The sequence below is a fragment of the Artemia franciscana genome, chromosome 12 (assembly GCF_032884065.1).
Source record: "Artemia franciscana chromosome 12, ASM3288406v1, whole genome shotgun sequence".
Lineage (NCBI taxonomy): Eukaryota > Metazoa > Arthropoda > Branchiopoda > Anostraca > Artemiidae > Artemia > Artemia franciscana.
The window spans coordinates 11,784,340-12,053,041 of NC_088874.1; the positions used below are offsets into that span (position 1 = coordinate 11,784,340).

Consider the following 268,702-nt stretch of genomic DNA (forward strand, 5'->3'; position numbering starts at 1 on the left):
AAAGTGAATCGGGGGGGGGCAGATGGAGTTCATGCCCACCCCAAGATTTGGCCCAAATGGTGCCTCTGGAGGACGATAAATTACAGGAATTAAAATTTTTCACTATTTAGTAATAAAACATTCAATAATACAGTTTTCAAAAACCAATTCAGTATTCAGATATAGAAATTCTTCTCTCAGTCGCAACGGAATATAATTTATAACTAGTATTAATAAACCACCTTGATTTTTTTTATTTCTGCTAATATGAAAGAATTGGAAACCGCTAATATTAATTTTATTTGTCAAGTTTTCATCTAAAAATGTTTCACAAACCCCAAGAATATCCGTACTCGATTCAAATAAAAACATTTTTTAGTTGCACCTTTTCCACTCCTCCAACCACAACAGGTCCAAAAAGATAGTCTCCTCACATTTTGGTTTTTATGAGCTATTTCATGAGAAAGCAAATATTTATTTGGGGGGACTAAAATAGAGTTTAAAATTTTATTATTGTCATTGGCTAGGGGTGTTTGGAATACATTGCTAAAGAAGGCTGATTGTCTTTCAAATTCTTCCAGTCTAGATGCAGGGATCCCATGAGCTTGATTAACCATTATCGTGCATTGACCTCATGCCAAGGAGTACCCCCCCCCATGCCTCTCCCACTGAAAAACAAAGCATTAAAACTCACAGATAATTCAACATGAAATACGAAAGAAAAAACAACAAGGGCCTCCATAGAAACTGTAAGTACCAAAATGCAACAACCAAGCAAACACTCTCTCCAAACAACAACTAAATGGACAAAAAAGAAAAAGCACACAAAAAACTTTCTTCACTCGTAATTTTGTTACTACCCTTCATTTCATTCATATTATCCCTTCGTGCGTCCAACCCAACCTTCAAACAAACCAAATACAGAAAATAACTGAAAAAAAGGGAAAAATTTCACTTTTCCATAGAACTTCCAAATCCACCCCTATGAATATCAACTCTATGAAGGATATGCACCAAGACTGAATCCATAAAATCCTTATTTACTTCTTCAACAGTCACTTTTAGAGGCTCAGTGTTTGGACACTGGCGTATACACAAAAGTGGCAAGATCGATTTCATCACCCAAACATCACCACGATTAACACCACTGTTGAGTAATTTTAACCTCACAGCAAATAATTTCCTTCGAACTTCTCAGACCGATTTTGGGGGAATATCTGTCACAAAAATATTAGAATACTCTAAAATTGACTTGTTTTTTCAACCTCCTAGCGTTTTTCAATATAAGAATTCGGGCTTTTATTCTTGCAACTTCCACTTTGATAAAAAAAAAAAAATTCACGGTTAATGTCTACCACTGAATATTCAAAATCCAAATTCAGGCCAATTCCATCAGTAATTACTTTTTCAAGAATTTTTAGTTGATTCTTCATCATTAACTGGGACATTCCAAAGCAATAAAAAAATTTTAGTATCTCTGCTTTCTATTCTCATAGTACTCCCTTTCAATAAAGACAACTCAGGTGTTAAACGAACAATTTCTTCCGCTAATAGAGATGAATTACTTTTTATCACTTTTGACTCACTTTCAACAATAGCTATTCTAGGTTTTAATTCGGAGACTTCCTTTTGGAAGGTAACAACATAATTCTCAAGGTGTGATAATCGGGAATCAATGGACCTAACGACCTCGGTCAAATATTTTCTACTCTTCTTGAATCGGGCGAGCTGGAGTCGTTCAACATTGAATTATCCGATTCTAATATAATCGCCATAGCTTCTTCTCCCCGTTTTAGCTTCTTCCTTTTTCCAACCATTCTTAACACTAAATACAGCACCAAAAAGGGGTTGAAGGGGAACCAAAAATTGCAAATCACCTACTTTAAAAAGCTTTAAACATAATCACGGCAAACAGCTTTAATCAATCTCAGTCCAGCACTACTGTTATAAAAGCTTCAATTTTTCTTTTCCTTTTTTTCAATTTGTCATAGAAAATTCACCACAATTTTTAATCTTCCAATCAATCTTGGCTAATAAATGAAAAAAAAAATACATTAAGGCAGGTACAGACACGCGTTAGGCTATTGTCAGCCGGTCGAATTTATTCAGGTAATATTTTGTTACAACATAATAAATTTAGTCTCAAATTGATTCAGAATATAATCCTTTTTCCACGCTTGTTCAAAAACTGGTTATTAATCCTTTTAAGAGAATGAATTGGTCTTAACGCTTCAGAGACTGAGTAGCAGCTGAAAGTATCTCTTTTTTACGGAAAAGAAAGGTCACTAGTCGCGGTAATAATTCTGTTAGAAAATAAGTTTCAGTTGATGATTTAAAAACTCTACCAAACACTTCGTGGTAACAAACTCTAAGCAAGGAATCACTTGGCCAAATGGTAGCTCTAAACACCGGAATTTTATAATGTAGATGCATTACAAAAAAATACCACAAAAGCCCCCCCCCCCCCCAAAAAAAAAAGTCAAGCAATATTAATGAAAACCATACCATCAGGTTCAGCATATCAGAGAACTTAAAGAGCATATATTATATGTTATTGGGAATTATATAGACGTTTTTAAGGGGGAGGGGGGGTATAAGTCATTTGGAGAAAAGTTTCAAAGGGGGAGGTTTCTAGTGGAATTTTACACGGAGTGATTTATCCCCCCCTTTCCCCGATTAGAAAAATCTTTCGAGACAATAGAACACTTTTAGTTCAACCTCATAAGATCAGGTGTTCCTCTTTTTAGTTTTGGGGGGCTTACTAGAAAAGCCTTCAAAAGCCAAGCAATATTAATGAAAATCACACCACCAGGCTTAGTATGTAAGAGAACTTAAGGAACATATATTATGTGTTATTGGGAAGTGTATAGACGTTTTTAACGTGTGGGGGGGGGGTTGGAGTGAAAGTCATTTATAAAAAAGTTTCAAAGGGTGAGATTTCCAGAGGAAATTTTACACGGGGGGATTTAACTCCATTCCCCCTCTTAGTAAAACCTTATGAGACAATAAAACACTTTTAGTTCAACCTCATGAGATCGAATGACCCTCTCCTTAGTTTCCTTTACTATGAGCAATTGCAGCCAGGGGGGGGGGAGGTCACCAGGAAAGGTAAGACTGGGTAGAGCTTTTTGACTTTCGAGTAGAAATGTCACTAGTTACGCTAATAATTCTGCTAGAAAATTAGTTTCAGCTGATTATCTAGTCAGCACTTGCATTTTCCGCAAAGAGTGAACATTACTTAACAATTTACACATTTTATTTCCACCTATTTCAACTTCATATTTTTTTTCTCTTGTTACAAAGGCTATTGCGGAGTTATGAAATTTTTGCGGCAGCACGTTTAGCCTTGATAATAATCAAGATTAAGGCCAACTTGATTAAGGATTAAGGCCAACTTGATTAAGATTAAAAATAATCTTGATTAAAGATTAAGGCCAACTTGAATAATTGATTAAGGCCAACTTGAAAATCTTTATATGATTTTTCGCCAGTCAAAGCTTTTAACGTTAATATTTAAAGACTCCCAAAGACAACTAGGCCTTCCAAGGGAAACCACAGTTTCTTGGGTACTTGGTGGCAATGTTCACGCGTTTCTCATTTCACTTTGCTGGCTTTTGTTGTCCATGTCATTGTCAAATAACAGAGAATGGAATATCAAGCCATAAAAATTTGTGTGGGATTATTCATTCCATTCTACCATGTACATATGTGAATTTCACCCAAATTTTGTCACCATTAGCAAAAAGCAGAACAGATCCATTATGGACCATAACTTTGCTCCAAAGTACAAAATAGGCTAATGAACTTTTCTGTTAAAGTTAGGATCACAGCTATCTATACGCTTAAACAGTGGGCAAGGAGAGAATGGGGTAAAGGTTAGAATAAAAAAAAAATGTGCATTTTTAGTGTGAAAGCTCTAGATTTTCGGGTTTTTATGGCACTTGGTATCTACCAAGTACCATATGGCGATCGAAAATTCTGCCGGTTGTTCAGTCGGTCTGTCGGTCTAGGTTTTGCTGGTTTAGGCACTTCCAGGTAAGCTAGGACGATGAAATTTGGCAGGCTTATCAGAAACCAGACAAAATTAAATTAGAAATTGTCTTTTCCCCGACTCGATCATCTGGGGGGGGGAGAGAGTGGGGGGACGGTTAAATCAGAAAAATTAGAAAAAATTAGGTATTTTTAACTTACACAAGGGTGATCGGATATTATGAAATTTATATTTAGAAGGATATCGTGTTTCAGAGCTCTTATTTTAAATCCTGACTGGATTCAGTGACATTGGGGGGAGTTGGGGAGGGGTACCTAATATCTTGGAAAATGCTTAGAGCGGAGGGATCGGGGGAAACTTGTTGTGAAAAATAAGCAGAAGTCCTAGATACGTCATTGGCTTAACCAGAACGGATCCACTCTATTTTGGGGAGGGGGAGGGGGAGGGTTTAATGCTGAAAAATTAGAAAAATGAGGTATTTTTAACTTACGAAGGAGAGATCGGATCTTAATGAAGTATCATATTTAAAATATTTTTGGGGTTCAGTGCTTTCGCGAGTTTGGTGCTTCTGGGCATGCTATGAATATGGAAATTGGTAGGTGTGTCAGGGAGCTGCACAATTTGACTTAATAAATTCATTTTCCCCGATTCAACCATCTAGGGGGCGGAAGGGAGAGGAAAAATGAGAAAAAAAGAGGTATTTATAGTTTACAAGTGGGTGATCGGATCTTAATGAATTTTGATATTTAGAAGGAACTCGTGACTCAGAGCTCTTATTTTAAATTCCTACCGACATTAAGCGTCTGATTTTCCTTCTAAATCAATCTATTGATTCTTATAATTTTGCTAGAACTCATACCATATGAGCTCTTGGCTTTTGGCTCTTCCGGCCTCCTCACAAGTGCCATATGAGCTCTTAGCTCTTGTTTTCCTGGGAAAAAAAAATTAGGGAGGAGTCCTGGGACACATCATACCTAAATGAGCTTCATGCATTTCTAATCAATTATTTAATCTAGTTATAAGCTGTAATCTAATTATCACCCATTTTGTATTTATTTTGTTTGTCGTTGTATTTGTTTTGAGCGACCCGGTAGAGCTAGACAAAACGTAAATAAAGCATGGTGATTATGACTTGTAGTTTATGCCTACACAGACTATCAGTGTATGTCTTATCTGTTGCACATCGCTCCTTTCTAGGTTTATTCTTAATGAAGAAGCACTGTATAAATAAAGATTTATTATCATAAAGTAAAAACAATTTTCCATTTTTTTATGGCACTTGGTATTAACCAAGTGACATATAGCAGTCGCCAATTCTGTCGGTCTGTCGGTCTGTCGGTCTGTCTGTCCCGGTTTTGCTACTTTAGGCACTTCCAGGTAAGCTAGGACGATGAAATTTGGCAAGCGTATCAGGGACCGCACCAGATTAAATTAGAAATAGTCGTTTTCCCGATTTGACCATCTGGGGGGGGGGGGAGTGGGGGCCCGGTTAATTCGCAAAAAATAGAAAAAATGAAGTATTTTTAACTTATCAGCGGGTATTTGGATCTTAATGAAATTTCATGTTTGGAATGATATTGTGTCTTAGAGCTCTTATTTTAAATCCCGACCGGATCTGATGACATTGGGGGGAGTCGGAGGGGGAAAACCTAAAGTCCCGGTTTTGCTACTTTAGGCACTTCCAGGTAAGCTAGGACGATGAAATTTGGCAAGCGTATCAGGGACCGGACCAGATTAAATTAGAAATAGTCGTTTTCCCGATTTGACCATCTGGGGGGGGAGTAGGGGCCGGTTAATTCGGAAAAATAGAAAAAATGAAGTATTTTTAACTTATGAGCGGGTGATTGGATCTTAATGAAATTTGATGTTTGGAATGATATTGTGTCTCAGAGCTCTTATTTTAAATCCCGACTGGGTCTGATGACATTGGGGGGAGTTGGAGGGGGGAAACCTAAAATCTTGGAAAACACTTAGAGTAGAGGGATCGGGATGAAACTTGATGGGAAAAATAAGCGCAAGTCCTAGATACATGATTGACATAATCGGAACTTATTTGTTCTCTTTGGGGTAGTTGGGGGGGGGGGAGTAAGTCTTAAAAATTAGAAAAATGAGGTATTTTCAACTTGCGAACGGGTGATCGGATCTCAATGAAATTTGATGTTTAGAAGGATATCGTGTCTTAGAGCTCTTATTTTAAATCCCGACCAGATCTTGTGATGGGGGCGGGGAGTTGGGAGGGGGAACCTAAAACTTGGAAAACACTTAGAGTGGAGGGATCGGGATGAAACATGGTGGGAAAAATAAACACAAGTCCTAGATAGATGATTGACATAAACGGAACGGATCCGCTCTCTTTTGGGTAGTTGGGGGGGGGGGGGGTTAATTCTTGGTTAATTGATTGGCCCTATCAGTAACGAGATGCTACTTGCCTATCCCTCTGCTAAAAAGTAGATAATGGAGACCATTGGTGGATCCGCCAGACCGGGGGAGCCTGGGCTCCTAAAAAAATTTCTCGCGTCCTCATTCTCTGTTTTTTCTTTCTGTTTTTCCTTTTTATGGCACTTGATACTAACCAAGTGACATATAGCAATCGCAAATTCTATAATTTGCGGGGGGGGGGGGGGCTTAATTCTGGAAAATTCGAAAAAATTAGGTATTTTTAACTTACGAACGGGTGATTGGATCTCCATGAAATTTGATTTTTAGAAGGATATCGTGGCTCAAAGCTCTTATTTTAAATCCTGACCGGATCTGGTGACATTGGGGGAAGTTTGGGGTGGGGAGACCTAAAATGATGGAAAACGCTTAGATTGGAGGGATTGGGATGAAACTTGGTTGGAAAAATAAGCAAAAGTCTTGCATACGTAATTTACATAATTGGAACGGATCCGCTCAATTGCGGGGGGGGGGGGGGGGGTAATTCTGAAAAATAAGAAAAATAACGTATTTTTAACTTACGAAGGAGTGATCGGATCTTCATGAAACTTCATATTTAGAAGGACCTCGTAACTCTGATATCTTATTTTAAATCTCAACCGGATCAAACGTAATTGGGGGGGGGGGGCAGTTGGGGGGACCGGAAATCTTAGAAAATACTTAAAGCGGTGAGATCAGGATGAAACTGGATGGGAAGAATAGAAACCTGTCTAAGATACGTGACTGACATAACTAGACCGGATCTGCTCTCTTTGGTGGAATTGGGAGGGGGGAGGTAATTTTGAAAATTGAGGTATTTGTAACTTACGAAAGGGTGACCAGATCTTAATGAAATTTGATATTTAGAAGGATCTTGTGCTATAAAGTTTAACTTTAGGTTCTGACCTTCTCACAAGTGCCAAATGAGCTCTTGGCTCTTGGCTCTTCCGACCTCGTACCATATGAGCTCTCGGCTCTTCCGACCTCGTCCAAATGAGCTCTTGGCTCTTCCGACCTTGTACCATATGAGCTCTCGGCTCTTCCGACCTCGTCACAAGTGCCATATGAGCTCTTAGCTCTTGTTTTTGGAAAGGAGGGGGTTGAGGTTTACCAAAATAATTTTTTATGGGTTTGGCTACCAAAAGAATTTTTGTTTACACAGAAGTTCACCAAAGAAAGACGGTTCGAGGGGGGGGTGTTAACAAAAAAGTTTTTGTTCAGGGTGGAGAGATAAGTTTTTTTTTTTTTTTTACTTCCATTTTTTAAATCTAGTTTTTGAGTCAGAGGAAGTGTTACAGTTTTTGTTTGTGCTTTTTACCACCAATTTACGAGTTAGAAAAATATCTCAGGGGGGTGGGATTAAACCCCTGTCCTCCCTCCTGCCTCTCCTGGATTCAGTCCTGTATACAAATATGATACAATCTCAAAATACGAAAGGGTATGACAATGCGATACGAGGGAGAATGGAGGGCACATACCCTTTGACTTTGGATTTGATGTAAGCTGTATATTTTGATATATATATATATATATATATATATATATATATATATATATATATATATATATATATATATATATATATATATATATATATATATATATATATATATATATATATATATATATATATATATATATATATATATATATATATATATATATATATATATATATATATATATATATATATCTATATATATAAAAATAAGTTGTCTGTCTGTGTGTCAGTCTGTGGATCAGGTGACGTCATGTTTCTGTGTCGGCTGACGTCATGAAGTTAGTTTTCGTCATTTTTGCTATGACGGTGACGTCATTAAAGATATTTAAGACATATATGTTCACGTAGAAATCTATTAATGTTTAAGTTTAAAATGACTGATGAAATTACATCGGCAAAAGCCGATGAAGATGCTCAAAGAGTCTATGCCAAAAAACTTGCTGCTGATAGAGAAAGTCAGAAAAGAAAGCGTGCCGAGGAATCAAAAGAACAGCAAGGAAACAGGCTTGAGGCTAAAGAACGCAAAACCGCGCAGTTAGATGAAGATCCACCTGGACAGCGAGAGTCAAAACCTATCAAAACTGAAAATGATAGCGATGATGATTGGGTTTGGGATTTTGACTCGGATAAGGTCATCAATGCCTACCAGATTTTAGTTAAAAAAACAAAGGTTCGGCGATATGTATTTCATAGTGAAGCTGAAAAATAAAGAAGAAAAAGAAAACTGAAAAAAGAAAAAATGTAAAAAACTAAAAAATACTGAAAAGAAAAAACACTCAAAGAGAAATTACAGACCAGGACACAAATGACGACCGGGACAGAGGGAATATAAATAACGACCGGGAAACTCAAAGAGAAATTACAGACTGGGATACCGGGACACAAATGACGACCGGGACACAGGGAATATAAATGACGACCAGGACACAGGTATTTAAGAATATCGTTCAAAGACAAATTTTTAATTGTAAGAAGACCGTTGAAAGAGAAATTTCTAATTGTAAAATGACTGAAGAACCTACAATGGCAACGGTACCACCATCGAAGTAGATAACCAGTGGGTTGTTCCATATTCCCCATTAGTGCGAAACGTCAACCCCAAGTCAAATTCGTGCATTGTTTGGCATCATTTTAACAACTTGCTCTCCATCAGCTCCTACAGAGTTATGGGAAAAATATAAGTCAAAAATGTCCGAAGATATACTCCATCGAAAACAGTTAGAGACGTCAGATATGACTTTTGATTTTACATCAGAAATTTATAACTACACTTTAGTTATTATAGAAGATTTGTGCATACGTATGGCAAACAAACCTCTTCAGGATTTGGGAATGCCTTCACCTAACCGTATCGCTGCTGTTTCGACATGTGTAGAATTGGATCGTGAAAAAAGTTACAGTACGAATGATCTATTGTCGTATGTACAAAATAACATTTCCAAGTTAACATCGGAACAAAAAGACATTTATGATACGATAGACTAAATTTCAGGACGTATAAAACTACCTGCTGATTTCTGTAATTTAGTGACGTCCAAAAATGAATTGATTGAAAAAGTATTTCCGAATATTCTAAAAAATTATAAAAATAATAAATGGCTAAGTGAAAGAGCGATTCTCGCACCCAAAAATATAGACGTCCACGAAATCAACAATATTGTTTTGACCAAGATTCGAGACCAGGCAGTCCTTTACAAGTCAGTCAACACAGTTTTGGAACCAAATGAAGCGGTTAATTATCCATCTTAATTTTTAAATTCCATAGATCTTTCAGGGTTTCCACCACACGTGCTACAACTAAAAATAGGCGTACCAATAATACTTTTAAGAAATATCAACCCACCAAAGCTTTGCAATGGCACGCGACTTGCCGTAAAAAAAAACAATGGAAAACCTAATAGAGGCCACAATCTTGACAGGGCCTTTTGAGAGTGAGGCTGTTCTTATTCCTCGCATTCCCATGATTCCAACGGATCTGCCTTTTCAATTTAAAAGATTGCAATTCCCAATTCGATTAGCATTTGCAATCACCATTAACAAAGCTCAAGGTCAATCATTAGAAAAATGTGGTATAGATCTTAATACTGATTGTTTTTCCCATGGACAATTGTGCGTTGCATGTTCGAGGGTCGGTAAACCTGACAATCTATTTATATGCAGCGACAATTGGACAGCGAAGAATGTTGTATATTCGCAAGTTTTACGCAGTTAATTTGTATTGTATCTATCTATCTATCTATCTATATAAAAACGAGTTGTGTGTATGCATGTTTGTTTGTAAAAAGAGCGTTTGCATATGACGTCATTATTAGTACATACGGCTTTGTATATGCACAGACAATGGGAAAGCCAAGAATGTTGTATATTCGCAATTATGATACAAAAAAGTGATTTTAGGCTGAAAAGCAATTCCTCTTTTTGGTTTTGTTTTCTGATAACCAGGTTGCTGTGTTGAGTGTATAGTAAAAGATTGTGGACTGTAGGAGCCAAAGTACTGGTGTCTTTTTTCGTATTTGTGATTAAGTTTTGCTTATCGGCCACATAAAGAATTATATCTCCTTTTCTTATAATAAAAGTTTGTTCCACTTCTAGCTAAACCCATTCATCCAAGAATATTAATTGAGGAGGGCATTTGCCCCCTCTCCCTAGATATCTAAGTTGATTCCCATATTCCCTCGGATTGGATACAGCCCAAACACAAAGAAAGAAAACGTGGTTTAAAAAATTATTCTTCATGCATAAAAACTACTTTAATAAAATTTAAGTTAAAAAATGGCTTACATAATGGTACAAGAGGGGTGGGGTATATGCCCATTATCTGGGAGGTGGACGCAGGCTGCTTTATTTCAACTAATTTATACTTTTGGTTCAATAGAAAAAAATTTCTTAACGTCAAAATGAAATATTTTTTTCTCTTGATGAATAGGAACCCAATTTTTACACGGGATGTAGGAGAAAAGCGATTAAACTATGGGTACCAGGGTGATCTTAAGTCAACCACCTTCCATCACTAATTTTTTGAAGCATGTCTAATTGGTCTCATATACACCCAAGCTTTCTAAAATTTATTACATAAGCAATTAAATTGACATAATTTTGCTTTTTTTAAGGCCAAATATCTGACCAAGCCTCGCCCTCTTCCTTTCTTCCCCAGGAAGCTCTAAAGTGCCCCCTAGAATGGTGATACTGTTCACTTTGTGAGTCCATAATTTTACTATGCTTTTTTCTTTTAAACATACCTGCAAACATCTAAAAGTAGCTTTTAATTGCATCCCTATTGTCCAAATTACAATCATCTTGTCTTTCAATATCAGCCATGGAAGACATATGATTTTGGAAAACATATCAGAGGAACGTTAGAAAAGAGAGAAATCGATTACTTGAAGAGGCCTAGGCAAATGGCATGGTCAGTTTACCCTTTTCTATTTCTATTTTCGATCCATGTGGCCTTCAATCTATAATGAATAGATATTATCCAAACAAAAATATTGTCTCTTTGACAAGAATGTAAATAATATTATTTAATATCAAAATAAGGAAAAAACGTAGCTTAGACGCATAGTGGTGAAATTGGGAGGTTACAGTTTAATATTTTTAGCTTGTTTGATTAAACTTTCTACTACGCCTTACCTGGAAAATTGATATATCTGACTTTCTCACCTAGAGTATATACCACTGCGGTATATCCTGGCTCCGAAATTAATTTTATTGTGATTACTTTTGGCTTTGATGTCCTCTTGCGAATTCGAAGGATGTGAGTTTTTAAACTCTAATATGTTGAAAACCAACTTCGAAGATTGAGGGCTCGTAGCCTACTGCTACGAATTCACCTTAGAATTATGACATTTGCTGCTAAAGTCCCCGAAAATACAAAATCCCCAGAAATTCTTTCGTTTTTTTTAATATCATCACGGCGCAATATGTTGTATTTGACTGTGTCTTTCCCATTTACAGACTATTTAGTAATCTTGAGTTGTATTTTGTCTTGAGATATTTCCAAGTCATTGAAGCTGGTCTGTCATGACACTCGTCACATATGCTGATTGGGCTCCCTATGATTGATCCCTATGAAACATATTTTGTCCTCTTGCTCTTTCTTCAGTACTAATGTTCAAATGTTCAGTTTAACATTCTTCATAGCCATCTTAAATACCACGAATTTTAGCTTCAATCTGGTCTGTTTTACTTCCCCAGATTTACCTAAGTTCAGCAAATGCACCTTGCTGTTTTACTCCTTTAATTTCTATTTTCCTCTGTAACCCTCATTGTTAATTAGAAAATTAAACAAATTGGTATGATTTTTCCACCACTTCATTGTCTGTCTTTATAACGCTTTGAAAATGTTCCAAGAAGATTTTTTCAGCTTCAATAATTTGAGATGAACAAATCGTCACATATAAAGCGACAACTCTCGTAAATAATTGGCTCAGTTTCTTTCCGACAATTCATTTACTTTCTAACTTTTTTAGCTAAATAAACAGGAACTTTGCTTTGGGGTGTATTATGTGGACATCAACTATAAAATTATTGAAACATAATAATAGAATTCTTTATAATGTAATTGTTCGCCTTGTTCTTCTTCATTGTGTTTTTAAAATTTTCATGTTGCTTATTTTCCATATTTCTTGGAATTGGGGTATCTGCCTCAAACAGCCTTACTGACGTGCTTTTTGTTAAGGATGCAACTTTTTATCATATTGTCTTTTGTACTTATCTATTGTTTTCACACCCCTCGCCCCTCATAGAAAATCCCTTTAACTACGTAGGGTTCTATTTAGCCTATCTGTGTTATCTCACTTCTTAGGGTGAAGGGTTGTCTGAGGAAGAATAGCGATTCGTATTTCTTTGCTTTGCATGTTAATTGGAGAACTTGATCAAATAATTTTCTAGAGTGAATATTTTAGGAAAAATGTATGTGTTTTTTCTCGGTTTGGATGCTTTAGGTCACCTCCTAAGAGTTAGCTGTACGAATAATGTGGCTCAGTTCCACATTCTAGGGCCATAATAAGGGAAAGGTCGAGACGGCTAGGACATGTTCTGCAGATGAAGATTGACAGATTGCCAAAGGTTATTCTTGTCCACGAACTGTCTAGGGCCAAACGAAAAGCAGGTCGTTCCCGAACGTGGCGGGAAGAAAGAATTAAGTGAAATATGAGCTGTTTAGGAGGTTGTGAAGAAAGAGGCTTTATGGAGGAAAAGCATGCGTTGCTGTGTTGGTTTCAGACGGCTTAGTGCGGCAGTGAGCTATTAGTCGTAGTAGTAATTTTAGGTCATTTACTATCAAGTATCACAGTTAGCCATTTGTTTCCTGTAGAATTGAGCCGAGATTGATTATTTAGTCATTTGGTTTTTAGGGAGGGTCTTAGAAACCACATTGGCCATTTTCAATTCTTTGAAAAGGAGATTCAGAAGTTGAGCCGTTGTAAAAGGAATCATTATTGTGGTTGGCATGATTATGGACACCTAAATAAGTGGGATTTACCTAGCATAGGGAGGAAAAATTAAAACCAAAGCTTAAAAAAATGCAATGTATCCCGGCTATTGAATGAATTAAATTGCATTGTCTGCAATATCATTAGCTTTAATTTCTAACGGCTTTGCATTACTATCAATATATTATGCGCCACTACCTCAGACCTGGCGAATGTGCTTGCATTTATTTGGTGGACCGTGGTTGTGATCTTGGGTGGAAATCTTGTTCCCTTTTTTTCCCGGCTAAAATCATCTTCCCTTGAAAATACTAATTTTAAATTTGTGACTCACAGATAGTCAATAAATTATTCTTAGCAAAACAAATTTCTATATAGGTTATACAGTTTGTTATAGAGCCAATTAAGAAATTATCAAGACTCAGTTACCGTACCGATTTCAAAGACGTCTTCCAAAAGATATCTAAAAATGATATGGACAACAACATAAAGCCAGGAGGGGGTATACCATGGTGCCCTCTGTCTCTCCATTCCAAATGTGCAATATTTCTTTACATAGATAAAAGAAAATGATAGTGATCTAGCAAAAACGCCTAAATACTAGAACAAATTATAATTAGAAATTCATAAAGTGAATAGATTCTTAAGTTTACAGAGTTACAGAATAAGTTACAAAGTAAGTTACAGATCATAAAGTTTACAGATTTTTATAAGTTGTTCAGTTTATGAATTTTTAGCTGTCATAAAATCCCAGGAAGAGAGTAATAGCTCTTTTTTCTTCTTCTTTCTTTAGTTCAGAAAAAAATATTCCTCGTTTCTACAGGGCTATTTTTTTGCTTCCCAGTAACCTAAAGTAATATGTTTCATTTATTTCATTTACTTTGTCTTTCATGTTCCTTCCTTTGCATTAAGTGAGTCTTAAAGTAGTATATTTTTGCAACGATTTTTTTTTTGTGTTCTTTAATGTTTAAAATCTGACGGTTTTTATTTCTTCTTAGAGATAAGCCAGCTCGACTTGCCACCAGAATCCCGGCTCAGGAAGGAGAAAGAAACAAGCTTGGCCCTTTACTTAAGCTCCCAAGTCAGAGATTTGAGGATCCTGCGCAGATGGTCAAATCAAGCGATTGGCTGATTAACGTACGGTTAGTACCTCCTAGTTTCGTTTTTTTTTTTTTTTTTTTTTTTTTTTTTTTTTTTTTTTTTTTTTTTTTTTTTTTTTAACTTGGCGGGTGATGACTCATTTATTGCAATTGCAACATAGCACTCTGACTGTGATTATTTCTGACTCTCTCATTTAATCACTTTTTGTTTTGTCTTTTAATTCCTTTGTCTTCTTCATGAAGACAAACAACTGATCAATACATCTAGAACATGCATATACACAGGCCCCAATTTCTGGAGGGGGGGGGGGGGTAAAATGGAAATATTTGTACTTTTTTTGGGGAGGAGGGTCATGAGCCAGAATCTTCTAACGATATAGTGTTTTCTATTATTTCAATTTCATACTTGCTTTAAGATTGTGATAGAGTAGAATAAAGGCTTTCGTGTAGAATTTGATCTGTATTGCTGGAAATGAGAAAGGGGTTGTCAAGTCTTTGGGAGAATATGCAAAGGCTAGCAGAGTCACCATTATAAAACTAGGCTAAAAGTAGAGTTTAAAAGACATTTTTTGGTGTCTTTAAGATTTTTTTCATGTTGTTTATGTCCTTTTTATTACAGCTTTTAACTGTAAAGTTGATGGTGAGGTGAGGGGGATAGGTCGTGTCAGAGAGGTCAATTTCCTACTTCGGTCCTCCAGCAACATAAATTGAAAAGCATTGCAAGATTCAGCTTCAAACAAGATGCAACATGGCTATATTTCTCCTAAAAAGTATTTTTGGAGAGTGAGAGGGTTGGGGGTATCTTGTACAAATTCAAATTCCTTGCGTGATTGTTGGTCATAATGGCGCAATATGAATTTTCTTTTTACAGAAAAGGTGGGATGGGTGATTTTTCTTTCCCTTCAGCTTGTTTTTTAAACAATTAAAAGCTCCATTAAATCAAGAATGGGCAAAAAAAAAGTCAAATAATGTCCCAAATGTATATCTGCCACAAATCACTATCAATAAACAAATGAAAATCAAAATGAACAAAAATTACAATAAATAGCTCAGTCAAACTCAAAACAAGTCAAAATTAACATGAGTAGGCCTGATATAAAAAATGCTTTACTGAAAAATTACTTATATTACTTATGCAGGGTAGAAGAACTTTTAACTTGCTTTGGGTGAAAAATTCCCAATAATCTAGGAACAGGGATGTGATATGGTCACTTGTTGAAAGGAAGAGAAGCAAAAAAGAAATAAATGCACATTTGTGACCATTCTTATTGCTTAAAGACGAACTTTTGTTTTTATATCGATAGGGGCATTAGAATTGCGAACTTTGGAATTCTTGTATATAGGAGAATGACACCTCGGCTCGGGGCTTTGGGATATACCGAATCTGATTATGTTATTTTCACCAACGTCTCTTTCGTTTTAAGGCTGATTTCCCTCTATCAAAACTAATTTTTCACAATTTAGATTCATATTTTTTGCACAATCTGTTGTTTATATACGGTCAGTCAAACGAGTATCTAATACTGTCCGTGGACAATCCATCTGGAAAACTCTTTCGTTTTAAGGCTGTTTTCCCTCTATCTAAAACTAATTAAATTTTATATCGCAATGAAAAGAAAATTCTTGGACTGGTACCATTTTTTTCAATGATATAAAATCTGTCAAGTTTAACTTTCAAACAATACGTTTTCAGTATTTTTCTTAGAATATATATACATCCGTTTGAATATAATAAGCATTTTCCAATAGCCTTGTTCTTGATATTGTAAGTATTAGCGTGTCTCTAGCAATAACATTATATATATATATATATATATATATATATATATATATATATATATATATATATATATATATATATATATATATATAAGTATTTCTCATCGGAAAGATAATTTTGAATTTCAATTCTTTTTATGTTTGCCTTGATTGGCCATTGAACTAAAAAGACAAGGAAGACAGTTTTTTCTTTTTAATCATTGCCAACTTATTGAAAGTGCGCCAGAACTCGCAATTTCCAATAAAAAAAAGAGCCATTCTCCAATATTTTTCGAATGTCGGTTCGGAAAGAGCAGTCCTTTGATTGTAGTTTTTGGTAAATTTAAGGAGGAAGAGGGCATCTGGGACTATTTCCGCTTTCATTGTTCACTTTAGAACGTTGCAATATGCTCATCTTTCTCCTAGAGTTTATTAATTATTCTTTGGTCCTGGAATATGGCATTCACATAATCTGTTCATTTGCATAAGAAAGAGATGACCTCGGGGATCCTAAATTCGTTTTTGGATAAGTTGTCTCGTCAATCCAAATTTTAACAAAATACATAAATGTTGTCATAACGAAGATAACAAGGCTCGCCTTTCTTATAAAGTTGGCCGATAAAATTTTTCATTCTAAATTAGTCATTTACCTAAATTGGAGACGTGTCCCCAAAAGTCTAAAAAAAACTTAAGATTTCATGCCCATAATATTTGAAAGGTCCCAAGCTATTTCTTAATCTTTCTATAATAAAATAAGCTGTTCTTAATGACTTTTTTTTTTACCCTGATGGCTCAATAGGTTGTGCTACCTTTGGAGACTTATTTTACTTATGTTTCAATCTTTCTGATGACAAGGCAACCTTAAAATTTTGACATGGCCCGTGTTTGGCTGCAATAGGCACAGGGAACGAGAAATGGCAGCGGTTATTTTTTTTATCATTTTTGGCACTAGAAGTACAACCCATCCCAAAATTCTATGACCACTAGTTGCATATGATTACTGATGGCGAAAAACGAAAAAGAACAAATAAAAAACAGAACAAAATACAGGAAAACATAAAAAAAGCGTGCACTTATAACATGAAAAATGCGAAATTTCGTAGTTGGGGCTTAGAAGAGAGCTGTCATTTCTTCAACACCTATTTTGCACGTTTTGTCTAAGTGTATCCCTTCAAATGAAGAGAAGCTACTCGGGTAGCTTGCCCCATCTAAGTGAGCCCGTAGAGCCCACGAAAGCCAGTATTTCCACTAGCTACTTTTTATAATGCCAAGTTTACACGCATAGGATTTTGGAAAAATCCTTTAAGGATTTGGTCATAATGGCCAAATACTTAAGCCGTTTCCTTAAAGGACGAAAGGATTTTTATCTTGAAATTATTTCAAGATCTGAGCAAAATCCTTATAAGTAATAAGCTAAAGCTTTAATGTTTTTTCTAATGCATACGCTTTTTTAAGAAGAAATAGTTTTAAATCACCTTTGGGTAGGTTAGTTGTAATCTTCAGTAACTCTAAAAAGGTAAGTTTTGTTGGGTGCTTCACTTTTTTCTGCATGGGCATTGTTTTAGAGTTTGGACATATTCCTTTACGAGCCATGGGGAAAAATTTCAGTGTAGGGACTTCTTTGTGCCTAGGAAATCAGCTAGTTGAGTTTGCTGAATCCAATTATCAGAAACAAATTTAGTTTCTATAATGCATATAATGCTTATATTTAGTTTCGTAAATGCAATATTGAATTTTATTCCAAGGCTAGGCTCTTATTTTCAGGGCTTAAAGATTGTATTAATGATAGAATTGTACTTAGGCCTATCTTAGGTTAATCCTGACCAAATATTTTTTCTTAATTTTGAGTTTCTGTTCATGTTCACATTTGCTTTGATTCTCAAAATGCAATTTCTACACATCAATGTATATGGAGAACATACACACACACACACACATATATATTCATATATAAATATATAAATATATATATATATATATATATATATATATATATATATATATATATATATATATATATATATATATATATATATATATATTCTCAAGAGGTTCTATGCTCAACCTTTATCCATTTTCATATTAAACCATAAACCTATATGAAAATTTATGAGTGTTTTGTCTAATCATTCAGAAGTCTAGTTTAAGAACAAATGCTGTATAATATTGATTAATAGCCTAGCTTTATTTTACATTTGAATCTGGCATAAAATTGACTGAAGTTATGGCACAACAAGGAAAGAGGCTCATTGCTCTTACCTAGTAAGAGATTCAGTGTGTTTCAAACAAATAAAATTGCATTCATTATCCTGCTTTGACTTATTATAAATATCCTGTTTTTGCATCAGATTCAGAGTATTTATTTCACAGCTACCAGTGTTATTTTAAATCCCGACCAGATCTGGTGACATTAGGGGGGATATGGGAGGGGGAAACCTAAAATCTTGGAAAACACTTAGAGTGGAGGGATTGGGATGAAACTTGGTGGGAAAAATAAGCACAAGTCCTAGATACATGACTGAAATAATCAGAACAGATCCTCTCTCTTTGGGGTGGCTGGGGGGGGGGGGGGTAATTCTGAAAAATTAAAAAAATGAGGTATTTTTAACTTACAAATGGGCAATTGGATCTCAATGAAATATGATATTTAGAAGGATATGGTGTCTTAGAGCTCTTATTTTAAATCCCAACCAGATTTGGTGACATTGGGGGGGGGAGTTGGGAGAGGGAAACCTAAAACTTGGAAAAAACTTCGAGTGGAGGGATCAGGATGAAACTTGGTGAGAATATGAAGCACGAGTCCTAGATACATGATTGACATACTGGAACACATCCGCTCATTTTGGGGAAGTTGGGGGGGGGGGGTAATTCTGAAAGATTAGAAAAAATGAGGTATTTTTAACTTACAAACAGGTGATTGGATCTCAATGAAATTTGATATTTAGAAGGATATCATGTCTCAAAGCTCTTATTTTAAACCTTTTTTTTAGTCTTGCTGATTCATGGACATCCCAGTATTATTTTGACTACTTGGTCTATGCATTAAATTCCCCTATAGTTTGTTGCAAAATTATCAGAAGAGCTGTTCCATAATCTTATCAAGTATGTTTTTTGATGTTCCCTTGTTACCAAATTATTTGTCATATCATAACAAAATTAATTTGTTTTTCATTTTGTTTGTTATGTTTCAATAAGAAAAATTTAGCTTGAAATTATTTCAAGTTCTGAGCAAAATCCTTACAAGTAATAAGCTAAAGCCTTAAAGTTTTTTCTAATGCATACGCTTTTTTAAGAAGAAATAGTTTTAAATCGCCTTTGGATAGGTTGGTTGTAATCCTCAGTAACTCTAAAAAGGTTAGCTTAGTTGGGTGCTTCACTTTTTTTCTGCTAGGGCATTGTTTTAGAGTTTGGACATATTCCTTTACGAGCCCTGGGGTAAAATTTCAGTGTAAGGACTTCTTTGTGCCTAGGAAAGTAGCTAGTTAAGTTTGCTGAATCCAATTATCAGAAACAAATTTAGTTTCTAAAATGCAATCTTGAATTTTATTCCCAAACTAGGCTACTATGTATACCCTTTTCTTATTTTCAGGGCTTGAAGATTGCATTAATGATAGAACTGTACTTAGGTCTATCTTAGGTTAATTTTGCCCATTCAAGCAGTTTAGGAACTTCTTTGTACCTTTGAACATAGCCTAATTGAGTTTTGTGAATCCAATTATCAGAAATAAATCCTGTTTCTAAAATGTAATCTTGAATATTTTTCCCCCTACTGTTTATATCTTTTCTTATCAGGCTACTGTTTATATCCTTTTCTTATTCCCAGGGCTTGAAGGTTGCATTAATGAGATTTATTATTCCTATATCAAACTAAAAAAAGAAAAACATCATGCAAGATTTATATTACCATATCAAACAGGCTTGGCATCTAAACCACACTATATTTTCAGTTGGAGAAAATTCTACTTTAGCTGCTTTTGATTATCTTGGAAAGAGGTTAGATTAGGAAAATGAAACTTTCAGGGATATGTCTACAGGCTAAAGTATGTCCCAGAATTGTATTGCAAAGTACCTATCTCCACTCCATCTCCCTATAGAGGGTCCTAAAATTTGCCTACATGACATGTCTATATCTTTTGAAACTTTGAAAAAACAACATATTACCATAATTTTCAGTTTTTTTTTCTCTGGCCTTAGTTCTTAAATTACAATTCCTGTTATTGATTAGAACTTTAAGTTGTAACACTGGGTTTTTCTAACTTGAGAAACAATATTTTATGCCACCTTCTATAAGATAAATATATAGCTGATATTCTTTAATCTCAGTTAATTTTGTTTTGATTAATTTCATTAATGTCACTTGCTTTCTGTTAAAGATATATCTATTTTTTTAATCAAGCTTCTTCTTTTGTAAAAATTGGGAAGGAATGCCTTGCCCTTTAATTCATAGATTTGGTCAAAACTCTCTGAAGTATCTTATATCAAAATACATTAAAGTTTTGCATTTGCTTTGCTAAAAAATTGTCTTAAACAGTACCAAGTTTAGAGAGTTATGGTAACATTCTTTTTTCTCATCAGTATATTTTGTTTTTAAAGTTCCATCTATTTTAAAGCATTTAGAGAGATTTTAAGCCAACCATAAGCATATTGCTATCACAAATGAGCTGGTAGAAAAGAAATAGAACATAGAACATATAATTCTTCTTTTTTTATTATTTCAAGACTAGAATATCACAAAGCTAAGCATTAATATTGCTGGTTGTATCTTGAGTAAATACAATCCCTGATGGAGTTTTGTTGATACCTGTCTTAAAATTAATTTGTCTAAATAAAATATATATTGTTTATAGGAGAGTAGAGAAAATGGCAGCAAGGCATCCTGGCAACTATGACTTGATTTTTTTAAATATTTTCTTTTTTCAAGTAATTGTTGTTTTCTGGTCATATTTGTGTTCATTGCTAAGTGGTTGGCAATTTGGGTTGAGAATCTATTGTCTAAGGAGCACAGGTTTAATTACTGGCATTGCCAGTTTATTTGGTTTAGGAAAGGGGTCAGTGATGTGACTCTCTAAGCTAAGCAAGAATTGGCCAAAATTTAAATGAGTACCTAGAGCAATCTGGGGACAGTAAGCAGGAAGGACATGCAAAAGCATAGGATGCCTGGGCCCTAGGTTCCAATTGCACTTCCTTTCCAGTCCTTCCTTTTCCCTGAATTGTTGATGTATAGATAAGAGTGGGGGTCATGAATGATGGCTGGTGAATGTAATGGGGGTGAATATTTTGCAAGGTTTAAAAATGTAGGACAATTGTTCAGGTTGGCAACAGAGCAGAGAAGTAAAATTTTGTGATTTGTTTTTCTTTGTGACTGTTATAATTATGTGATGTCAAGTATTTTAAAGTTAATCTTCATTGTTTTGTTTTAATTGCCATGACCCTAGGGCTTTAGTGTAATAAAACCTACTTATGTCTATCCATTTTCTTTAAACAGACAGTATTTCTATGTGTCCTAGCTTCAACAAATTTATATGAAATTTTGAGACCAGGGATTACAAAGTAGGTCAAAAACTCATAAATAGAACTCTGGTATGACTAATTAATTTGTAAGAAATGCATATCAATTTAAAGATTAAAAAACAATCTTGTAGAAAACAGACAAGACAAATGAATAAATAAAAGTATCCCTTTACAAACATTTAATGAAGTGTCACAAACATAGGTTACCTTTAAGATTGAAATGAACAAAGCTTCAATTATGAATTTGTTTTCTTTAAACAGACTGAAGGGGCAAACCTCCAAGCTTTGACAATTCAATCTCAATTTTGGGCTCTTTTCTTTTCAATAGGAACTTTCTTTGTCTTTTTTTCTATCCAACTAATAACAGTAGAAACACAATCAGGTACAAGTGACCATCCACTTAGTCTATGTACCCAGGGGAAAAATCATGCAGCTCTATACTATAAATTGGTAAATTTTTTGTTGTTCATATTTTTGACTTACAAATAAAGTGAACATTCCACTTGATGCTTTTTTATGTTCTTTATGAATATAATAATTGCTTCTATTGCAAATTTAAGCAGTTTTTAGCTTTTGAAAATGACCAAATATTTTAGTTTTTGGGCATAAAAAGAATTAACACATTGGTCTCAAACTTTAAAACATTGGGTTCAAACTTACTGTTTCATCATAAATCCATTTTTTTAAATGTCATATAATCCAAAAGCACTGATTATCCACAATTAAGTTGATAAATAGATTGTACAATATTATACTGTTTTCTTCTTTCTTGGTGTTGAATTTTCAACTAAAGTATGCATATTTGCTTGTTTTTGACAAAATAATTTACTATGTTTTGTCAGTTCCAAAATTATTTAGGTTAGGCTAAAAAGTATTTAAATTTGAATTTACAATAGAAGCAATTATTATATTTGGAAAGAGCATAAAAAGGTGTTGGTGGCGTGTTCACTTTAGTTGTATTTCAAAAATATGAAGAAGAAAAAATTACCCCCAACCTGTCTAATGTGCAAATATATTGCCCAAATTACATATTTCCAGGGTACTGTGCCACCTGTTACTTTTTTTCCAGTTCTTGTTTTTTCACAGTTGCTTCAATTGACAGGAAATAGGGTCAAGGGATTGATTGGAAGAATCAATGGAAAATATGTAATTTCAGCAATATATTTCTATATTAGGAAGGTTGAGTGTAAAGTAAAGTAGGGCTACATGTAGAATGTATTAGCTATAATTATTATGTAAATTATAAAGAATCCTTTTTTACAATAATTTCTTCAATAGGCCTACAGGTCCTTCTTTTGGCTTAGAACACATCAAAAATTGTATACTTAGAAATTCTAGTTAATTGCAACAAGCTATATATACTTAAGCACAAGATATTTAACAATGACTTCTCTAGTGCTTAGCTATGACCCCTCAGTAATATGGATAAGAAATGAGTAACAGACAAAATGAAATTTAAATGGCAATCAGGAACTGGAAACAGGCTAAAGGAGGCAAAAAAGATAGATGGTGATTTTTTACTGGAATAAACACTTCCCTGGGTAAAATTCTAGTCAATTGACTTCTTGCTATCTCAGAAAGGGTTTAGGTTAGGAAAATGAAACTTTCAGGGATAAATCTACAGGCTAAAGTATGTCTCAGGAAGGTATTTTAAAGTACCCACCTCCACTCCTTCTCCCTCTAGAGGGCCCTGAAATTTGCCTAAATGACAGGTCTATGCCTATTGAAATTTTGGCAAAACAACATTTTACCTTAATTTTTCAGTTACCAGTTGCTTTTTCTCTGCCTTTAGTTCTGAAAATGCAATTCCTGTTATCTGAGTAGAATTTTGAGCCATACCAATGTTTTTTTTCAAAATTTAGGAAATATATTTGCATATCTTTAAAACCTTATAAAACAAAATTGAGCAAAGTTATGATGCTGAAAACAATTTTGTTGTGCTTCAATTAAGCAGAAGATCTATTTTGCAACCGTTTCACTTTTATAAAACACATATTTTCAAAGGTCATCAAAGGTCAAGGCCCTCTAGAGGGAGAAGGAGCAGAGGTAGTTGCTTCAAAATACCTTCCCGGGACATACTTTAGTCTGTAAATTTATCCCTGAAAGTTTCATTTTCCTTACCTAAACCCTTTCTGAGATAGCAAGAAGTCAAATAACTAGAATTTTACCCTTCCCCGGCTAGTTTAAGACTTTTAACTGATTAGCCTACTGAAATTTTCTTATCCTATGTAATTAAAATATTTTTCCTCTTTCAGCAGAGCATTACAACAATCTGTCACAATGAAAAACATCCAGGGTAACCTGAATGGAATGACTATAAAAAGACAAATGGAAACCACAATATAGAATCTTGAAATTATACATCTGGCCACACAAATTGAATCAGGCTACCCAATCGCCAATTCTTCCAGATTTGAATACGGATCCATGTTTGAACTTTTCAAATATTTCACCCTCAAAAATATTTTCGGCACTAATTACGTGCTTACCCTATGCATATAGACGCTTCTTTACGTGTGAACACTTTTCTTTGGAACCTTTAAGGATTTCGCTATAGGATTTTTATAAAATCCTATGCGTGTAAACTTGGCATAAGTCATTAAATGTCAGAAGCTTGTAGAAAATTTGTAGATGGCGTTTTGGATGGAGTAAAATTTTTCGCAAGCCACAAGGTACCGCAAAAGTTTCATGGCCCAAGTGAACTACTATTAAAACTCAGCAGCTTTTTCCGTTTAAATGGTTCACAGATACAATATTGTAACTTTACTCAAATTAGAAGCTTTTCAGATAAGGAGATTTTTGTCAAAATATGGAATGGTCATTAAATACTAGTTTGAAGAAACTCATCAACAACTTCAAGTTCTAAATGCCTGGGAATCTGCAAGTAAAAACAAATCTGGGGGCTTGCAGACTGGAGCAGAACCAAATATGCAAGATTTTCGAACCAATCCTTAGAAGGCAAGTAAAACAGTGGGCTAGGTGTTTAAATAAACCTGCTTAAGTCGGAAACAACAGATTAAAAGATTGTATAGTACTCATTTGAAATCTTCTTGAAAATCTTTAGCAGCCTCAATAGTAACCTGAATACAACTTTAATACTAAATAATTTGAAAACGTTCTGATGAAAAATTCCGGCAATTTTCACTCAAAATCCGAACCATTTGAACATCAACAAAAAGAAACAACTTTCACTTAATTTATTGCTGATATAGCAGACGTTCTTGTGAATCGATTACTCAGGCAGACGCTACAGCTTCCTTCGGTCTCCTCCTTATAGTTTGGTATGTTTTCAAACTTTCTGATAATTTGCCCCCACCCATGGATAATTTGTGTCAGATAATATTTGTGACAGCCTACCCACACATTACACCCAGTTGAAGGCAGATCAGGATATTGTTACTTGTGGCACATGTACCATTGAGGAGTATGCGAAATTTTCTTTTATAGTATTCTTTATCCATACTTGGCCTCTAATCCTACATGCAAACATTTATAAAGTTACTTTAATCTCATTTGCTCCTATTGAGGGTCTGTACATTTTTAAAGCTGTATTAATAATTGTATATATCATTTAGCAATTACACGCTATTAAATGCCGCCCCTATGTCATCTTTAACCATTTCATAATAGGGGTTAAAACACATGTTGCATAAGCTTTGCTATGATCAGAAAGTATTGGCTCATAAAGAACAGCTTTCTAGTTATCCTCTGCACCAGTAGTTTCAGTATCCCTGGATGACTACAAGTTCTCTCTATTCTTTATTCATTCCACATTTTGATTAACCAGACAGCGCGTATTTTTAAAGGAAAAGAATAAGTGTGAACGGGTTTAACGACCTTGCACATTCTGGCTCTAAGAAAAACGTGGCTATTTTGTCTAGCCCGTAATTAAATTTGAAGCGGTCTAGGATTTGTATCACTGCTTCCTTGTAAGATTTGTAAGGCAATACATAGATTTTCTTCAATTTTGTTATAAAGTTTGTTCCTTTTGTGTTTAGTGCTCCTACTACTGCTTTCTGCTTCACCAACAGATCTGTTGATTTCTTCATAGACATTCAAGACGTGAGGTAAACTAGTAACAAGCAGACATAGGAAAGGTTCAGCTTTAGGCCGGTACTTAATGTTTCTGTAGGACTTGAAAATGTCAGAGTAACAAGACCACACTGAAGTGGTCTTTTTTACATTTGTCACGTATCAAAGTAATCAATTGAAAACAACATACCTTATTTATTGTTTTTGTTTACAATAAATTGCCTGGCGCTAGTTTTTCGAAACTTTCTCTTCTATTTCAACAAATCACCTTGTACGTCTTACAGTGAAGATAAAAGATGCACGATAAAAAGAACTTTAGTTTCTTGCTTTTTTTTGTTTCTCGAGACAGAAGCACTGATTCCCAAAGCAAGAGACGAAAACAGCCACACAGGAGATTGTATCAAAACACTGGTCTAACGACGCGATGGTTTTGAACCAGACTTGAATTTTTAGCAGAATTCGGAAGGCAATCTAAATCAGATAAATAAGATATTAATTATCAATTTGACAGTTCTACATCGATTGGCTATATAAAAATTGTCCGCTATTAGAATTTGGACACTAGTCGGGTAAAAATTATTGTTTTATAGCAGAAAATGGCAGGAATTGAATGTTCGATGCGATGCGGTTGTTTCTATAGCACAAAAAAAGATTGGTTGGTTCCATCTTGAAACCAAAAATAATGGATGGTTGGACCACTTTCGTAAGGTCCTTTTATTCTCTTCTTTGAAATTTACTGTTAATGTAATGTTTATCTCAGTCACCTTGAAACACAACAAGTTTCACGTATTCAGAATTTCCATAAAAGGCAGATTCTTTAAATATCTATTTTGTTGTTAAAATCTGTGTTTTTGGGGCTTCGATTGCTACTGTCGCGGGTTGCTTTTTACTTTGATTCTGTTACCACGAACTGGAACAGTGGATTCTGTTACCATCAAAGGCAAACAATTTTAAGCAACATAAAATTTTAACGCCATTTGAAGGGAAATACTGTTTGCCCCACTTTCTGGTCAAGTTAGTTCAAATGAACATGTAGTATCAAAAATCAGATACTTTCCCCGGCGAGTGTCTATTTAAAAGATATATAATATTCTAGATTTTTCCAAATCTCTTGAGAAAGAAGTTTTACCTCTTAAGGTGACATATAATGAAGTAATTGCTGTTAGCAGAGACGCTGGGATAGATGAATCCTTCTCTATTATTCATCTCCCTCTCTCTCTCTCTTTTCCTAACATTTAGGAACAATTGCAAGTTTTGGCAAGGAATATTAAACTGGCCTGCACGTACACGTTTGTTTGGAAGGGATATACTTGAAAAAGTAACTAGTGTCTAAAGCAGGCGAAATGTCAGAAAAGACACACGCGGATTGAGTAAATAACAAACTAGCCTCAAACATGATTTATGGGTAAAAGTCACTTTTGGGTCCGCATATATGCAAATATCTCTAATCATACAACTATGTCCAAAATGAGGCGCCTGTCACCAGCCTCTGCATATATAGCCGAAATATGTTTTATTTGAATTTACACCTGTTATATTTGAGCTGAAAATTCTGAAATCCCGTTTTTTTAAATTTCTATTCATTGTAATTGAAATTTATGGAGGTTTTTACGGTGGTGCCTTGGCCCTTTTCCCCTTGAAATTACTGGGTTCTTACGAGCATCTTACTATTCCCTGTGTTTTACATGCAATTGACCTAATTTCTTTTGTCTTCTTTATTTTCTCCCATCCCCGCTCTCCAAAATAGAAATACATAGAGGACGTATAGCGTTAGTGGTGCCTCGATCCCTCCTCCTCACTTTGGAATTTCAAATATTTTACAAGCTTTCCTACAAATCACTATATTGTTTACACGGCTCTACTGCTTCTTTCTGTGTCCTTTAATCCCTTCCCCTCACTCCTATCCAAAATTTTTGCCCAGTTGGCAAAATAAATTTCTGCGAGAATGCTTGATTATACTCTTGGCTTAAATTCCCATATATCAACCATTGATTAAGAGAGAACTGACCTAAGGGCTTTCTAGAAGCATTGAAAAAATTAAAATCTTGATACTAGTAATTGAAAAAAAGCATTACAGCGTTTGTACCATATTTTCCCCCCCAATCAGTTGATTTTTGACTTCTTAAAGATGGATTTTGTCGGTATATATATTGACTATAAACGATATTAGACTTTCTGCCAATCCTGTTACACTGTCTTTATTTATAATTGATGACTCAAATGAATAATTAGAGATCATATAACAGCCCTAGGAGCACGTTTCAAATGCCATTGGTTGCTCCACAAGGCCGTATCTAGGGGAGAGTTAGAGGGTTCGAACACCCTCCCACCGAAATTTTGCCCTACTTAAAACCCAACAAAAATGCATATAATTTTTTTTATCCGTTTTTAATTTTTTTTTGTAAACCTCCCTTCTGACCAAAACCTGGACGTGCCTCTATATAATAAGCCTAAAAGTCAATCAGGCCAAAAAAAAGACCATAAAATTTCTTGCCCGCCACTTCCTCCTCCCATATCTTTCATGTCGTTTATTAGATATACTGGAAAAGTTGCATTTTACAAACTCAAAGGCTCCATTTGGAGTAGCTGAGATGTTTTTAGACATCTCAATTCAAATTTCATGAAGATAAGATCACTGCTTTGTAAGTTAAAACACCTCATTTTCAGAATTAACCCCCCCCCCCCTCCCCAATAGAGCATATCCGTTCCAGTTATGTTAATAGCGTATCTAGGACTTCTGCTTAATTTTCCCACCAAGTTTCATCCCGATCCCTCCAATCTAAGCGTTTTCCAAGATTTTAGGTCCCCCCCTCCAATGTCACCGGATCTGGTCGGAATTTAGAATAACAGCTCTGAGACACGATAACCTTCCAAACATCAAATTTCATTAAGATCCCATGACCCAGCAAACGACTATTTCTAATTCAATATGGTCGGGTCCCTGATACGCCTGCTAAATTTCATCGTCCTAGCTTACCTGGAAGTGCATAAAGTAGCAAAACCAGGACAGACCGACAGAATTTGCGATCGCTACATGTCACTTGGTTAATACCAAGTGCCATAAAAAGGGATGGCATATTTGGATACTCCAGCCTTAGATTTTACTGTTTTTTCTGTGAGACCCCTCGCGAAGTCAAAATCAATTATGTGATTATAATTCGTAACACGTTTATTGGTGCGGGTCCCCAGTGGGGTCAATGGGATATTATGAGCAGGCCTGGAGGGGTTATACCACTTGCCATCCCCAAAGGCTGGCTCTGCTTAATACTTTCTTATGAAAACAATAGATTCTCAGCAATTACGCATATGACTCAAATCTTAAGAATTTATTTTATCAAGAGCCTATAATTTCACCAATGGCCTTCTCAATACATTACTTTAATCTGTTTATAATATCATAGACTACTTTAATCTCCTGGTGGTAAAGAACCAGATCCAACATGCCAAGGAAATCATTAGGGTTGCAATGGGGACCCGGGTCACTATTCCATGCCCATGAGAAGCCGGCTTTTTCCAGCGTGGCTTTAATCTGTTTTGGCCACCTCGCCTTTTTAGAAGATTTTCAACAAGTTATTGTGAGCTGCCTTCACTAGACGGTTATCGGGCAAATGTAATATCTGTAACAAAAATTTTATCATCTTGATAATGCTCTTATGACACAAATTTGGTAAACCCAGGTCACTTTTAAGAGCCAAACTGCTTTCAAGCCGACTACTTTTTTAAAATACATACATTGCAGAGACTCTAATTGTCTCATTGTAGTGCCCCCCCCCCCCACAATACAATCCTGAAACTCTGCAAAAAACCTAATAGGACGAAGATAGGCTAAAACAGAAAATTTATGGAAAGCGAGAACTTTAAGGGAGATAATCATGAAAGAAGTTCAAACTCAGTTAATACATTGGTACATCTTAAATTCAGTAAGTCAGAGAGGCTAGAAATATCCTCAACAAATTGTTTTTAGCCTTAAATATTCTAAAGAAATTTGGCTCCTAGTTACAAGGAGCATCATTAAAATAAGCTTTTCAATACTTTCATTACAGCTGTGGCCAGGCCTCCCTCGTTAGCCAAGTTTGGCTTGAATGTGTAGTTTTATCGTTGGAAGACTCTACAGGTTCCAATTTGATCTGTAGTTTTTCTTTATCCCACAAGACCAAGATGTTAGCTGGTACGCGTAGACATTCCAAGGGAGAAGGTTGGGCGGTGCTTTCGGTAGCAATGGCACACCCTATGTGATGGTAAGACTTTATTTGTAGTTTTTCTATTGAACGGCTCTAGTTTAGAAGAGAAGACTCCCACAATGCAACAGATTTAATTTTATTCAAGATTGAAAACAAAAAAGGTACTGATACTGGGTGCTTGTGAAGCGAACATTAAGCCAAATCTTCCTTTAGTAATGGAGCATTGTGAGTAGAGCATCTGTAGGGGCATTGTGATTAGATTTGAATCCAAAGTAGTCTATACTCTTGTCCTGTGATTATGTTTAAGCACCATCTATAACTCAAATCACTGGATAACAGTTAATAGACCTGAAAGAAAACAGAACAAAAAATGAAAATCTTGAAGCGAAGAGTTCAAAAAAAGAACAAATAACGTCAAATAAAGAATAGACAAATAAAAAGAATAAATGATGAAGAATAAAAGAATAACGAATACCTAAAATTAAGCCGACTACCAAGGAGGCCGATGAAGCAGAAGCATTCAAAGGCAACAAATCTTGGGCCAAAACTGACCTTAGTGAACCTACTTCCACCCTTATGGTTTTGAACTGCTTTGCTTGCGTTTCTTGCTTGTTTAACTCAGCTTAGTTTTACTTACAAAAAAAAAATAACAAATTTGAACACTTTATATATTTGGCATGCTTGTTGTCATAGTGCTGCATTCTCATTTAAATAAAACTACTATAATGTTTTCATCTATTTCTTTACTTTTAATTAATGTAAAAACTTTCCCCACAAGACATCTTTTCAACAAAAGTAAAGAGCTACATTAAGCCAAAAATTAACAAAAATAAAGTTAATAATCTCCCAAGTGTAAAACTACCACAGATCACTATTCATAAATAAATGAAACTGAAAACAGAAATTACGATCAAACAGTTCGTGGTAAGGAACTGTAATAATAATAATAATAATTTATTTTTAACCCACATCATAACAAGTTATGGCACTTGTGGAGTAACAAAAAGAAAAAAAAATGAAATACACTACAAGTAAAATACACTACAAATAGAAAAAAACATTATGCTACAATGAGATTAACCAAACAGACGGACCAAAGGATGATGAGGCGATAAACGATAAAAAGCTGATTCCGACAACCTTCCATACATGAGGGCCAACTTTGCACTTATATCAGTGACATCAAACTTACGAATTATCTTCCTATTGCTTTACCAAGGGGGGAGATAAAGTAAAAATTTACAATATCTGAAATAAAAAATCCGAATCTGATTAATATCTTTTTTCTTTAGAAGGGGATAAAGACCAAAAAGATAAATGACAGAATGATCACAAAATGTAGCATATAGTCTACCGAGTGCACGTCTATTATACTTCCCTCGATTAGCAACTATCTTAGAATAGCCCGTTTGAATTTTCTTTTGAACATCAAGAACAGTGCACTGCCGTAGGCAAGAAATTGAATTCGTAACAGTAATACCCAACCACCGAAAGGTGGAAACAAGGGGTATTGAAAAACCGCGACAAGCTAAGGGAGCATTAGAGGAAGTCGGACCATTAAAAACTAGAAATTCACATTTCTCAACATTAAGAAAAAGACCAATATTAGAAAATAGACGTGAAACTTTTGAGACCATAAACGAGAGACCTTGCTTATTTTTACACAAAAGTAGAAGATCATCCGCATAAGCAAGATAAGAAACAACTGAGAGTCCAATAAAATAATTTGATCTAATTTCATCTAAAATACCAGAAATGTACATTTTGAATATACTAGGTGATAAAACCCCTCCCTGCTTGACACCTCGACATAAACGGACACACGGAGATCCAGATTTATTAATTTGGAGAAAAGAATTCTCATACCAAAAATGAAGAAGAAAAATGACTGAAAGATTTACACCATTATTAAAAAGGGAAAAAAAAGCTTGACTGTGAACTACATTGTCAAAAGCTTTAGAAAGGTCCAAAGTACACATATAAAGTGGCGACCCCTCAGCCATGCTATTCTTAAGGGCGGAAGAAAGAACACGGTGTGCATGTTGACAACCAATACCAGCTTGAAACCCGAATTGATTCGATCCGAAATTTATATTTTCATTTAAATGAGGAATTAAAATATATTCAATGATTTTACTCAAGTTACACGTAGTGGTTATAGGGCGATAAGATGAACATTGAGAAGGGAGTTTTCCCCGCTTTGGAACTGAGGTGACATTTCCACAAAGAAAGCTATCCGGAACCAGAGAAGATGTTAAACACATTTGGAACAACAATTGCAAATGAAATGAAAGAACAACACACTTTGGATTTATATTATTTACACTAATACCATCAATATCAATGGATGAAGATTTCAGTTGCTTAATTGCATTTTCAACAGCAGTTATTGATACTGGAATAATATGGCCCTGATGAAGAGAAGGCGGTAGAATTTTAGAAAGTAACCGAGAATAATGTGACTGCACAAAAAAATTAATTTTGGAAAAAATTCCCGAATAGTAAACATACCAAGTTGAACTAGAAATCGAATCACTATTATAAAGATCACTTTTATCCAGCTTCTCAGAATTGATCAATTTAGACCAATCCTTTTTAGAGGCTGGAAATTCCATACCCTTATAACGAATAGATTTAAGGTACTTTTTTTAATCATTCTTTGTTTTCTGCTTTATATCCGCAACAGACCCCGTTATAGGTCTACCACAATCAACCCAAATTCGAAGCCAAAGTTTTGCCTTATTTTTAAAATTCTTTAATTCAGGATCGGCAGCCCATATAGATTTCCGCGTTTTTATACGAATACGTTCCTGGGGAACCGCAATTTTTTCAGCTTCTTTCATACATCTAATTATATCATCATAATCAAACAGTTCGTGGTAACGAACTGTAGTAAGGAGCGACCCGGCTCAATAGTAACCAAAACTCTAAAAAATGGAATTTTGATACCAATAGCTACATCAAAAGAATCGCATTTTAATGCTGGTTTTAAATATATAAGTTTCATCAAGTTTAGTCTTACCCATCAAAAGTTACGAGCCTGAGAAAATTTGCTTTATTTTAGAAAATAGGGGGAAAAGCCCCCTAAAAGTCATATAATCTTAACGAAAATCACACCATCAGATTCAGCGTATCAGAGAACCCTACTGTAGAAGTTTCGAGCTCCTATCTACAAAAATGTGGAATTTTGCATTTTTTGCCAGAAGGCAGATCACGGATGCGTGTTTATTTGTTTTTTTTGTTTTTTTGTTTTTTTTTGTTTTTTTTCCCAGGGGTGATCGTATCGACCCAGTTGTCCTAGAATGTTGCAAGAGGGCTCATTCTAACGGAAGTAAAAAGTTCTAGTGCCCTTTTTAAGTGACCAAAAAAATTGAAGGGCACCTAGGCCCCCTCCCACGGAAATTATTTTCCCAAAGTCAACGGATCAAAATTCTGAGATAGCCATTTTATTCAGCGTAGTCGAAAAACCTTATAACTATGTCTTTGGGGACGACTTACTCCCCTACAGTCCCCGTGGGAGGGGCAACAAGTTACAAACTTTGACTTGTGCTTACATATAGTAATGGTTATTGGGAAGTATACAGGCGTTTTCAGGAGGATTTTTTTGGTTTGGGGGAGGGGTTGAGAAGAGGGGGATATGCTGGGGGAATTTTCCTTCGAGAATTTGTAATGGGAGAAGAAAATTTCCATGAAGGGAGAGCAGGATTTACTAGCATTATTTAAAAAAAACAATTAAAAAATAAAAGTGAAAAAGCTTTTTCAGCTGGAAGTAAGGAACAGCAATAAAACTTAAAACAAACAGAAATTATTACCCATATGAGGGGCTCACCTCCTTCTAATACCTCGCTCTTTACGCTAAAGTATTTTCGGTAATTTCAACTACTTATTCTACGGCTTTTGTGATTCAGGGGGTCATTCTTAATGAATTGGGATAAAATTTAAGCTTTAGTGTAAAGAGCGAGGTACTGACGATGGGGCGAATCCCCTCATATATGTAATAAAAACATGAGAATACAAAAGTTCTTTACGTAAGCTAATTTATAAGTTACGTAAATATTTTACCAATAAAAAGATTCGTAAAAAATTAAAAGTTCTAGTTGCCTTTTTAATTAACCAAAAAATCGGGGGGCAACTAGGCTTCGTCCCCCGCTCTTTTTTTCTCAAAATCATTCGATCAAAATTATGAGAAAGCCATTGAGCCAAAAAAAAAATATGCAAATTTCATTTTGATTATTCCTCTGCGGAGAGCCAGAATCAAAACATGCATTGATTCAAAAACGTTCAGAAATTAAATAAAAAAAAACAAGTTTTTTCAACTGAGAGTAAGGAGTGACATCAAAACTTAAAACGCACAGAAATTACTTCGTATATGAAAGAGGCTGCTTCCTCATCAACGCCCCGCTCTTTACGCTAAAGTTTTTTACTGTTTTAGAAAGAAGAATTGAGAGAAAGAGTCAAACTTTAGCGTAAAGAGCGGGGCGTTGATGAGGAAGCAGCCTCCTTCATATACGAAGTAATTTCTGTGCGTTTTAAGTTTTGATGTCACTCCTTACTCTCAGTTGAAAAAACTTTTTTTTTTATTTAATTCAGATAAGGAATCATTATGGTGACGAAAGAGCGAGCTAAAAACAAGAAAAAACAAGAATATTATCAATGTAGAGCTATTGAAACATCCATTGCGAGAAAACAGTATTACCAAAAGAAAAGAGACAGTACACTGGAAAATGTTAAAAACAAATTCAAAACGAACGAAGAAAGAAACAAAACCAGAAAGCACATAAGAATGGTAACAGAGTTAGCTATTTATGCAGATTTTGAGAATCGTAACTCTCAAGCTACTAAAGACAAAGAAAAAAAAAGATATTTAACTGGTGAAAACTATCGAAAGAGAAAAGCGAACAGAATAATGAATAGATGCTGGATTGATAAAAGTTACCAAGAAAAAGTTAAGTGATCTGCAAGGTTGTATCAAACAGCCCACAGAAATAAAATTGAGGAGGATTAAAGAGTAAAACCTTACAAAACGTGAGAATTTCATCTTTGCGGAGCTTTAGTCAGACACTTCCAGGAAAATTGAGGAGAGTCATCAGCCAATCAGGGAGGGTCAAAATAAACTTTTCAGGAAGCTAGTTCAATCTAGGATGGAAAATGATATTTTTGTACACGTACAATGATTCTCAAACAAAGAAAATATCGTCGGAGATTCGTCAAGAAATCTAAGAAAATGGCAAACATTCAAGCTGGTTACACTGAGATAGATTTTAAACAGATTCGAAAACAGAGATCAAGCTTCTCTTTGGTCTATTCTTTAGATATAAGTCACATTTTCGTTTGCAATGTATTATGGTTTTGCTATTTCTTGTTTCTTGCCTTTTTTCATCTGTTGGGAGCAATAGTAATCTTGTGTAATTTTGGACTTGTCAAGTGTTAAAAACCAATTCTTCTTTCCTGTGTATCTTTCAAATATTCACACAAGCTAAACTAACACGTTTTTCATTCCATTTAATTTTGCTTTATCTTCTAACCACAAATTTCGTTGTACAACCTTTTAGTTTGCAATTCAGTGTGATTTTTACACTTCCTTGTTCCATGCTTTTTCTTTAGCTGTTCAGAGTTATTTGTCATCTTTTATAATTTTGTATGTGCCATTTATACTTAAAAACAAAATGCCCACTCCTGAGGGGAAAGTTATGTAGATTTTGCTTAATTGTGCTCATGAATATGATCTCACTATATTATATCTTTTTCCAAAACTAAGGCTCTAATAAAAAAAAATTCTGACTCGTGACCTATCGAGATTGCTTTTTCAATTAAGAAAATCTCTAGCCTTGCCTGCCTATCAAATAGTACCTCTAGACTGTTTGTACTAGTTCATATAGCCTGTCAATGGTTTCATATAATTCTGAGACATAACAAGCTACTCTGACATCGTTTTATGTTTTTACATAGAAAAGGAATTATCAATTTTCTCCCATTCGCATTTGCTTTTTGAAAAACAGGCATTCGGAAACATTTCAAATGTCCCAATTTTTTAGCAATATATTAAACAAATCCATTCTTAGGCGGACGTTTTTAAATTATGTTGTAAAAATTGTAATTGAAAAATATTTTACATAATAAAGCATAATTAGATACGATTTTCAAATTAATTTCAATGAATAAAAAAAACATAATTCAGAATAAACTGTTCGTAGAATTTGATTTCATGAAAAGCAATAGATAGAGTAAATTTTTCTTGGTATTATATATTGATACCAAAAAATAGTTAATAATTTTTGAAATGCTGAATTGATGGAATATCGATACCCTGATCTCCATCAATCAGTGTACCACAGTTCAAGGAGTTACCAGGAGCTATGTATTTCGTAACATGACACGTCTATCATTCCACGCGTGTAGACTCTTACGGCATTTTATTAAAACAAAAGTTTTCCCGAAAGGGGTAAAGAGTGAAGTTGAAACTTAAAACGAAAAAAAATCACTTCACGGCCTATCAAATACATCAACAAAACTAGTACAAAAAAAGGTACGATGTTTCCAGGGCTTCCACTTCTAGGGAGATTACCCTATTTTAGGGGAAAATCACTTCTTTTAGGGACACTTATTTTGAATCTAGGGATTCAGGGAAATCTGGGGTAAAGTAAGGGTTTTTAGGGATCTTCAGGGAAAATTCGAATTTTTCAAACGAAGGCTGACAAATTCTGATAGATTGCAGATTATGCTCAGTCTTCTTGAAAATACTTATGCCGCAACACTGACTTATATTGCAAAGATCAGCGCGAAATTTCAAATAAAAGCTAAAGCGTGGAATGACATTCATTAGGAAGGGACGACTTTAATCCCTTGGATTTTCATTCATTAGGTATTTAGTAATTTAGTTTAGGTAGCCTAGTATTTAGTTTATTTTTAAGCAATGCCTATGATTGGGTGTAAACTGCCCAACATAAAGAGTATTGGCTAGGCAGCAATTATAGAATAGGAGCATGCGACCTATGCACTTAGCATTAGGGATTCTTTCAATCTGCTGGTGACCTCTTTTTCCCGTGGTAATCTATCTGCAAATCCACAGGGGATTATCCAAATAAAGCACCAGCTGCCTTAGCCGGGAGCCTGGGCAGCACCAGCTGCCCATGGAGGTGACCGTAGGTCGATGGGTGAAAGGTCAGAAACTATAATTTTTCAATTCTAAAATTTTCTTTCAGTTTTATACATTCCCTTCTATGATTGTACAGTCCAGTTAAAGCACATCTGACCTCTTTAGGAGTAAAAAAGAAAAAGCAATTCTGCTACTTAAAAAATGAATATTTTAATTGATTTTGTGACTACATCAATTTTAAACAGGTCAGAAGGGCTTAAATTTAATTATGAAGTAAGAAAATATGATTTAAACCATGAAAGAACAGTTTTTGACTTGATAATTGGCAGGCATTGATGTTTCATCCTGACACAAAATGGCACTCTCCATTGCTTAGCTAAAAAAAAAAAAAAAACAAGGCTCCAGCTACAATCTGATCATAGAAGAAAGTATACAAGACATTTACGGAAGTTGAAAGACTTATTTCTACCTAGTACGGTCCTGAAAGACACTGACCTAAGGTCACCCTCCTATACAACATGTGCAGATTGTGGCTTCTATGTCAAAATTTAGGGACAGATGCTGGTGTTGGTGCAAACTGTGGCTTTTTTGCAGAAAAGTTGCAATCCATACTGTCTATAAAGGACCCTGCATTCTGTTAAAACTAGCTGTGAGTACCCTTATTTTTAATCTGATGATTCACACACTAATATTTAGTCTAGTCTTTTGTTCATGTCCACTTGCCTGCCACTTGCCATTTGGAATCACGTAAAATCTACTGTTTTGCCTTGGACTGCAGCAATGTGAAGGTAACAAATTAAAGTATTTTGTTAAGCTAGGTTTACAGAGAAACTTCTTTTGTGTTGTTTTTGCTTGGGTTGGTCCCTCCTAGGTTAGAAGACATCAAAACAAAGCTCTTCTAGTGAAGAAGTGGGTCACAAATTTATTTTTCCATTTAAAGTGGTGTTCCAAATCTGAAGATACTTTACTTTGATACTTACTTTATTAATAAAGACAATTTAACTCTTTACTATTTACATCTACTGCACTAACGGAAAAACTGTTTTGCCTTGGACTGCAGCGATGTGAAAGTAGCAAATTAAAGTATTTTGTTAAGCTTGGTTTACAGAGAAACTTCTTTTGTGTTGTTTTTGCTTGGGATGGTCCCTCCTAGGTTAGAAGACATCAAAACAAAGCTCTTCTAGTGAAGAAGTGGGTCACAAATTTCTTTTTCCATTTAAAGTGGTGTTCCGAATCTGAAGATACTTTACTTTGATACTTACTTTATTAATAAAGACAATTTAACTCTTTACTATTTACATCTACTGCACTAACGGAAAAACTGTTTTGCCTTGGACTGCAGCGATGTGAAAGTAGCAAATTAAAGTATTTTGTTAAGCTAGGTTTACAGAGAAACTTCTTTTGTGTTGTTTTTGCTTGGGTTGGTCCCTCCTAGGTTAGAAGACATCAAAACAAAGCTCTTCTAGTGAAGAAGTGGGTCACAAATTTCTTTTTCCATTTAAAGTGGTGTTCCGAATCTGAAGATACTTTACTTTGATACTTACTTTATTAATAAAGACAATTTAACTCTTTACTATTTACATCTACTGCACTAACGGAAAAACTGTTTTGCCTTGGACTGCAGCGATGTGAAAGTAGCAAATTAAAGTATTTTGTTAAGCTAGGTTTACAGAGAAACTTCTTTTGTGTTGTTTTTGCTTGGGTTGGTCCCTCCTAGGTTAGAAGACATCAAAACAAAGCTCTTCTAGTGAAGAAGTGGGTCACAAATTTCTTTTTCCATTTAAAGTGGTGTTCCGAATCTGAAGATACTTTACTTTGATACTTACTTTATTAATAAAGACAATTTAACTCTTTACTATTTACATCTACTGCACTAACGGAAAAACTGTTTTGCCTTGGACTGCAGCGATGTGAAAGTAGCAAATTAAAGTATTTTGTTAAGCTAGGTTTACAGAGAAACTTCTTTTGTGTTGTTTTTGCTTGGGTTGGTCCCTCCTAGGTTAGAAGACATCAAAACAAAGCTCTTCTAGTGAAGAAGTGGGTCACAAATTTCTTTTTCCATTTAAAGTGGTGTTCCGAATCTGAAGATACTTTACTTTGATACTTACTTTATTAATAAAGACAATTTAACTCTTTACTATTTACATCTACTGCACTAACGGAAAAACTGTTTTGCCTTGGACTGCAGCGATGTGAAAGTAGCAAATTAAAGTATTTTGTTAAGCTAGGTTTACAGAGAAACTTCTTTTGTGTTGTTTTTGCTTGGGTTGGTCCCTCCTAGGTTAGAAGACATCAAAACAAAGCTCTTCTAGTGAAGAAGTGGGTCACAAATTTCTTTTTCCATTTAAAGTGGTGTTCCGAATCTGAAGATACTTTACTTTGATACTTACTTTATTAATAAAGACAATTTAACTCTTTACTATTTACATCTACTGCACTAACGGAAAAACTGTTTTGCCTTGGACTGCAGCGATGTGAAAGTAGCAAATTAAAGTATTTTGTTAAGCTAGGTTTACAGAGAAACTTCTTTTGTGTTGTTTGTGCTTGGGTTGGTCCCTCCTAGGTTAGAAGACATCAAAACAAAGCTCTTCTAGTGAAGAAGTGGGTCACAAATTTCTTTTTCCATTTAAAGTGGTGTTCCGAATCTGAAGATACTTTACTTTGATACTTACTTTATTAATAAATACAATTTAACTCTTTACTATTTACATCTACTGCACTAACGGAAAAACTGTTTTGCCTTGGACTGCAGCGATGTGAAAGTAGCAAATTAAAGTATTTTGTTAAGCTAGGTTTACAGAGAAACTTCTTTTGTGTTGTTTTTGCTTGGGTTGGTCCCTCCTAGGTTAGAAGACATCAAAACAAAGCTCTTCTAGTGAAGAAGTGGGTCACAAATTTCTTTTTCCATTTAAAGTGGTGTTCCGAATCTGAAGATACTTTACTTTGATACTTACTTTATTAATAAAGACAATTTAACTCTTTACTATTTACATCTACTGCACTAACGGAAAAACTGTTTTGCCTTGGACTGCAGCGATGTGAAAGTAGCAAATTAAAGTATTTTGTTAAGCTAGGTTTACAGAGAAACTTCTTTTGTGTTGTTTTTGCTTGGGTTGGTCCCTCCTAGGTTAGAAGACATCAAAACAAAGCTCTTCTAGTGAAGAAGTGGGTCACAAATTTCTTTTTCCATTTAAAGTGGTGTTCCGAATCTGAAGATACTTTACTTTGATACTTACTTTATTAATAAAGACAATTTAACTCTTTACTATTTACATCTACTGCACTAACGGAAAAACTGTTTTGCCTTGGACTGCAGCGATGTGAAAGTAGCAAATTAAAGTATTTTGTTAAGCTAGGTTTACAGAGAAACTTCTTTTGTGTTGTTTTTGCTTGGGTTGGTCCCTCCTAGGTTAGAAGACATCAAAACAAAGCTCTTCTAGTGAAGAAGTGGGTCACAAATTTCTTTTTCCATTTAAAGTGGTGTTCCGAATCTGAAGATACTTTACTTTGATACTTACTTTATTAATAAAGACAATTTAACTCTTTACTATTTACATCTACTGCACTAACGGAAAAACTGTTTTGCCTTGGACTGCAGCGATGTGAAAGTAGCAAATTAAAGTATTTTGTTAAGCTAGGTTTACAGAGAAACTTCTTTTGTGTTGTTTTTGCTTGGGTTGGTCCCTCCTAGGTTAGAAGACATCAAAACAAAGCTCTTCTAGTGAAGAAGTGGGTCACAAATTTCTTTTTCCATTTAAAGTGGTGTTCCGAATCTGAAGATACTTTACTTTGATACTTACTTTATTAATAAAGACAATTTAACTCTTTACTATTTACATCTACTGCACTAATGGAAAAACCTACGTTTTTGCTGGCGTGCAGTAGTAAAAGTTAACCATTTTCTAAACCAACCAACAAACAACATAATAAATAATTAATTATCATTTATCAAGCTGGGCATACTTCGTTTTGATTTTTGCAAACTAGTGCAATGCAACCATTGCAAATTTTCGGTCCATCCGTACTCCATACTGCAAACTTAAATTATACATGAGGTAATTTAAGTTAATTGACGATATGCACCTTAATGCCCATGAGCATAGTTTAGCATGATCTAGTTATTGTGTACCCTTGTACAAGTAATTATAGAAATAGACTAGTTTTGATCACTAATAAAACACTTTTTCTAGAGAATATTGACATGCAAAGTTCGTCTGAAAGCCAGTGTACTGACTCAGAGGAAGATAATCTTCAAATTGCATCTAGTCCCGAAAGACGACTGGATGACGAAGATGATGATGTTCCTGAAGTTCACCTCCTGGTGGCTCCTCCAAAAAAAAAGCAGGGTTCAGGGCAGAATTCCCAAAAGAAAACATACGAGCAAAAGTCTGTTGACAAGTGGCTTCAGTTACCAATGTGTAAAAATTGGATAGAGAAAAGAGTGTCAAACAAGTCAAAGAAAAAGACTTATGTACCATACTGTAAGTTCTGTTTGAAGTATGTGTATTGTGGGAAATCAGAGTTGACGAAGCATGCACTGACCAAGCAGCATATAAAAGCAAGCAGTGAAATCGAGACGAAGTCTGGCAGCATTGAAAAACTTCTGACTGTAGGCAGTCATTCCAAAGAAATTGAACAGCACATCTGCATATTTTTGGCAAAACATAATCTGCCGTTACGTCTTGCAGACAGCTTGATTCCTTTCCTCAGAAAATTATTTCCCAAAGACCAGGCCCTGGCAGGGGTCACATTGGGTAAACAGACAGCTACAAATATTTTGCGACAGAATTTTTCGTTGGTGCTACAGAACCAGTTAGTCGAGTTGCTCAAAACCACTTTTTTCTCTGTGATAATTGACGAAACCACTGATCGTACTATTGATAAACAGCTAGCTATCATGGTTGTATTTTTTAGCGAGAAAGATCTAAAACTTCATGTCGAAGTATTGGATATGGTTAAGTGTAGTGATGGATCGGCTGAGGGCCTGACTAACCGCATCAAGCAAGTCATTGAAGAAAACTCGATTCCCTGGCAAAATATTGTTGGATCTTGTGCAGATACAACTAATGTCATGTTTGGAGCCAACAGATCTGCTTCAACCCTTATGAAAGCCATGATGCCACACATCTTGAATGTGAAATGCTCATGCCATCTTATTCACTTATGCTCGTCATATGCATGCTTGTCACTTCCCAAGATACTCGAAGACCTGGCGCGAAATATCTATGCCCACTTTCCAGAAGCGCTTCCAGGCGAGAGAAATTCGCCGAATTTCAGGAGTTCTTCCGATGCAAAGCACACCGAATTCTTGCTCTGGGACAGACCCGTTGGTTATCCCTTCAGGCCTGTGTGAAGAGGCTTATTGAGCAACGGGTTGCACTTATTCAGTATTTCGTAGAAACCACGTTTGAAGACCCAACTGCAACAAATGACCTTATCTTGTTGACATTACAAAGCAAGTTGACAAAGCCATACCTTGAATTCATGGACTACTCTCTTGGCCTCTCCAACGAATTCAATACAGTTTTTCAATCCGAACTCCCACTTCTTCACTCCCTGAAGCTTAGTGGCAGCAAACTTGTGAATGATGTTGCGTCTAACTTCATGAAATTGGACTATATTCGCAATGTTGGTTCGTTTACTGAACTGGATCCTTACCTTTCAAGTGAGTATCTGCCTTTAAACCAGACATATGTGGGAATAGCTGCAACCGATTCCATGCAAGAACTCGAGGATGCTCAAGAGCCAAGTGATAACATTGATCTCTTTTACCAGTCGTGTCGAAACTACTATATAGTCCTGATCAAGCAGATCAAAGACCGGTTCAAGTTTGAAGACGAAATTTATGACATTTTGGCTTTAGTTGAACCAAGGAATGCAAGAAATCTGAACCCAAGATCTCTAAGGCCACTATTTGTGAGATTTCCTGTTCTAACAGAAAAGTGTTCCCTCCAGAAAACGGACGTAGAATGGAGGTCACAGGCAATGACTGATGTCACTGAGCTTCATTTGGGAGATGCCCAAGTTGAAGACCTGTCAGTTGAACAATACTGGAAGAAAATACTTGGTCTGAAGACTCGCTGTGGCGAAATCAAGTACCCGGAACTGCGGAAGTGCATTTCGCTGATATTCTCGTTACCTTTTAGCAACGTTCCAGCTGAACGTTTGTTCAGCCTCCTGAAATTGATCAAAACAGACATGAGAAATAGTCTCGAAAATGTCACCCTAGTCTCACTGATCCGAGTCAATTACTGGTTGAAAAACGAAGATAAAACTTCATCAACTGTCAGTATACCGAAAGCTGTCGCTGGCTTCAAGACGAAGGCAAACGCTACGTGCGATGAAGTGCTGGAGATGACACTTGTTTGAACTTTTTTATGTATTCTCGTTAGTGTAAAGATGTTATCATTATCTGAAATAAAAAGATCTCAGTTTGAACTTTTGTATGTATTCTCGTTAGTGTAAAAGATGTTGTTATCATTATCTGAAGTAAAAAGATCTCATGTAAATTCTGTGGAAATCTAGGGCAAAATATCCTTTTTTCTAGGGAGAAATATAGGGAGAAATCAGACCTAAACATGAGGACTTCTAGGGAAAATTAGTATGAAAATAGGGAAAATTGAAATCGAAAAGTGGAAGCACTGGATGTTTCTATGATTGTAAAAAACTAGCGCTTTACAGAAAACAAAAAAGCAAGGATAAAAAACAGGAACGTCGATTTAGGAGTCAAAAGTGACGTAGCCCGACAACAATAAACTAATCTATAAAGTCTTTCATATTCTTACACTAGCTGTAAAATCAGTAACTTTCAGTATACATAATACATTATTTTAAAAACATAAGCATTAAATAAATATTATTTTAATAGCCCCAAAGTCATTGAACAGCACACAGATATTATGGATTGATCTCTCAGGTAAAATTTTGGTCTAACCTGCTATAATGCCAATAATGAGTAATATACAATCTTAAATAGTAAGAAATACGCTTTAATATTACTCGTAATGAGGATCAAATAAGGCATAATATGAAATCTGATTATTTCTCTTTATACAATAGAAAATTCAGTCATTGGAGTGAGCCATTGTGCACGAGTGATACCAAATTAAACGACAAAAAAAGCAACAATCATAAAAGGCTTTATTTTTATGCTGTAGGAAGGGTCCCCAATCGGTTTGCTATTACTCTACAAAAACTCCTAAATTATTTTGTGTTTTCAGTAAAGTGCTATTTTTTTTAAACATAAAACACAGGGAAACACAATTAGTTGTTTCGTTTGTAAAAATTTTATTTATTTGTATTAGGTAGGCTGTGAAGTAAAGGCTTTTTGTTTTAAGTTTAATTTGGTTCTTTACTTCTCTACAAGATTGCACTAACCTAACTGTTAACTACTAACTGTAGTTTAGATAATAATTTCATAAATCATAATGGAACGAGGAATGTGCTGTTGAAGCATCTGTAAGGGATAAACAAGTTGGAGGAATTTAATTTACGTCAGAATTTCTTAGTTCAACTGAAATTGCTGATTTTCCACCCCAAGACTTGAAATAAAAGACTAAAACGGAAAAGCTTAATCGGAAAAGCTAAAAATTAATCTTTGCTCATTTTTATAAAAATTTAATGTAAAAACAAACTGCGATGATCTTCTTTATTCACACGACATGATTTCTGTTCACTTTAAGTTTTGATATCGTTCCTTACTTTCAGCTGAGAACTTTTTTTTGTATAATTTCTAACCATCTGCAAACAACGGGGAATAAGACACCTCTGCAAACAACGTCTGCAATTACGAAAAATCCTCCGTTTATAAAAAAAACTTTTTATCCATACTTTACAAAACAATACCTGTTTTGGCACTAAAAACAGAAATGCAGCTATAGTTAAAACTTCATAGCGGTCTTTATTTTATCCAGATCTACTAGTCACTGAATAGTTAACCTGCTACCAAATGCAAGACAAAGCATAGGGAAGAAAAAGAGGTTAGTACAAGATTGCACTAACCTAACTGTAGTTTAGATAATAATTTCAGAAATCATAATGGAACGAGGAATGTGCTATTGAAGCATCTGTAAGGGATAAACAAGTTGGAGGAATTTAATTTACGTCATAATTTCTTTGTTCAACTGAAATTGCTGATTTTCCACCCCAAGACTTGAAATAAAAGACTAAAACGATGATTATGCCAATGTGTAATTTAGATATTCAGAGGAAACAGGCATTGGAACGCTCCTGGTTCTTACTTAATTATATAAAAACCCGATTAAAGCAAAACCATAAGACTTGGGAAAGGCTGGAAAATGTGACTTAAAACTAACGAATAGCACAATAAACATGCTACTGCAAAATTTAGATAATACTTCCAGAAATCGCACTGGAACAAGAAACGTGTTATTGTAGCACCTGTAAAGGTTAAACAAGAAGGAGGAATTTCATTCACGTCAGAATTTCTTAATTCAACTGAAATTGCTGGCTTATGAGCACCTGACTTGAAACAAAAGACTGAAACGATTATTATGCCAATGCGTAATTTAGATATTTCAGAGAACATAGGCATTGTAAAATTCCTGGTTGCTACTGAATTATCTTACCTGATGAAAATACCCCCCCCCCCCCCATGGAAAATAAGGCTTTCCGAATTTGAGAATTTTATTTGAGTTTTTTTGTTGTTTTTTTCGTAGGGGGAAGGAATTTTGGTACTTGTGTATTATACGCCACTCACTTGAGTTTACGTTGTGTGAAACTTGAGAACAAACCGTTTTCTCTATTAGTTTCTTTCAGCTTAGCACGAGATGAGACAAAGGCAAGTGACAGAATAGATAGGAAATATATAATTTGGGCTATATGTTTGCATATAAGGAGGGAGGTAAAGTATTCGGACAGTTTGAAGTGAAACAACAATTCCTACTTCATAACATGCAGAATAAATGTACATAGCACATTTTGCACACAGACCCACTATACTTTACCCTCCCAAATTTACATATAGCGAAAATTTGTTTCTAAGTAACGAAAAAACTAACAAGTAAACCGGTTTGTTCTCGAGTTATACACATCGTAAACTTGAGTGAATGGCGTATAATACACAAGTTCCAGAATTTTTCATGGAGAGAGAGAGCAAGATTCATTTAAAAATGATCAGAACTTAAATTTAAAAAAAATAAGTTTTAAGTAATTTAATTTTGATCGTTTTTAAATAAAACTATCTGCATAATCTGTAAGCAATGGAAAAATTACAAAACTTAAAAAGGCGCTTAAACTTCAACAGTGGGATTCTTTGATTGTTGTGTAGTTAGGGAGAAAAAGAGATAGCTCAAAGGTTGTATTTTAGAGTCAAAACATCCCAGCTCTCATTCAGCTTTCAAATAAGTACAGAATTAGTCAAACAGTTCGTGGTAACGAACTGTAGTAAGGAGCGACCCGGCTCAATAGTAACCAAAACTCAAAAAATGGAATTTTGATACCAATAGCTACATCAAAAGAATCGCATTTTAATGCTGATTTTAAATATATAAGTTTAATCAAGTTTAATCTTACCTATCAAAAGTTACGAAAATTTGTGTTATTTAAGAAAATAGAGGGAAACACCCCCTAAAAGTCATAGAATCTTAACAAAATTACATCGTCAGATTCAGCGTATCAGAGAACCCTACTGTGGAAGTTTCAAGCTCCTATCTACAAAAATGTGGAATTTTATATTTTTTTTTGCCAGAAGGCAGATCACGGATGCGTGTTTATTTGTTTGTTTGTTTTTTTGTTGTTTTTTTTTCCAGGGGTGATCGTATCGACCCAGTTGTCCTAGAATGTTGCGATTCTAACGGAAATGAAAAGTTCTATTGCCCTTTTTAAGTGACCAAAAAAATTGGAGGGCACCCAGGCCCCCTCCCACGCTAATTATTTTCCCAAAGTCAACGGATGAAAATTCTGAGATAGCCATTTTATTTAGCGTAGTCCAAAAACCTTATAACTACGTCTTTGGGGACGACTTACTCCCTCACAGTCTCCGTGGGAGGGGCTACAAGTTACAAACTTTGACCAGTGCTAACATATAGTAATGGTTATTGGGAAGTCTACAGGCGTTTTCAGGAGGATTTTTTGGTCGGGGGAGGGGTTGAGAAGAGGGGGATATGCTGGGGGAACTTCCCATCGAGGAATTTTTCATGGGGGAAGAAATTTCCATGAAGGGAGCGCAGGATTTACTAGCATTATTAAAAAAAACAATGAAAAAATATATATGAAAAAGTTTTTTTTTCAGCTGGAAGTAAGGAGCAGCATTAAAACTTAAAACTAACAGAAACTATTACCCATATAAGGGGCTCACCTCCTCCTAATACCTCGCTCTTTACGCTAACGTATTTTTAGTAATGTCAACTATTTATTCTACGGCTTTTGTGATTCAGGGGTCATTCTTAATGAATTGGGACAACATTTAAGATTTATTGTAAAGAGAGAGGTAATGACGAAGGGGTGAATCCTCTCATATATGTAGTAAAAACATGAGAATAAAAAGTTCTTTACGTAAGCTAATTTATAAGTTACGTATATCTTTTACTAATAAAATGATTCGTAAAAAAAGATTCTTAAAAGTTCTAGTTGCCTTTTTAATTAATCAAAAAACTGGAGGGCAAATAGGCTTCCTCCTCCGCTCTTTTTTTCTCAAAATCATTCGATCAAAATTATGAGAAAGCCACTTAGCCAAAAAACAATAAATATGCAAATTTCGTTTTAATTATTCTTCTGCGGAGAGCCAAAATCAAAACATGCATTGATTCAAAAACGTTCAGAAATTAAATAAAAAAAACATGTTTTTTCAACTGAAAGTAAGGAGCAACATTAAAACTTAAAACGAACAGAAATTACTTCGTATACGAAAGGGGCTGCTTCCTCATCAACGCCCTGCTCTTTACGCTAAAGTTGTTTACTGTTTTAAAAAGAAGAGTTGAGAGAAAGAGTCAAACTTTAGCGTAAAGAGCGGGGCGTTTATGAGGAAGCAGCTCCTTTCATATACAAAGTAATTTCTGTTCGTTTTAAGTTTTAATGTTGCTCCTTACTTTCAGTTGAAAAAACATGTTTTTTTTATTTAATATCTATCAAGATCACGCTTACTACCCTTTACTTGCAATTGGAGTAGATGATAAGGCACACGAATACAATTAAGCAGTGTAGATAAAGACAATATATATAAAGCAATATCGGCTCTTTTCCAATTACTACATTTAAACCATTTAGAATTCCCAATAGGGGCAACATTGCAAAGGTTACGTTTCAGTTCAGTAGTAAATGAAAGTGATAGATGGTCAATGTCATCAGACTCAATATCAACATGAATAATCGAGCATTTTAGCTGTGATGAACTGATTATATGATCAATATTAGAAACACTACCAGATTGATGGATATAGGAGTATGATAAATCTTTCTTCAGAATCACGTAAGGGGGCATGCACTCCAATATTTCTCGGGATCGATAACTTTGTTCATCCAAATCCGTGTTAAAGTCACCAAGAACTACAAAATCAAGTTTATTTTCCTTGACACGATTCATCACGGACTTTAAAGACTTGCATGTAATAGCAAATTTATTTATTGACTCCACTGTATTATTTTTATATGGAAGATAAACATTAGCAAACACAGTACTATTTACTCTAACAGCAAGAATGTGCTTATCCGAATAAAAAAGGGATGGGTTCGAAAGATCAATACTTTTTTTAAAAATACAGGCCAGGCCTCCAGAAGGGCGGCCACGCGTGGTAACAGCATCAGAAGTAAAAACCGAATGAACAGAGCTTCGATGAAGGAAATTTCTGCTAGAGGCAGTTAACAAAGTTTTTTGCAGGCAGATAACGTCGAAGTTCTCGTACAGATCGTCAATATAAGCATCTTTATTTTTTGTGCCATTGATATTGTGCGATATGATTGAAATTTGTAAAGTCATTTAGAGGTTTGTTGACTAGCAAAACCACGGAGAACGGAGCATGACATGCTAAAGGACACGTGTTCACCATTGCAATTGGCACATTTTGGTGAGGCATTGCATGGATTTTCTTTTGAACTAATATGAGGGCCGGCACAACGAGCACATTTGGGCGCAGGACTGGGACAAGAAGACTGGAAGTGATGGGGCGATCGGCACTTAAAACAACACTTTGGAATTTCCTTAAACTCACTCAGTCTAAAGAATTCATAACCAATTCGTACACCGTCTTTGAAATAAGCTGCTTTAGCAAAAGAATCCACAAAATCAAGCTTAACTGTTTTAGAAGAGCCAAGCCTTTTGGCAGCAACAATGCCGCTACAATTTGTGAAAGACTGAATCGCATAATCCTCTGGAACAACTTTTATAATGGCCGAATATTTCTTAGAAATTTCTTTGGTTGACGTACCGGCGAGAATGACGGGAACAGATGCACGGAAGTCTTCGGCAGCAGATTTATCAATATTTACATACCACTTATCGTGGACCGGGCGAATACTGGATACAAGTTCATGGCCACTGATTTTATCAATAGCGTCTTTCCTTTTAATTGGATCCGATAGATGAGACGGCACTTGAGAGACGACAATAGTGGTTGACTGGCGATTAGAGCCTATAGGTTTTGGTAACTGAGGGTAATTGAGGCTATAATTGTCCAACTTTGCTGACGCAATTTGAACAAGTTGATGAACTTTAGAGGCCAATTGTGAATAGGCCACAACCGTCAACACTGGAACTTCAGTTGGAAGTTTAATAACATAAGTTGGCATAGAGATACTAGCTTCATCACACTTCTTCAAAAGATCGAGCATGTCTTTAATATTACTGGTTGCAGACTTTGCACCACTGCGGCGAGGGGGAATTTCATCAGGCGCAAGTTTCGACCATAAATCAGCCTTAGCTTCAACTATTTTTGGTGAAGCAAAAAAAATCCACTCCATATTCAATAATTTCCTTCTCAGAAATCGAATTCTGCCAATTACTTTGGACAAAATTTAACACAGGCGAATATATAAGTTCAAAGTCATTCAGATCCTCCGATTGTTCGCAAATACTTGGCATCTTTTCAAGGCACCTGTTTTCAACCACCACACAATTTAAACCGTTCAATTTATAAATATAGGTCACTGATATATGACATTACAAATTCCAAGCCAATTGTTGCGAAATAACAAGGTTACTGAATTAATTATGAAGCATAGGTCAGGATTAAAAGTCTCTATAATTCCAAGGCAATTGTTGCGAAATAACAAGGTCACTGAATTAATTATGAAGCTTAGGTCAGGATTAAAAGACTCTGTGATCCCAAACCAAATATTGTGAAATGTTAAATTAATTCACTTGACAAGAAACTCACTGATTTAGCAGTGTTCATAAGATATCCAATTTTAGCTGTTAACGCATTGAACTCTGAAACAAGACTAATAAGCAGCGACCCACCTCAATGGTAACCGAAACTCTAAAAAATGGAATTTTAATACCAATAGTTAGGTCAAAAGAATTATATTTTTTTGCTGATTTTAAATATATAAGTTTCATCAAGTTCAGTCTTAGCCATCAAAAGTTACGAGCCTGGGAAAATTCGCCTTATTTTAAAAAATAGCAGGGAACACCCCTTAAAAGTAATTAAATGTTACCGAAAATCACACCATGAAATTCAGCGTATCAGAGAACCCCACTGCAGGAGTTTCAAGCTCCTATCTACAAAAATGTGGAATTGTGTATTTTTTAGCCAGAAGACAGATCACGGATGTGTGTTTATTTGTTTTTTGTTTGTTTTTTTCCAGGGGTGATTGTATCGACCCAGTGGCCCTACAATGTCGCAAGAGGACTAATTCGAACGGAAATTAAAATTTATAGTGCCCTTTTTAAGTGACAAAAAATATTAGGTCTAAGTTACAAACTTTGACCATTGTTTACATACAGTAAGGGTTATTGGGAAGTGTACAGTCGTTTTCAGGGGGAATTTTCGTGTTTAGGGGGAGGGAGTTACGTGGGAGGATCTTTCCATGGAGGAGTTTGTCATGACAGAAGAGAATTTTCATGAAGGGGCTGCAGGATTTTCTAGCATTAATTAAAAAAAGGTGAGAAAAAAAATTCCGCTGAAAGTAAGGAGCAGTATTAAAACCTAAGAAGAACGGAAATTATTATGTAAATAAGGGGGTTCATCTCCTCCATAATACCTTGCTCTTTATGCTAAAGCATTTTCAGAAGTTTTAACTATTTATTGTACGGCGTATCATATATGGAGCTCCTCTCTTGAGCACGGTGTTCTTTTGATGCATCCAGCTCTTTCAATAAATCAACAATAAGTCTTATCTAGGGATTCTGTAATGGTTCGTGGCTTAATTCCTCAGCTAGCAGACCTAAGTAATCTACATTAGGATTACTAATATAAACGCCCCCTGCTAAAAACTCGTTGCGAACCAGATGTAATGTCTGATTGCCGTCTATTATCTCCCGACGTACCCTTGATAAAATATCAGCTGTCATTTTAGTCCCAGGAATATGCCTATACGATAGAAGACAACTTGAAAAAGGGTATAGAGAAAAGTCGGCAGAAAGAACAAACGACTTCCATCTTTAAGTAACCCTATTAAACGGTTTGTGGTAACAAACTGTAGTAAAGAGCGACCCAGCTCAATAGTAACCGCAACTCTAAAAAACGGATTTTTGATACCAATAGTTACATCAAAATAATATTATTTTAATGCTGATTTTAAATATAATAAAATATATTATAAATATATTTTATAAGTTTTATCAAGTTTAGTCTTACCCATCAAACGTTAAGAGCCTGAAAAATCTAATTTATTTTGGAAAATAATAGAAAACATCCCGTAAGAGTCATAGAATCTTAACAAAATAACACCATCAGATTCAGCGTATCAGATAACCCTCTTATAGAAGTTTCAAGCTTTTATCTACAAAAATGCGGAATTTTGTATTTTTTGCCAGAAGACAGATCATGGATGCATCTTTTTTTTCCCTAGGGGTGATTGTGTCGACACAGTGGTTCTAAAACGCCGTGAGAAGGCTCATTCTAACGGAAATTAAAAGTTCTAGTGCCTTTTCAAGTGACCAAAATAATTGGAGGGCACCTAAGCCCCCTCCCATGCTAATTTTCCCCCAAATTTACCAGATCAAAACTCTGAGATAGCCATTTTTTTCTGCATAGTCGAAGAAACTAATAATAATGTCTTTCGGGACGACTTAATCTCCCACAGTCCCCGGGGGAGGGGCTGTAAGTTAGAAACTTTGACCATTGTTTATATATAGTAATGGTTATTGGGGAGTGTACAGACATTTTCAGGGGGACTTTTTCACATGTTAGGGGGCCAAATAGACCTTAAATTTGATTTATTAGAGGAGAAAAAGAGGAAACGATAAAAATATCTACCTGATAACTAGCTTTATTTTTTTGTACGATAAGTCTCCATGGGAACCTATAATCAATTCGGGGTAACTCAGCGATTTAAATTAAAAGACATTATGAACTCCTGAGCAATTACAATGGTACATTGACAAGATGCTGGGGACGGTTTTGGGGATCAAGTTGAAAAGTATAGGGAGTCTGTTCGGCTGAGAAAGTGAGCTTCAAATCGTGACTGTGGTGCAGGGCAGAAGAGAGGTATTTAAAGATTTCGGTCTCTAATCTGTCTAAAATAGTGGTACTATGAACCCCAGCTGGACTAACGTGTTCCCAGTGAAGTGGCCATGTAGTGGAAAAGGAACCATATGTGCCTATATTATCAAAAAGTCTATTTATATTACTCGGGAATTGCTTTGGAACTCTCCTAGAGGGGGGGGGACAAGTGGACCTCATATTTTGACTCGGAGGGGTAGAAATAAAGCTTATGGTGTGTTGGACGAGCGAAATAATCGATATCTTGTTTGGTTTAGAGGGTGGTGGGGCAAAAAAATGCAAGTCTCCGATCTGCCTGAAGGTTTTGGCGCTATTATCCATGTTTAAAAGTTTTGGTACTATTAGGCCCAGTGTTACTTCGAATCTACTTACGATGAAGTAGTGAGCTAAATAAAAAGACAATATATTCACTCAGTTGTTTTTGGGAGTATTTTGGAGGCAATCGGACTTCAAGACAATAAGAAAAAATCGCAAAGAAGAGAGAACGAGGATGATAACAGCCAGCGAAAAAACGAAGGGAACTATGAAAAGATTTCGGGAGACCTCTGCTTGACCGTCTTCAGTGAAGAACAAGAAAAAATACGTTTCATCGTTTCTTCGAAAGGGTCTTGTTGTTTTATTTCTGTGTTTGTTCTAAGGTTTATTTTTTGTATATTTTCCTTTTGAATTTTATGATGAATTTTTGTTGTTGTTCTGCACTGAGGACGGTCAAATGGAGGCCTCGACCGAAATATGGGCATAGTTTTCTTTGATTTTCTCTGGCTGTTACTATCCCTGTTCTCTCTTCTTTAAAATTTTTTCGTTTTGCTTTGGGAAAGGGACAAGCCTGTCAAAATATCTTTGACTTCTAAACATTGATATCTCAGAAAAGAGGAAGATATTTTTTTTTTATTGAAGATTGAAACTTATATTCGTGATTTGTCGAGTCAATAACATCCATATGTAACGAAAAACTTATAAAATTCTTCGTTTGGTCGCATTTTCGGGAACCCTATTTCCCAATCATTCTAAGAGTCATCTATTTTTGTTTAGAAAACCCATGGCCTTGGAAGTGTCCTATATAAGGTGAGATATAGATATTGATAGAATCACAAATTGAATAGAGATTTGAAAAATCAATATTGACAGGAACATGACAAGCGTGGAAAAGTGAATCACATAATTTATGTTTCGGAAAAGAATTAATGTTTATACGGAAGCGGTTAATAAATTTAGTTTTTTACATTATGCATAATGAGTATCATTGTAAGAAAGAGATACCAAAAGATCTTCAGATCCTATCAATCGAGATTTGTGATGGTCAAGTGAATCAAACACTTTATTTTGACACCATTTTCCTGAAAAATGTCAATTATGGTAATTTAGACCAAAGGAGGTGATCATATATAAAATAAAATAAAATACTGTCATAGTGATTAATATCACGTAAAAAGCGTTAAAATTACTTACAAATCTAAATTACAAAATTCAAATCTGACTTATAAATTACTGACTAGTACTTCATACCGTTACGGCCTGAGCTTCATTTGCGATTCACTGAAAACAAAAAGTGTTTAAACATTTTCTCTTTTAGGATTATAACACCACGAAATCAAAAATTATTCGGAATTCGAGGACTTTATAACAATATATTAATTAAACAATCAGTGCACTTCCATTAGCTCTTTCCAGTAACCTTGATTATTATTGACAATTTTTTTGGGTCTATGTTTTGACCGATAAAATAATGCACTGTTCAAACGCATATCATTTTTGATAAAGTGCAAATGACAAGATTTTAACATGGAGGAAAGGGGAGAGGGGTAACACTATTCTTGTTATAAACCCTGATTAGCCTTGTGATAAGCCCTACGATATTTCTTGTCGTGTCGTTGTTGGTTTTATGGCAAACGACAAATACATTGCTGGACGGACAAATCGTTTCCAAAAAAGTATAAATGACACTATAACCCTTAGAAGTTTGTAGAGGGTACTAGCCCAACTCGTGTCTGTGGTAGTTTCTGCTTATTTTTTTATTTAATGTGTTTAATGTGTTTAACTTTTTCTTCTATCGATTTAACGCATAATTGAAAAGCATATAAACCCCCTCTTTTACAGGCCTAGAACCCTTTGGGGGATTGGGAGAATGTATTCATTTTATAATTAATTAACTAGAAATAAATCATATCTGTAACACTATGGGTTATGTTTATTTTTCATGCTATTTTTTTTCTCCATGATTTTTTGTTTGTTTTGAGTTTGATTTAAGGTAATTTCTGTTCGTTTTGAGCTTAGGTTATTTTGTATGACTATTTCTGCTCGTCTTAGGTTTTAATATTGCTCTTTACTATTCATCGAAAAATTTTCTTTCTGGAGAATATTTTTTTTTCCAAAATAAATAAATGAAAACATCCTGTTGAGCAAAGGTGAAAATGAACGATTGAATTTCCCCTTTTTTGATAAATATCCGTCAGAATTGTGTTTAAGTTGTTTAACAATTAAAAAAATGTCCTTTAGGTTATGCAAATCAGGGGCATTAGGCAATTTTCTTGAATACCGTAACATAACCTTAAATCTAGAAATATCTCAGATTTCCCAGGACTTACGGCCACCATCAGGGGCGTGGCTCCAGGATTTTTATTGGGAGGGGGGCAAGAAGGGTCTATTTCTGGATAGTGAAGGGGCATTGGCTATACAATATTTTTTATATCCAGAATTATTGGGGGGACAACTACCTCCGTTGCCCCCCAAACGAGGCCCCTGGTAACCACATCTGTCGTGTCATGTCCTTTGGTCGACGCTGTTATGGTATAAATTTGTGTTATATAATACTCTTGTTAGTTGTGATAGATGCTACTTTCCAAAAAAAAGGTGAAACAGTTCTAAATAGTCATATTCTACTTTTCACTAGATAATGGGAATAGTGGTATAAAATAAATTTGGAACATCAACAGATTAAAAGGGAGATATCTAGGTATGCATATGCTAGGGGCGGATCCATGGTTAAATCTTGGGAGGCCTAATGTGATATGGGTGCTAATAATTGACCAAGTTGACAAATCTTTTTTTAAAATAGTGAAAAAAAAACAAGGAATGACGGTTCAAAAAAATCTTGTAGGGGGGGGGGGGGTCAGAACCGGTCCTTGGATCCGCCAGTGGCATATACGCTTAGCCTTATTCCGTGACTACAAATTTGTCAACAAAGCAAGAAACAGGTAAAATACATAATCATTATGATGGGTGAGGGAATCTTATCAATCGTGATGTATAATATAAAATATGGATAAATGCACTTGCTCGGGCTTCATCGTTCCATGTAACAGGCCCTTTAGCAAAAAGTAAATCAATCGAACTAAAAATTGAAATTCATAAATATCTTTTGACTCTTGACAGCCAAATGTCCAACAGCTTCATCTCTGAAAGCAATATAATTATGAATTAAATGACAAATCAAAAAAGAGTCGTGGCACTGACCACTCAAATTGTTCATCCATTGACTCACAGTAGAACTGGTTTCTTTGTTTAATTTCTTTAAGCTTAGCGTGAGACAAGACAAAGAAATTTGACAGAATAGATGGGAAACAAATAATTTGGGCTATATATTTCCACATAAGGGGGGGGGGTAAAGTATTTGGATAGTGTGACGTTTGAAAATAATTCATACTTCATAATATGCAGAATAATTGTACCTAACACATTTTGCATGCATACCCGCTATATTTACCTCCCCCCCTAATGTGCAAATATACAGCCCAAGTTTGTTTCTAAAGTACTATATTCTTATCATACTTGGTATATTTTATTATAATTAACCTAACTTCTGTTCTTGAGGGGTCGGTGCTATAACAGGCAAGTACCGATATTTGTTATACTTTTGAAAATCTTTTTTTTTTCAGTGATACTTAAGAAAAAGGAACGATTATGCCTATAAACTTTGAAAAAAAGTGATTCGATTTCAGAGTTTTAATTCTGATGGCGTAGATAAGACATGAAGTAGGCCTGTTGTTTTTGTTTACTCGTGAAAGGGTTCATTTGGATGCTTATCTCCGTCTTGGGTTAGTGTAAAATTCACTGTGAAGGAAGAAGAATTTTATTAAGGTTTGTAATGAGATTTTTTTCTAATTATTTGAGGCGCCAGGGCGTGTAAAAGACTGGCAAAAATATGGCTTGAGTCGGGGTAACCAAGTAGATCACGTCAAAAAGAAACAAGGGTAAAATTCTAATTAATTGACTTCTTGCTATCTCGGAAAGGGTTTAGGATAGGAATATGAAACTTTCAGGGAAGGGTCTACAGGCTAAAGTATGTCCCGGAAAGGTGTTTTAAAGTACACATCTCCACTCTTTCTCCCTCTAGAGGGCCCTGAAATTTGCCTATATGACAGGTACCTATCGAAATTTTGACAAAACAACATTTTACGTTAATTTTCAGTTACTAGTTGCTTTTTCTCTGCCTTTAGTTCTGAAAATGCAATTCCCGTTATTTGAGCCATATCAATGTTTTTTTTCAAAATTTAGGAAATGTATTTGCATATCTTTGTAACTTTATAAAATGGGATTGAGCAAAGTTATGAAGCTGAAAACAATTTTGTTTGTACTTCAATTAAGCAGAAGATCTATTTTGCAAGGTTTCACTTTTATAACACCCATATTTTTAAAGGTCATCAAAGGTCAGGGCCCTCTAGGAGGAGAAGGAGTGGAGGTAGGTACTTCAAAATACCTTCCCAGGACATACTTTAGCCTGAAGACCCATCCCTGAAAGTTTCATTTTCCTAACTAGAATTTTACCAGAAAAAAACAACAAGTAACTGAAAATTAAGGTAAAATGTTGTTTTGTCAAAATTTCAATAGGTGTAGACCTGTCATGTAGGCAAATTTTAGGGACCTCTAGAGGGAGAAGGAGTGGAGGTGGGTACTTTAAAATAGCTTCCCGGGACATACTTTAGCCTGAAGACCCATCCCTGAAATTTTCATTTTCCTAACCTAAACCCTTTCCAAAATAGCAAGAAGTCAATTAACTAGAATTTTACCGGGCGAGCTATTGATTAGTGGCAACCCCCCTCATATACGTAATATTTTCTGTTCGTTTTAAATTTTTAAGCTGCTTCTTACTTTCAGTTGAAACACGTGTTTTTATTTAATTACTGGTTTTCTTTTAAACAGTGTTAGAAAATCCAGATTCCCCTCCATGGAAATTTCAATTTTACCGCGATTTCTACAAAAAACCATGCATTGTCAATATCAACAGAACAAAAACAAAATGTAAAAAAGTTAGTGAGGCTTGTTAGTTGATTCTCTACCTTTTGTGTATTTATATCGAAGGTAATTGTATAGTGTTGTCACAAGCTGTCTACACTGGAAACTATGCATAGTTTTCATGCTATAGCACATAGAAATGCTAATTCTAGAAGCGCATCCATTTCTGTTTGAGCCTGCGGTAAATGTTAATTTTCGTACTGAGTGCTCTAAAGAACGTATTACTGCATATATAAAGATTCTGATGATCCTATATTGTTTCTTTGTCATTATTAGAGAAGTGTATCTATTTTTTAGGTTTCTAAAATCCCCCTCCAACGAGACCAAAAATGCATTAAGTGGGCTTACTTACAGATAGCATTACCTATAGAGCGAAGCGTATTAGTCCATGAGCCCCGCGGGCAGTGGGGCGAGGTTTGTATTCTATATTTATTCAACAAAGAGTGATAAAACTAAAAACAAACTAAAAAAAAATCCTCAAACGAGTTTTATTAAATAAATATAGAATAGAGACCTCGCCCCGCTGCCCACGGGGCTCATGGACTAATACGTTTCGCTCGATAAGTAATGTTACCTGTAAGCAAGCCCACTTTACGCACTTTTATTTTGTCCCATGGAGGAGGAGGGTCTACCAGAAATGGATGATTTCTCTAATAATGACAAAGAAGCAATACGCGGATCATCAGAATCTTGTTATATGCAGTAATATGCACTTTAGAGCACTTGGAACAAAAGTAAACATTTACCAACCCTCCTCCTCCATGGGGCAAACCAAAACTACGTAGACTGGGAAGGGTTTTCAAGCCGAGAGAAAATTTGGGAATGTACAATATACTTTAAATTATACTTAATACTAATTCCAGGTATCACTGGTAATTTCTGTATAGTAGGAATTTCGAAAGATAATTAAAAACTCACGCATCCATTAATGTTAATATTCAAGATCGTTCACTTTCACTTTCGAGTTAAAACTAGCCAGGTATTTCTGAAGAAAACCAACGTCCGATTTTGCTTACAGGTAACATTACCCTATAGAGCGAAGCATATTAGTCCATGAGCCCCGCTGCCCACAGGGCTCATGGACTAACACACTTCGCTCTATAGGTAATGTTACCTGTAAGTAAGCCCACTTTACGCATTTTCAGTTTACCCAATGGAGGAGTTGGGTCAACCAGAAATGGACACGCTTCTAGAATTAGCATTTCTAAGTGTTATTGTATGGAAACTATACTGCTTCGCAGCATAGTTTCCAGTTTAGACATCTTGTGACGAAACTAAACAATTACCACAGATTAAACTGATATAACTATCTTGATTGTTATAACATACTGAGGTAAAATCCTAGTTTAGCTACTTTTTGGTATCTCGCAAAGGAGTTAGGCTAGTTTTTTAATACTTGTAAATTTTGCCACTTCACAGTCTATACCTATTGAAATTTTTACATTTACCTTAATTTTCAATTATCAGTTTCTTGTTCTCTGGTTTTACTTCTGAAACAGCAATTCCTTTTGTTTGAGTAGAATTTTAAGCCATATTGATGAGTTTTTTTTTTCTTTCTTTAGGGAATGTATTTTCGAATCTTTGAAACCCCATAAATTGGGATTGAGCAAAGTTGTGAAGCTAAAAACAGTTTTGTTGTGCTTTACTCAAGCAGAAGATCTATTTTGCAAGGTTTCACTTTTATAACACATAGATTTTAAAGGTCATTAAAGGTCAGGACCCTATAGAAGGAGGAGTGGTAGTAGGCACTTCAAAGTATCTTCCCGGGACATGCTTTAGTCTGTTGACCCATCCCTAAAATTTTCATGTTCCTAACCTAAGCCCTTTCCAAGATAGCAAAAAGTAGCAAAACTAGAATTTTAACCATACTGATATTGAAGTTTGGGTGGAATTTGCTGTGCTAAAAAAAACACTATAAAACTATGTTTTGTTTTCAGTAAAGTGCAATTGACACTAGCGTTTGAGAGCGAGAAAATCTATCCTTATTTTTTTGTAATTTACGTCCATTTTAGTAGGAATCATTCAAAGTATGTTCTACTCGTTGTAGATGTGACTTGCTATACATACTAATTACTGGTTCTTTGATGTTTTAGATTCACTTTTTACTTTTCGTAAGAAATTAAGTTTTTGGTAATATTTTTTTTTAAATTGATTTTTAGTTTGTATTTTAAGTTTTAATAACAATGAGAGTTAATTCTTATTAATAATAAAAAAGCTGTCTGCAGCAGACATGGTAGGAGTGGCCACACAGTGACTTTGTTTTTCCAGAGGATACTTTTACTTCTAACTCCCAAACGGATAGCAGGTCATTTTCGCTTTAACAATGAAAACAATTTGTCTTGTTTGCACAATTTTACTTTTTTCATTATAAGACTTCAAGATTAAGTACTGCACAAACCCTCCTTAGTTGTTATTTTGATGTTTGTACGTTTGTAACACACAATTTTGTTTCGTTAGTAAGATAAGTTTCAGCAGATTAATGGCTGGGGACCCAGCGCACTCGTCCCTGATAATTCCACTCTAAGAAATCCCCTCCCTCCCGAGGAAAATTTCCTCAAGAAAATCCCCTCACACCCGCGGGAGATTCCCTCGGAAAACTTCTTACCAGAAAATTCACCCCAGAAACCTGACTATCTCAAAAGACCTGACAATAGGAAGGATTTATTCTTTTTCAGAGCTTTGTAGGAGATTCTCGATGGTTGCTCATTTTTTAAATCTGGGGAAACCCGGATCTTCGTCATTTTCCCAATAAATTTCAGGCCGCATGCACCCGTATCTTGGAATATAACAGAGCCTTTGAATGTACTCTTTCCCCCTAGTCAGTAATGGTAGCTTTTGAAGCTGTGTCAACTAACACCTTGTAGTTGATATTTCCTACAATGAAAATAAAAAGTTGTTTTTGCCCCCTGTGTTAGATTGTATATGGAAAAGTTGAAGCGTGTGTGCTTCACGACTGGTATATAAGTGATCCTGAGTTTTCTCTGCAAGTTTTCTTCCTATTAGCGACGTTTTGTCAGTTTTCTAAGACTCCAGGAGGAGTTTAACAGTGAGTTTACCTTGTTAATGACCTACTTCTAAGACACGTGTAAAGGTTGTCTAAGACGGAACCAAAGGATGTAATACCTCCCCCCTGATTAAAATTCCCCCAGTAAAATTTGCCTCCCCCCTGCGGGAAATTCCATCAGAAAACTCCTTGCCAGAAAATTCTCACTGGAAAACTGACTATCTCAGAAAACTTGACAATGGGGAGAATTTCCTATCCTTTTACAGTTATATAAGAGATTCTAAATGGTTGCTCATTTTTGGAACCCAGGAAAACCTGGCTATCCTCCACAGGTCCGATCACTGGCTTGTTGATGGGACCTTTAAAATTACCCACTGCTGTTTTTTTAGATCTTCACCATCCACGACCATCCCTCCTTTTCGTCTTTCTCCCCAATAAATCCCAAGCGGCATACCCTCGTATCTTGGAAAAGATCAGGGCTAAGGAATACACCCTTTCCACCTTGTCAGTAATCGTAGCTATTGAAGCTGCGTCAATAAACACCTTATAGTTGACGTTTCCCACAGCAATGACAAAAGGTTGTTGTTCCACATGTATCACAGCGTATATGGAAAAGTCGAGACGCTGGTGCTCCAGGAGTGGCACTGGATTCAGTGGCTGAATCCAGTGATTCTGCGTTTTTTTTGCAGTTTTGAATAATATCGTTCCTGGTATTTCTTTCTATTAGCGACGTTGTGTCAGCTTGTGGAGATCTCCAGGAGGAACGTGGTAGCAATTTGACAGAGTTAACGGGACTGCTTCGAAGACACCTAAATAATTCGTCTAAGAATGAACCAAAGGGTCACTTCCCTCCCCCCGTGTCCTCCCCACCTATGGAACACCCGTAATCGATCCACCCAAAGCCTCCCACGAACTAACAGTTCGATGGAGAGCTGGCACTGTTGGATACAAGGTTCCATTACCTTCCACCTTCCAAACATCTGGAAGTTCTTGAAAATCCTGAAACGTTAACAGGGCACATGATTACTGTGGTCAATAAGCTACCATCTGGACTCCCTCCTTCCCCCTTCAAAAAAGGATGTAGACCTTAATCTTTGGATTTCAAGGATTTTGCAAACATATCACCCCCAAGCCCCCATGCCATTTGTGAAAGTCATTCGCTATAATATTAGCAGATAGCTCTCTTTTATTTTGGCATGATACCAATACTTTTTTGAACAAAGTTTGATTACTTTTTGCAAAAATTTATTTTTATTTAAAATACTGATTGCTTATTTGGAATTAATAAAAAAAACAGAGTTTTTCTGAGGGAAGTAAAGAGTGAAGTTGCAACTTAGAACCAACAAAAATTATTACTTCACAGCCTATTTAGAATATATTAATAAAATTAGCACAAATAAATCAACTGGTGATATTTCCCTATGTTGGTAGGATTACAGAAAACTAGGGCTTTACTGAAATCACAAAAGTCAAGCATAAAAAAGAAGAATATTGAGTTAGGACTAAAAAAAGTACGTGGCCTCACAACAACAAACTAATCCATAACGCTTTTCATAGTCTTACGGGAGTTGTGATATCAGTAAGTTTCAGTATACAATAAAAATTATCTGAAAAACTTCGGCATAAAAATAATTAGTTTAAAGTTATTAAACAGCATTCAAAATAATGAATTGATTGATCTGGTAATATCTTGGTCTCACCTAGCATTAATGAAAATACAGAACATCTCAACCGTAACATGAACTGTGGAAATCCAGTTTTTTCTGTAAAACGAAGACTTTCAAGTTGTGATACAAATTCTAAAGTGAGTCTCTTGTCTTAATACTATCAAGATTACTTCACTTCGAACTTGTCAACAAAATAATCATGAGATGTCCTTTCCAGATCCGAAACGACAGTCAATAATTGAACTGAGATCATTGTGAACATTATGAGCTGAGATAGTGTTTTCAGTAAAGGGCCAGTTTTCTATAACCCCATAAACATAGGGAAATATCACCAGTTTGATTTATTTGCGCTAGTTTTATTGATATATGTTAGATAGGCTCCGAAGCAACGATTTTGTCCATTATAAGTTTCAACTTTGCTCTTTACTTTCTTCGGAAAAAAATTCGTTTTAAAAAAAAATAATATTTGCTCGTTTTTGATTAAAATTTAATAATTTAATAAACTTTAAACAACACTACCAAGATCTTTTTTATTTATACGAAATAATTTTGTTTTTGTATTAAGTTTTAATGTTGCTCCTCAGATTCAGCTGATAACTTATACATTTTTCTATAATTTCTAATCACCTCTAATTTAGGGGAGATAAGACACCTCAACCCTTATTAAGGAGCTGAAAGAAGAAGCCGTATGAGAATTGAACGAAAAAAGGAGTTTAGAGTGAACAAAACAAAAACAAAATTAAAACAGTGTCGTTTCGTTTTGTAAAAAAAAAAAAAAGATCTTTAATTCTTTGTTTAAAAAATTAAATGTAGTAGCACTTAAGAAAGTAGCTGAAGGCGAGAAGCTTTGACATAAAGAGTTAACTTAGTGGACAGGTTTGGATATCCAGACATATTTGTGGCAAATTGTGCCCAACAGAAATGTGCCTTTTTGCTTATGGATTATTTGACCTGTCCCTAAATAGAAAAGCCAGTCATTGCTTAGAAATGAATCAAAATTTAAAAAAAAAGATCATTTCTTGTGTAGGTACGATAAAGGGTAGCAGAAACTAAGTTCGTTTTCATTTTAAAAATTTTGGGAAGAATTGCCTGCTTCCTCCTACAGAACTATTTTCATTTGTCTTTCTTCCTCTTTGGATGCACAATATTATGTATGGAGAGAATATTATGGTTGACTTGTTAAGTAAATAATTTGAATAAGCAAGTATAACAATAAGTAATCTTGGTTTAAATATATAACTTTGAATGGTCCGAGAACCACTTGCTTACACTTCTCCAACCATTAAGTGGCAAGGAGATGGGGTTAAGGGTGTATTTTGCTATGGAAGAAAAGGGGCAGCTGCTCTTCCCAGATCTCAGTTATCCCCCACACCCAGCTGAAATTGTGATTTCTCCAAAAATGTTGTCAAAACTAAGATAACCTACATAATTCAAGCATCCACTGAAACAGGTCAGTTTTCTGTAGTACGTCTTCACCTTTTTTATTATTATATGACTCGTTTTTCAGGTTTCTCTTGTCATTTTCAATTGATAAGGGAAAATTGGCTCCAACTTTTACCCCTCCCTCCACAATATTTTGACAAAATTACAAAACTCGTTGGGGTATGGATTTACTGCTCTGATAAGAATGTAGTTGAAAACCATTAAATGGATGCCCTCTATTCCCTTTTGAATCAAAAATGCTTTTAAAAAATGAGTGCATCTCATTTACAAAACAGTGATATTATCTGAAAATAATCATATAGAAGGGACAAAACCATGATTGAAAAGAAAAAAAAAACAAGTAGGAATCGAACACAACACACTCTAGTTTAAAGTCCAACGCTCTACTAACAGATCCATGCCTCTAATAATATAAAGTAATATATTGGTGTTTTTACCTTAGTTGTGTAGCTTATTAAGGGGCTTGGATGAGAAATATATGGGAGGTCTTCTTGCAAACCTTTAGTTAAAGGTTTTGAACCATAATTATTACAATGATAATATTTTTTTATACTTCCAAGCTTTCTTACATAAGAAGTGACACCAAAAGTGTTGTTTTTAGTACTATATCACATTTAAGAATAATGTAATTGATAAAAATCACATAGGTATTAGCAATAGCTTTCAAATGAGCCAATAAATGCTACTCTAAAAGGTTCTGTTAGCCAACTTGCCCCAGCTTTTCTATTTGAGACTTGGCACCAAAAGTGCCGTTTTTAGTGCCATTTGGAACTTGGTGATGGTTGAATTTATAGGAAGGACGTAGATATGCACAATATCTTTTATATAACCTATTAAAAATTTGCCCAAGATGCCTGCAATACCAATACGCCCAATAACAACACACCCATACCGATAAGCGTGATATCGATACTTCCGATACCGATATATCGTACAGCCCTCTCCTCAGAGACTACGGAGGGTCATATCATCACCAAAATTATAGATATCGTACCTTTGAATTATGTTGAAAAAAATGAGTATCTCAAAATTTTGATTAGATGACTTTGTAGGGAAAGGGCCTTAAGAGGCTTGTTGCCCTCCAATCTTTTTGATAACTTAAAAAAGGCACTAGAAAATTCAATTTCCGATCGAATAAGCTATTACAGATCTCTATGAATTTCTGGTCACCCCCTAGCCCTGTTAAAAAAAAAATCCTTGTTGTGCAAGGAGGGGTTGTAATTTCCCTATTTAAGGTTTTTGATCATGCTGATTCCATTGGTACACTTTTTATTTGGATCTGACGCCATTTTTGAGGGGTTTAGGACTCTTCTTCGAAATCATCATAAATTTCGTTTCGAAATAAACTTTTACTAGTCTAGAACTTTTGATTTCCTATCAAATGAGCACTCTTCTGATCTTCTACGATTACTGGCTCCTAAAAGAAATGAATAAACACGCATCCGTGTTCTTTCTTCTGGAAAAAAGGCAAAATTCTACATTTTTGTAGATAGGAGGTTAAAACCTCTACAATAAAGTTCTCTGGTATGCTGAATCCGATGGAGTGATTTTCAATAACACCACTGGATGTTTTGGGGGTGTTTTCCTCTTTTTAAAAAAATGGGAAAAATATTCTCAGGCTCGTAACTTTTGATGGGTACCATTAAATATGATGAATTTTACATATTTTGAATAAGTATCGAAATTTGATTCTTTTAATGTATCCATTGTCAGTAGTATAGGCAGAACTACTCCAATAACAAAGTACTCCCTTCGAATCTCGATCTGGATACTTTCTTTTTACTCTCCCATGATGCTGGTACTTGGTACGTAAAAGTGGGTGTTTTCTTCAAGATGTAGGCGCTTATTACGTAATAGAAAATATTTGTTTACTAATGCAAGTGTTTTCTTCAAGATTTTTCTTTGTTGCTACGTAATAGGACTTGTTAAGGTTCAGGGACCCGTGGGGAACCCTCGCTTGTAACTGAAGTTGGCACACACATGGGTGTAACTTAGTTATTATTATTATTATGGTCCAGGAAATAGATTCTACGTGACAAGCTATTGATTGCTATATTGACTGCTTTATTCCTATATTGATGTTTCCAATCCTTTCCATTCGAGAGCGCGCAAGTGTCCAACATTGTTATTGACTATTGTTTTACTAGATGCACCTGCTTGGTACATCGTATTAATATGAAAACGCGACCTAGACAATGTCTTGTGTTGATTCTCAAATGGGTTTGTAAGACAAATACTTTTTAGTGTACGTATAAGTTTTATTAAAAAACAAATTCACCAACATTATTGAATCATATTATTTTTAGGGAACTAAAATTTATATTATACGGTTTGGAAAGGATATTTTTAACTAGAAAGCCGCTCAATTGGGGACTGTTAACACAAATGACATGTGAATTAATTCCTATTTTTTTCCATTTTTTGTTGGTTTTTTTTCTGGCAATTCCCTGCCAGTGACACTCAATGGCTTACACGCGGCAGCCTCTGTCAAACATTATCACGCCTACAGCACCTTTAACATTCCTATCTTACCTTCAAGCTATTTTATGGAAATTAATTATTTACGATAGCTTATTGGGTGTTAGAAGTGACATACAGCGATCGTGATTTCTGTCCGTCGGTCTGTCTGTTTATCGATCTCAGTTTTGCTAGTTCGGGCATTTCCAGATAATTTAGGACGATGAAAGTTGCCAAGCGTATCAGGGACCAGACCAGATTAAATTAAAAATAGTGTCTTCCCCGATTCAACCATCCGGGGAGGGGGGAGCGAACGAACGAGACAGTTAAGAAGATTTCTCTTCTAAACAGTGGAAGGAAGGTTAATTCGAAAAAATTAGAAAAAATGAGTTATCTTTAACTTGCAAATGGGTGTTCGGCAATCAAAGGTGTTCAAGTAACAACGGCAATCAAAGGGATAAAATTAACCCTTGACTGGGCTGCCAACTTAATTGAACAATCTGTCTTGGCTTTTTTCTACAATTGGCCATGACTTTGACTTTCCCCACAACTATTCCCTTTTTTAAATTCAAAAAAAAATATCAATATCAAATTTGATATTTAAAAGAAACTGTGTCTCAGAACTCTTAATTTCAAATCCTGACCGGATTTGATGACATTGGGGGGAGTTGGAGGGAAAAACCACAAATCTTGGAAAACACTTAAGAGTGGAGAGATCGGGATGAGACTTGGTGGGAAGAATAAGTACAAGTCCTAGATACGTGACTGACATAACCGGACAGGATCCACTCTCTTTGGGGGTGTTGGGATGGGGGATTTTCCACTCCTTTAGCGAGTTCAGTGCTTTTGGAGGTGCTAGAAAGATGAAAATCGGTAGGCCTGCAAGGAACTTGTATAAATTGAATTAATAACAGTTGTTTACCCAATTCGACCATCTGGGTGGGCTGGAGGGTGGAGAAATCGTGAAAAATTAGGCATGTTTATCTCACGAATGGGTGATCAGATCTTGATGAAACTTGATATATGAAACTTGTCATGTCTCAGACGCTCCATTTTCAATTTGGGACATTGGGGGGTGGATGGGGGAAATTAAAATCTTGGAAACCGCAAATATTGGAAAACGATTTGACTTGAGAGATCGGGATGAAACTCGATGGAAAGAATAAGAACAAGTTCTAGATACGTTATTGATGCATCCAGACCAGATCCATTCTCTTTGTTTGGGGGAGTTGGAGGATTTCTAGTGCTTTGGCTTGCTCAAGAGTAAGCATAAGTTCTAGATGCATGATTGACATAACCGGACCGGATCCGATTTTCGGTCACAAGTGCCATATCAGGCTATCCTAATATGTTTGTGCATTCGTTTTTATTTATTATTGTTTGTTTTTTCTGTCTCACTTCCTCGCATCTAGTTTTGTGATTTGTGTTGATTTAATTATAGGCTACTTACTTTATAAGCGATAAGCGTTTTCGTTGGTGCTAGTTTTTGGCGCATATATAAACTACCGAGGATTAAATCCAATTATCTCATTTAAAAAAGATTTTTTTTTATAGCATATCGTATCTGTAAGTCTAACAAAATGTCGGATTTTTTCCCAGATGGATCTATCCAAAATGTGCCGAGAGCTGTCAAAAGTGGCGCCTATGCAGGGAGGGGAATAGCCGTCTTCACATCTGGTGGTGACTCCCAAGGTATTTTGCCTGACAACATCTTTTTAGCCTATGGGGTATCTGATTAACAAAGGATTAGTTTTTCGTTTGAGCCATGAGTAGTGCTGCCTCAATCTATATGATGAGGCCCATATTCCTTCAAATCCCGATCCCAACACTTAAAAAAAACTTCAAGATGTAGGTGTGTATTACTAAATAAGAAATGTTTTCTAAGAGATGCAGGGGCTTGTTACATAATAGGGAACGTTTAATTTTGTCTGATGTCTGCTGTTACCTAATAGAGAATATTTTTCTTAAAAAACCTACGAGGGCCAGGAAAATATCTTCAGGGCCCGATAATGGGAAAACTTCAAGACACCATACCCTAACAAGTAATTCCACCAGACTCCCTATCATCCAATTACAAAGGGGTCCCCCTAGCAACCGATTCCAATTCCTCTAGCATTCAGTTTTACAAGCCCTCTAACCACCGGGGTCCTAGTATCCTATTTTACCGGCTCCTTAGCCACCGGGCCCCTAGCGTCCAATTTCAATTGGAGCCCTAGTATCCAATTCAATCAGGGCCCTAACCTAACCACCGGGAAGGACCTAGCAACCAATTTAACTGACAAGACGTTTTTCAAGAAGTTTCATGTACTATGGGAATGTTTACTTATCTTGAGGATCACGCATTTTAACGTGACTTTTCATTTAGGCCCCGGGAGGAATTCCTAGTTGTAACAGTGGAGGACATAAACATGGGGTATTGCGTAATGACAGTGCACACATGGGTGTTATAGAAGACTTTTAAGAGTTTTTTTTTCTTTCAGTGAGTTTTCTCAGGGAACCTTTATATTCCAAAGATTTTATATCCGAATTAAGATTCGAAAGGGGCTTCTCCTAAATTGAACTTTGCCTTGGGCATCTGGACTAAGAACCCATTCTATTATTATGAATATTATTATTATTATTATTTGGGAAATATTTTCTAGCGGAAACGTTTCAAAAAATCTAAAAGTCAGGTTGGCCTCAAAGAATATATTTATTCATTTTCTAACGTGACCTAGACAGCCTAAGTTATATAGCAGATGTTATATAGTATTGGCGTTATATTTTTACATTCTGTAAATGATTATGTATTGTAGTTTTATCCTGAAACAAGAAATCGAAAGGAAACAAATAAATCAAAAGTCAAATAGACTATGGTCCATACAAATTTCATTAATAAAAAACGTTATAAAATCTTGATATCACAGAAATAGCAGTTAAAGTATAACAAACGAAAAACTAAAAACTTAAAACAGCTTAGAATTGAAGAAATGTGAGAACCATAGCAGGCAATTCAACCGGTTTCCCTAGCATTCAATCCTACCGGGCTTCTAGCATCCAATTTCATTGGGCCCCTTGCAACATTTTTGATCGGGGGAGGGAGGGGCTCGCAAGCGTTTTCACCTGGGGGACTTGTTATTAGAGGTGAATTTAAGCCCTGTTAAGAGCTATTTCTGAGTGGTTTTCATGAAAATGCTACGTTTCTTTGAGCTGAGACTATGTGTATTCACGCAATCCTGAAAATATGTGACTAGCTCACCCTAACAAGCAATTGCAGAGGGAGAGGGTTGTTAATAGAGACATTTAAACCATATTAAGAGGTATTTTTGAGAGGTCTTAGTGAAAATGCCTCATTTCTATGATTAAATTTTTGATTTCAGTCCTCCAACCGCTGAAAAATTCTGTTAACACCTCCCACCTTAACTTTAAGAGGCATAACATGTTGATCTAAGCAATTACCAGCCTGTAAGAGTGAATGGCTGACATACGGCACCTCTGGCAGGCGTTATCACAAATGTGGCATTTTACGGGCATTTTTCTAGTATCCCAATTAGCATTTCTTCTGATGACTCTTAGCAATTGAGACCAGCGTAGCACAATGTACCAGCCCCAAAAACACCCTCTGGCATACATTATCACACCTAAGGGTCTTTTAACCCTTTACTCTCGAAACTAAATTTTTATGCTAAAAAATTACCTTCATTTATATTTGAACAGTGTGAAATTTCCATTTCATCGTTAGATTGCAATTTTCCATGGCAATTCCTAGCCCGTGACACTCAATAGCTGATACAAGGCACCCTTTGGCAGGTATTATCACACATATGACAATTTTCAGGTATTTTCCTGCCAAAATATTCGTTTACATTAGAACTGATCGTTTAAACTTAATGGAAAAATCCCATTAGTGTTTCATCTGATGACTCCTAGCAATCTAGGCCTGTGTGGTACGAAATACCAGCCCCCGATGACACCCTCTGGGGGGCAGATTTTTATACCTTAGGGATTTTCAACCTTTTCCTCTCAAAAATATATTTATAAATTAGAAATGACCATTGTTCATATTTTAACAGCGGAAACTTGCGTTTCATTGCTAGATTACGATGTTTCCCAGCCAGTGACTCAATGGCTGACACACAGCAGACTTTGGAACATTTTCTTGAATAAGCCTTTTCCTTATTATCAGAGCATTTAGAAACCTAGACCGAGGCATAGAAATTAAAACTAAGCCATAGAAATCCAGGCAAACTCAAAGGAATCATGACCAAACTGTAGAAATTAAGGGCAATTTCTAAAATCAACACCAATACACTGAAATCCACACGAATTCTTAAAAATAAGGGTCAGCCATAGAAACTCATACCAAACCATAGACAGTTAGAAAGAGGTCAATATGAAGAAATCCAGAAAAATCCTTAGAAACCAAAACCAAAACACAGAAATCAAGACTAATCTGTAGAAATCATATACAGTGCATAGAAACCCAGACTAAACCGTATAAACCAATGCCAAACTCTAGAAATCAAGGTCAACCTCTAATATCAAGACTAAACCGAGGAACTCAAGGGCAATCTAATAATAAAAATCAATACATGCAAGTCATGGCCAGGCCATATAAATCTAGACAAATTCATAAGAATCAAGACCAAACACAAAAAATAACAGCCAACCTCTAAAAATCAAGACCGAACCGAAGCAAGTGATCAATGTGTATAAGTCTTGAGCAAGCCAATAGAAATCATGACCAACTCCCAGAAATCCAGACGAACTCACAAAAAGCAAGAGAAGATCATGTAGAAATCCTGAACAATCCCTAAAAATCAATACCTATTCATAAGAATCAAGACCAAACTCTATATTTCAAGGAAAACTGTAGAAATCGAAACTAATGCGTAGAAACCAAGACCAACCCATAGAGATCAAGAATAAACTGAGAAATCCTGACCAACCTCTAAAAATCCTGACCAAAACATAAAAATCACTACAAATTCATAAATATCAAGACACAATTGAAGAAATCAAGGCCAATCTCTAAGACTCAGGACTAAGCAACTCCATGCAACCCCATAGAAATCATAACCAATGCATAGGAGTCCAGATGAACTTGCAAAATTCGAGAGATCAACATGTAGGAATCTAGAACTATTCATAGAAATCAAGACAAACACATACAAATCAGGACCAGACGCTAGAAATCCAGATGAATTCTTAAAAATCAAGACCAAACCGATGAAATCAATGTCAACCTCTAAAAACAAAGACCAAACCAAAGAAATCAAGTGGTCAATATGTAGAAATCTAAACCAATGCCATAGGAATTATGACCAACTCTTAGAAATTCAGGCAAACTAAGAAAATAGCGATCAATATTAGAAATCCACATCAAACTGTAGAAATCAAGAGATTCATGCATAGAAATCAAGACCAATCACAGAAATCAAGAGATTAATTTGTCATTTAATGTCTGAACCCCAGAAATTTGTCTTACCTTATTTGCATAGTTTACGTCTCATTCTCCCCTTGCATGGCTGATTAGCGCTACATTGACATAGGCGATGCTGATGCAAAACTGCCTATATGCAATTACATCATGCATCCAAAAAGAATTACTGTTTGCCTTATTATATCAGTTTTACGATGAGATGTTTCGCTTTAAATTGGATGTGTCGGGCGATAATTTGATTAGACGATATATCGATGTTTTTACTTTCTATATTTGTTATAATGATTTCAATATCTTTGATCTTTTGTTCTGCTCAAATTAAATTAACTCTTCGTTTTGCCCAAGTTCAATAGCAAAAATAGTAATTAAATAGTATTTTGCTCAATTTTTTTTCTAAATATTAAATGATATAAAAAAGCTTCTATGACATAAATCCTTACCATAAAAATCTAGATTTGAAATTACACGGGATCAGACCCAGGATAAAGAAAAATAAACTATTGGCTATTTTTGGCTATTTAAAATCAGCGGCATTTCAATGGTTTCCCCTGAGAATCGTTTGTGCCTTTTCACGATTAAACCAAAAAAAAGCAGGTTTTTCAACTGAAAGTAAGGATCAAAAATTAAACAAACAGTATTTATCATGATAGGGTGGGGGGACCCCCTCTGCAATACCCAGCTGTTCACGCTAACGCTATTTAGAATGTTCAAAAAGCTATCTAATTGTAATTTAACTAACCTTGTGTTTCACTTTTTGTTCGTAAAGGATTGGGATACAAAGTCATGCTTTAGCATAAAGAGTAAAATATTTAAGAGCGGCATCTCCCAAATCCCACCACTAAAAATTCCTCCAGAGTAAATTCGCCTCCTGAAAAATGTCTGTTGACCTCCCAATAACAAATGGTATGTGTAAGCAATAGGCTTTTCTTTTTTGAATGAAATAGAAAAACAAGGTTTTTAACTGAAAGTAAGGAACGACACTAAAACTTACAGTGAATAGAAATTATTTCGTATATGAAAGGGACCATTCCATCTTCAGTGCCTTGCTCTTGACACTAAAGTTTGACTCTTTGTCACAATTCTACTTTATAAATCAATAAATCTTTAGCGTCAAGAGTGAGGGGCTAAGGAGAGGACAACCCATTTTCAAATGCAGTTGTCGTTTTAAGTTTTAATGTTACTCCTAACTTACAATTAAAAATTTTTGTTTTTCAATTTCTGACGTGATACAACTAAAGCAGGTTTGAATGCTTACGCTTCACGCTAAAGCTGTTAGCACTTTTAAACAAGCTTCCTATTCTAATTAAAAAGTGCCCATGTTTTAGTACAAGCTCTTTAAAAATCAGGACAAATGGTCATACTTTAGCATAAAGAGCAAGGTAAGGAGGGAGACACCATTGATATATGGAGGGGGCAGCCCTCCTACTCATTGAACTCTCCTTCGGTGAAATTTTACGCAGCGTAAAATAAACCTTTCCCCCCGTCAAATTCCTTCCAGACACTTCCTTCTTCGCTGAAAATCCTCCCTCTCTGTAAAATTGCTTGCTCATGATTCAGCCTGAAAAATTCTTCTCAGTATTATTTCATTCGAATGAGACTTTAATCTCTTTCCGGTTTTTCGACCCTTCCAGAGATTCCCCATTCCGTGGAAACTATTTCCCAGAAATCAAAACACGCGGAAAATAGCCCACGAATAATTTCACCAGAACATATCCACATGAAAAATTGGTAGAAACCGTAATACTTCTGGGCCAGCACTGATGTTTTCCATAGTTTATCATCTACTCCCTTACAATTTCTGCTTTTACTTCTGGTTTACGCTGTTACTATGAAAGTGAAGAACTACACTAAACCCCAAAATCAGTAGAATTTATTATGTAGAGGAGGAGGGCTGTCCCTTCCTTATCCGCACTTCCAACTCAAGGGTGCAGAAACTTTGGAATGTGTTCATTCAATCAGAAATTAAGAGTTCTATTCCCTTGTATGTTTGATGGGGGTGAATTTACGGGGGGATCCGTGAAGGACGATCTTCTGGGGGATATTTTCTACCGGGGGTATTTGCTGCAGGGCAGTGGGGATTTTCCAGGTGCCGAAGAAGGACAAGAAAAGATAAAAATTACACAAATTTTCTAATGAAAAATAAGGGTCAAACAAGGCATGTTCATTGCCGATAAAAACCCAGAAAATAACAGAAACGTCTAACAATAAGAATAAAAGGGATTGCGACTAATCAAATGAAGAAAAGAAGGTAAAAATTAGAATTGTTTGTCATTAACACTAAAAGAATTAAAATATTACCTGTGTTAGATTGGACTCTTATTGCTTGAATTTGGTTAGAGTAGCCTAAATACATATGGTTTCCTCTTTTTGTGGGAGGGGGGCTCAATTGTTTTTGGTTTTCTTTAAAAAAATGTTGTTTTTAGTTTTTTTTATCTCTTCTTGCATTGTTCTGTTTTTTCTATTCTTCTGATTACGTAATGCTTTTAGATTCAGATTCAGATTCATTTATTCAAAAATTCATATTCATCAAAATCTTCAACTTGCCCAATTGGAGAGACAAGCTCGACTACTGGGCAAAACATATAAACAAAATTTTTACAATCCTCATTGATACAGAACAAACAAAAAATGAACCACTATTTCATCAATAAAAAAAAAAAGAGTATCTTTAATGAGAGTATTTAAGGTGGAGTAAGTGGAGTGAGGCCAAAATAAAATAAAAAATGAAAAATTTTTACCAACCGTTCTTGCAAGCAGATTCCATTATATAACTTTTTAATCGTCTCTTGAAAGATCCTTTTGGTAACTCAACAAATTTATTTAATGAATATTTGTTGGCTATTGATGGGATCATATACCGGAGGTTGAAACGGGATCTTTCATTTTTCATCAGAGGTTGTTTGTATGGGTGAACACATCTAGTTATCAGTGAATTTTGATGTTTGGACAGTAAATTCTGGTCAAAAAAGAAATTATGTACCTGTTGAATCTTAAAAAACCAGCTAGATAATAGGAGATGAGATTTCTGTGTGAGAGTCATTATGTCTAGAAACAGGTAAGAGGTACGTGTTTCAGAGTGGATATCTGTACTCCTCGGGTGTTGTAAAAACTTATCTAGAATTCGAATAGCTTTGTTTTGCAGGGTTTGTAGTGGTTTAATATGTGATTTAAAAGTCAGCAAAAATATAGCTGAGCAATATTGGATTTGTGCATCAATTAGGCAAAAATATAGGATTCTTAGAACCTTATATGAGAAAAAAAATTTTAGTCGGTGGAGCAAACCTATATATCTTGATAATTTTAATCTCAACAACGAAATATGTGTTTTAAAATTCATGGTAGGGTCAAAAACGATACCTAAATATTTTGCTGTGTATACTCTTTTGATTTCATTAATAGTATCAATGGTAATTTCATTCAGAGAAATATTTTTCAACTTTTGATTTGATCTTCCATAAATAATAAATTCTGTTTTAACAAAATCAGGGACAAGTTTGTTAATTTGGAACCAATTTGTGACGGATTTTGCAACTTCAAACAGTTTTTCTTTCAGTGCATCTAATGTTGGTGCTTTTAAACTTGCTGCAGTATCATCCGCAAACATAATTGTTAATGCATTTTCAGTAGTAGAATTTGGGAGATCATTTATATATATTAAAAATAATTGAGGTCCTAAAATTGAACCTTGCGGTACACCGATATTATTATTCGATGTCTCAGAGGAATATTCACCATCAATATCTACCACAAACCTTCGATTGTGTAAATATGATTTGATTAATTTTAAAGGTACTCCTCTTATTCCCGTATTTTCAAGTTTTTTAAATAGAATTTCGTGATTTAAAGTGTCGAAAGCTTTCTTAATATCAAAAAACAATGTAGCTGCTAAACAATCATCATCTAAAGCATCATTAATGAAAATGTGTGTTGCGGCGACAGCATCTTCTGTCGATCTTTCTTTTAAAAAACCAAACTGGAACTTCGAAAAAAAATTTATCTTTTCCAGAAATGATGTAAGTCTATATTTCATTATTTTTTCAAAAACTTTAGCCAGTGGGGAAAGGAGTGCAATAGGACGGTAATTATTGGGATCTTGAGCCTCCCCTTTCTTAAATATAGGGATTATTTTAGCCTTTTTCAGAAGATCAGGGAAAACACCATTTTTTATGCTCTTATTTATAGCATCTGCAAGAGGTTCATATATTACTCCTGATATTTTCTTTAAGAGATTTGTCGATATATCATCTACTGAAGCCGAATTTCCTCTCTTTAAATCACTAATAGCTTTTTGGTATTCATCAAATGATACTGGTAGCATATACAAAGATTTATCTTTATCTTTATTCTTTTGTTTTATTAATATAAATGAATAAATAAATCTTAAAACGAGTACAGCTTAAATTGAATATGAAATTCAAGCTTTAAACGAAGAAAAATATTTTGCTATTGTACCATAAAAGATATTCAAAACGAACAGAAACTAAATAAACAATCATAGCAAATAAACATACAGCATGTACTAATATAAATAAATAAATAAACCTTAAAACAAATAAAGCTTTAATTAAAAATGCGAATCAAGATTGAAATGAACAAAATTCAATTCAAAAAGAGTATTGGTACTACCTCCTTTCCTAACTGTAAAAGTTTAAAACCTTTGGCGTCATCGGCGCTTTACTGAAAATGGCGCTTTATTACAAACATTTTCTTACGTACTTTTTACATCATTGAAAAAAAACTATGAAATTACAGTGAAATCAAATTTTGAACTGAAGGGCTTTTCAGCAGTTGATATCATTATATACCAAATATTTTGTTTAACCTTGTTTCTTCCCAAGACCGTTCATGATAAATTTAGTTCCACCATAGACAAGAATTTAGGTACCGCCTCCTTTCCTAACTTTAAAAATATAAAGCCTACTGCGTCATTGACGATTCACTAAAAGAGATTTATATTACATATATTCTCTTTTCCTGTTATTACAGCATTGGTAGGAAAATGTATATTACGCTATTTAAATTTTACTTATTCAATTTTATTTACTATAACAGGAATTTTACTTGTTCAATTTTATTTTCCGTTAGCCTCTTTATAGGATATTAAACGCTTAATGCATATTAAATGCGTCCAATACCTTATAACAATCATATGTTTCTCCTTGTGCTATAAAAATATTACATTCAAATGACTATTGGCACAGAAATTTTAGCCCACTATGCCACTGCGCGTTTGGGCGGTTCTGACAGATATCAGAACCGCAGGTTCCAAATCAGGTTCCAATCCTGGTTTTTAGCCCGTTACTAAAATAGGTTCTGACCATAACTGATGTAGAAATCCAGAACAAATCCTTAGAAACCATAACCAGTACATAAAGATCCGGACGAATTCTTGCAAATCAAAAGCACCACATTGAAATCCACACGAATGCATAAAAATCAGGATCAACCATCGATATGCAGTCCAAACAAAAGACATCAAGACCGAGCCATAAAAATCAAGAGAGCAACATGTAGAAATCCAGAAAATAAAACTTAGACATCATGACCATTGCATAGAAATCCATACCAAACTATAAAAAACCAATACCAAACTTGGTGGTCAGAAATCATGGTCAACCTCTAAACTCAATACCAATCCAAAGAAGTCAAGGGCAACATCTAAAAATCAAGACCAAAAGATAAAAGTCATGACCAGACCCTAGAAATCAAAACGAATTCATAAAAAATAAAGATCAAACTGAAGAAATTTAGCATAATCTCTAAAAATCAAGACCAAACTGAAGAAATCAAGAGGTCAACTAATAGAAATCTAAAGCAACTCAATATAAATCATAACCAATGCTTGTAAATCCAAACGAATTTGTAAAAATCAAGACCAATCCCAACAAATCAAGGGAACATCTAAGAATCAAGCAAATACCTACAAGTCATGACAAGACCCTAGAAATCCTAACGAATTTGTAAAAATAAAAACAAAGCTGAAGAAATCAAGGCCAAACTCTAAAAATTAAGACCAGGTTGACAAATCAAGAGCGGTCATTTTTTAGTTTATAAATTTATTTTTGAGAGAAAAAGGTTGAGAACCCTTAGGTCTGATAAGTTGCCCTAAGAGGATGTCATCAGGGCATTTACATTGTGGCACACTAGTCTCAATTGCTAGAAGTCATCAGAAGAAATCCTAATGGGATTTTTTCATTAAGTTTAAACGATCAATTCTAGTGTAAACGAATGTTTTGCAGGAAAATGCCCTAAAAATTTCATATGTGTGATAATGGCTGCTAGAGGGTCCTGTGTTTCAGCCATTGATAGTCACAGGCTAGGAATTGCCATTGAATATCACAATCTAGCAATGAATTGGCAAGTTTACACTGTTCAAATAAAAACAATAATAATAATAATAATAATAATTTATTTATAACCCACATCATAACAAGTTATGGCACTTGTGGAGTAACAAAAAGAAAAAACAATGAAATACACTGCAAGTAAAATACACTACAAATAGAAAAAACACTACGCTACAATGAGATTAACCGAACAGACGGACCAAAGGAGTTGAAAAAAGGGTTGAAAAACGCTTAGGTATGATAATGTACTCCCAGAGGGTGTCATCGGGTACTGGTACATTGTGCCACTCTGGCCTCAATGGCTAGGAGTCATCAGAAGAAACAATAATTGGAATTGTTATTAAGTATAAACGATGGATTCTAGCGTAAAAGAATATTTTTGCAGTAAAACACCAGAAAAATGCCTAATGTCTGATAATGACTGCAAGAGAGTGCCGTATGTCAGCCATGGAGTGTTGAAGGGTGGAGATTGTCATGGAGCATCGTAATCTAGCAATCAAAAGGCAAGTTTCCGCTGTTCAAATAAAAATAATTGTCATTTTTTGATTATAAATTTATTTTGGAGAAAAAAAAGGATAAAAACCCTTAGGTGTGATAGTTTGTGCCGTATGATGTCTCTGGGCTTGTATATTGTAACACAATGGCCTCAAATGCCAGGAGTAATCAGAAGAAGCACTAAAGTGCCCGAACACTCCATATGAGTGATAATGCCTGCTAGAGGGTGCTTTTTGTTAGCCATTTAGTTTCACAGGCTGGGAATCGCTATGGAATATCGCAATCTAGCAGTGAAATTGCAGTTTTCTGCTATTTGAATAAAAACAATGGTCAGTTTTTATGGCACTTGGTATCTACCAAGTGACATATAGCGATCGCAAATTCTGTCGGTCTGTCGGTCTTTCTGTCAGTCTGTCTGTCCCGGTTTTGCTACTTTAAGCACTTCCAAATAATCTAGGACGATGAAATTTGGCAAGCGTATTTTGCTAGAGCTCATACCGTATGAGCTCTCGGCTCTTCCGGCCCCATCACGAGTGCCATATGAGCTCATAGCTCATTTTTTTTATAACTTTTTTAGAGTATAAGGGTGAAAACCCTTAGGTGTGACAATGTTCCCCAGAGGGTGTCATCGAGGCTGATATATTATGCCTAAAAAATGCCATATGTGCAATACTGCCTGCTAGAGGGTGTTTTGTGTCAGCCATTCAGTGTCACAGGCTGGGAAATACTTGGACTAACCTGTTCTACAGCTTAAGGTTAAGGTGGTAAAACAACTTTTCAACGGTGGGGTGGGCGGAAATCTAAAATCCTGTCAAAAAAATGAGGCACTTTCATTAAGACTTCTCAGAAATAGCTCATGATATGGTTAAAATTTGTCTATAATAACAATCCTCACCCTCTTGAATTGCTTGCTAGCGTGGGCTAGCCACATATTGTCACTATGACGTGAAGAGGCATGGCCTTATATGTAAAAAGTAATTTTTTTTATGAAAAATACTCAGAAATAGCTTTTAATAGGGCTTAAATTTACCTCTAATAACAAACTCCCCCTGGTTGAATTGCTTGCTAGAGCTACCCCCCCCCCCCCCCTATGGAGAGATTGCTAGGGGCCCAGTAGAATTGGATGCTAGGATCCTGGTGGAATTGAATGCTAGGGGGCCTGGTTGAATTACTTGCTATGGTTCTCACCTTTATTTAAATCATGGTTGTTTTTAATTATCTTTTATCGGTTGTAAGCTTTTTATGTTTTGTTTTCTAGTTTGTTATGCTTTAACTGCTTTTTCTATGATCTCACGATTTTATAAAGTTTTTTTTTAAATAAAATTTGTATATACAATAGTCTGTGCCCTTTAGATATCTTGTTTCAAAATAAATATAAATACGTAATCATTTACTTAATGAAAAACTTAACTCAAGGCTGTGTAACATCTGCTATGTAACATAACCTGTCTAGGTCACATTAAAACATTAATAGAATTTAGCAAGCAGGGGAATCTAATATAGCGAAAATCAATAATGATGGATAACTTTGACTGATAGTTTCGTAGCTTAAAGATAATGGTAAGAAAACACACGAACCGTATTTTTTTCGAAACTCTTCCACTTGATGTTTCCCGAATAATGATGATAGAATGGCTTGTTGATCCAGACGTCCAAGGCACAGTTCCATTGAGGAAAGTGCCTTTAGATTCCAAGTGCCTTAGTTCCAAGTGCCTTTAGAATCTTAATGTGGACATTAAATCTTTGAATATAAGGTTCCATGAGAAAACATATTGAAAGAAAAAAGAATCTTTTAAAGTTTCATGTAACACCCATGTGTACACCGTCGTCATTACGTAACACCCCGTGTGTGCACCCTCCACTGTTACAAGTGGGGATTCTCCACGAGGCCTGAAGAAACAAGTCACATTAGAATGCGTCAGCCTTAACATAAGTAAACATTCCCATATTACATAAAAACCAAAAAATCTTGAAACTTCTTGAAAAACATCTCCTCAGTGAGATTGGTTGCTAGAGTTGGATTAGTTGTCCTAACCTAATCCTATCTATTCCTAACCCTAGTGTTTGGGATTGGGCCCTGATGTAATTGGATTCTAGCACCCCCCCCCTGTAGTAAAATTGCATTCTATGGGTCCTGTGGTTAGGTTACGAGGCAGGTGAAATTGTATGCTAGGGCCTCGATAAAATTTGATGCTAGGGCCCCCCAGCGAAATTGGATACTACGGCCCCTGTTTTTAGGTGAGGGACCCCGGTGAAATTGGATGTTAGAGCCTCAATTGAATTGAATGTGAGGGCCCCAATGGAATCGCACTGCTTGGGGGCCTCCGTTGGAATTGGATGCTCCGTTCCAGCAATTTCTGGAGGAATCGCTCGCTAGGATCCAGTGTCTTGAAGGTTCCCCACTAGCGGGCCCTGAAGTTTTTTTTCATGGCCCTTTTATGTTTTACAAGAAGAAATATTCTCTATTAGGTATATAGAAAACAAAGTATGCAAAAGTAAACATTCCCTATTGTTTAATTAGCACCTTCATCTCTTAGAAAACATTCCATGTTGCGTAACATGCACCTGTGTCTTGAAAAAGTTTAAAAAAAAGTGTCGGAATCGAGATTCGACAGGATAGGTTCTTTACCAAATAGATCGAGGCATCACAACTAACAGGGATGTTTGTTCTGTTTATTGTTAAGATTTCCCCTGTTATTCCTATACATTTCTTATAATGTGTTTTCTTTTCAACTTTGACTTCGCCCCTTCAAAATGAATTCCTGCATCCGAGTCTATTATGAGCCTAAAAAAGCTGCTGAGTGCAAGAATCAAGGGAGGCAGATAAAAAAAAATCATTGAATTTATAAACTTTGAATTCTTCGCGCTGCACATCCTTGAAAAAAATTATCGATTTTAAGCGATTTATAAAAAACTAATTTTTGGGAAACATAATTTTCTACGTATTGCGATATTTTACGCTTATAGTTTTACAATGCCTGTGGGAAACGTATTATTTTAAGATAATTTTAAAGCCTTAAGTATAATAAACTGATTATTGTCCTTGTTTCTTAGTCAATAAATAAAAAACTCCTATTTTCTTTATAATAGGGTACAAAAACAACCTAGCATTAGATTTTCATATATATTTAGAGTTTCAGAGTTCAGAGTTTTTTTTTAGAGTTCAGAGTTTTGTTATTCACCAATAAATACAAAACGAAAATACAATACTCTTATTCCCTCTTGAGAGGCTTCATGGCCAAAGATACAAGGGGGACACAAACAAATACAATATAAGCAACAACAAAAAAAGAACAATAGCAAATAGCATATGAGATAAAGAAAGAGAACATGCCTGAGTCCTGGAGATCAATGTACAAAGAGGACAACCATGCAACATTAACACACACTCAGCGGATATAAACTCCTCAGAGGAAGAGGAAAAGGAAAAAAAAGCTATTCTGTTTGATTCTTTAATAAATGATCCTTAAGAATCCTTTTAAAAGTCCCAAACGAGTGGTATCTCTGTATTGAAGAAGGTAATGAGTTTTGGACCTGTTGACAAGTATTGAAGGGATTAAAATTTGATAGAATAGTAAGGGTAGGCGGAATACAGATATTACATGAATAATGGAGGATGTATGGAGCTGAATCAGAAATAAACAATGGATTTTCTTGAAGAGACTTAGGAAGATTGCCGTGAAGCCGATGAAAGACAAAAGAAGCACAAGAAATAATGTAAATAGACCCTAGATTTAAGAGCGATGTTGGTGAGGAATGGCTGGTGTCCATAGCCAGACGCAGTGTTCTATTATGCATGACAGAAAGTTACCACAGTATAAACGGGAAAGTAGACATCCTTACAATGGGGCAATATGTCTGAACAAGTTAGAAAAAAAGAAGCTTCCGAATAGATCCTGGAAATGTTTGTAAGTTTTCGAATGAAACCTAAACACCGTGAAACCTTAATACTAATAATGGCTATATAGTTTCTAAATAAACGGCTCTCATAAGGCAAAATACCGAGAAACCGGACCACCCGACTCTCTGATCTACACAAGCAGCCTTGTGACACCTGAAGGTGTGTAAGTAGAGGGAAAATTATCCCAATTCGAGAAAAAATAAGAATATGCGACTTACAAACATTCAAGGCCGAGTAATTTGCATTTAACCATGAAATAATTCTCTCAAATGTTGCCACAAGGCTAGACTTGATATAAAATTCCGTCTTCCCAAGGGTCCCAAGGATGGTGTCATCAGCAAAAGCAACTAGAAAATCTTCATTAGAAGTAGTATTGGAACACAATCGAGCATCAGGATGACACAGCTTGCAGCATGCCAGAGGCCTGGTGTTTTTTACTGCCGAAATCAGATCATTAACATAAATCAGAAATAAGATTGGGCCAAGAACAGATCCTTGAGGGACACCATAATATAATTCAGAAGGGCGCTGGAAAAGAGAATCAATTGAAATAAGCTTACCAGAAAGATATGAATCAAACCAAGGAAAAGCATTCGATCTTATACCAATATGCGATAGTTTCCAAAGAAGAATCCGATGAGTCTAGGAAGCAAAAGCTTTATGAACATCCAAAAACAAAGCTGCAGGGATATGACCAGAATCTATTGCCGAATGAATGCAATTCAAGAAAGCTGCAAAAGCATGCTCTGTAGAATGATTCGCTCGGAATCCAAACTGGAAATCATACAAAAGTTCTTTTGTACCAAGAAAAGTATAGGACTGGATAGCATAGTCTTCTCAAATATTTTTTCTGAAAACAAATAGGAGAGAAATTGGCTAATAATTAGCAGTATCCGTCTGAGAACCGCCTTTATTCAGCCCAATAACCATAGCTCGCTTGAGAGATTCTGGGAAAATTCCTTTCTCGAACGATAGATTGACAAGCTTAGTCAATGGTGACAAAATAGCTGGAAGAATGGCACGGATAACCCTTTTAGGAATATTGTCTGGTCCTGAAGACGATGATCCTTTAAGAGTATTCACGATACGAGCTACCTAATATTCATAAACAGAGCTCAAGATCATTGACTTTAAACATAAAGGTCCAAGATAGGCTCTGAATCTTAACGAAAAGTTGCAGAGCTTGGTGAGGAAGCAGTTGTTTTCCCTACATTAGGAAAAAAAGAAATAAGCTCTAGGTGAACGTCAAATTCTCCTTGAGTGCTTTTACCATCAATTATCGGCATTGATGGAACTGAAGGCAGAGGGGATGTAGGTCTAATTACTAAATTAATTAAACACCATGTCTTACTAATATCCTTTCCACATTCAGAAAATTTCCTATGATAATACTGAAACTTAGCCTTTCGATACAAAGAATGAAATAAACTTTTATCGGCCTTGAATCGTTTGTGATGAGCTACAGATGAAAAAGTCTTGTAAAACTTCAACAAATAATTTTTTCTTTTCTTGCTTTAATGGAGACTTGAAGTCGTCCATGGATTCAGTGGTGCTATTGATAAAAATATTATCAATTAGAGACAAAAGAGACGCAATAAGGATCCGATTCTATTATATGAATAAGTATGTTAACACCTGATTGTACATTAACACGCTTATTTACAAGAAATTCAAAACAACTTGAGTAATTAAAATTGCACAGAGAGAAAGTTGCAAATGAAGACAGGTATCTGTCACTCGAATCAACATGTGGAATTTTTAGCTTTTAAAGACAATTGTAGTGCCAAACTGTCATGTGCAGGGCCTCAGTCGTAATTCTGACACAATCAGGGAAAATATATCGGTGAGTTTCAGACGAGTGACATTTGAAGCCAAATTTCATCGTCAGGTAATGTATCAACCACATTTTCTGAGAAATTCAATAAAATAAAAATAACTAAGACAATCGAGGCTTGCAGAAAAGTTGTTTTTTGAAGTTCTGAAAAAAAGTTTTAAAGGAGGATTATTGTATCTATGCTGAAGAAAGGTCTATAAATGATGTTCTGGCTCGATCTATCCATGTTTGTTCTGAAAGGTAATAGACCTCTCATGCTATGAATAGTTTTAGTTCTGCTGAAATGACCCTAAAATTGAATAATTAATTTAGGATATATTTCGAAAATCGTTATAGCCCAGGATGACGAATCTTTTATTTCAAGTCTATTTGCATATTTTTTTTATCATAACCTTTGATATTTTAAGACTGTCTGTGTGGTTTTTCGTAAATTATGGTGTTTTTTGTGTTTCGCTTATCAAAAAGCGCTGTGTTTTGAAATCTTCGGTTGTAATAAGTTTAAACAATCCATTGTTTTGGACGGAAAAAAGAAATACTGTGGCCAGTTTTCTGCTTCAGACCATTAAGCAAAATAATTGATCAGTAGAGTACAACTAAAATAGATTAATGCTTCTAACGAGAATCATATTTTTGTTTAGAAAAACAATTTTATACCTATGCTTCACAACTACTTCTTGTTTAAAGAAATCAAGCTAATGAACCTAACTAAAGATTGATCCAACCATAAAGCGTCTGGTCTTCAGATCGTGTTTAACTTTTTTTGACAGACTGACCTATCCAATTTAGAGCATCTCTGTCATTTCACCTGTGAATCGGAAACAACATCCTGAATCAGAGGACCAAAAAAAGCCCCCCAAAAATAAAAGTATTTGTTTTCCACTTTTGAACCGATTGACCTCAGCTTTTAAAAAGAATGAGCTGAATATAAGGATGCATGCAAGATGGTCGTAATAAAAATATTATAAACATTTGGATAGAAAAACACAACTACGTAAAACTCACCAATAATAGATACTGTTTTTCGCTCATGAATAAAGATCAAATTTGCGTTGGGAGCTAATAACTAGTCTGTGCTCAAAGCATTTCTTAGAGCATGATTTTGCTGTTTTTTTTTTTTCAGTGAAACATGTTTGATATTTATTTTGGGATTTTCTATGAATTTTTGCTTTCTACTCTGGAGTTTCCTATACTGGTATGAATATTTGAATAACACAGTGTTTCTGAAATTCAGTTTAGCGTCTTCCTTGGGGCAATAGTCTATTTCACTAAAAATTTACCAGGGAATGGCTCTTTGTCAATGGATAAGACATGGTTTTTAGTTAAAAAAAAATGAACTGCTGAATTATAGGAAAAATATAGGAAACTAGTTGTTGGGGTGGCGCGTAAGTCGTTACGCGCCATATTCGTTACGCGCCATTGTAGTTGTGTCCATGGGAAAAATAATCCGTAGTCAGATCTATACCTCATTATTCTAATGATTGCCCTTGAGCTTTGTTGATGGTGATTATTAATCAAACATTCCCTGTGTCCCCATCGTCATTTATATATCCCCCCTGTGCCCCCCGGCGTTCCCGTTGTAGTTGTGTTCCTGTGTCCCAGTCGTCATTTATATTCCCTGTGTCTCGGTCGTTATTTGTGTCCCGGTGCCCCAGTCTGTATTATCTCTTTGAGTGTCGCGGTCGTCATTTATATTCCTTGTGTCCTGGTCGTCATTTGTGTCCCAGTCTGTAATTTTGTCAGTCGACAAACAACTTCATGACGACATACAGCTCAATCCTTATAATGACGTCAGTCGACAAACATGACGTCAGTCGACACACAAACATAACGTCTGTCGACACACACGTCCCAGTCATCATTTGTGTCCCGGTGTCCCAGTCTGTAATTTCTCTTTGGGTGTCCCGGTCGTCATTCATATTCCCTGTGTCCCGGTCTCTATATACATTTGTTTTTGAATTGGTACATGATGAAATAAATTTTCCTTTTTTCATTTTTTTTCTTTTTATTTTTTTTTTGGTTTTTACCTTTTTTTTTAGTTTTTTTAGTTTTTTTTCTTTTTTCTTTTTAGTTTTTTTTTTGTAGTTTTTCCTTTTTTTATTTTTATTTTAATTTTTTTAGTTTTCTTTTTCTCCTTTATTTTTCAGTTTTTTTCCTTATTTCATTTTTTTTTATTTTTTAGTTTTTAGTTTTTTTAGTTTTTTTAGTTTTTTTATTAGTTTTTAGTTTTTTTACTTTTTAGTTTTTTTGTAGTTTTTACCTTTTTTATTTTTTTTTTATTTTTTATTTTTTAGTTTTTACCTTTTTTTTTTACCTTTTTTTTAGTTTTTTTTTTAGTTTTTAGCTTCTTTAGTTTTTAGTATTTTTTTTAGTTTTTTTAGTTTTTTTTTTCTTTTTTAGTTTTTAGTTTTTTACCTTTTTTTAGTTTTTTTTAGTTTTTTAGCTTTTTCAGTTTTTTAGTATTTTCTTTTTAGTTCTTTTTGTAGTTTTTACCTTTTTTAGTTTTTTTTCTTCTTTTGTATTAATGCTAAAGCCAAGGTTGAACCTGGAACCTCTCGGACCTAGAACCTGGAACATAACGCTTTACCAACTCAGCTACTTCGGCTTGAATACATTAGTTTTTGAATTGGTATATGATGAAATAATTCAGACGTCATATGCGGACAGACAGACAGACAAACACACAAACAAACAACTTATTTTTATATATATAGATCCTTATAATGACGTCAGTCGACAAACATGACGTCAGTCGACACACAAACAAAACGTCTGTCGACACACACGTCCCAGTCATCATATGTGTCCCGGTGTCCCAGTCTGTAATTTCTCTTTGGGTGTCTCGGTCGTCATTCATATTCCCTGTGTCCCGGTCTCTATATACATTTGTTTTTGAATTGGTACATGATGAAATAAATTTTCCTTTTTTCATTTTTTTCTTTTTATTTTTTTTTTTTGGTTTTTACCTTTTTTTTAGTTTTTTTATTTTTTTTTATTTTTTCTTTTTAGTTTTTTTTGTAGTTTTTACTTTTTTTTATTTTTATTTTAATTTTTTTAGTTTTCTTTTTCTCCTTTATTTTTCAGTTTTTTTCCTTATTTCATTTTTTTTTATTTTTTAGTTTTTAGTTTTTTTAGTTTTTTTTTAGTTTTTTTATTAGTTTTTAGTTTTTTTACTTTTTAGTTTTTTTGTAGTTTTTACCTTTTTTTAGTTTTTTTAGTGTTTTTTTTCTTTTTTAGTTTTTAGTTTTTACCTTTTTTTACCTTTTTATAGTTTTTTCTTAGTTTTTAGCTTCTTTAGTTTTTAGTTTTTTTTTTAGTTTTTTTAGTTTTTGTTTTTTTTTCTTTTTTTTTCTTTTTTAGTTTTTAGTTTTTTACGTTTTTTTAGTTTTTTTTTAGTTTTTTAGCTTTTTCAGTTTTTTAGTATTTTCTTTTTAGTTGTTTTTGTAGTTTTTACCTTTTTTAGTTTTTTTTCTTCTTTTGTATTAATGCTAAAGCCAAGGTTTGAACCTGGAACCTCTCGGACCTAGAACCTGGAACATAACGCTTTACCAACTCAGCTACTTCGGCTTGAATACATTAGTTTTTGAATTGGTATATGATGAAATAATTCAGACGTCATATGCGGACAGACAGACAGACAAACACACAAACAAACAACTTATTTTTATATATATAGACTAGCTGTTTGGCGCGAAGCGCCACCCCAACACCTAGCTGGTGGGGGCACTTCGTGCCCACCCCCCCCCCCGCAAGTAAGTCGTTACGCGCCATATTAGTTACGCGCCATTGTAGTTGTGTCCCTGTGTCCCACCTGTGAATATAGACAAAATATATTTATTATGTTTTTAACTACGTAAAACTTGCGAATATATAACATTCTTCGATGTCCCATTGTCTCTGCATATACATAGATTGTCAGGTTTTCCGACTCTTGAACATGCAAAATAAAATTGTCCATAGGAAAAACAATCCGTATTCAGATCTATATCTGATTATTCTAATGATTGCCCTTGAACTTTGTTGATGGTGATTGCTAATCAAACATTCCCTGTGTCCCCGTCGTCATTTATATATCCCCCTGTGCCCCCGGCATCCCCCTTTTAGTTGTGTCCCTGTGTCCCAGTCGTCATTTATATTCCCAGTATCCTGGTCGTCATTTGTGTCCCAGTGTCCCAGTCTGTAATTTCTCTTTGAGCGTCCCGGTCATCATTTATATTCCCTGTGTCCCGGTTGTCATTTGTGTCCCGGTGTATCAGTCTGTAATTTATCTTTGAGTGTCCTGGTCATCATTTATATCTCCCGGTCGTAATATGTGTCCCAGTGTCCCAGTCTGTAATTTCTCTTTGAGTGTCACGGTCGTCATTTATATTCCCTGTGTCCCGGTTTTTAGTTTTCTTTTTCTCCTTTATTTTTCAGTTTTTTTCCTTTTTTAGTTTTTTTTTCTTTTTCAGTTTTTAGTTTTTTATTAGTTTTTAGTTTTTTTTTCTTTTTAGTTTTTTTTTAGTTTTTACCTTTTTTTATTTTTTTTTAGTTTTTTTCTTGTTAGTTTTTAGTTTTTTACCTTTTTTTTAGTTTTTTTTAGTTTTTTAGCTTTTTTAGTTTTTTTAATATTTTCTTTTTTGTTTTTTTGTAGTTTTTACCTTTTTTAGTTTTTTTCTTCTTTTGTATTAATGCTAAAGCCAAGGTTCGAACCTGGAACCTCTCGGACCTGGAACCTGGAACATAACGCTTTACCAACTCAGCTACTTCGGCTTGAATACATTCGTTTCTGAATTGGTACATGATGAAATAATTCAGACGTCATATAATGACGTCACTCGACAGACAGATAGACAACTTATTTTTATATATATAGAAGATAGATAGATAGATTACGTCACAAATCACAAATTTAGTCTATTGAGCGTAACAATAGTTGGTTCAACTGATCTACATTTGAATCTGATTGACTATTTAGGTATGAATGCCGCAGTACGTGCTGTTGTCCGCTTTGGTATCTATCTTGGAGCAAAAGTGTATTTCATTAAAGAAGGTTACCAAGGAATGGTTGATGGCGGGGAAAATATAGTTGAAGCAACTTGGAGTAGTGTCTCTGGAAACTTACACAAGGTACGTAGTACTACCGGTAAGGTGACATCTAAGTCACATATTCAAATCTTACATCAACTAAAGACCTGAAACCCTCTCAATAGTTGTGTATTACTGTAAAGGGAGTGTAGTACACGAAGCAAATTCTATAAGAAGTGGAAACGCTGAAAATATATTTTGCTTCTTTTTTTCACCGTTATTAATAGCTAGTTCTCTATAATAGATATTTTTTCAGGCATTCAAGACACAACAACAACAAAATGTTGCTCTCAAAGCCCCCAATTTCCTGCTATTTGTGTGGCTGAGCGAAGAAGCCGCATTAAGGTTTCCAAAAAATTGCATCAGGCATTTCTTAGGAATAGTTTAGAGTATTAAACTGCAACTTCCAGAGCGTGTTGAGCTGGTTGTTAAACTAACCAAAAGGCACACTGCGCATACTGCAACTAATACTACTCCTACTACTATTTATGCCACTGTATTTATTTGTACTTGTTAATTAAACGAAACACACTGAAGAATTACGCTCTGTAAGATCTCAGGAAACCAGTTTCATAGCCACAAAGACAATTGACGGGAGACAGAATGCCTTGGACTTATATAATTTCGGAAATATATTTGCACATTAGGGTGTTAATGGAGGGGGGTTATGGTAAAATCTAGCGGGTCTGCATGCAAAACGTGTTAGGGACAATTATTCTGAATATTTTGAATAAAAAATTGTTTTTTAACTTTATGCTGTCCTGAGACTTTATACCCTCGCACCCCTAATGCGCAAAAATATAGCCCAAATTATTAAAAGTCCAATGCATTCTCTAACCCGTCACTTACCTTTTTGGCTATGAAACCGGTTTTTCGAGATCTTATAGATCGTAATTCTTGAGTTTGTTTAGGTTAGTCAACAAGTACTTAATTATTATAGTTATGATTTATGCTACTGAGGCTAAGGGCAGGAAGTTGAAACTTTCAGGATATGTTCACAAAAATTTTGAACCAAATAAAACACACTCTGTACAAAAAAGTTGTCAAAAGGGCGTATCACCAGTATCCTAGGAATGGTTTAGGGTCCAAATGGATTGGATACAATTGAAGAAATTGCCCAGTCCCAACGTAATAGCCGGTGTTTTACCATTTCATAAAGTTATGCTACACTTTTACCGTACCATTAGTCTCAACATATAAATAGGTTAACACAGAAGGTACTCGAGCCGATTTAGAAAATAATAAGGACCACCGTATGTATTTTAGAAGAAGTATTTTTAACCTCTCTTACTGATATTTTCCTATCATATAGTACACGAGTTGATTTTCATCTTCTGACCTTTTAGCTTAAGGTTGATTTTTTCGCTGGAAGGTAATGTGCTGTCTTGTGTTTTTATGGCACTTGGTATTAACCAAGTGACATTTAGCAATCGCCAATTCTGTCGGTCTGTCTGTCGGTCTGTCTGTCGGTCTGTCTGTCTGTCGGTCCCGGTTTTGCTACTTTAGGCACTTCCAGCTAAGCTAGGACGATGAAATTTGGCAGGCGTATCAGGGACGGGACCAGCTTAAATCAGAAATAGTTGTTTTCCCAAATTGACCATCTGGGGGGAGTCAGGGGTCGGTTAATTCAGAAAAAATAGAAAAAATGAAGTATTTTTAACTTATGAATGGGTGATGGGATCTTAATAAAATTTGATGTTTGGAATGATATTGTGTTTCAGAGCTCTTATTTAAATCCCGACCGGATCTGATGACATTGGGGGGGAGTTGGAGGGGGGAAACCTATAATCTTGGAAAACACTTAGAGTGGAGGGATCGGGATGAAACTTGATGGGAAAAATAAGCACAAATCCCAGATACATGATTGACATAATCGGAACGGATCCGTTCTCTTTGGGGTAGTTGGGGGGGAGGGTAATTCTGAAAAATTAGAAAAAATGATGTATTTTTAACTTACGAACGTGATCGGATCTCAATGAAATTTGATGTTTAGAAGGATATCGTGTCTTAGAGCTCTTATTTTAAATCCCGACCAGATCTGGTGACATTGGGGGGGGGGGGAGTTTGGAGGGGGAAACCTAAAACTTGGAAAACACTTAGAGTGGAGGGATCGGGATGAAACTTGGTGGGAAAAATAAAAACAAGTGCTAGATACGTGATTGACATAAACAGAACGGATCCACTCTCTTTGGAATAGTTGGGTTGGGGGGGCTATTTCTGAAAAATTAGAAAAAATGAGGTATTTTTAACTTACGAACAGGTGGTCGGATCTTCATGAAATTTGATATTTAGAAGGATATCGTGGCTCAGAGCTCTTATTTTAAACCGGCCAGATCTGGTGACATTGGGGGGGGGGAGTTGGGAGGGGGAAACCTAAAACTTGAAAAACACTTAGAGTGGAGGGATCGGGATGAAACTTGGCGGAAAAAATAATCACGAGTCCTAGATTCATGATTGACATAACCAGAACAGATCCGCTCTCTTTGCGGTAGTTGGGGGAGGGGTTAATTCTGAAAAACTAGAAAAAATGAGGTATTTTTAACTTACGAATGGGTTATCGGATCTCAATGAAATTTGATATTTAGAAGGATATCGTGTCTCAAAGCTATTATTTTAAATCCTGACTGGATCTGATGACGATGGGGAAAGTTTGGGGTGGGGGAACCTAAAATCATGGAAAACGCTTAGATGGGAGGGATCGGGATGAAACTTGTTGGGAAAAATAAGCAGAAGTTAATTCTGAAAAATAAGAAAAATTGACGTATTTTTAACTTACGAAGGAGTGATCGGATCTTCATGAAACTTCATATTTAGAAGGACCTCGTAACTCAGATCTCTTATTTTAAATCTCAACCGGATCAAGCGTATTTGGGGGGGGGGGCAGTTTGAGGGGGGGGGGGACCGGAAATCTTAGAAAATACTTAAAGCGGTGAGATCAGGATGAAACTGGATGGGAAGAATGAAAACCTGTCTAAGATAAGTGACTGACATAACCGGACCGGGTCTGCTCTCTTTGGTGGAATTGGAGGGGGGGGGGGGTAATTTTGAAAATTGAGGTATTTGTAACTTACGAAAGGGTGATCAGATCCTAATGAAATTTGATATTTAGAAAGATCTTGTGCTTTAAAGTTCTTATTTTAAATTACGACTAGATCCTGTTTTGTTGGAGGGAGTTGGAGGGGAAAACTGGAATTCTTGGAAAACGTAAAAATTGGGGTATTTTTATCTTACGAATAGATGATCGGATCTTAATGAAATTTGATTTTTAGAAAGAATTCATGTCTAAGAGCTCTTATTTCAAATCCCGACCAGATCGTTTGACATTGGGGGGAGTTGGAGGGGGAAATCTTGGAAAAACACTTGGAGTGTAGGAATCGGGATGAAGCTTGGTGGATAGAATAAACAAATGTCCTTGATACGTAATTGACAGAATCGTAGTGGATTCGCTCTCTTTGGGGGAGTTAGGGGGAGGGGTTCAGTGATTTGGCGAGTTCGGTGCTTGTGGACGTGCTAGGATGATGAAAATTGATAGGCGTGTCAGGGAGCTGCACAATTTGACTTGATAAAGTCGTTTTCCCAGATTCGACCATCTGGGGGACTAAAGGGAGAGGAAAAATTAGAAAAATTTAGGTATTTATAACTTACGAGTGGGTGATCGGATCTTAATGAATTTTGATATTTAGAAGGACATCGTGACTCAGAGCTCTTATTTTAAATCCTGACCGGCATTAAGCCTCTTATTTTCCTTTTTAAATCAATCTATTGATTCATAGAATTTCGTTAGATCTCATACCATATGATCTCTTGTCTCTTAGCTCTTCTCGCCTCGTCACAAGTGCCATATGAGCTCTTAGCTCTTGTTCTAATTTTTTACTTTAACAATAAATTGAACTGTAAAAACTCAGTTGAATCTATTGTTATTTGGCTGTTTTGCAACTTATCCAGACAGCAACAACAGCCGTGGAATATTAGTATGGTTGCTGAATTCAAAAGCTAATATTATGGCTTCATAAATTGTATAGCATAAAAATCTTGTCATAATTTTAACAATTGGCATCAATTCATATTTTTTATGCAGGGGGAGGGATTTCTGTGCAAACTTGTCTTTTTCCCATTCTTTCAATATGAATGCTAAAAAAGACATTTTCTAAGGAAAATTTCTCCTCCCCCCAGAAAAAGTTATTATAAAAAATATAGGGGGGGGATGTAAAATTACCCTTTCCCTCCCTATTGATGCTACTGCATATTATAGAAACTAAAATTGTAAATTGATGACAGATGATGAATTTTGGTGCTGCTGCTATTATGCTGAGATCACGATTTTTTTCATTCATTTATTATATTGCATGACGTCATGACAACGGATGTCATCATAATTATGCAAAGCAGATGTTCAACTTATTTATTTTAACATGACTTCATTTATAATTATAAACTACTAGCTGTTGGGGTGGCGCTTCGCGCCACCCCAACACCTAGTTGGTGGGGCGCTTCGCGCCCCCCCCAAGCCCCCCCCCGCGCGCGTAAGTCGTTACGTGCCATATTAGTTACCTGCCATTGTAGTTGTGTCCCTGTGTCCCACCTGTGAATATAGATAGATTTATATATGTGTTTCAAACTACGTAAAAATTGCGAATATACAACATTCTTGAATTTTCCCAATACTGGGAGCTTTCTGTTTCCAATTGCCAGCAATTGATCTGAAAATGTTTGACCAGAGTCATCGTTTTGCAATCGGACACGCATATTTGTAGTTAATTTTAATATTTTTACGTGTGCCCATAAATTAGAATTTTTCAGGCAAGCATTCATTTCGTCTGCAGGAGTTAAACTACGTAAAAATTGCGAATATACAACATTCTTGGCTTTCCCATTGTCTGTGCATATACAAAGCCGTATGTACTAATAATGACGTCATATGCAAACGCTCTTTTTACAAACAAACAAACATGCATACACACAACTCGTTTTTATATAGATAGATAGATAGATAGATACAATACAAATTAACTGCGTAAAACTTGCGAATATACAACATTCTTCGCTGTCCAATTGTCACTGCATATAAATAGATTGTCAGGTTTACCGACCCTCGAACATGCAACGTACAATTGTCCATGGGAAAAACAATCAGTATTAAGATCTATACCACATTTTTCTAATGATTGACCTTGAGCTTTGTTAATGGTGATTGCAAATGCTAATCGAATTGGGAATTGCAATCTTTTAAATTGAAAAGGCAGATCCGTTGGAATCATGGGAATGCGAGGAATAAGAACAGCCTCGCCCTCAAAAGGCCCTGTCAAGATTGTTGCCTCTATTACGTTTTCCATTGTTTTTTTTACGGAAAGTCCCGTGCCATTGCAAAGCTTTGGTGGGTTAATATTTCTTAAAAGTATTATTGGTACGCCTATTTTTAGTTGTAGCACGTGTGGTGGAAACCCTGAAAGATCTATGGAATTTAAAAATTCAGATGGATAATTAACCGCTTCATTTGGTTCCAAAACTGTATCGAATGAATTGTAAAGGACTGCCTGGTCTCGAATCTTGGTCAAAACAATATTGTTGATTTCGTGGACGTCTATATTTTTGGGTGCGAGAATCGCTCTTTCACTTAGCCATTTATTATTTTTATAATTTTTTAGAATATTAGGAAATACTTTTTCAATCAATTCATTTTTGGACGTCACTAAATTACAGAAATCAGCAGGTAGTTGTATACGTCCTGAAATTGAGTCTACTGGGAGCTTTCCGTTTCCAATTGCCAGCAATTGATCTGAAAATGTTTGACCAGAGTCATCGTTTTGCAATCGGACACGCATATTTGTAGTTAATTTTAATATTTTTACGTGTGCCCATAAATTAGAATTTTTCAGGCAAGCATTCATTTCGTCTGCAGGAGTTGATCTGGAGTTGAACCTGGAGCCTCTCGGACCTAGAACCTGAAACATAACGCTTTACCAACTCAGCTACTTCGGCTTGAATACATTCGTTTTGAGCACCTTCCTCGGGTGTTGCCATTGTAGGTTCTTCAGTCATTTTACAATTAGAAATTTCTCTTTCAACGGTCTTCTTACAATTAAAAATTTGTCTTTGAACGATATTTTTAAATACCTGTGTCCTGGTCGTCATTTATATTCCCTGTGTCCCGGTCGTCATTTGTGTCCCGGTATCCCAGTCTGTAATTTCTCTTTGAGTGTCCCGGTCGTTATTTATATTCCCTCTGTCCCGGTCGTCATTTGTGTCCCGGTCTGTAATTTCTCTTTGAGTGTTTTTTCTTTTTAGTATTTTTTAGTTTTTTACATTTTTTCTTTTTTCAGTTTTCTTTTTCTTCTTTATTTTTCAGCTTCACTATGAAATACATATCGCCGAACCTTTGTTTTTTTAACTAAAATCTGGTAGGCATTGATGACCTTATCCAAGTCAAAATCCCAAACCCAATCATCATCGCTATCATTTTCAGTTTTGATATGTTTTGACTCCCGCTGTCCAGGTGGATCTTCATCTAACTGCGCGGTTTTGCGTTCTTTAGCCTCAAGCCTGTTTCCTTGCTGTTCTTTTGATTCCTCGGCACGCTTTCTTTTCTGACTTTCTCTATCAGCAGCAAGTTTTTTGGCATAGACTCTTTGAGCATCTTCATCGGCTTTTGCCATGGTAAGTTCATCAGTCATTGTAAACTTAAACATTAATAGATTTCTACGTGAACATATGTCTTAAATATCTGACGACAACTAATTTCATGACGTCAGTCAACACAGAAACATGACGTCACCTGATCCACAGACAGACACACAGACAGACAACTTATTTTTATATATATAGACTATATATGCCGTCATTTGTCACTTTGGTCATTTCACCAATATAAGAGGATGCAAAGAGTTAAGGGATCTTAGTATAATATCAATACAATGACAATATTTACCGTTTGAAATGAAGTTCAAGGCCTTAAAAAGCAACGTAAAGAATTTAATAGCAGGATAGAGCTCAGCAGAGATTTTAGCAAGGAAAGCCAAATGCAAAGATGAAAACGAATCATCAACTAAATCGAAGGTTGAACCGGCATAACTCACTTACGATTCTGTTAAAATGCTTGAAATAATGAAAGGGATCGGAAAAAGATTGGATGATTTTAACCATTGGTATCATTTTCACAAGGCATTAAAATTACTTGATTATCTGTTTTGTTAGAGTAGCAAAAGAGCTATTGAAATAATCAATGAATGGCATGACAAAATATATTGTCTGGTTGAGTGCAAGTTTTATGACAATTGCTTGTTTGAGATACGCTGCTATGCAATTAGATACGCTGTTCTGGAATTATTTGGAAAGCTACATAAATGGAGAAGTAGGAATGAACTACCGTATACACAGTCACCAAGTCAATGCGAAGAAGGAAGTTAATCATCGTGCAAGAGTGTTCCTATAAAAGTCATCTAGTCTAAAACTCCAAATCCGTTTGCTTTTGTGGACTGGACTGGAAGGGTCTGTTGGTTCACAGATTTTTTTCATCCGATTACTGGACCGAACTGGATTTTTCAGTGGACCGGACTTAACTTTTTTTTCTTGCTTGATTGAACTATTTGCTGATTGATTTTGATATACATATATGGATAAGAAGTAAAAAGAAAATGTGATCCACTAGATACGGAATCAAACGATACATTGGTAAAACACAAAATTGATTTGTTTTTAAATTATGAATTGGAAAGAGCAGAAATGCTAAATAATGAATTTATTCAAGGAGAATTCGTTAATTTGTGAGGTGAAGTCATCAATGAAAGCGATTCAAACCATGCTCCTAAAACACCGAGAAATGACATTTGTCACTTAGCGAAAAATACTATTGAATAAAATGAAAGACAATGCATTGCTTTAGTTGTAATTAATTTTTTTTTAATATTATTAACTCCAGGTAAGGAGCAATATTAGAACTTGAAACGAACAGAAATTATTCCATATATGAAAGGGGATCTCCCCTCCGAAACGCTCCGCTCTTTACGACAAAGTTTGACTATTTGTCACAACTAAATTTCTCAAACAATGAAAAAATTTAGCGTAAAGTGAAGCGTTGCGAAGGGGAGAACCCCTTTCATATACAGAATAATTTCTGTTCGTTTTAAGTTTTAATGTCTCTCCTTACTTTCAGCTAAAAAAAACTTGTCGTTTTATTTAATTTCTAAATGTTTTTTAACTAATACAAGTTTTGATTTTGGCTCACCGCACATGAATAATTAAAACACAATTTGCATATTTGTTTTTGCTAAATGGCTTTCTCATAGTTTTGATCAAACGACTTTGATAAAAAAAGGTAGGGGAGGGGGCCTAGTTGCCCTCCAATTTTCAGTTACTTAAAAATGCAACTAGATTTTTTTATTTGTTGTACGAACGTTTTTGTTAGGAATAAACATACGTACCTTACGAATTAACTTACGTAACGAAATTCTATATTTGTGAATTTTTATAACGTATATGAGGGGGTTTGTCCCCTTGTCAATACCTTGCTCTTTACACTTAAGCTTGAATTTTATGCCAAATCTTTAAGAATGACCCCTAAATCACAAAGGCTGTAAAATAAATAGTTGAAATTACTAAATATACTTTAGTGTAAAGAGCAAGGTATTGCGGAGGAGACGAACCCCCATATGCACGTAATATTTTTAGTTCGTTTTAAATTTTAATGTTACTCATTACTTCCGGGTGATATTTTTTTTATGGCACTTGGTATTTACCAAGTGGCATAAAGGGATCGCAAATTCTGTCGTCGGTCCCGGTTTTGCAGGTTTAGGCACTTCCAGATAAGCTAAGATGATGAAATTTGGCATGCATATCAGGGACCAGACCAGATTAAATTAAAAATAGTTGTTTTCCCTGATTTGGGGGAGTTGGGGGGGGGGGGGGTGTTGGACTAATTCTGAAAAATTAGACAGAATTAGGTATTTTTAACTTACGAAGGAGTGATCGGATCTTAATGAAACTTCATATTCAGAAGGACCTCGTAACTAGTTCCTTATTTTGAAACCTGATCGGATCCTGTGTCACTTGGGGGAGTTGGAGGAGGACCGTAAATCTTGGAAAACACTTAGAGTGGAGAGATCACGATGAAGCTTGGTAGGAAGAATAAGCACAAATCTTAGATACATGATTGATATAACCGGTGCAGATCCAGTCTCTTTGGGTGATTTTGGAGGGGGGGGAGATTAGCAGTGCTTTGGTGAAGTTAGCAGTTGTTAGCAGTGGTAATGGAAATCTTAGAGGGGAGGGATCTGGATGAAACTTGAAAGTGTTTGTGTGACACCCTCCCCCCTCCCCCCACGAACAAAAATCCTGTACAAAGTAGCTTTCCGAAATACCTTAAAACGTGTTTATTTTGTGATAAACTTTTGCTTTCAAGATAATTCTAAACAATAGTTTCGATCTTGAATCACCTTTAAATCAAAAGCGGTTAACTCTCCTAAGCAAGGTTTATGCCTATAGAAGAAAACAATTCACAATAGGCATAATAATTCTAGCCAACAGATTTTGCATTTAGCCCCACTAGATTTTACCCCCCCCCCTTAATATGTAAATATACAGTCGAAATTACATATTTTCCATCTATTCTCCCAATGGTTCTCTCTTGTTTCATACCTTGTTAATTGAATCAACTCTGAGAAAAAAAGAACCGGAAAAACAAGTGTTGGGTGAAAGAATGCATAGGAAATATATAATTTGGACTATGTATTTGCACTTTAGGGGGGTGGGGAGTTGACAGTAAAGTGTAGGGGGATCCAAGTAAAATGTTTTAGCTACAGCTACTCTGCGTATTATGAATTGTTTTCTTAACATGTTTCCTTCTCTAGGTTTATACCCTAAGCTGTAACCATTGCTGACGAATTTGGGATTCTCTAAGAAGCTAAATCCTGCGGATGTGACTGTTCCAGTCATCCATCTCTGCAGTCAGCACAGTAAAGGGAATATATGTTTTTGCTGTGGCAGTCATCAATGATGATTTTACATCCATAAACTTAGCTATTTAACTTTTGATTAGTTCCCATGTCCTTTGGGCACAGACAACCCGGAACCCTGTTATTGATCAGCTTAAAAGGCCACCTTTTTAAATGCGCAATTTAAATACGTACTTGAAACGTTTTCAACGAATTCGATGAGTAGAAGTCAAAACATGCAAAGAGTATATGTCTAAAGATAAGGATAAAATTGTAACTGAAGTGTATGAAAAAATTCCTACCTATAATGAACGATATTTATAATCCCTTGGTAAGAGCCAAGTGACATATAGCGATCGCAAATTCTGTCGGTCTGTCGGTCTGTCGTTGTCAGTCCCGGTTTTGCTAGTTTAGGCACTTCCAGATAAGCTAGGACGATGAAATTTGGCAGATTAAGTTAAAAATAGTCGTTTCCTCGATTCGACCATCTGGGGGGGGAGTGGGGGACGGTTATTTTGGAAAAATGAGGATAAATCAGGGTAAAATTCTAGTTTATTGACTTTTGGCTATCTCAGAAAGGGGTTAAGTTAGGAAACAGGAACTTTCAGGGATGGGTCTATAGGCTAAAGTATAAACCGGGAAGGTATTTTGAAGTACCCACCTCCACTCCTTCTCCCTCTATAGGGCCCTGAAATTTGCCTGCATGACAGGTCCATACCTATTGAAATTTTGACAAAACAACATTTTACCTTAATTTTCAGTTACTAGTTGCTTTTTCTCTGCCTTTAGTTCTGAAAATGCAATTCCTGTTATTTAAGTAGAATTTTGAGCCATATCAATGTTGTTGTTTTTTTCAAAACTTAGCAAATGTATCTGTATATCTTTAAAACCTTATATATTGGGATTGAGCAAAGTTGTGAAGCTGAAAACAATTTTGTTGTACTTCATTCAAGACCCATCTTTGGAAGTTTCATTTTCCTAATCTAACCCCTTTCAAAGATAGCCAGAAGTCAATAAACTAGAATTTTGCCAAAATTAGGTATTTAAACTTACGAACTGGTGATCGGATTTTAATGACATATGATAGTTAGAAGGATATCGTATCTCAGAGCTCTTATTTTCAATCCCGACCAGATCCGGTTACATTAGAGGGAGTTGGAGGGGGAAACCTAAAATCTTGGAAAACGCTTAGAGGGGAGGGATTGGGGATGAAACTTGGTGGAAAAACTAAGCACAAGTCTTAGATACGTGATTGACGTATCGTATTTTCCACCAACTTGGTGGAAAAACTAAGCACAAGTCTTAGATACGTGATTGACGATTGACGTATTGACGTATTAACTGACATAGGAGGGATCGGATCTTCATGAAATTTCATATTTAGAAGGACCTCGTAACTTAGATCTCTTATTCTAAATACCGTCCGGGTCCCGTATCATTGGGGGGAGTTGGGGGGGGGAAATCTTGGCAAAGGCTTAGAATGAAAAGATCAGGATGAAACTTGGTGGGAAGAATAAGCACAAGTCTTAGATACTTAAAGGAGAGGAAAAATTAGAAAAAATTAAGTATTTTTAACTTACGAGTGGGTGATCTTTTCTTAATGAATTTTGATATTTAGAAGGACGTTGTGTCTCAGAGCTCTTATTTTCAATCCCGACCGGTATTAAGCCTCTGATTTTCCTTTTAAATCAATCTTTTGATTCTTAAAATTCTGCTAGAGCTCATGCTATATGAGCTCTTTGCTCTTGGCTCTTCTGACCTCGTCACAAGTGCCATATAAGCTCTTAGCTGTTGTTTTTATTTATTTTTCTTTTTTTTAATAATGCTAGAAAACCTTGCGCCTCCGTGAAGGAAGTTCTGTTCCCTCATGATAAATTCCTCCATGGAATTTTACTCCCACGTAGCCCCTTCCTCCCGACCCACCCCCACTTCAACGCGAAAAAGTCCACTGAAAACGTCTACACTTCATAGTAACTATTACTATATGTAAACAATGGTCAAAGTTTGTAGCTTGCAGCCCCTCCCCCGGGGACCGTGGGGGATTAAGTCTTCCCGAACGACAAAGTTATTAGGCTTTTGACTAAGTTGAATGAAATGGCTATCTCAAAATTTTGATTTGGTGACTTTGGGGGAAAATGTTGCGTGGTAGGGGCCCTAAGTGCCCTCCATTTTTAGGTCGCTTAAGAAAGGCACTAGAACTTTTAATTTTCGCTAGAATGAGCCCTCTTACGACATTCTAGGATCACTGGGCTGATACGATCACCCCTGAAAAAAAAACAACACGCATCTGTGATTTGTCTTCTGGCAAAAGATACGAAATTCCATATTTTTGCAGATAGGGGCTTGGAACTTCTACAGTAGAGTTTTCTGAAACGTTAAATCTGATGATGTGATTTTTGTTGATATTCTATGACTTTTAGATGGTGTTTCTCCATATTTTCCAAAAGGTATATTTTCTCAGATCACTTTCAGATCAATTTTGATGGGTAAGACTAAACTTGATAAAACTATATATTTAAAATCAGGATTAAAATACAATTCTTTTGGTGTAACCATTGATATAGTAATTCTGTTTTTAGAGTTTTGGTTACTATTGAGCCGCGTCACTCCTTACTACAGTTCGTTACCACGAACTGTTTGATACTCCTTATTTGGTATTGCTTTTGCTATATATTACTAATGTGATCTGAAACGAACAGGAATCAACTATATCTGATGAGGCTGGGGTATTAATAGAAGAGAAAAGAGGGGTAAGAAAAGGAAAGGTAAAATAGAAGTTACATGGAATGACATAAAAAGTAAAAACTTACAGCATATTATGGTCAGAATATAGTCATGAACGTCCAAGAATCAGAATTACTTGACAACATAGCCGGAAGTACGGAAAAATAAGTGACTAGAGCGGAAGCTAAAATCGATTAAGAAGAAAGTGACAGTTCAAAAAAAGAAGTTAAAGGTTGCCAAATAGGTTGTATGGAAGAAGCGTTTTAATTTGAGAATGAAGAGAATAGTGGAAAACTTGGTAAAGAATGTGTAGAAACTACGATGTACCATTTTGAAGAATTAAAGAGCGAAGGTGGTATTAGTAATGGAATTGAAGAAAATCAAAGCCGAATTTCATTAAAACAACCGCTAGAAAATTCACAAATTATAGATTAACTGTTAGAAGATTTTCTGTTAGTAGTATGTCGATTTAATAAAATAAGACGCATGTAAAAATAAAATATGAATTATTTTAATTGAAAAGAGCGGACACTGTCCTTGAAATATATGCGCTAGAAGTTAGTATTTTTCGAGACAAAACTTATATATTTGCAAGTTTAGTAGAGGTGACCTTGTAAGTATCTTTTGACCAATTTTATGTTGCTTTAAAAAGTACCTTCGGTAAAAGTGATATGACGTGAGATGACATATCACAAGCATACGCACGTAGCCACTCTGGGGAGGGGGGGGGGCTGGAATATCATAGAGAAGGCTGATTAAGGGCTAGTTTCAAAGGAAATTCCTATATCTAGTGCCTTTTACAATTAATCATGTGTAATATGTATATGGGACGCTGTCAAATCAAGAGTTTGAAATTGAAATATGCGTAAAAGACGACCCGAAAACGAAAATTCACCGTTGTTGAAAATTTTTGTCGCTGGATATACAGCAGCCTGAACAATCAGATGTCCAGAGTTTAATGGGGCAGAATTCCAGGTCAGTCGATATCGGATTTAATGCTAAAATATATATATATATTTTTGTTCAACAACCATAACCATCCAACGTGACGAGACTAACCCGAACAGCTAAGTATGGCACAATTTAAATGGGCAAAGAAAAAACAATCAAGGGTTTAAAATCAGAGGAAGCACCAATACACTATGCATGGAAAGAGTTTGTCGTAGAAAGTTAGGGAGGGGCTCATTCGATTGAAATTTCAAAGCTATAGCGCTTTTTTTCAGAATTGAAAGTGATTACAGGGAATCCACCCCCCCCACCCGTTACTTCTTTTTCTCAAACACATCCGATGAAACTCTTGAGATTACCATTTTATTTAGTATAGTTATACAATCGCTGTAAAGTTATACAATCGCCCATTGTTTTTGTATAGGCCAAGTATATTTTTTTTTGAGAAAGTGGACGTAGTTTTTAACCCAGATGTCCAAAAAGACCAAGGACATTTGGTCGAAACCTGCAGAGATTAAATAAAAAAAAGTTTTTTTTTTAAACTAAAAGTAGGGGCGACACTAAAACTTAAAAAGAACAGAAATTATTCCGTATATGAAAGGGACTGTCCTCTTTTCAACGCATCGTTCTTTACGCTAAAGTTTCTTATGTCACTTGGTATTTACCAAGTGACATACAGCGATTGCAAATTCTGTTGGTCTGTCTGTCGGTCTGTATGTCCTGGTTTTGCTAGTTTAGGCACTTCCAGATAAGCTAGGACGATGAAATTTGACAGGCATATCAGGAACCAGACCAGATTAAATTAGAAATAGTCATTTCCCCCAATTTGAATATCTGTGGGGGGAGGAATGAGGAGACGGTTAATTCTGAAAAATAAGAAAAAATTAGGTATTCTAACTTACGAACAGGCGATCTGATCTTAATGAAATTTAATATTTAAGAGGTCCTAGTGTCTCAGAACTCTTATTTGCAATACTGACCAGCATTAAGCCTCTGATTTCCCTTTTTAGTCAATTTTAGTCAGATTCTTAGAATTTTGCTAGAGCTCATGCCATATGAGCTGTTGTTCTTTCGATCTCCTTACAAATGCCATACGAGCTCTTAGCTCTTGTTATTTCTATAAGAAGCAGAGTTTTGACAAAGAGTTAAACTGTAGCGTAAAGAGTAAGGCATTGAGGAGGGGATAGCCCCTTTCATATACGGAATAATTTCAGTTCCTTTTAAGTTTTTTAGTCACTCCTAACTTTCATTTATCAAACATATTTTTCAATTTAATTTTTGAGTGTTTTTCAACTAATTTAGGTTCAAATTTGGCTACCCACACATGAAAAATTAAAGCAAAAGATTTATTCCGTATATGAAGGTTTGCCCTTTTCTAAATACCTTGCTCTTTATCATAAAGCTGTTAGAACTTTTAAACAAGAGCTAAGCAAGAGGTTTCGGTATTTACACACAAGCATAATTTTTTCTTTTTCATTTCCGTTCTACCCCTGGAATTGCATTCTCCTGAGTGAAAACCCCTCAATTCCCAATCTTTTTCGCTTTGGCCCCTGTAAGATCTGATTCCACCCATTCTGGTAGAAATTAATCCAAGGTTTAAATGTAGCATCATCATTATGTGTAAATAATTTCCAGGTTGGTAGAAATAGAGATAAATGGTTTCCTAGCCTAGCTGAATCTCTCTTCACAAGTGATAAGAACTGAATTTCCTAGTCCTGAAGGCGCGGTTCAAACTCACCAAGGAAATTGTCAGGTTTACAATGGGGACCACGACTGTCATTCTATGCCCATGAAAAGTTAGCGTTATTCAACAGGGTTTTATCGCCGGCTCGTTGTATTGAGAGAGATAATTTCTTAGACCACATTGGCATGGGCTAATATAAAGAAAGAAAACTATAATAAATTGGGGTTTTCAATATTGTCGTTTGGTCGTAAAAACGTATTTTTGATCGTTTGCTTCCTTTATACGTCGTATTGACTTTTATGGACTTCATTGGATCTTAAATTTGGCACATTTGATTCATGTTGTGGGTCAGTGAAATCCATTCAAAAGCCTATCTAAGGTATTATTTAATGGTTCAATGCTGACAAATCAATAGCTAAAATCACCAAACCCGTGTCCTTACATCAATAGGGCTCTTCAATGGATTTTTTATGCTCAGTCCACAGTTTATGCTTTTTTCAGACATGCAAAAATCTATAGATGTATAGGCGACTTGTCATTCGGAAAGGAAATCCTGTCAATTGTAGGAAATGCTCAAGATTAAACAAAATATCTTTTGTAACTGATGAAACTGATGAAACGTTTTGGTAAAAAAACAAAAAAATCTATATAGCCTACACGGCTTTTGTAAATTAGCAATCACATAGAATAAGACAAATCGTCTCCATATGAATCATTAAGAAGATGGATGCACCTGCACACGCTATTCCAACCCTTGATTGGTGGGGAGGGGGGCGGGTAGGCAGTTCAGAAAATTTTTGGGTGAGAGGAACGTCAAACATCTAAAAACGGCGTCCTCTGGTTAATATTTTTCCTGTTGGCCCTTTAAACCAATAAATCAAAAAGTTGAACTTTCCTATCCCCTCTACCCTTTGTGCTGTTCTTCTGTTTCAGCAAACGTAAACTTTTGAGTTGAGAATATTCAGCTCTTTTCCTTTTGACTCACTCTGTGAGTTGAAATGGGTTAGTGCAATTGGTTGCTCCTTATTAAACAGTTTGTGGTAACGAACTGTAGTAAGGAGCGGCTCGGCTCAATAGTAACCAAAACTCTAAAAAATGAAATTTCGATACCAATAGCTACATCAAAAGAATTACATTTTAATGCTGATTTTAAATATATAAATTTCATCAATTTTAGTTTTACCCATCAAAAGTTATGAAGCTGAGAAAATCTGCTTTATTTTAGAAAATAAGGGAAAATACCCCCTAAAAGTCACAATATCGACTTGATCTGGTGATATTTGGGGGAGTTGGAGGGGGAAACCAGAAATCTTGGAAAACGCTTACAGTGGAGAGATCGCAATGAAACTTGGTGGGAAGAAGCTCTTGGCTCTTCCGACCTCGTCACAAATGCCATATGAGTTCTTGGCTCTTGTTAACAGTTTTTCTTTGCATGGTATACTGTGCAGTCGTCAGCATAATACATTCAATTAGGTAGTGGTCAATTGTTTAATGTTTTGTATTGCAATGTCTGCAAAGAGGGGATGAGGAGACTGAGCTACTTGAATTAGAAAGCTGATACAAAATGCCTTAAAGAGCAGAATCTTTGATCCTGATCAAAATTTTATTATATGTTTTAGAGGTGCTTATTGAGGAAGGAAGATGAATTTAGTTTATTCTTATTTAACATTACCTCTGATGATCTCCAGCGATATGTGTCTCTAATGAGATTGTTCTCCCATTTGAGTATTTTTTCCAGTTTTATCAGCCTGATGACCAGTTATATCTGAGTGGCTTGGACCAGTCTGAAGGTATACTCTTATACCTCTTGAAGCAAGAGTATCAATAATGCTTAGACAATATAATTTGTCTATATCCATTTTACATTGAGAATATCAGTACAACAGCTCTAGGCTTGACAAAAAGTCAGAATAAACAATCTATATACATAAAAATAAGTTGTAAGTTTGTCCATGTTTTGTTTTTGTTCGCATATGTATGTTTGTTTGTCCGCATATGACGTCTGAAAAAGAAAAAAGAAAAAGAAAACTAAAAAATGAAAAACAATGAAAAAAAGGTAAAAAACTAAAAAAAACAAGAGCTAAGAGCTCAATTGGCACTTGTGACGAGGCGAGAAGAGCTAAGAGCCAAGAGCTCATTTGGTATGAGCTCTAATAAAATTCTATGAATCAATAGATTGATTTAGAAGGAAAATCAGAGGCTTAATGCCGGTCAGGATTTAAAATAAGAGCTCTGAGTCACGATGTCCTTCTAAATATCAAAATTCATTAAGATCTGATCACCCACTCGTAAGTTATAAATACCTAATTTTTTCTAATTTTTCCTCTCCCTTTAGCCCCCCACATAGTCGAATATGGGAAAACGACTTTATCAAGTCAAATTGCGCAGCTTCCTGACACGCCAATCAATTTTCATCATCCTACCACGTCCAGAAGTACCAAACTCGCCAAATCACTGAATCCCTCCCCCCAACTCCCCCAAAGAGAGCGAATCCAGCACGATTTTGTCAATCAAGTATCAAGGACATTTGTTTATTCTATCCACCAAGCTTCATCCCGATTCCTACTCTCCAAGTGTTTTTCCAAGGTTTCCCCCTCCAACTCCCCCCAATGTCAAACGATCTGGTCGGGATTTGAAATAAGAACACTGAGACATGAATTCTTTAGAAAAATCAAATTTCATTAAGATCCGATCATCTATTCGTAAGATAAAAATACCCCAATTTTCACGTTTTCCAAGAATTGTGGTTTCCCCTCCAACACCCCCAACGTCACAGGATCTGGTCCGAATTTAAAATAAGAACTTTAAAGCACAAGATCCTTCGAAATATCAAATTTCATTCAGATCTGGTCACCCTTTCGTAAGTTACAAATACCTCAATTTTCAAAATTACCCCCCCCCCTCCAATTCCACCAAAGAGAGCAGATCCGGACCGGTTATGTCAGTCACGTATCTTAGACAGGTTTTATTCTTCCCATCCAATTTCATCCTGATCTCAGCGTTTTAAGTATTTTCTAAGATTTCCGCCCCCCCCCTCAACTGCCCCCCCCAATTACGCTTGATCTGGTTGAGATTTAAAATAAGAGATCTGAGTTACGAGATCCTTCTAAATATGAGGTTTCAAGAAGATCCGATCACTCCTTCGTAAGTTAAAAATACGTCATTTTTTCTTATTTTTCAGAATGAACCCCCCCCAATAGATTGGATTCGTTCCAATTATGTAAATCACGTATGTAAGACTTCTGCTTATTTTTCCCACCAAGTTTCATCCCGATCCCTCCAATCTAAGTGTTTTCCATGATTTTAGGTTCCCCCACCCCAAACTTCCCCCAACGTCACCAGATCCAGTCAGGATTTAAAATAAGAGCTTTGAGACACGATATCCTTCTAAATGTCAAATTTCATTGAGATCTGATAACCCGTTCGTAAGTTAAAAATACCTCATTCTTTCTTATTTTTCAGTATTAAGCCCTCCCCCAACTACCCCAAAGAGAGCGGATTCGTTCCGGTTATGTCAATCATGTATCTAGGACTCGTGATTATTTTTTTCACCAAGTTTCATCCCGATCCCTCCACTCTAAGTGTTTTTCAAGTTTTAGGTTTCCACCTCCCAACCCCCCCCCCCCCCAATGTCACCAGATCTGGTCGGATTTAAAGTAAGAGCTTTGAGCCAGGATATTCTTCTAAATATCAAATTTCATTAAGATCCGATCGCCTGTTCGTAAGTTAAAAATACTTGATTTTTTCTAATTTTTCAGAAATAACCCCCCAACTATCCCAAAGAGATCGGATCCGTTCCATTTATGTCAATCATGTATCTAGCACTTGTGTTTATTTTTCCCACCAAGTTTCATCCCGATCCCTCCACTCTAAGTGTTTTCCAAGTTTTAGGTTTTCCCCTTCCAACCCCCCCCCCCAATGTCACCAGATCTGGTTGGGATTTAAAATAAGAGCTCTAAGACACGATATCCTTCTAAACATCAAATTTCATTGAGATCCGATCACGTTCGTAAGTTAAAAATACATAATTTTTTATAATTTTTCAGAATTACCCTCCCCCCCCCCTAACTGCCGACAGACAGACAGACCGACAGACAGACAGACAGACCGACAGACCGACAAACAGACCGACAGAATTGGCGATTGCTATATGTCACTTGGTTAATACCAAGTGCCATAAAAACTAAAAAAAAACAACTAAAAAAAATTAAAAAGCTAAAAAACAAAAAAAATAAAATAAAGAAATAACTAAAAAAAACCTAAAAAGGAAAAAATTAAAAAAAAAATTAAAAAAATAAAAAATGATAAAAAACTAAAAAGAAAAAAAGCTAAAAAAAACTAAAAAAGCTACAAAACTAAAAAATAGAAAAAACTAAAAAAGAAAAAAATTAAAGCATGTTTGTTTTTTTGTATGTTTGAGGGTTTGCATATGACGTCTGAAAAATAAAGAAGAAAATGAAGACTAAAAAAGAAAAAAAGGTAAAAAACTAAAAAAGGTAAAAAAAAAAATATAAAAGAAGAAAAGAAAAAACTAAAAAAAGAATTTTAATGCTGATTTTAAATATATAAATTTCATCAATTATAGTTTTACCCATCAAAAGTTATGAGGCTGAGAAAATTTGCTTTATTTTAGAAAATAAGGGAAAATACCCCCTAAAAGTCATAATATCAAGCTCCTATCTACAAAAATATGGAATTTTGATTTTTTTTTGCCAGAAGGCAGATCACAGATGAGTTTTTGTTTTTGTTTTTTTTCCCATGGGTGATCGTATCGACCCAGTGGTCAGAGAATGCTGCGACAGGGCTCATTCTAACGGAAATGAAAAGTTCTAGAGCCCATCGTAAGTGACCAGAAAAATTGGAAGGCACCTTGGCCTTCTTCCCCGCCAATTATTTTCCCAAAGTTACCGGATCAAAATTCTCAGATAGCCATTTAATTTAGCATAGTCTAAAAACCTTATAACTATGTCTTTGGAGACGACTTACTCCCCTACAGTCCCCGTGAGAGGGGCTACAAGTTACAAACTTTGACCAGTGCTTATATATAGTAATGGTTATTGGGAAGTGTACAGACATTTTCAGGGGTATTTTTCTGTTGGGGGAGGGAGCTGTTGAGAACAGAGAGATATGTTTGGGGAACTTTTTCATGGAGGAATTTGTCATGAAGGGAGAAAATTTTCAGTAAGGATTTTCGCAGGATTTTCTAGCATTATTTAAAAAAAAAACAATGAAAAAGTAAATACGAAGAAGTTTTTTCAACTGAAAGTAAGGAGTAGCTTTAAAACGAACATAAATTACTACGCATATGAGGGGTTCACCCTAATACCTCGCTCTTTACGCTAAAGTATTCTTAGTAATTTCAACTATTTATTCTACGACCTTTGTGATTTAGTGCAATGCAAAGAGCGAGGTACTGACGAGGGGGTAAACCCCCTCGTATACGTAACGAAAACATACGACCACAGAAGTTCGTTGCGTAAGCTGATTCCTAAGTTACGTTCTAGTTGCCGTTTTAAGTATCCAAAAAATTAAGCGGGCGAGTAGGCCTCCTGCCCCGCTCCTTTTTTTCTCAAAATCATTCGATCAAAACTATGGGAAAGCCATTCAGCCAAAAAAATAAATATGCAAATTTAGTTTAAATATTTCATCTGCGGAGAGCCAAAATCAAAACATACATTAATTCAAAAACATTCAAAATTAAGTTTAAAAAAACAAGTTTTTTAACCGAAAGTAAGGAGAGCGGGGCGTTGAAGAAGGAGCAGCCCCTTTCATATACGAAGCAATTTCTGTTCGTTTTCAGTTTTAATGTCGCTCTAACTTTCAGTTAAAAAACTTTTTTTTTACTTAATTTATTTTTAATCCGATTAGATATGTTGCAGTAAATATTTTGATTCTAGGAGGTGAGATAGCAGAGGATATACATTGAGTTCCATGCTTTGTGTGCAGGTAAGGTCAGCTGGACTCTTAGCTGATAGTGAGATTTTTTGGCGTTTGATTCTTTTTATAGCACTTGGTATTTACCAAGTAACATTCAGCTATCGCAATTTCTGTCGGTTGGTCTGTCGGTCCCAGCTGTGCTAATTTGGGCACTTGCAGATAAGCTAGGACGATGAAACTTTGTATGTGTATCAGAGACCAAACCAGATTAAATTAAAAATAATATTTTCCCTGATTCGACCATCTGGAGAGAGTGGGGAGATGGTTAGTTAAAAAAAATTAGAACAAATGGGATATTTTTTAAAAACGAACGGGTGATCGAATCTACATTTTTTAGCTTTAAAAAAACTAAAAAAAAAGATAAAAACTACAAAAAAACTAAAAAGAAAAACACTAAAAACTAATAAAAAAAACTAAAAAAAACTAAAAAAACTAAAAACTGAAAAATGAAAAAAAACTAAAAAAAGAAAAAGAAAAAAAAACTAAAAAAAGAAAAACAACTGAAAAATAAAGGAGAAAAAAAAAAAAAAAATAAATAAAAAAAGTAAAAACTACAAAAAAAAAGTAAAAAGAAAAAAGAAAAAAACTAAAAAAGCTAAAAAAAGGTAAAAACCAAAACAAAAACTAAAAAAAAGAAGGAAAAAGACAAAAAATTTATTTCATCATATACCAATTCAAAAACGAATGTATGTACAGACCGGGATCCAGGAAGTAAAATATATATATATATATATAAGTTGTCTGTGTGTGTGTGTGCCGAGTGACGTCATGTTTGTGTTTCGACTGACGTCATGTTAGTCGACTGACGTCATTATAAGGATTGAGCTGTATGTGTCATGAAGTTGTTCGTCGACTGACGTCGTGTTTGTCAACTGATGAAATTACATACCGGGACACAAATGACGACCGGGACACAGGGAATATAAATGACGACCGGGACATAACTACAACAGGGACGCCGGGGGCACAGGTGGGATATATAAATGACGACCGGGACACAGGGATTGTTCGAATAGAAATTACAGACCGGGACACAAATGACGACTGGGACACAGGGAATATAAATGACGACCGGGAAACTCAAAAAGAAATTACAAACTGGGATACCGGGACACAACTGACGACCGGGACAGAGGGAATATAAATGACGACCGGGACAAAGGGACACATCATTAGAATAATGAGGTATAGATCTGAATATGGATTGTTTTTCCCATGGACAATTATATGTTGCAGGTTCAAGAGTCAGTAAACCTGACAATCTATTTACATGCACAGACAATGGGACAGCGAAGAATGTTGTATATTCGCATGTTTTACGTAGTTAAAAACATATATATATCTATTTATATAAAAATAAGTTGTTTGTGTGTGTGTGTGTGTCTGTCGAGTGACGTCATGTTTGTGTGTCGACTGACGTCATGTTTTCGACTGACGAAATTACAGACCGGGACATCGGAACACAAATGATGACCGGGACACCGGCACATAGGGAATATAAATGACGACCGGGACACTCAAAGAGAAAGAGACCGGGACACAAGGAATGTTCGATTAGCAATCACCATCAACAAAGCACCGGGACACAAATGACGACCGGGAAACAGGGAGTATAAATGACGACCAGGACATAAGTAAAAAAAACTAAAAAAAAATAAAAAAAAGGTAAAAACTACAAAAAAAACTAAAAAGAAAAAAAAACTAAAAACTAATAAAAAAAACTAAAAAAGCTAAAAAACTAAAAAAACTTAAAAAAGAAAAAAAAGAAAAAATGAAAAATAAAGGAGAAAATCAAAACTAAAAAAAAAATAAAAATAAAAAAAACTAAAAGGAAAAAAGAAAAAAAACTAAAAAAACTAAAAAAAAGTAAAAACCAAAAAAAAACTAAAAAGAAAAAAGGGGAAAAATACGAAACTTTATTTCATCGTATACCATTTCAAAAACGAATGTATATACAGACCGGGATACCGGGATACAAATGACGACCGGGACATAGGGAATATAAATGACGACCGGGACACAGGGACACAACTACAACAGGGACGTCGGGGGGCACAGGGGGATATATAAATGACGACGGGGACACAGGTAATGTTCGATTAGCAATCACCATCAACAAAGCTCAAGGGCAATCATTAGAATCATGAGGTATAACTAAAAAAACTAAAAAACGGTAAAAAACTAAAAACTAAAAAAAAGACCAATTCAAAAACGAATGTATATACAGACCGGGAAACTGGGACACAAATGACGACCGGGACAGAGAAAAACGGAATATAAATGACGACCGGGACACTCAAAGAGAAATCACAGACTGGGACACCGGGACACAAATGACGACCGGGACACAGGGAATATAAATGACGACCGGGACTCAGGGACACAATTACAACGGGGACACCGGGGGCACAGGGGGATATATAAATGACGACGGCGACACAGGGAATGGTCGATTAGCAATCACCATCAACAAATCTCAAGGGCAGTCATTAGAATCATGATGTATAGATCTGAATACGGATTGTTTTCCCATGGACCATTATATGTTGCATGTTCAAGAGTCGGTTAACCTGACAATCTATTGATATGCACAGACAATGGGACAGCAAAGAATGTTGTATATTCGCAAGTTTTAGGTAGTTAAAAACATATATATATATATATATATATATATATATATATATATATATATATATATATATATATATATATATATATATATATATATATATATATATATATATATATATAAATATATATATATATATATATATCTATTCACAGGTGGCACACAGGGACACAACTACAATGGCGCGTAACTAATATGGTGCGTAACGACTTACGAGCGTGGGGGGGCTTGGAGGGGTGCGAAGTGCCTCCACCAACTAGGTGTTGGGATGGCGCGAAGCGCCACCCCAGCAGCTAGTATGTATATAAAAATAAGTTGTCTGTGTGTGTGTGTCGAGTGACGTCACTGTCCGCATATGACATCTGAATTATTTGATCACATACCAATTCAAAAACGAATGTATTAAAGCCGAAGTAGCTCAGTTATATAGCTACCTGTGTTGGCGCAGTGGGTTTGACCTTAGCGTGGTAATACGGGACCCAGAGATCGAACCATGCTGCAGGAATGCACTACAGCACCGACGCAGAAACCTTAGTAGTCAAGAAGCGTCATTAATCCGATACAAATACAAATACAGTAGCTCAGTTGGTAAAGCGTTATGTTCCAGGTTCTAGGTCCGAGAGGTTCCAGGTTTGAACCTTGGCTTTAGCATTAATACAAAAGAAGAAAAAAAACTAAAAAAGATAAAAACTACAAAAAAAAACTAAAAAGAAAATACTATAAAAAACTAAAAAAAACTAAAAAAGGGTAAAAAACTAAAAAGTAAAAAAACAACTAAAAAGAAAAAAAACTAAAAACTAATGAAAAAAACTAAAAAACTAAAAACTGAAAAAGAAAAAAAAACTAAAAAAAGAATAAAAAAACTAAAAAAAGAAAAAGAAAAAACTGACAAATAAAGGAGAAAAAGAAAACGAAAAAAAAATAAAAAAAAGACGACAGGGACACAGGGAATGTTCGATTAGCAATCACCATCAACAAAGCTCAAGGGCAATCATTAGAATAATGAGGTATAGATCTGAATACAGATTGTTTTTCCCATGGACAATTATATGTTGCATAATCAAGAGTCGGTAAACCTGACAATCGATTTATATGCACAGACAATGGGACAGCCAAGAATGTTGTATATTCGCAAGTTTTACATAGTTAAATATATATATATATATATATATATATATATATATATATATATATATATATATATATATATATATATATATATATATATATATATATATATATATGTATCTATATTCACAGGTGGGACACAGGGACACAACTACAATGGCGCGTAACGACTTACGCGCGCGGGGTAGCTTGGGGAGGGGGCGTGAAGCGCCACCCCAACAGCTAGTATATGTATAAAAATAAGCTGTTTGTTTGTGTGTGTCTGTTGACTGACGTCATGTTTGTGTTTCGACTGACGTCATGTTTGTCGACTGACGTCATTATAAGGATTGAGCTATATTTCGTCATGAAGAGAAATTACAGACTGGGACACCGGGACACAAATCACGACGGGGACACAGGGAATATAAATGACGACCGGGACACAGGGAAACAACTACAACGGGGACGTCGGGGGCACAGGGGGGATATAGAAATGACGACCGGGACAGAGGGATTGTTCGAAGAGAAAGTACAGACTGGGACACCGGGACACAAATGACAACCGGGGCACAGGGGGATATATAGATGACGACGGGGACACAGGGAATGTTCGATTAGCAATCATCATCAACAAAGCTCAAGGGTAATCATTAGAATAATGAGGTATAGATCTGAATACGGATTGTTTTTCCCATGGACAATTATATGTTGCATGTTCAAGATTCATTAAGCCTGACAATCTATTTGTATGCACAGACAATGGGACAGCGAAGAATGTTGTATATTCGCGAATTTTACGTAGTTAAAAACATATATATATATATATATATATATATATATATATATATATATATATATATATATCTATATTTACAGGTGGGACACAGGGACACAGCTACAATGGCGCGTAACTATTATGGCACGTAACGACTTACGCACGCGGGGGGACTTAGGGGGGGGGGGGGCGAAGCACCCCCACCAACTAGGTGTTGGGGTGGTTCTTCGCGCCACCCCAACAGCTAGTATATACATAAAAATAAGTTGTATGTATGTTTGTTTGTACACATATGACGTCATTGTAAGTATATAAGTATATTATATAAGTATATAAGGCACAGGGGGGTTATATAAATGACGACAGGGACACAGGGGATATTCGATTAGCAATTACAATCAACAAAGCCCAAGGGCACTCATTAGAAAAATGCGGTGAAAACTTGATATGTAGAAAGATCTTATGACTCGGATACTCCATTTTCAATTTGAATCGGATCCACAGACATAGGGGTTTGGAGGGGGGAAACAGAAATCTTGGAAAAATTTTAGAGTGGAGAGATCGGGATGAAACTTGGTGGGAAGAATAGGCACAAATTCTAGATACGCGATTGGCACAACCAGACTGAATTTGCACTCTTTGAGGGAGTTGGGGGTTGTTAATTTGGAAAATTAGAAAAATTGAGGTATTTTTAACTTAAGAACGGGTGACCGGATCTTAATAAAATTTTATATTTAGAAGGAACTCATATCTCAGAGCTTTTATTTCAAAACCCGACCAGATCTGTTGACATTGGGGGAGAATTGGAGGTGGAAACTGGAAATCTTGGAAAACCTCTAGAGTGGAGAGATTGGGATAAAATTTGGTGGGTAGAATAAGCAAATGCCATAGATAAGTGATTAACGTAACCGGACTGGATCCGCTCGCTTTGGGGGAGTTAGGGGGTGGGGTTTAGTGATTTGTCGAGTTTGGTGCTTCTGGACGTGCTAGGACGATAAAAATTGGTAGGCGTATCAGCGAGCTGCACAAATTGACTTCAGAAACTCGTTTTCCCCTGATTCAACCATTCGGGGGGCTAAAGGGAGAGGAACAATTAAAAAAAATGAAGTATATTTAAATTGCAAGTGTGTGATCGGATCTAAATGAATTTTGATATTTAGAAGGACCTTGTGACTCAGAGCTCTTATTTTAAATCCCGACCGGCATTAAGTCTCTGATCTTCCTTTTAAATCAATCTATTGATTCTTAGAATTTTTCTAGAGCTCATATCCGAAGTCAGAAGAGCTCTTGGCTCTTCTGACTTCGTCACAAGTGCCATACCAGCTCTTAGCTCTTGTTAATATTCTGATTTTCTTATAGCATTTTTTTTTATTGTATTTGGGATGTGAAGGTGGAAATGCAGTTTTTGGTCAAGTTTAAGACCCAGGTAATTTATTTGATTGTCCTCTGGAATCATTATGCCATTTTGTATTAATTTTGCTTTAACATTTTTGCAATTATGGTGGAACTTTTTGACTTGGTAGCTAAAATGGGTGAATCAGATTTTTGAGGAAGTTTTTCCAATTCCAATAGTGACTTTTGTAACTTTGAATACGCAGTCTCAAAGGTGCCAGTTGCCCATAATACCAGATCATCAGCATATTATAAATTGGTGTGTGAAAGGCTAATGTCCCAGAGAAATATAGAGAAAAGTAGGTCGCTCAGGACTGTACCCTGTGGAAGACCTTTGGTTATTGTAGTTTTAGGAGAGGAGGCTGAATCTATACAAACAATGAAATATCTATTTTCAATGAAAGATTTTATGAAGGATACTAACTTTGGGGGTAATCCAAGACTTGCAAGTCTGACTAAAAAGATCTGGTGGTTCACTTTGTCATTTGCTACTTTAAAATCTAGGAATGCAGCAACTTTGACATGATTTTTAGATAGAGAATCATATTTGTTAAAAAGATAAAAGCATCTATTGAGGAGTGGTGCTTCTTGAAAACAGTTTGAGTATGAGGTATCATATTATTCTTCTCAACAAACCAAAAGAGTCACTTGCAAATAATTTTCTCCATTACTTTTCCCAGCACAAGAGTAATCATTATAGGCCTGTAAGACCCAGGGTCATATTCTATTTTATTTTTCTTTAATATTGGTTGGAGGGATGAGCATTTCCGAACACTTTGGAGAATGAATTTAGTCCATGCATGATTATGGCAGTTTTAAAGTAATGGTATGGTTTGTAAAATTCTTTATCTTAATTGTGGTGCCTCTGCATAATCTCATCTCCTGATACAAATTCTGAGCCCTGCGATATTTTGCTACAGCTGAGTTCAAAATCTGGGTCTCGTGAAACCCCACTGTGCACTACAGGACTGGTGTCTAAAAATATGAATTTGTACGCTAGGATCTGGGTTACAATGACCAGTGCCATCTAGTATGACCCAGTAAAATCGGAATAGAGCTTTAAAAATCTCAATAGATTATCATTTGCCTTAATTTTTTAATTTGCTTTGATTTTTCTTTGCATTAGGGCCTGCTTGTTCTAAATGGCCACACTAGGTGTATTTGTTAGCAGTGGCTTTTTAAAAAGCTTATGTTTTGCATATTAGCGTAGCCTTGACTGCCTCATAATCCAAAAAACAAATAATTTAAAAAGGGTGCCTACTTTCAGAAATTTTAGGTTGGACCTTGGGTTCAATTTTATTTCAATAAAACCTTTTTACCTGTGGATAATCAAATACATTTTTCTATAAGAATCTTGTTCAAAGATAAATTCAAGGGCTCTAGAAACTTCATCTCCTCTCTTTGCACGCAATGGAATGACATATGCATAGCGACTAAAAACACTGATTGCATATAGAATATACTTTTACGGTCTATTATGTTGTCTTTAAATCTCCTCTAGTGTCAAAAGATCTGCTTGCATTATATGCAATGCGAAAAAGGCCTTAATTTTTTTATAATCATTACCGTGATTTCTATTATTTCGATGGAGAGCGTAGCTGGGTTCAATCGGTAAATACTCTGTTGCCACCCTCTTTTTAACTCGTGGGGGAGTATTCATCACTCATAAGCTCGTTTTAAAACTTATTGAGCCATATTGAATGTAAATATGGTTTGTAACGATGCTACGCTTTTGCGTACTATATGTGGTGGAAAGATGCTTTTGTTTAATACCCTTTAATATTCACAAACTCCACTTGGCTTTCCCTCCAAAAACAATATATGTTTTATATTTCTCCAAATTCCCTTACTCGATTTAAACATTTGTATCCCCAACAAGATTTTATAGAAAATATGATGACTTTAAAAATTTATACAAATGATTATCAAATAATTAAAGTCTTTTACTATGTGCAATCAAATCTGATACCACATCAATTAAATTTTAGGGGTTGTTCAGGATTATAACCTAATTTTTGTCCTCAATTTTACATGTTCATTTTCAGTGAGACAAGTCAAGAGTTTTTCTCTTTGCTCACGATAAGAATGAAGCATTTAATCTACAACACTTGATTAAACTTTTGATAATTCTTCTTCATGTTTTTGCAGTTCTGGCGATGATGTTTAACTTTTAGAAGTTGGAAGTTTATTAATGAGATTTACTTTGAGTCTTGTTTCACGGTAGCGTTGATGCTTGTCGAAACATCGAAAGCCATTTTGAAAAAAATTTATTTTCATCAAAAAGGCACCCCCTTGCACGCTTGTTGGATATCTTCATAGTGTTTTTACATACAGTAAACTTTCGGACGCAAAAGCACACCTTTGGATGTCTAGTCCTTCCCCGTCTAATATTTTAAAAATAACAACTTATTTGGGGCCTGGAGCTTCACTAATTCTGGGTAAATGGACTCGTACCAGCGGGTGTAGTCCATTCCAGAGCTAATGTATGTACCATTTTCCAAATCGTCTAATAAATTATCAGTGTACACCTTTAACAATAATGAATCGGTATCCCGATAATAAACTGGAACTGGGCCCACCCCCTGCCCATTGGAGCTTACACATATTATAATAAAATTCAATCTTGAGTTTTTTTAAATAAAAATGTGTTTTCATAAGCTAATATGGGACCACCATTGGCAATATTTTATTTAATTTTACTTTTTTTAAGTAAAAGGCTCATATTGAAGTTTAGGATCATGAATGATGTAAAATTCAAATCCGCAATGATTCAGGCTCATTCTTTTGGGTCTGTTACAACGACTCCTATTGCGCACACTCTAGCACATTTTACCGAAGGTTGAATTTAGGATAATCTTAAAGATCTTATTTTCAACCTTCGTCTTTGCCTCAGATCATTTACTGACAAAAGTACCAATAAACCTCTTCATTTATGGCTTTTGATCAAACTGGAGGGCTCTATGGATCCTTGTGAAATTGAAACTGTGGGTCAGCATCCACCACAAATGAACCTGATATACAACAATATTCCGTTTCGAATGATGGTCTGCACTAAGCTTTTAATATGAAAATGTCCAGTGCCTACCCCTGTCCACTACCAAAGATAAAATACAGGGACTCAATGAGTCCCTAGGTACTGGGCTACTTATGCATAAGAAAACAAAATTCTTTACTAAGTTTTGAAGTTTTTCTTTATTTCACCTTCTTTCGAAAAACCATCCTTGTGGTCCACTCTCCACAACAGAGTATATTTTGGGGAAATTTGGAGCACAAGAATTGTCTAGCCATTTTTAATTCCCGCACGGCAAAGAGAGGTGAGACATTGCCGACGAATAAATATAATTCGTATCGAGAAAAACCACATTCAACTTTTTACCAGTGTGTTGTCCAGCCGGGTTGTTTTTCAGGATACGATACATTTCGTCATCTGGAAAATGCTGTTTAAGGAGGGGGAAACTATTAAAATCGTCGGTTTTTTGCACTTGAATGAGTTGACTAAGGTATTGGGGAAGAAACTATAGTAATCTTAAAAAAAACAATTTTATTCAAGTACGTATTATCATTTTCATCTATTCTCCGTTTACAGTCTAAGAGTAGCAACTATTCATATGACTGGGGCATGATTTTATATAAAAGAACCACCTAACCATGTGCCAGCTACAAGTTCACCTTTCTGCAATCGTGCCAACACTGGTAATAGGAATTTCAAATCGTAGTTGGAATTGTGCATGTAAACTGGTAGAGAGTGTTGCTGTCTAACAATTACATTGCAAGATTTAGGAACGATCCACCTAAGGTTACTCCCTCTCGATGAAATTGAATTACTTCAGTAATCAAGGTCCCTCACAGGTATATCCCAGCTACCCCCAACTAAATTTATCTTGGAAAAGAAAGAGATATCCTTATTTTTAATTGCTAATTTATCTTCTGGAGTCATTGGATAATTTGTATTGCACAGCCATGAAATTGACTTGATAGCTGTTTTAATAAGCGCAACCATAGCTGCGCCTGCATAATCTTCACCACCCAGTGTCTCAAATATCTACTAGTTGCATGGTATTACTTGAGTCTGTTTACCCGTCGGAAAAAATGATTGCAATGGCTTCGTCTTCTTTGACACGATTCAAGTTTGATGCGTCACACACGTCCATGAATTTGGCTTCGATGTCTAATTCCACCTCATTGCTCTGCAAGAGCGAATTTTGAAAATTCTTAAATCGCAAGATGGTATTGTCACCATAATTCGTCGCCACGGACTGGTATCCATGACGCTTGTAGTACCTTAAGTGGTTTTTTAATTTTGATTCTATGCTGAATCTAAATACACCTTTGACAATAGTAGCATGTACCTCGTGTGTTCCATTTACCCTCACTTAAAACCTGTCTAATATGTGGAATAAGAAAAAATGTTCAATTGCATCAGGTTCACTAATAGAGAGGACATGCGTAGTGTTTCACTGATTCAATGGGTGGAGCTCTTGCTGAATATATTACCCCATTTTTATCTTTAAGTTCATCCTCTTCATATTCTGTATCGTAGTTTAACTCTGAAACCACAATATATAAATTCTCGTTAGCCCTCTCAAAAATGTCTATCCCCTTAAGTGTTATAGGATATTTTCCCCTTAAACAGTTAAAATTGACTTTAGGAAACTCGGCCCCTGCTATCCCCCAGTGACTACTCAATTGTCCAATTTTGCTCTGTTCATGTCCTACCAAGAGGACTGAATACTTGAAGACTCTAAGCCCGTATCGAAAGAAAAGTGTTGTAAGCCCTTAGGACCCTTTAAATACTGCATTATATATATATATATAAATAAACCTACTAGCCTGCTCCCATTTTCACTATGATTTTCCACCTTATTAAAATACAACCAACCCACTCTGACAAAGTGCCCTAAAAATTATGGAAGTCTGGCTGAAGCTTCCAAATTTCCGATTGCAGGTAATGCGAGTACACCCGATTTTTTATTAAATTTCTTTTTTGTGTGATAGATGCTTTCACACAGTCCCTATCGTTTCCCCCCCCCCTCCCCAAATTGTTTTTTAGAAGTGCCTGAATCTTGCTGATGTAGTAGTGTAATATGTCTACGAGATCCTTATGGATGCTACCACTTGTAATACCATTAAAGGAATCTCCAAACAGCTATAAAAACAAATATCATGCTAAGGGGTATCATTAAGATAAATTTCAGGCAATACAGAGGGTGAGCCACTTCAAATTTGTCCTGGTTCCCCCATATCGCTGTGACTGGTGGTCACCTGGTCGCCTAGTGCCTTTTTGACCTTTCTAGGTTGCACTTACAGTAAGAGATTGTCTAAAACTCCGCATCAAGGCCAAAATTCCTCACACTGCTTTCCGCATTAAAATTGGGAGAAAGTATACCAAAAAGGGCTTACCCCGCACTATAATCCCTCTCACCTTTCACTTTCTACTTGGGCTTTGCATAGAGTGTTGTGGGATTCCGAAGGTAATGCCAGCATGTGAACTTCGAAAAAAACCTTATTAGCTCATTGAAACACTCTTGATTTCATCCTGTGGGAGAATTTATATTAGGCTGAAAATAGAATATATTGTGCTTAAGAGTGAGCGTTTTGAGCTTGAAGGACCTCACTACTACCTATAGGTGTACTTATCATACATGGACCAGCAAAGTGACCCCTTTGGATGTTTCAATACCTAACTACCAGCTAAGAATTTAAAGACCACACATAGGCCCTCAAAGTGACTCTTTGGATTTATTGAGACCTAACTACCAGTAAAAAATTTAAACACTATAATTGGGCAACATGACCTTTTTAGGTCCATAGCCCTCACACTAAGAGCTATGGATTTAATTACAAGGAATTACCACGTAAGTTGTCCCCCTTCACGTTTCAGGTATTGCAATGTTCTAAAGAGTCTTAAAAAACTTACTGAGGGGGTATGGAGATCCATTGCTGCTTCTTTTTTTTCCCCGAAGACATCGTCCAGCAGACTCCTGATCCATCCTGGAAGATGATAATTGTTGTGTTGGAAAAAGAATTAAAAAAATTACTGTCTTGAAACATTTATGATTCTAAGCTGTGAAAAGGAATATCAATCTAAAGAATTTCAAATTCTTCTTCTTAGAAGGAACACATTTCAACACTAGAATACATTATTTTTAGATTCATGAAGATGTTTGGTTATTCCCGAAACGAATGTCTTATTCTTAGCTTTTTTTATCTTAAGACCGAGGGGCTTCTCATACTCCTCTACTTAGAGGCAACAGTAAAATAATTTTCAACAGTAGAATGCAGGATCTTAAAAACACCTTATTTTCAAAGCACTACTAATAGCTAAAAGCATGGTGAAAATTCCATTTGCTTTAGGACCGAGGGGCTCTTAAAACTATCAAAAAGATTCCTATAATGAACTAAAAGGAATGCGTTACTTTTTAAAGTTGGGGGATATCATCAATATTCTAAATAGTTTCGGGAAAAATTTAGTGTTTAGCGAAATGCCCTTCACAGAAAGGTTAATTTTTAAAATGGGGCAAAAAATAATCCCCCCCCCAAAATTTTTTTTTAGCGCTAATAAATATGCATCACGAGAAATATCAATAAATTCTACTTAAAATAAGATCAAGAGGTCCATCTTGCATGCTGGGCATAGAAGACCCCGCAGTTTGACTCTCATCATGCTAGGGAAGCGAAAGGGTAGCGTTCTCCTCTGACGTGTGGAGAGCAGAGGGTCCTGCATCGTGACTATTTAGGATGGGGGGTTCTCGCCTTGTATGGGGAATAGAATGGCCTGAAAGTCAATCTCGCATTGGAATCGCTGGTCCTGAAGGGTGTACAGTAGGGGTACACTATCATTTAACCTTTAACTTGTTCACCATCAGCAGTAAAACTTATCATCAGAGTTTTACTGCTGATGATGAACACTGTATATGTGTTCGAAATATCCAGTTAAATAATTTTATATCTGTTCACTGTCAATTAAAAGGTTTCATCCCTATTTTAAACTATTTTACTTTAATCAATGAGTTACCAAAGTAAAAAAGTCCTGAAGTTTTTTTTTCCGCCCATCACAGGTTTTTTAAGCAATTGAAGAAAAACCCCTCTGCTATCTAACAATTTTAGAAAGTTTAGGGTAAAGAAAAACTTGACGGTTTTTATAGCACTTTATGGTATTAACCAAGTGATATATAGCAATCACCAATTCTGTTGGTCTGTCTGTCGGTCTGTCTTTCTGTCGGTCCCGGTTTTGCTACTTTAGGCACTTCCAGGCAAGCTAGGACAATGAAATTTGGCAGGCGTATCAGGGACGGGACCAGATTAAATTAAAAATAGTCGATTTTCCAATTTGACCATCTGGAAGGGAGTGAGGGGCCGGTTAATTCGGAAAAAATAGAAAAAATGAAGTATTCTTAACTTATGTATGGGTGATGGAATCTTAATGAAATTTGAGTTTTGGAATGATATTTTGTCTCAAAGCTCTCATTTTAAATCCCAACCGGATCTGATGACATTGGAGGGAGTTGGAGGGGGGAAACCTAAAATCTTGGAAAACACTTTGAGTGGAGGAATCGGGATGAAACTTGATGGGAAAAATAAGCACAAGTCCCAGATATATGATTGACATAATCGGAATGGATCCGCTCTCTTTGGGGTTGTTGGGGGAGGGGTTAATTCTGAAAAACTAGAAAAAATGAAGTATTTTTAACTTACGAACGGGTTATCGGATCTCAATGAAATTTGATATTTAGAAGGATATCGTGTCTCAAAGCTCTTTATTTAAATCCTGACTGGATCTAGTGACGTTGGGGGAAGTTTGGGGTGGGGAAACCTAAAATCATAGAAAACGCTTAGATTGCAGGAATCGGGATGAAACTTGGTGGGGAAAATAAGCAAAAGTCTTACATACGTGATTTACATAATTGGAACGGATCCGATTTATTGGGGGAGGGGGGGGGTAATTCTGAAAAATAAGAAAAATTGACGTATTTTTAACTTACAAAGGAGTAATCGGATCTTCATGAATCTTCATATTTAGAAGGACCTCGTAACTCAGATCTCTTATTTTAAATCTCAACCGGATCAAGCGTAATTGGGAGGCAGTTGGTGGGGGGGGACTTGAAATCTTAGAAAATACTTAAGGCGGTGAGACCGGGATGAAACTGGATGGGAAGAATAAAAACCTGTCTAAGATACGTGACTAACATAAACGGACCGGATCTGCTCTTTTTGGTAGAATTGGAGGGAGGTTAATTTTGAAGATTTATGTATTTGTAACTTACGAAAGAGTGACCAGATCTTAATAAAATTTGATATTTAGAAGGATCTTGTGCTTTAAAGCTCATATTTTAAATTCCGACCAGATCCTGTGATGTTGGGGGGAATTATAATAATAATAATATTTATTTCTAACCCACTTACATCAAAAAGATAAATAGTGGAGTAAAAACTTGAAGAACAACGGAAAACAAATAACAAATAAAAAAACAAATAACAAAAAAACGAGAGTCAACAATAGACATTAATCATACAAACGAATCAGACCGTGGTAAGGCGACAAACGCCGATACGCCGTTTCTGAGAGCTTTTTGTGTAGATCAGTCAGCTTCTCAGTAATGTTCGGAAGATGGAACTTTTTGATTATCTTTCGATTCTTATACCACAGAGGAAGATAGAGAAGAAATTTACAGAAACGGAAATAAGAGGATCGAATATCGCTAATGTCTTTTTTCTTAAATATAGGGTAAAGCCCAGAAAGGTAAAGAACAGAATGATCGGAAAAAGTAGAATAAAGCTTACCAAGGGCAATACGATTGTATTTCCCTCGATTGGCTACAATTTTAGAGTAACCAATCTGGATTTTCACTCTAGCATCCCAGACAGCACGCTCCCGAAGAGTTTTAAGATTTTTTGTAAGTGTAATACCCAACCACCGGATCGAATCTACATGAGGGATAGAAAAATTTTGAAAAATTAGAGGCCTAGGAGAAGAGGGAACATTGAAAGAAAGATACTCACATTTATCAACATTAAGCGAAAGACCGATTTTAGTAAAAGAAGAAGAAACTTTATGAACCATCTGCGATAGACTGAGTTTAGACCGGCTAATTAGAAGAATGTCATCAGCATAAGCAAGGTAAGAAATATCACTCAAACCAACAAAACACATAGAAGAAATATTCTCAAGAATACCAGAGATACAAAATTTGAAAATACTAGGAGATAACACTCCACCCTGCCGTACGCTCCGACGAACAAGAACATTAGAAGATGAAAGGGCACCATTAGTTTTAATTCGAAGATAAGAATTACTATACCAAAACTTTAGAAGAAAAATAACTGAAAGGTTAATACCGTGACTATAAAGAGAGTAAAGAGCCTGACTATGTCCAACACTATCAAAAGCCTTAGAAAGATCAAGAGCACAAATATGAAGACCATACCCTTTAGCCGAAGCATCTTTAAGAAGGAAAGCAAGAGCACGGTGAGCGTGTTGGCACCCGATGCCAGACCGAAAACCAAACTGATTCTCCCCGAAATTAGCATTCATACTTATGAAAGGAAGTAGGATGTGTTCAAGGATTTTACTAAAATTACAAGCAACCGTGATAGGCCTGTAAGAAGAACAATCCAAAGGCGTCTTACCTCGTTTAAGTACAGAAGTGACAGTTCCACACAAAAAGCTGTCAGGAACGAGGGAACAACAAAGGTACATTTGGAAAAACAACTGTAAATGGAAAAACAAAGACGGGCAATTTATTTTTAGATGACAAGCACTGATACCGTCAATATCAAGAGAACTTGATTTCAATTTCTTAACAGATGCAATTACAGCGTCAACTGAAACGGGAATAACTTGTGCCTGAGTCAGGGAAGGCGGGAGAACCGAATCAAGCAGTTTCGAATAAAGCGCGTGCACTGCATAATTCAATTTGGAAAATATAACTCAATAGTGGTCAGACCATGCAGAAGGCGTAATGGGGCAATTAGGATTTGCCGAGTTATTTAAATTAGCTGAATTAATCACTTTGTCCCATTCTTTCTTATTGGTAGGATATTCTAACCCTTTGTAACGGCTCGATCGCAGACATTTCTTAAACTCACGCTTAGTTTTTTGTTTTATTTCAAACACATTCCCAGCTAATGGTCGACCGTTAGCAACCCATATACGCAGCCACAATTTGGCTTTATTTTTCACACTTTTCAGCTCAGGGTCACACGACCAGATTGGTTTCCTTGTACTTTTCCTCACTCGCTCTTGAGGGACAGCAACCTCCTCAGCGCGTTTTAAACACAACACGATTTGGTTGTAATAATGATTCAGATCGTAATTACTTTTAGTAGGACTAACACTCAGCTGGAGTAGATGAAAAGGTACACGTAAAGAACCAAGGAGAATGGCCAGGGTTGAAATATATAATGGCATATTAACATTTTTCCAATTACTCCGCACAAACCATTTAGAGGCAGGAGCACAAGCCTGGTCAGTACTATGTTTTCTAATCGAAAAGCATAGCGATAAAGGAAGGTGATCAATATCTTGCTAATCTTCGTGGACATGCACTGTTGAAGATGTAATGAACGGGGAACAAATCACGTGATCAATATCCGATAAGCTGCCGGAATTATGCACATACGAGAAGGGTAGATCCTTCGCAATTATTCTGTAATCAGGGAGACAATCAAGTAGTTTCACAGTACGAGCAGAATCACGTTTTACATCAGTGTTCATATCTCCAATAATAATAAATTCGTACCCATTTTTGCTTATACTTTGAAGGAGAGTTTTCAAACTAGAGCATGCTTTGGAGAATTTATTAAGCGATGTCATATTCTTCCCATCGTGAGGCAGGTAAGTGTTTATCAATACGGTTTTACCAAGTCTTATAGCCAATAAATGTTCATCAGAGAAATAGCATGACGGGGACAGAAAGCTGAGCTTTTGTTTTATAATACATGCTAAACCCCCTGAAGGCCTTCCAAAAGTAGATTTAGCATTTGTTGTGAAAACAAAGTGGGCGGAACTGCGGCGCAGGAAATTAACACTCGTTGCGCTCAAAAGATGTTCCTGAAAGCATACAATGTCAAACTTACTGTACAGTTCATCAATGGTCAGGTCCTTATTTTTTGTCCCATTAATATTGAAGGACACGAGTGATACTGATTCAGACATTAGTTTGTTTTCGGTAACTTGCGACTGACAATTGCTTTCAATTTAGGGCAAGTGAGGCTAAACGAAACATGATCACCTCCACAGTTTGCGCACTTAGGTGACAAATTGCAAGGCGAGTCTCTATCTGAAACATGAGGACCGGCACATCGCGCACATTTTGGTGTAACACTGGGACAAGACGACTGGAGATGGTCAGGGGATCGGTAATTGTTACAGCACCGGGGAATCGCTTTGAACTCATAAACACTTAGGATTTCGTATCCAACTTTGAGACCATATCTAAATGCTTCGACTCTTGATGTTGCATCAGAGAATTCAAGTTTTACTGCAAGCGATTTCCCTAGCCTAGAGGCACCAGAAACACCAGGGCACGATATCAGGTGGGACAGTTCAAAATCATGCGGGATTCCCTTCAGGAGTCCGTAAAACTTCTTGGTTAGAACTTTCGCAGAAGAGCCAGTAAACGCACTAGTCACCGATAAGCGGAAATCTTCAGCAACTGACTTATCTATATTGATAAACAGTTTGTCACGAACAGGGCGAATGCTAGTGATTGATTCGTGTCCATCGATCTGATCTATCAGATCTTTTCGTTTAATTGGGTCCGAAAGGGTAGATGGAAGGTTCGACACAACAATAGTAGCATGCGAGTCGGGAATTGCAGGTTTCGGCAGTTGCGGGTAATTCAGTTCATAAGCATCCAGCTTGGTGGCAACAACCTTGAGTAGTTGTTCCACGCGATTCACCTTTGTTGACAGCCTAGAATACGCAACTGCGGGCAAAACCGGGACCTCGGTTGGAGACTTGATCACATAAATCGGAGGTGATACCTCCTCAGAGTCCAGTTTCTTAATAAAATCAAGAATATCTTTCACATTGTTCGCAGAAGCTTTCGCACCGATGCGCCGGGGACAATTATCATTTGGCGCAACCTTCGCCCAAAATTCGCTTTTCGCATCAGCAATAACACCGCATTCAAAAAAGTCTATTGCGTGTTGAATAATAGTAGCTTCTTCAATACCTTCTTCCCAGTTGTTTTGCAAAAAGTTCATTACCGGGCAATGCACATACTCTCTGTTATCCATTATCCTTTACTGGGAAAAACCAGTCAAACTGGTCAAAGAGCACTACTGATTCATACTTATGCGTCACTATAATCCCTATTGCGAAATTTTGATTTTCTTCACAAAAAAATTACTGGATTAATAATGTCCATGCAATATCCAATTTAGATGTTGACACTTTGAACTCTGAATTGGTACTGATTGGAGGGGGAAACCGGAATTCTTGGAAAATGTGAAAATTGGGGTATTTTTATCTTACGAATAGATGATCGGATCTTAATGAAATTTGATTTTTCTAAAGAATTCATGTCTAAGAGCTCTTATTTCAAATCCCGACCAGATCGTTTGGCATTGGGGGGAGTTGGAGGGGGAAATCTTGGAAAAACACTTGGAGTGTAGGAATCGGGATGAAGCTTGGTCCTTGAATGTCCTTGATACGTGATTGACAGAATCGTACTGGATTTGCTCTCTTTGGGGGAGTTGGGGAGGGGTTCAGTGATTTGGCGAGTTTGGTGCTTCCGGACGTGCTAGGACGATGAAAATTGATAGGCGTGTCAGGGAGCTGCACAATTTGACTTGATAAAGTCGTTTTCCCATATTCGACCATCAGGGGGGCTAAAGGGAGAGGAAAAGTTAGAAAAAATTAGGTATTTATAACTTACGAGTGGGTGATCAGATCTTAATGAATTTTGATAATTAGAAGGACATCGTGACTTAGAGCTCTTATTTTAAATCCTGACCGGCATTAAGCCTCTGATTTTCCTTCTAAATCAATCTATTGATTCATAGAATTTTTTTAGAGCTCATACCATATGATTTCTTGGCTCTTAGCTCTTCTCGCCTCGTCACAAGTGCCATATGAGCTCTTAGCTCTTGTTTTATTGGCTCTTGTGGTTTTTTTTTATAAGAATCAGAGAAATAATTATGTATCACCCAAAGAAATTTTGATATGGAGGGAGCCCTGAAGGTTTTTCCTGTCCCACATGGGTTTTTAAATATACCGATGAAAGAAAAGGATTTGGTGGATTCTCTTGGTTTTAAAAAGACTAACAGCCACGGTAATCCTGTAGTAAGGAAGCCCTGCCTTTTTAGATTTTGTTTTAAAAGAAACTATATGGTAGCATGAAAAAGTAGGCATTTCCTATGACATAATAGACACATGCATCTCTTTGAAAATATTTTCTATGACGGAACATGCAACTGCATCTCGAAGAAGTTTGAAAAAAATGTCGGGATAGGGCCCTACTTAAATGCCTTATGCCGTCACTGCTACTCTTCGATTGGTGCTCTTGCCTACTGTTCTTATAATTTTTGTTTAATAAAATTTATTATGTGGCCTTAAATAAATATCCGTTTGGTAAAAAAAAAGATCTTCCTTAATGTTTGTATATAATAAATTTGTTTCGTTCTTGCAATTCTAGGGTGGTACCATCATTGGATCAGCTCGTTGTAAGGATTTTCGTGTGAGGGAAGGACGACTGAAGGCGGCCAGAAATTTAATAAACAGAGGTATAACAAACTTAGTCGTCATTGGTGGAGATGGATCTCTTACTGGTGCAAATTTATTTAGACACGAATGGTCATCACTTGTTGACGAGCTGGCTGAAAAGGGTAAAATACCTTGTTCATTTTGTCGGTCGTTCTACCACTTTTTGTTCCACTTACACTTTTTGCCAAGTTTCAAATATAAATTTTATTTTTTATAATTGGCAAGTTTCCTTAGCTCCTAGCCAAAAATGATCTTGAAATAGTCATGTTGTATTATATAATGGGCAGGGCTAGTTGAAGTAAGTATTTTTTTTTATTTAACAATCAGTGTCAGTTTCTGCAATACTCACAAGAGAGTATACTTTCTTTTTATGCCTGTCGTCTGAAAAGCCTTTGGCTAGTATTGTATAAATGAAATCGGATTTTCAATATAATCATATAGCTTAACTGTAATTTGTCAAATATACTTTGAATGTACTGAATCATTTGATTGTCTTCAAATCCTTTTTCGTATTCGTATTCGTTTAATAAAATAACTATCGTAACACTCGAAATGAACAATAAATTACGCTGCTTTTACAATCACAAAATGGTCACTAGTTAGATACACTTACGAAATATGGTACAACTTTTAATTGACTTGTTACATGCACTTACAAAATTAATTATCGTATTACTGCTCTTTCATAGTTTCATAAATAAGGCATAAATAATAAAATCTAATAATAGCTTAAAACTCAGACTTATAATATATTTTTTCCTTAAGTTTATTTCTTAATTCTTCATCCTTTTTATTTCATGAATTGTCATATCTTTGCTCTTTCGTGATTTTATTCCTCGATAAATAAGGGAGAACTTCGACCTTATAGTGACGGCAATTGGAACATACAGCGCCTTGCTTGTTCTTGTGTGATAATTGTGGCAATCAGACCTGACCTGAAACATGCCTGAGAAGCATAAAGGTAAATTACTATTATCATACTTTTACCAGCCAACAGCTGGTAAAATGTCTTGTATTCCATGCTCCAATCTCACTGAATTACTATAAGATTTATTTCAGAGTTAACCGATGACATTATTTTGAAAAAATCGAATTAGATTCAATACATTGGTACAGTCCCTTTTCTTAGGTAATGGGATAATCCACTGAAATTGTGTTTAATGTTTGATATTGACTGACTTAGGTCATTTACGTAAATAAAAAATAATAGCTGTCCGAGAATAGAGCCTTGTGGAACTCCACATATAATAAGAATAACTTGACGGACGTTTTGAGTCAATCTGAACATAATGTAGCCGTACTACTATGAATAGACGTAGAAATTTAAGCCCACTGCCTCGTATGCCATAAAAATCACACTAGAAGAAGCAGATTCTGGTCTACCGTATTGAAAGCCCTAGGTATGCCTAAAAATATTGCTAAAACCCTGTATCCTTCATCCAGCGCTTGATTGAATGCGGTGCTTAAATAGGCAACACCTCTTTCTGTTGTTCAACCAAGTCTAAATCAAAATTTAGTAGGATTTAACACATTACAACGCTTTGAATATGCATAGAGACGGGCAGCAAAGCACCTCTTAAACACGTGATAGCACAGGAAGAACAGAAATCAGCATATGATTTCCTAAATTATATGACTCACCACCCCTATAAACAGGAGTCTTAACAATGTGTCAAAAGCCCTATCTATGTTTAAAAATACTTTTAAAACCCTGTATCCTTCATCCAGCGCTTGATTGAATGTCCTACTTAAATATGCAACAGCTTTTTCTGTTTTTCAACCATGTCAAAATTCAAATTGGGTATGATTTAACGCATTACAACGCTCTAAATATGCATAGAGATGGACAGCAATGCACTTCTCCTAAACACGTGATAGCACAGGAAGAACAGAAATCAGTATATAATTTTCTTAAGTATTTGACTCATCGCCCTTATGAACAGGAGTCACACGAGCTTCTTTAAAATATGACAGGAAGAAATTCTAATTAATGCACAATTAAGTAGGGATAAAAGTGGCTTTTGGATTAGTGGCAGAATAAATTTAACCGCTCTTGACGATATGAAATGACTACCAGAGGCATTACTTTTCATTTCGTGGAGACACGGTTTCATCTCGCTTAATGATACAGGTGCTAAATACATTGAAACCTCAGATTCGGAATAACCAAGGTAATCAAAAAGGCTTGGATCGTATAACATCGGACATATTCCTTCATTAATACACTTTCTTATCGCTGAGAAGTAGTTTCTGAACATCTCTGAGACACCATCAGCACTTTTTAGTATTTCACTTTCTTGGTTTACAAATTCAAGTCGGATCGTTTTCACTGGCTGCTGTAGTATTTCCTTAACCATGCACCATGTTTTTGCTGGACGTTCCAATATTTCCTGAAACTTCCTCGAGGAAAATTTTCTTTTTCCTTTTATTAATAATTGATTAAGAACATTGTGGTAATTAATTTGTATTCTATCGTTTAAATCACTCCTATAATTATTTTCTTTTACGAAGTTGGCCTCTAATACGTATCGATTTTAAAAGGTCTTCAGTTACCCTTGGCTTCTTCGGGGTTGTCTTAAACCGTCTTTTTTCCTTTGATAATACTGTTCAAATTCCTTTTGGATAATTTGGTAAAACAAATCAAACCTCAATCAAATTAAATCAAATATAATCCCAATTCATATGCGATAAAAACATTCTTATAAGACAAGAAAATCGTTTTGTTGACATATTGCCAATAAAACTCATTCTTTAACCTAAAACTATTGCCGAAAGGAATAACATGTCTAGAAAACTCCAAAATGATCAGAATTTTCACTAACAGCAACACGGGATGAGGAGGAATCAGGGTTAACATTAGAGAATATATTATCGATGCATGTCGACGATGCATTCGTGACTCGTAGGTATGTTGATTGATAGAGGTATTCCAAATGATATGAAAATATTCAGTAGTCGGCTACAATTTATTGCATTTCGTTCAATCAGGTCACTGTTTGGATAACCCACAAAGAAACACGGGAGATTCACAGGCAACTATTCAAGCTGGGCTTCCACAAGATCAAAGAATTCATTATTTGAGGAAGGCGGCGGGTGGTACAGAAATTTTGAATAGCAAGAATAAACACCTAAACGAAGATGAAGTAACTCAAATAACTCAAACACCATCTTTTTATACACAGTTAAATTACTCTGAATGGCCACTTTAACATCCGGTCTAATCTATACAGCAATACCCCCATGTTGATACAACTGCCTATTTTTTGTGTAAAGTCAAAGTAACTCTGAATTATGGCTATTAAGTCATATCTTATGTAAAGCTATCACCTCAAAAACGGAAATATTAGCTAAATATTCAACAAAGCTATAACTTGAATTATCGGCATTCAGATTGAAAATATTGTAACAATTGTCTGGCTTACGGCATATCAGACCAATCTTCTTCTTCTTATGTTTGTGAGGTTTTTGGATCAGTAGGATGTCCATTCACCTCTTAGACATTACAGGAATACCTTCACTGATTATTGAAAGCTTCTGGCAATATTCCTAGAAAAAAAATCTGCCGTTTGATAACAGGCAACGTGCTTCTAGTAATAATGGTGTTTTTTTCAGGATTAGTATCATCAACATATAAATAATAGCTTCCAACGCATGTGACAGAGACCAATTGATGAGACCATCAAAAGTTTAGGGGGTCTGTAATTGATGGCAGTAATTCCTCAGTCTCCTGGAATCAATATCTCCTGGGATGCAATCAAACAGAACAGTTTGAGCGTTTTCCAATGTCTGACAGCAATTTCTACATAGTGGAGTGTGGTAGATTCCCTATTTAAAAAGATCGTTGTTAAGTAAAATAGTTCCAGTTTTTAACTTATAGTAGATCTTATTAAAGTCCTTAGACTTGAGAGGAGGATACAAAAATCGCTGATAAATAATTTTTGTTCTGGATCTCACAACATCTCTGTAATTCTTTGTCCTCAAATTTCTTGCCGGAGGGATCTCTGCAGCCTTATTTGCCAAACTATCTGCCATTTCATTATATTTGATTCCTTTATGGCTAGGAATGTGAAGGAACGCAATACCACATCCCGTTGAGTACAGATAACCAATCTTGGCGTATATTTTTCAGGTCATAGTTATTATAAATGTACAAAAGTGCATATTTATATGAATCTGCCGATTTTGTAATCCAATTTATAGAGATGTCATTGTGTCCAGGAGTTGATTTTGGATTACTGAGGATAATGGCCTGCTTCATCTCTTCAATAAGGAAGGTTCTTTCAAGACAAAGTTTATGTGAGCAGGATTTTGGCAGAGCACAAAAAGGAGGTCGTCTTAGGGACTGTCTTACGATATCTTTTTTATAATGCTCTGCAAACAGTTCAGTGTTTTCTTCGTCATAAAGAATATACCTGTTATTAATAAATATATCATATTTTCTATCATCAATAGCTTTATTATAACCATTCAGTAGGCTGATATAATGGTGGACTTTTGTCAAAGCTGTTTGGTAGTCAATCTGGTAGCAAAACCAATCCCATGCTATCTTTTTTTGAATTTCTGCACATTCTTTTAAGCTTTGCTATTGCATGTTTATACTCAAGATGTGTGGTAGGTGAGGGATGTTTCTTGAATTGCTTTCTGTTTTTTTTTTTCTAGTTTCTTTTGCTGATTCACAGCCATCATCCCACCATGTCTTAAGCAGCCTCTTAAGATTTAGCTTTTTTTATTACGATATTTTTGAATGGCAGCATCAGCAGCAGCAATCAACCATTATGATAATTTTTCAACCTTTTTATCTATATCTAATAGGTTATATACCTCTGAGTAATCAAAAACGCAAGTGTATCTTGGAAAAGTGGGCCAATTTGCTTTTTTGGTATTATACTTTAGCTTTGGATTTGTGAACATAACTTGTGCTTTGCTTAATCAAGTAAGAATGAGAAAATGATCTGTTTGCAGTTCAGGGACCTTTGTAATATTAATGATTACACAAAGATACGTAGGACCAATCTGGAGATTAATTGTGGACGAATTATTATTACAAGAATCAAATGTGGTCTGGAATTTATGAAGAGTAAACGAAGAGATTAGTATCATTTATCAGAAGTTGTTCTATACTATTCCCAGCCTCATTTTCATAGGTAGTTACTTCCCATAATATACTGTGAGCATTAAAATCACCAAGTATAAGCTTTTCTCCAACTGTTTCTTTCTCAAGAATATTAAGGATATCTTTTCACCTCGTGGGCTATAAAAGGATTTGATGTTGATATGTTTACCAGTATTTAAGTTGACAGACACTCCAATCACATCTATTTCAAAATCGTGGCGAACTGTTGAACTCGGGAAATGGATAATATTATTATCTATAAGAATTGTTACACCACCACCTTTCCTAATTGTACCCCTGTCTTTACTATAGCACTAATAACCAGGCAGAGTAATCTCTTTTAGTCTATGTAGATTTATTTCTTGAAGACACACTTTATTAACCTTATTCTGTGTTACGTAATCATAAGTCCACCAGTCTGGTTGTGTTAATTGGTGTACAATTCCACTGAAGTATCTTTAAAGGGACAGAAATATTCTTAGTCATGTATTTCTGTGAGATAATGGAGAGCCTGACATTGGTTGAGGATACTAATAACCTCACTATCTGTTTGTTCAGCAACGGATTTAGAAAAATAGTGTACAGCTATTTCTTTGAGAATGGCGGTCTTAAGATGCTTTGGTATATCTATTCGGGAAATAAAGATCACTGAGATCAGGTACTGGATCAGCTTGGATAGAGAAACATGATCCTTAGCAACTATTTCAGAATTGGGCAGTACACTAGGCATGGGGGCAGTGCTCTTTTTTTGAGGCTTGGAATCAATATTTTTAGATTTGTTACTTCTTCCTGAAGGGGTGAAGTTTAAATCAGCCAGAAGAGACTTAGGGCTAGTCAATGGAGATGCCATACTACTTGCTGGGGATCTTTGTTGTGGTGTACTAATTATACTAGGGGTCCATTTCCTTGGATGTGTCTTAGTACTTTTCTTTAAAGTAGGGATGTTTTCCTTGAGAATAGCGCTGTAGGATTTTACAACTATTCCCACCGGTAGATTTTCTTTCCTGTCAATTTTTAAAACTTGTTGTCTTTCCAAATATTTTCCATGGATGTGTCTTAGTACTTTTCTTTAAAGTAGGGATGTTTTCCCTGAGAATAGTGCTGTATGATTTTACAACTATTCCCACCGGTAGGTTTTCTTTCCTGTCAGTTTTTAAAACTTGTTGTCTTTCCAAATATTTGGGGCATGCTCTTTTATCAAATGAGTTCTGATTTCCTTTACAATTGGCACACTTAGGCTTAGACCTACAGGAGTCTAAATGGCTTTGGCTAGCCAAAGAGGAACATTTTTTCTACCATTGTTGAGAAAGGTAAAATAAACAAGACACTTTTGCTCAGTACAAGTCCAGCTTCATTTGGCTTACCCAGTCGGAAGGCTTCTAGATCTGGTATTTCTTCAGCTTTGGAGTTCATTAGACCTTCTTTAAGATATAATAGTGGGATTTCAGGGGGGACATGGTAAATCGCAACTTTTTGTTGTTGTCCTTTTTGTAATGTTCATTTTAAACTAGTTGTGACATATATTTTATTGATGCAGCTAATTTCTTGGGTCTTTTCAGCGTCTTTAGCATCCAGTAACAAAACATTTAGTACTCTACCTCTTTTAATATTTGCAATAAAGTTGCATTTCAATATTTTGTAAAGGTACATCCTGATCTTTAAAATTTATTTAGTTGTGAATATCTCTGATTCGTTAGTTGGGGTGAAATGCACAGGAGGTTTTGGTAGGGGATATATTGTAGCTTGTTTCAGGTTTATTCTCAGTCCTTCTGGCTTAGGGGTAATTTCAGGTGGGGTATTGGAGATTTTATTTCTCTTTCGGCTTTGGACTAGCTGAAAATCATCATTGGAGTCTGATTGATTACTAGTACAAGGTGAAACAGCTTCAACAGCTAACATTGTGACTGTACTATCATCATGACTGGTTTCATTATCATCAGAGGGATGTAAATCCCCCCCCCCCCCTGGGGCAGACCCCCTTCCAGAAGGGGGCCAGACACATCTAGTTTTGACATTCAGTCAAGGAAGGTAAAAGGAGAATAAACTATGTATAAGGCACTATAACTTATATACAGAGCTAGAAAATACTCAACTAAAAAAGATATTAGTCAGCTTCTTCCTCCCTGTACTACAAGATTTATAAAATTTCTCTAGTACAATGATTGGAAGCACGTGTTAGAAATTTTGAAGAATTGGTAAAATATATTTCGGTAAAACTTCACATGGTAAAACATATTTCGAATCTTCAAACTGCAAGCGAATACCGTATCCGAAATTCCATTTTGAACATCATTATATCTACACGCAAAATATATCTTATTGCTCTCTAAATCCTAAATCCATAGTGCACATGGCCATTCCAAACATGCAACACCTTCCGTATCTTTTTCAACTCCTTAAGGTGCGTAAATATTTTCGGCAAATTATCAAATTTTCCAAATACAAACATATCATTGAGAACGGAGGATAAAACTCATCTATTAAAACAAAACAAAAAAAAATTCTTTAACAGCACACGAGACATGGACGCATAGGAAGGTAAAAAAAAACAAAAGAAAAAAAGACAGACTAATCGCAATTACAATTTGTTAATTTTCATAGGCTACATAAAAAATGACTTATTCATGTTAACTCATGTCTATTAAACACAAATTAAAAAGTGACTAGCCCCATACGCCCTTCACTACATAATGCAAAACTCTTGATCAAAATGCAGAAAACCTCAACAGCCAGGTACGAAAGCGAATTATTGTAAAGGTTCCTGGTTTTCTTTGGCTGCTAATGAGTTATGGATTGTCTAACTTGTGGCCAGAGGGACTTATTCTTGACATGTTTAATCCAGACAAATTGCTTAGAAAATCATTAAATGTAGTTACAAAATAACACAAATGATAACTTAATTATTTTTTAAGCAGTGAATGAATGCTTCTCCTTAGCAAAGGTGGTAGAACATCTGATACGGCCTAGAGCCGGCACCTAATCGTTCCTACTTCCCTCATGCTGTAGCCTTGAAATTCCTATCCTTTTAAAGTAACGTGGAAAGGTGTTTGAATTTTCTGAAATCTCCCTCTTATTTTTAAGGGTCCGACCAACGGGTTTCAAATGATTTAAAACAGAATACTAGGGAGCTGTGAGTTTAACTTAACCCGAGCGAATTGAAGTAATCATTGAAAGAGTAACTTGTTATCTTCCAATATTCAAACCATACTATTAAACGAAGTAATAAATCGCTTAAGGCCTATAGAGTTACTTTAACACCCCACCCTGCGTATCTTTTGCTTTGGCTGCCCCTGTCAAAATTGGACGTTTTAGGTTTGTTATGTAAAGTAATCCAAGTTTGTACCTCTCACTCATTTACTTGTCCTTCTGTACTTAGTAGGACTATTGAAGGGATTTAGATTATTTATATTCTCTAATTAATTTAACTTGCTTACTACTACTAGCTGAGTATTAAATGGAAGAAACAATAATTAAAATGCAAATACACAGACAATGGCATTGAATTATTTTTGGGAAAGTTTAGGCAGGAGGCAGGCCCCTACTTTTGCCCTATGTGTGGTGGGGGGAATGAAATTTAGTTCATTTTGTATCCGAGTGTGAAGAGCTGTCTGAGTTGCGGGAGGAATGTTTTGGACGAGTGTTGGGGAGTGAATGCTGGTTAAAGGAGCGAATGGCTGAGAGGAATGGATATGCTATTAAACAGTTGTGTAAGTTTCTTCGTTTAGCGATTAAGCATACGGAATCATGTTTGAGGAGTTAGCTTGGTAAGAGTTTATTTACCTGTGTTTCTGAATTCATAAAGTGTTTGCAAGTTTGTTTGCTTGTTTTAGTTGTTTGCAAGTTTGTTTGCTTGGTTAAGTTGTTTGTAATTAGGTGTTTGTTTAAAGTTGTATGTGTTTTGCTATGACCTGCAGGCTTTTTTGCAAATAAATCCATCTATCTATTGAAATTAAGGCATTGAATTCTTGGCAATTTTTAAAGATGTAGATAAAAAACCAATATTTAGAAAGGCACTCAAAGCCATTTATGGCCTTTAAATAAAACCGTGTCGTCATTTTAATAGTGGAATAAAGTTGGAAGGTTTGGAAGGGATGAGCTCATATGAGGGAATCTGAGACAAATCAAAAACCCTTGGTAGGTTGTAAAGAAGGAGATTTTAGATTGATTGGGATGGAAAATAAAACTGTCGTCACTTGAATTGTGGAAGGAGGTCGGAAGGTTTGTAAGGGAGGAGCTTATATGTGGAAATTTAAGGAAAATCGAAAACTCTGGTAGGGTTTAAAGAGGGGGATTTTAAATCGATTGGGATGAAGTTGGAGCGTAGTTAGTAGTTTGGCCTCAAACGGCTTGGTTCTGCAGTGAGCTGTTTTTGTTGTTAGTAGTAGTAGTAGAATATGAATGGTAAATACCTTCTTTAAAACAGTGGCTATCTCTTTTTCTAGGAGTAGTAACAGCAGAAGCAAAAAGTAAATACTCTAATTTGTATATTGTCGGAATGGTAGGCTCCATTGACAACGACTTTTGTGGAACTGACATGACTATTGGAACGGATTCGGCTCTTCATCGTATCATCGAATCGATTGATGCAATCGCTGCCACTGCTTACTCTCATCAAAGGACTTTCATTATGGAAGTAATGGGAAGACATTGCGGGTAAGTCAATAATCTTTTCTTCTGTAGTAATAAAATGAAAAAAAAGATGTTCTTAGTCTTAAACATGAGGGATGGGGCGTAGACTAAACAGAAGAAAAAACTGGGTGTTCCTTGGTGTTTAATGTTTGGAAACTGAGTTTTTGGGCAAAAATGTTCCAAATTTCTTTTTAGTTAGATGAAATCTGGGAGATAATTTCTTTTATAGGATATTGAAGGACTTTTCGATCCCCCCCCGTCTGCTGTGGGTGTTATGAAATACAAGTTGTGACAGTATTTTAGAGTCATATATTTGTATAACACATAAGATTTAGAATGGGCACTAGATGATTTCCTTAGTTAAATGAATAAATTGATGAGAATCAGTTAAGAATAAGTACTTCAGAGCTAAAAAATAGTATATGGCTTGTCAAATTAAAAGATAAGATACAAAGGTCATTAAAATATACAGTGTTTTTTTCTGGACAAGTTTTCGGTACAGAAAAGAATCTTGTATGGTTTTCCTTGAGTTTTTACTTAGACTTAGGTCTTCCCACGCCAGCTGGTCGACGATGCTACATGGGATCTCTCACCTATGACCTCTCTAATCCTGCATATGGAAGGTCTTTCATTGATTGTCTGGACATAATGACTGGCTCCACTTTGTTTGAGCATTTTTAGGATGACAAGACTTTTGACTCTGATTCTTCTTTTTTCAATTTATGTCAAAATTGTCTTTCTTTTCTGTCTTCTGCTAAAGGAAGAGCCGTACTTCTAAGAAAAAAAAGACGTCATCTTTCAGAATAAGTGAGAGATTTGCCCCAATGTAATGTTATAAAATGTACTCCGTCTGAGCAGCTTTTTTCTACTCCAACTTTATTAACTAATAACTAAATTAATTAAAAGGTTTATTGATTAACGCATTTATTATTATTAATAATTAATTGGAGTTTTATTCACAAATAAATACAAAATGAAAATACAGTTCTCTCATACCCCTTGGAAAGGGGGTATGAGCAGGAACCCCTTGTTCCATGTTCAAATGGCCAGTTAATGCAGCTTTTTTTATTTTTCTTCTTGTGAATTGGATATCTACTACTTCCGCATAAATTATACCCTGTATGCAAAATAAAATATGAGATTTTATTTCAAAAAAGCGGCTTTAACAAGCCCAAAAGCACCAAATTCGCACTTTAGTGTCAGTACAAAATTATAGAATTGCAATTAATAAAAAGTCAATCGATAAAAACTCGTAAAGTTAAAAGAGAGAAAAACAAAATTAGACAAAAGTCTATCTAGCAAGCATTAAAAAAGTACACCATCGAAAAATAAACATTGAAATTCTAAGATAAAAGTAGAGTGAGAAGGGGGGGGGGGGGTTTGGATTTAAAATTTTAACTATGTGAGGGACGAATGTTCTTCTATATCTTTAAGTAGAAACTCTTATTGAGGCTAGAAGTGCAATTTTTATCGAAGCGAAACATGAGGGGGGGGGCAAGTTTGGTGGGGGGGGGGGGTAAATGATCACTAGGGAAATGAGAATTAGTACGAGGTCTGTGTACAGCATTGTGGGCAAAACGCAAGGAAGTTTGTGCTCTCCTTTCCTTAAGGGTGACTAGATTTGCTCTCCAAAGAAGGCAAATTTAAGGTACTTTACCCTCATTGGTGATAATTCTTAGGCGCCTATTCTGAACTGCCTTTATTCTGTCTAGCAATTCATTGGAGATGGCAGGATGCCAATCAGGACAAGCGTATTCAAGGGCAGGACATAAAAAAGACAGAAAAATCCTCAAACAATGCAATTTAGGACCATTAAATTTATTAAGGGGTTTGAGGAGGGAAAATGCAGTATTTGTACGTTTTGATAAATCATTAACGTGACAATCCCATTTTAAGTCGATTGAGATGGTAAGACCTAGTAATTTCACAGTATTAACAGACATTTCAGGGGGAATAGGACTGGAGAAAGAAGGGGGAGTTCTTAGGAAACTAATTGTTAAAACTGTTGACTTTAAAGGGTTGACTCTTATATCACTAGCAACAGCTTAATCTGATATTGGCTGCAAGATGTCCATTGGGATACTTTTTAGATTTTTGAAGCATGTTTGTAAGACAGTTATATCTTCAACTAATTTCCATCTATCTGGGAAATCGACACCAAGACTGTTTATCATGGTAAGAAATAAAATTGGGCCTAAGAGGGCTCCCTGGTGTACACCATTATAAATTGGAAGGGGATCAGAGTAAACATTCAGGTATTTGATGACTTGCGTTCTATTAGAAAGGAGAGACGAAATTATTCTTATTAAATAGGGGTCAACTAGAAAGTCATTGGTTAGTTTTTTTACTAATGTATTGTGGTTAATTAAATCAAAAGCTTTTTGTAAGTCAAAAATTTTGTTTCTCGGTACAGCGTTTTGAGTAACTCAATTTTCAATTATAAATGGAATTCTCAGTTATATATGCATTTTGCGTCCATTTATAACTGTTGTTAGTCGTCTTCGTTCAAATTTGATTTTATTTTTGTTTCTGTGGTGAAATTGACATTAGATTTGTTTTTAAAAAATGGCTATCACAAATCCATAAGGGCTGAATTTGGTCTTTAGTCAATAAACACAGCTAAAAAGTAAATACAATAAGACTGATAAAAAAACAACAAAAAATTAACGTGTCTCTAAGGTAAAAAAAAAAAAAAATCGAAGCTCCCAGATTTTATAAAGGGACCTAACCAAAAAACAAAAACAAAGACGATGTAGTCTTTTGACTAAAAATTAAACAAAAAAAGGAAGTTTTTTGTGACTGAAAGTAAGGAGCGACATTCAAACTTAAAACGAACAGAAATTACTTCGATATGAAAGGGGCTGCTTCCTTATCAACGCCCCGCTCTTTACGCTAAAGTTTGACTCTTTCTCTCTACTCTTCTTTTTAAAACAGTAAAAAACTTTAGCGTAAAGACCGGGGCGTTGATGAGGAAGCAGTCCCATTCATATACGAAGTAATTTCTGTTCGTTTTAAGTTATAATGTCGCTACTTACTTTCAGTTAAAAAAACTTTTTTTTGTATTTAATTTCTGAACGTTTTTGAATCAATGCATGTTTTGAACAAAATTTGCATATTTATTTTTTTTTTGGCTAAATGGCTTTCACATAGTTTTGATTGAATGATTTTGGGAAAAAAAGGAGCGGGGGAGGAAGCCTAGTTGTCCTCCGATTTTTTGTCTACTTAAAAACGCAACTGAAACTTTTAATTTTTACGAATGTTTTTATTAGTAAAAGATATACATAACTTATAAATTAGCTTACGTATCGAACTTTTGTATTCTCATGTTTTTATTACATATATGAGGGGTTCAACCCCTTGCCAGTACCACACTCTTTATACTAAAGCTTAAATTTTGTCCCAACTCATTAAGAATGACCCCTGAATCACAAAAGAATAAATAGTTGAAATTACTAAAAATACTCTAGCATAAAGAGCGAGGTATTAGGAGGAGATAAGCCTCTCACATGCGCAATAATTTCTGTTCGTTTTAAGTTTTAATGCTGTTCCTTACTTCCAGTTGAAAAAACTTTCATATTTATTTTTTTATTGTTTTTTTTTAATAATCCTAGAAAATCCTCCGCTCCTGTCATGAAAATTTTCTTCCCCCATGACAAATTCCTAGATGGAAGGCTCCCCCAATATATCCCCCTCTTCTCAACCCCTCCTCCCAACCAAAAAATCTCCCTGAAAACGTCTGTACAGCTCCCAATAACCATTACTATGTGTAAGCACTGGTCAAAGTTTGTAACTTGTAGCCCCTCCCACGGGGACTGTGGGAAATAAGTCGTCTCCAAATACATAGTTATAAGATTTTTCGACTACGCTGAATAAAATGGCTATCTCAGAATGTTGATCCGCTGACTTTGGGAAAATAATTAGCGTGGGAGGGGCCTAGGTGCCTTCCAATTTTTTTGGTCACTTAAAAAGGGCACTAAAATTTTTTATTTCCGTTAGAATGAGCCCTCTTGCAATATTCTAGGACCACTGGGTTGACACGATCACCCCTGGAAAAAAAAATAAAAAAATAAACACGCATCCGTGATCTGCCTTCTGGCAAAAATACAAAATTCTTCATTTTTGTCAATAGGAGTTTGAAACTTCTACAATAGGGTTCGTGTGATTTTCGATTTTCGATTCTATGACTTTTAGGGGGTATTTCTCCCTATTTTCTAAAATAAGGCAAATTTTCTCAGGCTTGTAACTTTTGATGGGCAAGACTAAACTTGATGAAACCTATATATTGTAAATCAGCTTTAAAGTGCGATTCTTTTGACGTAGCTATTGGTATCAAAATTCCATTTTTTAGAGTTTTGGTTACTATTGAGCCGGATCGCTCCTTACTACTGTTCGTTACCACGAACTGTTTGATACTTACACACTGTAGTGGAAAAAGAGAAGGTTAGTCAACAAGGATGTGAATCACTGAAAGTGCTAATGGTAAACTGTGAAATGGATGCAGTAGATGAGTTAACAGGCAAATTTTGAGCGACAATGATGAAAACAGACTCATTAACATTTTTTCTATACATGAAAATAAGGACCCAACTGAAGCCAGGTTTTATTTAATGTCTGAATCTTTATGGGAAAATTTAAGGAATTTACGTCATAAGGGTTCCACGATAAGCTAAAGCTTTCTACCTTGACCTAATAATAAACCAATATACGTTGTAAATAATGTTTTTTAGGCTTGTATCTGGACATTCATGGGATTTAGGTGAAAAAGTTTTGAGCCATTTCTCGGATATCTAATGTGTACCTAATATGTATGTAAATTCAAAAGGGGGGACACGTAGAACAGGCAGAGTCAATTCAACAGGTCTTTTGCGATAATCTACTGCAAGCATTCTAAACGCTTAAAGTAGATACGAGGGTTTGCAAAACAATACTCAAAATTGAAGCCGTCTATTTAGATTAGCTTTTCACTGTTAAAAATGTTATTGAAGATTCAGTTTTTATGGGAAGTAATTGATAATTTTTTTTCATGTTTTGAAAAATTGGATATTGCATCATTGTTGTCTAATTTTGATCAGTAGATCTTCAATTTTATTTGGTAATTAATTTTAAAGAAGCTATTCTGCAAAAGATATTTTTCAAAGAAAATTAAAGAGGTAGACGAAAATAAATAAAGTAAAATTATAATCAAACCGTAAAACAAAAACTAAATAGCTATCAAAAAATACAAAAAACCAAAGATAAACAGAAATTCCAATAAATAATCTAGTCAAACTGAATACGAGCAAAAAGTGCAACTAGCAGGAGTAGGACGAAAAAATATGGTAAATCACCATAATAGTCAAGATTACTGAAACGAACTGATGAATCAAATTGATTGTTCAATATTGATCTTCATTCATATATTGATATATATTCCTGAAATACTCAAGAATTTTGGATTTATTAACATTCTAAAAGAGAAAATGGTTAAAAAAATTTTTAATAGAGTGTGCAAGACGTTTTGATCTTTAGAAGGCAAATAAGGGTGGGGGTGTTAGCCCTACAACTGTTAAATGTAATTTCTCTGCGATCTAAGTTTAACTTGATTTTTTGTTGTAATTTCAGTTCCTTTGGGTTTCGCTTATCTATTGGTGGTGATTTATATTTGCTTTAAAAGTTTGATTTATTATTTGACTATATTTTTGCTCGTCTTCGGTTTAATATAGCTCTTTACTTATTTCTAGAGTTGTTTTTTGCGGGAAAAGTTTTTTGAAATTATTTTCCGTCTGTTTTTAATTTACTTGTTTTTTTATTGGTTAATACAAGGAATATTTCAAAATAATTCTCAGTTTTCTCCTCAAGAATCAAGATTTTGACATGTGTTTTTTATTTCGACGGAAATTTTTTTTACAAATTTTAATATGCAATACATTATAGAACTTTGTTGGATGAGTAGGTGGAACATAATTCAAATAAAGAAAATGAAAATCTGTATAATCTTTTTGCTTCTATAGGGCTAAAGTTATTCTGTACCCCATAATACCATAAACATTGAGTATAGACAAGTATTAATATACTATGCACTTTAAGATGCCCAAAAAATTTCAACTTAATACCCTTATCCGTTTCAAAGATATTGCTGGCAACACCCTCAACAGCATGCCCTGAAAGCTCCAACGTAAACTCTATGCTGTTCCTAGGATATTGCACAAATGCCCTTTGGACAACCCTGGATGCAAATGGTGTCTTTTGATTTAGTTTTGTCCCCTCAACTTCTCTTGAAAGTTTTAGCTTAATACCTTAGTTCGTTCTTGAGTTATTGTATCCATGCAATTTTGACAACCTGGATGCACTCAAACTTTTGTAATTTAATTCAGTAGTAACAACAATAGTAGTAGTTTTAGTGGTAGTAGTAGTAGCAGTCGCAGTAGCAGTAGCAGTCCCAATCGCAGTAGTAGTAATAGTAGTAGTAAGTTGCACTAATATTCGAACGTAGTATTATTAGTCACAAGTAGTAATAGTAGTTGGAAGTTGTAGTTTTAGTAGTAGGAGGTAGTAGTAGTAGATAAAAGCCGTATTTTTGGTTGCTAGTTGTAGCAGTAGTCGCAAGTAGTTGTAGTTGTAGTCGCAATCCGTAGCAGCAATCGGAAATAGTAGTAGTAGTCGTAACATGTAGTAATAAACACATGTAGTATTAGTAGTCGCAAGCAGTAGTAATTGTCGCACTTTCAGCAGTAGTAGTAGCAGAAATCGTAATTAGTGGTAGTAGTAGTTTTAGTTGCAATAAAAGTTGTAATGATAATAATAGTAGTATTAGTAGTAGCCACGAGAGTTTAAAATCTGCACTTAGCCGTTCCCAAGATATTGCAGATGCGTCCTTCTGATAACCTAGATGCTTATGCTGTCTTTTAGTTTTGTTAAAAATTATCCCCGACACTCCCTGAAGTTTCTCATTGATACCCCTAGCCTCTTCAGATCCCTATATCCAGTATTCTCGCCTCTCTCAATAATGAATCCTATATATAAGTAATGGGTGAATTGTATAGTTTAAAGCTCTAGTCCTAGGGACTGTTAGGGGTCTAGTCATCAGCGGAGACATAGTTTTTAAGCGTTTTGATTATTTTGAACGAAACGGATATCTAAAAATTTTGATCAGTAGTGGGGGGGGGGCATCTAAATAAGTTGAATGCAAAGTATCTTGTTGCCCTCCAATCATATTTGATTTAAAAAGGCAACTAGAAATTTCAATCGAATGGGTCTCCTCCGGAGTTTCACGACAACTTGTTCCATTCGAAGTGGCCGGGTGAAACCAAATAACAATCAAAATGAAATGAAATGAATAATGGATAGAGCTCACTTCGCTTTTTACTTACACAGCACTGCTGTGCTGCCTATTATAAGTAGTTCGTGCTAATTGCACGATGTAAAGCTAGAAGAAATAAACGTTTTCCAGTAGAAAACCTCACTTCGCGTTTTATTTACAAAGCACTGCTGTGCTGCCTATAATAAGCAGTTCATGCTAATTGCAACGATGTAAAGCTAGAAGACATAAACGGTTTCCAGTAGAAAACCTCACTTCGCGTTTTATTTACACAGCACTGCTGTGCTGCCTATAATAAGTAGTTCGTGGTAATTGCAACGATATAAAGCTAGAAGACATAAACGGTTTCCAGTAGAAAACCTCACCGCGTTTTATTTACACATCACTGCTGTGCTGCCTATAATAAGTAGTTCAAACTAATTGCAACGATGTAAAGCTAGAAGACATAAACGGTTTCCTGTAGAAAACCTCACTTCGTGTTTTATTTACACATCACCGCTGTGCTGCCTATAATAAGTAGTTCGTGCTAATTGCAACGATGTAAAGCTATAAGACATAAACAGTTTCCAGTAGAAAACCTCACTTCGCGTTTTATTTACACATCACTGCTGTGCTGCCTATAATAAGTAGTTCGTGCTAATTGCAACGATGTAAAGCTAGAAGACATAAACGGTTTCCAGTAGAAAACCTCACCGCGTTTTATTTACACATCACTGCTGTGCTGCCTATAATAAGTAGTTCGTACTAATTGCAACGACGTAAAGCTAGAAGACATAAACGGTTTCCAGTAGAAAACCTCACCGCGTTTTATTTACACATCACTGCTGTGCTGCCTATAATAAGTAGTTCAAACTAATTGCAACGATGTAAAGCTAGAAGAAATAAACGGTTTCCTGTAGAAAACCTCACCGCGTTTTATTTACACATCACTGCTGTGCTGCCTATAATAAGTAGTTCAAACTAATTGCAACGATGTAAAGCTAGAAGACATAAACGGTTTCCTGTAGAAAACCTCACTTCGTGTTTTATTTACACATCACCGCTGTGCTGCCTATAATAAGTAATTCGTGCTAATTGCAACGACGTAAAGCTAGAAGACATAAACGGTTTCCAGTAGAAAACCTCACTTCGCGTTTTATTTACACATCACTGCTGTGCTGCCTATAATAAGTAGTTCGTACTAATTGCAACGACGTAAAGCTAGAAGACATAAACGGTTTCCAGTAGAAAACCTCACCGCGTTTTATTTACACATCACTGCTGTGCTGCCTATAATAAGTAGTTCAAACTAATTGCAACGATGTAAAGCTAGAAGACATAAACGGTTTCCTGTAGAAAACCTCACTTCGTGTTTTATTTACACATCACCGCTGTGCTGCCTATAATAAGTAATTCGTGCTAATTGCAACGACGTAAAGCTAGAAGACATAAACGGTTTCCAGTAGAAAACCTCACTTCGCGTTTTATTTACACAACACTGCTGTGCTGCCTATAATAAGTAGTTCGTGCTAATTGCAACGATGTAAAGCTAGAAGACATAAACGGTTTCCAGTAGAAAACCTCAATTCGCGTTTTATTTACACAGCACTGCTGTGCTGCCTATAATAAGTAGTTCGTGCTAATTGCAACGATGTAAAGCTAGAAGACATAAACGGTTTCCAGTAGAAAACCTCACCGCGTTTTATTTACACATCACTGCTGTGCTGCCTATAATAAGTAGTTCAAACTAATTGCAACGATGTAAAGCTAGAAGACATAAACGGTTTCCTGTAGAAAACCTCACTTCGTGTTTTATTTACACATCACCGCTGTGCTGCCTATAATAAGTAATTCGTGCTAATTGCAACGACGTAAAGCTAGAAGACATAAACGGTTTCCTGTAGAAAACCTCACTTCGCGTTTTATTTACACATCACTGCTGTGCTGCCTATAATAAGTAGTTCGTACTAATTACAACGATGTAAAGCTAGAAGACATAAACGGTTTCCAGTAAAAAACCTCACTTCGAGTTTTATTTACACATCACTGCTGTGCTGCCTATAATAAGTAGTTCGTACTAATTGCAACGATGTAAAGCTAGAAGAAATAAACGGTTTCCAGTAGAAAACCTCACTTCGCGTTTTATTTACACAGCACTGCTGTGCTGTGTATAATGTATAATATACACAGCATAATAAGTGTGCTTATGTATAATAAGTAGTTCATGCTAATTTCAACGATGTAAAGCTATAAGATATAAACGGTTTCCAGTAGAAAACCTCACTTCGCGCTTTATTTACACAGCACTGCTGTGCTGTGTATAATGTATAATATACACAGCATAATAAGTGTGCTTATGTATAATAAGTAGTTCGTACTAATTGCAACGATGTAAAGCTATAAGATATAAACGGTTTCCAGTAGAAAACCTCACTTCGCGCTTTATTTACACAGCACTGCTGTGCTGCCTATAATAAGTAGTTCATGCTACTTGCAACGATGTAAAGCTGTAAGACATAAACGGTTTCCAGTAGAAAACCTCACTTCGCGCTTTATTTACACAGCACTGCTGTGCTGCCTATAATAAGTAGTTCATGCTACTTGCAACGATGTAAAGCTGTAAGACATAAACGGTTTCCAGTAGAAAACCTCACTTCGCGCTTTATTTACACAGCACTGCTGTGCTGCCTATAATAAGTAGTTCATGCTACTTGCAACGATGTAAAGCTGTAAGACATAAACGGTTTCCAGTAGAAAACCTCACTTCGCGCTTTATTTACACAGCACTGCTGTGCTGCCTATAATAAGTAGTTCATGCTAATTGCAACGATGTAAAGCTAGAAGACATAAACGGTTTCCAGTAGAAAACCTCACTTCGCGTTTTATTTACACAGCACTGCTGTGCTGCCTATAATAAGTAGTTCATGCTAATTGCAACGATGTAAAGCTAGAAGACATAAACGGTTTCCAGTAGAAAACCTCACTTCGTGTTTTATTTACACAGCACTGCTGTGCTGCCTATAATAAGTAGTTCGTGCTAATTGCAACGATGTAAAGCTATAAGACATAAACAGTTTCCAGTAGAAAACCTCACTTCGCGTTTTATTTACACATCACTGCTGTGCTGCCTATAATAAGTAGTTTTTGCTAATTGCAACGATGTAAAGCTAGAAGACATAAACGTTTTCCAGTAGAAAACCTGAAAATGTCCCGTCAGTTTAGAGACGCATGAGAAATATATATCTGAGGAGACCACCGTTGTGGGGTGGAGTTTTCAAAACTGCTAAACAAGGAAATTTTGTTAAGATTTACAGACTAATTGAGAAATCGTAAGCAGTTATAAGCTTAACAGTCGAAACAGTCAAAGTTAATTCCTAAGTAAATAAAATGCTGCAAAACAGATTGGCCTATTCAATCTTTTAGGATTTGTTAGAGTGGGATTTAATTCTGAGATGGAGACAAATTTACATAGCATCTTTTGGATTTCTGCCGTTACAATTTTTAACTAGATTATTGTTCAAATTAAATAGAACCCCCTACATTAGGATGGGATAGAGAATCAATGGTCACCAAAGAAAACTTTGGGTCTTTTCTAAAATAGGCTTTGTTCTTCGTAAAATTTTTCTGAAACACGTGAGAAAGATAAAAAACGTGTACGAATACTTTTATGGAAAAGGAATTCAGGGTAAAAGAAAATTTAATAGAAAACGGTAAAATCTTGTTGAACGTATTCCACAAAATTAAAATAAACAAAGACAAAAGCTTTATGAGCATAACTGGAATTCATACCACCTGACAAATTATATTTAAACTACTTTCATATATTGATGTTTATTTCTTTCAATCTATATTTTCCCCTGAAGAAAATTCAAAACGTCAATGGTAAATTTGGAGACAGAATCTCCGTTTACTCACTATGGGTATTGGCTATTGTATGAAACTTCAGTTTTTTGGAGTTATGTTAACATTCTATACATAAATGGTCTAGCAGAATAATCTCTCTAAAGTATGAAGTCTATTTTAGAGGAGGCCTATAACTGACCCATAAATCTAACCTTCAGCTTGCTGCCGCCATTGGTGTCTTCCCTTTTTAAGACCTCATTTTTTCATTTTTTCGCCTGATCTGTTAAGCATGCTTTTTTGTCCCTCAAAACCATACCATAATTTCTTAGAGGCTTGCATAATTTCTTATATGTTTCTTGTCAAGTCAATCAAATCGGAAAGATACGAACAAATTTTTCTTTTTTTGGTATTTTGGCAGGAATTCAGTGAACTACCATGTGCCTAACAAAAATTTTCTTTTTAAACTAGCTACGAAAACAGTTCAATTTGTCCTATCGGCTGAACTAAAGATTATAATAACAAAATTTGTACTATGGTACATTCAAAGAATTTTCATTAATTCGGTTTTCAGAGTTACTACCAGTCTTAACTATATTCAGTCCCTCTCCTAATGCTTGTATATATCCCTATTTTATATATATATATATATATATATATATATATATATATATATATATATATATATATACATAAATGTTATTATGTGTATTATCAGTATTTGTGGTATGATTAATTTGTGCCTATAACCAGTATTTATTTATTTTTTTCTGTTCATGGCACGCCCTTAAGACAACTTACCTTTGCAAGTTCATGGGCAGGCTAGAAGATTTATTTGAACGACTCTATTCTCCATGAATTATACATATATATGCATTTAAGTTTCATTTTATTAATAAAACTAAATAAACTTAATGTGGCAAACAAGTTTCACACACCTAGTTTAGATACATCATAGACTTGTTCATATATTTAGCAAACTTCTTAAGTACCGGTCAAGATTTCACCTATTCTACAGTCCTAGGACTCATAGACTGTAGAATTGGACTTTTAGCCTGCCATTAAATCTTCTAGCCTACCCACTTAATCTTCTAGCCTGCCCATGTTCTTGCAAAGGCCAGTTGTGTTATGGGCGTGCCAGGAACAGAAAAGAAATAAGATAAATACTGGTTATAATCACAATTCAATTGCACCACAAATACTGATAATACAGATACACAAATATATATATATATATATATATATATATATATATATATATATATATATATATATATATATATATATATATATATATATATATATATATACTAAAACAAGAGGGCCCATTATTACTATTGATGCAAAAGAGTGATTTCCCTTTTTGTTTCAATTTTTCTTTTTTGTTTCATCAAGTTTCTTCCACGGGATTGGTTTGAAGGTGTTGATTCCTACGCTGAAGCTTTCATTTAGATTTGACATCAATTTGAGGTTTTTCAGACTATCCTTCGACATTGCCACATTCTGTTTTTGCAATAAACTTTTGCCATAAGGATTCATCGAAATCATGGTGGCTACGATTCCTGAACCAGCTTCAAATCGTATTTTTCTTCTCATTTAACAGTTCTTTTTATCAAAATTTTTTTTAATTTGTCAGTTTCTAAGGGTCTAACTTCGTTCTTTGCTAAATTTCTCAGCAAACCATTCTTACAAATGTTGACATATTGAAACCAATTGAAAAAATTGAACCCAAAAGGTTCCGCACGGGAAATTGCACCCCGAAAATTACACCCCGTAACAGTTGTCATTCAGACACACGAAAATAGAACCATATTTAAGAATTTTCACGAGTTCAATCTTTGGTCCGTGCTGTTCTCTACAGCTGCTATTTTCAGTGTGTTCAATTATTCATAGTATACAGACTTTCATGGTGGTAATGAGTGTTTTGTTGCTTTAGTTCTTCACTTTCCTTGTTTTGCCTCTTCCTAATGTTGTTTTTTCCCCTTGTTTGGTTGCTTGTGATGCTTAAAGCTGTTTCTTAGTGTAGTAACACCAAAGCGCCCTTCACATTTATTTATGATATCCCTAATGTCTTTTAATTCCTATAGCATTGTTTACTATGTTTTCGTAGTTGTTGAGCCTTGTATGAAGGCAAAAGTTAAATTTGTGCGTGATTATCTAATTCGTAGAACTAAAACAATTTACACGTTCCCTTTGAATAAACTTACAGATCTCTTTTGCTTCCATTGGCAATAGAGCTTAACGGTTATCTATCATGTCGCATATCATTTCTGGAATCGTGAGAAAACGATCTACAGATAGCGGCTAATGCAACTGAATCACGAAGGAAGATTCTTTGAATGTTTGTATTTTCGAAATGATTCGACTTGAAAGGTCATCGCTTTCGCGTTAAATCCAATATCACCAGATGCTTTAGTATTCCTTTCTACTGAGCTGTTATTCAAAAACTTCTCCATTTTCAAACGTCTAGTTGCCTTTGTTCTTAGACCCTTTTTCTTTGGCCAATTTTTGCATTGTTTCTTCAACTTCATCTGGCCATAAATCTCCCGAAAAATGTGAAAGGCCCGTGGGAAGACTTACATTGTCGTCAGCGGTTTTTATGGCACTTGGTATTAGCCAAGTGAAAAATAGCAATCGCAAATTCTGTGTCTGTCTGTCGGTCTGTCTGTCGGTCCCGGTTTTGCTACTTTAGGCACTTCCAGGCAAGCTAGGACGATGAAATTTGGCAGGCGTATCAGGGACCGGCCAGATTAAATTAGAAACAGTCGTTTCCCCGATTTGACCATCTGGGGGGAATGGGGGGGCCCGTTAATTCGGAAAAAATAGAAAAATTGAAGTATTTTTAACTTGCGAACAGTTGATCAGATGATAATGAAATTTGATGTTTGGAATGATATCGTGTCCCATAGCTGTTATTTTAAATCCCGACAAAATCTGGTGATAGTGGGGGGGGGGAGTTGGGAGGGGGAAACCAAAAATCTTGGAAAACACTTAGAGTGGAGGGATCGGGATGAAACTTGGTGGGAAAAATAAGCACAAGACCTAGATACATGATTGAAATAAGCGGAACGGATCCGCTCTCTTTGGGGTAGTTGGGGGGGGGGGGTAATTCTGAAAAATAAAAAAATGAGGTATTTTTAACTTACGAACGGGTGATCGAATCTCGATGAAATTTGATATTTAGAAGGACCTCGTAACTTAAATCTCTTATTTTAAATCTCAACCGGATCCAGCATAATTGGGGGGGGGGCAGTTGGGGGGAACCGGAAATCTGAGAAAATACTTAAAGCGGTGAGATCATGATGAAACTGGATGGGAAGAATAAAACCTGTCTAAGATACATGACTGACATAACTGGACCGGGTCTGCTCTCTTTTGGGTAGTTGGGGGGGGGGGGTTAATTCTGAAAAACTAAAAAAATGAGGTATTTTTAACTTACGAACGGGTGATCGGATCTCAATGAAATTTGATATTTAGAAGGATATCGTGTCTCAGAGCTCTTATTTTAAATTCTGAACAGATCTGGTGATATTGGGTGGGGGAGTTTGGAGGGGGAAACTTAAAACTTGGAAAACACTTAGAGTGGAGGGATCGGGATGAAACTTGGTGGGAAAAATAAGCACAAGTCCTAGATACATGATTGACATAACTGGAACGGATCCTTGCACTTTGGGGTAGTTGGGGGGGGGGATTAATTTTGAAAAATTAGAAAAAATGAGGTATTTTTAACTTACGAACGGGTGATCGGATCTCAATGAAATTTGATATTTAGAAGGATATCGTGTCTCAGAGCTCTTATTTTAAATTCCGACCGGATCTGGTGACATTGGTGGGGGGGTTGGGAGGAGGAAACCTAAAACTTGGAAAACACTTAGAGTGAAGGGATCGGGATGAAACTTGTTGGGGAAAATAAGCACAAGTTCTAGATACATGATTGACATAACTGGAACGGATCCGCTCTCTTTGGGGTAGTTTGGGGGGAGGGTAATTCTGAAAAATTAGAAAAAATGAGGTATTTTTAACTTACGAACGGGTGATCGGATCTCAATTAAATTTGATATTTAGAAGGATATCGTGTCTCACAGCTCTTATTTTAAGTCGCGACCGGATCTGGTGACATTAGGGGGAGTTTGGGGTGAGGGAACCTAAAATGATGGAAAACGCTTAGATTGGAGGGATCGGGATAAAACTTGGTGGGAAAAATAAGCAGAAGCCTTAGATACGTGATTTACATAATTGGAACGGATCCGATCTATTGGGGGGGGAGGGGTAATTCTGAAAAATTAGAAAAAATGACATATTTTCAACTTACGAAGGAGTTATCGGATCTTAATGAAATTTCATATTTAGAAGGACCTCGTAACTGAGATCTCTTATTTTGAATCTCAACTGGATCCAGCCGAATTTTTTGGGGAGGGCAGTTGGGGGACCGGAAATCTTTGAAAATACTTAAAGCGGTGAGATCAGGATGAAACTGGATGGGAAGAATAAAAACCTGTCTAAGATACGTGACTGACATAACCGGACCAGACCTGCTCTCTTTGGTGGAGTTGGGGGGGGGGGTAATTTTGAAAATTGAGGTATTTGTAACTTACGAAAGGGTGACCAGATCTTAATGAAATTTGATATTTAGAAGGATATTGTGCTTTAAAGCTCTAATTTTAAATTCCGACCAGATCCTGTGACATTTGGGGGATTGGAGGGGGAAACCGGAGTTCTTGGAAAACGTGAAAATTCGGGTATTTTTATGTTAAGAATAGGTGATGGGATCCTAATGAAATTTGATATTTAGAAGGAATTCATGTCTCAGAGCTCTTATTTTAAATCCCGACAAGATATTTTGACATTGGCAGGAGTTGGAGGGGGAAATATTGGAAAACACTTTGAGTGGAGGAATCGGGATGAAGCTTGATAGATAGAGTAAGCAAATGTCCTTGATACGTGATTGACGGAACCATACTGGATTCCCTCTCTTTGGGGGAGTTGGGGGGAAGGGTTCAGTGATTTGGCGTGTTTTGTGCTTCTTGACGTGCTAGGACGATGACAATTTGTAGGCGTGTCATGGAGCTGCCCAAATTGACTTGATAAAGTCGTTTTCCCAGATTCGACCATCTGGGGGGCTAAAGGGAGAGGAAAAATTAGAAAAAATTAGGTATTTATAACATACGAGTGGGTGATCGGATCTTAATGAATTTTGATATTTAGAGGGACATCGTGACTCAGAGCTCTTATTTTAAATCCAGACCGGCATTAAGCCTCTTATTTTCCTTTTAAATCAATCTATTGATTCATAGAATTTTTTAGAGCTCATACCAGATGATCTCTTGGCTCTTAGCTCTTCATGCCTCGTCACAAGTGCCATATGAGCTCTTAGCTCTTGTTTTCGAATGTCTTTATAGTCAAAAATAACTCACTTGTTGATTCCTCTATCTAAAATCTTTTTATACCATCCTGGGAGTTTTTTGTCATCAGGGATTGTTGTTTAGGTGGATGAAAACCAAAAATATAGCCCTCTTAATATTTATTTGGATGACTAGCCTAGATATGTGCTGTAGTGAAACCATTTCTTTTAACGTATTCAAAGTATCTAAGTAAAATTTCTTGGCAAACATGGGTTTTCAGTTTTTTAGGTCTGAAAAAGGAAAGAAATCTAAATACACTATACACACTCTTCTTATATTTGGCTCGGATGAATCAGAGCCATGTTTCTAAGCGTTCATTCCAAAGAAACTCACATTATCACCATCAATTCTTTGAAAGGCAAATAAAACTTTTATATATATGTTATATGGAATATGGTGTATGGAAGTGATTCAGGTGAATCCCCATGCTTCCTAAAAATCTATTTATCATTTCAGGTCCAACTTGAACAGCCTGACTGGCCAAAAACACAGCACAAATGAAAGCTTTTCCAGCTCCTTCTTTTTGCTTTTTAATGAAACTATTTATCCTAGTTTCAAGGAAAGTATTCAACTCTGTTTTTGATAATTTTCCAGCAGTAAATTGATTTTTTTTTTTTAATCTTAAACAGTCCCGAACGTGGGTACGTATGCCCAAATGGGTTCAAAATAAAGAACAAAAACCTTATGTATTTTACGACTAAAATCCATGCATTCAATCCTTGGCTCATTAGTACAAATGAATTTTTCACAAATGTTGTTGAAGAGTGAGAGTTTATTTTGGGTAGTGTAATTATATTTTGTTTACTTTGATCGAAACGGGATGGATAATAGACATTTGTTTTCAAAACTATAGTAGAATGAATTCCTGGGAATAGAGCAACTCTACGTCCCAGTACAAAAGCTTCGACAGTGCATCAAAAACATACTTACGCTCACAGGAATAGCCCGGTGACTGCATTGTTGAATTGACTTTTTGCTCAAGTACTTCACTTAGCTTGATGGAGTATTTGTCGACTTAGAATGTTTTCCTGTTGCAGAGTGGAGCTTTTTCAAACATTTACCAAACGGCGCATTACTAAATAAACGTCGGTATTACTAAAATAATATAATTGAAACTAGCATTTTTATACAAAAAAAATAAACGAAAATTTTTTGGGTCTTTCAAAAAATAATGAACTTCCGGATTATTCGCTAGATTATTTTCAGAGAGTTCACTCACAAAGTTCATCCAAAGTCGTGATGCAAATTTTCTTCTTTGATCATGCTCAAAAGCTAAACAAATTTCCAATGAATTTTGCAAAGCCTTTCATGTCTTCTAATTGCAAGCGAAATGTTGAGTTTATAGTTGTTCATTTGGATGGTCCAATCAATCTCATATGGATGACATTTTTCCGCTTATTTTCTACTGAATTTTAACACATATTCTTAATTTTTAAGCTCGACGCCTGTTAAGTGTAAGAACTGCATACCAATACTGAACTTCTTTTATATTAAAAATTGAGCACCCTGGTTTTCCAAGTTTCCTAAGACGTATATGGATGTGTAATATTTTACTTAAACAATTAAAAGGAATCACATTTGGCTTTATTTTCCTTGGTACTTCAATATTCTTAAATTGTTTCTGAAATTCTGGGAACTTTTGATCCACCATTTTAACATGAAATCCATACTTTTTTTTATTGTCTGAATTTTCTCATCAATTTGCCCACAAGTCCCTTATCTTCAAAAATGCGTTGATATTAATTGCTTCGATATATAATAATAAGTATATATAATAATATATATATATATATATATATATATATATATATATATATATATATATATATATATATATATATATAATATATATATAATATATATAATATGATAATATAATATAATATATGATAATATAATGTAGAATAATATATAATATAATAATATATATAATAATAAGCAACAATTATTTGCTTCTATTCTCAAAAAATGTTTTGCAGATTATTATGAATGCAGGTGAAAATAGAAACGAACTAAGTTGAACGAAATTATTCGATATTTGAAGTCCAGGCTGACATTTCTTATCCCTAAGTATCAATTGCAAAGAGGAATCTATTTTATTTGAAAATTTCAAACATTATAATTTGTGTAGTATGCTTTTTGCCAAAAAGAAAAATATTAATCCCAAAAATCCTACGGAATATGTTTCGTCTACCAACATATACCAAATTTTATTATGCCTCCAAATTCTAAAATGTAGTGATTTGAGTCCTCTGGTGAGACAAGGGGGAACTCTTTCATTATTTTTATGGGGAAGTCCCACAAAAACATGGATTTCCACCAGCATCCACTATTTTTAAAGAAAGATATCTGAATTATTGACGTCAGCTTTGCTTCGTTGCTGTTGTAGGTGAGCAGTTTTTCTCTCTTACCTACTTTTATGCATCTATATCTGATTGTTTCTTTTACTTCTGCTATTGCTATTACTACTACTACTGTTCTGCGTCCACTTGTCACATTTAGAAACGATTCCTGGGTGCGTTTCTTAGTAACATTCGTCTTCAAGACAATATTCCATGTCTTCCAATGTTACACAGAAAAAGGCGTAAAATAAAACTCAATGTATTTTTCAATCTAGAAATTTGGTTTGTTTGTTTGATGATGAAGAGAAACTGAGGATTTTGCTTTAATCCATCCTTTTATTTCAGATTTGTGTTTTGTTGTCTTTTTTGTATTTTTTGCATGCTTTTTATGTCGAAAGTTTTTCTAGATTCCTAGCTCTTGCTGCGTCCCTTGCCTCCGAGGCTGATTATGTTTTCATTCCTGAGTGGCTTCCTGAAGCTGATTGGCCCTCCAGAATGTGCAAGAAACTTAGTTCGGCACGTATCTTTTAAAAAAATTTTCCATTGCTATTTTTCTTAAATCTTCTTTTCATTCTTTTCTTTCTGTTACTTGTTTTTGTTCATTGCTTAGGTTAAATAAAAAAGATAAAGATTGAAACTACTATAATTCCGCCTTTATAATTAACATTACGCATTAAATTTTTCCAATTTCGAAGAATCAATGGGTTATTTGACTCTATATCCTAGAAGAAAAGATGTAGTCAGCTTAGAGATAAACTTCAACTACTCAGAAAATTTGCGGAAATTAGTCGGAATGGCTAAGATGAGTTTTCATTTCCAAAATTAAAGTTTTCTAGTCTATGCTTCCTAATGTTAGATTACTTGACAATAAATGGCTTTCAATCCAGATGAGTCGTTGAACACGAAACTTTGCTGATGGTGGCCAGTTGTTTTATCAATTCAAATACATTTCTTAGTTTTCAAATAATAGTCTTTTACTGAAGCAGAATTTAAATGAAGGGTTAATTATTAAACTGTACCTGGGTAAATATAGAGCTGTCTGTTTACGACAAAAGTGGTTACTATGTTCAAAAAAAGCAAAAATAAAGGCATCGAGTGGTATATTCATTTATTCTTTGGTCAGAAAGGTGGACTGCCCCATATTTACCTAGACCAAACCTATAAGAAAATAAATCTTGATATATAGAGTTCTCGGAGCGATGTGATGAAAATGTATCCTATTCGTGATTCATTGTGACAATGGAAATAATTGGTACCATTTAAACAATGGCGGAAATACCTTGGTCAGTATTTAATATTTTAATATATAATCCACAGATTTATATTCAAGGTTTAGAACAAAGATCGCTCACAAAAAATATCGTTGCAGCAGCTTCTTATTGCCCCCCTCCCCCAATATTTGACTCATATGACTGGCTTTATTTCTCCCTTTCAAGTACTACCGATACTTATCCAATGCTTTGCTTATTCCTAATTATGCTCAACAATAAATAAGTACACACTCTGAACAACTCCTCGAGGCTCATCGGTAGAGTGAGAGTCGTGACATAAATCATGAAATAGTCGGCAATGAAGTTTTGCTATGTCTCTTGCCTTTTTCATCAATATATGTGTCATATAGGATTCATCGTAAGTATTTTTTTAATAAAGTATAATGCATATCGTTAAGATTCTGTAAAGAAATTATTTTATCATAATACAAAATTTATTTTTAAATATTTTCAACGGAGCCACTTCAGTCTGAAGATGAAATACACAAATACAAAAAAAAGAAAAATGTAAAAAGTAAGTGTTAACGCGAGCCAAAAGATAAAACAGGGAGAAATGGAAATCAGAAGAATATTGAAGAATAACTCTCTTTTTTAATGAGATTTATTTTTCTGCTTAAGCTGTTTGTTTATTTTAGTTGAAGTTGTGCTTAATTTCGCTCATACACTTGAATAAAATCTGAATGTATTTATTGTAAGAAAACTTCAACGCTTTTTCCGTTAATCTTATGATCGTCACAATAATGTGGAGCAGTTTGTTAAGGGAATAAAACCGAAAAAAAAAAACTCAATTGGTTGTTTAATTATTTTCACCTGGTCGTTTCACCTGGAAAGCGACTAGTGAAAATTATTTTCACCTGGTCGCTTTCTAGTCTAAACACAAATCATGCTCATTGTGTAATAAAAGAAAAAAAAACATCCATATAAAGTGTTACCGGAAGATTGAATACAGCAGCACAAGCAGAGAATTTAAAACTGGAGAGATTTTAAAGAAAATTACCTATTGGCCTCTCTTCTTAGTTCACATTTTGAGTTTAACATGTTATTTGCAGTGTATTCTTCTCTGAAGTTGCAGATATTGAATTTTTCTTTTGCAATGCATTTTTAATAGCTAATGCAGTACTTGTGTTCTTGTGTTTTTTTTAGCCTTCTGTGTTTTTCGTGTATGTTCGCTTAAAGAGCTATCTTCTTTGTGAAGTATTAATACATTTTCTCTAATAATTGATTCGCATCTTAAATAGGAAAGAGAAGCTGGACAAAGGATAAATATCATCATTGTCTCTGAGGGTGCTGTTGATCGCGACGGCAATACTATCACTTCTGAAATGGTGAAAGACGTAGTTGTTAAAAATCTACATCAAGACGCAAGAATCACTGTCTTAGGTCATGTTCAACGGGGAGGAGGACCTTCAGCTTTCGATAGAGTCCTTGTAAGTTTTTTATTTAATCCTTCTGTCTTTTAGCTGGACATAGCAGAATGGAGCTGTCCTGGTGTTGTGAGTCATTTCTTCATCTCTCCCCAACCGTATGTTTCCTTCTCTGTCCGGATCCCTGGGAGGAACACCCTGCAAGTGAGACTTCATAGAGGTATCCTGTCTGTCACGAGGTCATCAAACCATATCCATGCCGGCGAACAACGTTACAGGCTGAAATTACGGATGAAGGATGATATGTCCCAGAAATCGTACTTTGCTAATCTGTTTGATGCCAATTGAAAATGAAGACGTTCTCCAATGAGATGTAAAGACATCCTAAGATCAGATTTTGGGGAAGTATGAACTGCATAGGAGGAAGTAAACTGTGAAGTTCCAGGTATGGTTGAATGAAAGAAAAGTCTAACTAGCTGTCTCGGTCTTTGGTACCCAGGAGCTGTGATAAATTGTCAGTAATAGCAGCAGCGGCAGTAGTAGCTTTTTTCAGCATTTCAATTCAGAAGAAAAAGCAAAATCTGAAAGTACCCATCGCGACTTCTTAGCATTTCTTAAGCATATAGGATGTACTATTTTGACTGGTAGTCTTTGACCTTGAGTTAATATGAATTCTTCCATGCCAATCACGGTTAGTTTATCGTATCTTTATTGAGAACTTCGCCTCTGAAAGCACGTCTGATGAATAATGATTAGAGGACACTTATGAATTTATTACATATTATCCTAAAAGGTTTTCAGATTCACCTTTCTTTCTTGGTAAAATATTATGTAAATTGAACTACAAAAACTGAAAAATCTTTATCTGAGACAAGAGTCTTGAACAGGATGTTATTTATTTTTTATTATTATTATTGTTTTGTCTTTAGTGGTCAGCAAAGGGAATCAACTACTGCTAACCAAATTATTTTTTATCATAGCTTGTTCCAGAGGTGTCTATTCATGAAAATGTTGGGGAGGAGGGATTTATTTTTGAAATCGATAGGGGGAAGATTTTTTTTATCTTTTAATGAAAATACAAAATAAAGTGTTTTTCGCGATGTAATAATCTAGGATATTTAGCTCGGAAAAGTCTCCAGACTTTCACGACAGCCACCATTCTGGGAGTGTGGAGCCTGAAAACAGAGGCCTTTAGTCTCGTATTTTCCAGGGTGTGTTGAATTGAAGTTACATATATGTAAACAATTAAACTAGTTAAGTATCTTCTGGTATGCAATGAGCTGATTAAACATGTAATGACAAAAAGTGATCCTATTTCTTAATAATGTTATAGGCCTGCCGTATGGGTGCTGAAGCTGTTTTGGCTCTTATGGAAGCGGAAGCTGAAACTGAACCATGTGTTGTTTCTTTAGACGGGAATCAAGTCATTAGACTTCCGTTAATGGAATGTGTCAAAAGGACTCAGGCGGTGTCGAAAGCTATGAGTGAACAAAATTGGGATGTAGCTGTCCAGCTAAGAGGAAGGTAATGTTTTTATTAATATTATTAGTGCCATTACATGGCACGAAGGAGTGATAGAGATGCTTATGCTTTCCAGGTGATTTCTTATTCTTTTGGGAAGAAATAAAGAGGCATTGGAAGACTTAGTTTGAGGGACAGTTTAATCAGTTCAAACTTGGAGTTTCAGAACTTCAAGAAAATTAATGATTTTTTGGCAGTGGATTGATATATGCTTTGTAATACGGTACCCGGGTTTCGATCCCAGCTGCTATAAGGCTTGGCAACAGAATTGCAAATGTCCCTGTTCAAAAACAACCTGACCGCTGAAACAATAATTGTCGAAGCCCTATGTCAATGACCCTATAAGATATTCATCTTTAATTTCTTGAAATAGACTTACATTAGTCAGATTTGTCTGGAAATCCTATTCATCAACTACGTATTTTACAATAAATTGTTTCCAATTTGTAACTTTTATAGACAAATTAAAAAATAACATTGCTGTTTACTCTTTTCGAGTTGAAAAAATCTCTCGCTGAATTATATGGTACTTGCAGTAGTGTGTGAAGAATAGTGTGCCTTTTTTTATCACTGTCTTTTACAGGCTAGAGGACCTTTTTACCAGGTGGCTTGAACTTGCTATGAATAAAATAAAAAAGTAAAGGATATATCACTGGACTTAACAGTGGTAGCAGCAGTAGTATTAGTAGTAGTAGTAGTAGTAGTAGTAGTAGTAGTAGTAGTAGTAGTAGTAGTAGTAGTAGTAGTAGTAGTAGTAGTAGTAGTAGTAGTAGTAGTAGTAGTAGTAGTAGTAGTAGTAGTAGTAGTAGTAGTAGTAGTAGTAGTAGAAGTAGCAGTAGTAGTAGTAGTAGTAGTAGTAGTAGTAGTAGTAGTAGTAGTAGTAGTAGTAGTAGTAGTAGTAGTAGTAGTAGTAGTAGTAGTAGTAGTAGTAGTCGTAGTAGTAGTTGTAGTAGTAGTAGTAGTAGTAGTAGTAGTAGTAGTAGTAGTAGTAGTAGTAGTAGTAGTAGTAATGATAGGTAAAGGATACGGCATTAGACTTTACAGTCCGTACCGGTGGTGCTGATCTCCGTTTCTTGGCCCTTCAGCCAGGAAGTGCAATGGGGGGTGGGGGGCCAGCCATCCTGTGCTTTCGCACATCCTTCCTGTAGTATTAATGATAGTAGTAGTAATAATAGTAGTAGTATATACAGTATTACTACTTCAAGTAATAGTAGTAGTATAAACGATAAATAGCTAAGTCAAACTCAAAGCAAGCAAAAATTAAAGTGAATGGGGCTGATAACCCCCTTCCCTTCTCTAGACAGGAACACAGTCTTCGCTTTACTGAAAAGAAAATATATTTTTCTTAATTTAAAAAAATTTCAAAACTTTAAATGAATAAATACCAGTATATGTCAAGTAACTTACTATCCATGTTCATTTGTTTTGCTGTTGTTGTTTTTTTTTTTTTTTTTTGTTTTTTTTTGACAAGTAGTTTCTTATATATTTTCTACCTCATAGCATATTTAATGACCTACAAATTTTTGAAGGGTAAATTTTTAAATATAGGCCCCGTTTTATTGTTTTGTTCAAAGCAGTGCAGCAAGTTTTATCTATTAAGTGCAGTCTCACGTGATCTTGGATTTAGCAAAAAACCACTGCACTAATTTAAAAAACGAGCCCATTTAGAAACAAAAATTAAATATGTAAAAAACCACCGGGCGAATCATCCTTCGACATCTTTTTCCAGTCCTTTTTAGGCCGCCTTAGGCACCCTTCTTCTCCACCCATCTCGCAATACATATGATAATTTCCGCCAGACAAGGCAAGTGCCATTGTATAAACTTTGGGGTGTAAGATTCTAAAAAGCAAGGCAACACATCGGAAGAACCTTAATGATTATAGGTATTTATTAGATTATTATAGCAAATGTTCGATATAATCAAACCTTTAGGAGCCCTTGCATTAATTTTTTTTTTTTTGGACCGTTCAAGACGTTCAAAAGAAGAAATGAAAAATATCGGCAGAAGGTGTAAACAAGAAAGATGTGCGAAAGAACAGGATGGCTATCCCCCCCTTCCATTGTACTTAACTGGCTGAAGGGCAAAGAAACGAAAATTAGAACCGCTGATAGGGACTGTTAATGGCGGAAGCCTTTTTTTTCACTAGAAACCATGAATCTAATACATCACCCCCTCACTGTCTACGGAAAAAATCTACCACCTGTTTCAAGTTTATCGCAAAAACAGCACCCTTTTCTCCTAATTCAATTGGTTCGGCCTCAAATCTAAATTAATTTTGTTTTAGTCTCAAATAAACGGCAACTACTACTATTACTAGTGGTAGTAATACTGTATATATACTACTACTACTAGTAGTAATAGTAGCTACTACTAGCTTTTCCTTTTTCTCTTTCTCTTTTTGTTCAAGCACTCTCAAAGCCTTTAGAGAAGTGATTATTTCAGCTTCCCGAGTAATTATCTGCCTACCGGATGTCCAAGATGCTGAGGCATCAAGAGAAGGGCAGGGTGCTGAGTCCAACAGAAGCTCTTCAGAGGATTTCTTCCGTGTATTAATCTTTTTTGGACTAACCAACACTGAAATAGTAATCTGATCAGTTGCAGAATTCACTGTGGTTGTCACTCTTTTTAAATTCTGACTCTGATTCCTTTGTCTCAACATATCGTTTTGACTTAGCTGGATCAAGCTTTGCATTATCAACCACATTGCAGTTTATATGTGCTGGAATAGCCAAATCATAAATTTTGGTCGCTTGAAATGATTTTTTAATCAGTGGAGGGGCAAGGTAAGTCTCCCAGATCTGACATAAATTTTTCACGATTTCTTATTTTGGTAAGACGTCCTCTGGGTGTGCTCGTTGCCAGTTCCGGAGCTTCTGCTCATAGGAAGATTTCAGTTCTTCGAAAATAACTCTGTCAAGGGGCTGCACAACATGGGATGCATAGTCTGGCAACTTGAGGATAGTGACGTTCTTTTGTGAAACGAGATCCACAAGAGGCAAGGATAGATGGGAGCCATGGCTGTCAAGAATAAGAAGTTCTTTTTCTTTCACCTGAGGCAGGAAAACACCTTTAAAGCAGTTATGGAATAGGCCTGCTGTCATCTATCCTTTCTTAGTAGAAAAACATGCATCTGGAGGGTTTTTAAAGGGTAGTCATCAACTCCATGTGTTTTCCCTGACAAGACTACCAGTGGAGGTAGTTTCTTACCAGATGCACATAATGCATGCGAGAACAGTTGTTATATCATGCCCATTGCCACCTGTTCACCGCTTTGCTGGGGATCCTTTTGCGCCAGCGATTTTAAGGCTGTCAGGATCGCGACAAATCGAAGGTTCGTCCAAGTTGTACCAACATTCTCGTTTAACTAAGATCTCAAGCTCTTCTGCTGTTTTCTGTACAGGTCATAAAATCCTAGAATGATAAAAGGGTCTGCTTTTTGCACAGCCCTTAGGTTTACAAGTCACTCAGGTTTGTTAAGCGAGATATTTTTGCACTTCGTCTAGGAATTGTTTTTGGTAAGCCCCATGCCCCAACTCTCCATGACTTTCAGTGAATTTGCCATACTCTGCTCAGTATGAGGAAGCAGTTTCAGAGGTCTTCTGCAAGTAATAGCGAGTAAGTCAGGGAAATCTCTTTGCTTCTTTGTCTAATCGATTATTGTTGCCTTGGGTATGTTGTAAAACATCACAACTTTTTTTAAAAGACATTTGACGTGATAGAACTTCATCTTTGTCTTGTTTAAGCTGTTCAGCAGTACATCGTCCTCCTGCTTCTTTGTTGGTTTTTGGGCTGTATTTCCGCAGCATCTGGAAGGAATGAAGCTTTGTTGTAACAATAGCAAAACGCAGCAGACACAAGAAGAAAAGGAGGAAAGTGTGTACAGTAGAAAGAAGAAGAAAAAGAAAAAATGATGAGTATCGTTCTGGAATAATAAAAAAGGATAGTCTTTTTTTATTATTTAGTCTCAATGGTTTCCTTTCTTCTGAAATATCTCTTTGGTAGGAATGTGTAATAGCCTACAAGAAAAAAATAATCATTTGGTTTTTATTTTTGATGATGGTAGTCAAGCCAGTATCCCATTTTAATAAAAGTCGTTTTTCATCTTGAAATTGCATCATTGTGTAGGATATTAAAGGGCTTCCAACAAGATTATAAAGTCCATAGGAGGATTTTTTCAATGGCTACGCCTGTACACAGATAAGTGATTAAATATTCTGTTTTTTTTTATTTAGTCTCAATGGTTTCCTGTCTTCTAAAATATCTTTTTAGTAGGAATGTTTTTATAGCCTACAAGAAACAGATAATCATTTGGTTTTTATTTATGATGATGGTAGTCAAGCCAGTATCCCATTTTAATAAAGGTTCTTTTTAATCTCGAAATTGCATCATTGCGTAGGGTATTAAAGGGCTTCCAACAAGATTATAAAGTTGATAGGAGGATTTTTTCAATGGCTACGCCTGTGCACTGATAAGTGATTAAATATTCTGTTAAATGAAAACCAATGAAAATGGTTACATTTGATTTGCTGAAGTGTGTAAAAAACAGTTGCAAAAAAAGGTGTGTATACCGTCATAGTAGAAAAGAAGAAGAAGAAAAAAACGGGAGGGGGAACTTTTTGGGACTTTCAAAAACAAAGAACTTTATATCTAGTTCTTCAATGATGCTTCCTTTCTTTTAAAATATATCTGGTAGGGTGTGAACATAAAATACGAGATAAAGACACTCATGTTGCTCCTTTCTTTCGTAAAAATTCAAGTCCTGGAAGTTTCAACTTAATATAATTGGCCATTGCTATGACATTGCTGATATGTCCTTTTGATAACCTGTTTCTTTATATACTTCTTGATATTTTTATCTCATAGATCTTAGCCCTACTAGTAGTTGCAATAGAAGTAGTAGTAGTAACTGTAACAGTAAAAGTAATATTAGCAGTACTGTGCACATATTTCCTTTTGGTAACATGATCATTCACTTTAAGTATTCTCTGAAAGATTCAACTTAAAACCCAAATAAACTCTTGAGATACGTTATTTCGACAACGTGCATGAACATAGTCTCTTTTGATTTAGTTAAAATACCCGTTTAATACTGTAAATGGTTTTGACTCTTAAAAGATAACTCTTAATTACTTTAAAAATGTTTTTAACTTTTTTAAATTTAATAAATAAAAAAATTATTATTAAAACTAAGGAATAAATATCAATATATGTATATTAAACTGACAATCTACGTCCAGTTTTTTTCGCTAAAATAAAAATTATGTTTTAGAGCTGTCTCAAAATTTTGATTTGTTGTGTTTTTTTATTGATATTTTTTTTTTTGGGGGGGGGGGCTTTTTGCCCTCCAATCACTTTTGGCCAATAAAAAGGGAACTAGCCATTTCGATTTCTAATCAAATTGGCCTTTTTTGAAGTTTATATGACAACAAATAGCCATCTCAAAATTTCTATCAGATGTATTTAAGGAAAATTGAAGTTTGGGGGGTATCCACCCTTCAATCACTCTTAATCTTAAAAAATACACTAGGATTTCTAATTGTCAATCCAATGAGCCCCCTCCAAAGTTTATACGATCACTCTTTCTATATAAACCTCATATCCCCCAAGGGCATAAATTATAACCCTTGTCCTGAGAGCTGTGGGGAGGTTATTTTCCTCAAAGACAGAATTCCGGGACCTTTTAATTACGTTGAACAAAATGCCTAACTCAAAATTTTTATTGGATATGTTTGGGGAAACGGTGGGCCTGGGAGGAGGGTTAGTTGCTCTCCAATCACTTTTGACTATGAAAAAGGGCACTAGCTCTTTCAATTTCCAACCGAATGAGGTCTTTTCGAAGTTCTCACAACAAAAATGGCTATCTCAATATTTCTATGAGATGCGTTTTGGTAAAATACGAGGTGTGGAACGGGGGTATTCACCCTCTGATCACCCTGAATCTTGAAAAGGGCACTAGAAATTCTGATTACCAACAATGAGCCCCTCTGAAGTTTATACGATCACTCTTTTTATATATACTTTATTTGTCCCCATGGTATAACTTACAACCCTTACTCAGAGGGCTCTCCGGGGGTTGTCATCTTCAAAACATAATTTTTGGACCTTTCAATTAGGTTGAAAAAATGACTATCTGAAATTTTCATTGGATGTGTTTGGGGAAATGATGGGCATGGGAGGAGGGGTTAGTTGCCTTTCAATCACTTTTAACTAATAAAAAGGGCACTAGCCCTGTCAATTTCAAATTGAATGAGCTCTTCTCGAAGTTTTTACGCCATCTCAATTTTTTTCTAATGCATTTCTGGAAAATACGAGGTGTAGCGGGGGGGATGGTATCCACCCTCCGATATATCTGAATCTAAAAAAAGGCACTAGAACATCTGATTACCAATTCAATGAGCCCCCTCCCCCGAATTTTATACGATCACCCTTTTTATATATATACCTTATATGCCCCCAGGGTATAACTTGTAGCCCTTAACCTGAGGGCTCTGGGAGGGTTGTCTTCCTCAAATACATTATTTCTGGAACTTTCATTTACTTTGAATAAAATGGCTATTTCAAAATTTTGATTGGATGTGTTTGGGAAAATGGTGGGTGTGGGGAGGGGGGTTAGTTGCCCTTCAATCACTTTTGACTATTAAAAAGGGTACTATTCCTTTCGATTTCCCATTGAATGAGCCTTTTTGAAGTTTTTACGACAACAAATGACAATCTTGAAATTCCTATCAGACGCATTTTTTGGAAATATGAAGAATGGGGGGGGGGCACAGTCTAATCTCTCTGAATCTGAAAAAGAACACTAGAACTTCTTATTACCAATCCAATGAGCTCCTCCAAAGTTCTTACGGTCACCCTTTCTATATATATATATACCTTACATGCCCCCAGGACATAACTCATAACCCTTTTCCTGAGGGTTCTGGGAGCGTTGTCAACCTCAAAGACATAATTTCCTAATTTAATCTCAAAGACATAACTTTCACTTACGTTGAATAAAACAACTTTCTCAGAATTTCGATTAGATGTGTTTAGGAAAATGGTGGGCGTAAGAGGGGGTTTAGTTGCCCTCCAATTACTTTTGACTATTAAAAGAGCACTAGGCTTTTCAATTTCCAATCGGATTAGCCTTTTTCGAAGCTTCTACAACAACATATGGCCATCTCAACAACATCTGGAAATATGAGGTGTGGGACGGGTATCCACCCTCCCATCAGTCTGAATCTCAAAAAGGGCACTTAAAATTCTGATTGTCCATCCGAGGAGCCCCCTCCAAAGTTTGTACGATCATCCTCCATATAAACCTTATATGACCCCAGGGCATAACTTACAACCCTTGCCCTGAGGGCTATAGCCGGGGGATGTCATGCTCAAATACATAATTTCCATGCCTTTCAACTAAGTTGAACAATATGCCTCTCTTAAAATTTTCGTTAGATGATTTTGGGGAAATGGTGAGTGTGGGAGGGGGTTAGCTGCCCTCCAATCACTTTCGACTTTTATAAAGGGAACTAGGCCTTTCAATTTCCAACCGAATAAGCCCTTTTATAAATTTTTACGACATGTCTATCGATATTAAGTGCCCTGGTCTAAAAAAACACCCCTCCCCCCCAAAAAAATAAAAAAATAATAATAAACAATACATTGTGGCTACATCGCTGTTTACTTACGTGGCGCTATTGCGCTGCCTATGATTTAATCGAACCTATAATTTCTGGAAATTCTAGTTTCTCAGTAAATGCTTTCTGATATTGAGGGTCAAAATATGGATGAATCTTTTTTATGGCACTAGGTATTAACCAAATGACATATAGCGATCGCAAATTCTGTTAGTCTGTCTGTCGGTCTTTCGGTCCCGGTTTTGCTACTTTAGGCACTTCCAGGTAAGCTAGGACGATGAAATTTGGCAGTCATATTAGAGACCAGATCAGTTTAAATTAAAAATAGTTGTTTTCCTAATTTGACGATCTAGGGGGGGGGGGGGGTTAATTCGAAAAAAATGAAGTATTTTTAACTTGCGAACAGGTGATGGGATCTGAATGAAATTTGATGCTTGAAAGGATATCTTGTCTCAGAGCTCTTATTTCAAATCCTGACCAGATCTGGTGTCATTGGCGGGAGTTGAAGGGGGGAGACCTAAAATCTTGAAAAACGCTTAGAGTGGAGGGATCAGGATGAAACTTGGTGGGAAAAATAATCGGAAGTCCTAGATACGTGATTGACATAACCAAAATAGATCTGTTCTGTTTGGTGGAGTGGGGAGGGGGTTTAATTCCGAAAAATTAGAAAAATGAGGGATTTTTAACTTACGAAGGAGTGATCAGATCTAAGTGAAATTTCATATTTAGAAGGACCTCGTAACTCAGATCTCTTACTTCAAATTCCGACCGGATCCAGAGTCATCAAGGGTGGGGAGTTGGGGGGACCCAAAAAACTTGGAAAACACTTAACGCGGAGAGATCAGGATGAAACTTGGTGGTGAAAATAAGCATGTCCTATATACGTGATAGACGTAACCGGAACGGATCCACTCTACTTGGGGGAGTTGGGAGGGAGGGTCAATTCTGAAAAATTAGAAATAATTAGGTATTTTTAACTTACGAAGGAGTGATAGTATCTTAGTGAAATTTCATATTTAGAAGGACCTCGTAACTCAGATCTCTTATTAGAAATCCTGACCGGATCCAGTTTCATTAGGGGGGGGGGGATGGAAATCTTGGAAAATACTTAAAGCGGAGAGAAACTTGGTGGGAGAAATAAAAACATGTCCAAGATATGTAACTGACATAACCGGACTGGATCCACCCTCTTTTCTGGAGTTTGGGGGTGGGAGTAATTCTGTAAAATTAGAAAAATGAGGTATCTGTAACTTACGAACTGGTGATCAGATCCTTATGAAATTTGATATTAAGAAGGATCTTGTGCTTTAGAACTCTGAGAAAACGTGAAAATTGAGGTATCTTTATCTTACGAATGGGTGAGCGGAACTTAATGAAACTTGATATATAGATGGATCTTATGTCTCAGATGCTCCATTTTCAATTCGAATCGGATCTAGGGACATAAGGGGTTAAAGGGGAAATAGAAATCTTGGAAAACGCTTAGAGTGGAAAGATTGGGATGAAACTAGATGGGAATAATAAACACAAGTTATAGATACGTGTTGACATATTTGGAACGGATCTGTTAACTTTGGAGGAGCTGGGAGGTGTTGATTTGGAAAAAAAAAAATGAGGAATGTTTAACCTAAGAACGGGTGACCGAATCTTAATGAAATTTGATATTTAAAAGGAACTCATGGCTCAGAGCTCTTATTTCAAATTCCAAACAGATCTGTAGACATTGGGGGGAGTTGGAGGGGGAAACCGGAAATCTTGGAAAAAGCTTAGAGTAGAGAAATCGTGATGAAACTTGGTGGGTAGAGTAAGCAATTGTCGTAAATACGTGATTGATGTAACCGTACTGGATCCACTCTCTTTGAAGGAGTTAGGGATTTGGGTTCAGTGCTTTGGCGAGTTTGGTGTTTCTGGACGTGCTAGGACGATGGAAACTGGTAGGCGTGTCTGGGAGCTGCACAAATTGACTTGATAAAGTCGCTTTCCTCGATTAGACCATCTGGGGGGCAGAAGGGAGAGGAAAAAGTAGGAAAAAGAAAGTATTTATAACTTACAAGTGGGTGATAGGATCTTAATGAATCTTGATATTTAGAAGGACTCGTGACTCAGAGCTCTTATTTTAAATCCCAACCGGCATCAAGCCTCCGATTCTCCTTTTAAATCAATCTATTGATTCTTAGAATTTGGCTAGAGCTCATACCGTATGAGCTCTTAGCTTTTGCCTCGTCACAAGTGTCATATGAGCTCTTAGCTCTTGTTTTACTTTTTTTAGTTTTAAGCATCACTAGTATTTGCATCCTTGATTATCATTATCATGTTTACTGTTTGACTGTCTGTTGTTTAACCGATTTTGGACATTTTACTTATTTAAAAGACAAGAAAAAAAATGTCATATTTTACCAGTTGTACTGGTAGGCCTACTGCTTCAAATTCAATGCTTCGTCAAACCACCAATTCCGACAAGAATGTGGAAGCATCTTCCACATTCCACCCTATTCTGAGCATCTGGTTTGGCTACAGTAAAATCCCTACTGAGTGTAAGTCATTTTTGTAGGATACCCTTAGGACTGTATAATGGTATCTATCTAGATACTCTTTCTATTGTTTCTAAAAGAAAAACTATTTTTTCCCTGTAAAAGTGACATTCTATATAATCACAATTTAAAAGAAAAATCTTCTTTCACGTCTATGGCTGGTGAAAATTTATATTTTATCTTCTTGCTTAAAAGAGATATAATAATGAGGGGAACAGTAAACGACTGAATATGTGAATTTGTTTTCTTTTTAAATCTGGGGTTTTGTACCTTTAATTCTCGGTTGAAATTGGAAATTTTGTTTGGTTTTCACCGTGAAACATGAATACCATCCCAAAAAAAGTAATTCATGCTTCAATCAGATAAATGAGATATATTTTTATAAGTATCTTGCATATAGAATAGATTGAATCAAGTATGATGCAATGATCTTATCTATAATCCACCTCTATCCATTGTCTCCTCTTTAAAGCTAACCTCAGAGGACTATTTTTATGGTATTTTACTGCACACGTAGTGTTCACGTAAAATATTTAAAAAGTGATATCAGGGTGAGCGGTTTTGTTAATAATTTGGTTACTCAGGAGAACCTAGGGCTGATGTCCCTGAGAAGTAGAAGACTGGTGGCTATAATTTGATTTTGAGTGCAGATTCTGAAAGTGGCGAGACTCCTTCTTACAAAAGGAGCGTATTTATACTCTCTAAATAGAATAAAATGGTTTGTCGCCGAGTGCAATTACGGGATACTTGTAGTGTGGTTCAGCTGTGGAAGGAAGGTGCGGACCTGGACGTGGCTGTCGATATGGTAACGAAAAGAGTGAAGGAAAGGCTAGAGGAGATTCGAATGAGGCACGAGGAGATTAATCCCCAAAGCTACGCTGAAATGAAATTTGGTGGTGGCAGACGCAATTATGGTCGGTTGTGTTGCGCCACCACCAACCGAAAACTGATTGGTGATCGATCATGTGTTTGTTCTTTTTTTAGAATATTTTTCGCTTTGTTTCTTAAAAGTTTCGAAAATTAAATTGGTGTCAGTTCGTTTCGTAGTTCTTTCTAAGTCTTCCTAAGGAACATTTCTTCGGGTCCACAATTCCTTTACATCTTATGTTTCCTGTAAGCTTGACTGCAGAAACAAATTGTCTCATTTAAGATTCGACCCTAAGTTACTACAGCTTCAACAAAGTGTTCTTACCGCTGCATTAATAAGTCTTGCATAATAGTGTATGTTTTATACTTTTCGCTATGCCCTATCACTGGTTTGTGCTGTTTTGCTTGTTCAAGATGGAGTATGACAGAGTGGGTGGTTTTGTTGTTCTATTACTGCACTGTCATTGATGACAGTACTGTGTTGTAGTATTCCACTGTACATGTACTGAAAAAATTTGAGAGTATTTGAACACTCGGCAGTGACTGAAAAATAATTGTTCACGGGAAAAATGTTCACGTGACAAACAAATCGGTGAATAAAAAAAACGAGTTAATAAAAACGGTCCTCACTTTTGCTCTATATTTGGTGGGATTTGGTCAGAACCTTTTATGTTTTTTAGGGGAGTACAGAGCATTAGTATGATTAAGAAAGTTTTTTTTTTTTTGGGGGGGGGGAATACTTTATTGGTAATGATAATTGGGCAAAAATAATGAAAGAAAGATTTTAGGGTATTACGACAGCTGGGAAATTCCTGAGAATAGGGCTGCATTGTAGGCATTTTATTTAGGTTTATGCTGGATTGGAATTACGTATTTGTGTCTTAGATATTAGGTGATGTTACTTGTTGGTTCGTGTCTTGTTCGCTTTGTCACGGCCGTTGCTAGCTTTTGTACAAATAATTTATAATCATTTGTATTTTTATCCATAACTTCTAGTAACCTCTATAAAAAGTAATTGTCTATTTGGATGGAATTGGCTTAAAAAAGGGTAAAAACAAGGAATAAATTTCGAAGGCAAAAATTGTGCTAATAGGAAAAAGAGGATCTTGGCTTCTGATGCAAGCATAACATTTCTGTGGAAATTTTCTTGTAAAAATTTAATTTCATTTTATAGGAGCTTTGCAAGAAATCTGGAAACCTATAAATTGTTGACTCGATTGAAGCCTCCTAAATTGAGTCCCGAAATGACTCAACAAATGGTAAGATTTTTAAAAAATCAGATTTCTATAATTTACAGGTAAAAGGTGGCAGGCAATTAAAAAAATGGCAAGTGAAATAAAAATACAAGGATATTTGCGAAGGAAATCGCAAAATTCTGGGCGTTTTGGGCTGGAGACCGAACCTAAAGCTCCTCACTTGTGAATTTGCAATCTCAAAAAATAATGATACATAGTTTATAAATGATAGTGAATTCCTCGTCTCATTTCTCTCTTGTCTTATACCTCTTTCCTTGTCTATTTCCTTGTTCTTGTTTCCTGTCTTAATTTCTTGCTTATATTCGTGTCAAGTCCGTTAATGTCATTAGCAAAGGTTTGCACCGTTTGGTAATTAGTATGTAATATGCAAAATAATATGTAAAGCATATACAGAAAAAGTGAAACCAACTTTTTTTTCCTTTTTAACTCGAGTCATCAAAAAAAAAAATCAGCTCAAAATCGCTGAAATTGCATAAGTTATTCATGATTTTCTAAAATAGGGAAAATAGCATTGGACACAAATTAAGATGATTAGCCTTAAAAAGAAACAAGTTGTATTGACGGAAGTAAAGAGCGAAGTTGAAACTCAGAACATTTAAAAATTATTGGTTCATAATTACTGCAACACGTATCTACAAAAGTATTTCAAATAAATTGACTCAGTGATATTTTGCAATATCTGTAGAATTGTGAAATCTAGCACTTTACTGAAAACACAAACCCACCCCAAAACATGATATTTTCTTAGTAGGAAAAAAGTCTTTAACCAGCCTTTAGAAAATAAAAGATAAATTTATATGGTTCTCATTAGTCTTTCACCGCCCATTAAAATTGGTAACTTTTAGTATCCAATTTATATTTTCTAAAAGGTTAGACAAGTTCAGTTAGCAGGAAAATACTTGTTTCTCATAAATTGACAAATAAAACGAAGTATCAAGAGTCAGTTTGAATGAACAAGTTTTGAGGATATACACGGCAGAAACTGCCAAAGATTTTTTTTTTATTATTTCAGTTCTGCTCTTTACTTTTATCTGAAAATTTTTTTTTAGTAAAAAGGGAAAATAAATGTTAGCATGAATTTTTGCTCGTGTAGGGCATTAATTATTGGTTTGACTTTTTACCTCTTTTGAACTTCCCTATGAATTATGTACAACTTATGTCACGCAGACTAGTATCCCGAGGTGTATATATTCACAACTATCTTTGAGAATTTGCAGAAGAATATTCAATTATTTGTTAAATAATTTAGGGTTGTGAGATAAGCACTTTACTAGACACATTCCCTTGGAAGAGGGCCGGGAATTTATCAAAGCGGCAGAAAACCATAGCTTATGAAAATAGCAAAGAATCGAAAAAGTATTTTTAGTCTCCAAACGTACAGGATCCTTCTGTTCTTTAAATAGTGGCTGTTCAAATAAACTTTCTACAACGTTTTAAAGGAAGCAGTAGAGCCACGAAAGTTTTTGAAATCAGCTCAGATATCCATTCTTTCGATGTTAAAAATTTTTGTAAATTTCAGTCACGTGGATCAGTTGATTTCTTTACTACATTCAAAAAGGTTGTCCAGAAAGCGACTTTCTTATCCTAGGCATCTATGAAGCTATTAATTTTGAATAAATGACATTTTTAGTCGTTATATTAGAAACGCTTTTGTTTAACTTGTCCGTTGATTTCTGCAATGCAAATAGCTATTGTACTTGGATAGAGCATCGAACGACGACCCGTCAATCGAAGTCACTCAGAATACATGTCTCCTGTTTCTCCAACTTGAATTAAAATCAAATTGGTGTTTTGTGAAGAAAAATTTGAGAGCCATGATTAATTGGACAAGAAAAAAGCCAAGACAAATAGGCTGAGTAAGAGGCAAAGCTGGTATAAGTCTTTTTCTGAATTTTATAAAAATGATTTTTTGAACTTGTCCGTTGATTTTTGCAATGCAAATAGCTATTGTGCTTGAATAGAGCATCGAAAGACCCGTCAATCGAAGTCACTCAGAATACATGTCTCCTGTTTCTCCAACTTGAATTAAAATCAAATTGGGGTTTTGTGAAGAAAAACTTGAGAGCCATGATTAATTGGAGAAGAAAAAAGCCAAGACAGATAGTCTGAGTAAGAGGCGAAGCTGGTATAAGTCTTTTTCAGAATTGTATAAAAATGATTTTTTGGACTTGTCCGTTGATTTTTGTAATGCAAACAGCTATTGTGCTTGAATAGTTTATCGAACGACCCGTCAATCGAAGTGACTCAGAATACATGTTTGCTGTTTCTCCAACTTGAATTAAAATCAAATTGGGGTTTTGTGAAGAAAAACTTGAGAGCCATGATTAATTGGAGAAGAAAAAAGCCAAGACAGATAGTCTGAGTAAGAGGCGAAGCTGGTATAAGTCTTTTTCAGAATTGTATAAAAATGATTTTTTGAACTTGTCCGTTGATTTTTGCAATGCAAATAGCTATTGTGCTTGAATAGAGCATCGAACGACCCGTCAATCGAAGTCACTCATAATACATGTCTCCTGTTTCTCCAACTTGAATTAAAATCAAATTGGGGTTTTGTGAAAAAAAAACTTGAGAGCCATGATTAATTGGAGAAGAATAAAGCCAAGACAGATAGTCTGAGTAAGAGGCGAAGCTGGTATAAGTCTTTTTCAGAATTGTATAAAAATGATTTTTTTTAACCTGTCTGTTGATTTTTGCAATGCAAATAGCTATTGTGCTTGAATAGAGCATCGAACGACCCGTCAATTGAAGTCACTCAGAATACATGTCTGCTGTTTCTCCAACTTGAATTAAAATCAAATTGGGGCTTTGTGAAGACAAATTTGAGAGCCATGACTAATTGGAGAAGAAAAAACCCAAAACAGATAGTCTGAGTAAGAGGCAAAGCTGGTATAAGTCTTTTTCAGAATTGTATAAAAATGATTTTTTGAACTTGTCCTTTGATTTTTGCAATCCAAATAGCTATTGTGCTTGAATAGAGCATCGAACGACCCGTCAATCGAAGTCACTCAGAATACATGTCTGCTGTTTATTCAGCTTGAATTAAAATCAAATTGGTGTTTTGTGAAGAAAAATTTGAGAGCCATGATTAATTGGGGAAGAAAAAAGCCAAGAGAGATAGTCTGAGTAAGAGGCAAAGCTGGTATAAGTCTTTTTCAGAATTGTATAAAAATGATTTTTTGAACCTGTTCGTTGATTTTTGCAATGAAAGTGACTATTGTATTCGGATAGAGCTTCAACGGCAAATCAATCTAAGTGTCTATTTCGTGGCTAACTCTTTTTGAAACTTTACTATCTTATCCTCCCCTCCCTCAAGGGTTACTTGTACTCACTTGTTGATATTAAAATCTATTTAGTCATCAAACTCTAAAATAAATAAAAACAGAAAGTTTGTCAAAGCTAACCAAATTTGAAATTAATTGTTCAAATTCAAATATTAAAGATGCTTGTTAAAAAAGTGATTCATTCACCCCAGGCACCTACAAAGAGATTTGTTTTGAATAAGTAACATTTTTACTGATTCTATCAGTGGATTTTTCTAACTTATCTGTAAATATTTGCAACTAAAGTGACTAATGTATTTAGACAGAGGATCTCAAGGCGAATCAAGTGAACTGCATTCAAATACACATTGTACAGATTTTAAATAATTTATGATCGTTTACTATCTTGAAATTTTCAATCCTTTGTATTATGGTCTCAAGTAACCAAAATTATTGTTGTATGCCAGTAAATCATTTACTGTAATACAAATGGGATTTTATTGAGGTACAATCTCTTTTGTGACTTGAAAAGAGCACTAGTACTGTTGTTTTCCATTCAAATCATTCTCTTTTGATTATCGACGACCGTTTACTCGGTCCCGTCACCTTTAAGAAAAAGAAAAGACAAGTGGAGACGCTACAATTGGAGTATTTGGTATTAAGGGGCTTCAGGCTCTTTTTTGAAAATCGTCAAAAATGCATTTTAATAACTAGAAATTACTGTTCTGTCAAATCTGATTCATAGTTATTATTTCTAATCAGTAATATATTGAAATTGTTTCTCACTGGAAAGTTTCTTTTAAAAATTCTCTTTTAAGATTTTGGTTACTATGTCCTGTTGTTTGATCTTTAATAGATTGTAGCTACTGCTGTAACTGGTCATATTTGACTACAAGTGATTAGTTAAATAGAATATCTGTTAGAGATATTCTATAAATATTTGTGGTACGCTTCAGCTCTCGTCATCCCTAGATATTTAGAGATCATGCATGGGTTTGGCCATGTCTAAGTTCCCATTTATCGAAACATTAATAAAATTTCTTGTTCTTGTGATCATTAGCAGTAATGATAATAACAGACTGTAAATCAGAAGGAAACAGTGGAGTACTGAAATAAAAAAGACAGACTTCAAATAGCATCTAAAGGTACAACCAAAAGAGCTTATTACAAGCCTCAACGGTATGTTGAAGAAAACTAATCAGTATCAAATCAAAGACGGTCTTATCAAAGACGGTCTTATCAAAGACCGCCTCTTTAATTCAGGGATAAACAAAACAGGGTCATCTACGTGGTACTTGTTCAAAACAAATGTGTCTTGTATGTACAGAGTAAGATCCAGTGCAGACTTTAGCCTTGCATGAGCCTAAACGAATACAAAACTTATCTGTGCTTGTAAGCCAGTGTCATAATGGGGGAATGTAGTGGACACTTGGGAGTGCAACTGCTGAGAACAAAGAACCTAGAGTATGTTTGTTAAAAATAAACTTAAGGGCTATCGGCTTTGCTTAGCTCAGCCGTAAATCGGAAATAATTTATCTAACCACAAGAAGCCTAGACGTTCTCGGATCCCATCTGTTGATGATACCTAGATACTTGAGTAAAGCCTTCTATCCCTCAGTCTATCCCGCAGTCATAAAGTGTAGATATGACGGATTTTTGGCGATAAAGACGGTTCTAAATTAAAATTTCGGTTTTGCCAGATTGGCACTCAGGCTGATATTTGCTTAGGACTTAAATAGAATATTAATATTAGCCTGTGGGTACAATCGGTGACATTCTGGTCATGACAAAATCGTCGGCATAATACACTAGACTGAAGTTCATAATATCCAAAGAAAAGCTACTGGACGATCTTCGAGATACATTTGATGTTTACGTTTTGAATAGTATCCGGCTCAGAACTGAACTTAACCACAGACCGAGATATAGCTTAATCGTTGATGATAGACAGTTTAACACAGTTGTCTGACTGCCGGTCAGTTTTCTTAAAATGACGACTGAGCAATGCTTTTGCCAAGTCGATTAGCTCCATAAAAAATCAAAGGGAAAATAAATTACATTGCCAGTTTTATTCAATACAATTTTTATTGTATTTGCACACATGTTCTTATAGAGAACATGTTTAGTCCTTTTTGCTTCACAGTACTTAAAATTAGCTTAATGAAAAATTGTGTCCAATCTTTAAGGAGTTTTCTTACAAATGTGCATCGAAGAGTTGATCTAATGCTTTCACACTAAAAACAATGCCTCATATCATGGAAAGTGAGGAAAGACTTTTCTCTTGAAAAGTGACCTCTCTCAATAATTGCTTATGAAACAAAGCAAAGAGAACACCAATTCAGACATTCTTGTTCTTGCAGTATTTTTAAGTAGCCTAGAAGTTGACGCTCAATGAACAGTCTTTTCACAGTTTTTGAAGGAGCAGAGCACTGATTATTTTCTGAGAGTGGGGTAAAAGGTCCCGAGTCTGGAAATTGTATTCTAGACATTCGGTCTAAGTTATAGAAAACCATTATAGGGATCTACTGGTTTTCAAGGGTCCACCTCCACACGGTGATGTGTTACGTTCTTATTTGTATTTTTGAGCAATCTATGATTTACTAACTGAAAAAAAAACACGATGGATAATTTGTTCATATGAAAGAAGTAAGGGTTCTTAAAAGTGTTGGTCGTAATTTTTTTTTACGTTCTGCCAGTGTTGTCTTGAAACTACTTTGTTTTTGTTTTTTTAGTTTTTATGGTATTTTTATAGCGGTTCAGCTTTAATTTGCTTTTTAGTTAATTTGATTAATTAATATTGTCATAGGAAGAACATATAACATTCAGGTGTTTTAGTAGTGTCACTAGTGATGCACCTGGGGGTGGGGGTTGCATTGATGCCCTTCCTCTTTAGAAGGCTTATGTAGTCTTGGCTAATACGGCGGGATTTGCCATTCAATATCTATCAAATACAGCTGAACTTGATAATTCTTAAGGAATTGACAGGATTTTTATTCACAAAATATGTCATTATTTTGCTCAGGGATTCTTTCGCGGATTGCCACAATGAGTCAACGGTAATTCATCTAAGGTTGACTCATCAACTGGAATAAACTTGGCTGAGGATTTACGCTAAAATTTAACCCAATTAGTATAGATAGATAGGTTGATAGATTTATTCACACGAAAGCCCAATTGGGATATGGTGACCTATGCAAAACAAGCCAAACTAAAACTAAGACACTAAAACTTATTATTTAAGAAAATCACTACGATACCTCAAACCTACCCGAACAAATTTTCCGATATTATTTAGATGTAAGTAACACCTACTTCTCAAAATTTTCAAAATACAATGCCCCCCCCCCGACCTCCCTACCAAATATCCCCAAGCGCAACTCCCTCAACTCCCTAAAGACTCATCCATCTCTCCACAAATAGGGCAACTGTAAGGACCATCCCACAGTCTATTTTTCCCTAAGTATTTCCTACTTTCTTCAAGAGGCATAAAATTCCCCCTTGCATACATTACCTATTTCAAATCTTCCGGAGCCAATCCAATTCTTACGGATTTTTCCATTTTATATTGGAGTTCAACTCAATGAATCTATTGGATTTTTTTCTCAAGGCATCTGGTGGGGCTGTGCTTGTATCATATTTCATAATTTGGCTCAGCGAATCTGCCAGAATGTGGGGGAAAATATACCAGGGCTTGACTTGACACGGGATGTTGCCTACCACATTAATAATCATGTCAATAGTGTCTTTAGTATTCTTCTTCTGCGTCGTTTTATTTGCACCATCTGCAAATTTTGTCATTGTTTTTCATAGATCTGCTGAAGTCTGCCTAAATATGAACGTTGACCTTTGCAAAATTGCCAAATATTGAATTAACTGTTTCCATCAAACTGGCTGTCAGCAACTACGTCTATGTTTTTTACTCTGAGTGCTATAATCAAAGCGTTAGTCTGGTCAAGAAACAGTTCCATAAACTTTAAAGTTTCAACATATTATAGATGGTAATCACTAATGAAGTGTGGACTACACACTATTTAGTGTAAGAGAAGAGAGGATTTTGAGGGATATACACTCCCCCTCAATTCTTATAATATTTCTGTGCGTTTTAAGTTTCGGTGACTCCCTTTCCTTTCATTTGGAAAAACTTTAGTGTTTTAAAATAACACTTACAATGATGAATTATATGTTTTATGTCTAATGTGTTAATGTATTTTAAAAGAAATTACGGAGCTTGTGTTTGTTACATGACGATAGAAATTCAAGATAACTAACGATAAAGATATTTAGAAAGAACATCGAATATTGTAACAGTTAATATAAGTTTGATATTGTAAAATGCTTGCAATAACATATCATTAGCAGTGCAGCATAAATCAAACAGTTCGTGGTAACGAACTGTAGTAAGGAGCGACCCGGCTTAATAGTAACCAAAACTCTAAAAAATGGAATTTTGATATCAATAGCTACATCAAAAGAATCGCATTTTAATGCTGATTTTAAATATATAAGTTTCATCAAGTTTAGTCTTACCCATCAAATGTTACGAGCCTGAGAAAATTTGCCTTATTTAGGAAAATAGGGGGAAATACCCCCTAAAAGTCGTTGTCCCCTCCGCAATCCCTCGCTCTTTACGCTAAAGTTTGACTCTTTGCCACAATTCTGCTTTTTAAAACAATTAAAAGCTTTAGCGTAAAGAGCGAGGGATTGCAGAGGGGACAATCCATTTCATATACGGAGTAATTTCTGTTCGTTTTAAGTTTTAATGTCGCTCCTTACTTTCAGTTAAGAAAACTAGTTTTTTTTTATGTAACATACAACAAGAGCTAAGAGCTCATATGGCACTTGTGACGAGGCGAGAAGAGCTAAGAGCCAAGAGAGCATATGGTATGAGCTCTAACAAAATTCTATGAATCAATAGATTGATTTAAAAAGGAAAATAAGAGGCTTAATGCCGGTCAAGATTTAAAATAAGAGCTCTGAGTCACAAAGTCCTTCTAAATATCAAAATTCATTAAGATCCGATCACCCACTCGTAAGTTATAAATACCTAATTTTTTCTAATTTTTCCTCTTTCTTTTGTCCCCCAGATGGTCGAATCTGGGAAAACAACTTTATCAAGTCAAATTGTGCAGCTCCCTGACCCGCCTAACAATTTTCATCGCCCTAACACGTCCAGAAGCACCGAACTCGCCAAATAACTGAACCCCTCCCCCCAACTCCCCCAAAGAGAGCGAATCCAGTACGATTCTGTCAATCACGTATCAAGGAAATTTGTTTATTCTATCCACCAAGCTTCATCCCGGTTCCTCCACTAATATTTTTCCAAGATTTCCCCCTCCAACTCCCCCCAATGTCAAAAGATCGGGTCGGGATTTGAAATAAGAACTCTGAGACATGAATTCCTTCTAAAAATCAAATTTCATTACGATCCGATAATCTATTCGTAAGATAAAAATACCCCAATTTTCATGTTTTCCAAGAATTCCGGTTTCCCCCTCCAACTCCCCCGAATGTCACAGGATCTGGTCGGAATTTGAAATTGGAACTTTAAAGCACAAGATCCTTCTAAATATCAAATTTCATTAAGATCTGGTCACCCTTTCGTAAGTTACAAATACCTCAATTTTCAAAATTACCCCCCCCCCCCAATTCCATCAAAGAGAACAGATTCGGTCCAGTTATGTCAGTCAAGTATCTTAGACAGGTTTCTATTCTTCCCATCCAGTTTCATCCTGATCTCACCGCTTTAAGTATTTTCTAAGATTTCCGGTCCCCTCAACTGCCCCCCCCCAATTACGCTTGATCCGGTTGAGATTTAAAATAAGATATCTGGGTTACGAGTTCCTTCTAAATATGAAGTTTCATGAAGATCCGATCACTCCTCCGTAAGTTAAAAATACGTAATTTTTTCTTATTTTTCAGAATTACCCCCCCCCCCCCAATTGAGCGGATCCGTTCCAATTATGTAAATCACATATGCAAGACTTCTGCTTATTTTTCCAACCAAGTTTCATCCCAATCCCTCCAATCTAAGCGTTTTCCATCATTTTAGGTTTCCCCACCCCAAACTTCCTCCAATGTCACCAGATCCGGTCAGGATTTAAAATAAGAGCTTTGAGACATGATATCCTTCTAAATATCAAATTTCATGGAGATCCAATCACCCGTTCGTAAGTTAAAAATACCTCATTTTTTTTAATTTTTCAGAATTAACCCCCCCCCCCCCCCAACTACCCCAAAGAGAGCGGATCCGTTCTGGTTATATCAATCATGTATCTAGGACTCGTGTTTTTTTTCCACCAAGTTTCATCCCGATCCCTCCACTCTAAGTGTTTTCCATGTTTTAGGTTTCGCCCTCCCAACTCCCCCCCCCAATGTCACCAGATCCGATCGGGTTTGAAATAAAAGCTCTGAGTCACGATATCCTTCTAAATATCAAATTTCATTGAGATCCGATCACCCGTTCGTAAGTTTAAAATGCCTCATTTTTTTTAATTTTTCAGAAATACCCCCCCAACTACCCCGAAGAGAGCGGATCCGTTCCGTTTATGTTAATCATCTATCTAGAACTTGTGTTTATTTTTCCCACCATGTTTCATCCCGATCCCTCCACTCTAAGTGTTTTCCAAGTTTTAGGTTTCCCCCTCCCAACTCCCCGCCCCCGTCACCAGATTCGGTCGGGATTTAAAAATAAGAGCTCTAAGACATGATATCCTTCTAAACATCAAATTTCATTGAGATCTGATCACCCGTTCGTAAGTTGAAAATACCTCATTTTTTCTAATTTTTAAGAATTACCCCCCCCCCCCCCCTCCCCAACTACCCCAAAGAGAACAAATCAGTTCCGATTATGTCAATCATGTATCTGGGACTTGCGCTTATTGTTCCCATCAAGTTTCATCCCGATCCCTCCACTCTAAGTGTTTTCTAAGATTTTAGGTTTCCTCCCCCCTCCAATTCCCCCCAATATCATCAGATCCGGTCGGGATTTAAAATAAGAGCTCTGAGACACATTATCATTCCGAACATCAAATTTCATTAAGATCCAATCACCCGCTCATAAGTTAAAAATACATCATTTTTTCAATTTTTTTCGAATTAACCGGCCCCCCACTCCCTCCCCCAGATGGTCAAATCGGGAAAACGACTATTTCTAATTTAATTTGGTCCGGTCTCTGATACGCTTGCCAAATTTCATCGTCCTAGCTTACCTGGAAGTGCCTAAAGTAGCAAAACCGGGACTTTAGGTTTCCCGCCTCCAACTCCCCCCAATGTCATCAGATCCGGTCGGGTTAAAATAAAAGCTCTGAGACACAATATCATTCCAAACATCAAATTTCATTAAGATCCAATCACCCGCTCATAAGTTAAAAATACTTCTTTTTTTCTATTTTTTGCGAATTAACCGGCCCCCCACTTCCCCCCAGATGGTCAAATCGGGAAAACGACTATTTCTAAGTTAATCTGGTCTGATACGCTTGCCAAATTTCATCGTCCTAGCTTACCTGGAAGTGGCTAAAGTAGCAAAACCGGGACCGACAGACAGACAGACCGACAGAATTGGCGATTGCTATATGTCACTATATCAAGTGCCATAAAAACGAACTACTCGGATATAAGATAGATACAGTTAGTGTTCTGTTGCAACTTTCTTCATCGTTATCTAATCCTTATTTTGGTTTTTCTTACTTTTTACGAATCTGCAAATCAGCTTAGTCCTAAATGATAAAACTCTTTAAATCCCCCCACCCCCACACCCTGGTCACGGCCTTGAGATGAGTACAGTACTTTATAAACAGTCATTTACGTTCTTAGGAATAGAGGTTAAGGAAGAATAATGAGTTCCTTCTAAGATTAATTATAGATAGAACCCTTCTCTCTTCCGTCATATAATCATGGTTTTCTTTAGGGAGGGGGGGGGGGAAATTTTTGAAAGGACAATTGGCCAATCATATGTAAATTGAGACAAAAATATAAAAAATCATGGGATTTAAGGGCTTAGGAACTCCTTCCCTGTTGGCATGTACCGTATATTAGACCCAAGTAGTTTCTGATCTTCCTCTTAAATACTTCAATTGGCTTTACTCAAAACTGTTACACTTGTCTCCAAAAAATTGGAGGGCATTTAGGCCCCCTCCCACGCTATTTTTTCCTAAAGTCACTGAATCAAAATTCTGAGATAGCCATTTTATTCAACATAGTCAAAAACTTAAGAAATATGTTTTTGGTGGCGCTTTACTCCCCCGCAGTTCCCGTGGGAGAGGCTGCAAGTTACAAACTTTGACATAGTAATGGTTATTGGGAAGTGTACAGACGCTTTATGGGGATTTTTTGGTTGGGGGAGGAGTTGAGGGGTGGGGTTATGCGGGGGGAACTTCTCATGGAAGAATTCGTCATGGAGAAAGAAAATTTCTGTGAAGGGAGCAGAGGATTTCTTAGCACTTTTTAAAGAACAATAAAAAAATAAATATGAAAAAGTTTTTTCAACTGAAGGTAAAGAGCAGCATTCAAATTTAAAGCGAACATAAATTATTACGCATATGTGGAGTTCACCTCCTCCTACTAGCTCGCTCTTTACGTTAAAGTAGTTTTATTAATTTCAACTCATTACTTTGTGATTCAGGGGTCATTCTTAAGGAATTGGGACAAAATTTAAACTTTAATGTAAAGAGCAAGGTATTGACGAGTGGGTGAACCCCCTTATATACATAATAAAAACTTACCAATATAGAAGTTCGTTACAAAAGTTGATTTGTAAGTTACGTAAATTTTTACTTATAAAAACGTTCGTAAAAAATTAAGAGTTCGAGTTGCCTTTTTAAATAACTGAAAAATTGGAGGGTAACTAGGCCTACTCCCATGCTTCTTTTTTCTCAAAATCGGCCGATCAAAATTATTAGAAAGCCATTTAGCCATAAAAACAAATTGATATGCAAATTTTGTTTTAATTATTCATGTGCGGAGAGCCAAAATCAAAACACACATTATTTCAAAAAAAGCTCAGAAATAAAAAGGAAAAAACAATTCTTTTTTAACGGAAGTTAAGGAGCGAGATTAAAATTTAAAACGAACAGAAATTACTCCGTATATTAAAGGGACTGTTCCCTCCTCAACGCCCCACTCTTTACGCTAACATTTCTTTACTGTTTTAAAAAGTAGAGTTGAGAGGAAGTGTCAAACTTTATCGTACAGAGCGGGAAGTTGAGGAGGGAACAGCCCCTTTAATGTACAGAGTAATTTCTGTTCGTTTTAAGTTTTAATCTCGCTCCTTACTTTCAGTTAAAAAAAAACTTTTTTTTTTATTTAATCTCACCCTATCAGTCTCTTCCGCCTCATTGTTATGTGACAGCTATGTCTGTTTTCTTTAAGTATATAGGTTGTCCTTCGTGTGAACTGCTTTTCAACATAATTCGTATAATAATTGAAGTAAACAGAGTAACTCATTGCAACAGTAGTAACCTATATACATAAAAATAAGCAAAATAACTTCATCACTTGCCACTTAAAAGTGTTTGAGGGAGGGGACTGTGGAAACACCTTCTATAGCCTATTCCTGAAGAGTTTCGTGTTTTACTTACATTTTAATCGTTCCAGGAAACTGAATGCATAAGGTTCGGGCGGATGGCTTAGTGCCAAGGAAATAGACATCCTGTAATATTTTTTGCTTTTGTTTGTTTGTTTTGTTTTTTAGGGGGGGGGGACAAGATTGAGGAGAATACAAAGTGTGTATAATATTAAGAATTCAAAATTTCGCAAAAAAATTCTTGAAATCGTGACAGTTTTGGGAGAAGGCACAGGTTCAAATTTTGCTCCGCTTTTTACTTGACCGCCATTAGTTTGATAGTCTAGGTGTAAAATTATTTGGACCTTCTTTTCTTAATAATCCTAAGTAATATTTTTTGGTTTAATGCTTAATTGTTGCCACTGCTTGTAAATGCCTACTTTTGGAACTATTTACCGTATCTATATGTAGGTTTGACATTTAGGGAGGGATCAGGTAGGGAATCAAGAGGGTCTAATGCCAGTAAAGAATATTAGTCAATTCCAATCCTCCCAATTTTTTGCTAAGGTGTTGGGTGTTAAGTCTTGTTTCAAACCACAAAATAAAAGCTAAATTTGTCGTCTTCTTAGTCCTTTTATTGCTTCCATTCTATAAGTTTCTGAAAAGTGAGTTTTACCTTTTACTTTATTTGTCCTTTTGTTGCTTCTGTTGTTGCTTCCGTTCTGTAAGTTTTGTTCTATAACTCGTTTTATTGCCTCCGCTCTATAAGTTTCTGACTAGTGAGTTTTACCTTTTACTTTATTTGTCCTTTTGTTGCTTCCGTTCTGTAAGTTTTGTTCTATAACTCCTTTTATTGCTTCCATTCTATAGGATTCTGACTAGTGAGTTTTACCTTTTACTTTATTTGTCCTTTTGTTGCTTCTGTTGTTGCTTCCGTTCTGTAAGTTTTGTTCTATAGCTCCTTTTATTGCTTCCGTTCTATAAATTTCTGACTAGTGAGTTTTACCTTTTACTTTATTTGTCCTTTTGTTTCTTCCGTTGTTGCTTCCGTTCTGTACGTTTTGTTCTATAACTCCTTTTATTGCTTCCGTTCTATAAGTTTCTGACTAGTGAGTTTTACCTTTTACTTTATTAGTAATTTTGCCGAAGATGCTTTCCAGCTACCGTAAAAATTGAAACTATATGTTAATAAATGTTTGAACATTAATAGTAAAATGTTTGCACTGACGAAACAGATTTAAGAACCATTCTATGCTTTGGAAAGGAACACTTGTCGTAACTTCAATTGAAAAGTTCAAGTTTTTGCCTAGTGTCTGCTTCTTTTTGATAAAGGCTTTGGTAAAGTTGTTATTAAGGCTTGAGCCTGGCCTCAAATCCTGAAAATTTCATACGTATTGATCAACAGTTTTGTGTGTGTATGGGGGGGGGATATATGGAGATATAACCTCAGTTAAAATGTATGTTTATTCCTGTGTTTGATTGAATCAAGCATTAAGAAACAATCGATCAAGAAATCAATTGGCAAATCAATTTTCTTAAAGTTATCTAGTTTGTTTCTGATTGCCTGATTCATGCTCGATGTTAATTCGAATAGTGTATTTATTTCTAATTCCTTAGTATAAATAACATCAAACATTATCCCCTAATTGTGCTGCCAGAAAAACTCTTTGGTTATGTCGTGCCGTTTTTTTTGTCCTAGCACCTCGATTTTGGCTTATTCTTATAGAGTGGTAAAGGTCAAACATCACCGGCTTTTACGGAAAGTGTGGACATTAGACCGGATTGATGAAAATGACTGCATTTTGGAAAGCTTCGCAGAACTCTTGCCTGAGGCCAAAAAGGACGGTTTTTGCTTGTGATTCTACCCATTTCTGTTCGTGATTTAACCTGAATTTATCATTCGGTTTTTCGTACTTGGGATTGCGGTACAGAAATGGTATCAGATGTACCTCTAAAACTTTAAAAGTTCTCTCATTGCTGAAGAAATTAGAGTTTATCCTCTGCTCCTTTCTAAGTAATGACATTAGAAACATGGCCTACGGCAAAAAAGTCAACTTTTGAACTAAGACAGGTATTTTTTTTTACAACGGCAGTGGATAGCTCTTGATGAGCTGATCAAAGTGTATGTCACCATTTTTTGGTAGATAAATTCCTTCATGAATACGAGTTTGAGTACGAGTTTGAAAGTATAAAGGGGCTGGCAACTTTATTAGTAAGGTACAGACTGAAACCAAAAATAAGCCGATACCAATTTTGAGACATATAGGGGAGTTTTAAGAAACAGTCAGCTGTAAGCTCATAATCATCTTCGGCAATGAGGGGCTCAAAACTTTTGCTAGCTGGTGTACCTATTATTTGTTTCCGGTGTTTTTGATGGTAAGACTAATTTGATTCCAGTGGTAAAACATGTAGGGGACTTGCAGGTAATAATTAGCTGTTATGTTACAATCATCTTCAGCGTTGAGGGGCTTGCAACTTTTCCTAGTTGTATTGAGGGGTTTGCAACTTTTGCGAGTTGGTGTACCTAGTTTTTATTTTATATTTAACCTTACAGATTAACACCTTCAGCGTTTAATCGAAGCGAAGAAACAAAACCAAAGTGTTGCTCTCGCAACCTTTACTCAGCAAAGCTGAACAAAGGTTGCCGCAACACCTCAAGTTGGTCATGCAACGTAGATCTAGTTTCTCTTTGCGTTCCTCCAGAACGCAAATATTCTATTACTATATACATATGTACCTATGTATACTATATACCTTGTTATGTTACCTTGAAGGTCCGGTATTGGTGAATGTCCGAAAGACGTTTTTTTGCCAGTTACGAATTAGTTTCGGTTAGGTTTTAACCTATTTCTGATATAACCTAAATTTAACCTAAACTAATCTAACCAAACAACCAATTTTAACCTAAACTCTTATACCCAAATTTAACCTAAACTAATCTAACCTAAGCTAACATAACCTTAATTTTTACCATCATACTTTGCATAAGATTGAAGAATGTTACCGTGAATGTTCGACATTCGTGAATATAGACATTCACCGGTGAATGTTGGAAATTCGTATTTCACCATTTTATTCTGCCAACTTGTTTTATAATTTTTACTTTTTTAAAGCTGCCCTGATCATTTTAAAAACTAGCCTTCATTAACATTTGTACATGTCTTTACTCATACAGTATAATCTTTTTTATCTTGTGAGAGTAATCAAACAGTTCGTGGTAACGAACTGTAGTAAGGAGCGACCCGGCTCAATAGTAAACGAAACTCAAAAAAACGGAATTTCGATGCTAAAAGATATATCAAAAGAATCAAATTTCTATGCTGATTTCATATATATAAGTTTCATCAAATTTAGTCTTTGTCATCAAAAGTTACGAGCCTGAGAAAATTTGCCTTGTTTTGGAAAATAGGGTGAAACAACCCCTAAAAGTCATAGGATCGTAACGAAAACGATCAGACCATCGCATTCAGCGTATCAGAGAACCCTGTAGAAAAAATTTCAAGGTCCAATCTACTAAAATGTGGGATTTCGTATTTTTTGCAAGAAGACAAATCACGGGTGCGTGTTTATTTGTTTGTTTGTTTGTTTTGTTTTTTTTCCCCAGGGGTAATCGTATCGACCAAGTGGTCCTAGAATGTTTCAAGAGGACTCATTCTAACAGAAATGAAAAGTTCTAATGCCCATTTTAAGTGACCGAAAAAATTGGAGGGCACCTAGGCCCCCTCCAACGCTCATTTTTTTCCCAAAGTCAACGGATCAAAATTTTGAGATAGCCAATTTGTTTCTCATAGTCGAAAACCATAATAACTATGTCTTTGGGGATGACTTACCCCCCACTGTCCCTGGGGGAGGGGCTGCAAGTTACTAACTTTGACTAATGTTTACATACAGTAATGGTTATTGGGAAGTGTACCGACGTTTTCGGGAGGATTTTTTTGTTTAAGTGTGGGGTTCAGGGGAGGGGGCTATATGGGAGGCTCTTTCCTTGGAGGAATATTTCATGAAGGAAGAGAAATTCAATGAAAAGGGCGCAGGATTTTCTAGTATTACTATTAAAAAAAAAACAATGAAAATATAAACATGAAAATGTTTTTCCAATTGAAAGTAAGGAGAAGCATTAAAACTTAAAACGAACAGAGATTATTACACATATGAGGGGTTCTAAAAATACTTTAGCATAAAGAGCGAGGTATTTAGAAGGAGATAAATACTTCGCTCTTTATGCTAAATTATTTTTAGTTATTTCAACTATTTATTATACGGCCTTTCTGATTCAGGGGTCATTCTTAAAGAATTGGGACAAAACTTAAGATTTAGTGTGAAGAGCGAGGTATTAACGAGGGGACAAATCCCCTCATATATATAATCAAAAATACAAGAATATAAAAGTTTTTTACGTAAGTTAATTATTAAGTTACGTATATTTTTTACTAATAAAAACGTTCGTTAAAAATTAAAAGTTCCAGTTGCCTTTTTAAGTAACCAAAAAATTGGAGGGCAACTAGGCCTCCTTCCCCACCTCTTATTTCTCAAAATCGTCTGATCAAAACTAAGAGAAAGCAATTTAGCCAAAAAAAGAATTAATATGCAAATTTAATTTTAATAATTTATGTACGGAGAGCCAAAATCAGACATGCATTAATTCAAAAACTTTCAGAAATTAAATTTTAAAAAAAACTAGGTTTTTTGAAATGAAATTAAGGAGAGACATTAAAACTTAAAACGAACAGAAATTACTCCGTATATGAAAGGGGCTTTTCGTCCTTGACACCCTGCTCCTTACGCTAAAGTTTGATTCTTTCTCGCAACTCTACTTTTTAAAACCATAAAAAACTTTAGCGTAAAGAGCGGGGCGTCGAGGAAGAAAAGTCCCTTTCATATACGGAGTAATTTCTGTTCGTTTTAAGTTTTAATGTCGCTTCTTACTTTCATTTCAAAAAACATGTTTTTTTTATTTAATACATAACGTAGTGAACATACGTTTATTTTTTTTTTAATTATATTTACTTTTGCAGAGTGGATATACTCTGCAGTATATTTAATATACTTAAGTTATATACTTAAGTATACTTAGTATACTTAAGGTATACTTAGTATACTTAAAGTATAGTTATACTTAGTATACTTAAGTATACTTAAGTATACTTAGTTATATATTTAATATATAACAGAGTGAACATACGTTTATTTTTTTTTTATTATATTTACTTTTGCAGAGTGGATATACTCTGGCAGTAATGTGTGTTGGAGCACCAGCTTGTGGTATGAATGCTGCCGTACGCTCTTTCACCAGGAATTGTATTTATAGAGGTGATATCGTCCTCGGTGTTGAAGATGGTATTGAAGGCTTAATAAAGGACAGTGTAAGTCATTCTAGTTTATCTTAGGTACAGAAACATGAAATAGCTTCTTGTGGAGGAAGATAGGGGAGGGAGTGCAGAAAAGCTCGAAGTCTACACCTTTTACATATAATAGTGTATCTCTCCTTCAAGAGATGTCTTTTTGAATTTTGAACGTTAAGGAGGATTATCCTCTCCAACATAATGTGTCCCAAAACAAGGGAGGGGATGGATAATTGGCACTGTAATCGTGCATAATTTGATTCTATTCGCAAGCTTGACTATAATGTGTCTTGGCGCATTACAGTGTCGCATCTTGGTGTTGACCTTAGTTTTGCTACTTATTTGCCTCAGGTGTTCACCACTTGTTATCTTCTAGTGCCTGCTAATGAAAACTTCCCCTAGAAGTTTCTACAGTCACTTTATGATTAAATGGCCAATCATCTATGGTATTCGAAGGGGGCTTAAAGTGTCCATTCAAGGTTTTCTATCTCCTACATACAATTTAAACTGTGTAACGATAAATGAATAAAATGAATAATGGCTGAAAATGAATAAGAAATTTTTTTTTTGTCTAAAAAATTATCAAAAACTAAAAATAGCAAAAAGACAAGTTTGAGGAGAATACAAAGTGTGTATAATATTAAGAATTCAAGACATCGCAAAAAAATTCTTGAAATCGTGACAGTTTTGGGAGAAGGCACAGGTTCAAATCTTGCTCCGCTTTTTACTTGACCGCCATTAGTTTGATAGTCTAGGTGTAAAATTATTTGGACCTTCTTTTCTTAATAATCCTAAGTAATATTTTTTGGTTTAATGCTTAATTGTTGCCACTGCTTGTAAATGCCTACTTTTGGAACTATTTACCGTATCTATATGTAGGTTTGACATTTAGGGAGGGATCAGGTAGGGAATCAAGAGGGTCTAATGCCAGTAAAGAATATTAGTCAATTCCAATCCTCCCAATTTTTTGCTAAGGTGTTGGGTGTTAAGTCTTGTTTCAAACCACAAAATAAAAGCTAAATTTGTCGTCTTCTTAGTCCTTTTATTGCTTCCATTCTATAAGTTTCTGAAAAGTGAGTTTTACCTTTTACTTTATTTGTCCTTTTGTTGCTTCTGTTGTTGCTTCCGTTCTGTAAGTTTTGTTCTATAACTCCTTTTATTGCCTCCGCTCTATAAGTTTCTGACTAGTGAGTTTTACCTTTTACTTTATTTGTCCTTTTGTTGCTTCCGTTCTGTAAGTTTTGTTCTATAACTCCTTTTATTGCTTCCATTCTATAGGATTCTGACTAGTGAGTTTTACCTTTTACTTTATTTGTCCTTTTGTTGCTTCTGTTGTTGCTTCCGTTCTGTAAGTTTTGTTCTATAGCTCCTTTTATTGCTTCCGTTCTATAAATTTCTGACTAGTGAGTTTTACCTTTTACTTTATTTGTCCTTTTGTTTCTTCCGTTGTTGCTTCCGTTCTGTACGTTTTGTTCTATAACTCCTTTTATTGCTTCCGTTCTATAAGTTTCTGACTAGTGAGTTTTACCTTTTACTTTATTAGTAATTTTGCCGAAGATGCTTTCCAGCTACCGTAAAAATTGAAACTATATGTTAATAAATGTTTGAACATTAATAGTAAAATGTTTGCACTGACGAAACAGATTTAAGAACCATTCTATGCTTTGGAAAGGAACACTTGTCGTAACTTCAATTGAAAAGTTCAAGTTTTTGCCTAGTGTCTGCTTCTTTTTGATAAAGGCTTTGGTAAAGTTGTTATTAAGGCTTGAGCCTGGCCTCAAATCCTGAAAATTTCATACGTATTGATCAACAGTTTTGTGTGTGTATGGGGGGGGATATATGGAGATATAACCTCAGTTAAAATGTATGTTTATTCCTGTGTTTGATTGAATCAAGCATTAAGAAACAATCGATCAAGAAATCAATTGGCAAATCAATTTTCTTAAAGTTATCTAGTTTGTTTCTGATTGCCTGATTCATGCTCGATGTTAATTCGAATAGTGTATTTATTTCTAATTCCTTAGTATAAATAACATCAAACATTATCCCCTAATTGTGCTGCCAGAAAAACTCTTTGGTTATGTCGTGCCTTTTTTTTTGTCCTAGCACCTCGATTTGGGCTTATTCTTATAGAGTGGTAAAGGTCAAACATCACCGGCTTTTACGGAAAGTGTGGACATTAGACCGGATTGATGAAAATGACTGCATTTTGGAAAGCTTCGCAGAACTCTTGCCTGAGGCCAAAAAGGACGGTTTTTGCTTGTGATTCTACCCATTTCTGTTCGTGATTTAACCTGAATTTATCATTCGGTTTTTCGTACTTGGGATTGCGGTACAGAAATGGTATCAGATGTACCTCTAAAACTTTAAAAGTTCTCTCATTGCTGAAGATATTAGAGTTTATCCTCTGCTCCTTTCTAAGTAATGACATTAGAAACATGGCCTACGGCAAAAAAGTCAACTTTTGAACTAAGACAGGTATTTTTTTTTACAACGGCAGTGGATAGCTCTTGATGAGCTGATCAAAGTGTATGTCACCATTTTTTGGTAGATAAATTCCTTCATGAATACGAGTTTGAGTACGAGTTTGAAAGTATAAAGGGGCTGGCAACTTTATTAGTAAGGTACAGACTGAAACCAAAAATAAGCCGATACCAATTTTGAGACATATAGGGGAGTTTTAAGAAACAGTCAGCTGTAAGCTCATAATCATCTTCGGCAATGAGGGGCTCAAAACTTTTGCTAGCTGGTGTACCTATTATTTGTTTCCGGTGTTTTTGATGGTAAGACCAATTTGATTCCAGTGGTAAAACATGTAGGGGACTTGCAGGTAATAATTAGCTGTTATGTTACAATCATCTTCAGCGTTGAGGGGCTTGCAACTTTTCCTAGTTGTATTGAGGGGTTTGCAACTTTTGCGAGTTGGTGTACCTAGTTTTTATTTTATATTTAACCTTACAGATTAACACCTTCAGCGTTTAATCGAAGCGAAGAAACAAAACCAAAGTGTTGCTCTCGCAACCTTTACTCAGCAAAGCTGAACAAAGGTTGCCGCAACACCTCAAGTTGGTCATGCAACGTAGATCTAGTTTCTCTTTGCGTTCCTCCAGAACGCAAATATTCTATTACTATATACATATGTACCTATGTATACTATATACCTTGTTATGTTACCTTGAAGGTCCGGTATTGGTGAATGTCCGAAAGACGTTTTTTTGCCAGTTACGAATTAGTTTCGGTTAGGTTTTAACCTATTTCTGATATAACCTAAATTTAACCTAAACTAATCTAACCAAACAACCAATTTTAACCTAAACTCTTATACCCAAATTTAACCTAAACTAATCTAACCTAAGCTAACATAACCTTAATTTTTACCATCATACTTTGCATAAGATTGAAGAATGTTACCGTGAATGTTCGACATTCGTGAATATAGACATTCACCGGTGAATGTTGGAAATTCGTATTTCACCATTTTATTCTGCCAACTTGTTTTATAATTTTTACTTTTTTAAAGCTGCCCTGATCATTTTAAAAACTAGCCTTCATTAACATTTGTACATGTCTTTACTCATACAGTATAATCTTTTTTATCTTGTGAGAGTAATCAAACAGTTCGTGGTAACGAACTGTAGTAAGGAGCGACCCGGCTCAATAGTAAACGAAACTCTAAAAAACGGAATTTCGATGCTAAAAGATATATCAAAAGAATCAAATTTCTATGCTGATTTCATATATATAAGTTTCATCAAATTTAGTCTTTGTCATCAAAAGTTACGAGCCTGAGAAAATTTGCCTTGTTTTGGAAAATAGGGTGAAACAACCCCTAAAAGTCATAGGATCGTAACGAAAACGATCAGACCATCGCATTCAGCGTATCAGAGAACCCTGTAGAAAAAATTTCAAGGTCCAATCTACTAAAATGTGGGATTTCGTATTTTTTGCAAGAAGACAAATCACGGGTGCGTGTTTATTTGTTTGTTTGTTTGTTTTGTTTTTTTTCCCCAGGGGTAATCGTATCGACCAAGTGGTCCTAGAATGTTTCAAGAGGACTCATTCTAACAGAAATGAAAAGTTCTAATGCCCATTTTAAGTGACCGAAAAAATTGGAGGGCACCTAGGCCCCCTCCAACGCTCATTTTTTTCCCAAAGTCAACGGATCAAAATTTTGAGATAGCCAATTTGTTTCTCATAGTCGAAAACCATAATAACTATGTCTTTGGGGATGACTTACCCCCCACTGTCCCTGGGGGAGGGGCTGCAAGTTACTAACTTTGACTAATGTTTACATACAGTAATGGTTATTGGGAAGTGTACCGACGTTTTCGGGAGGATTTTTTTGTTTAAGTGTGGGGTTCAGGGGAGGGGGCTATATGGGAGGCTCTTTCCTTGGAGGAATATTTCATGAAGGAAGAGAAATTCAATGAAAAGGGCGCAGGATTTTCTAGTATTACTATTAAAAAAAAAACAATGAAAATATAAACATGAAAATGTTTTTCCAATTGAAAGTAAGGAGAAGCATTAAAACTTAAAACGAACAGAGATTATTACACATATGAGGGGTTCTAAAAATACTTTAGCATAAAGAGCGAGGTATTTAGAAGGAGATAAATACTTCGCTCTTTATGCTAAATTATTTTTAGTTATTTCAACTATTTATTATACGGCCTTCTGATTCAGGGGTCATTCTTAAAGAATTGGGACAAAACTTAAGATTTAGTGTGAAGAGCGAGGTATTAACGAGGGGACAAATCCCCTCATATATATAATCAAAAATACAAGAATATAAAAGTTTTTTACGTAAGTTAATTATTAAGTTACGTATATTTTTTACTAATAAAAACGTTCGTTAAAAATTAAAAGTTCCAGTTGCCTTTTTAAGTAACCAAAAAATTGGAGGGCAACTAGGCCTCCTTCCCCACCTCTTATTTCTCAAAATCGTCTGATCAAAACTAAGAGAAAGCAATTTAGCCAAAAAAAGAATTAATATGCAAATTTAATTTTAATAATTTATGTACGGAGAGCCAAAATCAGACATGCATTAATTCAAAAACTTTCAGAAATTAAATTTTAAAAAAAACTAGGTTTTTTGAAATGAAATTAAGGAGAGACATTAAAACTTAAAACGAACAGAAATTACTCCGTATATGAAAGGGGCTTTTCGTCCTTGACACCCTGCTCCTTACGCTAAAGTTTGATTCTTTCTCGCAACTCTACTTTTTAAAACCATAAAAAACTTTAGCGTAAAGAGCGGGGTGTCGAGGAAGAAAAGCCCCTTTCATATACGGAGTAATTTCTGTTCGTTTTAAGTTTTAATGTCGCTTCTTACTTTCATTTCAAAAAACATGTTTTTTTTTATTTAATACATAACGTAGTGAACATACGTTTATTTTTTTTTTTAATTATATTTACTTTTGCAGAGTGGATATACTCTGCAGTATATTTAATATACTTAAGTTATATACTTAAGTATACTTAGTATACTTAAGGTATACTTAGTATACTTAAAGTATAGTTATACTTAGTATACTTAAGTATACTTAAGTATACTTAGTTATATATTTAATATATAACAGAGTGAACATACGTTTATTTTTTTTTAATTATATTTACTTTTGCAGAGTGGATATACTCTGGCAGTAATGTGTGTTGGAGCACCAGCTTGTGGTATGAATGCTGCCGTACGCTCTTTCACCAGGAATTGTATTTATAGAGGTGATATCGTCCTCGGTGTTGAAGATGGTATTGAAGGCTTAATAAAGGACAGTGTAAGTCATTCTAGTTTATCTTAGGTACAGAAACATGAAATAGCTTCTTGTGGAGGAAGATAGGGGAGGGAGTGCAGAAAAGCTCGAAGTCTACACCTTTTACATATAATAGTGTATCTCTCCTTCAAGAGATGTCTTTTTGAATTTTGAACGTTAAGGAGGATTATCCTCTCCAACATAATGTGTCCCAAAACAAGGGAGGGGATGGATAATCGGCAATGTAATCGCGCATAATTTGATTCTATTCGCAAGCTTGACTATAATGTGTCTTGGCGCATTACAGTGTCGCATCTTGGTGTTGACCTTAGTTTTGCTACTTATTTGCCTCAGGTGTTCACCACTTGTTATCTTCTAGTGCCTGCTAATGAAAACTTCCCCTAGAAGTTTCTACAGTCACTTTATGATTAAATGGCCAATCATCTATGGTATTCGAAGGGGGCTTAAAGTGTCCATTCAAGGTTTTCTATCTCCTACATACAATTTAAACTGTGTAACGATAAATGAATAAAATGAATAATGGCTGAAAATGAATAAGAAATTTGTTTTTTTTTTGTCTAAGAAATTATCAAAAACTAAAAATAGCAAAAAAGGCCCAAAATCGAAACCTGATATAACTAATATGTATTTACAAGCGATTTTCTTTGTCATGACTGCCCCTTGCTTTCATGGTTAGTTTTAAGAAATTTCAACTTTTCTGGACATAATTTATAGGATTTACTGATAAAACATTAAAAAAAAAAGCTACCTTGAATGATGATTGTGGCATAAAATCCGAGTGCCGCAATTTGGGGCGAAAAATAAAGAAAAATGTCACATTCCCCCCCCCTCTCTGATAAGTTTGTCTATAGAAGGTGTGGCCTTAAAAACTTGGATGAGGGCTCAGCCGATGAAAACTAAAGGTCTACTGCCACTTCTGAAAAGTCAAAAGTGGTTGGATTTAAGTAAAACAGACTTTTCCACACAGTATAAAAAACTAACCGTCCTATTTCAAATCTATATGTGACTCTGTCCAAATACATGTTTGTCTCTTGTATTTTAGAAGACGTATGTTTGAGTAGCTACTCTAGCTACAGTAGTTACTCTAGCTACTGGTTTGAAGCTATTGTATTATCAAAATTCGTTGGCGCTAAATTTTAAAAAAAAGAAGGAGAACAGCTGGTGCATTGTTATGTTTTCTTGTCTTCTGTAGGTCAAAGAACTTCAGTGGTCATCAGTTACAGGTTGGGTCGGCCAAGGTGGTGCATCTCTTGGCACAAAACGGACCCTCCCCGATGGAAACTATGAGAAGATAGCCGAAACTATAAATAAACACAAAATCAATGGGCTGTTAGTGATTGGTGGTTTTGAAGCTTATAATGCAGTCCTTCAGTTAGCACAACAGAAGAAGACTTACAAAGAATTTTGTATACCGATGCTGGTAATTCCATCTACAATCAGTAATAATGTACCAGGAACAGAATTTTCACTTGGAGCAGATACTGCGTTGAATGAAATTACTGAGGTATACATTTTAATTGATTGATTAAGCTAATTGATATACAAAACTTTGGATACAATAGACTTTGGATATACAAAAATTAATTAAGTTACTTTTGAGACGGGATTTCAGAATAAAATAAGTTAATGCAAAATGAATTACTTCAGATTTTAGATTGAAATCGATTTATACAAAATCTTTATCCTTGAAGCAAAATATATTATGTACAGCAATTTTTGAGTGGTTGCAGTGCCAGTGCTATATTATATTGAAACGAGGTTAATCAAGACGCTCAAATTAAGATGAATTGCAAAGGAGATGTAAAGTCTTTTCTCAGACTTTAACAATCGATGCAGATAGCAGTGACAATCCACAAAACTTTAGGAAATAGGGACAAAAGGGAGTTTTAAAATCGAGGTGGTATGGGGATAATTTTCTTTCATGGAAATACAAAAAAGGTAATCTCAATAAAGAAAGGTATACGTTCAAAATCTAAGGTGGGGGGGATAAAACCTAGGAATCAAATTTCACAATTAACCCACCGGGGCTAGACCTCTTCTGAAGCTAAAATTTTAATTTCATCGAAGCCGCATTCAAATATTGGGATATTAAAAAAACTTTTCTTGGTGCATTCATTTTATATTACATAGTTAGATCCTTCTACTTCCTTTTGCTAAGTACTCACGATAAATACTCTGTAAAAAATTGCTTTGATTGGAAATTTTTACAATTTTTGCCTTGTTTTTTATTTCTCTATGTGCTTGTTCATATTTTTGTTTTCTATGACATGTGCTGGAAGAAAATATTGACCTGCTATGTTTAGTACGTTTCCTGCCTTATTAATAAAATTTTTAAGCTTTTTTTTCACAGAAATACTAATTGCCTTTTGTATTTATATTAATTCGTGAATTCAGTTTTGCACTATGGGGATATTGAAATCCCTGGAGCTTTAGTATACATAAGAATATTCAACTTAAATGTTTTAAGATATGCGACAGAATCCGTCAATCCGCTCAAGGTACGAAGCGTCGTGTGTTTATTGTTGAAACAATGGGTGGTTATTGTGGTTACTTAGCAACTATGGCAGGACTCGCTGGAGGTGCAGACCAAGCCTACATCTTTGAAGAAACTTTCGGGGCTAAAGACCTTCTACATGACATAGATCATATGATAAGCAAAATGAATCATGGTGTTCAACATGGACTTGTCTTGAGGTTAGTTTTAATTCTACTGTAAATATCTAAGCTTAAATAAATATCTGTTGTAAATCTATATGTATATATATATATATATATATATATATATATATATATATATATATATATATATATATATATGTATATATATATATATATATATATATATATATATATATATATATATATATATATATATATATATATATATATATATAAATATATATATATATATAATGTATACATTTATATGTATACTATATAAATATATATATATATATATATATATATATAGTATATATATATATATATATATATATATATATATATATATATATATATTATATATGTATATTATATATATATTATATATATTATGTATATTATATATATATATACTATATATATTATGTATATTATATATATATTATATATCATATATTATAAATATATATATATATATAATCTATATATATATATATATATATTATATATATATATATATATATATATATATATATATATTTATATATATATATATATATATATATATATATATATATAATATATATATATACATATATATATATGTATATATATATACATTATGCTATATATTATATATATATATATATATATATATATATACTAGCTGTTGGGGTGGCGCTTCGCGCCACCCCAACACCTAGTTGGTGGGGGGCGCTTCGCGCCCCCCCCAAGCCCCCCCCGCGCGCGTAAGTCGTTACGTGCCATATTAGTTACGCGCCATTGTAGTTGTGTCCCTATGTCCCACCTGTGAATATAGATAGATATATATATATATATATATATATATATATATATATATATATATATATATAATATATATATATATATATATATATTATATATATATATATATATGTATTTAACTACGTAAAACTTGCGAATATACAACATTCTTTGCTGTCCCATTGTCTGTGCATATAAATAGATTGTCAGGTTTACCGACTCTTGAACATGCAACATATAATGGTCCATGGGAAAACAATTCGTATTCAGATCTATACCTCATGATTCTAATGATTGCCCTTGAGCTTTGTTGATGGTGATTGCTAATCGACCATTCCCTGAGTCGCCATCGTCATTTATATATCCCCCTGTGCACCCCCGGCGTCCCCTTTGTAGTTATGTCCCTGTGTCCCGGTCGTCATTTATATTCCCTGTGTCCCGGTCGTCATTTGTGTCCCGGTGTTCCCAGTCTGTGATTTCTCTTTGAGTGTCCCGGGCGTCATTTATATTCCTTGTGTCCCGGTGTCCCGGTCGTCATTTATATCCCCCTGTGCCCCCCGGCGTCCCCATTGTAGTTGTGTCCCTGTGTCCCGGTCGTCATTTATATTCCCTGTGTCCCGGTCGTCATTTGTATCCCGGTGTCCCGGTCTGTATATACATTCGTTTTTTAGTTTTGTTTTTCTCCTTTATTTTTTTCCTTTTTTCTTTTTTTTCTTTTTTAGTTTATTTAGATTTTTAGATTTTTTAGTTTTTTTATTAGTTTTTAGTTTTTTTGTAGTTTTTACCATTTTTTTAGTTTTTTTAGTTTTTTTTTTTACTTATGTCCTGGTCGTCATTTATACTCCCTGTGTCCCGGTCGTCATTTGTGTCTCGGTGCTTTGTTGATTGCTAATTTATATTATGTTTATATTTATATTTTTTATATTTATTAATATTTTTTTAGTTTTCTTTTTCTCTTATTTTTCAGTTTTTTTCCTTTTTTTTAGTTTTTTCTTTTTTAGTTTTTAGTTTTTTTTTGTTTTTTACCTTTTTTTAGTTTTTTTAGTTTTTTTAGTTTTTTAGCTTTTTTAGTTTTTTTATTAGTTTTTAGTTTTTTTTTTAGTTTTTGCCTTTTTTTAGTTTTTTCAGTTTTTTTTAATTTTTAGTTTTTTACCTTTTTTTAGTTTTTTTTTTAGTTTTTTAGCTTTTTTAGTTTTTTTTCTTTTTAGTTTTTTTTGTAGTTTTTACCTTTTTTAGTTTTTTTTCTTCTTTTGTATTAGTGTGAAATAATTCAGACGTCATATGCGGACAAACACGACGTCACTCGACAGACAGACAGACAGACATAACCCACAAACAACTTATTTTTATATATATTTATTCATATTTTTTTAGTTTTCTTTTTCTCTTTTATTTTTCAGTTTTTTCCTTTTTTTTAGTTTTTTTCTTTTTAGTTTTTAGTTTTTTTTAGTTTTTTACCTTTTTTTAGTTTTTTTTAGTTTTTTTAGTTTTTTAGCTTTTTTAGTTTTTTTATTAGTTTTTATTTTTTTTGTAGTTTTTGCCTTTTTTTATTTTTTTCAGTTTTTTTTTTAGTTATTAGATTTTTACCTTTTTTAGTTTTTTAGCTTTTTTAGTTTTTTTTTTCTTTTTAGTTTTTTTTGTAGTTTTTACCTTTTTTAGTTTTTTTCTTCTTTTTTATTAGTGTGAAATAATTCAGACGTCATATGCGAACAAACATGACGTCACCTGATCCATCCACAGATCCACACACAGACAACTTATTTTTATATATATAGATATATATATATATATATATATTATATATATATATATATATATATATATATATATATATATATATATATATGCATAATGTATGTATATATACATATATATATATATGTATATATATATATATATATATATATATATATATATATATATATATATATATATATATATATATATATATATTTAAATATGATTAAATATGGTAAATTTTATCATATTTAGTTTACCTATTGTTGCTAAAAAGAGGGATATATTAACAGGATAAGCTTGTTTTGGTGTTACTTGGTTGTTTTACATTTAGTGTTTTTTTGTTTTTTTTTACTTTCATAGGCATGTATTTTGGGGTCGATACCTGACACGGGGATGCCATGGATATTCTGTGGTAGCCACAACACTTGGCTGGGTTGAGAATTTAAAGTGGCGAAACCTTATAGGCCAGTGTATTTTCCTGATGAGCCCTTGTGTTGGGTTGTTGCCTCTGAATTATTTGTCTTTATTATTTTTTCTATTGTTTGGTAAATGACGACTTATACTTATTGACGACATGACTGCCACATGACTGCATATATATATATATATATATATATATATATATATATATAATATATATATATATATATATATATATATATATATATATATATATATATATATATATATATATATATATATATATATATATTTAAATATGATTAAATATGGTAAATTTTATCATATTTAGTTTACCTATTGTTGCTAAAAAGAGGGATATATTAACAGGATAAGCTTGTTTTGGTGTTACTTGGTTGTTTTACATTTAGTGTTTTTTTGTTTTTTTTTTACTTTCATAGGCATGTATTTTGGGGGTGATACCTGACACGGGGATGCCATGGATATTCTGTGGTAGCCACAACACTTGGCTGGGTAGAGAATTTAAAGTGGCGAAACCCTATAGGCCAATGTATTCTCCTGATGAGCCCTTGTGTTGGGTTGTTGCCTCTGAATTATTTGTCTTTATTATTTTTTCTATTGTTTGGTAAATGACGACTTATACTTATTGACGACATGACTGCCTGTCCATGGATTATTCTTTATGGTTGATTGTGTGTGGCTATGCTGTTTGACCTATATGATTGTATGGATGAGTAGGGTTAAAGCCTCATTCAAGTGCTGGTCTATATTAATCACTAATTTAGGAAAACAGTCTTCCTTTTCTCCTTCTGTCTCTTTTTTTTTGTGTGTTTGTGCTGTTGCATTGGGGATTTCTCTTTTCATGATATATATATATATATATATATAATGTCAGAAAGATTGCAAATGCGAGTTGATTTATTCTTTTCATTTTTTTTTCCATGGGTGATCTTATCGAACTAACGGTTTTGAAAGTTTTATTACCCTTTTTATGTGACTGAAAAGATTGGAGTAAAACAAGCCCCTCTCGCACGCATTGTTTCCCCAGACTTATCTGATTTAAATATTGAGGTATGCATGATGTCCAAATAGTTGAAGGGTCTAATAAATATGCCTCTGTGAGTGACGGGACCCGCCAACAGCCACTGGGTAAGAGCTATAAGTTATGAAAACTGCCAACTTTTTACATATAGTATTTGTTATTGGGATGTATATAGAGATTTTTTGGTAGGGGAGGGATAGGGTCTACGGAAGAATTTTCTGTGGGGAGGGAAGTTTTCCAAGGCAATATTTCCGGGGGAAACTTTGCCCGACTTTCTATACGTAATTCCTTTTATTTACCTAACTTTCTCTTTATCGACTTGATATTTTACGTGAATGATGTTCCAGTGTTCCAAGAGAAATTTTCAGCGGGGTTGGAATTGTCTGGCGAATTTCTCTGTGGGGGATGGAACTGTTCGAGAAATTTTTCATAGGGGAATTTTGATCACGAAAGAAATCCTCCATTAAGGAACTTTCTAAGGATTTTGGATTTTCCTTGGGAAAAACTTTCTGTTAAGGAGGGGGAAATTTCTTGAATAAAATTCTGCTGAGGGAGAAGGGGGTTTTCTTAAGTGGCTTATAAAACGATCATAAATTGAATTTAAAAATAAGTTTATTTTTAATGAAAGTAGGCTAAGACGAATGTTTAAGGCAAAATTATCCGCATGACTTTTGCCTGAGCAATTTTTCAGCGAGGATGGAATTGTCCGAAGGTGGGAGGAACTTCACTTGGAGGAATTTGGAAAACTGTCAGAAATTAAACTGGGAAAAAAAGTTTTTCAAGTGAAAGTATGGAGCAATGTTAAGGCTTAAAATAAACAAAAACAATTCTGTATATGAGGGGGGCTGTTCTTCCTCAATACCACACTCCTTACGCTAAAATTTGACTTCATTGTCCCAATTCTTTAAGAGCGACTACTGAAACACAAGGGGCGTTTAATTAGGATAAGAACACTAAAACCAATCTACTTTGAAGAGCGAGGTGTTGAGCATCATCGCTCTTATTCAGAATAATTTTTGGACGCCTTGTGTTTTGATGTTGCTCCTTACTTTCAGTTGAACATTTTTTTTTCGAATTACAGATCACTATATCGTGAAACCTATGCATAAAAACTGTTTTGTTTAAATAGATGGCCCTAATTTAACCCTTGCCAAATTTAGGTAGGACAGGGTCCCTATTTAATTCTCGTTATTTGATTTAGTGAATTGAGAAAATCAAACATCTGAAATTCAAAATCTGTTTACAACCATGGCATTAAGCATAGGATAAACAAAATGAAAAACGGTCTCGTAAATATTTCTTGAGGTGAACTTCAATCTATATATATAAAAATAAGTTGTCTGTGTGTGTGTGTGTCGAGTGACGTCATGTTTGTGTGTCGACTGACGTCATGTTTGTCGACTGACGTCAGTTTAAGGATTGAGCTGTATTCGTCATGAAGTTGTTTGTCGACTGACGTCATGTTTGTCAACTGATGAAATTAAATACCGGGACACCGGAACACAGGGAATATAAATGACGACCGGGAACCTCAAAGAGAAATTACAGACTAGGACACCCGGACACAAATCACGACCGGGACACAGGGAATATAAATGACGACCAGGACACAGGGACACAACCACAACGGGGATGCCGGGGGCACAGGCGGGATATATAAATGACGACCGGGACACAGGGATTGTTCGAATAGAAATTACAGACCGGGACACTGGGACACAAATGACGACCGGGACACCGGGACACAGGGAATATAAATTACGACCGGGAAACTCAAAGAGAAATTACAAACTGGGACACCGGGACACAAATGACGACCGGGACACAGGGAATATAAATGACGACTGGGACACAGGGACTTGTCAACTGATGAAATTACATACCGGGACACCGGGACACAAATGACGACCGGGACACAGGGAATATAAATGACGACCGGGAACCTCAAAGAGAAATTACAGACTGGGACACCCGGACACAAATCACGACCGGGACACAGGGAATATAAATGACGACCGGGACACAGGGACACAACTACAACGGGGACGCCGGGGCACAGTCGGGAAATATAAATGACGACCGGGACACAGGGATTGTTCGAATAGAAATTACAGACCGGGACACCGGGACACAAATGACGACCAGGACACCCGGACACAGGGAATATAAATGACGATCGGGACACTCAAAGAGATATTACAAACTGGGACACCGGGACACAAATGACGACCGGGACGCAGGGAATATAAATGACGACCGGGACACAGGGACACATCATTAGAATAATGAGGTATAGATCTGAATACGGATTGTTTTTCCCATGGACAATTATATGTTGCATGTTCAAGAGTCAGTAAACCTGACAATATATTTATATGCATAGACAATGGGACAGCGAAGAATGTTGTATATTCGCATGTTTTACGTAGTTAAAAACATATATATATATATATATATATATATATATATATATATATATATATATATATATATATATATATATATATATATATATATATATATATATATATATCTCTATTCACAGGTGGGACACAGGGACACAACTACAATGGCGCGTAACTAATATGGCGCGTAACGACTTACGCGCGCGGAGGGGCGCGAAACGCCCCACCAAGTAGAAACGCCCCAGCTAGTTCTAGTATAAATATCAATAGTAGCATAACAATCTAAAGAAGTTCTCCGACATCTGCGACCCAGGCTTTTTACCGGTGAATTCAGGAAAGTAGCTATTTTAGAAAAAATGGAATACCATCTTTTGATTACCAACCCAATTCAGCACGAAACTTAATATCAGATTTTGGCATATATATTTTATCATTTTAGCATTATTTAAGGTTTCTATTAAAGACTTTCATATCAATGAAAAAAAGTATTACAACATTTAGAATAACTATTTCGATCTTTCATTTTTTTTCTCTAATTCCTTGAGTAATTTACAGATTACGAAGACGCTTATGCAGAAAACCTGATTATCTTTGAATGCTCTGTGGTGTAAGTCATCGGCATTTTGACCTGGAAAGAAGTTTCAATATTCAAAACTTCAAATGCCCCACTCAACTTCAACGACTTTGCTCAAAGGATGGAAGTGCCAAAGGGGCCAAAAAGGGATAATTTCCCCCGTCTAGATTTTGACAAATAAATTTCAGGGTATTTCCAACTCGCAACTCCAAAAACTTTGGGATGGTTGAAGCTCTGACTACACTAAATAAATAATATTAAGGCGTACACCAAATTAGGAATTAAAACAAGTTTCGTTGGATCACCCACTTTCTACCGCCTGGCGTACTTGTCAGAACACGCGTGACAAACAATTGAAGCATCAAGTGTCAAAATACTTGAACGCTTCGCTCAGTTCCGCCACGCTTGGTACACTGTCGCTGCGCTTGGCATGGGTCACCTGGTGTAACTGATATTTTAAGTTGGTGCCCTTGGATAAATGTATAGAATACAATAGCCATTGTCAAAGATAAAAAAATAATTATTCTTGTATATTGTTTACATATGGGCTACATCCCACTACATTAAGTGCAGTCTTCTGCTTTAACGTACCTAATCCATCATTATCCTTAGAATTTTGGGTTTAGATCTTACTTAATTATTTGAAATAAGATTATATGACGAAATGTTGACATCCAGTCAAAGTAATTGATTTTGTTGCGATAGCAACACATTAGTTTTATTTTGTTTTTTTTGGTTTTTTTTTCCTTGCACCCCGGTTTCAGCTTATTCAGCTTATTGCAGCTATTTTTACGGAAAGTATGGACCTTAGGCTGTATTGATGAATATGACTTTGCATTTTGGAAAGCCTCGTAGAGCTCTTATCTGGGGCCAAAAAGGATAGTTTTTGCTTGTCAATGAGCCAGAGCCTGTAGAGTGTGAAGTGACTTGGAGTGTTATAGCCTATGTGAGCGAGAACTATCTGAAGCTATGCAGTGAAGCTTTTGTTTCATTAAATCATATTTCTGCTTTCGAGTGGAAAGCTCCATTCTAGCAGGCAAGCAGGCAGGCACCAGTTTCAAACCAAAGATGGACTAAAATCTATAAGTGTTAAATATAAGTGGTAGTTACCCGGCCCCACAGCTCGTATATCTTTTTGAGTGATTAATAGAAAAAATTACAGAATTAAAATGTAAAGACCGAACGTGCTGTCATCAATTGTTTCTACCCATTTCTGTTCGTGATTTCAGCTGAGTTTATCATTTGGTTTTTTACTCTTGGAATTGCGGTACAGAAATAGTATCAGATGTACCTCTTGAACTTTAAAAGTTGTCTCATTGCTGAAGAAATTAGAGTTTATCCTTTGCTCCTTTCTAAGTGGTGACGTTAGAAACTTGGCCTACGGCAAAAAAGTCAACTTTTAAACTAAGACAGATAGATTTGTTTTCGACGGCAGTCAATAGCTCTTGATAAGCTGATCAAAGCCTACTCATCAAGTTTTGGTAGATAAATTCTTTCATGAGATATACCAGTTTGAAAGTTTATAGGGGTTGCCAACTTCAATAGTACTGTAAACACTGAAATCGAAAATAGACCGATACAGAAATGATATCAAATATGCCTCTTAAACTTTAAAAGTTCTCCCATTGCTAAAGGAATTAGGGTTTATCCTTAGCTCCTTTTTAAGTGATGATGTTAGAAACTTGGCCTACGGCAAAAAAGTCAGCTTCTGAACTAAGACAAATAAATTTTACTTTTTTTGACGGCAGTCAATAGCTCTTGATGAGCTGATCAAAGTATATATCATCTATTTTTCATTGAAAATTTCTTCATAAGATATACCAGTTTGAAAGTTTAAAGGGGTTGACAACTTCATTTGTAAGGTACAAACTGAAACCAAAATAGGCCGATACCAATTGTGAGACGTATAGGGGAGTTTTAAGCAACAGTCAGCTGTTAGCTCATAATCGTCTTCTGCAGTGAAGGGTTCGCAGCTTTTCCTAGTTGGTTTACCTATTATTTGTTTCGGGTGTATTTGATGGCAAGACCAATTTGGTTCCGAAACGGTAAAACATGTATGGAACTTGTAATTAATAATCAGCTGTTAGGCTACAATCATCTTTAGCGATAAGGAGTTCGCAACTTTTGCTAGTCGCAATGAGAGGCTTGCAACTTTTGCGATTTGTTGTACCTAGTATTTATTTTAAGATCCTTACAGATTAACAACTTCAGCATTTAATCGAAACGAGATTAAGATCGAAGCGACAATATATATATATATATATATATATATATATATATATATATATATATATATACAACAAAGTATCTTATATGTATATTGTATATATATATGTCTCGGTGTCTGTGTGTGTGTGTGTGTGTGTGTGTGTGTGTGTGTGTGTGTGTGTGTGTGTGTGTGTGTGTGTGTGTGTGTGTGTGTGTGTGTGTGTGTGTGTGTGTGTGTGTGTGTGTGTGTGTGTGTATGTGTGTGTGTGTGTGTGTGCTTATGTGTTTGACAGATTTCCGTAAGCTGGCTTATTTTATAAAATTGCTTTGTATCATTTTTTTTCTTTTAGAAATGAGAAAGCCAATGTAAACTACAATTCTGATTTTATGTCTAGATTTTTCTCTGAAGAAGGAAAGAATTATTTCTCCGCAAGGATGAATGTCTTAGGTGAGTTCGTATTATAAAGAATATCATTGTGCAATTAATCTTAAGATATTCTTTAAATCAATTAAAAAAATTCCTTATAGTGACGTCAGTCGACAAACCACTTATTTATATATATATATATATATGTATATGTATATATATATATATATATATATATATATATATATATATATATATATATATATATATATATATATATATATATATACATATATATATATATATATATAGATATATATCTTCTATCTATCTATATATATAAAAATAAGTTTTCTGTGGATGTGTCTGTCTGTCGGGTGACGTCATGTTTGTGTGTTGACTGACGTCAGGAAGTTAGTTGTCGTCATTTTTGTTATGACGGTGACGTCATTAAAGATATTTAAGACATGCGTTCACGTAGAAATCTATTAATGTTTAACTTTAAAATGACTGATGAACTTACAATGGCAACAGCCGAGGAAGATGCTCAAAGAGTCTATGCCAAAAAACTTGCTGCTGATAGAGAAAGTAAGAAAAGAAAGCGTGCCGAGGAATCAAAAGAACAGCAAGGAAACAGGCTTGAGGCTGATAGAGAAAGTAAGAAAAGAAACCGTGCCGAGGAATCAAAAGAACAGCAAGGAAACAGGCTTGAGGCTGATAGAGAAAGAAAGAACAGAAAGCGTGCCGAGGAACTACCAGAGCAACGCGAAACCAGACTTGCTGCTAAAAGAGAAAGTGAAAAGAGAAGGCGTGCCGAGGAATCACAAGAACAGCAAGAAATCAGGCTTGCTGCTGATAGAGAAAGCAAGAAAAGAAAGCGTGCCGAGGAATCAGAGCAACCTGAAAGTTATCGCCTGGCATTCAGGTACAGCCCAGTCGATGATTATAGCTTGAGTAGATGTGTTCAAATCGGGACTATGTCTAAAATTTGTCCCTATTGCAAGGCCTTGAAATTCCATTGTGAAACAATGGGAATGTGTTGCGCCTCAGGAAAAGTTAAACTTCCTCTATTGGCTGCACCACCAGAGCCATTGAAGACTTTCCTTACTGGAACTACGTCAGAATCTAAGCGTTTTTTGTCAAAAATCAGAAAATATAACTCATGTTTCCAAATGACGTCGTTTGGAGCCCAAATCGAAAATCCAGATCAATTTATGTCTACTTTCAAAGTAAAAGGGCAAATTTATCATGGAGCAGGGTCCCTTCTACCATTCTCAGGCGAGAATCATAAATTTTTACAATTGTACTTCATCAGTGATAGAAATTCTGAATTGAATGCACGTTGCGAAATTTCTCCCAAAGTTGAAAGGAGAATCGTTTCCCAATTGCAACATCTTTTCCACGAAAATAATAATATAGTGCGTCTGTTCAAAACAGCCATCGATTTGATGCCTACTGATACGCATAAAATTTTTATTTCCACTGACAAAACGCCTCCTGGCCAACATGTGCGTAGATACAATGCTCCAACTATCGACGAAGTGGCAATCGTTATGATCGGTGATCAGTTTTTACCTCGAGATATTATTCTTCATAAGTGAAACGCTCAGTTGTTAAGAATTGCTGAAACTCATCGATGCTACGATGCCCTACAATATCCTATCATTTTTTGGGATGGAGCCGACGGCTATCACTTTAATATTAAATTGATGAATCCAGCCACTAACAAAGAAATGAATAAGAAATGCAGTGCAATGCATTATTATTCCTATAGACTAATGATTCGGCAGGATGAAGAAAATTATATTTTAAAATGCCATGAATTGTTTTACCAATACGTAGTTGATATGTATGCTAAAATTGAATCAGAACGTTTGCTATATATCCGCCTGAATCAGACCAAGCTCCGCTCTGAACAATACATTCATTTGCGAGATGCAGTTGTAAATGACGGTAATACCACAAACGTGGGAAGATTAACAATTTTACCTTCGTCATATGCTGGCAGTCCCCGTCATATGCATGAATATGCTCAAGATGCTATTGCGTATGTTCGTCTCTATGGTCGTCCAGATTTATTTATTACATTTACATGTAATCAATCTTGGAACGAGATACAGCAGCTTTTACTTCAAGGACAATTGGCGGTTCATAGACATGACATTACGGCCCGTGTCTTCCGGCAAAAGTTGAAATCACTGATAAACTAAATAGTAAAACTTGAAGTGTTTGGGTCAGTGCGATGCTGGATATACTCAGTGGAATGGCAAAAACGAGGTTTGCCAAACGCACATATACCAATCTGGCTACATAAGAAAATTACTTCGAACGAAATTGATGATGTGATTTCCGCTGAAATACCTGATGAAAATGTCGATAAGGGGTTACATGATATTATTGTAAAAAATATGATACATGGACCTTGCGGTGCACTGAACGAAAATTCACCATGCATGGCCAAAGGAAGGTGCACAAAGCAATATCCTCGACTTTTAGTATCCAACGCAATTACTGGCAATGATGGTTACCCACAATATAGAAGAAGATCTACTGAAGATGGCGGTAAAACAGCAATAATAAAGAAGCGTAACGGTACCACCATCGAAGTAGATAACCAGTGGGTTGTTCCATATTCCCTGTTATTATCAAAAACATTTAATGCACACATAAACGTTGAATACTATAACTCCGTAAAGGCAATCAAATACATATGTAAATACGTCAACTATAACATGGCAGTTTTTGGCTTGCAGCCCGAAATCAAAGATATCGACGATATCGTACATATCAGCCTGATAAGATATCAGGCTGGAAGATACATAAGCAGTAATGAAGCTGTTTGGCGAATTCTTTCATTTCCGATACATGAACGTAGTCCAGCTGTTGTTCACTTAGCGGTACATTTTGAGAATGGTCAACATGTTTATTTCTCGGAAACCAACGTGCAACAAAGAGCCCTGAATCCACCGGATACAAAGTTAACCGGTTTCTTTTCGCTTTGCAAAAATGATTCTTTTGCAAAAAAACTGCTGTATACTGAAGTGCCTTCGTATTACACGTGGAATACTAAAAATAAAGTATTTGAACGTCGAAAAAAGGGTAAGTCAGTCGACGGCCAACCTACCATCTTCAAAGATACCATGATAGGAAGACTGTACACCGTTCACCCTAATCAACATAAATGCTTCTTTCTACGCCTGCTTTTGGTGAATGTACCCGGTCCGACATCCTTTGAGTATTTGAGAACTGTAAACGGTGCTATACATGACACTTACTGTAGTGCATGCCAAGCTCTGAATTTATTGGAGAATGACCAACACTGGGATAACTGCATCAATGACACGTGCGAAACGTCTACTCCAAGTCAAATTCTTGCATTGTTTTGGCATCATTTTAACAACTTGCTCTCCATCAGCTCCTACAGAGTTATGGGAAAAATATAAGTCAAAAATGTCCGAAGATATACTCCATCGAAAACAGTTAGAGACGTCAGATATGACTTTTGATTTTACATCAGAAATTTATAACTACACTTTAGTTATTATAGAAGATTTGTGCGTACATATGGCAAACCAACCTCTTCAGGATTTGGGAATGCCTTCACCTAACCGTATCGCTGCTGTTTCGACATGTGTAGAATTGAATCGTGAACAAAGTTACAGTACGAGTGATCTATTCTCGTATTTACAAAATAACATTTCCAAGTTAACGTCGGAACCAAAAGACATTTATGATACGATAATGCATTGTGTCGATAACAAAGTTGGAGAAATTTTCTTTTTGGATGCGCCAGGAGGTACTGGTAAAACGTTTGTGATAAAACTGATTCTGGCATCAATTCGATCAAAAAATGATATAGCGTTTGTAATTGCGTCGTCCGGAATAGCCGCAACACTGCTGCCTGGTGGAAGAACTGCTCATTCCGCTTTGAAATTGCCTCTGAATTTGCATAATACACAAACTCCCACGTGCAATATTTCCAAATCATCTGGGATGGGTAAAGTATTGCAGCAATGCAAACTTATTATTTGGGATGAGTGCACAATGGCACACAAAAAATCGCTCGAGGCTCTGGATCAATGCTTGGAAGATTTGCGAGGGAAGTCGAAACCCTTTGGCAGCACATTAATATTGCTTGCGGGAGATTTCAGGCAAATATTACCTATAATACCGAGATCAGCCCCTTCAGACAAGATGAATGCTTGCCTGAAAAATTCTAATTTATGGGCACACGTAAAAACATTAAAATTAACTACAAATATGCGTGTCCGATTGCAAAACGATGACTCTGGTCAAACATTTTCAGATCAATTGCTGGCAATTGGAAACGGAAAGCTCCCAGTAGACTCAATTTCAGAACGTATACAACTACCTGCTGATTTCTGTAATTTAGTGACGTCCAAAAATGAATTGATTGAAAAAGTATTTCCGAATATTCTAAACAATTATAAAAATAATAAATGGCTAAGTGAAAGAGCGATTCTTGCACCCAAAAATATAGACGTCCACGAAATCAACAATATTGTTTTGACCAAGATTCGAGACCAGGCAGTCCTTTACAAGTCAGTTGACACAGTTTTGGAACCATATGAAGCGGTTAATTATCCATCTGAATTTTTAAATTCCGTGGAATTTTCAGGGTTTCCACCACACGTGCTTCAACTAAAAATAGGCGTACCAATAATACTTTTAAGAAATATAAACCCACCAAAGCTTTGCAATGGAACGCGACTTGCCGTAAAAAAAACAATGGAAAACCTAATAGAGGCCATAATCTTGACAGGGCCTTTTGAGGGTGAGGCTGTTCTTATTCCTCGCATTCCCATGATTCCAACGGATCTGCCTTTTCAATTTAAAAGATTGCAATTCCCAATTCGATTAGCATTTTTAATCACCATTAACAAAGCTCAAGGTCAATCATTAGAATAATCAGGTATAGATCTGAATACGGATTGTTTTTCCCATGGACAATTGTACGTTGCATGTTCGAGGGTCGGTAAACCTGACAATCTATTTATATGCAGCGACAATTTGACAGCGAAGAATGTTGTATATTCGCAAGTTTTACGCAGTTAATATGTATTGTATCTATCTATCTATCTATCTATATAAAAACGAGTTTTGTGTATGCAAGTTTGTTTGTTTGTAAAAAGAGCGTTTGCATATGACGTCATTATTAGTACATAAGGCTTTGTATATGCACAAACAATGGGAAAGCCAAGAATGTTGTATATTCGCAAGTTTTACGTAGTTTGAAACACATATATAAATCTATCTATATTCACAGGTGGGACACAGGGAAACAACTACAATGGCGCGTAACTAATATGGCGCGTAACGACTTACGTGCGCGGGGGGGCTTGGGGGGGAACGAAGCGCCCCCCAACAGCTAGTATATATATATATATATATATATATATATATATATATATATATATATATATATATATATATATATATATATATATATATATATATATATATATATATATATATATATATATATATATATATATATATATATATATATATATATATATATATATATATATATATATATCATGAAAAGAGAAATCACCAATGCTACAGCACAAACACAAAAAAAAAAAAAAAAAAAAAAAAAAGAGACAGAAGGAGAAAAGGAAGACTGTTTTCCTAAATTAGTGATTAATATAGACCAGCACTTGAATGAGGCCTTAACCCTACTCATCCATACAATCACATAGGTCAAACAGCATAGCCACACACAATCAACCATAAAGAATAATCCATGGACAGGCAGTCATGTCGTCAATAAGTATAAGTCGTCATTTACCGAACAATAGAAAAAATAATATAGACAAATAATTCAGAGGCAACACCCAACATAAGGGCTCATCAGGAGAATACACTGGCCTATATAGGGTTTCGCCACTCTAAATTCTCTACCCAGCACAGTGTTGTGGCTACCACAGAATATCCATGGCATCCCCGCGTCAGGTATCACCCCCAAAATACATGCCTATGAAAAAAAAAACAGCAAATGTAAAACAACCAAGTAAAACCAAAACAAGCTTATCTTGTTAATATATCCCTCTCTTTAGCAACAATAGGTAAACTAAATATTATAAATTTTACCAAATCACAAATATTAACACATTGCAAAAAATCTGAATGAACTAAACAATTATAGAATTCATCTTTACCATGTGGCTAATTTTTTAAAAAATCTGCTCAATTAGAAACACAATTCAAAATAAATGGCGCTGTGAAGAATTTAGCTTGAAAGCTTACTTGTTGAAAAAATAATAGATTAGCAACGAGACTAACTTATCACTGAAAATGGTATTATAGGCAATCGGCTAATCGGCTAAACTTGCCTCTTAATCTCAATCGGTGGAAACAACACCACATCTGAATTAAAACACGAATTGCCCCTTGGCATAATTTTAAATAATCCAAGGGCAAAAATGCAAAGGCCTATGAAAGCGATAAACTTAGAGAGAAATCAGGTAGAAATCTCAACGAACCCTGCATCAATTTCTTCTGGGTCCCCTTCTCTTGGATGGTCTAGTAAAGAATACTCTTTGATGCCAACTGAAGATGAAATTTGAATGCGTAACTCTAGGAATAAAGTTTGCAGGAAATAATTGTCGATTCCCATGAAGAGTTAAAACCGTGATTAGGGTTACTGGACAAAGGCTTGGGTTAAATATGTAGTGGCTGGGACAGAGTATCCCCCAAGGACTCCAGATCATGAGAGACAAAATCTTGGTAAAAGGGTCTTTGGCCAACCAGTTATCCGATGAGCGAAAGTTCCTTCATTCATGGATCCCCAAGCCCCCCCCCCCCCCCAAAAAAAAGAGACCTAATCTTACTTACAATTCATAGGACTAATCTCATATCTCTTCCCATGCTTTTCCAATCCAACCCGAACGGTCCTTTATCTTAGATTTCATTGTTCTGTTCTAGTATTGTTTTCTTCCCAGTGGGTCTTAGACCTCTTTGTCCCCCTCCCTCCCTCTCGTGAGTTTATTTTTCTCCTCATCATTTCGTAATTCTCCTAAAAATTTCTTTTCCGCTATTGTAGACTGAATTTCAAATTTTTGTCTCTTTTTTCGTTTCTTTTTCACTTTCTCGACTTTTTCAACCGCAAAAAATAAATCATCATCAAATAGGACTTGGGTCCAGTGTCGACCATCTTTGACTGCATCTGTTTATTGTATTTATGTTTAATATTCTCTCTTTTTTCTTTTCTCCCTCTCGCATTCGTTACATATGTTTTGAAGTTTTCCGTTTTCTGAATATTTTCCCAAAAAATCAATTTCACTCGTCTTATTTTCAATATTATGTGGACTAGCCACTTCCCATCCAATTTTTCTGGATTATCCACATTTCGAACTGGAGTATCAAGCATTTTGTTTTTAAGATAAGAAGATTTAGCCTCCCAATTTATTTTATGTGATGATTCACACTTCGTCGTAGTCAACGAAGTAGCATGTTTTCCCTCCTTAGCATTTAATGTCTGATAATTTTCATTCTCCCTCAATTGATCCTTATATAGATTATTATGGCCATCCGATGGTCTAGAAGTTATTTATGATAAAATCTCGCTCTCTGGAATTCCCCAGCAAGCTTCTATTAGACCAATCATGGGCCATCCCATTCTTTCAGACTCTTTCTTTTTTTTCTCTGGCTATTCCATCATTCTCCTTTTTTTCTTTTACTGTTCTATCCCTCTCTCTTACTTTTCTATCTTTCTCCCTTTTCCCTCTTTTTGTATTAAGTACTTCATCATTTGCGTAAAATCTACTTTATTGCTTATTTGTGACCCCCTGCGGGACATTGAGCTCCTACTATTTGGCCTAGTTTAATTATCTGTGTCGTTATATCCTCTTAATTTGTTTTCTAAGTCTGTTCGTTCTCTATTTCTTCGTTCCGTATCTGAATTATCTCTGACCGACATTATTCCAAAATTCAGTAAACAACTATAATTTCTCTAATATCCCTAGCTACATCTTGGGAGGGTAAACCGACCCCCTGTCGATATACTAATGATGGTATTTCTCGCAAACTCTTGTCCTATGCTGCCTGGGCTTGAGGAAAAATAATCTACACGGTTGTAGGAAATAACTCACTTGTATTCCTTCCAAATGCCACTTCACATCTATAAACTGTGAAAAAAAAACTCCCTAATCGGAATCTCAATGCAGACTAAAATAAAAATCACTATTTCTGTACATAGGACTTTTTGTAGTGGTGGACCCTGAATTGACCCTGGCCAAACCTATAAATGGAAGCTACAAAGTCGAAGTTATTTTGAATATCATTAACTATCAACGGCCAAGTCCAGGAAGAAAAAATATAATTTAGCTTGGTAGCTCATTCATTGCAAAACCTCTAGCTTAGCAACGAGACTTCAACTTATCATCGAAAGTCATGTTATAGGCAAATCTAATTACGGAAAGGAAAACAGGTCATTTATCTGAAAAAAAGCGAAGAATTAGGGGCAGAATCCCAACAGTAGCTCTTTACTTATCTTTGAAAAACTTGTTTTATGCAAAGTTTTTTAAATAAATATCTGTTCATTTTTAGTTACAGTCTTTTTCATGGAAATTTTGTATTAATTTTTTTTTGTTTTTTCTATATAAGAAATCATAGTTTGCCTTGCTATTTTTATGTTGGAGAAACTTTTTCAATAGTTTTTAATCCTAACGCAAATAATAATGTTTAATTCAAGTTGACCTGAAAAATAAATCTCAATGTCATTCGCAAAAATTCTATCTATGCTCTTTGACATCCCGGATGCTCTTAAGCTCTTTTGAATTATTTAAAGTTTAAGAGCTGAAGTAGTAATAGCATTAGCTCCGAAAGTTCCAACTTAATACTCCCAGTTGTTTTTGATATATTGCTGAGGTTTCTTACTGGCAACCATACATAAAGTGTATTTTGATTTAGTTTTAAAGCAACATTTAATTTTAAATCATAATGGGCAAACTGCAAAATTGTGGGGGGTTGACATACCCAATATCCCAAGTGGCATAGGTGTTGGACTGCTCTTCTGTGCGGAACAAAATGGCTGTCTCAAAACTTTGATTGGATGCGTCTTGAAAACGAATAGGCTTGGGAGGAGGGCTACTTGCCCTCCTATCTCTTTATTCTTAAAAAGGACACTAGAAGTTTTAATCTTGAATCTAATTAGCTCCTTCAACTGTTTCAGTGACATTTCTAGCTATTATAGAGTGGCATTGCCTATGATATTGCTTCAATGCTCATTGAAATCCTGTATTTATATTTTTTTTTGTTTTACTCAAGCTCCCCCTAAACGAGTTTCACCTTGGTACCCATAGCGTCATTAGTCAAAGTAACTGTAGTGGTAGTAATCATGGTATTGGCTTTTGGTGATTTGAACTCATTTTCTTCAAATCTTGGAAGTTTCAACTTAATACAGTTAACCGTTGCTGTGATATTGCTAATATTTGTTTTTGATAACATGTATATTTAATTTTTTTATGATTTCCATCTTGATACTCTTAGCCTAACAAGTAGTTATAATATAGGTAGTAGTTTAAGTAGCAGCAGTATTAGTAGTAGTAAATGTAGAACCAGTAGTAGCATTAGTAGTAGCATGTACATATTGCCTTTTTCAACTGATTATCCCCTTTAAGCATTTTCTTAAAGTTCCAACTTAATACTCAAGTCCATTCTTGAGGTATGCTCTTTTGACAATGTGCATACTTATAATGTCTTTTGATTTTGTTAAAATTTCCCCTCAACATTTTAATTATAACACCGTGGTTGCAGTAGTAGTTACATCGAAATCAGTAGTATTGGTGGTAGTTGTAGTACTAGTAGTAGCGTACCAATATTACCTTTTTGGTCAATTGATCATCTCCCTTATCATTTCCCAAAAGTTCCAAATTAATATACTCACGTATTCTGACTAAAAATGACTCATTCATATACCTTCCTCAATGATATATGTAACACATATTATGATATATATTTCATCTCTATGCATGACATGTATTTGATCCCTATCCCCTTTTTTCAATTTTATTTTTTCTATTCCCTTGTAAAGAAAGAAATTTATATTTTGTTGTCAGTTACAGATAGTGTTGGTTCATTTTTCCACTGCATTTTTGGAACAACTTTTTCATATTTTCCGTTTTTACTTTATATTCATATTTTGTTTCTTACCGGAAAATACATTTCGTGTTTCCCTAAAGGAAAAACATTTGCACAACAGGTGATTTCGGTGACAGGTGACAAAAACAGGCGATTAAAAAAAAAAAACACTAAAAAAAAAAACCAGAAAAGAAAACCATCAAATGATAATGAGACAAAATAAATAAATAATTGAATCGTATGTCTCTTCGTGTCCTGTATGATATAACTGTTCACGTGAATTTCATTACTAATTCATATGACTAATTCAAATCGACAGGTACTGCTGGTGCAAGTTTGAGATGTTTGCTTTTTGTTAGGTATTTTCTATTTTCCTTTTGCTATTTCTGTTAAATTACCTTTGAAATAGATCCCAGGATGGTCCCGAAATACTAACTTTTTTGCCCTCAAAATAAGACATTTCGATGGGCTGATAAAATATCATACCCTATAAATTTTCTCTGTATTTACTAATATTAAAGAAAAACTAATGGCTTTTTAGTTTTTCTGTCGTCTATACTATCACTTTTAAGCCCACAAAAGTACAAGTACAAGTTCTGGAATGGACAAATAAATAAATAAATATTTTCTTTAAGGTCATATGCAACAGGGCGGATCCCCATCACCGTTTGACCGAAACATGGGAACAAAAATGGCTGCAAAAGCTGCTGAATGGCTTATTACAAAAATTTGCGAATGTGCTCAAGTGGATGGGTCACTTAATGCCAGCTCGCCTGATACAGCAGTTCTTTTAGGAATCATTAAAAGAAACTATTGCTTTTCTCCTGTTGAAGACCTTCAGAATGACACTGATTTTGTGTAAGTATTTTTCATGACTAAGCATATATTGTTAGAAATAGACATATTTATTGACATACTCGATGTAGCACTAAGAAGCACTAAAGCTGAGCTGTTTAAAAGGTACATAAGAATTGCACAACTAAATCACTTTATGCTCTTAAAAGAAGCCGTGAAAAAGGGAACAAAGGAATGGTGATACCGAGTTATGTGGCAATAAACTGGTTCCAACTTGTTCTGTCTTCTGATGAGTGTGTTCCAGTGTACATTCGGGGGGAGGATGCGCTAGTTTTGACTTTCTTATTATAAATTGTCTTCAGTTGACTGTAAGATTTTGTGGTGGTTGTAGAGTGACTGAAGTCCCAGTAATTCAAAGGTATTTTCTTAGGAAGTATATCTTTCTCCCATCATAATTTTACAAGCACGTGTTTGAATGGCCTTAATATCTTTGCTTAGCCCGGATCATACCTGGACCCTTGGGAAATAAAAAAGACATGTCTATTCCAGTACAAATTGGACGTAAGTCATTTAGGCAAGGTTTAGTGACTACTAAAACGGAATATTTTGATTGTAACAAGCGATTGCAGTACAGTATAGCCTTTTTAAACTAACTCCTTCACATGGCTGTTGAATCTTCAATCAGTTGAGAATATATTGCCCATTATCTTTTCACTGTTTAAACACTGGAAGAGGGGTACTGGGTCTTAGAAATCAGTTTTTAGAGGGTTAAGCCTGATTACCGTGCATTTTATTTCATTGAGAGTTAGAAAATTCACAGTCGGTGAGCATCATACCAATAGTGTTAGGGCCAAATTTTGGTACCGAAAATTCTCCTTTGAGTATACATTTCAGTAGGAAGTATTAATCGTCCATAAATTTTTATCCATTCTTCAAGGGTCGAATAAACCCCTCCCCTGAAAAGTTTGTCCGACCCGCAGAAACACAAAAAAATCCCTATCAACAAATTTTTGATGTGTCTTTAAAGTTTTTTCATATAACTCCCCTTCAGGGACTTGAATAGGATGTAGTTTGTGACACCCAGGAAAACAATCCCAGATAGTTTAATACCGTTTGTGGTACCGCAGGTAATAGAAAAAATGTATAGTCCGTAGTATTGTTGTTCAAGGCGAAGACACACTACTGACGGCCAGGTAGGAAGTCAGCTACTAAAAGCAATAGGTTTTGGCTCCCATTTCACCGAAGTTTTTCTTGAGCAACAAGGTGCCTGATTAAGTTGAATGCTTTTCGATAGTTAGAAATAGAAAGATCTACGAAGGATTTACCCATGTATAGCCAGGATAGAATATCAACGTACAGCCCAACAAGATAGGCTGAGGTGTTGGAGCGACTAAGGCATCCCTATTGACAATGGTCTAATTGGTGCTCTATGTCCTTCAAAAGTAGCCTTGAAATGAATGTCTGTAACTATTGCCGTAGATGGGGCTAGTGAAATTGGACTAAAATCATTGCACGAATTAGGAGTAGATTTATTAGGTATTGCTTTAATGTATGTCTTTTTCCAAGCATATGGAAATTTGTGGATTCAGATACAGATCAAGGGTACTTGCTAGAGAATTCGCTACGGACGCAATAAATTCGCGCAAAAATCTCATAGGGATTTCGCCAGGATATGACAAGCTCTTGGGTTTTAATTTGAGTAGTCGATGAAAAGCTTGATAAGACTCTACTGGCGGTCACTCATTGCACTATCTAGATTTTTCGAGAACAGTTGCAAGTTCTGCTCTCGTAAAATTCAGGAAAGTGGTGCATATTTCAGTGAAAAAACTATACACCTCTGATGCTGTCAAAAAGGATTTGTCGTCTTTGATAATCCGTCAGTGAGGGTCTCAGGTTTTGCCCGTCAGCTTCTTTACTGAATTGTTCTTTTTTTGCAGTTGTTAAAGAGACATGGATCAACGTGGTTTACTGCAAACGATATCTTGTCTTTGCGGCATAGGGGAGTGACTTTGTTACGCCAACCTTTATCATGAGTTTGTAACTGCTCTTTTATGATAGCTTTGATTTCAGTTGTGAGCCATGGGAGATCAGAGGTGGACTTGTAAATAGTCTTTGGGAAGTACTCGTAATTTCCGTACAAGATCGAGTTTAGAAGTTCGGTTTTACTTTTCACGGCCTCTTCAGTGATTACTCTTGGGAAATTGTTCTAACTTATCCTTCGTCCAAAAAACCAGATGTTTGGATCAGTGACAGGTTTCGCTTCAACAGAGACGCGTTTAGGGGCTTCACCAGGAGTATTTCCCTGCCAGAAGAAAGTGAAATGGTCTGATTTTGCCAATGATCTGAGGAAATGGGGCTTATGATAGAAGCTTTCTATTTTTCAGAAATAAAATTTCTGTGTTTGTCAGAATCAAGTCTTGTATACCTCCAGCAATGTGAGTAGCCGTTTTAATAACGTGTTTGAGAACGAAGCTAGAAGTCAAATAATGCTTTTTCCTCTGATGGAAATCTCTATACACAGCAATGGTGGGCAGCAGAACTTGATTTAGCAAAAATTTACCCCCTTTTGAAAATGCAATAAAAATTCTTTACAGTTTATTGCGCTTTCTGGATAGTAGATGCCTGTAAAATAAGGTAGGAGAAGCACCGGGACAGTCCTTTAGGCTTTGTGTAAACTCACGAAGACTCATGGCTGGTGGTTTCAATTTGGGGCAGGAAACTGTGGGGAATGTTGTTTGGGCAGTGCCAACACCATAAGGACTGGGGTCTCTATCTTGCCGTGTGATTTTCCTAGTGGTAAAACCTGGGATAGCACAAGTTTATTCAGTCACATTCCAGAATTCGGTAGTAGCGGCAGCTGAGATATTATTCTGACGCAAGACTTTTTCCAGTACATCCATCTTGTTTTAGTGGGACGGGGTATTGTTGAATAATAGATATGGCATATCTCTCTGGATTTAGAAAAGTTATAGTCACAATAAAGGAGGTTGATGGTGCAAATAATTCATCAGTGGTATAGCGGTAGCCGATTGCTGATTTGATGGATGGGAGCTGAATTAGTCGAATGAGTAGAAGATATTATCTTGTTTGGGCTTCCTTATGGGACGCTCCCTGTTAGTTATAACCACAGAAATTGGACTAAATATGAGTAGTTTCTCCTTTTTGCCTTGCTGCTGGCCCTGTAGCCACGGCATCTCTGCAGTTTTGTTTGCAACATGCGAACCATCGAATTCAAGTTTGAGAATACTGAGTGAATGTCATGTTGTTTAAATAATAGAGGTAAAACAGGTGAATTACAAGATCTAAGTTTGATCAGGTGTAACTGCGTCATAGAGGCTTCTAAAGGCTTCTAAAGGCATGATCTTGTTAAACGAAAAAAAAGTTACTAAAACTGTTCAAATAATTTTTATTTGACACTTTCAGCTTTGTTGACCATAAACATAAAGCCAAACTAAGATAGTTGTTTTATGCCAAGCAGCGCTGAGCGATCTTTGCAGAAATTTATAGAGTAGGACTGTTCACACTGATGAAAAGTCATAATACTTTAACTCCCATGTAGCATGTTTTTTCTTAACATAATCTTAGAGAATTAACAGCTAAAAGTAGCTGTGACGCATTTTCTACTCAGCAACGTTAATATTTGACTGATCTCCCTTTTATTCCTACTTACTATTTTTACCCTTCACCGATAGCAACTAATCTTCGTTTACTGTGTAACAGCGAATGGGCTAGAAGATGTTAAAACATTATATCAATAAAAGGGAAGAACGAAACTAAAGCTCTTCTTTTTCCAGGGTGTCTTCCCCTAAAAGAAAACTATTTCAAATGTATCAATTGTTGTAGCATGAAACTGTTAAATGATATGATTTCTTCTTATAATTCAAAGATGGTGCTAGTCAGCAATTTCTTTTACACTGTCAATTCTTAATTCGCCTTCCAAGATTATTATGATAAAATTTTTGCCCGAGTGCCAAATTTTGCCAAACTTGCACATTCTCACTGATGACGAATGTAAAATGTATTAGTAACTGGATTTGCTACCTAGGGCATGACGGTCCTATCTAACAATTAATATTACGTACGAAACAAATAAATTATTGATTGCCATAGAATTTGTCCAAGGAACCTTACGTTCTCCATTCTTTTTGTGGTCATAGTGAATTAAGCATTTAGGCGTAGTTTGGGATGTGGAGTAAAAGAAGCAGTAAGCAGCATTCAGAAAAGACTTCGCCAATAATGTAGTTTTGCTAAAAGAAAATAAACAGAGATTACAGCAGGTACTTGATGCAGCTATAGAAAAAACAGAGGACGTCGAATGGATATGTTAAAATATGATGTCTGTCACAAGTTTACAGCTTGTTCTCTTTGTAAGAATAAAAATTTAGAGTAGACCAAGGAGTTCAGATAATTGGTTAGCTGGAATACTTGCAGCGACAAAATAATAGTCTAGATTCGGCGCAGAATTGGGCAGTCAACTTGAGCCTTTTAGGTCATCAACAGATGATTCCTATGACTCAAGTTGTGTTTCTTCAATAGTAGCTTAATCACACCATACTCCTGTATGCTAGTGGATACTGACTAGCAGCTACGAAAAATGATTCTTCAAAGGCTTTTGATATTCCTTTTATTCTTGTCGGATGAGTACACTTGAATAGTAAATTCAGTACTTGAATTTCTAGGGCTACAATACAAAATTATGAAAATATTATACTGTTTAAACACACATAAAGTACTTGTGTAGTCATTCTTTGTGTATTTACCAAAATTACACCGGGGTTTTATTCCTCCCGATTAGAGTAGACCTTCCAGGCAATCTACATAGGAAACAGTAGTTAGTGATAGCAGTAGCAAAATAAAAGAAAGGCATATTGATGAGTTCTAAACCCATATTAGGTACTTGTGTAGTCATTCCTTGTGCACCTACCAAAACTAGACCAGTGTTTTATTCCTATGGATTAATATAGACCTTCCAGGCAATCTACATAGAAAACGGTAGTTAATGATTGTAGTAAAAACACGTATTGATGAGAGGAGAATGAGTAAAATTTCTTGGATTTCGACAAGTTAAAGAAGAAATTTCAAAATTAATTTGATACAGAAATTTCTTCTTCGAGTTTTGCTGGATATCTAATTACTTCTTTTTTTTTCAGACACCGTTTGCCCAAACAACAATGGTGGCTGAAACTTCGATCACTGTTACGTATTCTCGCAAAACATGATTCTGCATATGTTGAGGAAGGCTTAAACGTCCAAACCCTTGAAGAAACTGGATGGTCTCTTGCAATGTAAAATTAGAATTCTAACTATTATTGTTTATGTTTTCTTGACCGTTATAGATTAATTAGTTGTTGTTTTAATCATCGTCATACCTTCTATTAAATAATTCTGCTTCATTGATTTCCCTTGCTTGATTTTTAAATGAAGACCAGGTTTATCATATCTATCTTGTCAAAGGAACAAGAGGCTTAGATAGATAGATAGATAGATACTTTATTTCGTGATTAAACCAAAAACAGGCATTTCACAGAAACAAAAACAAAACAAAAACACTACAAAAAGAAAAAAAAGAGAAAAAGAGTACACACTATCTAAAGCAAAACATAAACACTAACTAAAAGTCAAGTCTCTTTGTGCGGGATAAAAATCTGTTTACACTAGTCCGAACTCTATTATTTCTAATTATCAGCGATAAAGGAAACGGCACACTTCTATCTATCTTCTATCTATCTATCTATATATATAAAAATAAGTTGTCTGTCTGTGTGTCTGTCTGTGGATCAGGTGACGTCATGTTTCTGTGTTGACTGACGTCATGAAATTAGTTGTCGTCATTTTTGCTTTGACGGTGACGTCATTCAAGATATTTAAGACATATGTTCACGTAGAAATCTATTAATGTTTAAGTTTACAATGACTGATGAACTTGCCATGGCAAAAGCCGATGAAGATGCTCAAAGAGTTTATGCCAAAAAACTTGCTGCTGATAGAGAAAGTCAGAAAAGAAAGCGTGCCGAGGAACTACCAGAGCAACGCGAAAGCAGACTTGCTGCTAAAAGAGAAAGTGAAAAAAGAAGGCGTGCCGAGGAATCAAAAGAACAGCAAGGAAACAGGCTTGAGGCTGATAGAGAAAGAAAGAACAGAAAGCGTGCCGAGAAATCAAAAGAACAGCAAGGAAACAGGCTTGAGGCTGATAGAGAAAGAAAGAACAGAAAGCGTGCCGAGGAACTACCAGAGCAACGCGGAAGCAGACTTGCTGCTAAACGAGAAAGTGAAAGAAGAAGGCGTGCCGAGGAATTACAAGAACAGCAAGAAATCAGGCTTGCTGCTGATAGAGAAAGTAAGAAAAGAAAGCGTGCCGAGGAATCAGAGCAACCTGAAAGTTATCGCCTGGCATTCAGGTACAACCCAGTCGATGATTATAGCTTGAGTAGATGTGTTCAAATCGGGACAATGTCTAAAATTTGTCCCTATTGCAAGGCCTTGAAATTCAATGGTGAAACAATGGGAATGTGTTGCGCCTCAGGAAAAGTTAAACTTCCTCTATTGGCTGCACCACCAGAGACATTGAACACTTTCCTTACTGGAACTACGTCAGAATCTAAGCGTTTTTTGTCAAAAATCAGAAAATACAACTCATGTTTCCAAATGACGTCGTTTGGAGCCCAAATCGAAAATCCAGATCAATTTATGTCTACTTTCAAAGTAAAAGGGCAAATTTATCATAGAGCAGGGTCCCTTCTACCATTCTCAGGCGAGAATCATAAATTTTTACAATTGTACTTCATCAGTGATAGAAATTCTGAATTGAATGCACGTTGCGAAATTTCTCCCAACGTTGAAAGGACAATCGTTTCCCAATTGCAACATCTTTTCCACGAAAATAATAATTTAGTGCGTCTGTTCAAAACAGCCATCGATTTGATGCCTACTGATACGCATAAAATTGTTATTTCCGCTGACAAAACGCCTCCTGGCCAACATGTGCGTAGATACAATGCTCCAACTATCGACGAAGTGGCAATCGTTATGGTCGGTGATCAGTTTTTACCTCGAGATATTATTCTTCATAAGCGAAACGCTCAGTTGTTAAGAATTGCTGAAACTCATCGATGCTACGATGCCCTACAATATCCTATCATTTTTTGTGATGGAGCCGACGGCTATCACTTTAATATTAAATTGATGAATCCAGCCACTAACAAAGAAATGAATAAGAAATGCAGTGCAATGCATTATTATTCCTATAGACTAATGATTCGGCAGGATGAAGAAAATTATATTTTAAAATGCCGTGAATTGTTTCACCAATTCGTCGTTGATATGTATGCTAAAATTGAATCAGAACGTTTGCTATATATCCGCCTGAATCAGACCAAGCTCCGCTCTGAACAATACATTCATTTGCGAGATGCAGTTATAAATGACGGTAATACCACAAACGTTGGAAGATTAACAATTTTACCTTCGTCATATGCTGGCAGTCCCCGTCATATGCATGAATATGCTCAAGATGCTATTGCTTATGTTCGTCTCTATGGTCGTCCAGATTTATTTATTACATTTACATGTAATCAATCTTGGGACGAGATACTGCAGCTTTTACTTCAAGGACAATCGGTGGTTCATAGGCATGATATTACGGCCCGTGTCTTCCGGCAAAAGTTGAAATCACTGATAAACTACACTGTAAAACTTGAAGTGTTTGGGTCAGTGCGATGCTGGATGTACTCAGTGGAATGGCAAAAACGAGGTTTGCCACACGCACATATACTAATCTGGCTACATAAAAAAATTACTTCAAACGAAATTGATGATGTGATTTCCGCTGAAATACCTGATAAAAATGTCGATAAGGGGTTACATGATATTATTGTAAAAAATATGATACATGGACCTTGCGGTGCACTGCACGAAAATTCACCATGCATGGCCAAAGGAAGGTGCACAAAGCAATATCCTCGACTTTTAGTAGCAAACACAATTACTGGCAATGATGGTTACCCACAATATAGAAGAAGATCTACTGAAGATGGCGGTAAAACAGCAATAATAAAGAAGCGTAACGGTACCACCATCGAAGTAGATAACCAGTGGGTTGTTCAGCCCGAAATCAAAGATTTCGATGAAATCGTACAATATCAGGCTGGAAGATACATAAGCAGTAATGAAGCTGTTTGGCGAATTCTTTCATTTCTGATACATGAGCGTAGTCCAGCTGTTGTTCACTTAGCGGTACATTTACAGAATGGTCAACGTGTTTATTTCACGGAAACCAACGTGCAACAAAGAGTCCTGAATCCACCGGATACAACATTAACAGTTTTTTTTTCGCTTTGCAAAAATGATTCTTTTGCAAAAAAACTGCTTTATACTGAAGTGCCTTCGTATTACACGTGGAATACTAAAAATAAAGTATTTGAACGTCGAAAACAGGGTAAGTCAGTCGACGGCCAACCTACCATCTTCAAAGATACCACGATAGGAAGACTCTACACCGTTCACCCCAATCAACATGAATGCTTCTTTCTACGCCTACTTTTGGTGAATGTACCCGGTCCGACATCCTTTGAGTATTTGAGGACTGTAAATGGTGCTATACATGACACTTACCATAGTGCATGCCAAGCTCTGAATTTATTGGAGAATGACCAACACTGGGATAACTGCATCAATGACGCGTGCGAAATGTCAACCCCAAGTCAAATTCGTGCATTGTTTGGTATCATTTTAACAACTTGCTCTCCATCAGCTCCTATAGAGTTACGGGAAAAATATAAGTCAAATATGTCCGAAGATATACTCCATCGAAAACAGTTAGAGACGTCAGATATGACTTTTGATTTTACATTAGAAATTTATAACTACACTTTAGTTGTTATAGAAGATTTGTGCGTACGTATGGCAAACAAACCTCTTCAGGATTTGGGAATGCCTTCACCTAACCGTATCGCTGCTGTTTCGACATGTGTAGAATTGGATCGTGAACAAAGTTACAGTACGAGTGATCTATTGTCGTATGTACAAAATAACATTTCCAAGTTAACGTCAGAACAAAAAGACATTTATGATACGATAATGCATTGTGTCGATAACAACGTTGGAGAAATTTTCTTTTTGGATGGGCCAGGAGGTACTGGTAAAACGTTTGTGATAAAACTGATTCTGGCATCAATTCGATCAAAAAATGATATAGCGTTGGCAATTGCGTCGTCCGGAATAGCCGCAACATTGCTGCCTGGTGGAAGAACTGCTCATTCCGCTTTGAAATTGCCTCTGAACTTGCATTCTACAGAAACTCCCACGTGCAATATTTCCAAATCATCTGGGATGGGTAAAGTATTGCAGCAATGCAAATTTATTATTTGGGATGAGTGCACAATGGCACACAAAAAATCGCTCGAGGCTCTGGATCAATGCTTGAAAGATTTGCGAGGGAAGTCGAAACCCTTTGGCAGCACATTAATATTGCTTGCGGGAGATTTCAGGCAAACATTACCTATAATACCAAGATCAACTCCTGCAGACGAAATGAATGCTTGCCTGAAAAATTCTAATTTATGGGCACACGTAAAAACATTAAAATTAAGGTCCTTTGCAATTCCCAATTAAGGTCGATTGCAATTCCCAATTCGATTAGCATTTGCAATCACCATTAACAAAGCTCAAGGTCAATCATTAGAAAAATGTGGTATAGATCTTAATACTGATTGTTTTTCCCATGGACAATTGTACGTTGCATGTTCGAGGGTCGGTAAACCTGACAATCTATTTATATGCAGCGACAATTGGACAGCGAAGAATGTTGTATATTCGCAAGTTTTACGCAGTTAATTTGTATTTTGGAACCAAATGAAGCGGTTAATTATCCATCGGAATTTTTAAATTCCATAGATCTTTCAGGGTTTCCACCACACGTGCTACAACTAAAAATAAGCGTACCAATAATACTTTTAAGAAATATCAACCCACCAAAGCTTTGCAATGGCACGCGACTTGCCGTAAAAAAAAACAATGGAAAACCTAATAGAGGCCACAATCTTGACAGGGCCTTATGAGGGTGAGGCTGTTCTTATTCCTCGCATTCCCATGATTCCAACGGATCTGCTTTTTCAATTTAAAAGATTGCAATTCCCAATTCGATTAGTATTTGCAACCACCATCAACAAAGATCAAGGGCAATCACTAGAAAAATGCGGTATAGATCTTAATACAGATTGCTTTACCAATGTACAATTGTATGTTGCATCTTTTGCATCTTTTGCATCTTTGCAATCTATTTATACGCACAGACAATGGGACAGCGAAGACTGTTGTATATTCACAAGTTTTACGTAGTTAATTTGTATTGTATCTATCTATCTATCTATCTATATAAAAACGAGTTGTGTGTATGCATGTTTGTTTGTTTGTAAAAAGAGCGTTTGCATATGACGTCATTATTAGTACATACGGCTTTGTATATGGACAGACAATGGGAAAGAAAGAATGTTGTATATTCGCAATTTTTACGTAGTTTGAAACACATATATAAATCTATCTATATTCACAGGTGGGACACAGGGACACAACTACAATGGTGCGTAACTAATATGGCGCGTAACGACTTACGCGCGCGGGGGGGCTTGAGGGGTAAATATTTAAACTCATTTAAATATTTACGGTTAATATGAAAGGGCTGAAATACACCAAGGTCATTAAAAGAAAGACAAAACAAATTTGCAATAATTTGGTCAGTATAATGGCTATGATGTGCCGAATAACTAATTCCATTCAAGGTAGGACTCAAAACCCTTTGCCAATTTTAAGGTCGACCATTTTTTCCGTATCTTAATGTACTTAATTCCAATGCTCTTAAATCCATTGGAAGCATTCCTGCGAGAGCGGTTACTACATGCGTTTGAGCTGTATCGAAAGATTTGGAAATTGTGATCATAGAAGATCTTTGCGCCGACCGTAGCATTCGCTGAATATTCTTTTTTCTCAGTGCAGAGATCCAAATAGGACACGCGTATAAAATATGGCTTTCGATTACTGATTTATATAGCATCCTCAATGCATGTGGATTCAGGTTCAAAGTACTCTTGGCAACCATTAAAAGACGAGCAGAATATTGTTTTGCAGAGTTAATTTTATGTCTAACATGGTCAGTCCATAATAACTTTCTATCAAGAATAACACCCAAATATGTAACCTTATTTTTAACAGGTATCTCAATTCCATCGTACATTAGCTTTACAGTCGGAAGCTGATGCTTCCTTGAAAATAAAATTGCTTCTGTCTTGGATTTGTCAAACACGAGCTTGTTATCTACTGACCAAATTCGTAAATACGAAAATACCCTTGATGCCAAGGATTCTAAAGTTGATATTTTACTTGATGTGATAATTGCACAACCATCATCAGCATATGCCTGAATTTTTACATTAGGAATATTTATTTCTAGAAGATCATTTATATTAACCGACCATAGCAGGGGGAATAATATTCCACCTTGAGGACATGATCGCTCTAAAATGCACGAGTATTTACCCTTATACGTAACAACTCTATCAGAAAAGTAACTATAAATTAAATTTAAAAGCCCATCAGGGCACGATTTAGCCTTTAACTTTTTCAGTATTCCAGGGTGCCACGCGGAGTCAAATGCGCCTTTTATATCAAAAATATGCATAAAGTAAAGATTTTTTTCTGTATATTCTCCTCCACCGTGGTAACAATACCATCAATTGCATCAATAGTAATTTTCCCACTACGGAAGCCAAATTGCAGGGGCGAAAGCCAACTATATTCAGTGCTAATCGCAATCATTCTATTCGCAATGGCACGCTCATATATTTTACCAAGATTTGAGAGTAGGCTAATCGGACGATACGAAGCTGGATTGCCATCATTCTTTTTACCATTTTTTTTAAACCCATTATATGTGTATTTTTCCAACTTTTCGGGAAATATGAAATTTTTAAGTAACTATTCACTAACTTTACCAAACTAGGAGCAAGGACATTGATGTTTTTAATTAGGGTTAAATTTAGAATTCCATCTGGGCCTGGAGCCTTTGAACCTTTAATTATTTCATTTAATTCATTCAAGGAGACTTCGGTAACACCTGATGTGCTATTAATAAAAAAATCTGTAAGTTCTGCTCTAACTTCACCGTGGTAATTACTATCAGTTGAACGATCATCCTTTAAAAACCAATTATTTAGCAATACCTCCCCGGCTTCCGTTAGAGAGTTAGTCTTACTGCCGTCATCTTTTGTTACATGTAGTGGCTGAACAATGGCATTACTATTTTTACAAATTCTGTGGATTGTATTCCATGGATCCAAATTCGGTTTATCTGCACATAATTTATTCCAGTTGCTCTTTTTAGCATTTAAAATACCCAGTTTATAATTCTTTTTTGCATTCCTTAAATTAACCTCATTTTCGAGAGAATTGCAGGATTTAAATATCCGTAGCAATCGTCTATACCCTTTTCTATGGTCCGATAATTCTGACGTCCACCAACGTGAATACTTTTTGGGAGAGCCACAACTCACTGGAGTTGATTCATTGGTAGCTTTTTGTATTAAGGCTGTTAAAGCATCTACAGCTTTATCTATTTCTTCAGCATCCGTAGTAGGGAGGGAATATAAACTATCTATTTCATTTAAAATAATGTTGCTAAAAACATTCCAGTTAGTTTTTCTGTAATCATACTTGATGTTATTACAGATTTCCACGATATCTGCCTCAAAAACTAGGTAAAACTTGATATACAAGTGATCAGATAAGGATGGGGGGTCATTTGTCACTTCCCAGCTGTCAACAAATTTTAGTAAGTTTAGACCAACTGCTGTGATGTCGGGGCTCGAATATGAAAATTCATACGTTGGCATATCTTGGTCATTCAGTACTACTAATGATTTCCTGGCAACAAAATCCTCAATGGATTTACCTTTCAAATCGGAATAAATATTATTAAGCCACAGTGAGCTCTTGGCATTAAAATCTGCCCCCAAAACATAATTTGAATAATTTCTAAGGCTATCTATACTTGCTAAATAACTATCTACTGAGCACAAGGATGGAGGGCAATACATGGATGAAACTAGAATAGTTCTACTTTTAAGATAAACAGACATTGTAACACATTAATTGGTCGAGATTACGTAGTGTATATCACATTTTAGGGATTTGTGGACAAGTATAGCAGCACTATAGAATATTTTCTCAAATGTCGTCTTTGAGAAGGTATTGTACATATTCGGCACACACGAAAGGTTACCAGATTTATTAATGTAAGGCTCTTGGATAAGCACGACATCAGGGCATAAGTCAACCAGTGTTTTTTCTAATTGTGCCGCTGCAGCATAACAATGTTGTAGATTAATTTGTAGAAACTGTAAGTTATTCTTATACGTATTTACATGAGACGTGTTCTGCATTCATGCTACATAATCAATATTCTTTTTTAATTGTTGGGTTATTTCTCTAGCTGTTCGACAATTTTTGTAATCGTACGATGGATGTGGCTCATAATTGAGCTGTCGCTTATTGCAAGAACGGCAACTAGGGTGACTACTGAAGGATTTAGTATATTCATTATAGTCATGATTACCCATACACCAAGAGCAGGTTAAATCGCCCTTACACTCAGACTTCTTATGGCCGAAAAGACAACAATTGGTGCATCGTATAAGGTTAATGTAATCTTCGCATTTTAGGCGAAGAAATCCAAAATTGAGGCCTCCTCTTTTTAAAATTTCTCCTCTGATTTTTGGACTCATTTCTAATATGACGCTGCAACTTTTCGCTTTTTCAATAATAGTCACCACATCCAAGGTTTTTCCAGCAATAACAAGTTTTTCCATATCTGGATTACTGTGTTCTATAAATTCTTTGCACTATGATTTATTTTTCATTATAGGAGCACCGTTCACAAGCATTCTTGGCAGGCGTTTTTTAATTCTTTCGAAGTATATTTTAGTGCTACTGAATTTTTGATGAAAGCACAAAGAGCATTGTTTAAATCTTGTTTTGAGTTAAATTCAATAATGATTTTGCCTTCTCGCCCATGTTTGATATTTTTCGCAGAAAATTTAGTAGAATCTTCTCTGATTATTTTGCTAATGTCTTGCACTATTTTTGCTAATGTCTTGCTCTATTTTTGCCGGTGGTTCTCTCTTTTTTTTATGATCTTTTGCTTCATTACTGCTTGGCTCAAGAATAATACTACAGGTTTCAGGACCTTTAACAACACTAGAGTACAATCTATAATTTTTAAGAGAGGATGGGGCCATTGTATCTTTATTTTCCAATTTTTCGTGTAATTTGATTATATTTTGAAGGTTATTGTTCTTGTTGCACAAAATTTTTGCATTTTCTTCTAAAAGCTGATGTTATAAAATTTGAATTCGCTCACAAATATCGAATGCGTAATCCCTTCCTCCTGGGATTTTCTTTACCTTGGCAAGAATTCCTTTTAAGGCACCGATTAGAGTACTAAAACTCGTTGCGTCTTCTGTGCTTAACTGCAGAAGAGTCTCTTCAGTTGCTTGATTATCGGAAAATTCTTCCATTGTTAGAATCAGATTACAACACTAGCAAAATCCTTTCATGGCAAGGGATACAGTTATTCACTCGAGACTCATAACACAATTTTCACCAATCCGTATGAATCATGTACAATATTATCCTAACCGGGTAGTTGTTCACAATTTAAAGGCTGGAACCAAACTCCGAACAACAGGCTTAGCTCTGCAAATTTTCTTTACAGACAAGGTTTATCGTATTAGGATACTGGAAAAACAATTGTCTTTATTTAAATGTACTGAGTAATAATTTATGTATTCTCTTTCATTAACTTATCAAGTAAAAGTTTTTGTATGGAATTTTTTTGTACAAATTAGCTTTGACTTTAGCATAAAATCATGGACCTGGGCTAATTTTGAAATTTCGAACTTGGAAAATAAGCATATTAGATTAGGATTCTAAGCCACTTCTTTTATCACAATTATTTTCCACTGCATTCTTGGAACTCAGATTAAGAAATGTGTTAAGATGGTAATTGGCTGTTTGAACTCCTTAATAGACCCCTTATGGACTTATAAGAAAAGAAAAGAGAAAAAAAGATCAGATTACGGTAAGACTACAAATCTCCATTTTGCTGTCTTTACTTAACATATTATACAACTGACTAGTCCATGAGCATTGAACTTAAATAAATATGGTAACAACTGTATACAAAATGTTCGCTGTTTTCGTTTCCAGTCTTTTTTTTCTATTTCACTGCGCAAAATTAAGTCATTTTGCTGTTTTTGTGCAACTTTGTTTCCAGTCTTCTTTCTATTTCACTGCGCAAAATTCAAAATTGTTTATGCAATTTGAGCAAACTATATGTGTAAAATTACAAATTCAAAAGACAGTTTTAAAAGAAACCTTGTTTGGTAATATTATCTTTTGAAAACTTCTTGTCCTGGCTGCACATGAATTGAGATTTTGCTTTAAATATTTATTTAAGTTGTAGTTTGAGGAAGGCAAGTTTATAAATTATAGGGAAAGTCAAGCTAGAATTGGAGTAAGAATTGTTCTAATATCTTTACTTCATAGACTACTACTATTAACAACTCATCGCAGCAACAAGCTGCCCGCTGTTGACACAGCTAAGCACGCTCCTCCTCCATATCAATCTATTCAAAGCATCCCTCTTTACACCCTCCTAGAAAGTTTATATTTTCCTTAAATATTTCTTTACGATATCCTCCCACCCCAACAACAGACTACCTGTTTTCCATTTAGCTTTACATGGTTGGCGAAAAAAGACAATCTTCGGCAATCTGTCATCCTTCATCCCCGGAACGTGCCCTAGTCATCTCAACCTTTCTCTCATTGCAGCCCTATACAGTGGGATCGAACCAAACTTTTTGTACAGCCTCCTGTTTGAAATACGATTAGTCAACCGGGTACCCAGAAAAATCCGTAGGTAATTTCTCTGGAAAACATCTAGCAAATGTTCATCCGTTTTTCGGTGCTCTCGTGCTTCTGAACCGTACTTGACCACTATCATCACTTTAGCTTCCAATATTTTAATCTTGGTTTGCAGACTTAATCTTCATATTCTTCCTAACTTGTTTCAACTGTTAAAAAATATCCTAAGCCTTGGCTATTCTTATTTTATCATCTTCACTTCTCCCACCGTCTTTACAAATAATATTACCGAGGTAAGTGAAGCTATGAACCTAATCAATCTTTTCGCTACCCAACATCCCCTCATCATCATCACTTATTCCAAGCCTTAGCAATTTAGTGAGACTAGCCTTAGCTCAGAGAGACTTGCTGTACTAATCAGAGAGACTATGCATAAGACCTGAAGATGAACCCGCGGCACCGCAAGAACGGGTCTGCTGGAGAAAGATAGTTTCTGCTCTCTCGATGCTGGTGCCAAGCCAGCACGAGAATTAATCCTAGTTCAATAATGGTGCTTATAAACCAAGCACTAAACATGCTGTTTAAAATTTATTTGAGGAAAAGTTCAGCCCTAAAATTTATTTTTAAGTTTTTCCAAACGAAAAATTAACAGCTTGAAGTGAGGATTCAATATTGCAATAGAATTTAGTTTTCGTGTCCTCGTACTATATTATTTATTTAGAATTATTTAAAATTCGCTTGTCGCTAGAAGAAAAACATTTGAACAATCCGCTTTCACTTTTTTGATTAGGTACCAGGTACCTTCAGGTGATTCAAAACAAAACAACACTTAAAAAGGAAAAGACCAGAAAAGGGAGGCGTCAAATGGTACTGAGACAAAACAAATAATAAATGAATAATAATAAATTAACCTGACTAGAAATCTAATAGAATGAAATCTTGGAGGTCATTCGAACGACTCGTCTCGTTAAGTTTCACGCTGAAGCTATTCTTATTGTAGCACGAATTACATATCCTGTAGCGGGGCTATATAATTAACCTATTGCTAAGTTATTTAACATAATAACCTATTTCTATAATGTAAAACTCACCCAGTTTCTTTAATTGTTTTTTAAGATTTTCGACGATAGTATCAGATCACGGGTGCCTGATTCAGTCCTAGAGTTATGCTGTAAATGGTATCACTATATGTTAAGATGCTAAATATAGTGGATTAAGACATGTGTGGTCAGACAAAGGCGCCTTTTGGGGATGAAAACGGCTGACACATGACAATCCTCTGAAAGCAAATTTCCCCCAAATTTTGCACCTAAAACAAGTAAGAGAAGTTTTTTCACTTTCTACGCACGTAGTAATGCCAACACAAATGCAATCGGCCAGTACCCTTGTGGGGCCTTAATACAGACAAGTGGCTAGTACTCTGAGTTTTTCTACAGATACAAGCGGCCAGCACTCCCTTGTCTCTACAAATACAAGAGGTCAGAACCCCTATGAGGCCTTAATACGTCTAAGCAGTCATCCATACATTGATACAACCGGTCGCTCCAGTCCTACGTTTATATAGCCGGTCACACCAGACCTAAGTTGATACAAGCGGCGCGTGGGCAGATGACTGCTATGATCTTCTCCAATTCAAATAAATCGGTCTACAATATCATAAAGCTCAGGTTCCAATTCAAAGAAAACCGGTTTACTACACCGCAAAGTTCACCAAATACTGGCAGTCAAAGCATTAATATACCTTAAGCTAATGTACTATTTTGAAATCAAATGAAATGTTACACACACTCCATTGTAATGCCGTACTTCCCATACCTTAATCGATGCAAACAGTCATTTCTATGTCTACGATGACACAGGCGGGCGGTCATCCCAATGCCTAAGTTGATACAAGTAGTCATCCCCGTGCCTACGTTGATACAACCGGTCATGGATTTTAATACGCCCAAAGGACCAGAAGAAATGGAACAAGAATTAATAATAAAAATACATTTTTCTTCGTATCTTGTACAGTTTCGTTGTAAGAAGTATTTCTTAGAATCCTTAATGGAAATGTCTAATTCCCTTAGTCAGCACCAGGCATTCTTTATTAAAAGACACACTTTGAGTTATAATTTTCTTTTTATCTTGTATAATTTCGTTGTAAAACACAGGGGAAAGCCATATAAAGAGGCATTTTTGAGAGCTTTTAATGTAAATGAACCATCTTCTTGAGAATAGACTAGGCATTCCTGATTGAAAGGCACACACTGAATGACATCTTTCTTCATATCCTGTGTAATGTTGTGTCAAAACACACTGGACTATACTACGAAGTATCTTGAGAACTTTTAATAATAATACCCATTTCCTTGAGTCAAGACTAGGCAATCGTGATTGAAAGGTACTCATTGAACCATATTTTTCTTCGTATCTTGTATAATTTCATTACAAATTATGGTGAAACCCCATATTAAGAGGTATTTTGAGACCTTTTAATGGAAAGACACCATGTGTTTGATCCTAGACAAGACATTCCTGATTGAAAGGTTCACTTTAAATTGTATTTTAATTCCTATATTATATAATTTCATTAAGAATTTTATTAGAGAGCTTTTAATGGCAATACATAATGTTCTTAAGCCAATACTAGGCATTCCTGATAGAAAGGCACACATTGAATTGTATTGTTCTTCGTCTCTTGTATGATTTCATTGCAATACACAGTGAAAAGGCGTGTTAAAAGCTATTTTTGAGATGTTTTAATGGGAATGGTACTTATCTTTCAGCCAAGATGACAATTACACCAAGAGCTATCAAAGCTATTCAAATCCCATGTCTGAAAAGTTAATGTTACATAAGTAACATGAGTTACACTTTTAAATATAGAATCCTGTTTGACATATAAAAATATATTTTGTCTCAAAAGCTCTAACGATAGTTATAAAACCGAGTCTATTTTAAGCAAATGTGTGTGATTAAAAAGAGGTTTTTGAGTACTTTGAATGGTAACGTTCCATTTCTTTAATTCAGGATTATGTATTCCTGATTGAAAAGGCACTCATTGAATTGTATTTTTCGTTTTATCTGGTATAATTTCATTGAAAACAGCAGATATTTATACAAAGAGTATTTTTGAGAGCTTCTAAGACAATTACCCGATTTCTTTGCGCCAAGTTTTGGCATTCCTGATTGGAAGGTGCACATTGAATCATATTTTTATTCTCATCTTGTATAATTTCATTGCAAAAGACAATGAAAAGCTAAATTAAGAGGTAATTTTGAGAGCTTTTTAATAGAAATGTACAATATATTTGAACCTGAACTAGGCATTTTTGTTTTACAGGGACAAATATGAATCGTATTTTTCTTCGTATCTTGTATAATTCCATTCGAAAGCACAGTGAAGACTCATACTAAAAGGCATTCTTAGAGTTTGTAATGGAAATACTCTTTTCCTTGATACAAGACTAGGCCTTCTTGACTGAAAAACACACATTGAGGCAGGTTTTCTTAGTGTCATGTATAATTTCGTTGCAAAACACAGTGACAAGCTATATTAAAAGTCTATTTTGAGAGCTTGTAATGGAAGTGAACAATTTTTTTTGCCAAGACTAGACATTCCTGATTGACAGGTATGCATTTGAATGGACTTTTTTCGTATCTTATATAATTCTGATGCAAAACGCAAGGAAAAGTCTTATTGAGAAGTATTTTTGAAAGATTTATATGGAAACGATCTATTTCCATATAAATACTCCCGCCATTTGTCAAGGCCGTTTACCAAAACACTTCCCATTCGCATTCGCCTGCCGTCTCCCCATTCGCCTGCCAGTCCAGGAGACTTTTTGGTCATGTGTCAATCCTAAAACGTGATAGTCTGCCCAAAACTCCAAGCAAATTCAGCGCCCCCCCCCCCATTTTTTGCATACAAGTCCAGTCTACATTGTCTCTGATAAGTCAACCAAAAAATCTCGATCATCCGTAATGTTCGATGACTGAATACCTTAGTTGTTCCAAGATGGATGGATGGATAATAGACTATGTATGGACAAGAGGAAATAACATAATTCTTATACATTTCTGGAAAAAGCTTATGCCAGCTGTGCCTTTCACTTAGACTATCAACTGTCTTGGCTTTTTTACCAATTAGCCATGAATTGATGGGAACTTGATTTGAACTCAAAAGTAGATTTAACTAGTGTAATTTCGTTGCAAAACACAGTGAAAAGCTATATTAAGAAGTATTTTTAGAGTTTTTAATTGAAATACCCAATACTTTAAACAAAGACTAGGCCTTCCTGATTGAAAGGTACACATTGAGTCGGAATTTTCTTTGTGTCATGTATAATTTCGGTGCAAAACACATTAAAACTTCCTTTTAAGACCTTTAAATGGAAATTCACCATTTCTTTGAGCCAAGACTAGACAGTCTTGATTGACAAGTACACATTCAAATCGTATTTATCTTCGTATCTTATATAATTTCGTTGCAAAACACATTGAAAAGCACTATCAAGAAGTATTTTTGAAAGCTTTAGACGGAAATGCTCTAATTCCCTTAGCCAAGGCTAGGCACTCCTAAGTGAGACACACACATTGAATTAGATTTTTCTTCATATTTAGTGTAATTTCGTTGCAAAACATGATGAAATGCCATATTAAGAAGTATTTTGATTTTTTGATTTAATTGCTCCTTTTCTTTGAACGAAGACTAGGCATTCCTGATTAAGAGGCTCATTTTGAAAAGCATCGTTTTCGTATCATGTGTGAAAAAAAGGTTATTTAGAGCTTTTAATAGAAGTACACACTTTCCATGAGCAAAGGCTATATTGGATATTTTCATTTCAAAACAGTGAAAAGCCATATTAAGAGCTTTTTATGAGATCTTTCAATAAGAAAGGTACTTTTCTTTGGGAAAAGATGTAAATAACACCAAGAAGTATATACATTTGATGAAATTACTGTAACATTGAATATCCATACAGACAATAATCAGAACTATGAGACAAGTACTAATTTTGATGTCATTGGGAAATATATGCATGTCTTCTCAAGCAAATTATATACTAACTTTCTTTGGAGTGATGAGAAAATTCATGTAAGGTAATACTGGATATGCAAGAGTAACATTTCTAGAGAAACTAGTGTTCAAAGAAAATTTATGACCGGAAACAGATGAACAAAATTTCTCCAAAGCCAGAAACGTGATAATGGATTTTAATGAAAATTCACACAAGATAATAGATTAATCACTTTTCTTCTTTATCAATACTCACATATTCTTTTTTTCCTAATGACAATTCACGCAAGATGAAACTTTAGTCATTTCTTTTCAGTGTAATAGAAAAGTTTTGTTTTTTTAACGCAACTCACATAATATCTTTTTTGTTTGTTTTTGAAATGACAATATACGTAAGATCAAAGATTAGTCGTTTTTAATGCAATCGAAAAAGTTTTAATATTACTATGAAAAAGGCTTTTTTAACACCGAACACGTAATGGTTATTGCTATGACAATTCAAATAAGATGAATTATCAGTTAATTTTTTCTTTAGCAAAACTCACGGTATTTTTTTTTTGTAATTACAGTTCATAAAAGATGATACTTTAGTATTTCTTTTCTGTGCAATTGGAATTTCTATTTTTCTTTCACACCACTCACGCAATGATGTTTTTTATTTCATGAAATAGTATATTTTTAACAGCACCATTGCACATTTCCTCATCTTATTTCAAGCAGTGAAACATTTTAAAGAAAATATTTTGTATCTCCGAATAACTTATTTCCGTCTTATTTCAAGGAACAATCCATTTTGAGCAAAACCATCACACACATCGTCATCTTATTTCAATCAGCACAAATTGATAGAAATATTTTATACTTTGAAAAATGCTGTTGCTTATTTTTCCTTCATATTTTAAGAATTAATACATTTTTAGCAACACCATCGCATATTTTCTCATGTGATTTCAATCAACACAAGATTTTGATGGAAATATTTTATATTTGAATCATGTATTTGTTTATTTCCTTATCTTATTTCAATAAACAATACTCTTGTTCATACGTCTCTGACTTATTAAAAAAGCTCATTTCACCCTTTTTGACTATAGAAGCAATCCTGTTCACACGTTTTATACTTTGGTAAAAGCCCCTGGAAATTTAAATTTATCTGTCGCTGAATTTTGAAAAAATTTAGCTTGTTCGCTTCTGACTTCAGAAAAAATCCTCTTCATGTGTCTCAGACTTTGGTATAAAGCCCTGAAAATTCCAATTGACATGTCTTTGACTTCTGAAAAAAGATTTTAAGTGTTTGTGATCGTGGAATAGAATCTAGTGCATCCCTCTCTCACACTTTAGTAAAAACCCTATTCACTTATTCATATTCCTATTCATATTCTAGTACACCCCCTGTAAAACTGGTAGTAATGTCTATGTCTCTGAAAATTCATGTTCTTACATCTCTGACTTTTGAAAAAACATCAGTTCGCTCGTGTCTGACTTTGGAAGAAATCCTGTTCATACGTCACAGACTTTGGTACAAAACCAATTCCAATCGACGTGTCTCTGACTTTTGAAAAGAATATTTTGTGTTTTTGATCTTGGAAAAAAATTCGGTTCATGTTCATCTCTCTAAGACTTTAGTTAAATCCAAATTGATGTATTTCAGGCTCTAGTACATCCCTGTAATCCCGGTAGCATTGTCCGTGTCTCTGGAAATTCCTGTTCTTGCATCTTTCACTTTGAATGCACTTTCTAAGCGATGTAGTTGCTAGCGTACCCTAAAAATAATGGAAATATAATAAAGTAATGCAATGAAATATTTTTGTTCAAATAATGGCACGTACACTATTATATGCTATTAATATGCTCATAGAAAAATTGAATGTTTCAAACACGTTCCATAAAATAGTTCGTCATATTTTCTCTTGACATACCCTTTTTTTGTTTTTTTTTAGTTTTTTTCTTTTTTAGTTTTTAGTTTTTTACCTTTTTTTTATTTTTTTAGTTTTTTAGCTTTTTTAGTTATTTTTCATCTTTTGTATTAATGCTAAAGCCGAGGTTCGAACCTGGAACCTCTCGGACCTGGAACCTGGAACATAACGCTTTACCAACTTAGCTACTTCGGCTTGAATACATTTGTTTTTGAATTAGTATATGATGAAATAATTCAGACGTATCCCGGTCTGTAATTTCTCTTTGATTGTCCGGGTCATCATTTATATTCCCTTTGTCCCGGTCGTGATTTGTGTCCCGGTGTCCCGATCTGTAGCGTCATAAAGTCTTCAGTGGCACTGGTGGTGCAGCAAATTAAGGAAGTTTAACTTTTCCTGAGGCACAACTCATTCCCATTGTTTCACCATTAAATTTCAAGGCCTTGCAATAGGGAGAAATTTTCGACATAGTCCCGACTTGAACACATCTACTTAAGCTATAATCATCGTCTGGGCTGTACCTGAATGCCAGGCGATACTTTTCAAGTTGCTCTTGTGATTCCTAGGCACGCTTTCTTTTGGCATTATCTCTTTGGGCCCCAAGCCTGTTTTCACGTTGCTCTTGTGGTTCCTCGGTACGCTTTCTTTTAGTAATTTCTCTTTGAGCCGCAAGCCTGTTTTCACGTTGTTCTTGTGATTCATCGTTACGCTTTCTTTTCTTACTTTCTCTATTAGCCGTAAGCCTTTTGGCATTAACTTTTTAAGTAAGTTCCTCGGCTGTTTCTTCTGCCATTGTAGGATTTATACTAAAATTTATCTTTGAATTAACTCTTGAAGCAGCTTCCTTGGCTGTTTCTTCTGCCATTGTAGGATTTATACTGAGATTTCACTTTGAATCGTCCCCTTATATACTTATAGTGACGTCATATACAAAGCCTTAAATACTTATAATGACGTCATATTCGTACAAACAAACAAACATAAAACTTATTTTTATATAAATAGATAGATATATTGCCGTCATATTTTAACAGATAACAGACTTAGTGATACTTTCTCTTTGAGTATATATAGATGACGTTATATTGTAACTGCTGGATAACAGATAACAGACGGTATATTTATATATATATACTAGCTGTTGGGGTGGCGCTTCGCGCCACCCCAACACCTAGTTGGAGGGGCGCTTCTCACCCCCCCCCCCAAGCCCCCCCGCGCGCGTAAGTCGTTACGCGCTATATTAGTTACGTGCCATTGTAGTTGTGTCCCTGTGTCCCACCTGTGAATATAGATAGATTTATATATGTGTTTCAAACTACGTAAAAATTGCGAATATACAACATTCTTGGCTTTCCCATTGTCAGTGCATATACAAAGCCGTATGTACTAATAATGACGTCATATGGAAACGCTCTTTTTACAAACAAACAAACATGCATACACACAACTCGTTTTTATATAGATAGATAGATAGATGGCTACAATACAAATTGACTGTGTAAAACTTGCGAATATACAACATTCTTCGCTGTCCAATTGTCGCTGCATATAAATAGATTGTCAGGTTTACCGACCCTCGAACATGCAACGTACAATTGTCCATGGGAAAAACAATCAGTATTAAGATCTATACCACAATTCTAATGATTGACCTTGAGCTTTGTTAATGGTGATTGCAAATGCTAATCGAATTGGGAATTGCAATCTTTTAAATTGAAAAGGCAGATCCGTTAGAATCATGGGAATGCGAGGAATAAGAACAGCCTCACCCTCAAAAGGCCCTAGTTGGTAGGGCGCTTCGCACCCCCCCAAGCCCCCCCGCGCGCGTAAGTCGTTACGCGCCATATTAGTTACGCGCCATTGTAGCTGTGTCCCTGTGTCCCACCTGTGAATAGAGATAGATATAAATATATATTTGTAACTACGTAAAACATGCGAATATACAACATTCTTCGCTGTCCCATTGTCTGTGCATATAAATAGCATTTATATTTATATGTCTGTGCATATACAAAGCCTTATGTACTAATAATGACGTCATATGCAAACGCTCTTTTTACAAACAAACAAACATGCATACACACAACTCGCTTCGCGCCACCCCAACACCTAGTTTGTGGGGCGCTTCGCCCCCCCCCCAAGCCCCTCCGCGCGCGTAAGTCGTTACGCGCCATATTAGTTACGCGCCATTGTAGCTGTGTCCCACCTGTGAATAGAGATATATATAAATATATATTTTTAGCTACGTAAAACATCCGAATATACAAAATTCTTTGCTGTCCCATTGTCTGTGCATATAAATAGCATTTATATTCCCTGTGTCCCGGTCGTCATTTGTGTCCTAGTGTCCCAGTTTTTATTTTCTCTTTGAGTGTCCCGGTCGTCATTTAGTTTCCCTGTGTCCCAGTGTCCCGGTTGTCATTTGTGTCCCGGTCTGTAATATCTATTCAAACAATCCCTGTGTCTCAGTCGTCAATTATATATCCCGCCTGTGCCCCCGGCGTCCCCGTTGTAGTTGTTTCCCTGCGTCCCGGTCGTCATTTATATTTCCGGTCGTGATTTGTATCCGGGTGCCCCAGTCTGTAATTTTTCTTTGAGGTTCCTGGTCGTCATTTATATTCCCTCTGCGTCGGTCGTCATTTGTGTCCCGGTCTGTAAATTATCTTTGAGTGTTTTTTCTTTTTAGTTTTTTAGTTTTTTACATTTTTTCAGTTTTTTTTCTTCTTTATTTTTCAGCGTCACTATGAAGTACATATCGCCGAACCTTTGTTTTTTAACTTAAATCTGGTAGGCATTGATGACCTTATCCAAGTCAAAATCCCAAACCCAATCATCATCGCTATCATTTTCAGTTTTGATATGTTTTGACTCTCGCTTTCCAGGTGGATTTTCATCTAACTGTGCGGTTTTGCGTTCTTTAGCCGCAAGCCTGTTTTCTTGCTGTTCTTGTGATTCCCCGGCACACTTTCTTTTCTTACTTTCTCTATCAGCTGCAAGCCTGTTTTCTTGCTGTTCTTGTGATTCCTCGGCACGCTTTCTTTTCTGACTTTCTCTATCAGCAGCAAGTTTTTTGGCATAGACTCTTTGAGCATCTTCATCGGCTTTTGCCATTGTAAGTTCATCAGTCATTGTAAACTTAAACATTAATAGATTTCTTCTACGTGAACATATGTCTTAAATATCTTGAATGACGTCACCGTCAAAGCAAAAATGACGACAACTAATTTCATGACGTCAGTCAACACATAAACATGACGTCACCTGATCCACAGAAAGACACACAGACAGACAGCTTATTTATATATATATAGACTAGCTGTTGGGGTGGCGCTTCGCGCCACCCCAACACCTAGTTGGTGGGGCGCTTCGCACCCCCCCAAGCCCCCCTTGCGCATAATTCGTTAGGCGCCATATTAGTTACGCGCCATTGTAGTTGTGTCCCTGTGTCCCACCTGTGAATATAGATAGATTTATATATGTGTTTCAAACTACGTAAAAATTGCGAATATACAACATTCTTGGCTTTCCCATTGTCTGTCAATATACAAAGCCGTATGTACTAATAATGACGTCATATGCAAACGCTCTTTTTACAAACAAACAAACATGCATACACACAACTCGTTTTTATATAGATAGATAGATAGATAGATACAATACAAATTAACTACGTAAAACTTGTGAATATACAACAGTCTTCGCTGTCGCATTGCCTGTGCGTATAAATAGATTGTCAGGTTTACCGACCCTCAAAGATGCAACATACAATTGTACATTGGTAAAGCAATCTGTATTAAGATCTATACCGCAGATTCTGATTCTGACGTAGTTCCAGTAAGGAAAGTCTTCAATGGCTCTGGTGGTGCAGCCAATAGAGGAAGTTTAACTTTTCCTGAGGCGCAACACATTCCCATTGTTTCACCATTGAATTTCAAGGCCTTGCCATAGGGACAAATTTTAGACATTGTCCCGATTTGAACACAAATACTCAAGCTATAATCATCGACTGGGTTGTACCTGAATGCCAGGCGATAACTTTCTGGTTGCTCTGATTCCTCGGCACGTTTTCTTTTCTTACTTTCTCTATCAGCAGCAAGCCTGATTTCTTGCTGTTCTTGTGATTCCTCGGCACGCTTTCTTTTCTTACTTTCTCTATCAGAAGCAAGCCTGATTTCTTGCTGTTCTTGTAATTCCTCGGCACGCCTTCTTTTTTCACATTCTCTTTTAGCAGCAACTCTGCTTCCGCGTTGCTCTGGTAGTTCCTCGGCATGCTTTCTGTTCTTTCTTTCTCTATCAGCCTCAAGCCTGTTTCCCTGCTGTTCTTTTGATTCCTCGGCACGCCTTCTTTTTTCACTTTCTCTTTTAGCAGCAAGTCTGCTTTCGCGTTGCTCTGGTAGTTCCTCGGCACGCTTTCTTTTCTGACTTTCTCTATCAGCAGCAAGTTTTTTGGCATAGACTCTTTGAGCATCTTCATCAGTCATTGTAAACTTAAAAATTAATAGATTTCTACGTGAACATATGTCTTATATAACTTGAATGACGTCACCGTCAAAGCAAAAATGACGGCAACTAATTTCATGACGTAAGCCGACACAGAAACATGACGTCACCTGACAACTAATTTCATGACGTCAGCCGACACAGAAACATGACGTCACCTGATCCACAGATCCACAGACAGACAACTTATTTTTATATATATAGATAGATTGAAGATATGTGCCGGTGTCCCGGTCGTCATTTGTGTTCCGATGTCCCGGTCTGTAATTTCGTCAGTCGAAAACATGACGTCAGCCGACACAGAATTATGACGTCACCTGATCCACAGACAGACAGACAACTTATTTTTATATATATAGATATATATATATGGTTTTTTCTTTTTTTGCAAAATCGTTTTTTAGCTCTAAGAATCTTAAACTCAAAAAGAATTTTGAGTAAAGAACCATGCAATAAATCCGCTACATAGGGGACTAATCTAATTGAAATATTTTGGATTGAAGTCATTTGAATCCTTCCTTGAGTAACTCCCTCCAAAGAGTCAGGTGCTATACAGTGCTAGATTCAAGAGAGATAGTCTTGTGGTAAATACAACGCAAGTGCTGTAAACTATAGAGTCTGATCTGTTGTTCTAACTTAACTCTGCTAGTTTGGTTCAAGATAGCACAGATATCAAAGCAAAAATACACCAGATTAAAGTTTTCAAAATAAATTTGCATTGAAAAATGTAGAATTCAATAAGTAACACCTCAGGAAGGAGCTAAAATGATACAATCATGCCCTGTCTTGTAGCAGTGCCATCTATAATTTTTCTCTGAAGTTTTGACTGTACCACTGCTTATTTGTGTTATTAGTGAGGGGTTAAGGCTTGCATATGTTAGATAAATGTTTACTGAATAAATGGTATACAGAAAAAAACAATGATCTGATGCTTGTAAAATGAGACAACGGACTAAAGATTTAGCGCATTGATTGGTATATTTGGATAAAAATTTAGTCTTTTTTCTATCAATATCTTGATTTCCATTTCTCAAAGCAATAAATTAAAAAAAAAATAGTAAAAAATACGAGAGAGGGTACATAGAAAGCCAGATGGTTGTTGGTAAACCGAGATTTTGGGTTGGCTCCAATTCCCACAATTGGAGCACCGATGTCAAGCGTCCCATGGCGAGTACAGAGCATTGCAGCAAAAAAGGGAAAATACTGTAAGAGTTTTTTACAGTAAACTCTTACAACTATAGAGTCTCATAGTCAAAATACTATAAGTGTAACTCCACTCATAGTATTTTCCACTGTAAGAGTGGAAAATACTATGAGTGGAGGGAAAATACGAATAGCTGTAAGAGACTCGAAGTATAGGATACTATTGGATACAAAAATATCTATGGATTCAGTAGTGTTGAGTGGAAGCTAAGTGTAAAAGTAAAATCGTAAAAACAAAAGAAATGCCAATGGTCCTACTTTTCCTCCCTGCGAAAACGGCTTTTCTCCTAGTTTCCCTTAAATTCTGCTGCTGCTACTAACAACTTCATGCGGCACTAAGCCGCTGAAGGCTAACATAGCTACGTGTGCGTTTTCTTTACTCTTTACTCCCTCCCGTTAAGTTCTAATTTCCATTAAATCTTTGCTTATGGCCTCTTTCTATCCCATTTAAGGACAAATTGCTTTTCGTTTGGCTCTAGAGGGATGCCAAAAAAATGCGGCCATAGAAATTAGGACTTATCCACATTCTATTTACAGCTTATTGATGGATACACAGCTGCTACATTCATTCAGCTACATTCATGAATCGATGAATGTAGCCCGTTTTTATTACTTAGAATATAAGCAGGGTTACGCTTAACTCTGACTTCAAAATCTTTCTTCTTGCCCTTTTGAATTTCAGAGAAGCAGGTCCAAGAACCCCTCCCCCTCTCTTTGAAAAGGAACTGAGAAATTTTGATAAGTGTTCTTGTTTTGGGACTCTCAGTACCTGCTTTAAATAACGTTAACATAGTAAAAAGGGATATCTTCCATATATTTTGTTTTCAAGGCCTTGTCGTTTAAGAAATGATGATTAGGGAGACATGGGGAGGGCTGAGTAATTCGAAATAAATGATTGGGAACTTCCCGTATGACCTTAGGCATTCTTGCAGCCAAAAATGGCTACTGATCAAAGTTTAAAAATTGAAATTTTCCGTAGAACTTTTAAAAGATCCAAAAATATGTTTCTGGTGGTAGCTTTATTCATTTAATCCCATATGTAGAGCTGCTCCTAGGGTTAGTGATGCCCGCGGCAAAATTAATTACAGTACCCTCTCCCAACTCAAATATAAGCAAAGAAAGCCGAACCAAAGTGAAATATTTGATCAAAGTGGACAATCCTCCAGCCAGGGTACCCCCGCTACAGTGCCCAGAGCTTCTGACCTTTGACCTGATCCTCCCCCTAGGAATAGCTCTGCCCAGAAGCTAGGGGCCCAAAATATGTCAATACCCATGTGTGGCTGAGAATGCATAGACACGTGTAATATAAAGGAGGATGTGTTACACCTTGTTGAAATATGCCATTCAAGAATTTTCAGTCTGTCTGATCTAAGGGCTCAAGAATTTTCAGTCTATCTGATCTAAGGGCTCATTATGGGCCGTTTGGGCCTTTGCTCCTCCAACCACATCACCCTCAATTTCGTAAAGAACGGTATGATGTTCCATACCTTATTGATGTAAAATCACTGTGGGACTATTATGAGATAGATTCAGAATTACCAATTGCTAATCATCAAAAATCATTAGTTAAATGTATAACTGTCCAAAATTAAAATACTTTAAGTACATATTTCACAAATAGTGTTTGATTTTCAACAGAAACGGTAAAGAGTTATATATGAGCTTGCTGAATATAAATCCGATGTTATTTTCTTGTGATGTGGGACCTGACATATCACATGTCATATGTTGACATGGAAGCAGGAAGCTCCTCTTGGAAGCAGGGTGCTTTGGCCTTTGCCCTTCTCAAAACCGCATTGCCCTTCTCAAAATACTACTGTATTTTACTATATTTTTAATCGCTCGCTAAAACTGTTGTTTCCATGATAGGGGCATTAATTAGGAGAATTCACCGCTAGATTTTGAATTTTTTTTGTAACTTTGTTAAAAAAGAGAAAAAACTTACCCCCCTTTCCTCCTAAGTTTTCATGAATGGGTATCCCGGCTCCACGAACCTCGGCGAACAGAATTTTTCGTCGAGGCTCACTTAGCAACAAACGGGTTGACATTAATAAGAAACATATTTGTTGATATTCTTTTTTTCAGGCTAAAATCAAGGTATTAAAGCTATAAATGAAGATGATTTATTGGAAATGATCAAGACTCGCCCAGGCTCCTCCGATGCTCCCCCGCCTGTAAAAACCCCGAAGAGGAAGAAAAAAGAAGAATCCGCAGAAGAATCTCCAGTCTCAAATAAGATGAAGAAGACTGAGAAAGCGAAAGTTAGCCCTGTATCAGAAAAAGCCAAAGCTGGGGAGAAGAAAAAGACTGCTGAAAAAGCTGAAGATATAAAACCTGTTGATGTAAGTTGTTTTTCACTCTTTTTTTTCTCTTCTGACTTCAAAATATTGATTGTGCTGAGAAAGCTTTCTCAACTCATGAGAAAGCTTTTGGCTGCGATAGCTCAAAAAGCGTTAATTGGCGCAACATAATTGACGCTGAAAAATGTTCTGTGAGTCTGTTTACTGCCCCTAAGGACAGTTTTTCAAAGGCTTTATGGCTCCATCACAAATGATGGCCAACTGCTAGTTCTGGTAGTTACCTCACTTTTTATTTTGGAGGTATTACTATACCTTTTCTTGAGCGCCTCGAGAGAGAAATTTTCTGGGTCACCTCTGCTGGGACGGTATTTCACGTGGTGACGGATCCTCCGGAGAAACATGTGGGGTTTATCCTGCACAGGGATAGACCACACCATGGGCCGATTCGCAAAGGCTTTGCTCATCCCGGAACGACCTTTGAAAACTCCTCTGATGGTGGCAATGCATATATTCGTAAAACACCTACAGAGATACCACGTTGATACGATCATGGATCAGCTGCAGGGATTTGACATCAGAGGTGGTAGAAGATGCTGCTTGAACTGCTCGATTTCGAACACGTTAAAGAGGAGTAATTTGGTTAGTTGGAGCATTAGCAAAGAGAGGGTACGAAAAATTCAATGATTGGTCTGTTGTGTGTCGTGGAATAGATTTGTTCCAAAGATTTGTCAGGGAGGATTTTGCTTCTTAGGACGACTCCTAGCTCACTGCGTCTACGTATTAGAATCCCTCGCGAGATGCTTCAAGAAATGAACTCCATGAATGTATAGTACATCTATTCGTGTTACTGCCTTTCCTTTATGCTAAATATGAAAATATGGTGATTGTTCAGATTCTGTTCTCCCAAAATAAAAGAGCTCTTTTGTTTTTGATGTATTTAAACTAGCAAGCAACGCATCCGGCCAAACCTCAGTTTTTTTTTTTTTTTAATCAGTCTAAAGCTGCCTATAGGATTTGCTCGGACCTTCATCATTAACGATAGATATTTGTCGTGTTATCACCAAAGTTGTAAGTCTTTTCCACAAGGCTGTTTATGAACACAAGGAAAAGTAGGCCGGAGGATCTTTCGTTGGGTTAGTCCTGACAGCACTTGATGGTCTTTTGAAAGGAAACCGTGAAGGGCAGGACATAATGAACATTGTCAAAGGGAGTCAAGAAGCACTTCAAATAGATGACCTTCAACCCCAATGGATTACAAAGAAGACTAGTGCTTATATTTGATCGCGTATCTGCCATACGCGATCAAATACGCGATATGCCATACGCGATGCAGTTGCGATGTCAAATGAAAGATGGTGAATACAGAAAGTCAATTCACTCTTGGTAATGTGCAATTAGAAAGTCTGATGTGAACTGTTTTCTGTTGCTCATCTTACTCATGGCTTTTTTATAATTTTATATTTGTATTTTACATTTTGAGACTTATCTTAGCTATATTCTGAAACTTACAGAAGTAACTATTGGTTTTGGATGATTCGGTTTTTTTAAGGGTATGCTACCTTTTTTGCAATTCTTCTTTGTTTTGGTCTGAAATAGCCGAAGAGCCTCATATGTGCATAAAAGAGAAACACATAGGTATTGGCATAGAAAAGGCATAAAAAGGAAAAAAACATAGGTATACGCATAAAAAGGCAATGCACGTAGGCAAAACTAAGAACAAAACTGCTCTTTTATGAGGACCAGTGCTTATAAATTGTATCATTGTACTTTTACATTTATTATTGTATGACTGACTGCGTTTCAATAACATTATAATACCTAATGAGCCTAAAGCTACGAATTTTTGGAGTTAAAGAGAATAAACACTTGGCAAAACCAACCAAATTGAAGTAATCCTATTTTTTCAAGGATTTTCAGAAAGGAATAAAGGAGGGTATGCATAGTAATGGTTGTAATACTTATGGATCAACTACGTCCACACGAATTTATTTTGAGAGTTTATCCCGTCTTTGGAAGTCAGAGTTCGATAAAACTGGTAAAACGAACAAATAATGTAAAAATAATAAAAATTTGTTGAAATTTAGTATTTTTGACCCCCTTCCCCGCCCTTCATCTTGTGTAGCTGATTTGAATTGCTTGCGTAGCTGCTTGAATGAATAACTCAAGACTGATGAGACTTGTCAATCTTGGCTGAACCTATGTAATGTGAGGAAGCCTGGGCTCTTTTAAAGAAATTTATTTTGTGATTTTGGTTTAAAAAAAATTGTTTTATAGATGCGATTTTTTGAGTAAGTTTGTTTTCTTTTTATTTGTTTTATATTGTGTTTCGGTGATGACGATTGTTTGACATGTAGCCGAAATATTCGAGTAGATTGTGCAACCTTATTATTCACTGTCTTCACAAGTTCCTCATTATCTTCTCTTTTTTTGTACTCTCATTTTGTTTTTGAAATATTATTTTGCTTCATTATTTTGTCGAATCTCATGTTTAGCCAGTGTTGTCACAAAACGTATTCGAAACGAATCAAGCGTATCGAAACGTAACTTGGGTTTGATTGGTTCTGACTTATTTTGCCCACTTAGTCATTAATGGAAGATAAACACCAAATGTATGACGTCACCTGACGTCAGGTGACGTCACCTGAAAAAACTGGATCAGGTAACGTCAAAACTGAAAAAACTAAAAAAAGGCAAAAACTACAAAAAAAACTAAAATCTAATAAAAAAAATAAAAAAGCTAAAAATCTAAAAAAAACTAAAAAAAGGCAAAAACTACAAAAAAAAACTAAAAACTAATAAAAAAGCTAAAAAACTAAAAAAACTAAAAAAAGGCAAAAACTACAGAAAAAACTAAAAACTAATAAAAAAAAATAAAAAAGCTAAAAAACTAAAAAAACTAAAAAAACTAAAAAAAAGGTAAAAAACTAAAAAAACTAAAAACTAAAAAAAAACTAAAAAAAGGAAAAAACTGAAAAATAAGCTAAAATAAAGGTAAAAACCAATAAAAAACTAAAAAAAACTGAAAAAACTAAAAAAAGGCAAAAACTAGAAAAAAACTAAAAACTAATAAAAAAAGTAAAAAAGCTAAAAAACTAAAAAAAACTAAAAAAACTAAAAAAAGGTAAAAAACTAAAAAAAATAAAAAATAAAAAAAAACTAAAAAAAAAGGAAAAAACTGAAAAATAAGCTAAAATAAAGGTAAAAACCAATAAAAAACTAAAAAGAAAAAAAAGAAAAAACTAAAAAAAACTAAAAAAGGTAAAAACTAAAAGAACTAAAAAAGAAAAAAATAAATGACGACACTCAAAGAGAAAGCGACCAGGACAAAAGGAATGTTCGATTAGCAATCAACAAAGCACCGGGACACAGGGAGTATAAATGACGACCAGGACATAAGTAAAAAAAAAATCTAACAAAACTAAAAAGAAGGTAAAAACTACAAAAAAACTAAAAAGAAAAAAAACCTAAAAACTAATAAAAAAACTAAAAAATCTAAAAATCTAAATAAACTAAAAAAGAAAAAAAAAGGAAAAAAATAAAGGAGAAAAACAAAACTTAAAAAAAGGCAAAAACTACAAAAAAACTAAAAACTAATAAAAAAAGTAAAAAAGCTAAAAAACTAAAAAAACTAAAAAAACTAAAAAAGGTAAAAAACTAAAAAAAAATAAAAAATAAAAAAAAATAAAAAAGGAAAAAACTGAAAAATAAGCTAAAATAAAGGTAAAAACCAATAAAAAACTAAAAAGAAAAAAAGGAAAAAACTAAAAAAAATTTTCATCTAAAAAACTAAAAAAAACTAAAAAGGTAAAAACTAAAAGAACTAAAAAAGAAAAAAATAAATGACGACACTCAAAGAGAAAGCGACCAGGACAAAAGGAATGTTCGATTAGCAATCAACAAAGCACCGGGACACAGGGAGTATAAATGACGACCAGGACATAAGTAAAAAAAAAAACTAACAAAACTAAAAAGAAGGTAAAAACTACAAAAAAACTAAAAAGAAAAAAAAACTAAAAACTAATAAAAAAAACTAAAAAATCTAAAAATCTAAATAAACTAAAAAAGAAAAAAAAAGGAAAAAAATAAAGAAGAAAAACAAAACTAAAAAACGAATGTATATACAGACCGGGACACCGGGATACAAATGACAACCGGGACACAGGGAATATAAATGACGACTGGGACACAGGGACACAACTACAACGGGGACACCGGGGGAAACAGGGGGATATAAATGACGACCGGGACACCGGGACAGGGAATGGTCGATTAGCAATCACCATCAACAAAGCTCAAGGGCAATCATTAGAATCATGAGGTATAGATCTGAATACAGATTGTTTTCCCATGGACCATTATATGTTGCATGTTCAAGAGTCGGTAAACCTGACAATCTATTTATATGCAAAGACAATGGGACAGCAAAGAATGTTGTATATTCGCAAGTTTTACGTAGTTAAAACCATATATATATATATATATATATATATATATATATATATATATATATATATATATATATATATTAATCAAACTTTTCTGGATTGTGAAGAATAATACAGCTCTTGATTATAATTTTAAAGTAATATGTGATACAATTTGCATTCTATCTAAAACGAAATTTATTTCAAAAAAGAAAAAGTTCGATAAGATTAGTAATAATGATAACAGATTATATTTACCTATTAATTTTACTTGTAAGCAGATTGAAGATATTAATTTACCAGAAATTTTAAATCAGCGGCATGTGAAACAGGCCCTTCCTAGTAATTTAAATTATAATGATAGTCCAGTTTTAACTTATAAATTTTCAAAAACTATTGGGCAAATTATTTTTAATTATAATTTAATACTAAAAAAACTAGATAGCGATATAAATTGGAAACCGGTTTGTAATTGTAAGCAACTTGGCCCATTTGTAAATCCTACTTACAAACATGTTATAACAGGGGACTTGTCAATAATAAAGCAAGATGATCTTCAAATTATAATGAATAAAGGGGCAAATTTCCGTCTTTCTCATCATCTGAAACCATCGAGTGTTCTTGATGGCTTGGAAAATGATTTTGATTTATTTATTGATAAGTGGTGTAAGAAAGAGAATAAAAATAAAGAGAGTTTTCAAAGTTGGAAGAATTTAATTATTAGTAGAGTAAGAAATAAAATATATTCTAACTTAAAAAATAGTAACACTAAATCATTATTTTATAATGCGAAGATTAAACAAGCAATTGCTAATCTAAAGAATGAATTTGTAATTGTGCCAGTGGATAAAGCTAATAATAATTTTGCCATAATTTGTCAGAAGCTGTATTGTGATATCTTAAAAAGGGAGTTAGGCACAACTAATGTTTATGAAAAGGTAAATATAGAGGATGAGAATTTAATTGAAAAGACTGAAGAAATACTTTTTAAAAATTTTAATATTAAAATAAATGACAATGATAAAAAGTTCCCTTTCCTATATTGGACTGTAAAATTTCATAAGAATCCCCCTAAACCACGGTTTATTGCTGGAGCAGCTAAATGTCCAACCCGCATTGCTGCTACTGACCTCTCTTTAATTTTAAAGGAAATTGTAAATAAACTTAAAACCTATTGTTCTGGTATTAAAAAATTTTCGAATTTTAATCCATATTGGAGTGTTAATAATTCACTGCAGGTGATAGATTCTTTAACAATGGTTTCAGCTAAAAGAATTGAGTCTTTCGATTTTGCGACAATGTATACTAATTTATCACTCAATTTAGTGTTAGATAATTTAAAAACTGTTATAAAGAAATCTTTCCTCTTATCTAGTAAAAGGTTCTTAAAAATAGACAGTTATAATAAAAAAGCCATATGGACAAACTGCTTTAATACTACAGTTAACTTGAGATGTTACAGCTTGGATATGATTTTTGAGTTATTGGAATTTGTTTTATACAATACTTATATAAGATTTGGGGGTGATTTGTACAAGCAAATTATGGGAATTCCCATGGGGGGGAATGCCAGCCCATTTATAGCTGACTTGTTTTTAAGTCAACTAGAATATAAATATATGATGGATAAGAATAATCCAATTAATTTAAAACATGCTTTGTCAAATAATAAAAGATATTTAGATGATATTTTGGTCTTAAATTGTAAGGATTTCATTGATATTTCTAAAAATATATATCCATCAGAGCTTATTCTTGAGCCTAGTCATGGCGCTGGTCATGAAGATCATTTCTTAGATTTAAATATTAATATTTGTGATAATAATAAATTAAGTTTTAAAATGTATAATAAAACGGATGATTTTGATTTTGAAGTGATTAGTTTCCCATTCCCTGAAAGTAATATACACTCAAATATCACATATTCAGCGTTTTTCTCACAGTTACTTCGTTATGCAAGGATTTGTAGTAATTATATTGATTTTAAAAATAGATGTAAAATCTTAAGCCAAAAATTGATATCAAGAGGTTTTTCTGCAAATAAATTAACTTGGCAATTTAAAAAATTTAGTTTTCATTATAACGAACTTTTAAATAAATATCAAAAGAATTATCTAGAAATACTTAAAGAAATTTTTTGACTAATTTCGGAGGTTCGAGAAATGTTGTCACAGCGCCATTTATTTTGAATTGTGTTTCTATTTGAGCGGAATTTTTAAAAAATTAGCCACATGGTAAAGATGAATTATATAATTGTTTAGTTCATTCAGGTTTTTTGCAATGTGTTAATATTTGTGATTTGGTAAAATTTTTAATATTTAGTTTACCTATTGTTGCTAAAGGGAGGGATATATTAACAGGATAAGCTTGTTTTGGTTTTACTTGGTTGTTTTACATTTGCTGTTTTTTTTTCATAGACATGTATTTTGGGGGTGATACCTGACGCGGGGATGCCATGGATATTCTGTGGTAGCCACAACACTGTGCTGGGTAGAGAATTTAGAGTGGCGAAACCCTATATAGGCCAGTGTATTCTCCTGATGAGCCCTTATGTTGGGTGTTGCCTCTGAATTATTTGTCTATATTATTTTTTCTATGGTTTGGTAAATGACGACTTATACTTATTGACGACATGACTGCCTGTCCATGGATTATTCTTTATGGTTGATTGTGTGTGGCTATGCTGTTTGACCTATGTGATTGTATGGATGAGTAGGGTTAAGGCCTCATTCAAGTGCTGGTCTATATTAATCACTAATTTAGGAAAACAGTCTTCCTTTTCTCCTTCTGTCTCCTTTTTTTTTTTTTTTTTTTTTTTTTTTTTTTTTTTTTTTTTTTTTTTTTTTTTTTTTTTTTTTTTTTTTTTTGTGTGTTTGTGCTGTAGCATTGGTGATTTCTCTTTTCACGATATATATATATATATATATATATATATATATATATATATATATATATATCTTCTATATATATAAAAATAAGTTGTCTGTCTGTCTGTGGGTCTGTGGATCTGTGGATCAGGTGACGTCATGTTTCGGCTGACGTCATGAAATTAGTTGCCGTCATTTTTGTTATGACGATGCTTAGTATATTGTAAAACACATTAATTTGGTTAATGATATACCATTTAAAACACCAAAATGAACATGCTGGAGTAGTCACTCGGTGAGAGAGGGTGTCAGAACAGAGAATGAAGGTCCCAGGTTCAAATCCTGGTTAGGCTAAAAAAGGTAAAAAACTAAAAACTAAAAAAAAAACTGAAAAAACTAAAAAAAGGCAAAAACTACAAAAAAAAACTAAAAACTAATAAAAAAATAAAAAAGCCGAAAAACTAAAAAAACTAAAGCAACTAAAAAAAGGAAAAAACTTAAAAAACTAAAAACAAAAAAAAACTAAAAAAAAGGAAAAATGAAAAATAGAAGAGAAAAAGAATACTAATAAAATTAAAAATAAAAATAAAAAAAAATAAAAAAGATAAAAAGCTAGAAAAAGGTAAAAACCAATAAAAACTAAAAAGAAAAAAAGGTAAAAAACTAAAAAAAAAATTCATCTAAAAAACTAAAAAAAACTAAAAAACGTAAAAACTAAAAGAACTAAAAAAGTAAAAAAAAAACTAAAAAAAGGAAAAAACTGAAAAATAAGCGGGATATAAAACAGGGGGATATAAATGACGACCGGTACACCGGGACATAAGGAATATAAATGAATCAGAAAATACAACTCATGTTTCCAAATGACGTCGTTTGGAGCCCAAATTGAAAATCCAGATCAATTTATGTCTACTTTCAAAGTAAAAGGACAAATTTATCATAGAGCAGGGTCTCTTCTACCATTCTCAGGCGAGAATCATAAATTTTTACAATTGTACTTCATCAGTGATAGAAATTCTGAATTGAATGCACGTTGCGAAATTTCTCCCAACATTGAAAGGACAATCGTTTCCCAATTACAACATCTTTTCCACGAAAACAATAATTTAGTGCGTCTTTTCAAAACAGCCATCGATTTGATCCCTACTTATACGCATAAAATTGTTATTTCCGCTGACAAAACGCCTCCTGGCCAACATGTGCGTAGATACAATGCTCCAACTATCGACGAAGTGGCCATCGTTATGGTCGGTGATCAGTTTTTACCTCGAGATATTATTCTCAGGGTTTCCACCACACGTGCTACAACTAAAAATAGGCCTACCAATAATACTTTTAAGAAATATAAACCCACCAAAGCTTTGCTATGGCACTCGACCTGCCGTAAAAAAAAACAATGGAAAACCTAATAGAGGCCACAATCTTGACAGGGCCTTTTGAGGGTGAGGCTGTTCTTATTCCTCGCATTCCCAAGATTCCAACGGATCTGCCTTTTCAATTTAAAAGATTGCAATTCCCAATTCGATTAGCATTTGCAATCACCATTAACAAAGCTCAAGGTCAATCATTAGAAAAATTTGGTATAGATCTTAATACTGATTGTTTTTCCCATTGACAATTGTACGTTGCATGTTCGAGTGTCGGTAAACCTGACAATCTATTTATATACAGCGACAATTGGACAGCGAAGAATGTTGTATATTCGCAAGTTTTACGCAGTTAATTTGTATTTTATCTATCTATCTATCTATCTATCTATCTATCTATATAAAAACGAGTTGTATGTATGCATGTTTGTTTGTTTGTAAAATGAGCGTTTGCATATGATGTCATTATTAGTACATACGGCTTTGTATATGCAGAGACAATGGGAAAGCCAAGAATGTTGTATATTCGCAATTTTTACGTAGTTTAACTCCTGCAGACGAAATGAATGCTTGCCTAAAAAATTCTAATTTATAGGCACACGTAAAAATATTAAAATTAACTACAAATATGCGTGTCCAATTGCAAAACGATGACTCCGGTCAAACAGTAGACTCAATTTCAGGACGTATACAACTACCTGCTGATTTCTGTAATTTAGTGAGTCGACACAGTTTTGGAACCAAATGAAGCGGTTAATTATCCATCTGAATTTTTAAATTCCATAGATCCTTCAGGGTTTCCACCACACGTGCTACAACTAAAAATAGGCGTACCAATAATACTTTTAAGAAATATCAACCCACCAAAGCTTTGCAATGGCACGCGACTTGCCGTAAAAAAAACAATGGAAAACCTAATAGAGGCCACAATCTTGACAGGGCCTTATGAGGGTGAGGCTGTTCTTATTCCTCGCATTCCCATGATTCCAATGGATCTGCTTTTTCAATTTAAAAGATTGCAATTCCCAATTCGATTAGTATTTGCAATCACCATTAACAAAGCTCAAGGTCAATCATTAGAAAAATGTGGTATAGATCTTAATCCTGATTGTTTTTCCGTTGGACAATTGTACGTTGCATGTTCGAGGGTCGGTAAACCTGACAATGTATTTATATGCAGCGACAATTGGACAGCGAAGAATGTTGTTTATTCGCAAGTTTTACGCAGTTAATTTGTATTGTATCTATCTATATAAAAACGAGTTATGTGGATGCATGTTTGTTTGTTTGTAAAAAGAGCGTTTGTATATGACGTCATATGAAGCCAAGAATGTTGTTTATTCGCAATTTTTGCGTAGTCTGAAACAGATATATAAATCTATCTATATTCACAGGTGGGACACAGGGACACAACTACAATGGCGCATAACTAATATGGCGCTTAACGACTTACGCGCGCGGGGGGGCTTGGGGGGCGCGAAGCGCCCCACCAACTAGGTGTTGGGGTGGCGCGAAGCGCCACCCCAACACCTAGTATATATATATATATATACTAGATGTTGGGGTGGCGCTTCGCGCCACCCCAACACCTAGTTGGTGGGGGCGCTTCGCGCCCCCCCCCCCAAGCCCCCCCGCGCGCGTAAGTCGTTACGCGCCATAATAGTTACGCGCCATTGTAGTTGTGTCCCTATGTCCCACCTGTGAATATAGATATATATATATATATATATATATATATATATATATATATATATATATATATATATATATATATAAGTTGTCTTTCTGTCTGTCTGTGGATGGATCAGGTGACGTCACCTGAAAAAACTGGATCAGGTGACGTCAAAACTGAAAAAACTAAAAAAAGGCAAAAACTACAAAAAAACTAAAAACTAATAAAAAAAATAAAAAAGCTAAAAAACTAAAAAAACTAAAAAAAGGCAAAAACTACAAAAAAAACTAAAAACTAATAAAAAAGCTAAAAAACTAAAAAAACTAAAAAAAGGCAAAAACTACAAAAAAACTAAAAACTAATAAAAAAAATAAAAAAGCTAAAAAACTAAAAAAACTAAAAAAACTAAAAAAAGGTAAAAAACAAAAAAAACTAAAAACTAAAAAAACTAAAAAAAAGGAAAAAACTGAAAAATAAGCTAAAATAAAGGTAACAACCAATAAAAAACTAAAAAAAACTGAAAAAACTAAAAAAAGGCAAAAATTACAAAAAAAACTAAAAACTAATAAAAAAAGTAAAAAAGCTAAAAAACTAAAAAAAACTAAAAACACTAAAAAAGGTAAAAAACTAAAAAAAATAAAAAATAAAAAAAAAACTAAAAAAAGGAAAAAACTGAAAAATAAGCTAAAATAAAGGTAAAAACCAATAAAAAACTAAAAAGAAAAAAAGTAAAAAAACTAAAAAAAATTTTCATCTAAAAAACTAAAAAAAACTAAAAAAGGTAAAAACTAAAAGAACTAAAAAAGAAAAAAATAAATGACGACACTCAAAGAGAAAGCGACCAGGACAAAAGGAATGTTCGATTAGCAATCAACAAAGCACCGGGACACAGGGAGTATAAATGACGACCAGGACATAAGTAAAAAAAAAAACTATCTATATATATAAAAATAAGTTGTCTGTTGATCTGTGGATCGTGGATCAGGTGACGTCACCTGAAAAAACTGGATCAGGTGACGTCAAAACTGAAAAAACTAAAAAAAGGCAAAAACTACAAAAAAAACTAAAAACTAATAAAAAAAATAAAAAAGCTAAAAAACTAAAAAAACTAAAAAAAGGCAAAAACTACAAAAAAAACTAAAAACTAATAAAAAAGCTAAAAAACTAAAAAAACTAAAAAAAAGGCAAAAACTACAAAAAAAACTGAAAACTAATAAAAAAAATAAAAAAGCTAAAAAACTAAAAAAACTAAAAAAACTAAAAAAAGGTAAAAAACTAAAAAAACTAAAAACTAAAAAAAACTAAAAAAAAGGAAAAAACTGAAAAATAAACTAAAATAAAGGTAAAAACCAATAAAAAACTAAAAAAAAAAACTGAAAAAACTAAAAAAAGGCAAAAACTACAAAAAAACTAAAAACTAATAAAAAAAGTAAAAAAGCTAAAAAACTAAATGACGACACTCAAAGAGAAAGCGACCAGGACAAAAGGAATGTTCGATTAGCAATCAACAAAGCACCGGGACACAGGGAGTATAAATGACGACCAGGACATAAGTAAAAAAAAAAATTAACAAAACTAAAAAGAAGGTAAAAACTACAAAAAAACTAAAAAGAAAAAAAAACTAAAAACTAATAAAAAAACTAATAAATCTAAAAATCTAAATAAACTAAAAAAGAAAAAAAAGGAAAAAAATAAAGGAGAAAAACAAAACTAAAAAACGAATGTATATACAGACCGGTACACCGGGATACAAATGACGACCGGAACACAGGGAATATAAATGACGACCGGGACACAGGGACACAATTACAACGGGGACACCGGGGGAAACAGGGGGATATAAATGACGACCGGGACAAAAAAACTAAAAAGAAAAAAAAACTAAAAACTAATAAAAAAACTAAAAAATCTAAAAATCTAAATAAGCTAAAAAAGAAATAAAAAGGAACGTCATATAAATGACGACCAGGATATAAGTAAAAAAAACTAAAAAAACTAAAAAAAGGGTAAAAACTACAAAAAAACTAAAAAGAAAAAAAAATAAAAACTAATAAAAAAACTAAAAAATCTAAAAATCTAAATAAACTAAAAAAGAAAAAAAATAAAAAAGGAAAAAAATAAAGGAGAAAAACAAAACTAAAAAACGAATGTATATACAGACCGGGACACCGGGATACAAATGACGACCGGGACACAGGGAATATAAATGACGACCGGGACACAGGGACACAACTACAACGGGGACACCGGGGGAAACAGGGGGATGTAAAGGACGACCGGGACAGGGAATGGTCGATTAGCAATCACCATCAACAAAGCTCAAGGGCAATCATTAGAATCATGAGGTATAGATCTGAATACAGATTATTTTCCCATGGACCATTATATGTTGCATGTTCAAGAGTCGGTAAACCTGACAATCTATTTATATGCAAAGACAATGGGACAGCAAAGAATGTTGTATATTCGCAAGTTTTACGTAGTTAAAACCATATATATATATATATATATATATATATATATATATATATATATATATATATATATATATATATATATATATATATATATATATATATATATATATATATATATATATATATATATATATATATATATATATATATATATATATATATATATATATATATATATATATATATATATATATATATATATATATCTATATTCACAGGTGGGACATAGGGACACAACTACAATGGCGCGTAACTATTATGGCGCGTAACGACTTACGCGCGCGGGGGGGCTTGGGGGGGGCGCGAAGTGCCCCCACCAAGTAGGTGTTGGGGTGGCGCGAAGCGCCACCCCAACAGCTAGTATATATATATATATATATATATATATATATATATATATATATATATATATATATATATATATATATATATGGTTTTAACTACGTAAAACTTGCGAATATACAACATTCTTTGCTGTCCCATTGTCTTTGCATATAAATAGATTGTCAGGTTTACCGACTCTTGAACATGCAACATATAATGGTCCATGGGAAAACAATCTGTATTCAGATCTATACCTCATGATTCTAATGATTGCCCTTGAGCTTTGTTGATGGTGATTGCTAATCGACCATTCCCTGTCCCGGTGTCCCGGTCGTGATTTATATCCCCCTGTTTCCCCCGGTGTCCCCGTTGTAGTTGTGTCCCTGTGTCCCGGTCGTCATTTATATTCCCTGTGTCCCGGTCGTCATTTGTATCCCGGTGTCCCGGTCTGTATATACATTCGTTTTTTAGTTTTGTTTTTCTCCTTTATTTTTTTCCTTTTTTTTCTTTTTTAGTTTATTTAGATTTTTAGATTTTTTAGTTTTTTATTAGTTTTTAGTTTTTTTTTCTTTTTAGTTTTTTTGTAGTTTTTACCTTCTTTTAGTTTTGTTGGTTTTTTTTTTTACTTATGTTCTGGTCGTCATTTATACTCCCTGTGTCCCGGTGCTTTGTTGATTGCTAGTCGAACATTCCTTTTGTCCTGGTCGCTTTCTCTTTGAGTGTCGTCATTTATTTTTTTCTTTTTTAGTTCTTTTAGTTTTTACCTTTTTTAGTTTTTTTTAGTTTTTTAGATGAAATTTTTTTTAGTTTTTTCCTTTTTTTTCTTTTTAGTTTTTTATTGGTTTTTACCTTTATTTTAGCTTATTTTTCAGTTTTTTCCTTTTTTTTATTTTTTTTTTATTTTTTATTTTTTTAGTTTTTTACCTTTTTTTAGTTTTTTTAGTTTTTTTAGTTTTTTAGCTTTTTTACTTTTTTTTATTAGTTTTTATTTTTTTTTTGTAGTTTTGCCTTTTTTAGTTTTTTAGTTTTTTAGCTTTTTTCATTTATACTCCCTGTGTCCCGGTGCTTTGTTGATTGCTAATCGAACATTCCTTTTGTCCTGGTCGCTTTCTCTTTGAGTGTCGTCATTTATTTTTTTCTTTTTTAGTTCTTTTAGTTTTTACCTTTTTTAGTTTTTTTTTTAGTTTTTTAGATGAAAATTTTTTTTAGTTTTTTCCTTTTTTTCTTTTTAGTTTTTTATTGGTTTTTACCTTTATTTTAGCTTATTTTTCAGTTTTTTCTTTTTTTTTTAGTTTTTTTTTATTTTTTATTTTTTTTAGTTTTTTACCTTTTTTTAGTTTTTTTAGTTTTTTAGCTTTTTTACTTTTTTTATTAGTTTTTAGTTTTTTTTTGTAGTTTTTGCCTTTTTTTAGTTTTTTCAGTTTTTTTTTAGTTTTTTATTGGTTTTTACCTTTATTTTAGCTTATTTTTCAGTTTTTTCCTTTTTTTAGTTTTTTTTAGTTTTTTTAGTTTTTTTAGTTTTTTAGCTTTTTTATTTTTTTTATTAGTTTTTAGTTTTTTTTTGTAGTTTTTGCCTTTTTTTAGTTTTTTTAGTTTTTTAGCTTTTTTATTAGTTTTTAGTTTTTTTTGTAGTTTTTGCCTTTTTTTAGTTTTTTTAGTTTTTTAGCTTTTTTATTTTTTATATTAGTTTTTAGTTTTTTTGTAGTTTTTGCCTTTTTTTAGTTTTTTCAGTTTTGACGTCACCTGATCCAGTTTTTTCAGGTGACGTCACCTGATCCACACATCCACAGACAGACAGACAACTTATTTTTATATATATAGATATATATATATATATATATATATATATATATATATATATATATATATATATATATATATATATATATATATATATATATATATATATATATATATATATATATATATATATATATATATATACTAGCTGTTGGGTTGGCGCTTCGCGCCACCCCAACACCTAGTTGGTGGGGGCACTTCGCGCCCCCTCAAGCCCCCCCGCACGCGTAAGTCATTACGCGCCATATTAGTTACGCGCCATTGTAGTTGTGTCCCTATGTCCCACCTGTGAATACATATATATAGATATATATATATATATATATATATATATATATATATATATATATATATATATATATATATATATATATATATATATATATATATATATATATATATATATATATATATATATATATATATATATATATATATATATATATATATATATATGTTTTTAACTACGTAAAACTTGCGAATATACAGCATTCTTTGCTGTCCCATTGTCTGTGCATATAAATAGAATGTCAGGTTTAACGACTCTTGAACATGCAACATATAATGGTCAATGGGTAAACAATCTGTATTCAGATCTATACCTCATGATTCTAATGATTGC

At 35.2% G+C, this 268,702-nt stretch overlaps 2 protein-coding genes and 2 long non-coding RNA genes across 4 annotated transcripts in view; 1 reads left to right on the plus strand and 3 right to left on the minus strand.

Moving 5' to 3' along the window:
• Positions 1–30,017: 30,017 nt before the first annotated feature.
• Positions 30,018–72,010, minus strand: LOC136033692 (uncharacterized). The gene is made up of 2 exons (XR_010618996.1): positions 71,884–72,010; positions 30,018–30,245 (listed from the first exon to the last, which is right to left on the minus strand). It is a non-coding gene; the product is annotated as an uncharacterized LOC136033692 (long non-coding RNA).
• LOC136033690 (ATP-dependent 6-phosphofructokinase-like) lies at positions 56,549–227,713 on the plus strand. The gene is made up of 15 exons (XM_065714537.1): positions 56,549–56,690; positions 67,971–68,108; positions 89,370–89,521; positions 130,245–130,434; positions 139,868–140,078; positions 159,322–159,430; positions 161,424–161,612; positions 162,883–163,073; positions 175,261–175,345; positions 193,318–193,464; positions 200,404–200,715; positions 201,679–201,905; positions 211,398–211,495; positions 222,157–222,379; positions 227,467–227,713. Exons 2-15 carry the CDS (start codon positions 67,997–67,999, stop codon positions 227,603–227,605), a joined length of 2,385 nt encoding a protein of 794 aa, XP_065570609.1. The 5' UTR covers positions 56,549–56,690; positions 67,971–67,996; the 3' UTR covers positions 227,606–227,713.
• LOC136033693 (uncharacterized) lies at positions 106,651–138,348 on the minus strand. Its single transcript, XR_010618997.1, has 3 exons — positions 137,519–138,348; positions 122,522–122,595; positions 106,651–106,763 (listed from the first exon to the last, which is right to left on the minus strand). It is a non-coding gene; the product is annotated as an uncharacterized LOC136033693 (long non-coding RNA).
• A 17,138-nt stretch (positions 227,714–244,851) lies between the features above and the next one.
• The window catches only part of LOC136033694 (uncharacterized), a 147,766-nt gene continuing 123,915 nt past the window's right edge, over positions 244,852–268,702 (minus strand). Inside the window, exon 11 of the mRNA XM_065714539.1 lies at positions 244,852–244,993. Coding sequence (XP_065570611.1) covers positions 244,968–244,993 — 26 coding nt within the window. The 3' untranslated portion in view covers positions 244,852–244,967. The remainder of the gene's footprint in view (positions 244,994–268,702) is intronic.

What these genes read in the sequence shown, in the direction of transcription:
- LOC136033690 (XM_065714537.1), top strand. Translation starts at nt 67,997, where the DNA reads ATGTCGGATTTTTTCCCAGATGGATCTATCCAAAATGTGCCGAGAGCT. An exon ending in CCGAAATGACTCAACAAATG is followed by an intron (nt 175,346 to 193,317) that starts GTAAGATTTTTA and finishes TTACTTTTGCAG; the next exon opens with AGTGGATATACTCTGGCAGT. An exon ending in CGTTGAATGAAATTACTGAG is followed by an intron (nt 200,716 to 201,678) that starts GTATACATTTTA and finishes AAATGTTTTAAG; the next exon opens with ATATGCGACAGAATCCGTCA.